Source organism: Megalobrama amblycephala, linkage group LG20 (genome assembly GCF_018812025.1).
Source record: "Megalobrama amblycephala isolate DHTTF-2021 linkage group LG20, ASM1881202v1, whole genome shotgun sequence".
Classification (NCBI taxonomy): domain Eukaryota; kingdom Metazoa; phylum Chordata; class Actinopteri; order Cypriniformes; family Xenocyprididae; genus Megalobrama; species Megalobrama amblycephala.
The window spans coordinates 7492942-7715441 of NC_063063.1; the positions used below are offsets into that span (position 1 = coordinate 7492942).

Genomic DNA, 222500 nt, shown 5'->3' on the forward strand with positions numbered 1-222500 from the left:
ATTTATCTTCTTATCGAACCTATATTTGCTCTGATTGTTTAATTAAAGCGTTTTTTTGTTTTTTTAAACCTGATTTTTGGGAAGGATCCATGTTATTTGGAAGAAAAGAACTAGAAGCATCAAGCCAGTGTTTGTATGTTATGTAGTTTGCCATCACTGCTGTATCAGAGGCTCTTGTGTCAGTAGTGAAATTATTCATATGCCAGTGGACGTGTCCGTGAATGTTTTTGTGTTGACGCCTATTATAAAGTTTTTTTATTGGGACTTTTGGGTTAGGTGGAGCTGTCACAAACTTCTGACTCATCTCTCTGAACTTTTCCTCTCCCCTATGTTAACTTATGGTTGATGTCATTCGACAGGCCTGAACACATATAGAAAGAAAGTCGTTTTACTTCCCTCACAGGGGATCAAAAAGTATGTCTACCTAACTTCTTTTTTTCAACATTTGATGTCTCACAGATTTACAGTTTTCTACTTAATCAGTTCTTTAGTTATTTGATATCATGCCTATCACTATATGACATCAAAATGAATTTGATTAGGTCTGTAAAGGAAAACAATAGTGTTTATTGGTTAGGTAACTTGATTATGTAATGTTTGCATGCTTTTTACATCCGGTAATAATAAAGTGTGTTACATATAGGATTTTAAACAGAAAAGTCAGACATGGACTAAAACAAAGTACAATAGATTTGCAACCATTAAGATTAAACTTATAATGGCATGAATAAAAATCATCATTAATTATTAATAATTATAAAACAATAAAAATTCATATTGAATTAATTGTTGTAATCTGTTTTTTAATGTGCTATCGTGTCGGAAACTGAAACTAAACAATTAATAATTATATTGATTAATAATAAACAGTCAGCGTAAATCGGTTATTGAACACCCAGACATTAACAATAACCAGTATATCTGTCTTAAAAAATATCAGTCGATCTCTACAACAAAAAGAGCACGTTTGCCTTTAGGCAGCAGGAAAGATTTGAATGGTTGATGTGTATGTCCATGTTTGGTAGCTCATTTGCAAACAGCAGAAAGAGGATCATTTTGGTTTATTTTGTGGGCATGACACATTTTGCAACGTTGTCCTCTTAGAGTCACTAGCAAGCAGTTAGGAGGAGATGTAGTCAGTCCCAGAACCCAGAAGTACCAATTACCTTGCTAGTTTAAGGTTATAATTCTGCGGTTAGGATTTTACAGCATATACGATGTAGAAGTTCAAATATAGGACAATAACTAAGCTTATGGCAAGATGATGAGAGATCAAGACCACATCGTCTGTTTAAAATACTGTGGGCTTATGTGCTGCGTAGACACTTTTATCGATGCGTTTTGCTTCCCAGCTTTGCCTCTTTTTGAATTATAAAGCACTATGTATGTGCAGAATAAAGACCCACGTGTATCACTGGTCTTTAAAATGCTGTAAGCAGTATGATATTAGTAGGTAAATGCTAACGTTGAGAAGAAAATGTAGAAATGTCTGGTAACTTCATGTTAGTTAAGCTGGCCTCTGAGAACAGGTTTGCCCTCATTTTCTTTGGTCAGGATCACTGGTGTTTATGCATCAACTTAAAAGCCGTTTTTGTGATTGCTAAATTTAGTTGCTGTGACTCTTTTTTTAGCTTCTACTTAATTTTTTTATTACAAGTGATTTTTAGTTTCTTACTGTCATTGCTGTAGAGCTGCTGTCGTTGCAATGTCTCCACAACGGTGTTGCAAATTTATTGTCTTTTTCAGACATCTGGTAGAACTGCCAGATGAGACTGATGAATGTAGTGAAACAATTTTAGCTGCGCATAGATGCAGTCATTTATAGGGGTGTAACGATACACTCAGCTCACAATTCAGTACATACATCTTAATAAACAATGTACAATATTTCAAGGTTTAATTGAACCTTCTGTATGTAAATTAACAATTGACTGGGTGTGTTGCTGAACAATAAAACTGAATTTTAACATGAAATTAGAATTAGGATAGCTGAAACCTAAGAAAGAACTTCTTAAAGCAGTAAAACAATGGTGACACCAGAATAAATATATTCATGATTCTGAACCTGAAAATACTATAAATGATGCAGCTAAGCCCTTTTTTACTGGTAAAATGTGACTTTTGGCATAGAACCCAACAATATTGCCCCATTGCATTATTATACAATTATATTCAACGTTATAAAACGGTTAGTTCCTGTCCTTGATTCTGATTGGTCAATAGCTGTGTTTTATACACAATAAAACACGGCTATGACCGCTTCACCCAGCGGTTCTGTGTATCCCTACCCAACACCCTTAGCAACCACTCTTAGCAATGTTTGTTCTCAGCTGATATTGTTCATTGAAGCTTACTGTATTATGTAGAAGAGAATTGTGAGAAAGAGATCGAGTGAGCGAGTTTATTACCTGCATTCAGATTTAGCATTTTTCTTCAGGTCAGTCCTATGTTCATAATTAAAAATCTGTTTAAATGTCCGATGTATTATCTTGTCCTTTTAACATTTAAGGGGTTTTCACGTGACTGACAGCGCTAGTCAAAGCATTTGTCAGTTGCGTCTTGTTCTGTTTTTAAAACAATTCTGTCTTTTCAATATATAAAAGTCTTTGCCTGACTGACACACTCATAAAGACAGTCTTTGCCGCCATCTAATGGCGTAATAATGTAACTTCTGTTGCTGTTCATGGTCAGGGACTATTTTTTCTGGTGGAAGGAAGGCTTTTAGAAAAAGTTTACTTCATGAAAGTTACATTGATGCATATTTCTTATGTACTTATTAGTATTACTTATTCACGATACAGCACAGCCTCTTGTACCTTATTGCTTACTTATATATATATATATATATAGTAGTTTAATGTAGAACTGTTACTGTAACTGTTAACTTCCATTTTTTTCTAACGCAGTACATTTGCACTTTCAATGCAGGAATTTGTTGAATCTCTTTTACACAGACAAGCCACCCATGCAGATTATACACTTAGGCCTACATGATAAGAATAAAAAATCTAAAATGCTTTGAATCATCATACTATCAAAACTAAAAACGTGATATGGTGCTTTCACATTGAGGAGTGCCGCTCCAGCTTGAATACACTTCAGATGATCAATGACTATTGTAATTGCAAAGCGTGTCAAAATAACTTTATTAGTTCATCCAAAAATTAAAATTAATTTACTCACCCTCACGTCGTACATTTACACACGTACATTTGAACGTCCGTGTTTAACTACAGTATGTGCGTTGTAAATCTGTTCATTTTATAAAGCCATTGTGTCTCCACAGAAGACTTGGATTTGGACTGCTCGGTTTGTTATTTTTACGATGTCTTTGTGACTTTTTTTTATATCTTTTAAGTTTTAGGGGAATTGACTTTAAATGGAGGGATAGAAATCTCTCAGATTTCATAAAATTAGCTTCATTTGTGTTTGGAAGAAAAACGAAAATCTTAGGTTTGAAATGACATGAGGGTTAGTATACGATGACAGAATTTACATTTTTGGGTGAATTATACTTTATAAATACAGTGAGCTGAGTCTTGGATAAAATTAAGTCTATATCGAGTCATACTGTTTACATAAACGATACATATCCTTGCAGTTTTATGTTGTGAATTTGCATTATCTCGATATAACAGTGTATCGTTACACCACTAGTCATTTACAATTATGAATGTCCTGTTTCTTTTATACAACTGTTTATAAACAACAAGTTTAAGCCGTTTTTTGCACTGCCAGTGAAAATGGTTACAAATGAAACCAAAGCAGAATCAGTTGTGAAATATCAGCCACATGCCAGTTTAAATCCATTGCAGTATGCAAGCTGTGGCTTTTTTCTTTCTTTTTTTATTTTTTTTTTATTTTGTTGGAATATTAAATGGTTCAAGGCCTGATGGCTATGCACCTTGGCAGGCTTTTTTAGGCAAAATACATTTAGTCCCAAGAGCTGAACCATATGTGCTTCAGCATCTGGCTCAAAGTAATAGTCAAATCAATAGCATCATCAGAGTGAGCATTGCCTTCCTGTTTCTTAGCAGGAAATCTCAAAGTTGACCTAAACCTGAGTGTCAAGGCCTGTCTGAAGATTTTATTTTTTCAGCTGCACACCCTGAGAATGATACCCCGTTTTACAAAAATACTTTCTAGACCACTCGGTGCAGGTCCCGTTTCCTCCAGGGGCCCACTGGAGGAAAACCAACTCCTTGTTGTGAAAACAATGAAAGACTGATGTGCAGCACATTTATTTGTGTTTCATAGGGGCTGTGCAAGTTCTTTTTGTGTGAGGAGAAGAGGCCACAGGCAGACAGTGAGGAGAATCAAAGCCTTCCAACGAAGTGATTGCTAAACTTACAAGTTGAGCAGACTTTATGGCTTTATTGCTCACTGTTAGGGCTGGGCAGTCTGACAGTATGTACCCTGCAACGGTAGAAACCTCTTAACCGGTAGAGCGGGATGTGTCCCAAATGAGTGTAGAAGGGGTAGAACCTGTTATCAAGGGGTGTTTGTTAGGCACAACACAAAGGATAGTTTAGTTTATGGTTGCCAAGCAGCAGCTTAGTGCATTAATAATTAATTAATTTTATATGCAGTGGTAGGCACAGGTATATCAGCTATTTAACAACAGCTGATATTTTTTAAAATATTACTTTTAATGTTTGGTGTCTTTTATTTTTAACTCAAGTGCTACATAATGTGATACATATTCCTTTGTTATTATTAGTCTTATCATTAGGCTTGCAACCCGGTTGAAAATAATCAAATGAAATAATCAAATGATTGGCCTTAAAAAGAATTTAAGTATTTAATTGTGTTAAATTGTTCATTGAGCCTATTTAATATTTTGCATGAAATAAGTCTGACAAAACACACTGATCAGCTTTTTCCATATGGGTGAAGAGAGGATGGCCTTTTTATATATTCCCTCCTGTATATTTAATTATTCATAGTGCCAGACATGTTTCTATAGTCTTTTCTAAAAAACAAATAAATAAATGTGGGTTTCCATGTCAATTGAATAACAAATGAGTCAGCAGAAACTTACATGACTGATATCTAAAAATTTGCAGTGCTGTTGGCTTGTTGGTGATAACACCAAACTACATGTTTTGCTTGGTTGAGTGTAATAGTAAGCATAGACTATTTTATTCAGTTAAAGGACAGTTAATTCATTCATTAAATCATAAATGTAATGTATAATAACTTCTCTCAAGTTTCTGTCTTTGTTTAGGCAGTTCTAACCATGTAATAATTATTAAAAATGTTGGTTGTTTTTAAATCTAGTTTGTTTTTAAATCTAGTTTTAGTTTTTTTTTTGTAAATAATCAATTATTTATAATAGTAAATTATCTGATTCTTTAAGAAATTACTAATTTTGTTTTTATTTTGTTTCAGTATTACTTTCATCATTAGTTTCATCCCTCATAACTTGCACTGCAAGTTGTTCCACCTGCCTGTGATGACAGATTTTATCAACAAATGCTACAAGCGAACAGTATACTGTAAAAGAATGTTAAATTTACAGTAAAATAAGGCAGCTGTGGTTGCTGGAAGTTTACCGTAAAAATATCAAATCCAAGTTAAGACAACTTTTTTATTGTAATGATAATTTGCAAGTTAGGCACATTAGAGGTGTGGACAATGTGTTTGCGGACACTTTGTCTCGTGCAATTTGCTCTGAATGATCGGGGAGTGGGGTTGAATGAGAGTCTCCGTTTTGGTATTGTTCTTTTTCTGTTTTCTTCCCTTCTCCTTAAAGGTCCCGTTCTTCGTGATCCCATGTTTCAAACTTTAGTTAGTGTGTAATGTTGTTGTTAGAGTATAAATAAAATCTGTAAAATGTTAAAGCTCAAAGTTCAATGCCAAGCGAGATATTTTATTTAACAGAAGTCGCCTACATCGAACGGCCAGTTTGGACTACATCCCTCTACTTCCTTCTTTAATGACGTCACTAAAACAGTTTTTTGACTAACCTCCGCCCACAGGAATACACAAGAGTTGCGTTTGTAGAGTGTGTTTGTCGCCATGTCGTCGAAACGCTGTTATTTTCATCCCGCAGTCCAATCACCGGGTCTGATTCCGGCTCAAATTGATAAGGTAAAATTAAAGACATGTTTACAATAACACTGAGCGCGTGCATCTCCACGTTATGGTAAGAGGCATGACCTTTCAGGGCAAGGAGCGCTAAGCTGCTGTTGAATCACAACACAGGAACCGCTGGCACAATCAGAACTCGTTACGTATTTCTGAAGGAGGGACTTCATAGAACAAGGAAGTCATCAGCCCGTTTTTATGACAGTGGAAACAGCGGTATACAGATAAGTAAATTATGTGAAAAATACTGTGTTTTTTTACACGCGAAACATGAACACATGTTATATTGCACACTATAAACACAATCAAAGCTTCAAAAAAACATGAAAAACGGGACCTTTAAAAGTACTTCTAGGATCCGGATTGCTGGAGTGTGGGAGGGGAGGGACAGGGGTAAGCTGAAGCAGGATGGCTGTCGTTTTATTGCTTGCTTTTGACCATAAGGATTGTGGTTGTTATTTTGGCCAGTACTGATATTTTAACGTAGTAAAAATAGTATTGGTTATTAGATGTTGGGGCCCAGTTAGTGCTGGGCCTGTGTTTTCTTGTTTTGTAGGTATGACGTTCGTGGGGGTGTGGTTTTTTCCACCTGAGGCTCATTATTGGGGCTATAAGAGTTCCAGCATGGTGGATTGGAACGGGCGCGCGTTATTGTTTTTCGGTTGATTTTGTGTTAACATTCATGCAGACCTTTAGCTCACAGTTCCCTTCCATGCACTCTTCACAACTGACGTTCATACTCTGACTACTGATCGTTTGAATACTTTTGTTAAATGTTTATTTTGTTAAATAAATTATTCCTTTTCTCTGCTTGCCCGCCTGTGTTGCCTCTTGTTAATGTTACAATTAAGAGCCGGTTGTAACAGTAGCAACTAGGTACCGAAGGTACCGGCATTTCTGCATTACCGGTATATTCTGTACTTGCTGATGGACACTGCTTTCAAACGCTCTTGTTGATTTTTGTTTGAGCACTCTCTGAGCGTCAAAGGTTTCAATTTACCCTGTGTTTTTTTACCCTGTGTCAATTTACCAAGCATTGAACACTGTAGCCAATCATAATCATATCTATTGAGTGCTTGAACGCAATGGCCTATCAGAGGTGCAAGTTGGTAAGTCAGTCAGAATCGTCTTAACACCTTTGAAAACGCATTAGGTTTTGTTTTCTTTAATGCGAGCCACAAACTCACCAATCCTTTATAACCATTAAATTGTAAACATAATGTAAATAAGAGATTCATTGTTAAATTAAGACAACTTTTTTATTGTAATGGGAGTTTGTGTGAGAGTGCAGAATTCAGTGAGCCCTTAGGGACGGCTCTTCTCTGGCTTTCTGTTTATTACCCATTCACAATCTGAAGAAGAGTTTAGTTTTTTATGCTGCTAAGTACACTGCAAAAGTTTCTGAATTGACAACTGTATTTAAATGCTCACTTAAATAGGAAACTGCAATGATTGACAGTGATAACCAACAAACGTGACAAAATGGGACAAAAATTTTTAAAGTACTTAATTCAACAATTTTTTGCTCTGCTACCAAAATTGGTACTGAGGACCTCAAAATTTTACTGACTGCTAGAGCTGTCAAAAGTACCGACTTAGGTACCAGTCGGTACTGAAATTTTAAAAATGTGCCGCTTTGAGCGCTGTTGAGCGGATTCATAAACACCTCTGATTGGCCACTGTGTTCACGCACTCATCAGATATGTCTGTGATTGGCTACAATGATCAACGCACAGTAATGTTTGAAAGCGCACAGAAGTGTTTGAAAGCAGGAACGGCAGCGTTTGAAAGCGGGCATCTATCAGCGGACTGGTCCATGATAGACACCTGCTTTCAAATGCTCCAGTGTGTATATGTGTAAGCGCTCGGTGAAGAGCGTCATTGATGACTATTTACAATGTTTTTGAAGCATTGATCATTGAAGCCAATCACAGATGTATCCGATGAGTGCATCAACACAATGGCCAATCAGGTGTTTACGAATCCACTCTACATTTTTAAAATTTCAGTACCGACTTGGAAGCCAAATCGGTGCTTTTGACAACTCTACTGACTACTAAAATTTTGGTACCATTATAACCCTAGTAGAAACATTCTAAGTTTTACAAATTTAAATAAAAATTTACAGAAAACATGTTACATCATAGGTGCAATATGTAATAATTTCTGTCCGCTAGAGGCCTATTCAAAACAAAGGCGTAGATTGATGACGCCAAGTTTGAGCCCGGAATCTTGGGACATGTGGTCTTCACCTCAACGTACGGTGGAATAGAATTGGGATAGGACTCGGGAAGAAATCCTGTTCATGGCATCTTACTCATGCTCTTCACTTTTCTAACAAATAGATGAATGTTACTGACTATTTAAACATAAATATAGTTTTCTTTAATAGCTACCAACACGTACAAGAAATTTCACGTGTGATTAGTCATTTTAATTTCATATTTTAATTAGATAAAACATTTAATTGCTTTTAGCAAATGTGTTATTATAATTAAAAGATGAAAATTAAAATGACGGGTAATAATAGATTATGACGGATTTTTTTAACCCTGTCCAATCAAAAAGACAAAGTTATAACGCAACGTGTTGAGCTATAATTAGTTTTGTCTATAAATATATAAAAACTGTTGTTCCCTTTTCTATTAAAACATGTAATATATTAAAGCATCTTTGGTGTTTCCATGGCTTCTACAAAATAAAACCGGAAACCAAGGGTAACGCGGGTATGACGCAATTGACAGGCGGCGACTCCTCACGTCCCGAAGCCTTGGTTAAAATTGCAATTTTCTTACGATTTACAAATAGTTGCAAACATTTGTAATATTGTAAGTACTCAACTGAACAAAATATATAACACTGGCCTAGTGGTTTTTGGATATTTTACTGCAAAATTCTTACATATTGCACCTTTAACTCATATTTGCTTTACATTTAAAAGTATTTTACTGGAAAGTTCTGTGATCACTGGCTGTGATTGTGTGAAGTCATACAGTCTTTTCTCTGTCAGTGCAGAAAGACAAATGACTTGCCACTGGAAACATGCCACTTGTTTAGAACACAGACAGAACCGCTGTTTGTTTATTCGAGTTTGGTTCATGGTCCACAGACTAGAATTGAATTGTGGGAAAACCCTGTTGTCCAGTATCTACAGTCAGTCTAGCCTACTGCAGCTCCTCGCAAATTGCTGAGCAACGTTGTAGGTGAATTTCCTCATTTGGCGCTGATTAAAACAATCGTCCAATGAAAGAAAAATACTAGTTATTAGGCGCACAGAGCCACATGAATGCAAGTAATAGATCTGTAAATTACAGTGCTCCAGGGAGAGTGGAGGGGGGAAGGGTTGAGAGATGTGTGGAGCCGAACACCATTGTTACAGCCTGGTGCCTCTGCTGTTTCTATGGCAACAGGAAAATAAACTGCTGCCAAGGTGGATCCTTGGATGAGGACCATGCAACAGGGAGAACTTTGTGAACATGTGTGCTGTGCACATCCATTGCACAATATTATAATTCTTGTGTATTAAAATGCTCACACGCTCCCTTGTGTGCTTGCTTAGACAAGCAACACTATTATTTTTCATACTTGAGATTAGTGATCCAAACAATACCCTAACACTAAATATTAGGGCTGTGACGGTAGGCATGACAACCGCGCCACCGCGGTCGTGGAGTGTCACCGACGGTAGTGTGACATCATACATATGTATATATATATATATATATATATATATATATATATATATATATATATATATATATATATATGAGAGGAAAGGATGATCGCATTCACTCACAATCCGTGAAAGTGTTCAAGATGAAAACTGAAAAGTCTTTGATCAACTTTCTTTTCATAGTATAAATAAATGCATATCCTATGCCTATTTGCTTATCCTGTAAGTTTGTGAATAAAAATGAAAATGTGGATGAAATCAAAAGCTATTAAATGTCTTATCATTAAAATATAAAAATTAAAATGACGGGTAATTATTGATTATGATGGATTTTTTTATGATCCTGTCCATCAAAATGACGGCGAAACGCAAGTCTAACGCAACCTCTGATAAATTTAAATACATATATATAATATAATATAAAACCAACCCCCCCCTTCTCCCTCGGACCCCACCACCGCAACACCGGCGGTTGTTGGTGATTTACCACCGCGGTAGTAAAAATTTGCAACCGTCACAGCCCTACTACATATTAAACCAGTGCTACAACTAAAATTATTTTGATAATGGATTAATTTGTAGATTATTTCTTTAAGTAATTGGGTAGAACATTTCAAAATAAGTAATTATGATTGGGCATGCTGCATTAAACTATATGCTTTTATAGCACTTAAAGGGGACCTATAACGCCCCTTTTACAAGATGTAATATAAAGCTGCTTTTCCACCATCAGGCCGAACGGTTCTTATTGCATAACCATTCCATTCCGTGCCAATCCGGACCAGCTGGTACGGTTACGGTTTCGTTTTCCACTGTGGGTCTGATAACGGCCGCTCTTTGGAATGTAATATAAAAGCGTCAGTCGTTGCCTTGGTAACGCAAAGGTTTACTTATGATATGAGATGTAATAACGGCCGCGTTATGGTGGATGATTAGATATTTCTTTTAATTTTATTATTGATTTGTGTTTATGTCCCTCAAATAGAGAGCTTAGCCAGCTATGGAGAAAATGGTAGCCAGGCAACAGACAAGTGACCAGTCCTGTGTCGACATCACTTCACGGATTCTACCCGGTTAGACAACTGTGCCAAGAATTCTGGGCCAATGGTTTGTAATCGTGGCGTGCTGTACTAGGTTCAAGTGGAAACACAACTGGAACCGTTCCTTACCATTCTAAGAACCGTTTGGCCCGACGGTGGAAAAGCGGCTTAAGTCTGGTGTCCTCAGATCATTTATTATAGCTTGTCAAATTTGCCCCTGTTTGGGTTTGAGCAAAAAAATGCCGTTTTTGTGTCCCTTTAAATGCAAATGAGCTGCTGCTGCTCTCGGCCCCCTTTCCAGAAGAAGGTGGAGCTTTAAGCTTTGCTCAACAACAACAAAGCTGGAGAATCTCACGCAGCCAAAATTATTGTCTGTAATGGTGTTCAGCCTTACATTGTTCAAACTGAAATCGGACACTGATGGAGAGACTCAGGAAGACGTTAAATCTTTTAGAATGCATCTGGACATTTCTGAATGGTTAGTGGATAAGGGTTTGTCAATTTTTGGGGTTTTTGATGACATCAACCCGGGAAGAAGCTTGTTGTAGTCCCTACCAGCTGTTTGTTGTAGTCCTTAAAGGATTAGTTCACTTTGAAATGAAAATTAGCCCAAGCTTTACTCGCCCTCAAGCCATCCTAGGTGTATGACTTTATGAACATAATCACAGAAATATTAATAAATATCCTGACGCATCCAAGCTTTACAATGGTGAGATGGGGATCAATGAGTATGAGCTGAAGAAAGTGCTTCCACCCATATCCATCCATCATAAACGTGTACTCCACATGGCTCCAGGGGGTTAATGAAGGCCTTCTAAATCGAAGCAGATGCATTTGTGTAAAAAAAAAAAATTCCATATTTAACAAGTTATGAAGTAAAATATCTAGCTGACACATGACATATGACACATTCTCATGTTTAGGACAAACTTGGGTTCAGAAGCAGCTCACTCTGCCTCCTCTGTTTTCCAGATGTTTTTTTTACATAGAAATGTGTTTTTCACTTCTATAATGTGATGCAACTGGCAGATGTTTTCCGTGCATAGTGCATACTGCGTAGACATGATTAACTGATGATCTGATTTGTTGTCAATTAGTTGTTGCAGCCCTATATTAAACCCATAGACTTCAAGTGAAAGAGACATCCGAGCCATGTTTAAAGACTTGAGCCGCAGGATGTGACCACCCAGAACACCCTAGAATCATGATGCTGAGTTCTGCGTTTGCAAGAACCACTACAGAAAATATAAAATTGTTTTCATTGTGTTATGTTTTCTCATCTTGCTGTTTATTAATGATGTTCACTATAGAAATAAATTACATATGTTTCTGTAATAATAGTCAAAATTTTGGGCTGATATTTGAGTGGCCTGAGTTTCTGGGTCACACATTGTCTATAATGGGCCAGTGGAAACAGCACAAGCTGTCCCCAAATTTAGCTGCACTGCTGAGTCAAGAAAGCCCGTCTGTCTGCAAAGACACAATACTTTTAAATCGTTTGGAAAGTTTCAACTCGAGTTTACCAAAAAGCTACTTTGAAGGACTCTTTTAGTCCTTGGGGAAATGTCATTTTTCAAGGCACAGCTTTGGTATGAAAGTGAAACATTGGTTTCAGAGAGCAGCATTATCATCTGGAAAACATCAAGGCTGGTGCCTGTGAAACCTCGGAAAAGTCTGCTGGCATGTCAAAACGAATGCTAGTAGCAGCTTTCCTCTGTTGGCAGCTCCACATCTGTGTGTCTCCCTGTTTTTGTATTGTTTATCCCCCTGAACTTATTTGTGGGGGTCCAGACAAGAAAGGGATTTGTTTTGTGTTTGGCACCTCTGAGTGTGCGCTAATTGCTCTGTGACAATGGGAGTCTTGCACAAGGAGGAGGTTAGTATGTATTCTTCCGCAAGATCCTCAACAAATTTAGCCAAGCGGAACATAATAAATGGGACTCGTGTGAGAGCGACAGGCTGTAGATGAAGGGCTGGCACTGGGCCCATCTGCTGGTTTATTGGCTTGTCTCAGGTCAGTCACTCATGGGGTGAAATGGAATATCATAGTGATTCACTGAAATGAACATATCAGTGTGGCCTCTTTTCCGTCTCCAACCCAAGTTGACGTTAAATACAATTAAACTGAATAATTTCTCAGTTTAATCATTGGTCAAAGTTTCTGTACGCAGATCTTTTAAACTATTAAGACTGGAATACACTACTGCCTGGTTTCACAGACAAGGCTTTAGCCTAGTCCCAGACTAAAATGCATGTTTGAGCTGTCTGAAAGTAGCTTGCACTGACAACATCTTAATGTTGTTTTTTTTCTAAGGCACGTTTATAAAAGCCACTTAAAGGGTTAGTTCACCCAAAAATGAAAATTCTGTCATTAATTCACTCACCCTCATGCCGTTACACACCCGTAAGAGCTTCATTCACCTTCGGAACATAAATCCGATGGCTCAGAGAGGCCTCCATTGCCAGCAAGATAATTTCAGATAACCAGAAAGCTACTAAAGACTTATTTAAAACAGTTCATGTGACTACAGTGGTTCAACCTTAATGTTATGAAGCAAGGAGAATACTTTTTGTGCGCCAAAAACCCCCCCAAAATAACGACTTTATTCAACAATATCTAGTGATGGGCGATTTCAAAACACTGCTTCATGAAGCTTCAATGCTTTACGAGTGCTTTTTGTTTCGAATCAGTGGTTCGTTGCATGACAGTCACGTGATTTCAGTAAACAAGGCTTTGTTGCGTCATAATTGTTTCGAAATTTCAATGGTTCACCACTGGGGGCGTGACTTTGGCAGTTTGAAACGCGCTTCCAAACCACTGATTCGAAACAAAAGATTCGTAAAGCTTTGAAGCTCACTCTCTAAGGCCAAGTTTACACCTGGTATTAAAGGGTTAGTTCACCCAAAAATTACAATTCTGTCATTTATTACTTACCCTCATGCCGTTCCACACCCGTAAGACCTTTGTTGATCTTTGGAACACAAATTAAGATATTTTAGTTGAAATCCGATGGCTCTGTGAGGCCTCCATACGGAGCAATGACACTTCCTCTCTCAAGATCCATAAAGGTACTAAAAACATATCTAAATCAGTTCATGTTCGTTCAGTGGTTCAATATTAATATTATAAAGCGATGAGAATATTTTTGGTGCGCCAAAAAAAAAAAAAGACTTATTTAGTGATGGCCGATTTCAAAACACTGCTTCAGAAAGCATCGGATCATAAATGAATCAGTGTATCGAATCATGATTCGGATCGTGCGTCAAACTGCCAAACGGCTGAAATCACGTGACTTTGGCGCTCCGATCAGCAGATTCGACACACTGATTCATTTATGATCCGATGCTTCCTGAAGCAGCATTTTGAAATCGGCCATCACTAAATAAGTTGTTATTTTGTTTTTTTGGCGCACCAAAAATATTCTCGTCGCTTTATAATATTAATATTGAACCACTGAATGAACATGAACTGATTTAGATGTGTTTTTAGTACTTTTATGGATCTTGAGAGGGGAAATGTCATTGCTCCCTATGAAGGCCTCACGGAGCCATCGGATTTCAACTAAAATATCTTAATTTGTGTTCCAAAGATCAACGACGGTCCTACAGGTGTAGAACGGCATGAGGGTAAGTAATAAATGACAGAATTTTCATTTTTGGGTGAACTAACCCTTTAAAATGCAGTTTGGTCGATTGGATCACAAGTGAATCTTAAATACAGTTGTAAATGGGGTCTAAAACTTTTTGAGCTTATCTAATTTCGACCACTTCCAGAGATAGTGGAACGCATTTGATCGGATTGCTTGTAGTGTAGACGCTCATGTGGACAAATGTGTTCAAACGGCCACAAAAGACCGCCTTGTCTCTGCCTACTGAATTAATGCGTAAACATCATGGGAAGTGCGCTAGCCAGATGGGATTAAATTTTGTCAGCTGAAGACCCAAGTTTGGTTTGAAGACTGAAAACGTATCAAGCACATTGTTCTCTCACCATTCCTATTTCTAACACGCACTCACAGCCATAGGTGTAATTTGCGGGTGGGACATGTCCCCACCTCTTTTTGAAAGGGTCGATATTGTCCCCACCACTTTTTGAAACATCTCGCGGATATCCTATCAAAAAGAAACACCTCTAGTTGATTATCAATTTGTGTTAATAATAGGCGATCTGGCGCTGGGATGTGTTGTTTTTGAAATCATGTTGAGTGCTCGTTGTCGCTGTTATCAGAGGCGCAACAGTGTTTTCTTGGCACTCGTGCACACTGCGCAGTGTTCACACGGACGAGCCCTTCAATCTATCGCTTAACTGTTGCAGAGACTCTCTATTCCTTACATTGAATCACAAAACAAAATACAAATAAACGTGTCCCTGCTCTTGATATACAATCACTGACGAACATCTTTGGTTTTAATGAGAGAAAAAAAAATCATACATGGTTGGATTCGAACCCAGAATCTCTTGCATGCTAAACGAAAATATTGCCTCCAGTCCATCAGGACAATCTATTTACATCAGCGGATCCACGTATTTATCAACTAATATACATACTTTTGAGACATATTGTATTATAATAGATGTAAGGAAGAAACTATCATATTAATTTTAATATCATATTATTATTATTGTAATAATACAATTACAATACCCCCCCCCCCCCACACACACACACATACACATTCCTGTCCCACCCACTTTTTAAAACAAAGTTACGCCACTGCTCACAGCGTTACCTGCCCATAGACCCTCTCTTTTGAAAGTGGACAAAGGAGACAGATTAAAACACCAGGTGTAGGTGGGAAAGTGTCTCCCTCGTCTACTTGTGATCCGATCGACCAAATCGCATCTTAATACCAGGTGTAAACAGGGCCTAATAAACTTTCAAGTTGCTCCAAACACAACAAACCATGTTTGTTGCTAGAAGTGTGACAAATGAAAATGATGTGTGACAAATGAAAACAATATGTGTTTTAAAATATGTTAACATGTTTAATATCCTCCAACTGGCACCAACTCGTCCAGACTGTAAATTGGATCAGAAATCTGTGCAAAAGTCATGTGATGTATTCCAGCCTTTAGTTAATATTTCAAGGACGACTTCTAGTAGAAGAATGGTGCTTACTGAATTTGCTCTGCAAAATAGTGTTTCGATTTTCTGTCCTCAATATTATGTAGTAATTGTTGCCATTTTGGCATTTTCAACTAAAAAGAGCTAGTACTAGTTTTCTGCTCTTCAAAAGCACGCACAGCCTTGCTCTCTATGGACTCCAGTCCACATGGATTTAATGTCTTTTAGGACATGTTTTAAATTAGGTGCATTTTTCTCCTGCAAATTTGTCCCCTCTGTTTCCCTATTTTTTTACTTTTGGAAAAGGAAATCGTTGTTTACCTTGTAAACAATCAGTCAGAGGAAGTGGCTTTTAATAGAGCTAGACATACAGACGGGAATATCCGTACCCATTAATCGTTCTGCTTTTGAGGAATATCTGGAGTGTTACAGTTGTTTTTCCTTTATTTATTTGTTTTACCCTCTGTTTCTTTACACAGGCTGGTTTTTGGAAACCTGTATCCAGCGTACTATTCCTACAAAGCAGTGAAAACCAAAAACGTCAAAGAATACGTAAGTATAAACACAATTCATTCATGTCCATTTCTTCTGGTTGTTTTTGATTTAGCAGGCATTTGATTTTTCAAACAGCTTGGTTTGCTTAGGGTGTACTCACACTAGGCACGGTTACCTTGAACCGAGCCCGAGCGCCATTGTCCCCCTCCCCACTCCCCCGGTGGCCTGTACTCACACTGCACTTAACGTTCCAGGCCGAAGCACACTTGCGTCATATACGATGCAACTTTTTGAATGGAAGAAAACAGGAAGAAATGCACAGTTACTGCCTAATATATTTATCATTTATGCCGCGCAGCGATTTTCACTTGCACGTATCAGAGGAATTATTACAGCAGCTGACGTTAATGGAGGAATTTAAAGCTTTACTTGCAAACTTCAATTTCTGTTCATCAATAAGGTGAGAATCAGACCCGTTATAAACCCAAATACACTCAAATTAATTACATGAATTGATAAGTGTACTATCAGAGTAGTAATAAAGATGTTTGCCGTCGTAATGATGACAGTAGCGCACACAAAAGTAGTAGCTGTTCAGTGCTTCAGGCACGGATAGTGCTCACACTGCATGCGAACCGCGCTCTGGCCCACCGCTTCCAAGCGGGCCAGGGTGGGCTAAACGAACCGCGCCAGGGCACAGAACGGAGCACTCACACTTGTCAAACGAACCGGGCTTTGAGGGTCAAACGCGCTCTGGCACGGTTCAGAGCGCCTAGTGTAATTTACTCACCCCCATGTCATCCAAGATGTTCATGTCTTTCTTTCTTCAGTCAAAAAGAAATTAAGGTTTTTGATGAAAACATTCCAGGATTATTCTCCTTATAGTGGACTTCAATGGCCTCCAAATGGTTGAAGGTCAAAATTACAGTTTCAGTGCAGCTTCAAAGGGCTTTAAACGATACCAGACGAGGAATAAGGGTCTTACCTAGCAAAACGATCGGCCATTTTCGAAAAAAATTCATCTGTATATGCTTTCTAAACACAAATGATCACCTTGCACGTGCTTCCGCTTTCCGTATTCTTCAAAAAGCTTACGCTGTATGTCCTACACCTTCCCCATTCTACTTACGTAAAAAAACGGAACTGGCGCCATGTTCGTTCCGTAAGTTGAACTGTATATAAAGCATATACAGTTGTATTTTTTTTTTTTTTTTCGAAAATAACCAATCGTTTCGCTAGATAAGACACTTATTCCTCGTCTGGTATCGTTTAAAGCCCTTTGAAGCTGCACTGAAACTGTAATTTTGACCGTCTGGAGGCCATTGAAGTCCACTATAAGGAGAATAATCCTGGAATGTTTTCATCAAAAACCTTAAAGGGGTGGTTCAATGATTTTTTTCTAGGCTTGATTGTGTTTTTGGGGCACAGTTTACCATTTCTTAATGCTTCGTTTTTTTGAAACCGCTGTATTTTTCATATATTTTACCTTTATTCTACACCTCTGTTTCCATTGTCATATGAACGGCTCGTTTGACTTCCTGCTTCTATGAAGCCACTTCCTCCGAAATACGCAATGTGCTCAGATTGGTTAGCGGGGCCCAGTGTATCCAGAGCCATCGTGATTCGCTGAAGCGTCCGGAAATGCCACGCCCCTTACCATTTGTTACCGGTTACATGAGTTTCGGTTATATTGTATGCTCAATTTGATTATATTGCTGTATCAAAATGAGCCCGAATCAGACCCAGATGAACAGCAAGGCTTTAAAGGACGTTTCTGAATGGTATTTCATTTTGTATTTGTGTCAAAGTGTTTAGATATGCTGTTACTGCTGTTCGTTAGCTTTCAATATACAGTTTTATCCTGATTAAAGCTTTACTGTAGTCGAATACATGACTGAGTAGTAGCATTTTTGTAAAGGTAGCGTTTAATTTACAGCATGAACAACTGTTTGTCTATGAACATAAGTTTGTTGGTGTTTCTTGGAGAAGTATGCACTATAATACAGCTAACTGGCTAGCGAAGCAAAACGAGTTTCTCTTTGTACATGTCCTTGATGCAACCAAAAATAGTAACAGAACTATACGTTTAAAAGACATGTACAAACAATAAAATGTACTTGCAGTTTGGGGCCGATAAACAGCAGCTTCTGCTTTTAAAGTGGGAACTGCTTAGCCTTTGTGCATTCAGTAATACCCATCCAGCATTGAACTCGTGTAGATTCTGGAAGCTATCTTCAGCGTCGCATCCAGTGTAGAAAATATCACAGATTATAATGAGTTCTATTATCTTTTGACGCGTCGCGTCGCTCGCGCCCGGTGTACACAACACTTCCGCTTTCATTATGCTGCGCCACATGGCCTCTCCCACTTTGCTGCGTGTTCCCGGGGGCGTGTTTTGCAGGGTTTATGATGTCACCAACCCGAGAAGAAGCTCGTTGTAGTCCAAACCGGTCGTTTTTGTAGGCAGTAAACTGCCATAACTTTAAAAGACAATATCTCTGTTTGCATTGAACTTTCAGCGTTGTAACTTTGCAGATACTGTTTATGTTCAAGCAGCAACATTACACACTAACTAAAGTTAAAAAAGTGAAATCGCATTGAACCACCCCTTTAATTTCTTTTTGACTGAAGAAAGAAAGATATAAACATCTTGGATAACATGGGGGTGAGTAAATTTTATTTGAAAGTGGACTAATCCTTTAAGTGTCCTGCTCAAGAGCTCAGTGATGATCATTAATCAACACTTCTACAACTTTTGGCTTACTAGTCCAGATCTCTAACTACAAAACCACACCACACCTTTGAATGGGACGTGAACAACAAAGCACATTATTGTTTCTGTGCGTGTTCAAGCATGTTGGGAGGGAGTGTGTGTTGGCTTGTATGTCCGGATCAGGTGACACGTTCTCTCAGCACTTACTTGTTTTAAAGGAATCGCCCTGTGAGAGCCCATCCTACTTCCTCAGGAGAGTGATCAATGCAATGAAATGCTAATTCAGGTCCGGCCAGAATCAGTGTCATTTATAGTCAACAACACCTCTAAGCAACAATGTGGTGAACCTGCAAACCAGGATATGATGAAGAAAAAAATGTTGAATGTGGTTTTGCCCCATTGAGAACAAACTGTCATGATCTTCTGACAGTGTTCCCTTTGTTCTTGTGAAATGATTAAAGAAATGGTACACTCAAATCAAATTGTGTATTTTAAGTTTATTTACTCACCTTCTAAGGTGCATAATTTTTTTTTTTTTTTTTTTTAATGTCCTCCTTTTGTGTTTCATGGTTTGGAGGAGTGACATAAACGTGAGTAAATGTACAGAAGTTTTATTTTTTGGTGAACTATCCCTTTAAACATATCTTTTTCTTTGCTCGTATGCCTTTGTCTACTTCAGATGGCTAATGTTAGGGTTAGTGGTTGTACTGGTGGTATTTCAGTACCTTAGTAACCGTAGAGTCCGTTTGTATCTGTGCTGCAGCGCAGTAAATTGAGTTGCCCCTCACTTGTATAAGCTAAGCCAACAGTCCTGAAAAGGACTGTTCTATTTGTCATTCATCTCAATATTTCAGAAAGTCTCAGAACCATGAAGTATGCCATGAACCTGTGTGGAGTTGCCAAACCAGGTCTCACTTGCCTATATTATTTTTCATCTTCTCCTGTTTACTTGCAGAATGAGTACTTCATTAAAATCTCAGTTGAAGCAGTTAATATCTTGTTTTTAACAAATCTTAACTGTAACAGCCTGCAGCCAACAATGGTGTGTCAACAAAGGTGCTCTATGTATATATAAACAGCCACGGCATCAACAATAATGATTTTCTGAACATTAACATTTTCATTAGAAAATGGTTCCTAATGAAAGGCTTCATCTGTGGAAACCAACAAAATACTGGGCAAAACATTTCAGATTTGTTTTCATTCTGTCAAGACAAACAGAACAGTGTGAAGATATTCTAGGAAAGTGTGCTTAAAGGAATGTTTTATGTTCAATACAAATTAAGCCCCTTTGAAAGGCATGTTGAGCACACTGAAAAAAAAAAAATCTGTGAAATTTTTGTTAAAAATGATGCCAGAGCTTTACCATTCCAAGTACAGAAATAACATTTTAAAGGTGCCCTCGAATGAAAAATTGAATTTATCTTGGCATAGTTAAATAACAAGAGTTCAGTACATGGAAATGACATACAGTGAGTCTCAAACTCCATTGTTTCCTCCTTCTTATATAAATCTCATTTGTTTAAAAGACCTCCGAAGAACAGGCGAATCTAAACATAACACCGACTGTTACGTAACAGTCGGGGTGTACGCCCCCAATATTTGCATATGCCAGCCCATGTTCCCAACAATATGAAAGGCATTAGACAAGGGCAGGCAGTAACGTCTGGAGCAGCACAGCCGAATCATCAGACTAGGTAAGCAAGCAAGAACAATAGCGAAAAATGGCAGATGGAGCAATAATAACTGACATGATCCATGATAACATGATATTTTTAGTGATATTTGTAAACTGTCTTTCTAAATGTTTCGTTAGCATGTTGCTAATGTACTGTTAAATGTGGTTAAAGTTACCATCGTTTCTTACTGTATTCACGGAGACAAGAGCCGTCGCTATTTTCATTATTAAACACTTGCTGTCTGTATAATTCATAAACACAACTTCATTCTTTATAAATCTCTCCAACAGTGTAGCATTAGCCGTTAGCCACGCGGCACAGCCTCAAATTCATCCAGAATCAATGTAAACAATATAACAGTATACAATACTCACATAATCCGACGCATGCATGCCGCATGCATGACGAACATTTTGTAAAGATCCATTTGAGGGTTATATTAGCTGTGTGATCTTTGTTTAGGCACTGTTTAAGGCAAGTGTGAGCTCCGTGGGCGGGGAGCGTCAGCATTTAAAGGGGCCGCACAGCATAAATCGGCTCATATTTAATGATACCCCAAAATAGGCAGTTAAAAAAATGAATTAAAAAAAATCTATGGGGTATTTTGAGCTGAAACTTCACAGACACATTCAGGGGACACCTTAGACTTATATTACATCTTGTAAAAAAATGTTCGATGGCACCTTTAAGTTTTATGAACTGAACTTAAATTTACAGTTTAAAAACTTAATTTGATTAACTGATATAATGTTAATGTAAAGTAGCCAAATCTGTTTTATGCTTTTATAACATTCTGAAAACCACCATAAAAACATAGGTGATAAAGCTACATGATGAATCAAGGTTCATCACAAGTAAAAATGTAACAACATAAGATGTATAAAACTCACACAAGAAAAACTAAGAAGAAACATTTATTTATTTGAAGAACTATATAAATGTCACACAGGGACTTTTATAGTGAGCAAATATTTAACCAATTGAGGTACAGTTACAGTTGAGGTACAGTTTCTTTTTTTTTCTTTTTTTTACAGTGTAGCACTGAAAATCATGCAATATATTTTTTTTATATAAAACTTTCAAAAATTATGTTTACAGTAACATACTACAGTAGAAGCAAACCATGGCATTGTTCTGGAGTGTTTCAAAGCAGAAATGTGCAGCTTGAATGTATGTTAACGATTCATAAACAACTCTGTCAAACTAGTCGCATGTTATTGTACTAATATTTAAAATATACTGGCCTGAGTCGCTCTTAGGCCAGCCATTAAGCCAACCTTACTGTCAAGCCCATAATATATTTGATCTGGAGATAGATGCATTAAACAGTATAAGGACACGTTTATGTAAACAGCAGTAGCGGTATCGCTCAACTCAGGAGAAGGGACACCAGCAGCCTAAGATCACGGATGTTTATATGCTTTGCTAGAATGTTGAATGTTCCTGAATGTTCGAATGGAAAGTCAGTTTCGGTAAACTTAGACTTTTAATAGCAAACCCTTGGAAAAAAAGAAGAAAGCTCAATCGACCACAAAAGCAGCTTTTTAAAAAACATGTCATAACCGTTTCTGCGTTTGCCTTTGAGTGCAGACTGGTAATTGAGAAACCTCTTTCAAATCATTTTCGAAATAGAACTGGACAAATGATGCTTTGTGCTGCAGGCCTTTTTATAGGACCGGCGGACTGGAGTTGCTGGTTTATGTTGGACTTAAAATAAAGTTTAAAGGCAGCTTGACAAAGCCTGTGTTTACTAGCATAGACTATAGATGCTCTTAGAAACCACATTGTGGTTTTTCCTCTCGGAGAAAATCTGTACAATGCCTACAACTCCTGTTTGTTAGATAAACAGAGTGGGTCAGCTCATATGTCTTGCTGCTCACTTTAAATGGCGAACAAAGAAACCTCTCCATGGTACACACACGGAGCAGGAAAGGAATACGTCCATTCACAATCAGGATACTTCAAAGGCTTTTATTTCCATTGGAAATCCAGGCTACACAACTCCTTATCCACATGCAGCGCTGAACAGGAAAGGCATGCTTGTCTTGGGTGCCGGCCCATTCTTGAATCGCCTTTAACCCAGTTTTACAGCGAGGTAGAACAAAGCAGTTGAAATTCTGCTTACATATCACATACTTCTCTAATTGAAGCCAGGTAATTGCAGACTTGTAATAAATGGGATTGTCTGGAGGATTATGGGAGGAAGGCTTCTAGATCTGATTAGATTTCATGTATCGATGCGGTCAGCAACCAAAGCGCTCCGGCAACGAGAAAAGATCACCGCTGGTGGATTTCGATTGACAGTTTGTCACGGAGCGGCAGCTTTCCAACGGCTGATGCAACGCATTGATCTCTCTCAGACCGCTGAAGGTTCATTGGGAGGACACCAATTAAATCTGACGCCTCCTGTCAGGCTAGTAATGCTGCCTCTGCATGGATTCATTTGACTTTGTTCAGTGAGGCTGAAAATATCACCTAATACCTCCGAGAGCTGCAGCTCAAGGCTGGGGATCACATGACTGTCTGCACGGGCGTTTGAAATTGAAATGCTAAGAAGCTGGCTGAAAGCGCGCTGTGGTTGAGAGCAGAGGAGAGGTAGAGCATACCAAACAGGTCTTGCTGCAGAGAGACACACACAGAGAGCTGGGATGGAAATTAATGTCACGGCCGTAATGATTTTTTGTTACACTCGACTGTGTTTCCGTCTCCTCCTAGGAAAAGGGGTGCGCTTGGATTTGTGTTAGCGAGCCACACTGTGTGGAAAGATTAGGCGTTCAAACTATTGAACAGAATTTAAAAAAAAAAAAAATGCATGCATTTTTTTTAAACATTCTTTGGCATGGTACCAGGTGTTTTATGTTTGGGTGAGTGTGATGCATCTTGGCGATAGGTGATCAATGCTGCATTAAGAGTAGCATCCCACATTGCACAATATATCTGTGCACTGTATCAGTTGTCATCCAATTTGAGGGGTTTTTGTTTGTTTTATTGGTGTCAACCTATTAGAGGCAGATAGTATTGTAAAATATCAGAGAACTTGTTGTTTTTTATTTACTAAACAGTCCATCATAGAATGCTTTTTTTTAGTGACCATGATTCTGGAAGTATTTTTCCCGTAGGAATTTTAAGAGTATTAATTCAGCTGTGAACTAAAACGGCAATCTACAAGGTGAATCGTTACAACATTTGACTTGAAGCAAAAACGTATTTGAAAATTGGTGACGACAGTAAACTGTATATTGTCATTGTCATATTCAGTCTGTTTTTAGCACAGCCATGTTAGTTTCATGTCTCTCGTATCACTTCACATGCCTTTTCTTTTCACATAATCAATATTGCCATTAGCATGTTGCTAAGCTAACACCACAGTACTTTAGTAGAAAAATACACATTTATGTATTTTTCATTTATGGGAAGTAGTGGGATAATGTACAGGTTTATTTTGTTTATTTTTATACCAAGTTTTGTCAGGTTTATTTTGTGACAGTGACCAGGTCGTTGTTTTTTTAAACAGACAGGATCTAGGGAAAATTTTAAAAAATTTCGACTTCTATACGGTTTTTGTTTGTTTAAAAAATAAAATAAAACATAAACATTGGTTATGTTACATTAAAAATTGTAATCGCTTGACAGCCCTAATTTTTTATCAAATTAATTACAGGATGTGGCTATTAATAATTAATCTAATTAATCACACAGCAAATTTGGCTGAGAAATTACCCCCAAAAGATAATTTAATTTAAAGTCATTTTTTGTGTTAAATGAGAAAAGCATCAAATAGACATATATATATATATATGTGTATATATGTATATATATATATATATATATATATATATAATATATGGCTTATTTATTTATTATTATTTTTTTAGCTTTAGAAAGAAAGTCATTGAGTCATTTATTAATTTAATTAGTTCAAACAGCTGATTCATTTGTTCAAAACGTGGATTTTTTCAGAAACAAAACACCACTGTGTGTGGCTCAGAGATGCACAGTAGTTCTGCTCTGGCTTTATAGGTAATATTTTCAATGGCAAAATTGAGCAAAAACAAACAATATTATGTCTAAAACATAATACAATATTAACTTATTTATTGAACTGTTTTTTTAAATCAATATCACATTTGTACTCATGCTATTGGGGACAAAACAACTCTTGTGATATTGCTTAACTATCGTATGATATAAATATGAGACGACAACTCATACAAGGGCTTTTTTTTCCCCCTGATATCTTGAATTTTATTGATATAAAAATAGAATATAGAATTATAACTGAATTCTGTAGGCTTCATCACAGAGTGAGTTGTTGCCAAGTTTCATGTTCATCAGCAATCAACTTTATTAAATGTCAGATGACCTGCATAGATCTGGGACGGGGTGTGCGTTAAACGCGTTAATAATTTTAACATGTTATTTTTTTCCATAACTAATTCTTTAAGTTAGCGCGTTAAATTGACAGCCTTTAAAAAAAAATCAATTATTGATTATTTTTTTATGTCAGTGCACTTAACATAAACATTGTATTTATTTAACATTTATTGTTTTTGTTTGTTTGCTGCTTTGTTACTTTTTCAGGTGCGATGGATGATGTACTGGATTGTCTTTGCCCTGTTTACAGTAGTGGAGACGGTCACAGATTTAACTATTGCCTGGTGAGTCTGACACTCGAGTCTTCTTTGACACCAGCGGCATGTTTACCTGATTACAAGTGATTCATGTCAGGCTAAAGAAGCAATCCGTTTCATTTAAGATCTTGTTTTTGTTTCCCTAGACCAAGGAATGCAGGGAAGCAATCAGGGTTTAATGAAACGAAGTTGCTGTTTTAATTTAGAGTAGCACAAATTAATTTGTTGGAATACAGCTTTAATGAGTGTAATTATGTCAACTGATTAATCTGATGTAACGGGGGTCCTTGTATCTCTCTTTCTCTCCTCTGATCTAAAGGTTTCCCCTCTACTACGAGATCAAGGTTGCATTTGTGATCTGGCTTCTGTCTCCCTACACGAGAGGAGCTAGTGTCATTTACAGAAAAGCCCTCCATCCTCTGCTTTCCTCCAAAGAAAGGGTGAATCTCCTCTTCACGTTTATCCTCTGGGTTTGCAAAGCACTTGGACAAATATTGTATTAGTATTCATCATACTGTAAAATGAAAGATGAATTTGGGCACTGTTTTTCCCTGTTGTTCTGTGATCCTATAAGAATAGACCACCAGTTGAGAACCACTGGTCTAGTACTGCTTTTATTCATTTGCAGTACTGCATATTTCTGCATATTATATTGTTTGATACTGTGCCTGAAGACCAGAAAGTACTTAACCTTCTTCTGATGTTCTTGAAGGAAATTGACGACTACATAGTCCAGGCGAAAGAGCGAAGCTACGAGACCATGGTTAACTTCGGCAAGCAGGGCCTGAGCATTGCTGCAACTGCTGCTGTGTCTGCCGCTGTCAAGGCAAGTGTGTTTGTTGACGATAGTCAAACAGAATGAGAGAGAGCTGTTTTGAACACTATATATTTGTGCTTGCTTATATGCAGGTTTATTTTGTGTCGGTGTTTTCAATGCATTTAATGAAGCTAGAGAGTCCTGGAGTCCAGTGTGTCCTTATTTAAAAGAAAAAGTCAACATGAAATGAAAATGGACTATTTTGCTTTTTTATTAATGCAGAAAGAAAACATTATTGTTTTTGTAATCTTTCATCGTGATGTAATAATTTGCTTTTCCTCTAAAAAATATTAACCAATAGCCAAATAGCTATTTATGCATTATTTAAAAGACTGCTGTAGGTAATGCAGCCTTGCTTGCTAATAGTAATAATATCTTGCTAATAGTTATCACAGTAAGTTACTCCTTTAATATTCTGTTTCACTCAGAAATAAACTACAATTTAAAAGGGGGTTATTTATTTTGTGGTCTGTAAAATTTTAAATAAAGTAAATTCATACTTAAATGTAATGTCCTTGCTAAATTAATCAAAAATGTCACTAAAGATTTTTATAATGTTACAAAACATTTGAATTAAAATAAATGCTGTTCTTTAGTTTTAAACTTTCTATTCATAAAAGTATCCTGGCTAATGGTTTTCAACTTTGATATTAAAGGTGCCCTAAAATCAAAAATTGAATTTACCTTGGCATAGTTGAATAACAAGAGTTCCTTACATGGAAAAGACATACATTGAGTTTCAAACTCCATTGCTTCCTCCTTCTTATGTAAATCTCATTTGTTTAAAAGACCTCCGGAAAACACGCGAATCTCAACATAACACCGACTGTTACGTAACAGTCGGGATCATTAATGTGTACGCCCCCAATATTTGCATATGCCAGCTCATGTTCAAGGCATTAGACAAGGGCAGGTATTAACGTCTGGATCTGTGCACAGCTGAATCATCAGACTAGGTAAGCAAGCAAGAACAACAGCGAAAAATGGCAGATGGAGCAATAATAACTGAGATGATCCATGATTACATGATATTTTTAGTGATATTTGTAAATTGTGTTTTTAAATGTTTCGTTAGCATGTTGCTAATGTACTGTTAAATGTGGTTACCATTTAAGTTACCATCGTTTATTACTGTATTTACGGAGACGAGAGCCGTCGCTATTTTCATTTGTAAACACTTGCAGTCTGTATAATGCATAAACACAACTTCATTCTTTATAAATCTCTCCAACAGTGTGTAATGTTAGCTTTAGCCACGGTGCACTATCAAACTCATTCAGAATCAAATGTAAACATCCAAATAAATACTATACTCACATGATCCGATGTATGCATGCAGCTTGCATGACGAACATCTTGTAAAGATCCATTTGAGGGTTATATTAGCTGTGTGAACTTTGTTTATGCACTGTATAACTGCAGTTATAGTCGAGAGCTCGGGAGGGGCAGGGAGCGAGAGATTTAAAGGGGCCACGCAGCCTGAATCGGCGCATAGTTAATGATGCCCCAAAATAGGCAGTTAAAAAAATTAATTTAAAAAAATCTATGGGCTATTTTGAGCTGAAACTTCACAGACACATTCAGGGGACACCTTAGACTTATATTACACCTTATGAAAAGACGCTCTACGACACCTTTAAGAAATTGAGTTTGAGCTAATTCCTGTCATCACAGGAGGAATATGCTACATTGTAAAGTATATTAAACTAGAAAGCAGTTATTTTAAATTGTAGTAATATCTAGTGCTGTCAAACGATTCATCGCGATTAATCACACACACACATATATATATTATGTAAACAAAAACTTTTATTTTGGATGCGATTAATCGTGATGAATTGTTTGGCAGCATCAGGAACTTAATTCAAAATCTTTTTCAAAAAAACGTACTAACCCTAAACCTTTGATTGTAGTGTATATCACATTATGAAAGTAAAAGTGTTGCAAATGATGTTTCGTATTGACCTTAACCTCTTTACCTTTTCCAGTTCCATATGCAGCAAAGAACACAACTGTGCTGGCACATACTTGCAATACCAGCAATAAATGAAACACTAATGACTTTCATTTGCAAGCAAAGGTCACTGTTCTTTTGTGAAACCAACCCAAGGCAATTAGCGTTAGTGCAGTAGAAAAGGAAATCATGCTGATATATTAATCAGATACTAATCAGAAGCAGATCACAGGGGCTGCTCAACAATGCTCCAATTTTTATTTGGCCACTGTCCTGCCCAGACTCTCTGAAAGGATGCCGTTATTGAAAGACATCTCTAAAGTTGAGCCAGTAAGCTTGTAAAAGGCTTGTGTCAATCTCTATTCTTGAAAGCTGCCATATTTTTCCCCATATTATCTCCTTTTCCTTCCTTTTACCCTCTTTCTGGCATGTTCTTTCTGTTTTATTTGTGAAATCCTCTTTGGTGATGATCTTTTTCTTGTTACCTTGTACTGACATATTCTGCCCTGTAGGAATACTGCAGCCCTGCTCTCTCCAGTGCAGGTAATTCCTTAGAGTGTCAACAGCATGTGAAAAAGCAACATCATTTTAACAAATTTTAGCTCATGGTTTCCTTTGTCCATTTTTTTTAATAGTTTTTCTGTTTTCGCTGACTCAAACATGGTGTTAAGCACTACTAGTATTATCATTACATTAGTTTAAAACATTTGTGTTAAGAGGCCTAAAATGTTCTTCCAAAACGAAGTACACTGTATATGTAAGCATCATTTTAAGGCATAATTGTTGCATAAATATGCTGCCTTCTGAAGGTGCTTACACTAGCAACATTTCGGCCAGTTTCATGGACAAAAACGATTCATTGTCCATATGAATGTGAAATCTGCATAGGCATCCTCAAGCGAAATTCCCAATTGCGAAAATCTGTCAAAGTGGTAAATGTGACAGTAAAAAGATGACTCACATCTCCGTCGTTGTAAGTTACCGAAACCACACATTTGTTTGTCCAGTGCGGTTCTGTTCACACAGCAAGGGTTTTCTAGGGATGCGTTAAGTTGAACTTGAGCGTTTTAGAATGTTTTAGAATGCCGCGTCATACACGGGCCGCTGCAAAAGACACTAGATGTGAGCACAATGGTAAAACATGTCCATCTAGTGCATTTACATAAAAAATAAATGGAAAATTAGCACTGTGGAGTAGAAAAGTACATTCCGTGTGAACCGGCCTTAATTCATTCAATACTTAAAAATAACAAATACTTGAGTTTAATTAATAAATTCACTGCTGACATGTTAATGCCAACCCTGTTGAAATAAACAGAGTCATGTGAGGAGCACGATTTGTTCCCGAGGTTCAGTTGACAACAGGGCAGCTTACTAGGTAATAGGTCACTTGGAACAGAGCCCAAATCTTTTCAGCATTCATCCATACATGCATGTCGTGATGATGTCATTATGCAGTCTTGTTACGCTCCGTTAAAGCTGTTCTGTGTGTTGTCAGTGCTGACATGTTTATCATAACTCTGGGCTGTTTTGTCTTTGCAGGGTCAAGGTGCCATCACAGAGAAGCTCAGGAGCCTCAGCATGCACGACCTTACCCAGATCCCTCAAGATGACGGGTATTCATCCTACGGCTCCAACCCAGCCAGAAGAGCCATCATGGACCAACCCGACGGAGCTGGTATATCTTACCTCTCAGATTAATTATTAACATGCCATCCTTTGTTTCCTTTCGCACTGCTGTTTCTCTGCTGCGTCCACAACAGAAGGCAGATGCCTTGCTCTGTTTGTTCAGTCACAAACTTAGCAGAGCATTTTTATGAACCTACTTGGTTTCAAACAAGCTTCCGATTAGGGCTGCACAATTAATCAAATTTCTAATCGCGATTACGATGCCACAACTTCGTAATCATTCAAAGATACGATTGCAACAATTTAATATCCACTTACATTGTTCTGTGTGCCTAAAAAGTGTGTTTAGAGCATGTTGTGAGAGGCGAATCACAACTGCTTCAGAATATAAAAGGTCTAACCCAGCACAAAAGGAACTACCAGTGAGGTAAGTGTAAGCTGATTGGTTGACCAAACATGAAACACCAGCACCCACCATTTTTAAAAAGCTGTGTACACAGCCTATCTATTTACTCCATGAACTAACTCTACAAACATGAAAAACCGTGATAGGTGGACCTCTCAACCTTACGCCAAAGAGAAAATCCAGCGCGACTTTGAGCGGACCCCGCAAAATATGATTATGTATTACTGCTCAGCTAGCGACACTGGGCATCAACCACATGGCAAAAGCTAGTACTTATTCATATACTGTCTGTCAATCACAAGCGCGGTTTACATCACTTCAGAGTTCCTACTGGCGGTGCTAATGCAACCAGGAAAATGGCCCTAGGGGATCCACCCTTATTATCATTGAGAAACCAAACCAATGTATAGTTGACGTTTGAGGCTTAAAGGTCCCGTTTTTCGTGGTTTTTTGAAGCTTTGATTGTGTTTATAGTGTGCAATATAACATGTGTTCATGTTTCGCGTGTAAAAAAACACAGTATTTTTCACATAATTTACTTATCTGTATACCGCTGTTTCCACTGTCATAAAAACGGGCTGATGACTTCCTTGTTCTATGAAGTCCCTCCTTCAGAAATACGTAACAAGTTCTGATTGTGCCAGCGGTTCCTGTGTTGTGATTCGACAGCTCTGAGCGCATCGTGCCCGGAAAAGTCACGCCTCTTACCATAACGTGGAGATGCACGCGCTAAACAATTTAATTTTAATTTTTTTTTTAATTTTACCCTATCAATTTGAGCCGGAATCAGACCCGGAGGTTGGATTGCGGGATGAAAATAACAGCGTTTCGACGACATGGCGACAAACACACTCTACAAACGCAACTCTTGTGTATTCCTGTGGGCGGAGGTTAGTCAAAAAACTGTTTTAGTGACGTCATTAAAGAAGGAAGTAGAGGGATGTAGTCCAAACTGGCCGTTCGATGTAGGCGACTTCTGTTAAATAAAATATCTCGCTTGGCATTGAACTTTGAGCTTTAAAATTTTACAGATTTTATTTATACTCTAACAACAACATTACACACTAACTAAAGTTTGAAACATGGGATCACGAAGAACGGGACCTTTTAATGCTATAGAAAAGCAATAAATAATTCTCAGGAAGAGTGTTCTTTTTTTTTTTTTTTTTTACATAAAAATACGGCATGCAGTTGCTTCAAACAATGGTATAAAGCTATTCAAAACATATCAACATGATAATCGTAATTAATTATTGCAATTTCAAGGGAATAATCGACAATTGTGATTTTTTTTTTTTTTTTTTTTTTTTTTTTTTGTGATAATCATGCAGCCCTGCTTCCAATGCATTACGACGTCACGTCTAATGATGTCGGACGAATTCAAGTGACAGGGGATCACATAAATATTTAATTACAATAATTCTTATTTCTCACTATCAATAAGATGATAACAATAGACATTTATTAAATAACTGCTCCATCAGTGAAGGATACATCAGCGCTGCCTTCATAAACAAGATGAAACCATCTTAGTAGACAGGATGTTACGCAAACATTAAATTTGAATGTGCTTTGATGTCGCCTTCGAGGTTTCAGACACAGCCTTTGTGTGACACTAAACACAGCTAGCAAGAGCTGGGAAAGTGTCTGTCGCGCAAATAAAGCCATAGCGCTTTCATAATGATATCTCAACCAAATCTCACACGCTTCTGGAAATCACTGCCGTGTTGACTGGTTTTGGAGCAAATGGAATGGATTCGGTATTTGTCTCAAGCACTGGAGGGTTATAAGCAATAACGGCACATTCCTAGCATGAAAGGTCTAGTGCCGCTTTGTGAGAAGATGAAGAAGAGGAAAAAACAGCTCAGGGAGCCTCTGAGCAGAATACCTAATGTGCTTCTATCTCAGTATGCTAATGTGCCCGCCGCGTTTGAAATTCCGCTGGCATCCAGGTCATTTTCATCTCATCTGCAATGAAGCCATCAGAAAGCCAGCTCCTTCAAAATGGCATTCCCTTTCAAAGGCTCAAAGCCAAGGTGAAAGATCCCGACTGATCAAACGAGCTGCTAATTGCAGTTTGAATTTAAAAATGGGGGGTAGCCTATAAAGAGAGACTCAAGTGTGTTATTTATTCGTCCACCCTTTAATGTTGGGTTTTGCTTTTTCTAAAGAAGCAGAAGTCGGCTTTGAATGACCGGCATGATATAAAACATGCCTATATATATTTTTATGCACTCCTGTCAATCACATTCACACAAGTGCTGGGGTCTGATATTAGAGAGTAGAGTGGTGATATAAATGTAAGCAATATTGCAGTGATTTTAATGTGCTTTTTGCTCAGCAAAAATTCCATTATCCTAAATTTCAAGAACCAAACTGCCCATTTTCAGGAATCTGATCAATAATTGATCCATTTGCATGCATCATTAGTCAAAAGTTGTGTTATATATATATATATATATGTGCAGGTTGGGAATGTGATTTCAGCTAAGATATATATATATCGCCCAGTGTTATTAGCTACAATATATTATGGCTGTTGTTCAGTAGCTCAATGAAAATCATGCCAAGTGTGAGAGAAGTTGAATCTCAGCAGACTGGCCTTCAGAGCTGCTAACAGTCCACAGAAAATAACAAAGGCATGTCAGCTGTGTCTTTAAATTTGTCTTCTTTCAAATCTCTTTCTGCTTAGTTTGCACAAGGCATGAACAAAACTCAAGAATACTTCTGGAAAATTAATTGCATAGTTTTCCAAATCCCAAGGAAGTTGTTATATTTCTGTAATTGAAAACAGCGGTGGGTGTGGAAACAAACAAAGGAAGGCTTTTCAGAAGCATTGGTTTCTGTATTTATTCTGCCCCCTTATGGTGGAAAGGAGAACTGAAAACACAATACTAAATTAAACCTACAGTTCTTTGGTCTTATAATAGCCTGTCTTTTGGTTGTATCATTCGGGTGATGGAGTGTGCAGTGAATCCGCTCCGGCTGGACTGCCGTTAGGCGTCCTGGCACAGGCTGGCTCTGCCTAGCTCCCAGCGCTACCCGGGGAGCCCAGAGGTGATGGTGCCAGGAGCGGCCTGAACCCGGCAGCTGCTCTCTCTCTCTTTCTCTCTTCACCCATTTGTACTTTCTCCACCGCTGAAATCACATTCCCAACCTTCACAATAAACTAGATCAGTGGTTCTCAACTAGTCGGTCATGACCCAAAAATAGATTTTTAAATAGGGCCATGGACAAGGAAAAGCGATGCTAAATGCAAAATAATAAACAAAGAGTCATGCAGAGTTAGATAAATAAATAGGCTTATCAACTTCTCAAAGTGAGGAAAAAACATTTCCCATATCTTGTTGTTGACATCCAATCAAATTCTGCTGTATTTTGAAACAAATTCCTTTTTCACATATTCATCTTTTTGTGTGCTTATACAGGTTTCCTATCCAGAATACTGTCACCTTAGTCATTTCACGTATTGTTGTGCCTATGCTGTATTATTAATGTATTTCAGCCTTAATGTAGCTTAAACAATAGAGCATGGCGCTTGCAATGGCAGGGTCATGGGTTTGATTCCTAGGGAAAGCAAGGACTGATAAAAATGTATACCTTGAATGCAGTGTAAATGGATAAAATGTTTGCAAAATGCATAAATGTAATGGGCGCCCTTTATTTTAGTGTCCTTGTTACACTTGTTACATGTTACTTATTATAGTAATAACAGTAAATTATGCATAATAACATGCAAGTAACTCTAAACCAAACCCTATACATAACCCTAACCCTATAGTAAGTTCATGTTGTTAATTAATATTACTCAGTACTTAAAAGGTTAGTTCACCCAAAAATGAAAATTCTGTCATTTATTACTCACCCTCATGCCGTTCCACACCCGTAAGACCTTCGTTAATCTTCAGAACACAAATTAAGACACTTTAGTTGAAATCCGATGGCTCAGTGAGGCCTCCATAGCCAGCAATGACATTTCCTCTCTCAAGATCCATAAAGGTACTAAAAACACATCTAAATCAGTTCAAGTGAGTACAGCAGTTCAATATTAATATTATAAAGCAACGAGAATATTTTTGGTGCGCCAAAAAAAAAAAAAAAATGACTAGTGATGGCCGATTTCAAAACACTGCTTCAGGAAGCTTCAGAGCATTATGAACCAGCGTATCGAATCATGATTCGGATCGTGTGTCAAACTGCTGAAATCACGTGACTTTGGCGTTCCGAACAGCTGATTCGACACGCTGATTCATTATGCTCCGATGCTTCCTGAGGCAGTGTTTTGAAATCGGCCATCACTATATAAGTCGTTATTTTGGTTTTTTTGGTGCACCAAAAATATTCTCATCGCTTTATAATGTTAATATTGAACTACTGTACTCACATGAACTGATTTAAATATGTTTTTAGTACCTTTATGGATCTTGAGAGAGGAAATATCATTGCTCCCTATGCAGGCCTCATGGAGCCATCGGATTTCAACTAAAATATCTTAATTTGTGTTCCGAAGATTAACAAAGGTCTTACGGGTGTGGAACGGCAAGAGGGTAAGAAATAAATGACACAATTTTCATTTTTGGGTGAACTAACCCTTTAATTTTATAATTACACTGTACCTTAAAATAAAGTGTAATCAAATTAATATTAAAGAAGATTTTCTGCTTAATCTTCAACGTAGAACATGATATCTTTAGTTCTTAGTTGGTCTCGGATGTTGGTGTAAAATCTATGCCTTGAAGCAAAAGCTTTTAAAGGGGTCCTTGATTATGAGTTCACTTTTTTAACTTTAGTTAGTGTGTAATGTCGCTGTTTGAGCATAAACAACATCTGCAAACTTACGATGCTCAAAGTTCAATGCAAAGGGAGATATAAACCCTGCCCACGGGAACACACAACAAAGGGGGTGAGGCCATGTTGGGCTGCATTAGAGAAGAGGAAGAGTTGTTGTAGTAGAGTGTAGTTGCCATGCCGTCATTTTATGCAAGACTGCTCTACAAACAAGGGGTCAATTCAACGCTGGATTTGCACAAAAGATTAACATGACGGCATATGCTAGTCGATGTGTTGAATCAACTCCACAGCAACTAGGCTGAACACCATTACTGACAATCATCATTTTGGCTGCGTGAGATTTTCCAACTTTGTTGTTGTTGAGCAACTGAAACGCAAGCTGTTAAAACTCTGTCCTCTTCTGGAAAGGGGGCCGGGAGCAGCAGCTTATTTGCATTTAAAGGGACACACATAAAAATGGCGTGTTTTGCTCACATCCAAATAGGGGCAAATTTGACGAACTGTAATAAATTATCTTTGGGATATTGAGCTGAAACTTCACAGATACATTCTGGGGACACCAGAGACTTGTATTACATCTTGTTAAAAGGGGCATTATAGATCCCCTTTAAGTATCACTGATCTCAAGCATACATGCTCATCTGTCTGCTATCATGTTTGATCAAACATTGATCTATATATTCATCTTGTTTTCTTAACTCTCAAATTGTTTCTTTTGTAGAGTATTATCGTGATGATGATGATGACAGAAGTGATGACGAGGGGAAGGCTGTGTACTCTGAGGATGAAGCTGTGTCTCATCATGGGCTCAGACGATCTCAGAGCGTTAAAATCACCCGCTCAAAAGTGCGCAGAGATGTAAGTCCTTTAAAACCCCATAGTACATCTCCATTTTGTTCTTCCAAGACTAATAACTAAATACACATTACATTAAGACTGCTAATAGCATTTTTCAAAAGCCACGTTTTGTTTTTTTGCCCAGTTTGAAAGCAGCAGATCAAAAAAAAATCCTCATCTGAACACACAACCCAAATTCTGGAAAAGTTGGGACGTTATATAAATTTGAATAAAATGGAAACTAAAAGATGTTCAAATCACATGAGCCAATATTTAATTCACAATAGAACATGGATAACATAACAAATGTTTAAACTGAGAAATTTGACACTTTTATCCACTAAGTGAGCTCATTTCAAATTTGATGCCTGCTTCAGATCTCAAAAAAGTTGGCACGGGGACAACAAATGGCTGAAAAAGCAAGAAATTTTGAAAAGATTCAGCTGGGAGAACACCTAGCAACTAATTAAGTTAATTGATATCAGGTCTGTAACATTGTTAGCTATAAAAGGGACGTCTTAGAGAGGCAGAGTGTCTCAGAAGTAAAGATGGGCACAGGCTCTCCAATCTGTGAAGAGTGTGTAAAAAGATTGTGGAAAACCTGTCAAATTGCAAAGGCTTTGCAAATCTCATCATCTACAGTGCATAACATCATCAAAAGATTCAGAGAAACTGGAGAAATCTCTTTGTGTAAGGGATAAGGCCGAAGACATTTATTGGATGCCCGTGGTCCTCGGGCCCTCAGATGACACTGCATCACTTATCGGCATGATTGTGTCAATGACATTACTAAATGGGCCCAGGAATACTTCCAGAAACCACTGTCAGTAAACACAATCAGCCATGCCATCTGCAGATGCCAAATAAAGCTTTATCATGCAAAAAGAAAGCCATATTTGAACATGTCCTGTGGGCCAAGGCTCATTTAAAATGGACTGTTTCAAAGTGGAAAAGTGTTCTATGGTCAGACGAGTCCAAATTTGACATTCTTGTTGAAATCACGGCCATGTCCTCCGGGCTAAAGAGGAGGGAGACCTTCCAGCGTGTTATCAGCATTCAAAAGCCAGCATCTCTGATGTTATTGGGGTGCATACAGTATGGGCAGCTTGCATGTTTTGGAAGGCACTATGAATGCTGAAAGGTATATAAAGGTTTCCAGACAACGTCTATTTCAGGGATGTCCTCGTTAATTTCAGCAAGACAATGCAAAACCACATACTGCAGCTATTACAACAGCGTGGCTTTGCTGTAGAGGAGTCTGGGTGCTGAATTGGCCTGCCTGCAGTCCAGATCTTTCACCTATAGAGAACATTTGGCGCATCATTAAGCGAAAAAAAAACGTCAAAGATGACCACAAACTCTTCAGCAAAACAAACAAAACTCCAGAAACTCATTACCTTGATGCCCAGACGTCTTCAAACTGTTTTGAAAAGAAGAGGAGATGCCACACCATGGTAAACATGCCCCGTCCCAACTATTTTGAGACCTGTAGCAGGCATCAAATTTGAAATGAGCACATTTTGTGTATAAAATTGTCAAATTTCTTCATTTAAACATTTATGGTATCTATGTTCTATTGTGAATAAAATATTGGCTCATGTGATCTGAAAGTCTTTTAGTTTTCATTTTATTCAAATTTAAAAAACGTCCCAACTTTTCCGGAATTCGGGTTGTAGCATCACATTACATTCTTTTTGTTGATATAAAGGACAGTAATTACAGTAACTACAGTAACTGTGTTAAATGTAGTATTTCAGTTAATGTAAAACCTACATTTAACATACAACATTCAATATTTACTCAAAAGTAATATTTTTTTTTTTTTGTCAATTATGCCCTTTTTCCCTCTGTTGCATTGCATTTTGATGTCAAGCGTGCGTGCTCGCTGTAAGAAGCATTTGAAGTCACAACTCACACAGACCGTTTTGAAAAATTGAAATATTCACATGAATTTGATTTGGTTACATTTACAGGTAAGAATATTACAGTAAAATGTAAATTATGCACAATGGGAACACCCATTATTCAAATGCATTGTTTTACTTCTTTGACTTCACTGATGGAGGTTCGCTGTGCCATTTTTATCATTTAGTAATTACAGCCTTTCATCCGATCATATTCTCTTGAGATTTTAGGCTAATTGATTATGGCTCGCCTCTTGATTTGTGATATGCGTGATTTTAATTATGGTAACAAATGCTTGTCATTCATTGCTCGCAGGCACGTTATGGATCTCTGAAGATCAAAGGCAGGAAAAGACCAGGGCTGAATGCCATGACTTACTCCAGCATGGAGAACTGAGCTGACTACTGATGTGTGGGAAGATGTGTCCACTTTATTATACTACCAGCGTGTTCATATTCTTCTCTTTTCATAAGGGCTGTGGACTATGTTTTTCAACTTTTTCATGGATATACCAGCAGATCTATTTATTACTTCTACCAGCAAGTGTGTACATACAGTGAGCATCATGAGCTTGAAGTGTGTGGGGTTTGACTGACTGATTGTCTGTATTTGTAATGCATGGCTTTATTGGTCTGAATTTGACATTCAGATGTCTTTGGCTTCAGTATTTGTATTTAGAAATGTGTTCTTTTTGGATGTGGGTTTTTATATTTCTGTTTCCGTACATATTTTGCTGCCTTTTAGATAATGTTTTAAGTAGTTTTTACAAATTGTAGTTTAGGTAATAATTCTGATTCTTCAAAACTTGACAATGATTTGTCAGCATCAGACCAAAATTCTCTATATCAGTAATGAAGTAAATACCAAAGAGAACAAAAGGCAGTGTTGTGTTCATGTTGACTTTTCAGATGTTTTAATACAATTTTCAAATGTTTAAAAAAAAAAAAAAAAAAAAAAAGGGGTCAGTCAGTTGATGGTATGTGGGTTTAAAGGGAAACCCCTTTTGCACATTCTTTAAATCCTCGATTGAAATCCGTCACTACTGGTCTCCATGCAGAATGTTTTGTTTTTTTTATCTGGGATAAACACCACACTAATATAACATCTCTGGCAGTGTGCAGGTAATTCTCTGCTGTTGTGTGGCTGGATGTGTCATTCAAAATGAATGCAAAATATGAATAAAGCTGGAACATTGTAATCCATTTATTGTTATCAGTTATTTGGCTAATGTTTTATACTGTATTTAATGAAATGTGTTCTGCAGTTCATGGATTAATGGATGAATACATATTAATTAATATTTGGACTTTTTAAGAGCTATGTATAAATTTAAATAAAAGATGGATGGATGCACAGATAGATGAGATCGATAGTTAGATAACATCGGAATGCATATGTTCATACATTTATTTTAATTTAAAATCTTAATCTTAAAAAAGGTTCATGGACATGTTATGGAGGCCTACATATACATTACCAACTGGCCCAAGTCAAAAACATTCCATTATTAGGTTACACTTTATTTTACAATGCCGTAGTTACATTGTAATTACTCAAATAAGTACTTAGTAGTACTATTAATTAACTACATGTACTTACCATAGAGTTACAGTTAGGGTTTGGTTTAGGGTTAGTTACTTGTAATTATGCATAATTTACTGTTATTACTATAGTAAGTGCATGTAGTAATGTGTAACAATGGCACTGTAAAATAAAGTGTTACCCATTATTATTCATCATACTTAAAGGATTAGTTCACTTCAGAATTAAAATTTCCTGATAATTTTCTCACCCCCATGTCATCTGAGATGATTATGTCTGTTTCTTCAGTCAAAAGCAATTGAGTTTTTTGAGGAAAACATTCCAGGATTTTTCTCCATGTAGTGGACTTCAGTTTGCCTGGCAAGTCCAGAATGATATCTCTTCTACAAGATATATCAGTCTGGTCAGTCTGCCCTCCGTCGTGCCTCGAGTCAACTCCAAACGTTCGTTTATTTCAGTGACGCAAACAGCGTCACTCTAGTGCGGCGAAAGTCCATTCAATATCAGTTGGCAATAACACCGCGTATTCTCAAATTCTTACCGCAACAACGACACAAGTCATTAACGGCGCTCTCTCTAGCGCTAGCCATGTTAAACTACTCTCCGTGCTTGCCAAAAACTATTGTGCTTTCCCGGGGCCGTTTATTTACTTTTCGCTGTTGACTCTCTTGTCGCTTTGCTAACGTCATATCCGCCCTTCTCTGATTGGTTTACTCCGCTTCCTGTTTGCTCGGATTTGCTCCGCCCTAGAAATCGAATTGATTCAATGGCGACCAGACTCATCCGCTGGTACAGCGGTGAGGCTGGATTTTCCAGGCAAGACTTCAGTGGGGTTCATTGGGTTGACAGCAAAACGATCTGTAATTTTTTTAAAAAGATAATAATAAAAAAATAAAAAATTATATACTTTTGAACCCCCAAATGCTTGTCTTGCACTAGCTCTGCTATGCGCCACGCATTACGTAATCACGCGGAAGTACCACTCAAGTGTTTACAAAGCGAACGTGCAAAGACTAAGTCAAAAACCCTTTACAAAAAAGTTAAAACAATAGGCGTTTCTCAATGTCAAGGATACTTCCTTGGCAGGACTGGTCCTTCCAAGTCACTTCCTTCAGAGGCTAGGTGAGGCTCTTCTTTAGCATTTGGAGAACACGTAAATGGAACAGACTAGCAAGTGCATGTCATTGCGTCATTACGTCAGTGAAAAGGTAAAAGAAATTCCGGTGACGGCAACCAAGCTAACAACTGTTAAATGACGGTCCGGTTCAGTTAGCCATCAATAACGTAATTTGTATTTGTATCATTTATAATATCAATACGGTAGTAATTTGTACTGGCATTTAAACGTTAAACTTTATTTATCTGACATATTTACTACAGTTATAACAAATGTTTGGTAACATAAATATACTTACATTTGAAAGCATATTGCCCGCTAACGTCCGACATTTTTTTAAATTTTTTGAACAGATCGCAAGGCTGCCCGCATAGGACTGTGGGTGATTTTAGAGCACGAAGGCTACACATATGCATCCTTTCCTGTATATGGGATATTTTTCGAACGAAGGACTCAGTCCTTGTTTGAAATTCCGAGGATCCTCGACATTGGAACAGTCCTTCGACGGATGTCGATGACGTAGCATCCTCGAAATTCTGGCTTCCGAGGATCCTTCCTTGACATTGAGAAACGCCTAATGATGTCGGACGATTTTGAAGTTGGAGGAGAAAATGAGATGAAGTCTTTCGCCCTACCGCAGTTCTTCTGCCTACATCACACGTGATCTTTCCCACGTGATTATGTAATGGGTGGCATATCGCAGAGCAGTCCAAAACCAGCATTTGTGATTAAAAAGTATATACATTTTTATTTATTTTTTTTAGAAAATGACTGATCGTTTCACTAGATAAGACCCTTATTCCTCGTCTGGGATCATGTAGAGACCTTTGAAGCTGCACTGAAACTGACATTTGGGCCTTCAACCCGTTGAACCCTGTTGAAGTCCACTATATGGAGAAAAATCTTGGAATTTTTTCCACAAAAACCTGAATTTCTTTTTGACTGAAGAAAGAAAGAGATAAACATCTTGGATGGCATGGAAATTTGAATTCTAAAGTGAACTAATCCTTTAATAATAGATGTAGTTCATTTTAAGAAAGGGGATCTGCTTGTAGGTAATGCTGCCCTGATCTTGGAGCAATTATAGTATTTGTTTCTCATGATCTTAAAAATATTGTAATCTAAATCTTTATCTTATGCCTAAATAAGTGATATTTGAAGAAAAAAATGTATGAATTACAAAAAACATTACAAGTCTGCATAGTATCCAGCATACATGAAAACACTTGAAGATGGTTTTGATAATGCTGGCTGGTGACTCATTTTTCAACAATGTAATAATGAATGACTAGGGGTGCTCAGATATTTGACTCATGTATCATTGAGCACCGCTGGCATTACTTTGGGACAGTGCTGTTCTTGTGGATAGAGTCGAGATCTCACGACTGTTAATGAAGCGTGTTGAGATCCAGAACAGAACCTGAGCTTTGAGCTTCTCTCAGAGTGAGACAGCAGAGGAGTGAAGATGTCTGAAACTCTCATCAGACACACATCATTAAAGTATAATGGGACAGCTTCTAACATGTCTTTCATCCAGTAACTCTCATGTACTTAATGTTTAATGTTCCAAGATTTCAGACTCTGATTTGGTCTAATAAAATACATAACACAATAATCGGATTTCAAAGGGTAAACTTCAAAAAAAAAAAAAAAATCTTTGAAACGAGCTTGCTTGTAGATTGTTATTACGCGCATCATCCACTAGAGGACAGACTTTGTTAAGGTATGTTTAAATAGCATCCTATTCAATTAGTGTTTCTCTAAAGCATTGGAGACATAAAATAATATTTTATGTAGTGAAAACTATATTCTAACGTACAATTAACCTAAAACTCAATTGGTGATTCTGACTGTCCTTTTTAAAAGAACAGTTAAATCATTCATCATCATAACTTTGACAATCTACTAACAAGCTTCCTTAATAGTCGTGAGAGCTCGACTCTTTCTGAACAAACAGCCCATCATCCGTCCTAAACTAATGCCAGTGGTGCGCGAGGATGCATTTAATTTATATTCAGTTCATATTAGTAATTAAATTATTTTAATCACCAAAATTTGGAAATTGTTTTTCTCTGTTAAAATAAATAAATAAGACACTTTACAATAAACAAACAAAATAAATAAAACTTTCCAAATTTCCAGACTCAGGAAGTGATATTATTTGGATTTTTTTAAAGGATTAGTTCACTTTCAAATGAAAATTACCCCAAGCTTTACTCACCCTCAAGCCATCCTAGGTGTATATGACTTTCTTCTTTCAAGATATATTAATAAATATCCTGCCCCATTCAAGCTTGTGAACAGGACAGTGAACAGTGAAGTGTGAGCTGAAGAAAGTGTCTCCATCCACATCCATCCATCATAAATGTGTACTCCACATGGCTCTGGGGGTTAATAAAGGCCTTCTGAAGTGAAGCGATGCGTTTGGGGAAAAAAAAAAAAATCCATATTTATCAAGTTATGAAGTAAAATATCTAGCTTCCGCCAGACTGCCTTTCGTATTCAAGTTACGAAGAAAGTGTAAACTGGCATTGCATAGGTTACACTTTTTCCGTAAGTTGAATAGGGAAGTTGTAGGACGTAGCGTAAGCTTTTTGAAATGCAAGAGTTTTACACTCTTGAAGGCGGTCTGGCAGAAGCTAGACATTTTACTTCATAACTTGATAAATATGGATTTTTTTATTTATTTATTTTTTTTTTTACACAAATGCATCACTTCTCTTCAGAAGGCTTTTATTAACTCCCCAGAGTCATGTGGAGTACGTTTATGATGGATGGATGTGGATGGAAGCACTTTCACTGCCATTATAAAGCTCGGATGCGTCAGGATATTTATTAAAATATGTCTGATTGTGTTCATCAGAAAGAAGAAAGTCATATACACCAAGGATGGCTTGAGGGTGAGTAAAGTTTGGGCTAATTTTCATTTGAAAGTGAACTAATCCTTTAATAATACCATTTTATTATTTGACTACATTCATCAAGCATTCATCAAATTATTCCAAGTAAAATCAAACTTTTAAAAAAAATCTGTAATTTGTAGGAAATAATTTTATCAGTTACTTCCAAGTTTGGTTGAATTTTGGATATTTGAATTGAGAGCTGAAAACAGTGAATATTGAGGCAGCAGTGAGGTTTGGCTGCCAGGGCAGCTCTCAAATAAAATGGTTAACCTACAGTTAAGTTAAGAGCAGTCAAGAGCGCCGGGAACAAATTTAGTACAGTCATTTGGCGCATTTGGACCTTTTTGTCTCACTTTTTGAGTGCCATACTTTTCACCAGTTAACCGCGGCTCTAGAAATGTCAAATGTTGTCCATTACTCCATTCTTAACACTGCGAGAACTCATCACAGACTGCATGCGCACTATATTAGATGTCCACTAGGGGGCGCTCTAACCGTATATATTTAATGTACTTGCCTCAGCGTGACAGGTCTCAAGACACCAAAATGTCAGTTCTGTCATCATTTACTCACACTCATGTCATTCTAAAGTAAATAATATGACTGTCTTCCTTCTGTGAAACACAAAAGGTGAGTTTTTGAAGATTTTGCATCTTTCAAACATTAAGATTTTGAATATTCAAATATGTCGCGTGAAGACACGCCTTTAATTGGTTCTCTCACGCCATGCTATCATATTGTGCTAACTCTAAATATGCACAAATCCATGTGAGGTTTTAGAACCACTATGGATTTTCACTTAACAACAGCTTTAATTGCAATCACACAAATCCACCTTATGATTTCAGAAGAGTCATTTGGACCACTTTTGTGGTCTTTTTTTTGAGCTTGAAAGCCGCTGACTATGCTTGTAATCGAATAGTTTGCCTATAAAAAAGTCTTTCCATAAGTATTATTAAATATCCCCCATGCAGGGTCAATAGAGTTGCAGTGCGGTGACAGTTAGCATCACCCTGGTTCCTTTGACAAAAAACTTATTAAGATTTTCCATTGGCTTTTAGATTCTTGCAGAAAATAAGCTCCAAGGGGCAACAAAAGTTAATGATTCTTGAATTTTGTTCATTATGATAATGAACACAACCTTTATTAATTTGGAAGTCTAAATACAATCACCATAAGTAAAAAGCTAAACGTAGGCTGTAAACGAACTACGCCACGGTTGCAAGACTTCAAGGTCAGCTTCCAGACAACTCTTTTAATTTTTACCTAAAAATATTTTCCCTGAAAGTTTGAGTTAAAATGGTTTGCAAGAGAGCGATTATAAACACAACAAGGCTATGGAAGCGGACTAGTGAGTAGAAGTTTTCCTCTTCTCCATGATGATGTTTAAAATCCCAGACAACCTCCCATTTAGCCACTTGTTAGCAATCACCTTTTTGAGGATAAGTAAAAGCTTAAAAAATCACAAAGGGGTATTACTGATGTACAAACCCGATTCCAAAAAAGTTGGGACACTTTATAAATTGTGAATAAAAACAGAATGCAATGATGTGGAAGTTTACACAAGAATACAACATAGATGACATATCAAATGTTTAAACTGAGAAAATGTATCATTTTAAAGAGAAAAATAAGTTGATTTTAAATTTCATGGCATCAACACATCTCAAAACAGTTGGGACAAGGCCATGTTTACCACTGTGTGGCATCCCCTCTTCTTTTTATAACAGTCTGCAAACGTCTGGGGACTGAGGAGACAAGTTGCTCAAGTTTAGGAATAGGAATGTTGTCTCATTCTTGTCTAATACAGGCTTCTAGTTGCTCAACTGTCTTAGGTCTTCTTTGTCGCATCTTCCTCTTTATGATGCGCCAAATGTTTTCTATGGGTGAAAGATCTGGACTGCAGGCTGGCCATTTCGGTACCCGGATCCTTCTTCTACGCACCCATGATGTTGTAATTGATGCAGTATGTGGTCTGGCATTGTCATGTTGGAAAATGCAAGGTCTTCCCTGAAAGAGACGGCGTCTGGATGGGAGCATATGTTGTTCTAGAACTTGGATATACCTTTCAGCATTGATGGTGCCTTTCCAGATGTGTAAGCTGCCCATGCAACACGCACTCATGCAACCCCATACCATCAGAGATGCAGGCTTCTGAACTGAGCGCTGATAACAACTTGGGTTGTCCTTGTCCTCTTTAGTCCGGATGACATGGTGTCCCAGTTTTCCAAAAAGAACTTCAAATTTTCATTCGTCTGACCACAGAACAGTTTTCCACTTTGCCACAGTCCATTTTAAATGAGCCTTGGCCCAGAGAAAACGCCTGCGCTTCTGGATCATGTTTAGATATGGCTTCTTTTTGTGACCTATAGAGTTTTAGCCGGCAACAGCGAAAGGCACGGTGGATTGTGTTCACCGACAATGTTTTTTGGAAGTATTCCTGATACCATGTTGTGATTTCCATTACAGTAGCATTCCTGTATGTGATGCAGTGCCGTCTAAGGGCCCGAAGATCACGGGCATCCAGTATGGTTTTCTGGCCTTGGCCCTTACGCACAGAGATTGTTCCAGATTCTCTGAATCTTTGGATGATATTATGCACTGTAGATGATGATAACTTCAAACTCTTTGCAATTTTTCTCTGAGAAACTCCTTTCTGATATTGCTCTACTATTTTTCGCCGCAGCATTGGGGGAATTAGTGATCCTCTGCCCATCTTGACTTCTGAGAGACACTGCCACTCAGAGGCTCTCTCTATACCCAATCATGTTGCCAGTTGACCTAATAAGTTGCAAATTTGTCCTCCAGCTGTTCCTTATATGTACATTTAACTTTGAAATTAATAACTTACATTAATTTTATATTAATAACTTTAATATTAATAACTTAAGGGTAATAGAGTTGAAAGTGCTAAAATGCTAACTGGGTTTCCAGGTTTTTGCCTACAAAAAGATGCCACCCCTGCAGCACTGTATAAAGAACTCCTCATATTCATACCTTCTTGACAGCAAACACCATTAAATGTTTTCACATGAATGTTTTCCATGTGACCGAACGTCCTGGTCAGCTTACATGAATAATCTTTTGTTTGTTTGTTTGTTTTCAATCAAAGCTGCTTATTTTCATACCGCATTCCTGGAATGCTTAATCACGGCTCCAAACACATGTATGGAGTCAGGACGGCCTCCTCCGTCATGGCTGTCCCTCAGGGTTTGACCAGGATTTGACTTCACGATTAGAGAGAGGTCAGGCAGCCCCTGCTGGCTCTTCATGTTCTGCTATGGAATCATACAGTGCTGCTCTTTAGAGATAACAACAAAGCAGCGTGGGTAATTTCACCGTCATCTGAGGAATCGTGTGAGCTGATTTAGTCATAACCGTAACCTTATCGTGCCCAGCAAGAGATCTGCATGGGAATGACCAGTTGCACGCTAATATCTCACAAGCACTTGTGTGTGGAGAGACATTAGTGATTGCTGGCAGCGCGCAAACTTTGCTGGCATATGAGCGTTCAGCAAACTGACAACGATTTAGTTTACCTCCCATCACCGGTTAACTGAGGCAGAAGACGTATGACGCTCAGTTACATAAGACAAATAATATGTGGCAAAAGTTTACGCTCTCTGCGGGGAATGGAGTTTGGACACGCAGAGATCCGTGCGACGCTCATGCACACACAGCAAAACAGAAGTTCATAAATGGGTTCAGGAAAAGGTCAGTCGCACACTTGACACACACTGCACCATTAACTAAATGTTTCCTTAATTGTTTGAATTATATGGTAGTTGTGTCCCCTTTTCCCCTGCCCCCGCCCCGTCCCTAATCCTCATGACCCCTCAAAGGCCGCTCAGGTGGATGTGTGTGTGTGTGTGTGTGGAGGGAGGGCAGAAGGGAGGAGCGATGTCTACACTGACCCATGGCTGAACTTTGCAGAGATTTCCTGTTGCTGCTGTAGACAGTGTGTTGTGTCGTGGAGAGGTGCAGATGGCACGATCTATCCTTCCATTCTCCCATTCCCTCGCTTCGAAACTCCATTAGTTTGCTGCGTATTATCAGATTTACTGTTATTATCACCCCTGGTTTTGCACTTATTTGTTTGGGGTGAATATGTCAGTGCTGCGAACAGTCAGGATGTGTTGTTTTTCCTAAAAACCTTTTGTTGTTGCGATATTAGCGTAAATGAATTAGTGCAAGATGAGCCTTTAAGAGGTGAATTTCATTAAATAATGTCCAGGTATTAAAATGCGTATTACCACAATGCATATAGGCATTATGTTTGTAATTCTCAATATTCTTAATGATTATGCTGTAATGATTTTTCATTCAAATCAGAATAAAAAGAAATTTAACAAATACTACCATGATGTATAAATACTTTACAAATTAAATACTTTTAAAAAAAAAAATTTTTTACAGTAATGTGAATTAGAGGAACGCTAATGTGCTTGATTGTAATGAAAATAATGCCAAATCATGAAATAATATTATTATATGATATAAAATATAATATTATAAAATTATTAATTTTGCATTGTGTCATACACAGTTTTTTTTACTCTTTGTTTGCATTCTTAATGGTGAGTCTCAAATTTCTATTACTAAAATATATATAAAAAATCAAACATGAATTTATTAGATACATTTTAAAAGTAACAAATTTACTCATGATGTAAAATAACTTTTTTGTATATCATGGTGTATAATTGAACATTTAAATAATGTCATTATTTTTGTTCAAATTATTGTAATATTTTTTTTCATCATTTGTGCACTGTAAAAATTTTTTACATTTTTTGTCAGATCAACTTAGATAATTAATGTGGTTCAGATAACATAATATTTTGAGTTTATGTTGATTAAACCAGTCGCCTTCATCGTATTAACTCAAATTTTTAATTTCAATGAACTCATAATTTTAAGGCAACCAGGTAACTTACTTTTTTAAGTTAAACCAACAATTCTTTTTCTACAGTGCGGGACTAAATGTGCTTAATTGTTGTGAGAAATAATGAAAATAAAAGGAAAAATAGATTTTTCTTATAGACATTTTCTTTATGCAAAATATAATTTCATATTTATTTATTTTGTTTTTGGCTTGAAATATGACCTGGATGTATACCTGACAGGTTTTTGCCTTCAGGATTTGCCTTAAAAGCGTTTGAAATGATAAAAGAGAAAAACAAAGGACTCTAAGTTGCTTTTTTCAAGCACGTCAGCCTATTCCTGGGGGTTGGCGGCACTGGAGCGTTATTGTGAATGAACATGCACTGGGGCAGGCCATGCAAAGTAGTTAGCAGGGACTAAGCAAACAGAGCTGCCCTTCAAAGTGAGAGGAAGCATCATAAATCCAGCCTGGCGACAGGAGACGGTGTACCTCCTCAGCTCCTGCAAACCGCTGCTCCGCCTCGCCCATTCTCCATACAAGCAGCCCAGCAGCAGCCTAACTTAAATCCCAGCAGGATTGAACACAGGTGAAGGAACCAAGCCATTCACTTCCCATTTTTGTGGTTGTTCATTTTCTCTGGTTTTCATTCCATCCATTCAAATGATGATAGCCAGCCTGGCTTTTTCGATGCTGAGAAGGATGCTGAGGTGGCAAATTGTTGGATGCTACACGTCCCATAGCAAGCGTGAAATCTGGACTGGTTTTGTTGCTTAATGGGAGCAATCCACGTCCGGCCAAATGGAGGCATTTTGCACACTTCCCTTTCTCATTCCCTCTCTCTAACACACATGCACACACACACACACAGCTGTTCTTGGCCTGATGGCCACCAATAAACAAGAAAAGTTCACATTCCCAAAGGCGGCGGGGTCAGGACCTCAAAATAAAACGGACAAATCTGATTGTGGAATCAGCACGTGTCGCCAGGCTGGAGTTGGAGGGGGGTAAGGGTAAGTCGAGGACAGAGGCGAGCGAGAGAGAGAGAGGGCAATACTGCCGCCCTCTGTGTTTGAGTTTATGAGAGCTTTCCTGTGTTTGTCCCCTTGCCGACCTTGTGGCACTGTGCTGCTTCACCTGTGTTGTGGTTTCTCGCATCTATACACTGCAGTACGGCAAGTGCTGATGTTCTGAGAGTGACCACAGCATGTTTGCTTTTCCCATTAAAGGATTAGTTCACTTCAGAATTAAAATTTCCTGATAATTTACTCACCCCCATGTCATCCAAGATGTTTATGTCTTTCTTTCTTGAGTCGAAAAGAAATTATGTTTTTTGAGAAAAACATTCCAGGATTGGTAGGACTTAAATGCTACCAATGAATTGAAGGTCCAAATTACAGTTTCAGTGCAGCTTCAAAGGGCTCAACACAGTCCCAGCTGAGGAATAAGGGTCTTATCTGGTGAAGCAATTGTAATTTTCTAAAAAAAAAAATAAATAATAATTATACACTTTTTAACCACAAATGCTCATCGTGCACTAGCTCTGCCTTGCGCCACGCATTACGTAATCACGTTGGAAAGTTCGCGCGTTTTCGTTCGTAGGGCGAAAAACTCTATCTCATTTTCTCCTCCAACATCAAAGTCGTCCGACATCATTACTTTATCTTTTTTTTTGTAAAGGGCGTTTGCACGTTCGCTTTGTAAACACTTGCTCGGTACTTCCGCTTAAGTCACACATGACCTTTTCAACGTGATTACATAATGTGTGGCGCATCGCAGAGCAGTGCAAGATGAGCGTTTGTGGTTAAAAAGTGTATATATATATTTTTTATTTTTAGAAAATGACAGATCGTTTCACTAGACAAGACACTTATTCCTCGGCTGGGATCGTGTAGAGCCCTTTGAAGCTAAATTGAAACTGCAATTTGGACCTTCAACCCGTTGGTTGCCTTTGAAGTCCACTATATGGAGAAAAATCCTGGAATGTTTTCCTCAAAAACCTTAAGTGATGGGTAGGGGTGTAAAATATGTAAAATACGTATGATTTAGCAAAAATCGTATGAATTCTTATGAGTGAGTTCATACGAATTCATGTTTTTTGCCAAATCATACATATTTTATGTGTTTTATGTTTTTTACACCCCTAAACCTACCCATGACTGGGGTCTAGACAAATCGTACAAAATTGTACGAGTCGTACGAAATAGCCACCTCATAAAATACGAACAAATTGGTTATGAGATAGTGTTGGTATTTCCAGTGAGCTTTAGCTGCAATATGTTGAACATATTCTGAATAAAGTTCTTAAATGATCTAAAATTCTTATTCTGATTTCTAAAAACAAATGTTTGCCTTTTTATTACGTTAATTATGAAAATAGGCTTATCGTGTTTATATTATACTTGCATACTCAGAATATGACCAAATTCTGAATAACATTGGAATATTCGGTTACTTTTATTTGGTAACACTTTATTTTACAGCCCTTGTTACATAATTACATGTACTTACTATAGTAAAAACAGTAAATTATTCATAATTACAAGCAACTAAACCAAACCCTAACCCTAATTATATACTAAGTACATGTTGTTATTTTTTACAACTCAGTACTTAAATGTATAATTACACTGTAACAAGAGTACCTTAAAATAACTATAACTATTTTAAGGTGATGTAGTTACATTGTACTTACACAAATAAGTATTGAGTAATATTAATTAACTACATGTACTTACTATAGAGTTATGGTTAGGGTTTGGTTTAGGGCTAGATACTTGTAATTATGCATAATTTACTATTATCACTAGAGTAAGTACATATTAACGTGTAACTACGTCACCTTAAAGTAAAGTGTTACCAAATATTATTTTGCATGTACATATTGAGTGTCCCAGCACAGTAAGAGTCAACAGTGCTACTGGACACACAGGGAGGCATGAGTGTGGGTTGTCGGGCATGCGCTCACAGAATTGAGGGCTGTGGAAACATAACACGTCAGGGATGCATCTTTCCCCTCCACCTCTTGCTGAACTCCCTGCTCACTGGTTGACCTGATGTTATCAGTCGCTTTCACACTTGGTGCCGCTTCTGGTTGTAATTACACCGTGTAATGGAGCATCCTGTCAGCGCGTCTCAAACGCCGCTGGGCCCTTATCTCTCTGGCTAAGCATCTGCCGGGGCTCACGAGAGAGATCTGCCAGGACAGTTGCTCAGAGAGAGAAGCAGCCAGACAACTGCTCTGAGTGTTGCCCATTTGGCAGGTGGTGTTTTGCCCACTGCTGCAGGTGCAAGTAAATTTTTTTTTTTAATTGTTCAAATTAGAACATTAGCATGGGTATAATGTAGCGACCAAGTAAACCGCAATGCTAGGGTGTTCTGGGTGGGTGCCAGGGCGTTGCTATGCTGGGTGATTGATGCAATGTTGCTATGTAGTTGCAAAGGAGTTCTGGGTGTTTTCTAGGGCATTGCAAAGATGTTCTCATTGCTAGGTGGTTGCTTACTGGCCCAAGTCAAAGAGTCCACCTTTAAATCCTAGGAGTCTCCAGATATGGCTTGGTTTTTGTGATCTGCCCAGCAAAATATTTTAAGTCTTGGAAAGTAAAAGCACATCTTTTCTCAACAAATTGAATGATATGAGGTATTATTGTTCCCATGATCTCATTTTAGTTGCACCAATGCGATGAGTGTGTAAAATGCAAAATGTGTTTAAAGCACTAACCCCAAGTATGGTTCTGTTTCCACCTGGTATTAAGATTAAGATTAAGTTTTCCGTTCACAAGTGGGCAGTGCTAAATAAAAGTGGAAACAGGGTCTAAAATGTTTTGTGATCGGATCACTGAAAACTCAAATGGACGAAGCCTGAAACATGTGACAACATCGCATTTGTAGTGGAATTGCTCATTTGTCCTGAAGGCATCCCAGTGTTGTGAGATATCGGGTCCTCACTTGAAATTGGGTCTCCATTAGGACCCCAAGCGATCCAATTGGCTTATAAGCTTGTAAGCTGAAAAGTATTCATGCACCAGTTTGAAGAAGTTCTAAAAGCTTGAAGTTTTAGGGTTTTCGGTTTGAAGTAGTTTGAAGTTTTAAGTAGTTTTAAAGCTTAAAGTTGAAAGGTTTTGAAGCAATACAGACAATCAGAAAACAGATAGATAGATAGATTAGAAATATTAGAATGGAAGTTTAAACAAGTCACAGGCCCTGTTTACACTAGTGCGTTTTCGTTTTAAAACACGTAAGTTTTGCTACGGTTACGGCTGTCGTTTACACTACGCCGACGTTTTCGAACCTCGAAAACTGAGACTTTCGAAAATGCTGCAGAGCCTGTTTTAGAATAAAAATGCTGGGGTCGCGTTTCGGTGCAAACGGACCTAAACGGAGACTTTTGAAAACGATGGCATGGCTGCCCACATTCACTCTGCGTGTCCTTGACGACCGTGCAATAGCTGCCCACGTTATCTCTGTGTATCCTTGACAACCGTGTAAACAATAACATGGAGACTGAACAGCAATCTTTGCTGGCTTTGTTGTAATTTTTAGCAGCCACTGTGCAGTTAAACTTTGCATTTTTTTAATACTGCAGGTACCTACATGTGCAAGAGGCAACTGTTTACACTTGTACGTGCATGCCCAGTGTGCATGAATGGTCATGTGACATGCGTTTTCGGCCATGTAGTGCAGAAGGAGATCGTTTCTGAAACGCTGTGGAAACGCCAGTGTAGACGAGGATCATTTTCATTTTAAAATGCCGTTTTAAAACAAAAACGCACCAGTGTAAACGGGGCTTCAGTGGCATAGAAATAGTACATAGAATGGCAGCTAGCGCTGCGTTCACACGGGGCATCAACGCTTGTTGACGTGACCGTTATAGTGATAACAGCCAATCACATTACTTTCTGTGTTGCATGAACGCAATTGGCCAGCGATTGCTCTAGGATGTTTGCATAAAGCGATCTGATTGGCTGACGCCTGCGTTGGCACTTGAAAAGTTGATAAATCTTCAACTTCTGCCTGTGAAGCGACGCGACGGAACCCACAATTCAGTTCGGCAACGCATGACGTCACCCATTCAAAATAAATGAGAAGCTTTAACACCGACGCCCCGTGTGAATGCAGTGTAATGGGTGTGTTTCAGTGTGTTTAAATTTGAATCTTTACATTTGGAGTTTGAACAGTCTTGGCTCATTTGAACATTCCGTCAATGAAAGTCTATGGGTTTTTTCCGAATTTTGATCATAATTTTTAGGAAAACCATAAGTCCGATCAGTCAAAATAGTCTGAAGTTCTGACCCGAGTTTGGAGGTTGTAGAGTTAAAGCTCTAGGAGGAGTTAGAGTCAAAAATTTTAGTCTCAGAAAAATAATAATATCTATAGGTTGAAATAGCATTTCACTTTCTTAAGCCAACTTAATAATAGTATCTCAATAATAGTATACTCTCTCAATGATACTAAAATAACTGACTACTTGATCGGATCTCTGAAAACGTATTTTAATACCAACTGGGCCAATGAGCAGTTGTAATAGTGATGGTTTCCTTAACAGACAACTAAAAACGCTGATTGCAATATTTGTTGTTGACTTGGTGTTGACTTTTATGTTATGGTATGTTTTATACCTGGAACCAAAGATGCAGTTGTCACAGTAAGTTCAATATGTCAGTTCAGACCTCTGAAATTCCTTATAATATAATTTATTATCTTTTATCTATGAATGTTCAGTTCCCCGTTTAGTCAGCCAAGTCAAATCAACACCTCATTATTTGTGTTCAAAAACAAAGGATGCAGATGGTGCCTGTATGTGTTGGGCTGCTAGACTGTAGCTGATGATGTAATATTACACAGATGAAGGCAGATATGTGTTGATCTTATTCTCAAACGCTATCAGAATGAACAATTTTTTAACAAACTCAAAGTTCATACAAGTGGAGTAGCACTTATGTTTGTGTTCATAATTGACTGCATCAGTTTGTGTTTATTTATAATTAATTTTTTGGACACACCATTGTATACAATGTCAAGACAATCATCTTTGTGCTCCACTCTCACGTCAGCTGTCTTTTGGACTTGGATCTCTTTAAAAAGCTGTTCATCAAGGCAGGGTTTTACAATCACTCATGCAATCATCTCCTCTACTGAATGGGCAGTTGTGAAACACAGCACTTCCCTGTTTAATTTGAGGTCGACATGAGATGATTTTAGGCCATGGACAATTCCAGTGAACTCTTTGATGGGCAGCACTGGGTTCACCCACAGTTCAGGGTAATTCTGGGTGCAGAGACAACTCCCATTCAAGCCTTTATTTTGATCAGCTACCAATTAGCTTTGACACTGAGATGCAGTCATTGCCGCTTGACTGGCTCGACTTGGGTCAAGGAAATGCCTCTCTTTGAAAGGTAAAACATAAAAGCAATTGCAGATAACAGCTGATTCTGAGAAGATAACCTGTTTAAGCAATCTCAAAACATTTCCAGGTTTCCTGGAAATAATATACAGTCACTTCAGGACATTATTATTGATCATTTAACAATTTTTCTTAGTAACTGAACAATCAAAGTACATCCTTGGACTCCACATTCTTTCAAATTATGGAGAGAGTATGACCTCTGTGATAGGAGTATTGCCACAAATTAGATCTCTTTAACATCTCAGTTGTTTCTCTGAGACATTGATGGGATTCAATGGAGAGCAAACTGAGACTCTTTCTCCTTAGAAAAAGATCCAACTATTATAACGTTTGTTCTGTCTTGAACTTCAGAGGAAATCAATATAAACTCAAAATATTTCTCATCAAATTCTTTGAGAAAAATTAAATGAAATATAATTGAGAACTCAAGTAATGCTGCCTTCAAATAGACCTTGGAAAGCTGCTCTTGGTTTTAGATGTATATTGTTGTCGTAAGGACATGCGTGACAGAATAAATAACAAAGATACTTTAATAAACAGGGAGAGAATAACTAGGAGAATACACAGAGAATTATATTACTAACAACACTTAACTCAAGACATGAACAGACAATTGAACTGAACAGAACCAGGAGTATAAATACACTGGACACAGGTGACAATAAGTAACTAAAAAAGCTAACAGTGAGTCATTAAGGTCACAAAGAACATTAAACTGAAAGGATATACATGAAACAAAGACACATGAACAAAAACACAATTTAACCAAATATAATCTCACACAGATCTCCTCCTAAAGGGTCGTGTCCTTGTGATGTGCACTTTAGTCCAATGATGGAGGGGGCTTTGGAGGAGAATGAGGGGCTGGTGAAGGACAGGAAACAGGAGGAGTTGGCAGAGGGGAACACCACAGCGAAGCTGACGGAGGGAGGAGCCAAGCCCTGATGGGTCTCTTGGATGGAGCCTGGGGACCAACGGATGGAGGTGGAGCTGAACTGGGGCATCATCGCAGGCCCAGAAGTCCAAGGTGATGCTGCCAGTTTGAGGGACCGAGGCGAAGACAGGGGCCTTGCAGAATGGGATGACATCAGAGAGAGTGAGGACCAAGGCAGAACCGAAGGGAAGAAGGAACCTGGTGGAGTCAAAGGGATGGAGGGCCTGAGGCACAGCCGTAGACCAGGAAATCAGCTGTGTAACCAGGATGACGAAAGCACAGTGAATGAACAAAAACACAATAAAACTAAACATAATCCCGGACAGAATTCCTCCTCTAGGGCGTGTCCTTGTGGTGTGCACTTTAGTCCAACGAGGAGAACGAGGGGCTGGCGAAGGACAGGAAACAGGAGGAGTTGGCAGAGGAGAACACCACGGCAGAGCTGATAGAGGGAGCCTGGGGACCAACGGATGGAGGTGGAGCTGGAATAGGTGGAGACCCCAACGAAACCAAATGGACGACGGACCAGGGTGACATCGCATACCCAGAAGTCCAAGGAGATGTTGCCAGTTTGAGGGACTGAGGCGAAGGGGCTTCACAGAATGGGTGACATCGGAGAGAGTGAGGACCAAGGCAGAGCCAGAGGGTAGAAGGAACCTGGTGGACTTGAAGGGGTAGAGGGGCTGAGGCGCAGCCGGAGACCCGGAAGTCAGTGGTGGAACCAGGATGACGAAAGCCCGGTGGAGCCTGAGTGATGTCAAACCACAAAGGAGCTGAGGAGAGCGCAGAGCCAAGGTGGAGCCGAAAGACTGATAGGGCGAGGTGGATACATGGGCCTGGAGGCCCGAGGTGCAGCCAGGGGATCCGTCTCACATTGCCGAGCTGATGGAGAGGAGGCCCAAGGCGGAACTGGGTCTAACAACGATCTATAACTAACAACTCTACAACTAACAACTCTAACAATGATCAATTCCTTTGAGCGAGTTCATGGGCAGGGATAAACTTGCTCCATTGAGACTGGCTCAGGAGAGGACTGCCCCCACGGTGGGGACACTGAGATGGACCTGATGGTGGGCTCTGGCCTCGGAACGAAGATGGCTTCTGGCTCTTGCTCCGGGGATGGTTGTGCTAGCAGGCTCTGGCTGCGTGGTCAGAGGTGGCTCTAGCATATGCGGCTGGCATTGGCATGGGCTCTGTTTCCGTGGCAGGCTTAGGGAGTTCAAAATTAGGTTCGTGGAGGAAGCTCTCTCATGCCTTCTGGGAAACTCCAGGCTGGGACGATGAGTCCTGTCTGGAGCAGGCAGAGATGGCTGCTGGTGATTGACTATGTGCCGAGGAATGTGCCGAGGAATCGTATTGCAATTTTATAGTTGTAATGTAAAATAATTAATAATAATAAAATTATTTTCTGGTAAAATATTACAAATTACAAATATTATATGTTATTTTGTTTTTTTTAGTAATTATTATCAGAAAAATTGCAATTGAATTTTTACCCAAATCGTGCAGCCCTACTAAACCCATAACTAGATGTGAAGTATATTAAATGTGACTCAGAAAAAAAAAGGAATTTACTGCAGGGAAAGTTTTCCAGCACATTTTAAATTATTCTAAATGTTTGCTGAAACCACAGGTTTGGTTGAAACAACACCTAAAATGCCAATATTTGTGTCGTTTCTGGAACGTGCACAGTAAGAGCTCTAGAGGATAGCTGTAATGGTATCATGGTTGATCTACCACAGAGTTGTTCCAGTGAACGTTATAAACCTCTGAACTCCTTCTCTCTCTGATTGACTAGTCTATAAATAAAAGTGTGAGAGGGTCACATGCAGTGTGTGTGGTTAAAACGCATTCCTAGTGAATCTTGGCTGAACTCAGATCTGCTGTTCGCGGTTCCAGCCGCAGTAAAACAGAGCTTCTCTGCTGGTGACAGATGGAGAGGGATGGAGGTCTCGGCAACAGCTCAAGGTGAATTCGGAGGGCAGGCCGGTGAAAAAGCCAGTGCCCAAAGCAAGCAAGGAGAGAGATACCTCGCTGCTACTGGCGGTACACCTCAGCTTCTCTTGGTGTCGTGTAAGGATGAGACCCGGCGCTCCTGTCCTTTAACCCCCTCTCTTTCTTTCTCACTCCCACAAAGGAGACGAGACAGTCCTTTGATGGTGACAATGAAAGATGGCCGATGCTAAGGAAAACACTCGGCTATGATTGATCATTTGATGCATGGCCACAACAAAAGTGAAAATGGATGATAAATGTACCAGCAAGCACACGGGGGTAGGAGGAAAAGAAAGAAGCTAATGGAAGTATTGAAGCAATGTGTTTGTAAAAGCATCTCAAACTGGACAGACGTGTGCCAGCCTGAAAGGATCATTAAACATGACAACATGCAAGTGCCATTAATGTAAGAAATATCTGATGATGAACTGTTGGATTATTGAAAATTTAATGCACACTTGTATAGTTATTCACACAAGTTGTATGTAAAGACATTTTCATCCTTAAAACACTCTTGAGCGTAGAACTATTTCCTTATGTCACAGATTAAAAGAGAAATGTGATTTCAATTTACTGTACTGTCGAAGTACTGTCTTTTGTTCCATTTTAATACGCACTGACAACTATTAGCCATTTGTAGGTTGATCCATATCTCTGTGGCACTATCAAAACATTGCTCTACTTGTTTAAATTTGGAAATTCACCCTATCCATTTTCTAAATACATGTTATAGATCTTATTGTGAACAATTTTTTGACCTCATAATTTTAATCAAAATGTCATAATTTCTCTTTGGTGATGTATGTAGGACTTCTCCAATAATATTGTCCGCTTAACCCTGCCTCTGAAAGCTTGAGTTCATCTGCCTCCACTTTTGAGTTGAATGGCCCCATCTCAAAATCCAATTAACAATCGATGGATAGAACCAAGTACCTGGCCTACATTTTTTTTTCTTTTTTGATAATCAGTTGCACTCAGATGTATCACAATACCGAAGAAAAAATACTGTCGCTACTTCTCTTTCATCACGACTTTAAGTATCATAGTAGACTGCAAGAGTGTTTGTGAAACCTGTTTGAAAATGATTATTTTTGCAGTTCTGTTTGTTGATGCCAGTGGTGCAGAAATTACACACTTCGCATTTAAGTTTCTGGCTTAGAATTTGCCTAAGCCATTGTTACTAGCACATGGAGAAATACTGAACTGTAATGAGGGCAACAAAACTTGGAAGTACTTCATAGTCACGCAGTTCTGGGGAATGATCCAATCGTGATCCAATCGTGAACTGGACCTCACAAGAAATTGAAATAAAATAGGTGAAAAGGAGGACCCAGCATTTTTACTCAGCTTAATTAACCTCAGGTATTGTTTCTGTACAATTATTAATGGGTATAAAGCATGTAATATGAAACTATTTACAAAGGGATTATCATGATGAGTCACATGTATTGTAAGCAAATCACATTTATTTTCGTAATAAGTTGCAACAGTCATTTATCACTACAGCAAGGTTTTTTGAGTATGATGAATAATAAATAATTAATATATACATAAAGTCACATGGTTTTATTACAGTATATGAAAGTGTTTATTAGATATTTTATATTTAAACGATTATTTTAATTTATAATTAAATATTTTGAATTAATAGTTACATATACAATTAAATTCACACACACACACACACACACACACTTACAGTATATGAAAGTACTGTATGTTAATAGATTTTTTTATTTGTACAATTATATTTAATTATATAAGAATTTATAATAATTAAATACTTTAAATAGTTAAATATATAATCATTTTCAAATATAGTGATATATTTTATATAAATTCACATGGATAAATTGTATATGAAAGTATACAAATAGTTTTCATAATTAGATTAATAATTTCAATTAATTAAATATTTTAATGTACTGTGTATGTATAGTTAATATATAATTACATTTAAATATATAATATATATTTGATATAAATTCACATGATATTATATGCATTATATGAAAGTATAGAAATAGTTTTGTATTTATTTGCATGATTGTATTAAAAATATAATTACATGGTTTTAATGTATACATTTAAATTTATATAAATGTAAATACATTTTACATTTACATTTTATATAATTACGTTAAAATATATTACATATATTTCATATAAAATTGCATGGATGTATTATATACAGTATATGAAAGTATATTTATTTTCACGTTTGTATTAATAATTGATATTAATTATTTCAATGTAATTTATATATAGTTAAAATGTAATTACATTTAATTATATAATATATTTTACATCAATGTATTATATACAGTATATGAAAGTATGATAATTGATGTAAAATATAATGCATGACAACATAATTTCATCACACTCAAACCTTCATCATGTTCCTGTGTTTGAAGACATATTCCAAATGAATAAACGTCTATATAGCATGAACACTGCATAGAGACCATGTGAATCGGAATGTGGCTTTAGAAAATGAATGTATGTGAAATGGAGGCCATTTCATTTGAGATCAAGTGAGATCAAATATGACAACTGAAACTTTCTGGTCCATGACCCACTTTTATTCAAAGTTCAAAGAGGTCACAGTTTAGCATAGAACATCTATGGGCTGTGGTCTCGATGAGACGCAATACAATTGCAAACATTTGTGAGCTGTCTGAAACTGTGCCACAGGATCTGTATCTGCCCCAGCACTTCCCTCAGGTGGACTGTAGTTAACCCCTGACCACGGCTCCTTTCACTCCTTGTTCTGACAAATCACGGCCTATAAAGTTGAGTATGAAAGCCGATTTATGGAGGAGAACCTCTTTGATTGCACCACCTAAATAGTCCCTGAGGCTCCTGAAGATCTGAGCATGGCGTCTCACACCATGTTCAGAGCGTCATTACGATGTCAGCGTGTATCAGACCGCTTTGACACAGGCATAAAATGCAAACGAACACACCGGGGCGGGGGCTTCAGTTCAAAGAAACAGGGACCCATCGTGATAATGTGTCTCCGCTTTTCACAAGCAGGTGAGGTGTCACGCCACATAATGCATCCCTAAAAGAAAGTGTGAAATGCAGCTTCGCGGCTTGCTACTGTAGACCTAATGCCAGTCACAAACAAGATAAGAGAGGGTCGGGTGGGAGGTTCAGACTGGATGACTAGACTCGTACCGTCAACCTATCTTATTCCTTTGTGTCCTTCTGTCCCGTCTCTGCCCCCAGCTCCGGTTTAACCTGGAGGGCCCCAGGACAATTCACATCTCCAGGTCTGACAGGAAACAAGGGCCATGGCGCACAATGCAAGTCCTGTAGACACTTTGACTCCAGGTTAATGACGGCACTTAGCAGGTACCGCTTCAGACGGCCCTGTGCCAAGTGCCGTAAACGACACTCTTTTCATACAGAGGCATTCCTCCATTTACACCACTTTCCAGCCATTTCTCTTTGTAAATTTAACTGAGACACTGCAGTAGCTGTAAACACATACTATGACCTGAGAAAAAACACTTTTTCCTATTTAACCCTAAATGGTACCTTCCGTTGAGATAAAGAAGTACACTTTAGATTACTTTTAAAAAGAGTATCTTATTACGGAAATGATATACTTTAACAGAATATACTTAAGTGCAAACTGAATGTAATATTTTGGACACTTAATTCCATGTTAAATACAATTAAATGAAAATGTGTTATAGACCCACTTAAGTAGGACTTAAGTACTATATGTAATTTAATAATTACTTATATTGACTTATTATATTGAAATATGTTTAAAGTGTACTGCCGAATATACAGACAAGCATTTAGTGTATTAATATCATTTCTGTTCAAACTTGTATGCCATATTTAAATAAATTTTTGATTACACATTTGTAATGGTAAATGTGCAGTTTAGTCTAAATACAAATATTTAATTTTAAATGTAATATCAAAAAACACACTGCAGTTAATAATTACAGTCAAGTACTTTACATGTGCTTTAGTATGTTAGTCAGCACATCAAAAAAAGTGTACATCTTTAAACCATGGCAATAGATTATTGGTTGCATTATTTTTACAGTATGTGCACTTATGTGTACTTACAGTGCACTTAAGAAAGTACTGGGTAATATACAGTAAGGTTACTACATTTGTTAAAGTTAGGTTCAGGGTTTGTACCTAGTTATTACCTAGTTATTACCCAGTTATTGCAATTACAATGGGGATCAGGACCAATGCTATCTCACGACCAATTCGTACGTATTTTATGAGGTGGCTAATTCGTATGAATTCATACTACCTCACTTGTACGAATTTCACACGATTTGTCTAAACCGGGTAGGTTTGGGGCAGGTCATTTGTATGAACTGTCAACTTGTAAAATACGTACGATTTAGCAAAAAACGTATGAATTCATACAAGTTAGGTTGTATAAATTAGTATGAATTAGCCACCTCGTAAAAAAAAAATATGTATGAATTGCTGTGAGATCAGGTTGAACATTATTATTAAATCATAATGATTTAAAATGTACTTTTAAGTGATCAAATTTCAATTTGACATTATTAAAAGTATTACTTAAGTACTTAAGTGTGTTAAGAAACATAAGTCATGAAAAACTTTTATTTTTTCATTAATATTATATTATTTTGTAAGTACAGCTTTTTAAAAATATGCTTTTAAGATTTGAAGTATAATACAAGTGCACATTCAATGCGATTAAGTGCACTCTTTTTTTCTTAAGGGTGCATATTACTACTCTTAGGTACCACCTTTTAGGGGTAGACAAAGTACACATTTTAAGGGTACTGCCCCAGTGACAAGATACACCTAAAGGTAAAATTTGTAGCACAACATTTTTATTAATGTTTAAAATTTTCAAAATGTTTAAAAATGAATTGTTCTTTTTTTTTTTTTAAAAAAGCCCAAAAAGTTACCATTGGCCTGCTTGTAAAGTGCTATGTACATGATGAAGCAGTAGAAAGGTGAGACACTGGACTTGAGGAGTGCTAAATCATGCTACGGCTTGAGAGGATGAAGCATTGCTCTTTAATAGGCAATAAATAAGAATTAGCATCAGTGGGGTTATGTTCAGGTCAGGAGGGGTCTGAGCAGGGCTGTGGAGTTCACTGATAGACTCTCTGGCCCTGACTGGATTCCCAGCTGTGAGCGCCAGCGGCCCTCATCTGTCCCTGTCTGTCTCAGCATGAGCTCATCTCAGTGTCCCCCACCACACCTACCACACTCATGCTACCTCCAACATCCACACCTTTCAGATCTTCCCCTGCAGTCTCCACACTTGCTTTATGGCGACATTATTCTTTCGTTGCATTGCAGACGTGGTTTGTAAAGACAGAGAGAGCGATAGTAAACATCAACAGGTGACATCTACTCATTTTAAAAATGTCAGTTCAAGGATGTGATGTCATGACACTCATTGTGCATCTTGTTTTGTGTCAGCTGTGCATGAGAATCAACACATTGTAAAAGGTTTACTATTAGAAAGAAAAGCCCATGATACATTTTAAATGTAGAACACTTAAATTAAAATTGAATTTATTTTAAAGTATAAAGTTGGTATGAACTAAAATGGAATAAAATGCTAATAAGTGAGCTGAATTAAAGGATTAAAGTTCACTTTCAAATTAAAATTTCATGATAATTCACTCACCCCCATGTCATTCAAGATGTTTATATCTTTCTTTCTTCAGTCAGAAAGAAATTATAAACCTTTTGAGGAAAATATTCCAGGATTTTTCTCTATATAGTGGACTTAAATGGTTACCAATGGTTTGAAGGTCCAAATTGCAATTTCAGTACAGCTTCAAAGGGCTCAACATGATCCCAGACGAGGAATAAGGGTCTTATCTAGTGAAACGATCAGTCAAAAAAAAAAAAAAAAAATTAAAATTCATATACTTTTAACTAAAAATGCTTGTCTTGCACTAGCTCTGCGATGTGCATTTTGTAATCACGTTGGAAAGGTTATCCGTGGCATAGGCGGAAATACCGACGTAGTGTTTAAAAAGCGAACATGCAAAGACTAAGTCAAATGGCCTTTACAAAAAAATGTAAAACAAAGATGTCGGACAATTTGAAGTTGAAGAAGAAAATGAGATGGAGTTTTTCGCCCTACCACGTTACTTCCACCTACGCCCCGCGTGACCTTTGCAACATGATTACGTAATGCGTGGCATCCCAGAGCAGTGCAAGATGAGCATTTGTGGCTAAAAAGTATACAAATTTTTATTTTTTTTAGAAAATGGACGATCGTTTTGCTAGATAAGACCCTTATTCCTCAGCTGGGATCGCGTAGAGCCCTTTGAAGCTGCACTGAAACTGCAATTTGGACCTGTTGAAGTCCACTATATGGAGAAAAATCCTGGAATGTTTTCCTCAAAAACCTTAATTTCTTTTCGACTGAAGAAAGAAAGACATGAACATCTTGAATGACATGGGGGAATGAGTAAATTATCAGGAAATTTGAATTCTGAAGTGAACTAATCCTTTAATTGCAGAAAATTTGAAAAAAATAGAAAAAAATGGAGTGTACATTATAGTTTTGGGGTTGGTAAATATTTGTAAATGTGTCTTATATATTGACTATTGATACTAAAGCACAGAAATGTTAATAAAACTTTAATACATTAACTTATCCATGACGAGAGTCTGTCCGAGTCTGTCGGATTGCTTTCCATTGACTGTGGAGGTGAAGATGACATCTCCCATGATTCTATGCTCATTCACGGCATCATCAAACTACGCCTTTGTTTTGAATAAATGACCTCTATAGTGGCAAAAATTACATATTGTGCCTTTAATGTAAATAATATAATATATATATATTTATAGTAAATGTAATGTTTGTGTCTGTTTGTATTTGTGTTTATGTGTTAGAGGCGATTAATCGCGATTAATTGATTTGACGACCCCAAACTTCTGCACTCTTAGCCTGGATTTTATATTTACTTAAACATATAATTACAATATACTTAAAATATTTAAGTTTGATTGCATTACTTATAAGTATATTCTACTAATTTGTGGATGTAATTTGAATGTGTTAATAAATTTAAGTAAAATGCACTTAAATTATGAAGGTTTTCTCCTGACCACGCCTTCTACACACTGGTTTGTGGCAGGTAATGATGCCATTTTGTCGTGGTGTGTGTGAATTCAAGGAGCTGTTGATGAGAAGTTGGAACATTTGTTTTGGCAAGTTCTACAGACATTTTTTCCAAACATTTACCTTTTTTTATTGTTTTTTTTCCCCCCCTGAGAGACTGTTTGTGAGCAGTGAAAATCGTTTGTTTAAACGACAGAACTTTTTTCTCCGGTTAGCTAGTGTTCGGTGGACATCACTGTGCATGAACCCCTGATCATCGAGTTCGTCTTTTCCCTTCTATTGTTTCTTTTTCACTCGAAGAGCTGTTGTTTGCTTTTTTTGTAGTAAAATGGAAGTTGATATAAATTAACTTGCTTAGTACATTGAACTTAAATATACTATGTGTACACTCTAAAAAATAAAACATTGGTTCAACAAAAAAAAATATGTTAACGTTTTCCACTAGAATTTTTAACTTAAGCCAATTGGGAGAATTACATTAATTCAAAGCAAATGATCCAACATAATGTTTTAAGTAAGGTGAAAGCCACAATAAAAACACATTTCAATAACATAACTTAATAATTGTCAACATGAATGTACCTATTTAAGTTGATCCAACATAATGTTTTAAGTAAGGTGAAGACGCTTTTTGGACACAATTAAACGCATGAACATGAACTTACCAAGCACCGCTTGTCACCATGATGGTAAATCTCCAAAAACCCACATTAACAGAAACTCTTCTAAATTAGCATAACAAAACACAAATTACTGCTAAATCTCCCTTACCATTAATCTTGTGAAAAAAAAAAACATTATATAACACTTAATTTTAGCATTTAGTCTCCCTTTGAAGTGCCATGGGCAAAGCATGATGGGAAATATAAATCCCAGCCCAGTTTCACTTAACTTAAGTTCGTCTAAATTAAAAGAAGTGTTCATACAACTCAAAACAATGAAACATGTTTACACGTCATCAGATTGTATTTTACATTAACAGAACTTAAAATTAAATACATTTTTGATTAACTGAAAATGTTAAACTATGACAAGTCATGATAGTATATCAAATCAATAGGCATAATTTGTGTGTCATCCAAGCTCAAAAAATAACAATTACAAGTAAAAATCTAACAGCATTTCAGAACTTGATTTTTTATTTAACAACAATATATATATTTAAGTAATGACTAAAGGTCCCCTGAATTAGTTTTTAGAGTATAATAACTACAAAGTAATTAATATTACAAAACATTTTAAGTTAAATTAACTCGAATTATTAAGTTCACAACCAGTTTCCTCAAATTTTTTAAGTAAATTCAACTTATCCAGGCTAACAGTGTGAACAGTAGTGTTGGTAACTGGTAGAGGAAATATGCGTCAGGGGAGATTAAACCCACAGTCAAAATAGCAAAACAGCTACATAAATAACAGCACACCAACTATATTGCCGTAATATTTAAATGGTTCTTTTGAGATTGATTTGAATCTTGAGTCTTTATGTTTGGACTCCCAGAGACTCCAATGATGAAGTTTTCTCCCTTCAAATTCTTTGAATATGTTCTTAAATAAAGTAACCAAAACCATTTTGACATATATTCTTGAAGCATTAATCCTCTGAAAACACATTTCATAAATATTACATATCCAATATGTATTTATTCTTAATCTGACGCCAGCATAATCAGGACCGTAGGAGAAGTCATGACGTGAAGCCTCTTAGAACACACGTGGAGGTTAAAAGTCTGGTTCGAGCTGCTGACACGTGTTCTCCAGGCAGTGATAGTGTAAAGAAAGACTCAGCACTGAACTTTGCTGAATCAAAGACAGGACTGAAACGGAGAGACAAAGGCGGCTCTTGACGGATGGCTCGAATGAGGGATGAGGTGGCTGAGGAGCCAAGTAAAGCTATCCACCATTAGAGTTTTCCCCAGCTGATAAGTTACACTTCCAAAGCAGCTCCAAAAACAGTTCGCTCGCCCCCACCGCTCTTCATGTCACTTCAAACCCTCAGCATTCATCGTTTTTGATCATTAAGGCAGAAGCTGGTGTTAGAAAGCCTCCCCAGTAGAGCCAAACTGTGTTTTCTTTTTGAAATGACGGACGTTGAGGATAAATGACACTGCTTGCTCAGTCTGGCATGGGAATGAACCCGAAGAGTATCGGAGGAGAAGATAATGGCAGGTTGGATGAGGGTGAAATGTTGCAAAGCGTTCCTCTCGCGAAGGAGGTAATGGGAGATACAGAGGTAACTCTTTCAGCATATGTGTGTGTGTGTGTGTGCATGTGTGCGCACAAATGTCACAGACATACCACTCTATATCGCCTCTGCCCTCCCAATGAACTGGGCCAGTCTTCCTCATTTGCTTTCAGAGTTCATAGCAGCTGTTCATAGACCATCCTTCTGATGGGAACAGCAAATTAATCATTTCGCTACAAGCTTTTTGTGGGAAGCTCCACCGCTATCTGTTTCCTACATACCGAAACGATTTAACATACCTCTACCTGTGATGTTGTGCTCTTTACGGGATTAGCAAACTCATTACGAGCCACTCTGAGCAATGTTCAACCTTCAGAAAACAATTTGCCAATGAAGCATTTTGTGCCTAATGGCACTAAAAAGCCAAAACATTCACTTTCTTCTAATGGCATCAGTTTTTTCAAATTACATTATGAACACTTGATTTTGATTGGTCAGCATTCATATTTTGTGTGTTACAGGCAACTGATTTCCTAGTTATGCTAGTTTTCAAATCACTACGCACTCTTTCTTCTCATATAATAAAATGATTTTAACAGCCATTTATGTATTTATTTTGTATCTGTGTAAATAAGTGGGTCATAAACCCTAATCAGGTGAAACAAACTGTACACTTTACACAAAACTTTACTTTTTCCTTTTTGGTTTCCTTTCTTGTGTTATTTGATATTACATTTAATGTTTTTGGCTGTACTAAATTGTAACTTAAACATTACAATGTGTAATTAAAAATATATTTAAAAATATTGCAAAAGTTGCAATAGAAATTATGGTAACACTTTAATTTACAGTGTCCTTGTTACACATGTGCAGTTGTTTAAACAGTTTAAACAGTAATTATATAGTAATAACAGTAAATTATGCATAATTACATGCAAATAACCCAAAACCAAACCCTAATCTTAAAGTGTTAGTTCACCCAAAAATGAAAATTCTGTCATTTTCATTAATTACTTACATCCGTAAGACCTTCGTTCATCTTGGGAACACAAATTAAGATATTTTTGATGAAATCCGATGGCTCAGTGAGGCCTGCATTGACAGCAAGATAATTTAGACTTTTAAATGCCCAGAAAGGAACTAAAAACATATTTAAAACAGTTCATGTGACTACAATGGTTCTACCTTCAATGAAGCGACGAGAATACTTTTTATGTGCCCAAAAAAAACGGAATAGCGACTTTATTCAACAATATCTAGTGACGGGCGATTTCACAATACTGCTTTGAAGCTTTACGAATCTTTTGTTTCGAATCAGTGGTTTCAGAACGTGTATCAAACTGCCAAAGTCACATAAACCACTGAAATTTCACTAGATATTGTCATTATTTTGTTTTTTTTTTGGCCAAAAAATACCAAAAGTATTCTCATCTCTTCATTACATTAGGGTTGAACCACTGTAGTCACATGAACTGATTTAAATATGTTTTTAGTAGCTTTCTGGGCATTTAAAAGTCTAAATTATCTTGCTGTCAATGCAGGCCACACTGAGCCATTGGATTTTATCAAAAATATCTTAATTTGTGTTCTGAAGATGAATGAAGATCTTACGGGTGTAGAATGACATGAGGGTGAGTAATTAATGACAGAATTGTCATTTTTGGGTGAACTAACCCTTTAACCATAACCATATAGTAAGTACATGTTGTTAAATAATATTACTCAGTACTTAAATGTATAATTTTACTGTAACAAGGACACCTTAAAATAAAGTGTAACCGAAATGACATTAAAGTATATTTTAGTTTTAGTAAACACTTTAAACATGTTTAAAAGACAACAGAATTATGAAATTACATACAGTATAAAGATGTAGTGGGTCAAAAACTCTCTTACTGTAAGTTTAACTAACTGCATTTAAAATCATTTTAAAACTATGACATTTTCATTTAATTTTACATAACGTAATTAAGTGTCCAAAACTTTACATTCAGTTCACCTAAGTATATTATGTTCAATTATATTATTTCTGTAAAAGTATGCTACAATGTGCTTCTTTTTCACAAGGAATCCCTGTGAGGACAGAGAAAAACAGCTGCTTGTGTGTTAGCAGGTAGGGAGTGAAGGGTAAAAAGTCAGCAAGGGTTCATGTACAGGCCAAATGAATGAGGATGGGGGAGGGAAGGACATGACAAAATGAAGAGGTTGAAACCATGAGCATCAGGTGTTTCACTTTTCAGAGAGTTGAAAAGAAAAGTTGTTTCAAAGCAGCTTTACAGTGATAACAGGAAAATGATTCAACGATGCAAACAGTTCATTTCGGCTGCACAGTGTCATTGTTCAGCTGAAGTCAGTTCAGTGTTGATTCAGTTCTGTTGTAAAGATCAGCGATTGTTAAATTAGTTAATTTCATTTATAAAGCAGTTCTGCAGAAAAACAGTGATGTCGTCATCCAGCTCAGTTCAGTTCTCATTGAATAGCTGACATCTAATCTCAGCAAAAGATAAGATGTCTTTCATTTCTCAGTTAAAAGACAGGAATGAGATTAAATAGAAAAAACTCCTGCTTCTCTGATGTTTACTGAGAGTGAGAGAGAAAAATCGAAATCTTCGGTTAACTGGATCTTCTGGGTTTTTGAAGTGCACTTTTCGTTGATGGAATTTTGATGTTGATGGAGTATGCGTTTATGTATTTGGATGCACCTAATGTCTCAGAGATTTTCCAAGACGCCACAATCTGCGATCAAATATGATATGAACAATTTCCACGGAATTCTTGAAAGACCAAATGATCTGTCATTTGATCCACATTCATGTGATCAAGTTCTTTTCTGTCTTTCAATTGTCTTATATGTCTTCTTTTTTTGTCCTGTCAGACAAGTGTTGAAAGGTCAATGAAATCTCATATGAGGTACAAAAGTACAACCAGTGAGCAATAGAAGTTTCCCCATGGGTTCCCATAATTCACATCCAATGCTTGCACTATTGTGAATGACGATAGTTCAGCCAAAAATGAAAATTCTGTCATTATTTACTCACCCTTATGTTGTTCCAAACCTGTATGAGTTTCTTTCTTCTGTTGAACTTAAAAGAATGTCAGTAACCAGACAGTTGATGGTATCCATTGACTTCCATAGTAAGAAAAGAAAAAAAAAAAATACTGTGGAAGTCAATTGCTAACTGTGTGGTTACTAACATTCTTCGAAATATCTTCTTTTGTGTTCAGCAGAAGAAAGAAACTCATACAGGTTTGGACTTGAGTAAATGATGACAAAATGTTCATTTTCGAGTGAACTATCCCTGTAATGTAACTAAAACATTCTTAAAATATCTCCAAGATACTAACATGTGTATTTCTTAACTGTAAGTTATTGTAAAATATGAATATAAAAGCATCATATTCATCTAATGTCCCCGCATCTATCTGTTTCCAAAAATCTGAGATTCTTTATTTATAGTTTTAAGAAATGTTTCATAATGGCACTCTGAGAATTAAACAAAGTCATTAGGAGATACCTGAACTGACATGGTTTGCCTCCCCCCAGCACAATAAACTCAGTCTGACGGAGGGTTTGTGAGATCCGGAGTGAGATGACACTCAACACAGAGACACACAGACTAGAGTGTGTTTTATCAGCAGTGTTGAAGACGCTCTCCGTCTGCTCCAGTCTCCTGAGGCCTGAAGGAATCAGGCTTACTGCTTGTAAGTGAAGATGTGAACACTGATGTGTAAATGAACCTGCAATGCTTTTGTTATTCTGAGTAGAAGAAACATCACGACGGGAAGAGTGCAGGGCTAAAGAAATATACAAATCTGACATGCAAAGTGTGCTTTATTGTATTGAATGTGCACTTAGTGTACTTCACATCCTGTAAGTATATTTTTAAAAAAAAAAAAAAAAAGTGCTTGCTGATAATATTAATGAAATAAAAGGCCACGTAAATGTACTTAAAGAGAGTACACATGTTTCTTAACATCATTTAAAAACTGCACTTTATGATAATGACCAAAATCATTCTAAGAATCCTTTGTCATGCTTTAAATAAGTACTTATTTTGATGTGTTGAGTAACATAAGCACATGTAAAGTACTATATTTTTTAATTGTAGTTATTTTATATTACATTTAAAGTTAATAAACTGTAAATGTACTAAATTGCAACATCATAATAAATATGCAAGTACAAATATTTTAATACATGACAAAGTTTCAAGTAGAGTTTCAATAGGAGGGACATTAAAGGCGCCGTAGAACGTCTTTTTAAAAGTGTAATATAAGTCTAAGGTGTCCCCTGAATGTGTCTGTGAAGTTTCAGCTCAAAACACCCCATAGATTTTTTTTATTCAGTTTTTTAACTGCCTATTTTGGGGCATCATTAAATATGCGCCGATTCAGGCTGCGCGGCCCCTTTAAATCTCGTGCTCCCCGCCCCGGAGCTCGCGACTGCCTTAAACAGCATAAACAAAGTTCACACAGCTAATATAACCCTCAAAATGGATCTTTACAAAGTGTTCGTCATGCAACATGTCTAATCGTGACATAAGTATGGTATTTATTTGGATGTTTACATTTGATTCTGAATGAGTTTGATAGTGCTCCGTGGCTAAAGCTAACATTACACACTGTTGGAGAGATTTATAAAGAATGAAGTTGTGTTTATGAATTATACAGACTGCAAGTGTTTAAAAAATGAAAATAACGACAGTCTTGTCTCTGTGAATACAGTAAGAAACGATGGTAACTTTAACCACATTTAACAGTACATTAGCAACATGCTAACGAAACATTTAGAAAGACAATTTACAAATATCACTAAAAATATCATGATATCATGGATCATGTCAGTTATTATTGCTCCATCTGCCATTTTTCGCTATTGTTCTTGCTTGCTTACCTAGTCTGATGATTCAGCTGTGCACACATCCAGATGATTTGCTCTTGTCTAATGCCTTGAACATGGGCTGGCATATGCAAATATTGGGGGCGTACATATTAATGATCCCGACTGTTACGTAATAGTCGGTGTTATGTTGAGATTCGCCTGTTCTTCTGAGGTCTTTTAAACAAATGAGATTTATATAAGAAGGAGGAAACAATGGAGTTTGAGACTCACTGTATGTCATTTCCATGTACTGAACTCCTGTTATGCCGAGATAAATTCAATTTTTTATTCTAGGGCACCTTTAAAGTATATTTTAGATTACCATAAATGCTTGTCAGTACAATCTTTAACCATATTTCAAAGAAAATTATGAAATTACTTAATATATATATATATATATATACTATATATATCCTACTTTAGTGGGTCAAAACACTCTTAGTTTGACTAACAGTATGTTATATAAAGTTAAACCACAATGTATTTTTATTTAATTGTAAATAACATGCATTCAAGTGTCTGAAAATATTTCTTAAGTATATTCTTTTATCATAATTGTACTATTTTTTATACTATTTTTAAGTATGCTAGTTGTACTTTGTTTTCACAAGAGATCCCAAACAAAGTTTCAAAATATTTCTTGTTTGGAGGCCACTGATTAGTTTTAGTTTTAGAACATTATGAGCACCTTCCTAATATTGTGTTGGTGGCCGTTTTGCTGCCAAAACAGCCCTGACCCGTTGACGCATGGACTCCACTAAACCCCTGAAGGTGTGCTGTGGAATCTGGCACCAAGATGTTAGCAGCGGATCCTTTACGTCCTATAAGTTGAGAGGTGGAGCCTCCATGGATCGAACTTGTTTGTTCAGCACATCCCACAGATGCTCGATTGGATTGAGATCTGGGGGATTTGAAGGCCAAGTCAACATCTCAAACTCGTTGTTGTGCTCCTCAAACCATTCCTGAACCATATTTGATTTGTGGCAGGGTGCATTATCCTGCTGAAAGAGACCACAGCCACCAGGGAATACCGTTTCCATGAAAGGCCGTACATGGTCTGCAACAATGTTTAGGTAGGTGGTACGTGTCAAAGTAACATCCACATGGATGGCAAGACCCCAGCAGAACATTGCCCAAAGCATCACACTGCCTCCGCCTGGCTTGCCTTCTTCCCATAGTGCATCCTTGTGCCACGTGTTCCCCAGGTAAGCCACCCGGCCTATCCATGTGATGTAAAAGAAAACGTGATTCATCAGATCAGGCCTCCTACTTCCATTGCTCCGTGGTCCAGTTCTCACGTGCCCACTGCTGCATTTTCTGCGATTGACAGGGGTAAGCACGGCGACCCTGACTGGTCTGCACCTATGCAGCCCCATACAAAACAAACTGTGATGCACTGTGTATTCTGATACCTTTCTATCAGAACCAGCATTAACTTCTTGAGCAATAGGAGCTACAGTAGCTCATCTGTTGGATCGGACAACACAGTCCAGCCTTAACTTCCCACGGGCATCAGTGAGCCTTGGCCACCCCTGACCCTGTCGCCGGTTCACCACTGTTACTTCCTTGGACCACTTTTGATAGATACTGATCTCTGCAGACTGGGAACACCCCACAAGAGCTGCAGTTTTGGAGACGCTCTGACCCAGTCGTCTAGACATCACAATTTGGCTCGTCAAACTCGCTCAAATCCTTTCGCTTCTAAAACATCAACTTTGAAGACAAAATGTTCACTTGCTGCCTAATATATCCCATCCACTAACGGGTGCCGTGATGAAGAGATAATCAGTGTTATTCACTTCACCTGTCAGTGGTCATAATTTTATCGGTGTACATCCTGCATGTGTTATTTGAAATAACCATGAATGTAATGAAATAAGCCACACATTTCTCTAATCCAGAGGCTTTTTTAATAAATAAAAAATGTATGAAAGTAAAGAAATGCAAATTCACGACTGTACAGTTAATAAAGTGAGATTAAATACATAAAGTATATGTGTTATTTATCATATTTCATTATTGCAGGTTTGTGTAATATTCAGAGTTTGCATTTCACCTTTTTGATTAATTTTGAGGAATACTGAAACAATAACCATCATGTTTACAACGCACACAACGCCTCTACACTTATTCCCGATGGAGACAGGAGAGCTGTCAGTCAATAAATGGGAAAACAAAATAACTTGCGTTACTTACTTTAAAAAGTAACTCGGATATTTTGCTGCAAATTTAAAAGTAATGCATTACTTTACTAGTTACTTGAAAAAAGTAATCTGATTACGTAACTCACGTTCCTTGTAATGTGTTACCCCCAACACTGCTTATGACAAATAAGATATTTTCATGTATTCATTCACAACTATATGACAAGGGAGAGGTTTCCACATCTTATCTGGATGAAGTTCGGCCCTGTTATGGCTCGTATGACCTCGGAGCAACCCTACCTGTTCCACTTCTGAAGTGTGCAGAGTAATAAAACACTAGAAGATAAAAGGGTATGACACATTTATTGTTGTTTTTAATTCCCTACTGTTTGTTTGGCCATGAATTTCAGTACATTCTTCACAGAATGGATTCGTTTTTCGCAGAGAAGCAAGCAAATAGGCATTTAGATGAAATGGAATGTAACCCGCGTAATTACTTCACAATCACAATAATCTTATTGCTGTTCTCCACAGAAATCTGTTACTCAGGACAGAGCGTGGGTGAAAATACTGCGAGTGCAGAACAACTTGAGTCCTGACAAAGTTCATGGCTAGACTGAACTTTTGAACTTTCGGTGGTATGTGGCTTTGTGCTGGAGTCCAAATCAAACGTGTAGCATAAAGATGCAGTAGTAGATTTGCTCAGGTCGCACATGGGTCTTGTAGGTTATCTGCCTTTGATTTGCCACTGAAAGCCAAGTGCAACTGGCTAAACATCAACAAAACTCAAACATCTCGAAAGATTTATTGCTGTTATTCATCAGAGCTGAGCTCAGTGTGGTATAAGACACATAAACCTTTACTTGAACCACAAAACTCAATTATCAAGCCATTAATTAGATTATTATGTGCTCAATTATCATGAAAAACTGTTACAACACAAAATATACTGTATATTTTGTGTTGTAACAGTTTTTCATGATAATTGAACACATTTTCCATTCATGATAATTAAGCTCTTTTTCTGAAATCTTTTTTATAATTTATGTTTGAATTTTTAAAAAAAATTTTTATGGAAGCCTGTTTACGCTACACAATAAAAAGTATGTAATTGTGACATTTTATCTCACAATTTAGACTTTTTTCTCACAATTGCAAGAAAAAAAAAAGCCATTATAGTGAGATAAACTCGCAATTGTGACTCCTAAAGTCAGAATTACACAATTTCAAGTTTATATCTCTTAATTCTGACTTTATTTTTTACAACTCTGAGTTTATATCTAACAATTCTGGCCTTTTTTCTCAGACTTACAAGATATAAACTCAGTAATTGCAACTTTTTATCTCACAATTTTTTATCTTGCAATTTGGGCTTTATTTCTTGCAGTTGTGAGTTTATAATTCACAATTCAAGAATTTTTTTCTCAGAATTGTGAGATATAAACTGGCAAATGCAAGAAAAAAATCTGAATTGTGTGATAAAAAGTCTATTACCTTTTTTTGTGGCGGAAACAAGCTTCCATGGTTTTCTTCTTGGTGTTTGTTTGCAACAAATCCTTAAACAATTGACATTTTAAACTTTTTAAAAAAAAGACTTTTTAAAAAAATGCGGGAAAAGGAGTCTTTTCATGCTTTTACGAGTCTTTTCAGTAACTGAGATGTGTTGTAAAGAGAAACTAAGGCACTAACATACGTTTGTTCAGGTTTATGTGTAGGACACCGAGACGCCACAAACCTCAGAATGAGCAGCTTGAGGCCACTGTGAGGCATGAACTCTGAGGAGTGTTTGAACTTGCCTTAAAAGTGCGTCAGAAGGCCATAATAGCAGATGTCTCCAAAAGTCAATCATTAGTTCCCACCTCAGCGGATCGCACAGTAATTGGTTGTCTCATGTCTTGTCTGGATGTCTTGAGGTGTTTTAAGGTTGTGTCAAAAACAAATGTACTTAGGAGGCAAGTGGATTCAATGTTGGCATAATTGCTGTTTTCGTTCTTATAGTTGATAAAAGAAATTACATTTGATTATTCTCACTTTCAAGCCTTATTTCAAGGATCATTCAAGTCACAAGTCCTACTAATGATTTAATGATTAATTGAATTTCTATTTTAGTTTTTGTGCAATTGTTTATCTTTTCAGCATTATGAATGGTTGAAAGTATCCATTAAAGCTGCAGTTCCGTTAAAAATTGTTTGGTAAAAAATGATCCAAAATCAATTTTTGACCAAGTACATAACCAGCCAGTTTTCAAAACTATCTCATTATCTTAGCTCGATTCACAACGGTAAGCTTGTAATAATGTTTTATAATAAGAGCGACATGGTGGATTTCCGCGGGAAATTTCGAGCATGCAGCAATTCGTCTGTGCGTCATTACGTCATGTCCGTAAACAGAAAGGAAGGAGTCCCGTTCAGGCTAGTCAGTTTTATCACATGAGGATGCTGCTGATAGCAGATCATTTATAGTCTGTTCTCACAGCAGCTGAAATAATTAAACTTGTCATTTTGATGGTGGATTGTAATCCAGAAAGGTCCAAATGACAATGATCAGTGACAACTGGAGATTCAGCCGTAGTCAAAAAGCAAAAGATTTTGGACTGTGGAGTGGCTACAGAAATTGAAATCTACAGGTAACGCTAATATACACATAGCCATAGTAATGCTGATGTTGTTAACATTAACGATTTGAGAACAAAGTATAACAGTAATAATAATTTGCACGGTTTGGCATGATCCGAGTTAAGCGATCGTTAGATTTAATCATCATTGGCAGCGTGATTTATTGTAGGCCTAATGCTTTTTTCCTCAGTTGGTCAGAACAAAAGTGGCAGAAATGTTACTTACTTGTTCAGATGATATTTTCCAGTGAAAATTCTTATATTGGTCATACTTTCAAGATGTAGAATCTGTGATTCTGAAGTTCAGTATCCACACCCGTGTGGTGACTGACAGCAAGCATTAGATTCATCCGCGCTGACGAGCTGTGCCGAGGCACAACGCACGTACAGATATCTATTCTGCATATGACTGCAATTGCAGGTTTCAAACAAAAGATGGCGACAAAGAGGAAAAATCGCGGACTGCAGCTTTAATTAAACAAAATCAGTCAGAATCATTTTAGTGAATCTGTTCTTTTAGACTGTTCAGTGCAAAAAAGATTCACTTTGTCTCAGAATATCCATCATACAACTTTAACTGAATGACTTTTCCAATAAAGATAGCTAGTTAGGCTGCTATCCAGTTTGATTTAGTTTTAATTTAGTGTCATGTGTAATGTGACCCATTAAACTCCAATAAATCCTGTTCTGATTGCATACATAAATTATAGAATTTGAAGGTTTATAGACCTTATGTAGCCCCATCCCTTTTCAGGGCTGCACTTGTTGTCCTTTGACTTCGGGTAAATATTTCAACAGCAATCTTATGTATTTATAAATGAACTGCCCCTATTAAAATCTTCCTGGTGTACTGACATTTGTTAAGACATCTGCTTTAAACATTACAGTGCTCATGATAACTTAACCCTACAATAAGTTAAATCCACTTCACCAGCTAATTATTCCTCGACAGTGATGCCATAGAAATAAACAGAGCTTCCACAAAGACGGAAGTTCAAAGACAATATTATAAAGATGGCGGCGCACACGTTTCTCTGGCGCATAAGTAGCTTACATGTAGCTTACTTTTCTTAGTAACTTTTATTTTTGCAAACTATATCTTTTGCAAGGTAGCTTATATTACTTCAAATTATGACCGTCTTGGGTCACATTTTATATTAGGTGTCTTTAATTAGCTTACTTTATGTCTTTAAGCTACATTTGCAGTAGCAGCTGCAGCCCACTTTCAGAAACCCTCCACCTTCCCCAGCTCCACCTGTATAGATCTGCTACGGGTAATTAATGTATTGTACAGCAGCAGCATGTCTTACTTGCTCACAGCAGTAAGTCCCGTACTTAATCAGCAGCAATAACCAACAGCAGCAGCTGCGTAGCAGATCTACATATCTACAGTTTCAAGTTTCAAGTTCAAGTTTCAAGTTTAGTACTACATGTAGCTTACTTTTCTTAGTAACTTTTATTTTTGCAATCTTTTGCAATCTTTTGCAAGGTAGCTTATACTACTTCAAATTATGACCATCTTGGGTCACATTTTATATTAGGTGTCTTTAATTAGCTTACTTTATGTCTTTAAGCTACATTTGCAGTAGCAGCTGCAGCCCACTTTCAGAAACCCTCCACCTTCCCCAGCTCCACCTGTATAGATCTGCTACGGGTAATTAATGTATTGTACAGCAGCAGCATGTCTTACTTGCTCACAGCAGTAAGTCCCGTACTTAATCAGCAGCAATAACCAACAGCAGCAGCTGCGTAGCAAATCTACATATCTACAGTTTCAAGTTTCAAGTTCAAGTTTCAAGTTTAGTACTACATGTAGCTTACTTTTCTTAGTAACTTTTATTTTTGCAATCTTTTGCAATCTTTTGCAAGGTAGCTTATACTACTTCAAATTATGACCATCTTGGGTCACATTTTATATTAGGTGTCTTTAATTAGGCTACTACTCGCATCAGAAAAAAAATTGTGCTTATTGTGTTCATGTTGCATTGCAAAAGTCATTTTGTGGGATACGGGTAAGGTTGGTGAACATAATTTCACCAAGTTCAACATGTTCCTGGATCGACACCTTTGTTGATCCTAGAACAACATTTCAATCAACCAATCAGATTTGAGGGACAAGTTCAGAGTTTATGTCAAGTTTAGGCTTACAACCAAGGTTAGGTGCTTCTATATCAGTGTTATTCACCTATTATTTCCCTCTGATTTTAGGGATAACTTATGGGTAGGGTTAGGTTTAAGGGTAGTTATTGGGTTAGGACTACATTTTCAGACAGGAATGTTGTTCCAGGATTTAATAAAATATGTTGATCCAGGAACATGTCTTACTTGGCAAGATCACAGTGACTGGGTAAGGTTAGGGACAGGTTTAGTGGTATGGATAGGTTATTTAAGGGTGTGTTAAGGGGTAAGGGAAGGGTCAACAGTGTAATTAAAGATGAAATTTTAAGTACAATGTAAAAACCTGTATGTACACAATAAGTGTGTTGTGTCAAATGATTCATTTAAAGGTCCTGTTCTTCGTGATCCCATGTTTCAAACTTTAGTTAGTGTGTAATGTTGTTGTTAGAGTATAAATAAAATCTGTAAAATTTTAAAGCTCAAAGTTCAATGCCAAGCGAGATATTTTATTTAACAGAAGTCGCCTACATCAAACGGCCAGTTTGGACTACATCCCTCTACTTCCTTCTTTAATGACGTCACTAAAACAGTTTTTTGACTAACCTCCGCCCACAGGAATACACAAGAGTTGCGTTTGTAGAGTGTGTTTGTCGCCATGTCGTCGAAACGCTGTTATTTTCATCCCGCAGTCCAATCACCTTTGTTTGGTCTTCCCAGGGACGCTGTACTTAGAGATCAATGGTTACAATTTATGTTTAACTCGGTTCCCGAAAATTATAATCCACATGTAAAACTATGTGCAGCACATTTTGCTGAGGACAGCTTCCTCAATCTCAATCAGTTTAATGCCGGATTCGCACAAAGATTATTCTTGAAAGATGGAGCAGAAGCTGCTGTCGAATCACAACACAGGAACCGCTGGCACAATCAGAACTCGTTACGTATTTCTGAAGGAGGGACTTCATAGAACAAGGAAGTCATCAGCCCGTTTTTATGACAGTGGAAACAGCGGTATACAGATAAGTAAATTATGTGAAAAATACTGTGTTTTTTTACACGCGAAACATGAACACATGTTATATTGCACACTATAAACACAATCAAAGCTTCAAAACCCACGAAAAACGGGACCTTTAAAGCGGAACTCAGTAAGATTTGCGAAGCTCCCCCTACAGGTTCCTTCAGTGAATCACACTGTTCGTAAATACTCCAAGCGCAGCTCTGGACTACAACGACTACAACGCTCACCAGCGCAGTAGTTTTGCAAATACAGTACAAGAAAGAGGAGGTGGGTAATTGTGCAAATACAGTACACTCGATGGAGGTGGGTAATTTTTGAAATTGTCTTATAAAGTCATAATATATACATTGTTTTTGAACTACCGTAAAGCATTTTGTCACTCTCGCGTGAACGTGAACATGAGGCGAGATTGTGTCGGGTCGATGCAGCTCAACTTGCAAGTGCTGTATTCTGGCGTAGACGTGCCAGAAGGGGTTAGTGCACGTCTCAAACACACCACTACAAGTCAATTAACCATCGTAAGGACTTAGAAAACTATTTATGAAGGTAAAAAAAGTTACTTAGTTCTGCTTTAAAATGTTTGTACATAGTACTTAAAGGCACTCAGTATAAAGTGGGACCATGTCTTTGGAAGTTACAATTGAAGAGTTCAGATGCAAAAGCCTCTAAGTGCTGAAATCTGAAATTTCCTTGTAAAATGAGCATTTTTATCAAGCTCGTACGTTTAGGTTCAGTAATTTCACTTTAATGGCAATTAATAAGGTCCTTTTCATTGCCATTAAAGTGAAATAACTGAACATAAACATACAAGCTTGAAAAAAAATGCTCATTTTAGAAGAAAATTTCAGATGGCACTTAGGGGCTTTTGCATCTGAAATGTATATCTATAGCTTTCCTAACTGGATATAAAACCAAAACAAGCTCACTATAGTTATGCAACTTAACCTGAAAGCCACAGGTAAAAGCAATAAATCATCTTCACATTCAATAGTCTCCTGATATTTATCTGCCTCGACTGGAACAAGGTCTTCTTTCCAGAGATTTTGTTTTCACTTGTTGGATGCTAGCATTGATGTTATTCTAAAGACTAAATGGTGCATGCTTACTGTTTACGCTGCTGGTCGAGTCAGAAACCTGAGCCGCGTCGCTCGACCACAGTAAAGCTGCTTCTTGAACTGTGTCGGGTGTGGACGTATACGCACTCAAACAGAGAAATCATTTATCATTAGCTTTGACCACAGGTTCTCACTCCGATGCCTTGTTTGACAAAAGCTCATGCATGATAGAAGGATCTCATCAAAGAGAGAGTTATTAGTCTTTGTTTACTGTGGTGTGAAACACTTAAGTTATGCATATATTTCTGTCATGACAACTCTCGGAGTGTTTGGCATGGTGATGGATATGACAATGCTGATATGTTTATCATTCTCTGTTCGCCTTGGTACCCTCATGTCTTCAGGCGCCAATCTCCCATGGGGGGTCCCACAGGGATCTATACTTGCTCCTACCCTTTTTTCTTTATATATGCTCCCTTTGGACTCTGTTTTCTGTAAATGTGGAGTATCTTTTCATTGCTATGCCAATGACACCCAGATTTATCTGCTCCTTAAAGGATTAGTTCACTTCTGAATGAAAATTTCCTGATAATTTACTCACCCCCATGTCATCCAAGATGTTCATGTCTTTCTTTCTTCATGTCGAAAAGAAATTAAGGTTTTTGATGAAAACATTCCAGGATTATTCTCCTTATAGTGGACTTCAATGGCCTCCAAACGGTTGAAGGTCAAAATTCGATTTAGTGCAGCTTCAAAGGGCTTTAAACGATACCAGACGAGGAATAAGGGTCTTATCTAGAGAAACCATCTGTCATTTTCTTAAAAAAAAAAAATACAACTGTATATGCTTTATAAACACAAATGATTGCCTTGCAATTTACTTCATATCAAATACAGTTAAAGGTATATTTTAAGTATAAAAATCAATACCTAAACAGGAACATAGTAGTATGTTACTATATTTTAGTATTTACTATATTATAAAGTGCAAAAATGTAGTAAACTGTAAGTATGATGTTAAACTCAAGTATTCAAAGTGTACTTTCATAAACTAAAAAATGTGCTACAATTTAACTAGTAAACTATTACTCATTTTTGCATTGTCAGCATTGTCTACTCAAGTTCACTTGCCATACAAATGAAAAATGTAGTTGGAAACTAGTTGTGTACTCAAAGTTTACTACTGTTACACTTAGAGTATACTTTAAAAGTATGCTTTTATACACTAAAAAGTGGGCCAATTTAGTCCCAAGTAGTATTGAAGTAGTACACTTACAAGTATACTACTAGAACATTGATATTAGTATACTTCCTACATAAAGTATACTTAAAAATATACTTGGGCTGTGTTCCAAATAGTAGTGGACTAATGTATGGAATAGGGAATGAGAGTATAGGAGGCACTATACTCTCATTCCCTATTCCATACATTAGTCCACTACTATAGTCCACTTTAAAGAGGGAATGAAAACGAGTGAGTGAATTCAGACACTGATTATGCTGGAAGGGCTGCCGCTTTTGCATACTTTGTGCTTGCTGTATAATAATCATTTGAAACTTAGCAAACTGGCAGCTCCAGTAGTAATGAAAAGAATTATCTTGATCTCTGTTATGGAAACTATCTATAAAACTTAATTAAAGGTGCCCAAGAATGCTTTTTCACAAGATGTAATATAAGTCTAAGGTGTCTCCTGAATGTGTCTGTGAAGTTTCAGCTCAAAATACCCCATAGATTTTTTTTAATTAATTTTTTTAACTGCCTATTTTGGGGCATCATTAACTATACACTGATTTTTTTCAGTCGCCGCCCCTTTAAATCGCGTGCTCCCTGCCACACGAGCTCTCGACTATATTACAGCGCATTTACAAAGTTCACACAGCTAATATAACCCTCAAATGGATCTTTACAAGATGTTTGTCATGCATGCTGTGTGCATACATCGAATCATGTGAGTAAAGTATTTATTTTGATGTTTACATTTGATTCTCTATGAGTTTGAGGCTATGCTCTGTGGCTAACGGCTAATGTTACACTGTTGGAGAGATTTATAAAGAATGAAGTTGTGTTTATGAATTATACAGACTGCAAGTGTTTAAAAATGAAAATAGCGACGGCTCTTTTCTCCATGAATACAGTAAGAAACGATGGTAACTTTAACCTCATTTAACAGTACATTAGCAACATGCAAACGAAACATTTAGAAAGACAATTTACAAATATCACTAAAAATATCATGCTATCATGGATCATGTCAGTTATTATTGCTCCATCTGCCATTTTTCGCTGTTGTTCTTGCTTGCTTACCTTGTCTGTGCACAGATCCAGACGTTAATACTGCCTTTCCTTGTCTAATGCTCGAACATGGGCTGGCATATATGCAAATATTGGGGGCGTACATATTAATGATCCCGACTGTTACGTAACAGTCGGTGTTATGTTGAGATCCGCGTGTTTTCCGGAAGTCTTTTAAACAAATGAGATTTATATAAGAAGGAGGAAGCACTGGAGTTTGAAACTCAATGTATGTCTTTTCCATGTACTGAACTCTTGTTATTCAACTATGCCAAGATAAATTCAATTTTTCATTCGAGGGCACCTTATAATCAGTTAAAAGGGAATTTAAACCTGTATATGATATTACGCTGTACCCACATTGGACCAGCGGTTTGGAAAATGGATGGATGGATGATTCAGCTGCAGGCGCCATCTTCAGGACAGAAGTGGGAATTCTCACAGTGCATTATGGGTATTCTCTAGCCATTGAGTGTACATCGGTTGTTATTGCAGTGCATTGTGGGATTGAATGAGCCCACTCAATAACGTCCACTATGGGTTCGAACACCACTACAAATGGCTGTCCCCTCAAATAGTGCCCTATTTAAAGGTAATAGGGGACGATTTCCGACACAGCCTTGAACTTTACTTAAGTATACTAAATAAAATGAAGTTGAAGTATATTTATTTTTGTAAGGGGAACTCTGCAGGACAGTAGCCCTCCTGGAGCAGGATTGGACACCCCTGACCAAAATATCTGCCAAGAATTTTTTTTCTCCACTACTCTCACCTGATGATGTTTTGGCCACTTGCCATTGTTGCCTTTGGCTTGCTTAGTTGTGGTTTAAAAGACGATTAATATTTAGTAATATTATCGATTTACCTTTCACTGACACTATCCCCAGACAGCAACATAATGCAGCCCAGATCCGGCCCACATCTGGTACATGTGGATTACGCTCGGACCGGATATGGGCCGGATTTGGGCCGACACTGTGTTGCTGTCAGAATTTGAATTGAATTGAGCTGGATAATGATTCTAACTTTGCAACATCGACACTGTTATTGAACTGAATTGAATCAACACTGAACTGACTTGAGCTGAATAATGACACTATTGTCATCTCTAGAGCTGCTTATAGCTGATTTGAACTCGTTTCATAACTGATGAACTTTGCAACACTGACACTGACACTGTTACTTTACTCAATTTAAACAACATTGAACTAAACTGAGTTTAATAATGACACTATTATCTTCTGCAGAGCTGCTTTACGGCTGAAAATGAATCAATGAATTTTACAATATTAACACATTAATTTTACTGTTTATTAATGTGAAGCTGCTTTGAAACAATCTGTATTGTATAAAGTGCTGTATGAATAAGCATGACTTGATGACTAAACTTTAATATTTATGGTCAGAAGTTTAGCACAAATCACTAACCCAAAGTATGAGCAAAAGCTGTTCACAAATGATCTAAAGATAAGTGTGTCTGAAAGGTGTGTACATTATACATGAAGAAGATCACATATTTATTTCACTCTTTCTTGTACAATTGGCTTTCGCATGCTATTTTAAACTCATTTTCATCGCTAATAGTACTAAAACTTCCAGCTCACGAGAAATGGATAAATTAATGTCTCTGTGAGGTCATGCCTCTTTTTGTAAATGACTGAACTTTTCCTGACCCTGGAGACCCGTGAAAAGCCCCCTCTTGATTATAAATAATAGCAATGGGCTGCTAATAGTTAATCCGATTGAGAGCTGGAAAAGTCTGATATGATTCAGCAGGAGGGCAAGAGGGCAGCAGACGTGTAAATGCTTTTAGAAACGTTCTCATTGACCCTTGTGGTAATGAAAAAGTCATTTTCACTTCAGTGTTGGAGAGCCATATCAGTCAGACATCTTTAACACTTCCCCTGTAGAGTAAGTTTAGCTGAAATTACGTTTTTTAATGAACCACTAACCCTACGTTTATGTAACAGACATGAACGATGCCTAAAAAAATGCAAGTCAAGTCACATTTATTCATATAGCATTTCATACAATACAGACTGTGTCAAAGCAGCTTCACAGTAATCAATTCAAAGTTTCATTTAGCTATATGCAGCATTATAGAATGCATTAGTGTCATTATTAAGCTCAATTCAATATTGGTTCAATTCAGTTCGGTAACAATGACAATGTTAGGGTTCGTTTCCGATAGCGTGAGTGCAGTCAAATCAACAATATTTCTGAATGTTAATTGCAATGCATTGCAATAGCTCTGGCTGCAGTACCATGACTTTTGCACTGGCATCACTTACATTTTGTGCAGAAAATGTAAAAAATACGAGGCTTCTCAGTTGAAAATGCTTCTTTTGTCCCCTTCCCTTATGCTAAATAACAAGCAGTTCAGTGTCTGAGGGAAAACACCCTGCAATTACACTGATTTACACTGTGTTCAGTTCAGGGGAGTGAATAAAAACAGGCCTCTTTCATTTGCTTGCTATAAATTCTGTATATACTCACAAATTTAGAGAAAAAATGGCTCTGGGAATAAAAAGTTTTGTTGTCGCCCCTAGATGTCAAACAATGGGCCGGACAGACGTTCTTTACAAGGTGATAGGAGGAAAAGTTCAGCTGCATCTCTCCCAAGGCCTGGACCTGCAGCGATAGGGTGGCTGAACATAAAGGTGTCAGCCCTGCAGCGGGACGCGTGTAAATCAGCAGCAGAGAAAAGCCGAGAAATGGCCGAGAGAGGCATCTGCCAGCATCTCACCGCCTTCTCTGTCTCCTTTGCCGTGTCACACAAGGACAAGTCCCTTCCACATGACCCCTGTGCGCTGGGAGACGCGCCCCCATCGGGGGTAATGCGTTTGTGCAAATTTGCCTTTGGGGGTCGTTAGAACAACCGTACGGCAGCGTAATGAGCTTTTGAAACCCGCTAGTTCGACAATGATGATGACTGTACTGTAACATTTGTCATTTGCAAGTATGCTTTACAAAACATTATTACAGCAGTGACAGAAAAACACATCTAAGAGTGGGCATCTCAAAAATTAATTTTGCTGCAACAGATGTGTAACCTTTCCTCCCAGTTTTGCATGACTTGATGATTTCTGTTTAGCTGCATATGGATTGAAATGTAAGAATTTCAAGTCATTTTTTCTAAACTTATATTTAAAATGTTAAGGCAAGAACTGTTTTAAGTGTTTAACCTTGTAAAGCCTGGCATATGAAATAATAATCAGAAAACTTTTTTGTTGAGTATCATTTTTCATAAATCAGGCTTTTATGGCTCATATAGTAGGAGAATATGAAGCTCATACTCAAGGAGGGGAAAAATTTGCAGTTTGGTGCAGTTGCTGATTTTTCTATTACCAAAAAAGTAATTCTGAAATTTTTAAAATGCATATAAATATCAGTTGTCACTCTATATCTCCCCCCCAAAAATAAGATGATATTTAAATGATATTTTAGTTTTTATTGTGGAGCCCCAACTAAGGCAATGCAATACAATGATGATTGAGAGATGAACAAATAAATATTCCTCAAAAGCCTGATGTATCATATTTGATACTCATATTTTAACTTGATTTAAAAAAAAAAAAATGATTATGGATTCCAGGAAGAGTTCATATTGAAATATTACTAACAATATAAAAGTTATTTACTTTATAAAAATCAGTAAAGATTTCACAGCAAAAAGACACGTCTGCCACGAGCTGAAGGTGGATTTTATTTTTACAATTATACTTAAAGGCCTTTAACTTGCTAGAAAAAAAAAATCATAATTCAGTCAGACAACAAGATGATTGTGTACAACAGGTTTTTTAGCAAAGTTTTGATCATGCGGATAATTAAGAGGCCTTAGAAACGTGTTATACTTCTGGTTTATCTGAGCAAGTTCCACATCCATCTACTTCCAGACACAGAGCAGTTTGGATGTTTAATATAATTGCCACTGATTATTTACTGTGATAAAGTGCTCTGCGTGAAAACAGTTTAACCGTTTTCTATTCAAAACCATTATCCTTATCTGGACCCACATATAGTTTGTTTCTTAAAGACAGGGCTCCAGGTACTTTGCATTTCATAATGCTTTCTTAAGATCTTAAGATCATTCCTGTTTGCAGAGTTAAAGCCTTTTCAGATAACATACTGATTCCTTTTCTTTTTTTGCATGATAAAGGTTCAGGGAATTGTCCAGAACGTTCTATGCATGTGGATCACAACTTAAAACAATGCCAGCAATGAAAAAACTTCTTTTGAAATTTGAAAGAATTTGTTTTATTAAATAAAACCCATATGATAAAGAGCAAGTTAAATAAGTTGCATACAGTACAAAAGCTATATAACACAACTACATTATAAATATACATCACAGACACTTTGTAGAATTACAGTGATCCATGAAAAAGTAGTGCCCTCGTTTTTGCTTTCTTGTATAGACTTATATACACATCTTTTATATAAACAAAATATAAAATATCCAATACATCACAGCTCATCTAAAAAACATATGTACAAAGCTCGTGTTAGTTCAGGACTCATTTCCAGACTAATTTCTGACGTAACTACTGAACTTGGTGGGGAGATTGTCCACTGGGTACACCGTTGGGCCCGTTTTCATTGTCGGGGGTCCGTTTGAGAGAATCCAGTTGCACTGCTGTGTTAACTCAACTAAAAAGATCTTGAGTAACACTTTGGCGAATTCTTTGCCCACACACATCCTGGAACCGCCACCGAAGGGGATGTAGTTAAACCTGGAGCCGTCCTCCAGGCCTTTACTCATGAATCTCTCTGGCTGGAACTCATCTTTGTTAGGAAACACCTCGGCGACGTCATGCGTGTCACAAATACTGTAAATGACATTCCATCCTTTAGGTATCTGGTAACCCTGAAAGGGAAAATAAAAGAATTCAGCGTTAAACAAAGAGAGTATTTTAACAGAGGACATTGAACTACATTAATGATCAGCCTTGAAGTTTAACTCACATTCAATTCAAAGGTTTTGAGCGCCACTCTGAAGCCTCCAGGTACAGGAGGGTTGATTCGGAGAGTTTCTTTAATCACACATCCAGTGTACTTCAGCTGTTCCAACAGCTCCATACTTAAGGTCTTTCCAGGCGAGTAGATGCCCAATTCAACCTGTGGATTAAAAAAATAAAAAAAAGTCCATTAGCCCACACATTGGTAGTAATGCAATTAAGTAATGCAATCAGATTGAGAAGAACTCAACGTTGAACTTTTTGGATCATACCTTCTCCTGAATCTCCTCTCTAACTTTCTGCACCACCTCTGAATTCAGACCCAAGAACATCACCAGTGAGGTTGCAGTGCTGGCGGTGGTCTCATGACCTCCAAACAGAAGCTCAGTAGCTGCTTCTTTCATTGCCTGAGAGGAAGAAAAAAACGTTATTAACGACGTTTGATCTCACTTCACTTTTGGGCGTAAAACAATATCCGACAAGTCTAATGAAAAATAATTACCTGCAGACTGAAGGGCTCTTCACTTCTCCTGCTGTTCTCAATCAACAGCTGAAGAGCATCTTTGTGTTTTTGCTCATTTTCATTGTCATCGTCTTGAATTTTCTTCCGGATGTTCTCCTCAATTTTAGAATGAATGAAATTGCGTGCTCTCAGACCCTGCCGATCACATTACAGATCGTTATTACATGAAATTTATTTCACGTACCAAAAATGAATCTTCAGACTGTCGTTCTATAATAACTTACCCTGTACAAGCCACTGAAGGGAACATCAATAGGCAAGGAGAACAAGTTTTTGATCATTTCCTCAAAAGCTTCCACCAGTTCCTGCTCGTCCGTCTTGATTTGCTCCGGCTCGAAACCAAGCAGGATTCTCATGGCTATACGGAACATGAGTCGCTTCATCTCCGGGTAAACCAGGACACATGCATCTCTCTGCAGCCAGTCTTGAATGGCACTCCTCACCTCCTGCTGGATCACTGGGATGTAGTGCTCCAGAGCATCTCTTGAGAACGCTCTCATAATGGCCTAAACAGAACATTAAAAAAAAATCATCATTTCAATGCAAAGACTGAATTTGAGGTGCTTTAAAAATACATCTGCAGAGCTTCTAGGATACTAAATATGATTTAATCAAGGAGCATCAAATATTTCAAAGTTCCTCAAAAACTTTAAAGGAGCAACCACTGATATACTACAAAGTTCTTGCATGAGTTTCCTCAGAGAACAATATAGGAGAAAGTTTTGTAAATCACTCCCAACATTAATGCAATTTCATATAAAACACAGTACAAAAGTACTGATTGGCATCCTTACCTTTTTCTTGTTTTTGTGTTGAGAGCCATGAACATTGGAGAGGGTGTCAGAGCCCAGTATAGTTCTCACTGATGCTGGCCACTGAACTGAGACCAGCTTGTGTTCGCCCAGCAGAATCTGCCTCACGTTATCAGCTCCCATCACCCTGACAGTCGGGTTACCAAAGAGGTGCGTTTTGTAGATGCATCCGTATTTCTGGCGTTTCATCCGGAGGAACTTTCTTCTCTGTGTATAAGGACAACGTGTTATTGGCACAAAGATTCCAAAGCGCATGTTTCGTTCCACATGTATCGGATATTAACACAGCAAAACATTAGTGAACATCGCATTTATCAGTACAATCATATGAACTTGTGCAATAAAAGTGCACGCGTACCTGGAGGATCAGCTGGAGCGTTTCTCCAATGAAGGGTAAGCCCATTGTACCTGGCGGCAGTGGACTACCACAGCTCGGATCGACCCGTCGAATCAATAACATCTCCCACAACTTAACCGCGGCGAGAAAAAGCAAAACGGGAAGCACGATGGTGCAGAGAAAGGTGACTATGAGAGTGTACAGCCCCATGCTGAAGCGCGCAAAGATCGCCAAAGAGCTTCTGGAGAGGAGATGCGTCTTTACGCGCAGACTGAGGGCGTTCTCGCTTGCGCGCCCTTATATATCCATTGCGCGCAGGTCTCCTCCTGTTACCTTCCTCAGATAAATTAGTTCACACAAAGTTCATCTTTAATTGTGGTGTCATCTCGCCCCGCCCACAGGGCAGACGCTGCTCCAAACTCTGAACCATTTGTTATAGGCGCATTTTAATACCACCTCCTGTAGAAGGCAGACAATCCTGAGATTTCACTTTGAAAAGGTGTTAATTCCCCCGACACAAAAGGAAGCATCCGAGGCTCTTTTGTTGCCAATATTCCCGTCGTTTACACTCATTACTCTGGGCTTGTGTGCCATCAGAAATGCCGTAGAGGATTTAATTGAGGAGCTTAAACTGTGAAGTTCTACTTTTACATTTTAAATCCCTTAAATGTCCCTCTTTTTGTCCTCCTTTGGCGTGGGGGTTCTTAAAAAGGTCATTACTCAGGTTAAACAGCTTACCTTCACATGCATGTACATTTAAATGGCAATATTTATTTGCGTTTATTCATTTTAATTTAATTTATCACTGGAAATAAAATCAATTTTTAATATTAAAAAATTAAGATTATTTATAAAAATGACATTTCTCATTTAGACATGTACAGTTGATTTGCAAAAAAAAAAAAACATTTATACAGAGTTCATTCAGGTCATTATTATCAGGTCTGTTTTTTACAATATCAATATTCATTGCAAAATCTTTTTTTGTGTGTGTGTGTGTGCTTCCGTCTGTTTATCTAACTAGTCTTCACTGAGATCAGTGTTTGAAATAAGTTATGACAGATACCTGTGTTGTCAGGAGTGTGGTATATCTGATCTCATATTAGACTTTAACCTGTAACAATGCCGTAGATGTTTTCCTGTGGAGCAGAGTGTGCAGTAATATCATAAATATGATCATTGTCTCGCTGCGGGTTCAAACCCGGGTCAGCTTAAAAAGTGACGGAGCAGAGCAAGGTTACCGGTACATGAAGAGCAAACACCCACAGCAGTCTGAATTACTGTTTTTACGACAGCCATAACGTGGAAAAAACAAGCTGGGAAGGCAGTCAATTAAAGAGACAGGATGGCTCCAAATTTTTCCCTCTCTTCATTCTTTGATGTGTGTCTGCCCTGCATTTCACCTTTCATCCTGTGTGATGGGATGGGGAAAAGTCACGCATGACATATCTATGTTTGCGGGTATTTTAGGTATGTGTCTGTGTAAGCAACTCATTCATATGTTAACCCATTACACGACCGTTGCCATATTTATTCTTCGACATGACCCGACCGTGCCAAATGCCCTAAGTGAACCTTCAAACTTGGCCTTATTTGTGAATTTGTGCAATTACGAGGCCTGTTTTCCCTCGTAAGAGTCGTAGCAGTGTGTGAAATGCTTTGACGAACCTAATAAAGTCTTTCAACCGGAGCCAAGAGCAATGCAACCTGAAGTTCAAGGATAGTTCACTAAAAGAATTCTTGCTATAGCTTCTTCCATTTCAGTTATATTCTGTATGTAGCCTGTGATATTATCCTACTCTGCAGTGCTATACTTTAACCCACTGGTAACTTTTGTGAACAAACTTTACTGTTGAGTTTGAAGAGTCTAAAAATAGTTGTTTATATATTAACTGTCAACTATAAATGAAAATGGATTTTATACGAATTTATAAAGTTGTTTAGTTCCATTTTGCGATGCGATATATGTTATAGATCCATAAAAGTATGTATATGTGTGAGTAATATGTAGATATATATATAAAGGCTGCAGTTGGTTTCATTGAGCTATCCAAAGACCCAAATACATGTGATGATATAGCTGAAAATACTTTGGGATTATTAACTATTGAACTAATCGTCCTGGCCAGAAAGCTGAAATGAACTGAATTGAATCTTAAAGGGATAGTTGACCCAAAAATGAAAATTCTATCATCATTTACTCACCCTCAAGTTGTTCTGTTCTGTTGAACACAAAGGAAGATATTTTGAAGAATGTGTTAAACTGAACAGTTTTGGGGCACCATTGACTTCCATTGTAGTTTTTTTCCTACTATGGAAGTCAATGGTGCCCCAAAGTGGCCTGGTTACAAAAATTTCTTCAAAATATCTTCCTTTGTGTTCAACAGAACATAGAAAATTACAGATTTGGAACAACTTGAGGGTGAGTAAATGATGATAGAATTTTCATTTTTGGGTCAACTATCCCTTTAAGTGCCAAATGTTCTATTATTTAACATTTCAATCCAAAAAAAAATCACTTTCATTTTGCATTGATAGATGTTTTAATACAAACTGTAGCTAAATATAAAACAGTATAAGTTTTCATTACTAAAAAGACTCCAAACGGAGTTGCCTCAGCGCTTTCCCCCAAGCTATTTTCGATGTTTATTCCTCCATCTTGAGAAAGTTATATTCTGAGTCATCGCTAACGATACGTGTCTCGTATGAGCTGTAATCTCCAACGCTGAGTTTGTGTTGGTCTCAGTGCTCGTTCCCGGGCGCTGGTGACCCGCTGGTGACCCTGCAGCGCGGACCCTGACATCTCTGTGAACTCTGGGCGCAAAGCTCGCCAAGTTCACTGTCCATCAAATAACGAGATACGCAGCCTGAGCAGCAGTAATTATCCACACTGCCATCTATTCTGCGCTGTCCATCACAAAAATCAAATCAAGGGCATCATTAAAGCCACTTACAGTAATGTTCTAATTGGGTCAAGAGATAAACAGCCTTTCACTGGTGTGCGAGAGAGAGAGTTTTAATTGGAGCCTCGGATGTTGATCGTCGCCTTTATCACAGTTTCACCCCCATCACAGAGGTCCGCCACTTATATTTAGCTATACAAGGAATAAGCTCTTTTAAAACTGGTGGTGAAAAGTAGTCTGTGAATTAAATAATGATTTTAGGAAGGGGTAGAATTTTGTAAATTAATTTCTGACAGTAATGTTCGGGGCACAATATTGCGCGTGAACAAATCGTCTTTTGTTAAATGCCAACCGTTTGAACGATGTTTTAAACAAAACACCTTTGTGACACATGTAAAAGTCTACTAAAGAGTCAAATAATGGCAGTATTTGAGTTATTTTCGATACAGTTCGGAACAGAAAGCGCGTGAGCAGCGTGTTGTTGTGATTGTTCCCTCCTCAGGAGAATGAGGGAAAGCCTCGAGCGCCCTGACTTCTAATCTTAATTTTTGTGTTGACAGAAAAATGTTTGCTAAAAGTGTAGCTTTATATCTAATTATAAGCAACCAAGCCTTAATTATGGGGGTAAGATTCCCCCATCCCCACATAATTCTTACCTTGATAGAAAAAAGAATTGTTTTCGATTACCACACGTTGCCTGTAAAGATTTCTCTACGCTCGCTATGATCATATAAAGTGATTCACTGTCAGCTATTTCAGATTATATTCAAATGAATGCTACACCACGCATTTCTTTACATTGGATGACATGGATGCCTGCTGGAGCTACTGGTTGTTTTTGTTTACTCGCATAAAATGACTCGCATTAGTGACACGTGGCACAGCTATAGGTAGTGAATTTGTCTTTGATTTATGAGTTTACATGACATATAGACCCGCGAACGCAGTTTGAACCGTGAGCACCGCAGGAGGGGGTCACGAGAGCACAGCCAAACAGTTCACTAAAGGGTCAGACTGAAGACTGACTTTAAGCTATATAACCTCCAGCCTCTGGAGTCTCATTCTGTCTTTTATTTGCATTTAAAAATACTGCTGCTATTAAAGGCTCTTTCTTGCCAAGCAAAACAAAACGATTAGATAGGAGAATATATAAAATGTTCTTAACTGTGTCACTAAAGGGTGAAAAGAGCTTATATGGTAATTCCTGTCATGCAGTGGCTTTTGGACTCTTGCTGTTGTAGACAAGAATATCACTGCATTGTTGTTGTTTAAATAATTATTTCTATAAAGGGCATTAGAAATATGCTCCTGATAAGATTAGGCAGTTAAACTTTAATTATTATACCTTGATTGAGCTGAATGTGCTGTTAGCAATTGCTCAGTGAGAGAGTTTACTTGAGGTTGTGTCAACTTGAAGTTCATTTTGATATATATTTGTAATGATGTTGTAATTCTGTACTTATACATATTGTGTTTACTTTATTTAGCCTATATATATTTGTTTGTAATTACCTGTATTGTCAGCTTTCTGAAGTTGTCTTCTCACATTGAATCTCTTTAAGATGTGCAACTGCATACTTGATGTACTGATGTTTAAGCTCCCCTCCCTTTAGCAGCGACATCTCTTCTCTTCTCTGATGATGTGTTTACTGGTGTGAGGGCGGGACAATCTGTCACTCACATGAGATCAACCAATAGCGAACCACAAACATCCAACTATCTAATTCCCGATTGCCAAAATCAAGTCCCGCCCTACACTTTTTCTTGTTGGAGAAGCCGTTTCACTTGGAATACATATGGGAAGAAAAGACTGTTACGACTTCTGTTTCATGCCGACTTTAAATCCCCATCAATTTTAGTATTTTTTTCATGGAGGGTGATGTCATTAATTTGGTGGAAATTTCAAAAGACTAGGATGAAAAGTGATGTTGACAGAAAAATTCCAAATACATTCAACAACTATGTGCTATTTAGTATATATACGTTGTATTGAATTCTGTACAGATGTTTACATTGATCAATTTGATCATTTAACATACAAAAAAAAATTATCAAATGTTAACAGTAAAGCTATTTGTATTATATTTGTATTATTTGTATAATGTTAAAGGGTTAGTACACCCAAAAATGAAAATTCTGTCATTTATTACTCACCCTCACGTCGTTCTACACTCGTAAGACCTTCGTTAATCTTCGGAATACAAATTAAGATATTTTTGATGAAATCCGATGGCTCAGTGAGACCTGCATAGACAGCAATGGTACTTCCTCTCTCAAGATCCATAAAGGTACTAAAAACATATTTAAAATAGCTCATGTGAGTACAGTGGTTTAATATTAATATTATAAAGTGATGAAAATATTTTTTGTGCACCAAAAAAACAAAATAATGACTTTTTAACAATATCTAGTGACGGCCGATTTCAAAACACTGCTTCTTGAAGCTTCGGAGCTTTACGAATTAAATCAGTGGATTCAGCAGTTTGCCGGTTTGATATGCGATCCGAATCACTGACTTGACTCAAAAAGATTCATACGCTCTGAAGCAGTGTTTTGAAATTGGCCATAACTAGATAGAGTTAAAAAGACATTTTTGGTTTTTATTTGGTGCACAAAAAATATTCTCCTCCCTTTATAATATTAATATTGAACCACTGAACTCACATGAACTGATTTAAATATGTTTTTAGTACCTTTATGGATCTTGAGAGAGGAAGTATCATTGCTGTCTATGCAGGCCTCACTGAGCCATCGGATTTAATCAAAAATATCTTAATTTGTGTTGAGTAATTAATGACATTATTTTCATTTTTTCAACCCTTTAAAATAATTTCCTGCATAATGGTACTGTGAGGTCAGAATTTGCTGAACAGCAGTGTTAAGATTACTAAGTAATTAATTACTGTAATTTAATTACTTTTCCCTTAAAAAGTAAATTATGGTATTACTCAATTTTTTTGCAATTTAATTACAGTTACTTCTGATGTAATCACATTAAATACTCTATAGAACAATTATATATAAAAACAATAGTGGATATGGGATTTAGAAAGTTAATGATAATGCAATAATTTTTAGAAAGCGTATTAGTACAACAATCTAATTACACCGTTTAAGATGTAATTATTAGCAAGTAATTAATTACTGTTTTAGAGTAGTCTACCCAACACGGTATTTATATAAATGGAGGACCAGTTTGAAAACGCTTATCCTCAAAGTCAAAGAATGTGAAATAAACATGGAGTCCATTGACAGGGTGAACTACAGGCACTATCTTTGGGATCGTCTTGGTAGCCAGTTTCAATTCTGAGCTGAAGAGCAGTTCAACAGCAAGGGTCCAAATGGAACGTAACTGAAACTGAACAGGTTTGCTCTCAGTTCTTTCTGACACATTAAAAAAAATTCCGAAACTGGTCAATTGGATCGGTCTCATGCGTGTCTCTGATGCTGTATAGAACACCATCTCTTGGGATCTGGCAAACAAATAGTGTCAAACAATACAGTATCAATTTATTTACTTACACATTTTAATTTCTGTTGTAATACATGGGTTGCAATGAAATATAGCCCTTTGTCATATTTATGAATGTCCGAATGTCTTTATATTAGATTAAAAATTCCAAGTGGCATCTATTATAAAGAAATATATCACAAACATAAAAGGTTAACAAGTTTGCAATGAAAAAACAAAGATATTTAGTATTGTTACACTTGATTGTCAATGTTATTGGATTATGCTGAGAGTTAATGTGATGATATACACCTCTGATCGACACCTGAGAAGAACTGACTTCATATATCCACTAATAATAAGTCCATTGCTTCATTTTTCAAATAGCATTATGTTCACAATTAAGGTATCATTATATGAAACAAAAGGATGGCAAATGACATTTTATTTTACCATGTGTAAAAATAAACCAGACTTTAGACACATACTTACATCTAACTCAAAGGTTTTAAGTACAGTCCTGTAGTCGCAGTCACAGTACCTCCTTCACAACACAGTCCAGGTATCTCAGTTTACCCAGATGCTCCAGCATTACATAATTCGGCTGTGACCTCACGCCCATGAAATGCAACACTTGCGAGCTGATGACCACTGGGTCTGTCGGTGGCCTTATTCTTGTGCCTCTTGTGCCTGGCTTTAATATTGTATTTTTGAAGCAATCTTTACTTGTCTGTTTATATATTGGAACTTAACTTAAAATTGTAAGTTAATGTAAAAAAAAAAAAAAAAACTTATAGGAGCAGATTAGTTGGTCATGATGATATAATTTGTGTAAAAACCTAAAGGCTTTTTTTTTTTTTTTTGTATAAACCACTGCACTGCTCAACAAACTATTATTTTCTGGTGTAATACTTTGGCAGGGAGTTAAATTCGGCACAACACCAGACTACCGCCATTAGCACTGGAGCCACCACAACTGGTGTTGTGCTGAATTCTGACCCCTGCCAAATTACAACCCCACCTAGTATTGGTAGGTTTAGATGTGGGGGAGGGGTTAGGATTAGGGGTGGGGTTAGGATTAGGCAATCAGGTAGCGACTTCAAAGAGGGGGGTAATAATTTGGCAGGGAGTCGAAATTCGGCACAACACCGGCAACGACGACATAATCCCCGTGTCCCAAAGGCTCATCTTCAGAATCCAGTGCTATGTGTTACTGCTTGTGCGACAGAGAAGGATGAGGGATCTTCCATTATACATCAATGTCAAAAATTTATTCCTTGCTCGTTTTTGTAAATGATGCAATAAACAAAATGATGATTGGCTATAGAGAATCGACAACTGGGTCATCTTTGGTGTCGCTTGTTATAAATATTGGAGGTTATGGTCCACCTTCAGTATGACATACTGAATGAAGGGCTTTAAATATTTGCCAATAATAGGCCTATATCTTCCTATAGAGAACATCCCAAATGGACTACATGGGAATTATTGAAGTGTTATGGAGAAATATCATAAAGCCCTCATCTGTTCAAACATAAATATTACCTCAAATGCATATCTTCTAAAATAACACCGATCAGGCATAACATTATGACCATCTTCCTAATATTGTGTTGGTCCCGCTTTTGCTGTCAAAACAGCCCTGACCCGTTGACGCATGGACTCCACTAGACCCCTGAAGGTGTGCTGTGGTATCCGGCACCAAGATGTTAGCAGCGGATCCTTTAAGTCCTGTAAGTTGCGAGGTGGAGCCTCAATGGATCAGACTTGTTTGTTCAGCACATGCCACAGATGCTCGATTGGATTGAGATCTGGGGAATTTGGAGACAAAGTCAACACCTCAAACTCGTTGTGCTCCTCAAACCATTCCTGAACCATTTTTGCTTTGTGGCAGGGCACATTATCCTGCTGAAAGAGGCCACAGCCACCAGGGAATACTGTTTCCATGAAAGGCCGTACATGGTCTGCAACAATGCTTAGGTAGGTGGTACATGTCAAAATAACATCCACATGGATGGCAGGACCCAAGGTTTCCCAGCAGAACGCCGGCTTGCCTTCTTCCCAAAGTGCATCCTGGTGCCATGTGTTCCCCAGGTAAGCAACGCACACGCACTCGGCCATCCATGTGAGAAAACGTGATTCATTGCTCTGTTATCCAGTTCTGATGCTCATGTGCCCACTGTTGGTGCTTTTGGCGGTGGACAGGGTTCAGCATGGACACCCTGACTAGTCTGCGCCTATGTAGCCCCATACGCAACAAACTGTGATGCACTGTGTATTGTGACACCTTTCTATCAGAACCAGCATTAACTTCTTGAGCAGTTTGAGCTACAGTAGCTCATCTGTTGGATTGGAACACACGGGCCAGCCTTCACTCCTACATCAATGAGTCTTGGCCGCCCATGACCCTGTCACCACTGTTCCTTCTCTGGACCACTTTTAATAGATACTGACCACTGCGGACCAGGAAAATATATATATATATATATATATATATATATATATATATATATATATATATATATATATATATATATATATACACACACAGATACACAGACATTTATCTGATGTGAACTCATATTTATAATGTGTATATACTCATATTTAAACAAATATATTTAAATGTGTCTATACAAAGCTATAAGACTGTGTTTAAGATATTAAAAAGCAAACAAATTGATCAAATGTATTTTTGTGATAATATTTTATTAAAGCACACAAATAAAAATGAGTGGGCTTTGAAAACAACTGAAGTCACTTGGGTTTGTGTAACTCCAGGTAATGCCAGTTAGAGAGTTATGGATATTGTGATTCTGTCTGCCTCATTGAAATATTGAATATCATGACACTTTGACACTTTATAATAACTTTCATAAATAATGTTAACAAACATTATATAATGCTTAACAGATCATTGGCTAATGTACATTCAAATACTTGTAATGTCTTGAAACCACGATTCATCTGTTTTGATATTTGAATATTATAGAACTACTAAATTGTTAAGCAAGTCTTTAAGTTATGAGAGTTATTTTAAAGTGAAACCAATATTAGTGTCGTAAATTTCCAGGAAATGGAAATATGGAAACACTCTCCGAGCTAATGACAAATGTTTTATCTTTACATTCCATTTTCCCCCCCAATTTTAACAAAATATTGTGGTATATATACAATGGTACTTTAAATACATAAGCATACAGTTGCTTGTTAAAACTTAAATAATTTTCAGTGCAAAATGCCTGTAAAAATAAATTTTAAGAAACAAAATAAAACCATAAGTGAATAACGAAATGAATGTGGATTTTTTTTAATGCAACTTTGCACAGTCTGCAGCTGGACCAATTATTGCTTATTTATTTTCATCTTGAAATGAGATTCTAAAGCATTTAAACCCAAAGCTTTCATTTCACCCTGAGAAAATAAAAATTAAATATAATTCTTCTGTGGCGCATTTGTACATCATTCAGTGAAATGTAGCTGACAATTTTAGATTCTTTTACATTAAGAAGTGCTTTCTGTGCACACAAGTTTGAACAAAGTCTGCCAACTTAAAAGGAAAAAATGAAGCATTCTCATGCAAATGTTTTTATCATTTATAAGTTACCTAATCTGAGTCACATTCAACTCAAGGCAGACTGATGGGAAGCATGATTCCATAGCAGTGTTAAATACATTTAAAAATATTTACAATAAAAACTTCATCCTTGTTACACTAGGGAGAATTTCATACAGGTTGCAATATGACCATCAGCATCAGCAGTCACATACACACCTCCGCTCTCTCAAGTGTAGTGTTAGAGTCATTGCACTTTCACAACGTACAAAACATAATTCTCAACCTTTAAAAATACATTACAAAAAAATTACTGCATAACTTCTGTTTTCTTCTTCTTCGATTTACATTATTAGCCTACAGTGGTGAATATTTTGGCAGAAGACATGGAGGATGCAGTCAAAATATACCACAGTACTTTGAGAGTTACCTTACAGCGACTTGAAAAAAGGGCCAAAGCAAGAAGTATAATATAGTTTATAAGTTACGTTGTCAAACCCAGCCCAGTGTTTGGAGTTCAGTGAACGACTCTAGGAATGCTGGGACATTCCGTTCACCAGACTTCTCAGCTGCTTTACCACCGTCTCGATCAATTTCTGCTTGTCACGGTCGTTCTTCCTGAACTGGGAGAAGATGTTGTTCTTTTTACTTGTGTCTTTCATCCTGGAAAAGCAATATGAGATGATAATATAACAGTTTATAACAGCGGTTGAACATATGATGAAGACAGTACATGCACACTTCAGAAAACAGCTATATATATATATATATATATATATATATATATATATATATATATATATATATATATATATATATATATATATATATACCAAAATTTATTCAGACACCTTGAACATTTCATTCAATAATTCAGTTTATTCACTAAAGTTTAAAAAATTGGTAATAAAATATGAAAGATCTCAGAGTTAAACTGTCAGAAAAAAATTAATCTTAATTGTGTCAGATAACGCTTAAGCAAAACATGGTCAGGTTAAAGTGTCTGAATAATTTTTGGTTCCAAATTTTCATAAATTTAACTGGTTGTCCACTGTATGAAGAATTTTTGGGCATAATACGTCATAGTTTACTTTATTTTGCTATCCTCACTTACATAAATAAACTATAGTGTCCTGCACCCACTAGTAAAAATATATAAAAAATGTCTGAATAATTTTTGGTATATATATATATATATATATATATATATATATATATATATATATATACATACACACACACACACACACACCAGCGCTCTCTCACGACCAATCCGTACAATCCGTATGGCTAATTCGTACAAATTCATACAATTAGGGGCAAGTTTAGGGGCAGGGTTAGGGGTAGGTCATTTCGTGCAAATTCACAAATTGGCAACACGTAATATACATACGATTTAGCAGAAAACGTACAAATTCATACGAGTGAGGTCGTTTGAATTGTACGAATTAGCTACCTTGTAAAATATGTACAAATTGCCGTGAGACTGGGTTGATACACACACACATATATATATGTAAATATATTATATATACATTACTGTTCAATGTTAACGCATGCAATTAATTAAAAATCCTTAATGCGTTAAAGTAATTTAACGCAAATAAATTACTGAAGCACGCAAAACTGTGTCATTAACGTAATTTACGTCACACAGTTAGATGATCTTAGAAGTCGGGAGTTTATCGCACTCGATCATCTACAATGGCGCAAGCACATTCAACCCTGGTAGGCGGAAATTTTTATTCAAACCCTTTAACCCAATTTGCGATCAGATCATTTTAAGCCGCTAAACTCTGGGAACGTTTTCAGTCCAATTATCCAGTAAGTGAGTTCATTCAAACAATCAGTCCAAAACAGCGCAAATGTAATGGCAGAGAGAATAGAGATTTGCGGCCAGTTTTTATGTGAATTATTCATTTGAGTGTGTGTTTCACTTTAAACCACAAGCTCTGTCATATTATGTGATCGTTTCTGAAGAGTTCTGTGCGAAATACAGACTGAATGGAATGTCAAAACATCCCACCGCTGTATAGCCAGATAATACGCAAACTCTTCTTGGCTGGATAAAGCAAACCAGTGTCTCGCTAGTAAAGTTTTGATGAATGCCGACTGTAATCAATGTAAAGTAGATTGAGGTGATGTACAGGAATCGTATAGTAAGCACGAGTGAGTCAGTGATATTGATGTGCAAACAAACCGTGTGCACGCTCTCGACGCACTGATCGCTCATTGTATTCACAGACACTTTTCATTACATTGTTTCCACACACATTCAGGATGTTTTTATCTGTCATATGTATGTTGCTGTGTTTAGTAATTCTGAATGGATCTGGAAACCGTAGTAGGTATATGCAGTCAGGTCAAGCCTGTTGGTTTAGTTGGTTTTCAGAGAGGTAAGAATCATTAGTAATGAATTAGTTATGATATAGTGATGCATGACTTGTGTATCATGATATGTGAATTATTCGTATTATATTATTATTCAGCCACTCTGTACAATATGTATGCTGAAATGGGTGTGGGATGAATAAATGATGGTGAAATAAATTATATTTATTCTAAGAATGATAATATCCATATCTCAGAGTCTATTCATGCAGCATATCACATTACTACGGAGAGAAAGAAATCCATGTTGGATCTACGTACCCCCTGTTGACCCTGGCATTGGTTAGTAAAAAAAAGAAAAGAAAAGAAAGAGGACGAAGATTATATATTAGATTGAAAGGACAAAGCAGAGCTCCAATGTTCCGATCACTCCATCTTTTGTACACTGATGTTTGGGGTTCTGTTCTAAAACTAGCTGCCTTCAAAGGGAGTGTTCACACTTGGCAGGTTTGGTTCTACTAAAAAGAACTCTCGTATGATTGCTCTGTCAGTACGGTTCATTTGAATAAGTGTGAACGCTGCCATCTGAAACCCGCTGTGCACCAAATGAGGACTGAGACCCACCTTTTCAGTTCCAAATGATGCTGTTCGGATGTGGTTTGACTGAAATATGAACACAACATGGACCAAAGACATCTAAACTAACCAAAAAACAGGACGTTGCGACCCTAAAAAGGACAAGCACATTTAGCCCAGCACACAGCATTGTTCTGGATGTTCGGCAAGTTCTGTAGCAAAATATGTCATAAAAGCCATCTTTTGTTTTGCATGTTTAGGTTTGGTGTTAAAATTGACAGTGTGAATGCTAAGAGAACCAGAACTAAATCTGGTATCATTTTCATAGACGGTGAGTGAACCAGCTCCAGGGTAAAGCTAAAGAGATGCGCTTTCCCTTTAAAAACTTAAATTTAAATAGATCTAGATAGAAATAGATGTCACCGCACAACCAACACATCCCAGCATAAATGCTCCTAAATAATTATTGGTTATTAAATCTACATCCACAAACCACTGTTACTTTTCAAATTAAAGCAAGCATGTATGCGGGGATTGGCATGACAGAAAGCATGCAAAGAGCGCTCCTTTTATAATCACTAAAAGCCGTCACTCATCTTAGTTCATCGCGATCTCACAAAGTTCCGTTATAATCAATGAAGCTGACTGTACATTGAATCTTGTATTTACATAAAGTCTACACTGTTTGTTATATTGAGCGGATTTGCAAGCGTGCAGAACTCAGAATCCACTCATTGCTCAAAACAGCAGAGCTGTTGTTCAGTGCTAACTTAAACACCTCTGATTGGCCATTGCGTTCAAGAAATCAACAGATATTTTTTGTGATTGGCTACACTGATCAACGCTGCAAAAACATGTTAAGTTTGTTAATCAGAAGCAGCAGCAGGCAGTGGATTGAGAAAGAAAATTTCACGCTAGCCTCAAGTTTGTGTCCAGGGGAAGGCTAAGCCTATGACCATTTTCTTTTTTTGGTCTGGATCAAAAGAACCAAGAGAAGTGAACTACAAGTGTGAACACACCCTAAGGCAGCATGATAAACAATGTTTAAACACTCTATGAAGCTCAACTGATTTCAATGGAGTTTGTTTTATGCATTTCTTCACTGAAGGAAAGAGTAGAAAACAATACGTACTTCTCCAAAAGTGCTAGCGCAGTGGAGGGGTTAACCCGCAGGTACTTCGAGGTGGGCTGTCCGTAGTCTGCCAGGTACGTAGACCAATCCCACACCATAAACAGATCTAGAAGCTTCAACAGAGGAAACAGATGTTCCACATAATCAATGGATAAAAAAAACAGCTGTGTGTAGACCAGAACTTTGTGTGAACCAATAGAATATGTGAATTAGTGTCATTTGTGTTCATTTTCATTTAGCATATTGATAATCAGGGCTGTCACATGTTCTAACCAATGAATTTATAAAATTATAAAATTTTTAAATATAATTTTTATAGAGATTGCATACATAATTCAAGCCAATGAAATATATCAGATTCACTGAAAAAAAAAAATCTAGATTCAAATGTATGTTCATTTTTAATATTTTAATATTTATTTGCATGACTTTTTACAGACTGGACTTTTTCCATGTGAAAACCATAGAAAATTTCTTCTAACATATGTAAAAAACTTGGCTTGAGCTATATTTTTTTTTAAGTGGGGAAGTCGATTTATTATTGTGTTTTCTAAACAAGAATACTCTAGACATGTTGCTAACGAAAGTTATTTTATCGACTTAAATATTTAAGTATTTGTTCAAAACCTGTCCAAATGTTGTCCCAAATAGATTCATCTGAACAAACAATTTTAAGTTGGACAATGTTTTGCAAGTTCTCAGCATGTATTGTAGCCTGAAACAAATATGTGGTAACTATTATAAAAAATGATCACTGCTTTACATTTCAATGTAAACCCTGAAAAGCCTGACATATAAAACAATTGTCATGCATGGATAATCAAGTAAACCTAAGTTGCTTCAGTTAGTAAGTGTTCACCTTGAAATATTACTAACAATATATAAAGTTACTGTTACATTTATTTTCTAAAAGTCGGTAAAGTCATTTTTTACAATGCAGTAGCAAAAAAAAAAAAAAAAAAAGTCAGAAGTTTTCTATAGAGAAGTGTGTGAGGTCATACACTAATAGTGGGGGTTAGTACTAGGGCACTTATTGGGGAGCTGGGAGCACTTTAAATGCAAAAGGAAGAGAAATCCCTCCGTGACCTCTAGATAACCCAAAGAGGAGCTAATCCTGGCTCCACGGTGCTCTGGCCAGTGGGCTCCCTGCCACTTTGCAACTCTGATTCAAAGCAAGGCTCTGGACACATTGAACTTAATTTGCTGGAGAAGGGCCAGATCACTCACCTCTATGTATGCAAATCAATATCAATCAATGGGGGACAATTCTTGGATGGCTCGTTCATTATGAAGGGCTGGGAGAGGAGGGTTCAGGGGGCTAATAGCACTTCACACCTACTATGTGGTCCGTATTGAGGAGGTCTGTTTTTCGGACCGTTATTTAATGCTGTTTGCTGCTCCTGCTGGGCTGTGACAATATTGCTGCTAAACACACCAAGACCCTGCGGAGCATCATGGGCAACAAGATTGTGCTTGTAAATGTCAATATTTGCAGACCCTGGGCTGGGCAATATAGATAAAGAAATTGAATTTATACTTGTGCATTTTTGCTTTGCTTTTATCCGAAGAGACTTATATGTTATTCAAGGTATGCATGATATGAGTTCATGCATTCCCTGGATATCAAACCAATGACTAGTTTGGACTTAGATGTTTTTCAGGCTTTTGAGAGTATTCGATAATAGGGTTGGGCGATGTCTATCAAATTGGCATCAGACGTTGTTTAAAGTGAAACGTTTAACGTTTAAGTGTTAAGCTCAACTCCATTGGAATTAATAAAAAAACGCTCACTCGGCTCGGCACCAATGGACACGCACCATAAATGTGGCATGCGTCTGGAGAAAGAGAGAACGTGCATGAAGCTGAGAGGGCTTGAATGAAGTGCATTTGGCTTTAGGATAAACTACTAGAGGATATAGCGTTGAATTATCATTACCACAAGCGAGTGCTTTTAATGGTTCCCCAATAAAAATCGCATTCCGGGGGGTGAAATTTGCTTTTTTTAGGGGGTTCCCCTGGTAAAATTCGCATTCCAGGGGCTAAATATCATGTTATTGGGGTTGCTTCAACACGCGGACATGAAAAACAACTCACGGCGACACTGATAAAAAAGCCCAATTCTGTGGGAAAACCATGGACTTGGCAACACTGGTCCGGATGGAAACATGCCGGACTAGGGGTGTAACGGTACACGTATTTGTACCGAACCGTTTCGGTACAGGGCTTTCGGTACGGTGTACGTGTGTACCGAAGCATTACATTGCAACCAATATTCACCACCAATAACCGCAATAAGCTCTGCGTTTTGTTACTTTCGATAAGAAACAAAGTGTCATCCTTCAAATTCTGTCCACGAAATCATGAAGTTTAAACAGAAAATGCCACAGATCATTGTACAGGCGCCTCAGTTCAACGGCAGCGCGAGCGCGGAGCGCAAGTGAACGTGTTCATCTCTTCCTCCTTAATACTAGTTACAGAATAAACATGAAAGAACATCTGAAGGTATGTTGCAAGATTCAGTACAACTTACTGAAACGGTCATATCTCATGTAATCGCTCATTCAGTGTTTCAACGGTGGAAAGACATCAATGAAAGCTTCCGTATTCAATAATATGTCATGATGCATTTACCTCAGAAAAGCCATTCAGTGTTCACAGCTTGTTAGTTCGCTAGAGAAATGAACTCTTTCGCTTAATATATGCACTGTATTAGCCAATATATTCATTATTTTACTTAACCTTTTAGTGATATCCTGATTAGGCTATTTAATGTATGTTTAAATAAATCTGATGTTAAAATAACAGCCACTGTGTAGAAATGATTATATTTCAACAACGAATTGGAGTAAAAACATTTAGAAGTTAATGCAAAAACTGCCTTAGGTGCAGCTTACAGGTTTGCATACAATTTGTTATTTGAGTGTTGATTATTTTATCTAAAAATAAAAAGCAATTGAATTTAGGCTAATAGTTTGGGCTTCTTTCAAGTTAGGGCTCCCTACATAGTTTATAGCATTAGCAGAGATCATTTTTTTTATCCTTAAGAAACTTTTAGTTTTAATTTAATTTAATATATTTAAAGACAAAAACACAATTTGTTCAGTAAACCTCTGTTTAATAATAAAAAAAAGCAATTTTATGTTTAGTTTTCTCTCCACCTGCTGTACCGAAAACTGTACCGAACCGTGACTTCAAAACCAAGGTACATACCGAACCGTGAGTTTTGTGTACCGTTACACCCCTATGCCGGACCACCATTTCAATATCAGTGGTTTAGTTTGTGTAAAACATCAAGTAGCCTATAATTAGTATGCCGTTTTTTTGCATAAGAAAATCTTTACTGTTTAAATTGTGTTCATTGAACTGTTTTGAATGTATTGTCAATCGGGAACAACAACATTATGTTATTATTACCCATTCAGAAAAAAAAAATTATTTGAAGTAACTGCGTAGAAATTGAAAGCATGCATTGCATTGGGCGATATAGTGTGATTAATCAAGATGGGTTTTTTTGCAATCAAGATGCCGGCTCAACATTGGGATGTCTGTCAGCAATCGGCGACGGATGATGGCATTGTCAATCCTAATTGATAAACATTGGAATCCCAAAGTCCGAGACCACGCTGAAAAACTGGGATGCAAAAAAGTTTTAGGATTTAAAAATTTATATTTAAAATAATAAAATCAAATAATCAAAAGCAAAATCTAATATTCTGCACTATTTCTAGGTCACTAATCAAACATTATATACATTGTTTGTTTGCCCTTATTTAGTATCATTATAATCCCGGCATTTCTCCCACAGATCTCACTCACAGCCCAGCATGACCTCACAGTTCACAGTGAGTGCTCTACAGAAAAGTTCACTTCTGAATGTTTCAGTTGAAGAAACTAAGGAGATTTATAATTACAGTGATTTTGTAATGATTTAATGTTGTGTTTTAATTTCTAATTGTTGCAAAAAGTACTTACATAGTGGAAAAGCTGGACTAATGTGAACAACCAATCTATTGTTATACTACCAAAAAAAAGGAGCAGTGTCGCTACTTTTAGCTACTTATTCGTGACGCTGGTGAAAGTGAAGAACACAGTAAACTAGGCAAGTTAAAAATGTGCCTTAAGACATTTTAGTCTCTGTTAAGTGATGTGAACAAGTGAATTTTTGCTAGTATTAGTACAAGCATCTGCAGCCCTGCACAGTATCACCTTACAGACAACAAGGACTTAAGGAAATGTTTAAAACACGACAGAGTAAACAAGAGTCTCCATTAGCCGCCGTGTGATTGGCAGGGACACCGTGACCTCTCTATTCGGTGTCGGCACATGCTCAAAGAAAAAAAACTGTTAGTCCGGAATCTACTCCACGTCAGCCTTCGATAAGAGCTCTAGGGCAGATCTGCGTCATAATGCGTGATGGGAAGGTTATCTACGCTGGGAGGTTGGGGTGAATAGGTAAATTCTGATCGCCAGCGTTCTGCTCTTCTTATCTCTGACCCTGTCCGAGCTCGCTCCGCCTGAATTGGAGCCAGAGCTCGATGAGTGCACTTGAGAGAAGCTGTCAGCAAATCCTCCAAGAAAACAGGCGAAGATCAAAGCGGCGTCATGCTAATGGTAATGGAGAGGTCTTGGCGAGCGGCCACGGTCGTGACACGTTGAAAGACGCCACCCCGACTGGAGCGTGGCATGCAGATAAAGCCAGAGCTGTGCGTTTCTTCATTTCCCATGAACAGGTGGTATATGTGATTCACAGTGCCTACATGTATAAATTCACTATATTTGTTTTCATAGCTATCAATTTGCATATTGTTTGTAGGACAAATATACATATCCAAATAGAAAATCATAGAAAATACTGAGATATATTGTATATCACCATTCAGCCAAAAAATACCTAGATTTTTGGTCCATATCGCCCATCCCTAGATGGAGTCGGTCAGGATGTTCTTTACTACTGTGCGTGTGATTGGAAGACACTGGCGTTTAGCTTTCATAAGCTGTATTACATCAAAAGAGGTATTAGAAACCAGAGGGATTTTGCAATTAGTAATGCCACACCCTAATAATACTTCCCTATATGACATCGCTTTGTAGAAGAAACTTTGACATGACCTCAGTTTACACTTTAAGCACCTCAGGCCCAGATTAAAAGTTCAAACTCCAAGCAGCACAAAAAACAGGACCAAACGGAGAAGTAGCATAATGAACCCCCACTGCGACTAAGGGATTTCCCTTCCTGAAGGTAAGAGTGTTCAGGCTGGGATAATCCATTAGTGCCTGTTAATGCTGTATGTTCTCCACCCTTCCCCTCAGCTCCACTCACAGGGACTGTGGATCAAGAATAGTCATGTCTGCAGAGAGGTCTGTACCTGTCGGAGGTCAATGAAGGCCAACTGCAGCGTGTCCCCCTGGAATCCTGGCACGGGCTCTGAACTGGCAAACACTTCAAAAGGAATAGGAAAATTGTTCATATTAATATGGGTTCTTTAATATGGGCAACTCGTTGGAGTGCATCGTGTAAAGATCAAACCAAACTCTTGAACAATGTTTACAAAGCATTAGTATTACTCTAAAATGTTATCCAAGAACAATGTAACTAAAGAAAGCCAACATATCCATCCATCCATCCATCCACCAAACTCAGGTCATACATCTATTCATCCATCCATCTCAGTTTAGACATCCATCTATATATCCATCCATCCATCTCAGGTCAGACATCCATCCATGACTTACATAATGCGTGTATGTGTCCATCCAAGTGGATTGAGGACGTGAAAGAGAAATCAATTTGGAGTTCACGAGCTACCTGAAACACACTCTCTCTCTCTCTCACGTGCAAATGATAACCTTTCACTCTATTGCGGTGAAACTTGCAATTGATCCACGAATCACATGCGTCCCGAACCGTGGGGCTTGGTCCGTATGGATCACGGAACAACAACGACCCGTTTAACCACTAATATCCATCCATATCCATCCATCCATCCATCCATCCATCCATACATCCATTCAGATACCCATCCATATATACAGGTCATACATCCATTCATCCATATATCCATCCATTAATCCCATGTCAGACATCCATCCATCTCAGGTCAGACATCCATCCATCCATATATCCATCCATCCTATGTCAGACATCCATCCATCCATCCATCTCAGGTCAGACATCCATCCATCCATCCATCCATCCATCCATCCATCCATCCATCCATATATCCATCCACATCCATCATACATCCACCCCATATATCCATCCATCCCAGCTCAGACATTCATCCATCCATATCCATCCATCCATCCATCTCAGGTCAGACATCCATCCATCCATATATCCATCCATCCCAGCTCAGACATCCATCCATCCATATATCCATCCATCCATCCATCTCAGGTCAGACATCCATCCATCCATATATCCATCCATCCATCTCAGGTCAGACATCCATCCATCCATCCATCTCAGGTAAGACATCCATCCATATATCCGTCCATATATCAATCCATCCATCCATATATCCATCCATCCATCTCAGGTCAGACATCCATCCATCCATATATCCATCCATCCATCTCAGGTCATACATCCACCCATACATATATCCATCCATCCCAGCTCAGACATTCATCCATCCATATCCATCCATCCATCTCAGGTCAGACATCCATCCATCCATATATCCATCCATCCATCCATCCATCTCAGGTCAGACATCCATCCATCCATATATCCATCCATCCCAGTTCAGACATCCATCCATCCATATATCCATCCATATATCCATCCATCCATCTCAGGTCAGACATCCATCCATCCATCCATCCATCCATCCATCCATCTCAGGTCAGACATCCATCCATATATCCGTCCATATATCAATCCATCCATATATCCATCCATCCATCCATCCATCTCAGGTCAGACATCCATCCATCCATATCCATCCATCCATCTCAGGTCAGACATCCATCCATCCATATATCCATCCATCCATCTCAGGTCATACATCCACCCATACATATATCCATCCATCCCAGCTCAGACATTCATCCATCCATATCCATCCATCCATCCATCTCAGTTCAGACATCCATCCATCCATATATCCATCCATCCATCCATCTCAGGTCAGACATCCATCCATCCATATATCCATCCATCCATCCATCTCAGGTCAGACATCCATCCATCCATATATCCATCCATCCATCCATCTCAGGTCAGACATCCATCCATCCATATATCCATCCATCCCAGTTCAGACATCCATCCATCCATATATCCATCCATCCATCTCAGGTCAGACATCCATCCATCCATCCATCCATCCATCCATATATCCATCCATATATCAATCCATCCATCCATATATCCGTCCATATATCAATCCATCCATCCATATATCCATCCATCCATCTCAGGTCAGACATCCATCCATCCATATATCCATCCATCCATCCATCCCAGGTTAGACATCCATCCATCCATATATCCATCCATATATCCATCCATATATCTATCTATCTATCTATCTATCTATCTATCTATCTATCTATCTATCTATCTATCTATCTATCTATCTATCTATCTATCTATCTATCTATCTATCTATCTATCTATCTATCTATCAATTCAGGTCAGACATACATCCATCCATACACCCATCCAACCATTCCTCCATCCATTTACCAAACTCAGGTCAGACATCCATCCATCCATCCAATCCACCATTTCTGCAAGAATCTCTGACCATTGAATGCTGGATCAACAATCAGAATCAAGTATTCCAGAGATCTTTGCAATAAAGTGAGACAAATTATGAGAAGAACAGTTTAGACAGTGATCTATGCTGGTACACAGCCAGCACAGATAATTTCCTCAGAGATTTTTTTTTTGATGATAACATATAAACAGACCTACCATGAGTCCCGAGATCAATCAATAGTCAGTCATTATGTGTTCATATGCACTTATAATTGAGCTACAATAACTGTGCAAAATCATGCTCAATAGGACCCAGGTTTGAATCCAATCTTGGTCATATCCCAAAATTCATGTCACTTCTCTGTTCCTTCACTTTCCTGTCAACTATCCACTGTGTCACTATATAGTAAAATCAAAATTCAAACAAATCAGACTCACTCACAACATGGGAAAAAGTATTTCTGTAGGTCCATCTTAACTCTGTGTTTTGACTAGTGTAAGATGAACTGCCGCTAATGGGACGAACACCACTCAGACCTTAGAGAGGGGTCAGGCGATCCCTGCCATACCTGTGCAGTTGAACCCTCACAAACTCTACTTCACCCTGAGACATCTGTGACCCGGGGCCACAGGTACGAGCATGCACACACTGCCTTTTCACTTCTGCTGACAGTGATGTAGCGTGACTGAAACTTTAAATGGCCAAGGAGCAGAAGATGCGATGCTAGAACCAAAGAGCTGTCTACATATTAACATTATTGATGAACACTTTGCTCTGACATCTCTATTGTGCCATTCAGAACCGAAAGGGGCTTATGTGCTTCCCCAGGGAGATATCAGAGATGAAACCTCAACAAGATCAGGTTCTGCATTTCACAAAGAAAAAAAAAAAAAAAAAATAGAGAAAATCATAGAGACTTGAGGAATTTTGGACTTGGGACAGTGTCATTTTAAGGTCAACTCCACTAGTGGAGACTCAAAATATAAATATTTGGAGCCTAAGCATCCAAATTTAATTCACTGATGACTTAAAGTATTAATTTCTTTCAGAAAACATCTCATTTTGTGTTCCACAGACAACAGCTTTGTCAAAAGGCTTTGAAACAGCATTAAGACATAAATGATTTTTCTTTTTTTTGGGTCAACTATTCCTAATATGGGTGGATAATGCACGCAAACAGCAAATGTAAGATGAATGAATGTTCAAATGGATAAGTGACTAATGTTTCACTAAATGGTTCCCTATCAGTTTGTATCAGAACAGGTGTGGATTTCCAAGGGCAGGTGGAGTGCGGGTAATCAGGAATGTTCTTTGAAAGAGTATAACTAAGATAACTGCTTCTGAGGAACAGGGTGCATCTACCGCCATGCTGCGCTTCACAGAGCAAGAAACCAACTTGCCTGCCTGTTAGTGTATTAGCCATACTCTGCTTTGACAATGGTTCATGGTGAAGCGCAAACTTTCACTTTTAGAAAGGGCATGTTTTGGAGGGGGTCTGTATAATTAAGTAATGAATAACAGCAGAGAGGAAGATATATTCAATATGGCTTCAGACGACTTTGAAAATTGAATATTGAGATATTTGATGGTTCTTTTACGGTGTACAGGGGCTGGGAATGACAAGAGGGTAAATAATGACAGAAGCTTAATTACTGGGTGAACTGTTGAAACGAACGTGGTGGTGGCATTGCAAATATGCAATTATTAACTACTCACGTTCACACTGTATGACGTCCAGGTTGAACTGCTGAATGGCTCCCATGCTGATCTGTTTGAGCTCAGTATCCAGAAGCATCTGCATCAGCGATGTGGCCAGGTGCTTACAGGCAGACATACACGCCGTCTGCGCCACCTTACCCTGAGGAGCAGCACACAAACACACCAACAAACCGTTACTACAGGTGTCCTACTGTTTGTATCAGTGTTGGGGTCACCTCCACTTTTCTATCTTGATGTCTTAATGAATTCATAGTCTCTGAATAGCGTTTTCACACCTTTTTCTTATATATTCTTCTTTTTCTTACACCACCGTGCAAAAGTTAAGGTTTTTGAAAATAGTCTCTTATGCTGACCATGGCATTTGCACTGTTCAAAAATACAGTAAAAACAGTAATACTGTCAAATATCATTACTATTTCAAATAACCGTTTTCTATTTGAATATATTTACGCAGCACGGCTGTTTTTCAACATTGATAATAAAAATAAATGTTGCTTGAGCAGCAAATCAGTATATTAGAATGATTTCTGATGGATCAGCTTCAGAAACATTTTTGAATATATAATATATTATATATTTATATATAATAATATATTTTGAATATATATTTATATATAATAATATATTTTGAATATATATATACACACATATATATATATATATATATATATATATATATATATATATATATATATATATATATATATATATATATACACACAGTATCTCACAGAAGCAAGTACACCCCTCACATTTTTGTAAATATTTTATTACATCTTTTCATGTGACATCACTGAAGAAATGACACTTTGCTACCATGTAAATTAGTGAGTGTACAGCTTGTATAACAGTGTAAATTTGCTGTCCCCTCAAAATAACTCAGCACACAGCCATTAATGTCTAAACCGCTGGCCACAAAAGTGAGTACACCCCTAAGTGAAAATGTCCAAATTGGGCCCAATTAGCCATTTTCTCTCCCCGGTGTCATGTGATTTGTTAGTGTTACAATGTCTCAGGTGTGAATGGGGGGCAGGTGAGTTAAATTTGGTGTTATCGCTCTCACTCTCTCATACTGGTCACTGGAAGTTCAACATGGCACCTCATGGCAAAGAACTCTCTAAGGATCTGAAAAGAAGAATTGCTGCTCTACATAAAGATGGCGTAGGATATAAGAAGATTGCCAAAACCCTAAAACTGAGCTGCAGCACGGTGTCCAAGACCATACAGCGGTTTAACAGGACAGGTTCCACTCAGAACAGGCCTCACCATGGTCGACCAAAGAAGTTGAGTGCACATGCTCAGCGTCATATCCAGAGGGTGTGTTTGGCAACCAGGTGAGGAGTACAAAGACAAGTGTGTCTTGCCTACAGTCAAGCATGGTGGTGGGAGTATCATGGTCTGGGGCTGCATGAGTGCTGCCGGCACTGGGGAGCTACAGTTCATTGAGGGAACAACATGCACTGTGACATACTGAAGCAGAGCATGATCCCCTCCCTTCGAAGACTGGGCCACAGGGCAGTATTCCAACATGATAACGACCCCAAACAGACCTCCAAGACGACCACTGCCTTGCTAAAGAAGCTGAGGGTACCTAAACCCTATTGAGCATCTGTAGGGAATCTTCAAACGGAAGGTGGGGGAGCGCAAGGTCTCTAACATCCACCAGCTCTGTGATGTCATCATGGAGGAGTGGAAGAGGACTCCAGTGGCAACCTGTGAAGCTCTGTGAACTTCGCCCAAGAAGGTTAAGGCAGTGCTGGAAAATAATAGTGGTCACACAAAATATTGACACTTTGGGCTCAATTTGGACATTTTAACTTAGGGGTGTACTCACTTTTGTGGCCAGTGGTTTAGACATTAAAGGTGCTAAAGAGGATGTTTTGTTTTATACATTTTTGCAATATTACTTGAAACTGTCTTTACTAACTGATAAAAGACTATTTATTAGGTGCACTGAAAGTAATAATATTAATATACATCATCTGTGCACGAGGTAGGGCCTTAAAAACATCAGCCAATCGTTTACGCGATCATCGCGTAAACGATTGGCCCTCTGGCTTGTCAATCACTGCCGTGACGTTCCTTGTGAGAGACGTGCACGGCTGCGCGCTCCAGTAACTTTCCACACTCCACAGGCGCCGCATGCAATGTTTTTGTCAGGAGACAGGAGTAACAACTGCAGATTATGAGTTACCTGCGGTGAGTCCGACATAATGAATCCAAAAAACACGACATAGCGAATGCCGGTGGTAAACACTTGTTTTCCAATACTCGTGCACGAGTTTTGGGAGGCATTCCTTTAAAGTGAGCTGTGAAGGAGGGGGGTTGTTCTTACGCATGCGCTCATTTCAAAAACTCAGTAACAGTCTTTGGATTCTCAGTCGACGAAAAAATGCTCTCTATCTCCTTTAATGGCTGTGTATTGAGTTATTTTGAGGGGACAGCAAATGTACACCGTTATACAAGCTGTACACTCATTGCGTTATATTGTAGCAAAGTGTCATTTCTTCAGTGTTGTCACATGAAAAGGTATAATAAAAGATACTGATATATATATATATATATATATATATATATATATATATATATATATATATATATATATTAGGGCTGGGCGATATATCGCATGCGATTCTCACGCGCATTTCGTCAGTAAAGCCGGTTCCCTGATTACCGCTAAATCGCCATCACCTGCTTTCAAATGGAGCGGCATTTAATAGACAGAGCCGTAGTTCACGGACAAGCCACGCAAAATCGCGTTCAGTATCGAAGTCAATTCATCTGCGATACTGAACGCGATTTTGTGTGGCTTGTCCGTGAACTACGGCTCTGTCTATTAAAAGGCGCTCCATTTGAAAGCAGGTGATGGCGATTTAGCGGTAATCAGGGAACCGGCTTTACTGACGAAATGCGCGTGAGAATCGCATGCGATATATCGCCCAGCCCTATATATATATATATATATATATATATATATATATATATATATATATATATATAGTTGGAAGAAAAAGTATGTGAACCACTTGCAGAATCTGTGAAAATGTGCAAAAATTTAACAAAATAAGAGAGATCATACAAAATGCATGTTATTTTTTATTTAGTACTGTCCTGAGTAAGATATTTTACATAAAAAGATGTTTACAATCCACAAGACAAAAAAATAGCTTAATTTATTCAAATGACCCAGTTCAAATGTTTGTGAACAATTGATTCTTAATACTGTGTGTGGTCACCTGGATGATCTACAACTGTTTTTTTGTTTTGTGATGGTTGTTCATGAGTCCCTTGTTTATTCTGAGCAGTTAAACTGAGCTCTGTTCTTCAGAAAAAATCTCCAGGTCCCAAAAATTCTTCAGTTTTCCACCATCTTTTGCATATTTGAACCCTTTACAACAGTGACTGGATGATTTTGAGATCCATCTTTTCACATGGAGGACAACTGAGGGACTCAAACAGAACTATTAAAATAAAGTTCAAACATTCACTGATGCTCCCGAAGGAAACACGATGCATTAAGAGTCAGGGGTGAAAACTTTTGAACAGGATGAAGAGGTCCAAATTTTTCTTATTTCGCTTGAATATCATTTTTTTTTTCATTTAGTACTGTCCTTTGGAAGCAACAGAAGATGCTTGCATGTTTCCTGGAAGACAAATTAAATACAATTTACCTTGATCTTCAAATTCCAAATGTTTTCACCCCCCATCTATTAATGCATCATGTTTTTTCTGGAGCATCAGTGAATGTTTGAACCTTTTTTAACAGTTGTGTTTGAGTCCCTCAGTTGTCCTCAATGTGAAAAGATGGATCTCAGAATCATACAGTCACTGTTGTAAAGGGTTCAAATATTGCGGGAAAACAAATGGGATGATTTTTTCTGAAGAAAAGCTCAGTTTAACTGCTCAGGACAAACAAGGGACTCATGAACAACCATCACAAAAAAAAAAAAAAAAAAAAATCATCCAGGTAACCACACACAGTATTAAGAATCAATGGTTCACATACTTATGAATGGGGTTATTTTAATAAATTCAGCTATTTTTTTTGTCTTGTGGATTATATGTAAACATCTTTTATGTAAAATATCTTACTCAGGACAGTACTAAATAAAAAATGTATTATCTCCCTTATTTTGTTAAAATTAACATTTTCACAGATTCTGCAAGTGGTTCACATACTTTTTCTTGCTACTGTATATACATACTGACTGCTCTTTTCCATATAATGAAAGTGAATGGGAAATGGGTCTGTCAAGAACAAAAAAAACAAAAAAGAACATAAAAGTGGTCCATATGATTCATACTCAAGTCTTAAGTCATAATATAGCTTTGTATGATGAACAGACTGAACTTTAAGACATTAACCTTGATACGTTTATGTTGTTTTTGTGTCATTTTAGAACTTGGCGGCTCTAGTCACCATTCACTTTCATTGAATTTTTAAAAGATTGGCCTGGATATTCTTCAAAAATACACCTTTCGTGTTCCACTGAGGACAGACAATCATCTATGGTGAGTAAATACTGACAGAAAAGGCAAACTATTTAAGAGTGAATGTATGAAAGTAAGCATAGCAATAAGTTTTTGTTGACTCATTTCGAAATATATACCTATAATTCATAAAATCCTTAAACAACATATAATCATTGGATGTAATGGCACAACATGGAGATGACAAAGGCCTTCCAACTCTTGAAAATCCACCATCTGATGGATTTCAATTCAGAAACACACACAAACACACAGTAAAAAGTCTCATATCTGCAGCAGTCGTTCATGCAAGCTGACACGGCTCATAATGAGCAGGGTTGTAAAGAGGAAAGAGGTGAAAGACCAGTCAAACCTGGCAATAACAGACATCAAACACTCAAACACACGTAAAACTCATGCAACAGCTGCTCCACCAGTACATGCTGACAACTAGCAAAGAAATGAATAAACAATTCCATTTGGTTATTGTACCCAAAGCAAAAAATGCAAACAAAGCTCTGCAAAAAAAGCCTGCAATTATCATGTTATCACGTTAATATCCATTAGACATATCACAGATCACTATAAACAAAGAATAAATATGTATTATTTCATGTAGCAACATAAAACACTTAAAGGGTTAGTTCATCCAAACATGAAAATTCTGTAATCATTTACTCACCCTCATGTCATTCCAAACCCGTAAGACTTTTGTTCATCTTCAGAACACAAATGAAAATGTTTTTTAATAAAATCAGAGATTTCTGTCCCTCCATTGACAGCTATGCAACTACCACTTTGATGCTTCAGAAAGTTCATAAAGAGATCGTAAAACTAATCCATATGAATCGAACGGTTTAGTTTAAATTTGCTGAAGAGACTCGATCACTTTATATGATGAACAGATTGAAATTTTATCTTGAGAATGAACCTCATTGGTTCATTTGCTTGAGCTTCAATTTCCCATAACTGATGTGTGAGTTGATCGATGTTTATATGTGAATAAAAGCCTAAATTCAATCTGTTCAAAGTAAAAATTGATCGTGTCTCTTTAGAAAGTTTTGACTAAACCGCTTATTTTTACAATCTCTTTATGAACTTTTTGAAGCGTCAGCTGTCAATAGAGATTTGATTAAAATCAATTAATTTGTGTTCCAAAGATGAACAAAACTCTTACAGGTGTGGAACAACAATAAAGTGAGTAATTAATGACAGAATTTTCATTTTTGGGTGAACTAACCCTTTAAGCACCACATTGAACAACCAATCCCATTTAACAAACATATCCATAATAAATAAACACAAAGCCAAAAAATTCAGAACGCGCTGCGCCTCGTATGTATGGACATTCCTCTTTATTTCTAAAGATTTATATAAACATTGAAAATCGAGACTATAAATGCAGACCCTATAAAACATAACATTTCATACTTGAAAAGTATATCGATTTAACTATTTTGCACAAAAAGTGTAAATGTTGCACCACAAATATAAACGGCAACATTGTGTCCTAACCAGAATGACATAACATACTTTATGTTTAATATATACAGTTATGTGAAGCAGTGTTATTATAGTTAACAAACTAAAAAAATAAATAATAATAATAATTAACTGAAATAAAATTATATACATAATGTATATATATAGTGCTACTTGAAAGTTTGTGAACCACTTGCAGAATCTGTGAAATTGTGAATAATTTTAACAAAATATGAGGGACCATACAAAATGCATGTCATTTTTTATTTAGTACTGTCCTGAATAAGATATTTTACATAAAAAATGTTAACATATGGTCCACGAGACAAAAAAAAAAATAGCTGAATTTATAAAAACGACCTGCTCAAAAATTTGTGAACCCTTTATTCTTAATACTGTGTGTGGTTACCTGGATGATCTACAACTGTTTTTATGTTTTATGATGGTTGTTCATGAGTCGCTTGTTTGTCCTGAGCAGTCCCAATATTCTTAAAAAAAAAAAATCCTCCAGAATTCTTCAGTTTTCCAGCATCATTTGCGTATTTGAACCATTTCCAGCAGTGACTGTATGATTCTGAGATCCATCTTTTCACATGAGGACAACTGAGGGACTCAAACACAACTATTAAAAAAGGTTCAAACATTCACTGATGCTCCAGAAGGAAACACGATGCATTAAGAGTCGGGGGGTGAAAACCTTTTGAATTTGAAGATCAAGGAATACTGTACTTAATTTGTCTTCTGGCAAACATTTAAGTGTCTTCTGTTGCTTCCGAATGGCAGTACTAAATGAAAAAAATATATATATTTAAACAAAATATGAAAAATTTGGCCAGTTTTCACCCCCGACTCTTAATGCACCGTGTTTCCTTCTGGAGCATCAGTGAACTTTTTTAATAGTTGTGTTTGAGTCCATCAGTTGTCCTCAGTGTGAAAAGAATCATACAGTTACTGCTGGAAAGGGTTCAAATATGCAAAAAATGCTGGAAATCTGAAGAATTTTCAGGACCTGGAGGATTTTTTTGAAGAATATTGGGCAGTTTAACTGCTCAGGACAAACAAGGGACTCACAAACAACCATTACAAAACAAAAAAACGGTCATAGATCATCCAGGAAACGACACACAGTATTAAGAATAAAGGGTTCACAAACTTTTGAGTAGGGTTGTTCCGATTCCGATACTAGTATCGGAAATACCACCGATACCACAAAAATTTCTGGCATCGGTATCGGCGAGTATTTAAACTCACGTACCGATCCGATACCATTTTCTTAAACAATACCTAGTTGTGCCCGCTATCTTTGCTTAACGCAGCAAATCGGAAATCAATTCTTCTTCGCGGCTCAGAATGCAAACACAGGAAGTTGTGCTGTGTTGCCACAAGCAACCATTGTTTAGAGCAGCGGAGAAGTGAAAACGCGCTAGCAGTATGTCTGCTGTTTGGCAGTATTTCAGACCAGTAAAACGGCGACATGTCTCATATGCAATGCTGCAATTTCGAGTGGCACAAGTATTGGCAACTTTAACACAAATAACTTAATAAAGCATTTGAAGACGCGTCACCCCGCGCAACACGATGGTTACATTTAGGTTAATGCTGCGTCCACACCAGACGCGAATGAAGCGATAAGCGCGAGTGATTTACATGTTAAGTCAATGCAAAGATGCGAATTGACTCCCTGCGGCGCGATTCGCGTGAATGACGCGGTGCGAATTGAGCGATTCGGGCGTTTGACGCGCTTAAGATGGAGAAGGATGAGGCGTGCCAGCTTCATTCAAACAAAGAGAAATGTTTTCAAAAGACAAATAAAGATAACCGACAAAATTGTCGGGTTTATTGTTCTGGATGACCAGCTGCTGTCAGTCGTCGAAAACGTGAGATTTTTATTTAACAAAATTGTTTCTGGACTTCAAGTTTTAAAGAGATTATTTTCTTATATAGCCTAATTATATTCCTAGATTTATTTGTTGCACTGTTTTTATAAACACTTTACAGTGTTAGATTTGTGGCTGCATTTAAAGTTCTTTTTCACTTAAAATAAATAAATAATATAACTGACAAATGTATGTCAGATAATAAAAATACTCTAGTTCACTGTATGTTTTTGTTCTTGTTTTATTAAGGGATAAGTCTGAAGCACACCATAAATAATTCTATCAATTCATACAGGGCTAGTAGTATATATATATACAGATACACACCCAGGTATCGGATCGGTACTCGGTATCGGCCGATACCCTGAGCTCAGGTATCGGAATCGGTATCGGGAATGGAAAAGGGGTATCGGAACATCTCTACTTTTGAGCAGCTCGTTTAAATAAATTCATTTAATAAATTAAAAAATTTTTTTTTTTTAAAAAAATAAAAAAATTTGTGTCTTGTGGACCATATGTAAACATGTTTTATGTAAAATGTCTTACTCAGGCATGCATATTGTATGATCCCTCTTATTTTGTTAAAATTATTCAAATTTTCACAGATTCTGCAAGGGGTGTATATATATATATATATATATATATATATATATATATATATATATATATATATATATATATATATATATATATACATATACACATACACACACATACACTTGATGTCACAAACTTGTCACTAAAATAACAACACTGAAATAAAAATTAATAAAAACTATTAGACATTTAAAAAAAACTATAACTAATAAAAATGGCAAAGCCACAGAAATAAATTATTAAAACTTAAATAGTAAAATGAAAACTATTATATATATATATATATATATATATATATATATATATATATATATATATATATATATATATATATATATATATATATATATAACGATTTCAAAATATTAATAAAAACTACAATAGTATCTCAATAATACTAAAATAACACTGACGCGGAGTGGACTAATGGACCAATGAAATTTGACTGTGGGCGGGACCCCGCACAACACCACATACAAAAACCAAGCGATCAACAAAAAACCTTGCCATTTGTCGCATCCTGTTGTGTTAGAAAAATGTGAATGGTTTTATTTAAGCATGAGCTGAACAGCTATCTTGTTTTAAAACCCCTTTATGCTGTGCTCACATCCCTTTCAACCACAAAGGCAGTCATTAATGGACTATGTTTATACTGTCTAGGTTTGTTTATTTTAGTAAATTAGTGTGAATTAAGTTAGCTGCGCTAACATACAGATTATGTAACATCTTAAGTATACTTAGTAGAGGTAAAGACATATAGCTGTCCTGATAGTGTAGTAGGTTAAAATGTTTAATTATGCAGCATTACTAAAGCAGCATTCTGATTTGAGACACACTCATTGTTGAGACTATCATCTTAAAGAGACAGAACACACAAAAATCAGAACCAAACACAGTGCGAAACACAATAGAAGACATTTAGAAAAATGTGCTTTTGTCCATTCAATAAAAGTCAATGAGGTCCAGTGTTGGTTTGGACCACATTCACATTTATTTTATGGGCAAAATGTTATCCTAAATATTTTCCTTTCCCTTCCTGAAGAAGAAAGAAAGTCTTACAGGTTTGGAACAGCATGAGGCTGAGATAATGGTGACAGAATTTTTGGATGAACTGTCTCTTTAAACGCTGGTACTAGTGCTAGTGAATCTCAAGTAAGAATGGCACGTGTGTTCTGCAGATACTGGTATCAGCTTCAGACAATCATGGGCAGCAGATCAGGGGTAGCATGCCAATCGATCTGGTTTACATTCTGCATTACACGTGAAAAGGGAAGCAAAACAAGGCTGGCAGCAAGTCCACAGAGCTGACATGAACATGCAGTTTTAATGTCTTTTTTTTTTTTTTTTTTTTTTTTTTTTTTTTTAATAATCTTAATTTTTCTCTTCCTCCTCTATAGTTCGAAGAGGGTCTACTTACCGACATTGCAGCATGATCATTGTAGTTATTCTGAGCAGAAACCCCAAGAAAATAAAACACGGACAGGGAAAGAAAGTATAGCGATAATAAATGGACAGACAAAGGAAAATCAGAAATACCAAGCATGCCTGGCAGAAAATAAATCAAAGGATACATTCACTTACAGGAAATATGTTACATTGTTGAGAAACCAAAGCATAACCAACTTAAACTGGAGGTTAAAGCAATTTGTTTAAGAGGACAGGGCAGCTGAAGAGAAATGCAAGCAAGCTGTATTGTTCTTTTTTTAAATGGATGGGTTGGGAGTTATCTGTGCTGATTATGTGAAGGAATATACAGAGATTTGACTGGATTTAGGAATGGATGTCTAATGTGAATCTTATATTTGTGTAATGACACCTAGAACACCAAACACAACATTCCTGTGCGCTTATGTTTTTTTGATTTACACCTTATGTCAAACAGTGGAAACTAGAAAATGTGTCATTCCGGAGGTCTACTAGAACATCAGCCGAAGTATGACCATCTAAACAGCTACAAATGCAACACTGTTTGATGCCACACATGCAATATCACACATTACATGAACCAACAGGTGGAGAATGATCACAAAACAATGACCAAACTGCATGTGAATAGGATGACGTGGAACTCACCGGAAGGTGCGTGAAGACCTGGAAGGTGCTGCGCAGGAAGTTAATGAGGTCCATGAGGTAGCCGCTGGCCCTGCCGTCCGACTCTGCCATGCCCCATTCGTAATCGGCAAGCTGAATGAACTCATCGATCTTCTGGTTGAGTTTGGTGTATATCTCTCCTTCGGCTGCGTGTCTGGCATCCTAAAAATAAGAAACCATGCAACTTCCTCCAGATGTGTACAACACACTGGTACAACCAGTTGCCAATTGAACACTGGAATGCTTTTAAACAGTATTGGAAAGATCCATTTTTCAACCAATAGGGATGTAACAGTACATGTATTCAACCCGAACCGTACAGTACGGACATCACAGTTCGCTTCATGTAGTCAGACGACGAATACAGTCAGTCACAGGCGATCAACACTCTAATCCAGAAGGGGGCGTGCGCGGTAATGCAACGCTGTTTGCTAACCGCCACAACAGGAAAGCGCAGAAGAAGAAGAACAGATGATCTAGATATGTGTGTAATCCCTAAAATTGTGAAAAGACATCAATAAAACAGCCTGAGAATATCTCAGGTAGCATTACATTTACCTCAGGTAAGTCATTTAGTGTCCAAAGCTTGTTAGTTCAACTAGAGAAATGAACTCTAGAGAGGAGCATTTCACTAAATATATGCACTGTATTAGCTTTTTATATTCATTATATTTACTTTACCTGTTAGTAATGTCTTAATTATTTAAAATACATTTTAAAAAAAACTGTCGTGAAAACAAGATAAACCGTTGAACCGCTGTACCAAACCGTGACTTCAATAGCGAGGTACGTACCGAACCGTCATGTTTGTGTACCGTTACACCCCTAGCAACCAATACATGTTTGCTTTTTTTATGAACTTTTCATGCTACAATCAAACATATTTTGCATGCATATCAAATGGTACGTATTTTGTGGATCTTTAATGGTAAAAAAAATTCTCTATCAAATGCAAATCCAAGGTGTAAATCAACAAAAAAGGGGGGTGAATACTTATGCAACACATTAACTTGAGCAACGCCAACATGCTGTTGCATGCTAAATGACTCAAAAAGAGGTCACCTGATAACACCTCAGTTTAAATACATTTAACACACTGGCATCAAAACAAGCTCTACATGGAGTTCACGAAGCCCGAGGCGGCTCCTGTCCCATGCTGTCGATGACAGCTTTACTTTGAGCGGACTGCTTCAGTCGGCTGATCTCTGATCAGAGTGTGCCCATGGCGGTAATACAAGTGAGTGAAATGTGTAATTAAAGAACATGTCTGTGAATGACTTTACCTTGAAGGTGGAAAGCCCGTAGAGTCTTGTGGTGTGAACCGTTTCCGGGGAAACGTTGGTGATGTTCGTGATAAAATCCTCCAGGTATTTACACGCGTGCTCTAAGTGGGTGGTGTTGATGATAATTTGAACTAGCTGTAAAACATAACAGAAAGGAAGGCATAAGTTATTTTTGAATTGGGCTTTGCAGATAAGTAATTGCATCAACACTACCTCTGTTAATCCTATGTGCGGCTTTTTGATGAGGTTTTGTAAGCAGCTGCTCAACGTCCTCGTCAGCAGGAGGTTGGTGGATTTACGGAGCATGTCGTCAATCTCGGTTGAGCTGAAACACAAGTTAACAAAGAAATATGTCCAATCATTGCACTCTTAGGCCCTGTTTACACCTATAATTAAGATGCGTTTTGGTTGATTGGATCACAAGTGCTAAATACAGGTGTAAAAGTGGTATAAAACAATTTGAGCTTATCCACTTTCTACCACTTCCAGAGCTAGTCGAAAACGCATTTGTTTTCGTAGTGGAAACGCTCATGTGGTCAAATGTGTTCGAACAGGTACTACTGACCTAATGTAAACATTAAGGAGAGCGTGCTAGCCAGACGAAATTTAAACTGTAGGCTGAAGACTCAAGTTTGGTTTGAAGACAAAAAAAAAAAAAATGTACCAAGCACAATGTTCTCTCACCATTCCTGATTTCTAACACTCGCTCACAGCGTTCGGCATAGTCTTGTGGCTGTCAGAGCAGAAATGAAATCTGCTGCTCTTCATATGTTTTTCCATCATCTCCGGTCGAGTTCATAAGTAAATTGCGCAAACTTATTTTATTCAATAGATTGAAAAATCTGGGGGAAAAAAAACATACATTTACATGCCCATAGACTCGCCCCTCGAAAAAAATCAGGATGGAAGTGGTTGAAAGTGGACAAAAAAGATGAATTAAAACACCAAATTAAATAGGTGTGCATCTCCCTTGTCTACTTGTAAAAAGATATATAATACCAGGTGTAAACAGGGCCTTAATCTATAGTTTTGAGACCCAAAAATTAACACTGCAAAAACTGAAATTTAGGAGACATTAAGGCAATTTCAAGCAAACTAAAACATAGGATGCATAAAATATTTGTATGAGATGATAATATGCTTTCCCTTAATTTATAAATTTGATTTTTCAAAGAAAATTGTTAAAAAATATATATAATTATCATCAATGGACATGAAATGTATCCTAAATAGTAGAATGACTCTTATTTCAACTCTATTCTGATTCTGATTGGTCAGTTGCAGCATTCTGTTGTCAAACAATTTTGTATAATGACAATAAATTGACTGTTTAACAAAGCCACTGATTTCATGTATTTAATTATTTAGTAAGTAGACAATGGACATGTCTTTGCAACGGTACTTTAGCAAGAGAACAATGTGCTGCACTGCTACTTGCCAGAAAAATTATATTGTTAACTGAAAGCTACAATGTTTTGAAAACAGCTTAGCTACTGAGGAATGTTAAAAAAAAATAAAATAATTATTCGCATGGATAGTTACTCCTACATAACGCAAAATAATTTATTTTTAAGAACATTGGTGTTGAAACAACATTGGACCCCTTTGACTTTCATTGCATTGACAAAAAAAAAAAAAAAACTTTTCAAATATCTTCTTTTTAGTTTCACAGAAGAAACTATCTTTTTAACTATGCATAGTATGCTTGCCGTCTGCACCCATCAGTGTTGACCGGGTCCACAAATAGCCCTACTGCTGCCTGGAACGCTTGTAAGGTGTGAGTGTTTACAGGACACTGCTGGATTGGTGTTGATTTTGCAGTTGGGGACTGCATGTCTCAGTGTGAGGTGTTGATTAGGAGGAGTGATCAGGTGGGAAACACTCCATGAAGAGGTGCAGAGGTCGCTCATTATCGCTTGCTTAAATAACAAAGAAACCATTAGAGAGGAGTGTGAAATCTGTGGTCGTATGCATTGATTAGCAGAGGGACAGGAGGGGAAAAGACTGTTAGATCAATCCATAAGTGTTCTGACAGCCTCTTGTGGGTCTCCTCACACTCTTCTCACTGCTCAAAGCAAAAGAATTTTCAATGTTTGGCTAGTATTCTGTAGAAAAGCCTTGGCAAGCACCGGTGAGAGCACTTGCACAACTTCGGTGGAACTTCATAACAGCGCACATGAATCGATTAATCTCTGATCATTTCTTCCTCTTTACTACTAGAATAGCATGAAATAAACATGAATGAACATCACGTTAGGGTTATGTTGAAATTAACAGTACAAGTTAATGAAATGTATCATGCCTCGTGTAATCGCTCAATCAGGGCTTCAACCGTGGAAAGACATCAATAAAACATCTTAAAGATAAAATATCTCGAGAGGAAAATTTTGCTAAATATATGTACTATATTATGTATGTATTCATTATATTTTTACTTTGTTGTCTTCATTATTTAATGTAGGTTTGAATAAATCTGTTGTGCTGTTATTACAGCCACCATTTATGTTTATATTTTAACACCGAATTGAAACCATAAATAAATAATTGAAAAGCTGATATAAAAGCTGCCTTATATGTGCAATTTAAAGGTGCCATCGAACGTTTACAAGATGTAATACAAGTCTAAGGTGTCCCCTGAATGTGTCTGTGAAGTTGCAGCTCAAAATACCTCATAGATTTTTTTTTATTAATTTTTTTAACTGCCTATTTTGAGGCATAATTAGAAATGCGGCGATTCATGCTGTGGCCCCTTTAAATCGCGTGCTCTCCGCCCCCTCCCGAGCTCTCGACTCTATCACTGCATAAACAAAGTTCACACAGCTCATATAACCCTCAAAATGGATCTTTACAAAGTGTTCGTCATGCAGCATGTCTAATCGCGTAAGTATGGTATTTATTTGGATGTTTACATTTGATTCTGAATGAGTCTGATAGTGCTCCGTGGCTAACGGCTAATGCTACACTGTTGGAGAGATTTATAAAGAATGAAGTTGTGTTTATGAATTATACAGACTGCAAGTGTTTAAAAAATGAAAATAACGACAGTCTTGTCTCCGTGAATACAGTAAGAAACGATGGTAACTTTAACCACATTTAACAGTACATTAGCAACATGCTAACGAAACATTTAGAAAGACAATTTACAAATATCACTAAAAATATCATGATATCATGGATCATGTCAGTTATTATCGCTCCATCTGCCATTTTTCGCTATTGTCCTTGCTTGCTTACCTAGTCTGATGATTCAGCTGTGCACAGATCCAGACGTTAATACTGCCTGCCCTTGTGTAATGCCTTGAACATGGGCTGGCATATGCAAATATTGGGGGCGTACACCCCGACTGTTACGTAACAGTCGGTGTTATGTTGAGATTCGCCTGTTCTTCTGAGGTCTTTTAAACAAATGAGATTTATATAAGGAAGGAGGAAACAATGGAGTTTGAGACTCACTGTATGTCATTTCCACGTACTGAACTCTTGTTATTCAACTATGCTGAGGTAAATTCAATTTTTGAATCTAGGGCACCTTTAACTGAAAATGCTCGCTCTGCTCCGCACCGTTATAAATGTCCGCATTTTAATTTTGCTTTCAAATTAGACTGTTGTCACATGTCAATTAACCGGTGGAAAAACCTTCTCACCGTCACATAGTGTGACGGAATTTAGAACAAAATCAGAGCAAAACGAAGTTTGTTTCTGGAGTCCGAAACAGCTTTCTGGAAATGCTAGTGTAAACCTTCAAACTACCATCGGTCCACATGGCGATTACATAAATGGTAGAAGTGGCTTCACCTTCTTTGATGTGAAACCCTTCTCTGGTTCATTTCTTCTGTTCAGTCTGTCGAGGTCAGACGCAAGTAAAATCTATTGCATAAAGTTCTACATAAATAAACGTGACTTGACTGGAGTGCCAAATTGCAGAGCTTGCACAGGCATATCCCCGTCGTTAAGATCAGATGCTTTCTTTACTGCGTGTTTTCTCACTGTTGTGCATTTATTTTGTTATTGAGAGGAAAGTGCGCAGCACATATTTACATATTCATGAAATGCCCCACCCAGCAGAGTGGGTGGTTGTTGGGATTTTCGCTAACAGTATACCACTGCAAAGGTATTTCAAACTTCTTTTTACCCCTAAGCGAAGAACAAAAAAGAACTTTCGCAGTGAGTGGGCCTTAATCTCTGCTGCTGAGCAACAGGGCTACTCGCCTGGAAGGGATGGGGTGGGAGGTAAAATCCACCAGCTATGTGCACTTCTAACCCTCTGGGAAAGAATTTGGGGTGCCAGTGACAAGCACAACACAGACCCCTCACAACAGCCAGCCGAATGCCACAGAGCTTAAAGAGAACAAATATTGTCAGAAGGGATGGCTGGAGGTGGAGGGGAGGGTGGCGGATTTAAAGACAGTCCAGATCCATAAATGAGGGCTTCCCATGAAGACAGTTATGTCACAATAACAGCTCCACAAGCTCATGAATGACAGGACTGAATGACTGAAACTCTGCTCTTAAGTGTCTTCTACTGTGTTGTTTGGCTAACAAGAACAATTCTGCATCCAAAGCAGAATTTCCATCAGTGTTTTCATTTAGTTGTGAACAGAAACAAGCATGCTGGATGGAATGAGACTGAAAAATGTTGAATGTCTGCTCATGAAGATTCATGGGTGTTATGGAGTCTGCTCACCTGCGATGGAGTGACTCTGAGAACTTCAAGCTGGCGTAAATAAACTCCTTTACTTGAGAGTAAATTTGAGGCACTGACTGGGACATGGGCAGCTTCTTTGGAAATTGTTGCTGTTTAATGAAGATACATACATATCTGGTCAACATGAAATGACATATTTCCAAGAATTTATGAATCGTGAATCATCATTTTTGGTAATTATATTCATTTTGAGAACTATTCTACTATTAAATGCACTAATTACTTCAATTAATTGGTCAAAATGGCGTTTTTGAGTGTTTGACAAACCTTTTCTATTCTCTGCATCATGGAAGGGGAAGCGACTGACCACAGCCTTATACTCCTCTTCATTCTCCACTGGAATGGGGCTGTAGTTGTCCTGCTCAAAAATATCCCTGTTTCAGCAGAGGAAACACAGATGTCATTGTATAATACAGAATATAACCATATAAATTCACTAACATGCAGTTGTAGTTCAGTTCAGCTCACCTGAACACCAGGGCCCATTTCTTGAGCAATGTTTCATTGTACTGATCTCGAACCTCAAACAAAAGGTCAAAAAGTCTGTTCACAGGGAAGCCATAACCCTACAAAACCAAAACAATCAAAGTGAGTAAGCAGCCCAAATCTATAAAATGTATAGAATACATAGATATATTAATATTAAAGATTAATATAAATATCAATATAATGAAATGTAACTGGAAATCAACATGGATACGCTTTAACCAAAACATGAATGAAGAATACCTGTAAAGTGTCTGCAAATATTACTATCAGGTTCTTCAGTTCTAGGACCAGGTCGGGATCATTGCAGTAGGACTATTGGGTTAAACAAAATAATAATAATAAGAATAAGAATGATGATAAGAATGACAGCAAAATGGTGCAACTTTACATTAACATTCTTTACAAATGTGCTATGGGTGAATCTCTCAAAGAAATAATATTTTACCCCAAAAATAAAATAAATAAAAAAGAAATTAAAATTGAAGTCAATTTTACCATAATGCACAAAATAAAATCATTCTCATTACAATACAAAAATGCCCAGATATAATATTTTTCCTTAATAAAACTATAATAAATAAATAAAGTGCAAATACAACCATGATTATTTCAGTATGATTTTTTTTTTTCAAATAATTATTACTTTTATTCAGCAAGGATGCATTAAAAAGATCAAAAGTGAAAGTGAAGACATCTATAATGTTTCAAAAGATTTTTAAAATAAATGTTGTTCTTTTGAACTTACTATTCATCAAAGTAACCTAAAAATGTATCACGGTTTTCACAAAAATATTAAGCAACACGATTGTTTCCAACACTGATAATAATATTAGAATGATTTCTGAAGGATCATGTGACACTGAAGACTGGAGTAATGATGCTGAAAATTCAGCTTTGCATCACAGGAATAATCTTAACATTCTTAAAAAAAAAAAAAGCTTCATTTTAAATTTAAGCTTAAATTTATTTCGTTCTTTGATTCAATCCACCCCTACAACTGCACAATATAAACTTGTGTTATTCACACAGAGGAACCAATATTCTCTGAACCACATTTCTCTGAACCGGATTAGTTTAGGTTCAGAATTTCCCTCTAAATGGGTAACTCACAGCCAGTCACTTATTGATCAAATACACTTGTGTCTTAATGAGTTTTTAGGTTACATTAGCATCTAAATAAGGCCGTCCAGCCCTCCCCCCACTGCTGATGGAGGCCTGTCCAAGAGGTTAAATAGGAGAGAGCAGTGCTTGACCCAGGCAGGGGAGTGATGACTGACAGGGTTAGTGAATGTCTGAGCACACAGGCCTGCCCACCCACTGCTGTATGAAACCACACGGCACCGGGCGGCACCATTCCCCAAAAAAAAAAAACAGCAGCACAGATGATCTGGACAAATCCTTGAGGATCTGTGAATAATGCTTTCGGATTTTTCCAAGTGTTCATTATCACTAAAAACCAGAATCTATCAAGCTAGAATTGCAACAGAAACGTGTTGCTGCCAACCTAACGGAGTTCTTCTCAGTCTATGGAAGCTTGATTCAACTATAAAATAAAAAATAATAAACATGTTAATTGTGAGATTATATCTCACAATTCAGACTTTTTTCTCACAACTGCAAGTTTATAAGTTGCATTTACAAGTTGCATCTCGCAATTGTGACTTTTTCCTCAGTATTATGTTTACATCTTGGAATTTAGATTTTTTTGTTTTGGAATTTTATGTTTACATATCGCAAATCTGATGTTTTTCCCCTCAGATTTCTGAGTTTACGTCTCATAATTTTGACTTCTTGTCTTGGAATTCCGAATTTATATCTCACAATTCTGACTTTTTCCCCACCTCAGAATTCTTAGTTTAGCTCTCGCATTTTTTCCCTCAGAATGTTGTTTACATCTCACAATTTTGACTTTTTGTCTTGGAATTCCGTAGATTGGGTAAACCCAGCCTGATCTGCCGGCGATTTGATTTCACCCGGCAACTCAGTCTGGAAACCCGTACATTCATTTCTACTGCTTCTGTTACACTTTTGTAGGAACCAATCACAGACTAGCTTATCCACCTTGCTCGCTATTGGCGGGTATAACACGATGACGATAGAGAAGCGACGGCAAGCACGACCGTCAATCCAATTCCTTTTAACCTCTCGACGATGCTGAATGACTTCTTTAGTTTAGCAAACAAATCGCTCGAGTGGGTGTAAATACCACTCACTTTCATGTTTTTTTTTTTTGCACAACCTGCAAAAATCGCTCAATGCCATTTCTGCCTCTGCAAACCGCTGATCAATGCTACAAACCAATACAAACTAAACCTGTCTGGAGTTTTCGCGTCACTCTGCAAAGTACGTCACCCGGATCGTTGCTCTGATTGGTTGAAGGATTATCCAATTGCGAGAATAATGCTCGTTGATCACGCCTCTTGTGCAGTAGAAAATACATACAGACTCCCCAGACCAATGTTCAATTTTAAATTGAGCTTGGTCTGGTGATAGCCAGACAAGGAATTCCGAATTTATATCTCGTAATTCTTACTTTTTTCCCCTCAGAATGCTGTTTACATCTCACAATTTTGACTTTTTGTCTTTGAATTCTGAGTTTATATCGCGTAATTCTGACTTTTTTCCCCTCAGAATTCTGAGTTTGTCTTGCAATTTTGTCTTTTTTCCCCTCAGAATTCTTAGTTTACTTCTCGCAATTTGTCTTTTTTTCCCCTCAGAATTCTGAGTTTACGTCTTGCAATTTCGACTTTTTTCCCCCTCAGAATTCTTAGTTTAGCGCTCACATTTTTTTCCCTCAGAATGTTGTTTACATCTCACAATTTAGACTTTTTTTCTTGGAATTCCGAGTTTGTCTTGCAATTTTGTCTTTTTTCCCCTCAGAATTCTTAGTTTACTTCTCGCAATTTTGACTCCCCCCTCAGAATTCTGAGTTTAGTTCTCGCAATTCTTACTTTTTTCCCTCCTCAGAATTCTTAGTTTAGCGCTCGCATTTTTTTCCCTCAGAATGTTGTTTACATCTCACAATTTTGACTTTTTGTCTTGGAATTCCGAGTTTATATCTCGTAATTCTTACTTTTTTCCCCTCAGAATGCTGTTTACATCTCACAATTTTGACTTTTTGTCTTGGAATTCCGAGTTTATATCTTGTAATTCTGACTTTTTTCCCCATCAGAATTCTGAGTTCGTCTTGCTATTTTGTCTTTTTTCCCCTCAGAATTCTGAGTTTACGTCTTGCAATTTTGACTTTTTTCCCCCTCAGAATTCTTAGTTTAGCGCTCACATTTTTTTCCCTCAGAATGTTGTTTACATCTCACAATTTAGACTTTTTTTCTTGGAATTCCGAGTTTATATCTCGTAATTCTTACTTTTTTTCCCCCTCAGAATGTTGTTTACATCTCACAATTTTGACTTTTTGTCTTTGAATTCTGAGTTTATATCTCGTAATTCTGACTTTTTCCCCCCTCAGAATTCTGAGTTTGTCTTGCAATTTTGTCTTTTTTCCCCTCAGAATTCTTAGTTTACTTCTCGCAATTTTGTCTTTTTCCCCTCAGAATTCTTAGTTTACTTCTCGCAATTTTGTCTTTTTCCCCCTCAGAATTCTTAGTTTACTTCTCGCAATTTTGTCTTTTTCCCCCTCAGAATTCTGAGTTTACGTCTTGTAATTTTGACTTTTTCCCCCTCCGAATTCTTAGTTTAGCGCTCGCATTTTTTCCCCTCAGAATGCTGTTTACATCTCACAATTTTGACTTTTTGTCTTTGAATTCTGAGTTTATATCGCGTAATTCTGACTTTTTTCCCCTCAGAATTCTGAGTTTGTCTTGCAATTTTGTCTTTTTTCCCCTCAGAATTCTTAGTTTACTTCTCGCAATTTTGACTCCCCCCCTCCCCCCTCAGAATTCTGAGTTTGTCTCGCAATTTTGACTTTGTTTCCCTCAGAATTCTGAGTTTAGTTCTCGCAATCCTTACTTTTTTTCCCCCTCAGAATTCTTAGTTTAGCTCTCGCATTTTTTTCCCCTCAGAATGTTGTTTAGTTCTCATAATTCTTACTTTTTTTCCCCCTCAGAATTCTTAGTTTAGCGCTCGCATTTTTCCCCCTCAGAATGCTGTTTACATCTCACAATTTTGACTTTTTGTCTTGGAATTCTGAGTTTATATCTTGTAACTCTGACTTTTTCCCCCTCAGAATTCTGAGTTCGTCTTGCAATTTTGTCTTTTTTCCCCTCAGAATTCTTAGTTTACTTCTCGCAATTTTGTCTTTTTTCCCCTCAGAATTCTGAGTTTACGTCTTGCAATTTTGACTTTTTTCCCCCTCAGAATTCTTAGTTTAGCGCTCGAATTTTTTCCCCTCAGAATGTTGTTTACATCTCACAATTTTGACTTTTTGTCTTGGAATTCCGAGTTTATATCTCGTAATTCTTACTTTTTTTCCCCTCAGAATGTTGTTTACATCTCACAATTTTGATTTTTTGTCTTGGAATTCCAAGTTTATATCTCGTAATTATTACTTTTTTTCCCTCAGAATTCTTAGTTTAGCTCTCACATTTTTTCCCCTCAGAATGTTGTTTACATCTCACAATTTTGACTTTTTGTCTTGGAATTCCGAGTTTATATCTCGTAATTCTTACTTTTTTCCCCCTCAGAATTCTTAGTTTAGCTCTCGCATTTTTTCCCTCAGAATGTTGTTTACATCTCACAATTTTGATTTTTTGTCTTGGAATTCCAAGTTTATATCTCGTAATTATTACTTTTTTTCCCTCAGAATTCTTAGTTTAGCTCTCGCATTTTGTCTTTTTCCCCTCAGAATGTTGTTTACATCTCACAATTTTGACTTTTTGTCTTGGAATTCCAAGTTTATATCTCGTAATTCTTACTTTTTTTCCCTCAGAATATTGTTTACATCTCACAATTTAGATTTTTGTCTTGGAATTCCAAGTTTATATCTCGTAATTCTTACTTTTTTTCCCTCAGAATGTTGTTTACATCTCACAATTTAGATTTTTTGTCTTGGAATTCCAAGTTTATATCTCGTAATTCTTACTTTTTTTCCCTCAGAATGTTGTTTACATCTCACAATTTAGATTTTTTGTCTTGGAATTCCAAGTTTATATCTCGTAATTCTTCCTTTTTTTCCCTCAGAATATTGTTTACATCTCACAATTTAGATTTTTTGTCTTGGAATTCCAAGTTTATATCTCGTAATTCTTACTTTTTTTCCCTCAGAATGTTGTTTACATCTCACAATTTGGACTTTTTGTCTTGGAATTCCAAGTTTATATCTCGTAATTCTTACTTTTTTTCCCTCAGAATGTTGTTTACATCTCACAATTTTGATTTTTTGTCTTTGAATTCTGAGTTTATATCTTGCAATTCTGACTTTTTTTTCTGAGTTTATTTTGCAATTTTGTCTTTTTGTTTCTGCCATAAAATAAATAAAAATAAAGGCAATTTCAGTTCTGAATTTTTTCTTGTAATTGCAAGTTTATATCTTGTGTTGGAAAAAAGGTTCCATACAATCAATTACTGATGAGTGTATGAGTAGTTAATGATTCACAGTAAACTGCAGATGCGAGTTTGTCCTAACGATACGAGATAAACCATAAGGCTGGCATCGTCAACATTCGCAAAGACCTCCAGAGCTTTTAACCATGAGCCAGACGAGTCTCTTCCAAGTTGGTGGGGTTTGATAGTGAGGGTGGTTGTACAGGAGCTGCAGGTTTGATTTACAGCCCCTTGCACTAGTGTGATTCTCTTGTTAAACATTTAGATAGGGCGCAGTGGCCTGCCTCTCAGACGCAGGGAGTGAGTGCGTAAATCACACGGTTAAATAAGCACTGGTCAAGCTGCAACACACGCCGTCACTCCACACTTCAGGACATGATGTACTTCATTGACAAAGCATGTGAACGTGAACACAAAAACACACACACACAGACACACACGTCACAACATACACATTTTTAACATAAAACCATATTTTATAAACTAACAAATTTTGTTGTCATATTTAAAAACAAACAAGAAAATGCTTCTATGAGTGTATAAATGCAGCCTGACCAGTGAGTTACACACCCAAAGTTCCCACACTTTTGACCAATGACTCACCAAGACTTTTCCAGACATTATGACTATTTTTACATAGATTTTTATAGAGATTTCTACGGTTTTAGTTTTGCATATCAAGAATCAATTCTTGAAATTAATAGATTTAAATGTCTGTACAATCGTCTCCAAAAACGATCTATTATTTTTTTTCAGGCAGCTCAGGAGCTAAGAGGGCTTTAGTCGTGTCTTTCAGTGAAGTTTATTTTCAAAACAAGGCATTTGGAATGATAATTGGAAGCATTTCCTGGTGAGCCCTTTCAGTGGCCATCCATTCAATCTGATCTAATGGAGAGGTCAGTTGGGCCTAATGAGGACAGATTGCAACAATAACAGCAGATTAACTGTGAATATTCTAAACTGCTGGGGCTGAGAGTGTGTTTGGAGGGCCAGTCAGTTGTAAATCAGTGAGGGATTATGCAAATACCCTGCGGCTGGAGCTCACAGCCTGAGTCCTGCGGCCCGAACAAAGGGGTCAAGCCTGCTCTCTCCCACTGCTAGCTAACTTTCAATCACAAAAAAAGAGACTCGGGCCAGAACACAGCAGAAAGAAAGAGAGAGTTGGGGGGATGTCAAATCCTTGCATGAGACTCCTTAGTGCACCCCCCGCATACTCAGACTCAGTCGAGACTAGTGTTGTCAAAAGTACCGGTACTTTCGGCACCAAGTTGATACTTAAAGGGATAGTTTAGCCAAAAATGAAAATTCTGTTATCGTTTACTCCCCCTTATGTCATACCAAACCCATAAGACTTTTGTTCATCTTTCGGAACACAAATAAAGAATCTGAGAGATTTCTCTCTCTCCATTAAAAGTCTGTCCACCCAAAACTCAGATGATTCAAAACATTCATAAAGAGATTCTTAAGATAACTGCGTTCACACCATGTCATAATTACCATAATTACAACATGTGACATTCTACTAGGAGCTGTTCATGTCCTCAGACTCGTAATTATGCACGTCGATTATTCGTAAAAAGATCGCGATCTTGATTCAAGCACCCATGTGATCGTATTTTATTAATGACAACAATTCGCCCTTGTCTATTAAACCTTTTACAAAATCACACAGGAACATTCAAATCTGTGTTCGTGCTGCCATGCTGGGCCAGAGAGAGCAGTCTTGAACCACACAGTAATTATTTATTCAAATTATCACAGAAGTAATGAGATAAAAGTTTAAAGTTAGGATATAAACACTGATGCCCATGATAGCAATCAAAATGGTGCAAACCACCTTCTGAAACTAACACTAGGTGGCGATAAGTGACTGTTAAAAAATGTAGTTCTCATTGATTCATTCATTCAAACTATATGATCAAAAACACTGATTCCAGTAATGAAACAAGTATTTATTAATGAGTCATTGACTTAATTCAAAATTTTCAAGCAATTAGAGTCCAGCAATTAATATTTTGTCAGAACCTCAGTTGTATATTCAGAATTGTGGGAGAATCATGATCTCTACTTGATTCTCATTTTATCTAGAATCGTGCAGATCTAGTGTCCATGGCAATATTATCAATATTAAAATGTTAAAATATTAAATGAATTCGCAAAGGTCAAGTGGTACAGCAATCACGTGGTATAAGTCGGACCTCTCAGAAAATTCAAGTTCACAAGTTGTAATTACGAGTTCTATAGGGCTATCAAACGATTAATCACGATTAATCGCATACAAAATAAAAGTTTGAGTTTGCCTAATATATGTGGGTGTACTGTGTGTAATTATTATGTATATATAAATACAAACACATCCATGTATATATTTGAGAAATATTTACAAGTATATGTATTTATTTATATTTTTATATAATTTATATTATATATAAATACTTTTTTTGTACATAAATAACATATTTCTCTTAAATGTATACATTAATTTGTGTGTATTTATATATACATATTAATTACACACATTACTCACACATATATTATACAAACTCAAACTTTTATTTTGTATGCGATTAATCGCGATTAATCGTTTGACAGCCCTAGAGTTCTACAAGGACATGAACACTTTTTACAAGTCATAATCACATAATGAAGATATCTGTAATGAACTCTAAGAGATTTCTGTACCTCCATTGACAGTCTACGTAACTACCAATTTGATGCTTCAAAAAGTTCATATAGAGTTGAATGGTTTAGCCCAATTTTTCTGAAGAGATTCATCAACTCACACATCAGTTGTGGTTAACAGAAGCTCAAGCATGTTTGCTTGATGTGCGAGAACCAATGAGGTTCATTCTCGTGCAATACACAGCAGGTTTGAGCTTCCACAAGGTTTGTTCTTGCACGTCAAGCAGGTTCAGTTGAGCTTCTGTTTAATGTTCACTAATCAATGTTTATATATAAATAAAAGCCTAAATTCAATCTATTCATCATATAAAGCAATCGTGTTTCTTCAGAAAATTTGGATTAAACCGCTCAATTCATATGGATTAGTTTTACAATCTCTTTATGAACTTTATGAAGCGTCAAAGTGGTAGTTGTGTGGAATGTCAATGGAGGGACAGAAATCTCACAGATTTCATTTTAAATATCTTAATTTGTGTTGAGTCTTATGGGTTTGGAATGACATGAGGGGGAGTAAATGATGACAGATTTTTCATTTATGGCTGAACTATCCCTTTAAGTCTTGCAGTGTAAGTACAGTAGACCTGCCACGTGTTCTGTTACCTCTAATGTGTTTCTTAGTTTTTTTAAATTCGTTAACTTTTCATTTGATCTTATTTAATGCAATGTCTTAGTTGAACAATATTTGAAGACTACAATAATGTATGATTTACTTATAATAATTAATTATAAGCATTAATAATTTCCTAATTTCATTTATAAAATATTTTATTTTCAAGTAGTTAAAAATAAAATAAAAATTAGTTGCAATAGTTTTCGCTATGGTACAAAAATTACAAAAATGTTACTGGTATTGCTACCAACTACTGCAATTTTGGTACTGTAACAACAGTCAAGATGAGTGTGTGTGTGTGTGTGTGTGTGTGTGTGTGTGTGTGTGTGTGTGTGTGTGTGTGTGTGTGTGTGCGGGACTCACAGAGTGAGTGCGGAGCACTGCGATGATTTTGGACAGAGCCATGTTCCACAGCTCATCTGTGAAGGCTCTGGTCACCAGACCTTGTGTGGCGTGTAATATGTGATCTTCCACCACAAAGAACCTGCAAAGCATGATGGGAGTTGGCATTAAATGATGTAAATCAACTTTGTAGATAAGAAAATGTACTCACTGCCCTGCACATAAAGAACTTCACGAATAAATCCAGATTTAACTTACCCAACAATCTGATTAAAGTACTTCCTGTAGCCCTCCACTGTTTCATGCTGGAGTGAAAACGTACAATTAAAGCATTTAAAAACAAATAAAATCAATGGGATTGTTTAAAGAGCAAAGAATACTAACCATGTTAGATTGAGGCTGCAGAACCAGTCTTGCTTGTTTTTTTCTTTGCTTCCTATAGTAATTTTCAAATGTCTCTCTGTCTCCCTAAAAAAAAAAAAAAAGAATATGGCATTAAAGTGGGTTTAAATAACAAATTAATATTCATCTAATTTAATTTATACAAGAGCATTTAAGCTTTGACTTGCACAGCATGAAATTGTGCATTTTACCCCAGAGCAAATCGTATCCGGAATTTATCGAATGAGTTTCTGAGAACTGAACTAAATCTTGTGTTGAAACCAACCCAGGCTCATTGTACAGTTCTGCAAAACCAGAAATACGCTGCTTTAAGCACATTTTAAGGATTGTCAAAAGTACCGACTTCAGTACAAAGTCAATACTGAAACGTAAAAAATGTGACGATACCAGCATTTCCCCCTAGCGTTTTGAGCGCTGTTGAGCGGATTCTTATACACCTCTGATTGGCCATTGTGTTCACACACTCAACAGATATGTCTGTGATTGGCTTCAATGATCAACGCTTCAAAAACATGTTGTAAATAGACATCAATGACGCTCTTCACCGAGCACAGATACACACGAGAGCGTTTGAAAACAGGCGTCTATCAGCGGATCCATCTAGGGATAAGATTTTAAATTTCAGAACTGACTTTGTATCGAAGTTGGTTACTTTCTAACAACCCTTTTTGCTGCTTTTTTCAGGTTACATGTCAGCAAGACTAGCTTTTTTTTCTCCTATTGCAGATCCAGGTTTATTAAACAGCCCAGGGTGATGAAAAAAATGTGCCTGAGGGTATATTTTTGCAAAATGATATAGTTTTACTTGCAGTATGTTTCACGGCACTTTCAAAGTGAAATGTCCAGTGACTGGCGATAAATAGCATGCTCAATTTTCTCCAGTAACAGTTAAAATGTGACTGTGGTAACGTATTATATTACATTAGTTGTTGTATACATCATGGTACTTTGAAAATGAAATATCCAGTGAGTGGTACTAAAAAATTAATGCTGTAACGCATTATGAAATTAACATACCCGCTACACTAAATCCTACCCTAAACCTAACCAATAGTGTTAGCAAAAGCAAAAGTGAGAAAAAAAAACTTTTGCTGCTCTAATCATACCACTTTAAAAGGTGCCATCGAACGTTTTTTTACAAGATGTAATATAAGTCTAAGGTGTCTCCTGAATGTGTCTGTGAAGTTTCAGCTCAAAATAACCCATAGATTTTTTTTTATAAATTTTTTTGAACTGCCTATTTTGGGGCATAATTAGAAATGCGCCGATTCAGGCTGCGGCCCCTTTAATTGCTTGCGCTCTCCGCCCCCTCCCGAGCTCTTGACTCTATCATTGCATAAACACAGCTAATATAACCCTCAAAATGGATCTTTACAAAGTGTTCGTCATGCATGCTGCATGCATGCGTCGGATAATGTATTGTATTTATTTGGATGTTTACATTTGATTCTGAATGAATTTGAGGCTGTGCTCAGTGGCTAAAGGCTAATGCTACACTGTTGGGGAGATTTATAAAGAATGAAGTTGTGTTTATGAATTATACAGACTGCAAGTGTTTAATAATGAAAATAACGACGGCTCTTGTCTCCGTGAATACAGTAAGAAACAATGGTAACTTTAACCACATTTAACAGTACATTAGCAACATACTAACGAAACATTTAGAAAGACAGTTTACAAATATCACTAAAATATGTTATCATGGATCATGTTAGTTATTATTGCTCCATTTGCCATTTTTCGCTATTGTTCTTGCTTGCTTACCTAGTCTGATGATTCAGCTGTGCACAGATCCAGACGTTAATACTGGCTGCCCTTGTCTAATGCCTGGAACAAGGGCTGGCATATGCAAATATTGGGGGCGTACATATTAATGATCCCGACTGTTACGTAACAGTTGGTGTTATGTTGAGATTCGCCTGTTCTTCGGAGGTCTTTTAAACAAATGAGATTTATATATGGAGGAGGAAACAATGGAGTTTGAGACTCACTGTATGTCTTTTCCATGTACTGAACTCTTGTTATTTAACTATGCACCAAATTCAATTTTTAATTCTAGGGCACCTTTAACTTGCTTATACAAGGCTGTGAGCTCTTTTATTGAGTGTTGTGAGTGCAATGCTGTGCCAGGTGAGCTACCGAGCAAGTTTACTACATCAGAAAAGCCATACTGTACATATGGAGTTCATTATGTGATGCAAATCTCAAAATGCACTATGGTAAAGAGTTTTGAGGTCAAATATAGTATTGAGCAAGGAAATGCACTGAAATAAGTCTTTATTCATTGATTATTTGCTGTAATCATAATTTGTGTGAAAAGGAATAGCTGTTGCCATTTTGCTGCCTCTAGTGGTCATTTTAGCTGAAAACTGCCTTGAATTGTATGCATAGTTAAAGGTGCTAAAGAGGATGTTTTGTTTTATACATTTTTGCAATATTACTTGAAACTGTCTTTACTAACTGATAAAAGACTATTTATTAGGTGCACTGAAAGGAATAATATTAATATACATCATCTGTGCACGAGGTAGGACCTTGGCCCTCTGGCTTGTCAATCACTGCCATTACGTTCCTTGTGAAAGACATGCGCGGATTGGCCCTCTGGTTTGTCAATCACTGCCATGACGTTCCTTGTGAGAGACGTGCACGGCTGCGCTCTCCAGTAACTTTCCACACTCTACAGGTGCTGCATGCAATGTTTTTGTCAGGAGACCGGAATAACAACTGCAGATTATGAGTTACATGCGGTGAGTCTGACATAATGAATCCAAAAAACACGACACAGCGAATGCCAGTGGTAAACACTCGTGTTCCAATACTCGTGCACGAGTTTTGGGAGGCGTTCCTTTGAAATGAGCTGTGAAGGAGGGGGGCTGTTCTTAAGCATGCGCTCATTTCAAAAACTCAGTAACAGTCTTTGGATTCTCAGTCGACGAAAAAATCCTCTCTATCACCTTTAAAGAGTAAGTTAAATCAAAAATGAAAATTCTGTCATTAATTACTCACCATCATGTCCTTCCACATCTTCAGAACACAAATTAAGATATTTTTGATGAAATCCGAGGGGTATATGACTCGTCCATAGACAGCAATTTAACCACCATTTTATACGACGAATTGATATGATGCTGACGCAGGAGCCGGCCAATAATAACCTGAAAGCGCTGAACGTAAACAGCGTATGAGAATGACACAGAAGAGAAGACATTGTTGAATAAAGTCGTTATTTTGTTTTGTTTTTGCGCACAAAAAGTATTCTCATCATTTCATAAAATTAAGGATGAACCACTACAGTCACGTCAACTTGTTTAACAATGTCTTTAGTACCTTTCTGGACCTTGAAAGTGGTGGTTAAATTGCTGTCCTTGGAGGAGTCATGATATACCTATATATAATGTGTTCTGAAGATGAACGAAGGTCTTACGTGTGTGCAACAACATGAGTAATTAATGACAGAATTTTCATTTTTGGATGAACTAACCCATTAAGTTTTTGTGGTTATTCAGGAATGTAGGCAGAGTCAAATATATATCCATTAAGCATGGGTTGGTTTAAACATACAATCTCTCTGAATGTTAAGCACCTGCGCCCCCCTCTCTCTCTCTCTCTGTGTGGCTGGAGAACGGCCCTCTGCCCCTGCCAGCACCTGTGAGCTCTCGGGTAGCACAGCGGTCAAAAGCGCTCGTGTTCTCATTAACTGAACCATTGAGGGGAAAGCGCTTGACTCATCCTACGCCCAGTGAATGCACTGCAGTTTGTGCACAATCTGAATGCCGAAGCGAAGAACTTTTTCACTGCTTTGTTTTTACGGCGAAAAGGGGGTTACTGCTCGGTCAATCCCATTAGATGCTGCAGTCTGACCCCTTTTGTTGGCGTGGTGATGGACTCTGGATTAGTTCTGACCAGATGAGCGATGGCACCAAGCGCTAACAAACTCGATCTCACCTCTCTATAGTTTGCGTTTGGTTTAAGGCAAAAATAATATTGATGGCACGACTGTCCAAACTCTGGAAATCCCTTTGCTTATTGAAGCCTTTAATGTTTGAGGAGCCACTTGGGAGAAAGCGTTTCAGTGAAATCTCAGAGGCTGGGCGCCTATTAGAAACAGATCGACAGGAATGTCTCTCAATAAAACACATATTCTGTTGTAATGCAGAACCCAAACAGGATTTCATAACATGTTATGAGTTAGGCTCTTGTTACATTGGTTGATCACTGTGTGCACAGCATGTCTGTTGTGAAGAAGACACTGGAGAATTACCAAAACAGTGTAGATGTGAAGACATCGGTAGACTGGTGAAAAATCCACCAGATCCTGCGCCGTCAAGACCTTAAAAAGAAAACAAACAAGGTTCAAGTAACATTTCTTGACCGGGGGTGCTTTTCCCAAAAGCATTGTTAGTCGCAAGTTCCGTCTTTATCAGCATAGTTTAAAGGTCCCATGACATGCTACTTTTTGGATGCTTTTATAAGTGGTCCCTAGTACTGTATCTGAAGTCTCTTTCCCGAAATTCAGCCTTGGTGCAGAATTTCAGCCACTACAAGCCAGTCCCACAATGAGCTTTCCTCAGGACGTGCCGTTTCTATGTCTGTAGCTTTAAATGCTAATGAGGAGGAGAGAGGCGGGGCAAGGTGGAGGGTGGGTGTGGCCTTAACCAGCTTGCAGCTACGGTACCATGCGCTAATGTTGACGGTGGATGTATCGCAATGGCTCGTAGACACGCAGTCGTTCCAGCTTTTCAGTTTAACCTAGCAGTGCTTCCCACAGGTTTGAAATATACTTGCGGTGGTAGCCGGGTGAAAAATCCTCCTACATGTGACAAACAAATAATGATTTTTAACAGTATTTTTATTTATTGAAATAAATGTTTCATTAATTTTAATTACATAGCATACTATTACATTTAATTACATACTAATATTATGCATTATAATGCATTGTAAATTATGCAAAATTACAGCATTTAAATGGTACTTCTTTTCCTATGTTCTCCTTGCTGTCATATAGTGTCTCTCTGTGAATGGGACAGATTTTACTAGTAAACTTTAAATAATGAATAATATATGTGTCAAATGTTATTTGCTGAATGTTCTTAGTCTTTTCTTCCTGTTGGGGAGACTACAATAATTTACTATGAATTAAATGGAAATCAAATTAAATACAATTTATTGTGTAACCAAAATACCAATAATGCCCAAAAGAAAAGAAAAAAACTTAGCGTGTGACTTTTAATTATAAACAAGCCCGAAATACACTGGGACTCTTATTTTGAAATGCCTGTACTATTGCAGGCTGATCCTTCAGATTCTTACAACCGTATAAAACATTTTATATAAAGGTTATAAAGTAGACACTGTAATAATTCATCAACTTGAGTTCATTAGCAATCGCTTGGCATAAATCTGTGCTTTTCATTGATTGAGAATCACTTTGAAGCAGTCCGAAGCGCTATTGCGCGAACTTGTAGAACGCGCAACAGCGCCGCCTTGTGCCTTTGCAACATGCAGGTGCCCGTGCACATAACGAGTAGTTAAGCGATCGCGAATGGTTTTATTATCTTGGGCGGATATAAAAGTATCAGAGGATAAAAACAATGTAAGCATAAATGTGTCTCCAAATATACTTGGGCGGCAGTTAATATATCTGGGCGGCCCGCCAAAGTAAAGTCTATGTGTGGGAAGCACTGCCTAGAATCTGATCCGGATGAAGAAGTTGCAACTCAGCGGCTACAGCAGGACGTCTCCGAATGGTTAGTTTAAAACATTGTGTCTGGATACGGTAATTAAGTTGGTTTATGTATGCTGTTACAGTTATTATCATGTAGCTAATGCTAGCCTACATTGTTGGCTTTTCATGTTGCTCTGATTTGCTATCGTATATATATATATTATATATATATATAATTATCAGCTATAGCCACTAACCAGCGCCACTAAATTAGTCAGACCTCTGCCATTATTACAAATACCTTTTCGGATAGGTGCCGTTGTGGAAAATGTGCTACCATGCCAACATCATTTATTTGTTTACATATTTTATATTTCATAAATCTTAAAATTTTTTACATCTTATTACAATTACATCAAGCTCTGCAATCTGGAAATGTGGATATCGCGTGCGCCAACAGCAGAACGGTTATCTGAACAACAAAGAAATGTACAACGCTCGTGTTTCAGTGTGTGTATATTCACAAACACACTTGATGCTGTCTACCTTTACATTAGCGACAGTAACTGGGCTGTATTGGCCCACGTTGAGGAAACAGTCGTCGGTGAAATGTACAAATGTGTGCCTCTGGCGTATTACCAGAGAAAATAAAATTAACCCACTGTTTCTTCATAGGCTCGGATGAAGGAACTAAAAGAATACTTAAGGTGTTCATTTGTACATCCAGACACTGAGCAACTGCCATGCTTCGCTCGTTTACAAGGCATGATGTCTCTCGAGGAAAAAAAAAAAATATATATATATTGTGCTCGAATCTCACTGTAGTAGCTCATTTTCTCATGGGCGGGCAAAGCAGAGAAAGGGGAGGTAACCTTTCCCCTTATGATGACATATAGGGAAGATTCCAGATTGGGCCGTCTGAGCTTTCATTTTCTCAATTTACTCAGGGCTCGGTTTACACCCATCGCCTTTTCTAGCCACTGGGGGACCATATGCAGGCTAGGGGAACTCATATTAATGTTAAAAAAACCTCATAAAGTGAAATTTTCATGCCATGGGACCTTTAACGAGTCCAAAACCATAGTTCCAACAAACATTCACAAACAGCAAAGCAAAGTTGTGTGGTTGGAACTAGGGCTGGGTGATAAACGATATCAAATCGAGATCGCGATACAATTTACGTCAATAACGATGATAAGCTCTGGACATTTTTACTCAATATGGATTCATCTAACAGCCTATCACACAGCAGAAATAAACACGACGTTAACAGCCAGTCAGTGCATGTCACTAATAAGTGATTTCTGCGTGTCTCTGTGTGAATGAACGGCGCGGTTTCGTCTGATACACAAAATTCACACACCATCTGCGTCTCAATATATGAGGACATGAACACATTAACTTCATCTCCAGAGCTGCTTTGAGAGTCACTTCACAAGCTTTTCACAGTTTCATTTGAGAAAAATTACACACTGAAATTGAAACTAAAACTGAAAGATCTTCATGAAAAATAAATGTTTTCATAATTTCTGAAATTATGACAGAAATATAGGAGTTTAATTGTGAACAAACAAGTTTACATTCATTCAACAAATATGTGGAAAGCATTTCAGTGGAAAGCATTTCAAACAGATTGCAGTTTACACCTCATATTAATATACAGTACCGGTCAAAAGTTTGGAAACATTACTGTTTTGAATGTTTTTGAAACATTCAAGCCTGCAGTTATTTGATCAAAAATACAGGAAAAACTGTAATATTGTGAAATAATATTACAATTTTGAATAATGGTTTTCTATTTTAATGTACTTTTAAATCTAATTTATTTCTGTGATGTGAAAGCTGAATTTTCAGCAACATTACTCCAGTCTTCAGTGTCATGTGATCAGTCAGAAATCATTCTAATATGCTGATTTGATACTCAGTTATTATCAATGTTGGAAACAGTTGTGTTGCTTAATGTTTTTGTTTCCTGTGATACTTTTTTCAGGATTCATTGGTGAATAATAAGTTAAAAAGAACAGCATTTCAAAAATATTCAAAATAGAAATCTTTTCTAACAATATAAATCATTACTATCACTTTTTAACAAATCCTTGCTGAATAAAATTATTAATTTCTTTCAAAAAAAGAAAAACTTTTGAATGGTAGTGTATATTGTTACAAAAGATTTCTATTTTAAATAAATGCTGTTCTTTTTAAACTATTTATTCATCAAAGAATCCTAAAAAAAAAGTATCACAAGTTATAAAAAATATTAAGCAGCAGAACAGAATCAGCGTATTAAAATGATTTCTGAAGGATCATGTGACACTGAAGACTGGATTTAATAATGCTGAAGATTCAGCTTTGCATCACATAAATACATTATATTTTAAAGTATATTAAAATAGAAAACCATTATTTTAAATTGTATTTTTATTTCACAATATTACTGTTTCTTTCTGTATTTTGATCAAATATATGCAGCACTGATGAGCATAAGAGACTACTTTCAAAAACATTACAAATATTAACGTTTCCAAACTTTTGGCCGGTCCTGTAGGTCTTGAAATAAATGTGTCTCCAGTGAAAGGTTACATGTTTTGCATTAAAATTGAGTATTTAATTAAAGCTGCAGTCTGCAGTTTGGCCCTCTAATGGTTAATAAACAGAACTGCATGCGTCTTGCGGAGGAACATTCTAGCCGGAGCTACTTTTCTCCGTGTATGTCTATGGCGAGTCACGCAGTTACTGTGAAACTCTGCGGCGGGTCCTACCAGTCCGGTCTGAAATAGTCCCAATACAAACACTTATTATAAGTGTACCATAATGATTCAGGATAAGACAAAAACACGGTTTGGAAAATGGATTCATGTTGTACATTCTCATTATAAAATGTTTGTACATTTTGAACACAAAAAAAAAAGTTACGGACAGCAGCTTTAATACTTTAAATTATACACACATAGATTTTATATGTCAAATATAATTTTGGGAAACTGGATGCTGATGCCAGATATTAAACAGGGCCACGGTATAGTGCTTCAAAAAAAAAAAGAGAACATTCATTTTGGACACATTGATGCTAATCTTCCTCAAAATGTGACTGTACATCATACCTCCTCATCCATCTCCTCTTCATCCGCTGCCTCTGTGCTCAGGCCATTGTGATGGAGGGGTGTCCGGCCGTTCAGACCGTACAGAGGTTTGGCACAGCTCAGAGAGTCCTGCTTCTGCACCGCACTGTTAAACGTACGGTGCTGCTGAGCCTACGAGAACAAAGTGACGCAGAGAAGACCAACAATAACTTCAACAGCCTACAATGCCAGTAACGTCACATGTATTGTACTGACGAGTTTGCAACTTTAGATTTCTATTAGCTATGTGTGCTACAAATTTAGTACACGTTTCAAAACATAGTTAGATGTCTACATAGATTTTTAGCATTTTAAAGCATCACGGTTTTGCTCAGGCTGTTCCAAAAGGTAGGCATGCTAAAGCCAAGCTCTACTGAAATCAATTGAGTCTAATCTCCCATGCACTTTGCATGATATGTAGACGCCTATGTACAGTAGTTATGTTCGATTCTTGAATTAATCATTCTTTTAAGTCAGTAACCGGTTGAGAACCAGTTCGAAATGAACAAATCTAAAACAACAGACTCAAAAAGAACCAAACGATCTGGTTCTGTCGAAGTTTTCAGAAGATAACCTTCAACAGTTAGAACCGGATCATTTGGTTCTTTGTTGGACATGACCAAAAAGCAAGACTTTCAGGTTAGATTTGTTCATTTTAAACTGTTTTTTTTGGTTCAATGACCCATCTGGACATGTTCATTGGATCATTCGGTGCCGTGCAAGAAGTGTGAGTGCCACTTTGGATGTGCATTTTGCGCCATCAACCTGGAACTAAAGTTTGATTTAGTTTGATTTATTGAACTTGTTTGACCGGCTACCAGCTTGAAAAAATGAAGTATCGAACATCATTAATGTACAGCATCCCAAATCAGTCACTATTCACCAGTCACGCTAACGTAACATAACATAACATAACATAACATAACGTAACGTAACATAACATAACATAACATAACATAACATAACATAACATAACATAACATAACATAACATAACATAACATAACATAACATAACATAACATAACATAACATAACATAACATAAAATAACGTAACCCCACCTGTCTCATTGCAGTTTCACCAATCTTGTCCGAGTGTTTTCGGATACTCTCCAAGAAGTCTTTCAGGTCAGACATGGAGATCTCCTTAATCTCCTCTCGGAGTTTAGGGAGTGTCTCAGCCATAATTTGGCAGAACCTGTACTGGCTCACTCTGGGAATATAAATGTTTTCTAGCTGCTCCATAGTTTTCAATGCAGAGTAGTATCTGAAATGGAAAAGATTCATGTCACTCACCACTTTACTAGTTCCAAAAACCCCTTAAAAATCACTGGAATTTCTATATGATAAAAGCAATATGATTATCAATAAAGAGTAAGATGGAATCAATATTCTTTAAAAAGCAAAAATCTGGGTTACAGTAAAAGGCACATTTTATGCATTAATGCATTAAAATAAATTGATGCATCAATCCAAGTACTAACGATATGATGTATTAATGCAAAAATATATACATTTTTAAGATGCACCAATATTTTGACACGCTAATGTCTGTTGACCATCCTTTGCATTTCACTGAGCTGTCATCAAATATTTGACAAGTATATGATGAAAACTTTTTGATTTTTGAAATTTCTTTTTATATATATGAAGACTTCAGATGCAAAAGCCTCTAAGTGCCATCTGAAATGTTCTTCTAAAATGAGCATTTTTATCAAGCTTGTATGTTTAGGTTCAGTTATTTCACTTTAAATGGCAATTAATAGGTCTTTTTTAGTGACATTAAAGTGAAATAACTGAACTAAACATTGAGCTTGATAAAATGCTCATTTTAGAAGAACATTTCAGATGGCACTTAGAGGCTTTTGCATCTGAAGTCTTCATATGTATTTTTATAAATATATTTTCTAACTGGAGTACCTCAGTTTGTTGTGTATAGATAGTACATCAGCACATTTTAGAGAGCAAAGAAGACTGAATTCATTGCTTATCTCAACACACAAACCATATAATCAGATGATTGATGATCTCATGACTAAAGTGTATTTTTTTTTTGTTAATGTCTCAATTGGGATACAGGATTTGCAATTTTCATGTTATATTTTGGTTGCATTTGTGAGTTAATATAACTGGTCGTGTAAAACAGGCACATATCTTCGTAAAAACGATCACAAGCCCCTGAATCTAATCAAAATGTAATGTTTTGAGGTATTGGTAAATATTGTATCACTGTCTAAGAGAATCAATGTCAGATCATATGAATAACAACCAAGAAAAAGAATCTGTAAATGTTAAAAAAAAACACTCACTTTTCCAATAGTACAGCCACAAGATTTAAACAATACATGTGTTGACATGACAAAAATGCTTACTAACCTTTTCTGTGTAAAATCATATTCAATTTTACACCTTTGTAGCCATAAAACCATAAAAGGAGGGTAAAAATGACAAGACCAACTTTACAGATAAAATAAGTTAACAGGAGAATTAATGTACGTACTTTTATAAAATTATACATTTCACATTTCTCAAAAAAATTAGCATCATTCACTTTCATCATAAGTGCCTCATTGCAACCTAAAATTTTGCTTTTTTAGGTTTTTTTTTTTTTTACAAGAAAACTAAACAAAAGTACTTTTTTTTTGCCATAAACACTGTTGATTTAGCTTGTATCGAAACCAGAAAATCTTTAATATTATTTGTCAGAGTTTTTATAGTTACTACAGTCTGTTTATGGCTATTAAGCAATTTTGCTGCATTAATATAAAGTGTCTGGGAATCACAGGTGGGCATTTATCAGCATTGCACAACAACACTACCACAACAAACTCTGGGAAGAATAGACCAATGACTGAAGCTGTGTATTATTTAAGCATACAGGTCAATTTTTCCTTCTAGGAGGTCTTTTTCCATCTACAGTGTCCTCCACAAATATTGGCACCCTTAGTAAATATGAGCAAAGGCAGCTGTGAAAATAAATCTGCATTGTTTGTCTTTTTGATCTTTCATTCAAAAAATTCACAAAATTCTAACCTTTCATTTAAGTAAAACAATTGAAAATGGGTGGATAAGCTCATTATGAAATAAATGTTTTTCTCTAGTTCATGTTGGCCACAATTATTGGCACCCAATTATTGCAATGTCCTTTTCCCAAGATAACAGCTCTGAGTCTTCTTCTATAATGCCTGATGAGTTTGGAGAACACCTGACAAGAGATCAGAGACCATTCCTTCATACAGAATCTCTCCAGATCCTTCAGATTCCAGCTCCATGTTGGTGCTTCTTCTCTTCAGTTCACTCCACTCATTTTCTTTAGGTTTCAGGTCAGGGAACTGGGATGGCCATGGCAGAAACTTCATTTCGCGCTCAGTGACACATTTTTGTGTTGGTTTTGATGTTTGTTTTGGATCATTGTCCTGATGGACGATCCAACCACTGCCCATTATTGGATTTCTAACAGAAGTGGTCAGGTTTTGATTTTTTATCTGTTAGTATTTGATAGAATCCATGATACCATGTATCTGAACAAGATGTCCAGGACCTCCAGCAGAAAAATAGGCTCACAGCATTAAAGATCCAGCAGTATATTTAACCATGGACATGGGGTACTTTTTATCCATGTGTGCACCAAACCCATCTGGTGGGTTTGCTGCCAAAAAGCTATTTTTTTAGTTTCATCTTACCACAGAAGCCGGTCCCATTTGAAGTTCCAGTCGTGTCTGACAACTGAATATGCTGGAGTTTGTTTTTGGATGAGAGCAGAGGATTTTTCTTGAAAACCTCCTGAACAACTTGTGGGTATATAGGTGCTGTTTGATCATTTTTTTAAGGCTTTCTGAGACTCAAGACTCAACTAATTTCTGCAATTCTCCAGCTGTGATCCTTGAAGAGTCTTTGGCCACTCAAACTTTCCTCCTCACCGCACATTAGGACGATTTAGACACACGTCCTCTTCCAGGCAGATTTGTAACATCTTTAGTTGATTGAAACTTCTCTGATGGTGGAATGGGAAATTTCAATGCGTTAGCTTTTTTCTATTTTGTGAAGCTCAACGATCTTTTGCTGCACATCAGAACTATATTATTTGTTTTTTCTCATTGTGATGAATGATTAAGGGGATTTGGCTTTTGTGTTTACACATATTTGTACTCCTGTGGAACAGGAAGTCATGGCTGCTCAATTTCATGCTCCTAGTCACCCTGGTATGCTAAAAAAAAATGTAAATGTGAATGGGAATATACTTCAGAGATATTTTACTCAGAGGAATTTCTAGGGATGTGGGGAATTGTGGCAAACGTGTATTGGAGAAAAACATTTATTTCATAATGAACTTTTTCCCCCATTTTCAATTCTTTTCCTTCAATGAAAGGTTAGAATTTTGTGAATTTTTTGAATGAAAGATCAAAAAGATAAACAATGCAGATTTTTTTTTTCACAGCCACCTTTGCTCATATTTACTAAGGGTGCCAATATTTGTGGAGGGCACTGTATATCCACACCAAACAATTTTTTTTCTCAGAATATATGCAACATAGGCTCAAAGATAACAATCTTGCACAATGTATAAATGTCTGTCCATATTCAAGGTATTAATACATTTATTAACTTGTACCACACTAGCCGGTGCCTCTGAATGCTCCCTGACCTCAACGCTCTGAAGTGCGCGTGTGTCCGTGTGGAAGGCCAAAGTGGCGCCCTTCCCAGCGAGTGTTACATGTGAACTGCGAAAGAATCCCTGCCTGATTAGACCATGTCCCAGCCTAGTCATTAGCGTGCAGTGGCGACACACAGATTAATGGAAAAACACATTGCACTAATTGCCTCAATTTGGAGGAGGCCTGTCATGGGCATGCCGGTACAGGGCAGTGCTGTGAAGAAGGGCACACACAAGGTCAATTGTCTTTGCGTTTGAATAGTTTATTTATTCATGATGTGTTATGACTGACTAAGTAGACATTAATGGACAAAGAAGGGTCATTATTTTCAAGTTCAACGTGACCTTACATTCATCCCTTCATTCCAGGAGAAAAGACTGATTACGTCTTCATGAAAGGGGTTTGAATGTGTTTTTAGCTGAATTATAATAGTTCAATTGATTTTTTTTCAGCAGAACACTGGCACTTTCCACACCTTCCTTTACTTTTTAAAGCATAGGCACACATATCATGTTTTTTGAAATGAAAACTATTAAATATCTTAGATAAATTTCTATTTTGCATAAAATTATAACTTGTTTTTTTATATACACAACATGAAAAGTAGACAACTTTTAATGATGAAGAGTACAAATGTTTGCTCAATTCATTGTAGAATTCATTTTTTAATTATTTTAATTACCAATCACATACTATTTAATCGCTTTATTCAATTGTGACTGCAAGAAAGTGACATTATTTGGACCTTTTCTACAGCAAGCTATAAATAGTCTCACTCCTTTTTCTCAAATTGTACACACTAATTGTAGTTTTGACTACATTAATCAAGCTCATTCATTCAATTATTATTCACAGATATTACATGATCAAGAGACAGAATTTTTGTCCTTAAATTTATGGAATAGGTTTGTCAATAACTAAAAACCAACAAACCAACCTTTTTCCTAAACAAGCCTACTTAGTGACAGTATAATTTTGACAAAATTGTTATTGAATTTTTATTTCTAGAACATATCAAATCATTCATATAATAGTTTTAAACTGCAAACCCCAAACCTAACAACTCAAAAAGCTCATCTAATATTTATTTTGGCATCACGAGGTGGATGAAAAACATTGTCTGAAGGTTTACTGAACTCCTTTTTGAAGAGTTTCAAACCTATTTCGTTACCATTAAATGACCATGACTGATTTGCAATAAAGATAAGAACTTACCTTTTCGATTCAAGCTGCTCCTTCAATTTGCTGTACATTTCCAGGACTGCAGAAATATAAATAAAAGAGGGGAAAAAAGACATTGTATTAAAAATAAATCAAACTGACACATTTTGTCCACTTCCTAAATATATATTATTGCTTTTCAAAAGAACTTGATTTATCTACAGCATCATCCAATAGGTTACTTGATGAAACCACTGTAACAACAGAACATCAAATTCTCTTTCTGTCTGTCCTAACAGCTAGGAATTGATGTATGAACTTTTAAGTCCAAGAGAAATTTAGAGATAAACACTGAGCACTGTTTAATGAGGACCTGGACTCGTTACTGTAATAAGAAACCATGGGAACATTCACATTTAGTTTCTTGATTGTTTTTAATAGTCTTTTGATGAAACCTCTAGAGCGGTTACAGCCCATACGGGGAGATTTTAAAGAGCGCCTTTCGGTTACACGAACGCGCCGTCTCACCGGGAATGCAGAGCTGCAACTTCTCCACAGTGGTGGCCATGTTCCTCTGTTGAACCCGGCAGCGGATGACCTCCTCCGTTTGGGCCGTCACCTTACATAAGGGAAGGTCAAAGAGTGTGAAGCCCTCTCAATTAACGAGACAGTCCTCTCTGCGCTATTGTCTGATAATCGACATTCTTTTCTTCTGCCCATCTAACGGCAGACATGCTAACAAAGCCAGACTGTGCCATACCTCCCGTCCGGCGTCTTGAAGTCTTCGATTGGTGTCACTCACTTGGCCCTTAAAACATAATATCACTTTTGTTAGACAAATAAGCCCACGATTCCCTGTTGTAACTGCTCACCCTTGTAATCAGATCATACTTCATGAGGAGTCAAGAACAAAGCCATGCAAATTCAAATTAAATGTGCAGCGGGAACTTGAACTTTTGGTCGGTAGGGAGCTTTTATGGCCGGTAATCACTTCTGACAGCCCTTTCTAACAGATTCTGTGACAAACTTCTCAATTTTACTTGGGATTTTTGAACTTTGGTTGTTCCTCTGGCTCTGTCAAACAATTCAAATCAATGACCCAATTGACCATTGGTCCCTTGTTGGTAACTTCAATGAGCTCTATGTGCCATTCATTGTCTGGGGTAAAATGCGGATAGCATTTTCTGGTAATTAAACATTCTTTTTTTTCTTCTTCTTTTTTTCGGCTGAACACAAACGCTGGGTGGCTGATTAACAAATGTGAAGACCTCCACACCACTGCGCCAGTATAGTGCCCCAGGTGCAGGGACCGCACGGCCGCAGACTTTCCCACATATTAAGTCTCATTAGGTCATCGTAATAAGGAACCGCTTTTTGAGTTATTAAAATACTCATTTATTCGCGAACAAAGAGGGCCCAGCGAACTCATTGATGCCGTATGTGCTCTCTTGTTATCTGAATATGCTTTATATAATGTGGGTCTAATTACGAGGATTTGTGAGCCACTCCTGTGCCGTTTGGTCACCATATTTCACTCTGGGAAGTGGAAAGGGAGCTAAAGAGAATTGGCGTGCGATTCCAGCGCGAGGTCTGGAGCGCGCTGCTGAACCCCATGAACACGCAATGACCGATCTGTGGCGGATGATAGCTAGGCACTTTGGGCAGCTCTCCATCCAATGGGAGTTTGCGGAAACCAACAAATAATAGCACAATAACTATGCAAATTCAATTGTGCTACAAACTTCATTTTGGAGAATGGTGCTTAACCTTTCTTGGTGCATGATTTCAAGGCAACATAATTGTCTACTGTATCACTTTATTGTAGAAGAATGTATATGTTCTGTTTTGCAACAGCCTGTTTAAAGGCTGATACTGTCTAAACATGCATTTTAAATGAACATCATGTACAAACAATACTGAGAAATAATTGTTTTATCATGTCAGTAAATCATTGTTAAAAGGCATGTAAATAAAAAAATAGTTTTTTCAATAAAAAAACACAAGGGATAATATTTTATTTATTATTATTTTCCTTTATACTCTACCACAGTGGCCGGCAATAGGCCGGCAATAATATCTGGCCCGCGCCCGCAGCCAGATTATTTTGATAGCGGCTGGTTCTGAAACAGATCTGTCTGGAGAGCGCCGTTCATGGTTGCATAGCAACGACAGACGACACAGGAGCGCAAGCGCTTTGGAAAGGAAAGAGGCGCGGCCACGCTTTCCACGCGTTTTTAGACGCGACATGTTAACGGCCCCTATTATATTCTTTGCAAACTGCAGATAAGACACACTGGCTTTGCATTCACATGAATGCATAGTTGTCTTTCCATTCTTCTTTGTATGCCCCATTTTCGCTGTCAACTTTCCTCTTTAGACTCTTTGATAGTGCCATTTTCTCTCATCAGCTAACTTAAATGTTAACATCACTCTGCAAAGGCTATGTCAAATAATTATTACAATAAGTTAGGTTCCATTGTGTAACAAGCAAATTAAAATGATGTTTATTATTCACAATATGGAAATAAAACAGTTCATTATGAGCATGACTCAAACATGCCATTAATGGGCTTATTCAAGTCCTCTTATTTTTTTGTTATTTTTATCCATTCCGCATCTCCCACGCGTGTGTTTTAGCAAGGTGGTCTGTGTTGCAAGTTGGTGAATGAAGATACTTGTCAGGTTACGTGTCACTACTCTGCTTTATTAATTTATCCAGTGTAAAACCCGGACACTGCCACACAAATGTGACTATTTGTTAATGACTGTCCTACTACAGGATTTAACACAGAGTAACAGCTCACTACCAGTTACAAAAGACACCGTAAAGGCCTGTACACACTGGGATGAATATCGCATGCGTTTATCGCCAGTGTTTTGAGACATTTTTTGTGTTCACACCCAAGCGATTTTCGCGCAGAGTGAACGTGCAAATTCACTCCCTGACAGTATGTGGCGCTTGTGCTTAACGGTAGTGCAAATAAACATATTTATGATATTAATAAAGTTAAAGAAGATAAAAATGCAGATATTAAATGGCATATATCTGAGAGATGGTAGTCAGAAACGGTAGTGCAAATAAACATATGATATTAGTAAAGTTAAAGAAGATAAAAATGCAGATATTAAATGTCATATTTGAGAGATGGTAGTCAGAAACAGTAGTGCAAATAAACATTTCAACTGTATTTCTTGAATGTAAAAGAAAAAAAACAGCAAAAATACAGAAATAATACACATCTATTGGTATGGCCAAGAACTGCCAGAGCACCCATAGCGTGCGTCTCAATCAGCTTCCCAGTTCACTAGTCAGGGAGTCGGCCACATTCATTTAAATGGTATACTGATACACGACCTAGGAAGCTAGGGAGCTGTTTGAGATGCAGGGATAGTTTGTAGGGGTCTTCCTCGTCTACTTACTTTCTCTTCGTCGTCTTGTGTGCTCGGCAAGACTGTTTTGTGCTTGAGCGCCACCAAGTCGTGTTTTACTGTAACTTCAGCAGCTCCAGGCACGTGAACAAAAGCACCAATCTCATTGGTCGGACAGTTTTTAATGCGGTGCGTCAAACCAAAAAAACGAACCCAAGGCTTTTTTTAAAAAATGACGCTTTTACGCGTCGGTGTGCACACTCACACTGGCGCCCGTTGTTTAGTCCCGAGGCGTTAAACGTCGGCGAAAATCACGCGCGATATTCGTCCCGGTGTGAACAGGCCTTAACAGTCTGTCACAGGCAATTCTAGTTGCATTTTTCATCAATTAGCCTAATTTCTTAAATTATCCTTTAACTATGTTCTGGCCCGCCATTTAATGGCGAAACATTTTTTTGGCCCGATGCCAAACTTAATTGCCGACCCCTGCTCTACCATTTAAAAGTTTGGGATCAATACGATTTTTTTAAAAGAGATTATTAGTCTTATTTAGCAAGGATACATTAAATTAATCAAAAGTGACAGTAAACATTTATAATGTTACGAAAGATTTCTATTTTAAATAAATGCTGTTCTTTTGAACTTTCTATTCATTGAATCATGGAAAAAAAACTTATCACAGTTTCCACAAAAATATAACTCTCTTCAGGCTTTTTGAGCAGCAAATCAGAACATTAGAATGATTTCTGAAGGATCATGTGACACTGAAGACTGGAGTAAAGATGCTGAAAATTCTGTTTTGTCATCACAGGAATGAATTACATTTAAAAAAAAAAATATCTTAAGATACATTTATTTGAAATTGTAATAATTTACACTATTACAGGTTTTACTGTATTTTTGATGAAAGAAAATGTATCATTGTTGAGCATAAGACACTTTAAACATTAAAAAAATCTTACCCAACCCAAACTTTTGAACGGCAGTGTATGTACCAATATAAAAATACAAAGTAATAAAAAGTAATATTTACCTACATATATTTCTTACTACAAGATTTTTATATGTAAACATTTTTTGAAGTGATTCCACTAAACTGATTTTATGGAACTCAGTAAAAAGCTTAATTTTGGATTGCAAGCAAAATCAGTGTAAAATTTGTGATTATTCTATTTATCACCAGCCCTGTTTAGTATAATGGTATATTTTTCCAGTACCATCTGATACTATTATAATACCATGGTATTGTCACAATATATAGCAGGGAAAATTTATTATTTCAGACTAATAAAGAATAACATATAATTTCTAATCCCTAAAATAACTTTGATCATGATTTCAAAGTACCATCAGTTTCTCAGCATCCGCTCGGACTTTCAGCAGTTCTGTGATGGCGTCCACGAATCCCTGATGATGGAAGTTGCACATTTTCTCAATCTCTCTGTCATGGTTGCGTATTCTGGCATCAAGTTTCTCCATAAACCTTTTGTGTGCGTTGGGCTGATCATCATAAACGGATCTATAAAACAAACATCAAATTCATACATTATTTCAAACAACAAAAAAATCTTTAAAGAAACACTAATTCTACATGAATGAAGAGAGATGTGTCAATGGTGAAGTTGACATTTTTACATTTATAACCCCTTCAAAATGATCTGTATTTCAGCATGAAAGGCTCATAAATGCCATCTCATCTTCATTAAAATCAACAATAATACATCAGACTTTTTCATGGAGAAGCACCACTTTAGAAAGTGTTAAACACCTATTATTTTTATGTAATTACAGGGAAGAAACACACTTGGCACTGATGTTCACACCTTGTGTTTCCCCTTCAGATAGCACACACACACACACACACACACACACTTATCCTTCAATACTCTGCAGGTGGTGTTCTCAATCTAAGAGCATGTGTGTATCAGTAGCTGTGGTAGCCTATGTGTACAGCAGTGAGAGCTGGCAAAGTGAGGCCAACAGATGGGCCACTTCTTCAGAGTGTTGTGAGATCACAGAGTGTGTTGCCCTCCTCACTGCTCCAGATGGCCAAAGAGAGCCATCTCTCTCAGTGAAGAAGAACTGAGTCCGAGATGATTCAGGGTCTCACTTTCTGACACAGACAGGAAGTGTGAAGGGAACTGACACTGTAAAAATGCTGCATGAATTATCATTTACAATCAATGTGAAACAGTGAACAGACCATTTTATTTCCCTAAAGTAATGTATTTCAAAGCAAAACAAAATGTTCAAAATGGGCCATTCAAAATGCTATTTTTTTTTTTTTGGGGACTTTTTACCCATTAGTGATTGATTAGATTTAGGTATTACCATGATTTATATACAACGGGGGCACATTGTAACACATTTTAAAGAGGCTCTATGAAAAATCTGAGGAGGAAAAAAAAACTTCTATAAAAGGTATATCTTAAGATATTATTAAAATATGTTTAAGACAATATTTTAATTTCAAATTTTAATTTCTCTGGTACAATGCAGGATTATTACAGTTACCTAAAATTAAAACTATTCAAAAACTTTTTTGTTACTTGAAATAAAATAAATGTTATATTAAATAAAATAAAAACTTTATTTTATTTTAGTTAGTTGCGAAGGCAACATCTCATTTTCTTTTAGTTAAACTTACTATACTATACTATATTTTAGTTAAACTAAATAAATAAACTAAAACATGAAAAAATAAACTAAATAAAAAATGAAAAAACAACAAAATAACTAAAACTTGAACTAAAATGAAAATGAAAAGGAATATATATATAAATACAAAATAATTTAAAGTATTAATAAAAACTATAATATTATTTAAATGATACTAAAATAACATTGGTGCAATGACAATTTAAAAGACAACTGTTACATTTTGTTGTCTTTACACGTGAATGCGCAAAACAAAGGGGTAGGGGAAAGGGAAGGGGTAAGGGGAAGAATTTGGATTGGGCATTAGTTCATCCTGGATGGTGGACTCATGAATAGTTCTCCAAGTGCGCCATCCTGTGGGCAACAATGGAACACAGCATACTGAACCTGATGCATAAATATTTAATCCAAAACAGCAGCCATAGATCAGTGGTTCTCAGGTGGTTCTGCTCCAGGACCTGAACATGAAGCGGTTACTCACTCAAGTAACAGAAGTGATGTGCAAAAGTAATAAAGACGTCCTCAGAATCAAACACTAAAATTCATTAATATTACTATGTATTGAATAGACCCAACAATATGACAGGCCAAACAACATTCAGAAGGGGAACACATTTGTATTGGAGCAGTATATAATATACCATATCACAAACTCACTGCCATTCATTTTTTTTTAAGTTTCCATGGATAATTATTTAAATTTATTTAAAATTTATAAATTTTTTATGTGTCATATGTGCAAATATAAATCATATAGAATGAAAACCATTTATTCAGAAATGCATTAGTATAAAAATAAGTCGTTTCAAGGGCTATTTTATGAATATTTTAATGTGCCCTATTATTCTATTTTAAAAGTTTCTCATTTTGTTTTGTTTACATGCATCCAAGATCAAAAAACACTTTAATTTTCTCATAATATACATTGCAGCATCTCCTCTTTTCTCACAGTGTCTGAAAACCTACTCTGCTCTGATTGGTCAGATGGCCCAGTCTGTTGTGATTAGTTTATCGCTTACAGCGGGTCAGAAACAAAACACTATTACCATATCTGAATTTCAGTACAGGAGGCTTCCATACAAAAATGTCAAAATGCCTTTTTGGAGAGTATTCACGCAAACACAGTGGGTTATATTTTAAGTAAGCATACACAGCTGAGAAGGAAAACGCATGTGTAACAGTATATTGGATCCGTGCAATAGCTCTTAAAGTGACAGCAGCCTAATAAACCTGCTGCAGTTGGTCATTAACGTTAAGTTAACCTCATTTCGTTCTGTTGTATTTATTTGCCCGTTTTGTTTGTAATTACTTTCTTTGTTCTTATTGTATTGCTGGCAGTTTACTTGTCTTCTATAACCATTTTGAGGACCTTTTTCTTACATTTGTTAACCCAGTATTAGTTTTTGCTGAAGTATCGATAATTCTGAAATTTCACTGCTATTTAAAATAAGAAATAAGACTTTTGGGAGATAAAAACTCCATTTATCACACTTTGATCTTTGAAACTTTGCACACCTTTTACATTCAAAAATGCTATAGTACACACTATATGGCGGGAAATATATGAAAAAGCACAATGGGGCACTTTAAAATAGAAGATAAATTAAGCAGAACAAAGTGTGGTGACATGGTGTTGGACTAACAAAGTTCTGCTATTCTTTTGCTTCCTTTTTTTATTGAGGTGACTGCCTTAACTGAAAATGTAAAGTAACTCATTACAAAATATTATGGGCCAGATTTACTAACAGCTTGAGCCAGCGCAAATCTCTTTTGGCATTAAAAAACTTCTGTCAGGATTTACTGAAGACATGCAGTGAAAAATTAGCGCTGAAAAGGCGGCTGACACTTATGGCATATGCATTTGTAGGAGTTTCTCTTTCAGATGCAAAATTTATGGGAGGAGAGTGTTCAAATAAATCATGCAAGGTAATTTACTAAGGTTTGTGCTAGTCAATTTACTGGTATTTGCGGCAATGGGATTTGCGCCCCCCAAGAATCATGATGAGAATAATAAACTCAATATTTCCAAAATTTACTCTGAAGATCTGTTCAAAGATCCAATCAGGCAGGATAAATGGTTTGTCTCTCTATGACTCACATGTGAGTTTCAGCAGAAGCAGGTGCTTCCTCTGTTCACAGGTGTGTTTTTGTCAGAGGCAGAAATAACTTTGAAATTACTTCATGAGACATACTGGAAATGTAGCATCTGAACAGTGGCAGTAATTAGCATGGGGTCATATGAAGCAAACTGCATTAAATGATCTCAACCAAAATAATACAAATATTCATAATAACAAATTAGCAAAGTCTTGGATGGCTCAATGCTAGTAAAACAGCCAGCTGGATCTCTCTATCGGATGCCAAGAAGAAGGTTCGGATGTAATCCAGGTTGCCATTGGCAACACGGCCTCAATGTCTAGACTGTGAATGGCAACCTTTAATATGGCACTACACAATGTTGCTAGTTCTGAGGGATTTTTACCACAATATGATACAATTCCTAGGGTGTTCTGGTCGTTGAGAAACCAGATTTGAAATGTTCACAAAATATTTTCAAAAATCTGAATATAGGAAATGATGAGTGAGCATTTTTTCAATGGTCCACAACAGGTAAAGAATATAAACTAAACACATTGTATTTTTTGTTTTTGTCAATGTGTCTTGTTTGATGAAAATAGCCTTTAAATTAAGTTTTATCATGCATATGTACACACACACACACACACACACACAAACAGTACTTTAGTTTACCGGTGTTCTTTCAGTTTGGCTTCAGCTCATGCAGCTCAAACTGGTCAATACAGTGCATTAGAGCCCGTCCACTTAGAACTTTTTCCATTGGGATTTTTTTTTTTTTAAAAAGTCTTTGTTACAGCGTTATAGGCCATGAACCAAACCAACCAGCAACGAGGTGACTTTTAAACATTACAAACTAATTGGAAGCAAAAAGAATTTGAAAAAGAGACAAAGATAAAAGACAGTGTACTTAAAGGTGCCCTAGAATTAAATATTGAATTTATATTGGCATAGTTAAATAACAAGAGTTCAGTACATGGAAAAGACATACATTGAGTTTCAAACTCCATTGCTTCCTCCTTCTTATATAAATCTCATTTGTTTAAAAGACCTCCGAAGAACAGGCGAATCTCAACATAACACCGACTGTTACGTAACTGTCGGGACCATTAATATGTACGCGCCCAATATTTGCATATGCCAGCCCATGTTCAAGGCATTAGACAAGGGCAGAACGTCTGGATCTGTGCACAGCTGAATCATCAGACTAGGTAAGCAAGCAAGAACAATAGCGAAAAATGGCAGATGGAGCAATAATAACTGACATGATCCATGATAACATGATATTTTTAGTGATATTTGTGAATTGTCTTTCTAAATGTTTCGTTAGCATGTTGTTAATGTACTGTTAAATGTGGTTAAAGTTACCATCGTTTATTACTGTATTCACGGAGACAAGAGAGCCGTCGCTATTTTCATTTTTAAACACTTGCAGTCTGTATAATGCATAAACACAACTTCATTCTTTATAAATCTCTCCAACAGTGTGTAATGTTAGCTTTAGCCACGCAGCATAGCCTCAAACTCATTCAGAATCAAATGTAAACATCCAAATAAATACTATACTTACATGATCCGATGTATGCAAGCAGCATGCATGACGAACATCTTGTAAAGATCCATTTTGAGGGTTATATTAGCTGTGTAAACTGTGTTTATGCTGTTCAAGGCAAGCGCGAGCTCTGGGGGCGGGGGAGCACGAGAATTAAAGGGGCCGCAACCTATATATCGGTGCATAGTTAATGATGCCCCAAAATAGGCAGTTAAAAAAATGAATTAAAAAAAAATCTATGGGGTATTTTGAGCTGAAACTTCACAGACACATTCAGGGGACACCTTAGACTTATATTACATCTTTTAAAAAGAAGTTCTAGGGCACCTTTAATGGCTTTAAAAGTTCAGTGTTTCCCAACCTATTGGGAAACACTGAAGTTTTGATAAGTAAAAAATCCCTCGCCAGCACTAAAATAACAAAATTACACAAACATGCATTGCTTCAAATGGCATGATAGGCCTATTAAAAATAATGATTATATTAAATTAATTACTCCCATTTATTATGAAACTTGAGCTTAAGTCTGGTATGAAGTATGAACACAAAGTCATATAGGTAGCAATATGATGTTGTTGATGATGATAAAACAACAAATTTACACATCGACGCTGTCGGGCGGAGACCTTGTATTTTTATAATAACCAATTATAAATTAATGCACTGTCATCAAAGCTAGTATTGTGGCTTTATATATGGTCTGCCATGTGTATGTCATTATAATATTAAGAGTTTATGAAAATTAAGCTCAAATGGAGAGAATGACAAGAGATAGGCTTATCTGTTTTGTCTGTCACTGGAACAGCCGCATCTGATTACGTTTTCATCAATTTACAGGTAATAAAGTTTCATTGTAGCTATATGGGCGCTCAGTTTTTCTTGTTGTTGAATTTTAGACAAAATCTCATGACATAAAAGATGAAGTGCTATGCACAGGATATTTAGATGGCAAAAACAAGATTCTTCTCCGCTCTTCATATACAAAAACATCAGTCTTTATAGACATAGTGTTTCTTGAGTAAAGAAACTGTACTTATTCAAACATCAGTTCTTTATTTTACCTTTGCACTGCAAACAAGCAGAGATCCATCTCCAAACTGCGTGTAGCACTTTCATTCACAATAGAGGCGGGTGGAGTTATGAGTTTTGACTGACAGTTTGAGGATCCAATTGAAGTTACGAGGTTTAGTCACAAAGTTATTTTAAATCCTTTTCATTGGTTAAATATTTGTAAAACCCACATACAGGCATAAAGGATTACAAATAGCACTGATTTTCCCAATAAATAAATAAATAAATGAATGAATGAAGAAATACACTGTAGTAGGAGGTTTCCACCTGACAGCAAAGATATATTATATATTTGTAGGATTTATTTTATTTGTTTAATTTTTTGGGCTATTTGACAATTTTCCACAGCACACCTGACAACCTGTCACGGCACACTAGTGTGCCACAGTACACTGGTTGGGAAACATTGGGTTAGTTCACCCAAAAATGAAAATTCTGTCATTAATTACTCACCCTCATGTCGTTCCAAAACCATAAGACCTTCTTTCATCTTTGAAAATTTAGGCTTTTATTCACATATAAACATTGATCAGAGTACATAAACAAAAGCTCAACCGAACCTGCTTGATGAGTGAGAACAAACCTCTTGCAGAAGCTCAAACATGCTGCGTAACATGTTTGCGTAACAGGATGTCAAGCAAGCATACATTTAACATAACTGATGTGCGAGTTGATGAATGTTGTTTTTATGTGAATAAAAGCCTAAATTCAATCTGTTCATCATATAAAGCAATCGAGTCTCTTCAGAAAATTTAGAATAAACCACTCAATTCACATGGATTAGTTTTACGATCTCTTTATGAATTTTTTGAACCGTCAAAGTGGTAGTTGCATAGCTGCCAATGGAGAGACAGATATCGCTCAGATTTCAGATTTTTGTTCGGAAGATGAAAGAAACTCGTACGGTTTTGGAATGCCATGAGGGTGATTAATGACAATTTTAATTTTTCCGTGAACTATCCATTTAATGAAGAAAAGAATTACAATCCCCATAAAGTATTGGGAATGACATTGGGTACTTTTGGTGCACACCCGGGTTCGATTGACGTGAGAGTTCAGTCAGTTCATTTGATGATGGGAATAAACACTGTTTTCCGAACTCGGATGCACATCTGCAAGCGTTAAAAAGTCCCAGGTCCACATAAAAAGGGTGGTCTGGGGTGTGGTTCATTTAAACTCCAGTACGGTTCGCTGCTGATATGAACGCAATCATACTAAATTGCGGAAGTGAATAGCAAGTAATGACGTACGATTCGATAAAATTGTGTGTTTGTTCACATATGCTTTCCTGACAAGCGTGACTGATGCACTGCATGCAGAGAGAATTTAAAGTTGTTAATAATATATATAGAAACAACATATTTTACGTTTATTGCAAAACATGCATATAGTATTTCGACAGCATAGCAAGACATTTATGTTGATTACGTCATTTGTGGTGCTTCATGGGAGAGGGCATTCCCTGCAAGCTCTTTTGACAAACTCTCTGATTGGTTGAATTTTCTGTACAGCGTCATGTGTAATGTATTTTTTCTCCACAAATTCAGCTGTTACACACAAATATTTTAAAAATAAAACAATGTGAACGAATGTCTTGATTAACAATTTCAGAACTCACAGTAGGCCTGTCTATAAAAGGTTTATTATTAGCCTAATTGTTAAAAAGAGAAAATGAATGTCATTTTTAATTCCGGAGCCCATATGTTGCACTCTATACCGACAGCATGTTTCAATTAAAATTATTTAATTATAATCATAATGCACCTTTTTGTGAAACAGGTCTCCATTATCAATGAAAAAACTTTGACAACCTAGGTGGAATCTTAACGCTGAAATGGAAAACTGTAAAAATGGAAAGCTTGTATTGTAAGGCCTAGACCAACTAGGATGTATTCAGCTTTACAAAATGCCCTATTTTATTTATTTTTTACATCTATATATCCCCTATGCGGTTACCTGTTCAACCTTTTCCTGCCACCCAGATGGAAAATGCTGAAGGCCAATTTCTACTGAAAACACGCAAGCTTTCTAAAATCGGTACCCACTTCCACTGAATTTCAAAAGGTCGTATTACACCCCATAATGGGATATCCTTTCTGCGAATCTGCACACATGCACACATGCACACAGAACTACTATCAGCAAGACCATGTTCACAACGAGTTTCCTCCTTCCTGTTATTGAATTCAACAGACCAAAGAGCAGCAAGTTCCGGACAACTGCCAGGAGGTACTGAAGGAAACAAAGACAGAGCGAGTAAAAGTCAAGCCTCTTCATTTACGGCTCAAACACAAAACACAGAATATTATACATTTACAACTACTGCCACAGGGTAGTTAATGAAACCAAACTACACCCTATTGTAACACAAGCTTGAATGAGTGACAATCACTGTGTTTACCTGCACTTTTAAGAAAATAGGCTTAGGGAATTCCAGGTTATTCCAGGGTTTTTGCAAAAAGCAGCATTCTGAAACATCATGTAAACGTGAACAGTGTTCTGGGTGTGGTAAACCAAGACAAAATGGTTTACCACACCCAGTTTTTTTGCCAGAGAACACAGCACATGTGGTCATATAAACGTACAAGTGACATTATTACAGGTTTCTGAAGATAGTCTATAAGTGACATGGCTGATGTAAAGGAAAAGTATGGAGAAAGCTGCTTGATGATGGTGGCAAACATTTATTTGGGTTAAAGGGATAGTTCACCCAAAAATTTAAATTCTGTCAACATTTATACACCCTCGTGTCAATCCAATCCCACAAGACTTTGGTTCATCTTCTAAGCACAAATAGGAGGTTTCTATCCCTCCATCAATGTAACCAAAACTGAAAAAATTCAAAAAGGTTTGTCGAAAAATGAATCCATATACATATGGGTATATTAGGGCTGTCAAAATGGCTGAAGAACTCAAATTTTATACTTAAATATAGGGCTGCACGATTAATCGCATGCTATTCTCACGCGCATTTCGTCAGTAAAGCCGGTTCCCTGATTACCGCTAAATCGGCATCACCTGCTTTCAAATGAAGCGGCATTTAATAGACAGAGCCGTAGGTCACTGAAAAGCCACGCAATATCGCGTTCATATCGCAGATGAATCGCCTGCGATAATGAACGCGATATTGCGTGGCTTGTCCGTGAACTACGGCTCCGTCTATTAAAAGGCGCTCCGTTTAAAAACAGGTGATGGCGATTTAGCCGTAAACAGGGAACCGGCTTTACTGACGAAATGCGCGTGAGAATAGCATGCGATTAATCGTGCAGCCCTACTTAAATATTACAAATATTTGAATTATATTCGATTTTAAAAGGCATAATTTCAGTTAGAGGAAAGAAAGCTTTTGGCTTATCTCTTGAAGTCCACATAAGGGCGCAATCAGCAAAATATTAAGCCACTGCATTAAATTGCTTATTCAAAAACGTTCAGAAATCAAAATATAACTTTGGAAATTGCATAAACAATTATGAACATAACAGCATCATATATTTATGGCATAGTTTAATACAAAGAGCCGAAGCGCCGATCACACTTTTTTACATTTAAAACATGACATACAGTAAAAAGACGCTTACCTAAAATTCGAATGCACTGTTTTTTTGCATTCAAATGTGCATTTTTATTTTAAATTTGATAAATTATTAAAATTCTCATTTTAATTTGGCAGCCCTAGTGTATATAGTGCATGAACTGCATTTTTATTTATTTATTATTTATATATATATATATATATATATATATATATATATATATATATATATATATATATATATATATATATATATATAGAGAGAGAGAGAGAGAGAGAGAGAGAGAGAGAGAGAACTAGAAACCAAAATAAAACAACATATCATTGAAAACAAATTCTTCTTACAAGAAAGCTATTTGAGAAATTAAAACTATGTTTGCACATTTTCTTAAAGGCAAAGTTCACACAAAAATGACTATTCCGTCATCATTTATTCACCCTCATGTGGTTCCAAACCCTTAAGTCCTTGGTTAACCTTCGAAACACAAATTAAGGAGGTATTCACACCAGGAAAATCTGTTAACTTGCTTTGGTCTGGACCAAATACAATGTCGATTTTTTTTTTTGGTGTGGTTCGCTTTCACACTGCCCTTTTTGCAAGTGAACCAAAATTTGTAAACAAAACCACATGTGTGCCAAGGTCATCCATTCATTGGATAGAAATTCTCAAGCAGAGAACTATACCAGAGTTCGTTTGGATCCGGACCAAGACCACCTCTTCATCTGGGTCTCGGTACGGTTGTTTGGTCCACACCAAAACAAGTGTGATTGCTGTATTCACTCCTGCCCAAAAGATCCGCACCAAGGGGAGAAACGAACTTGAGTTTGATTCAATCTAACCAAATAAGATGTGAATACACCCTAAGATATAATAAATGAAACCTGAGAGGTTTCTGTCCCTCCATTCTTGAAATTATGTTTGGTACATACATAGTACGTACACTATGTTTAACGTTATAACATGTCTTTACATTACTTTTTACTTGAGGGTTACACCACTTGACCTTTAGAAATGAAATAAATAATGCTGAAGAATTTATTTTTCAATCAAATATGACTTTGATTCAGTGGGAAAAATCAGTTGCTCCAATATCTCTTATTTTTTAAATCAAACCATCTGCCAAATTTAAACATTTAGTGCAACCAAGTGGAAAAGCTGAGGCACATCATGATAAAGCACTTTCCCTGCACACCTTTGAGCTTACAAGGTAACATAAATATGTTAAAAGCAGGTGAAGTTTTCCTTCAAAGACTGGATAGGTAACATTTCTGAGGTCTGCTGAATGAGAAAATACAGATGTCATACTGGTAATGATTAATGTGTGAATGTCAGTAAAGAACATGTGGCCTCAGGACATGTTGCACATGCTGGAATGTCGACAAATTTGCATGTCCTGAAGATCTGCTTTTTAGAGGACCTTTATCAACAGCTGGTTTGGTTAAGCATCCAAAAGAATGAATCTCTCAATATAGTCACATAGTTCAATATCATGAGATCAACTGTGTAATATGAGCCATCTATAACTTCTGTTGTATAACAGAAATGTCTCATTTATTCAAACAATTTTATTCACAACAATTTGCAAAAGTGATTTATGGCTTCCAGAAGTTTAAGTTATAGCCTAAATGGCTACTATCTTGAGATCTTTTCTTGACAATATTCACATTCATATTAAGATCTAGATGAGAGCATGCACTCACAGTGCAAAAGGTCAACTCAATTCTCCTGAAATAATTTCTATAATAATGACCAAAGTCCTCACAATGAGATGCGGATGAGCGCTACTGAATTCTATAAATTCATAAATCCATGGTGTGATGGAGCCAAACTTAAAACATCATAATGACTAAAGCTAAGGGGCAGTTGTGGCCTAATTAGTTAAAGAGTCAGACTTGTAACCCAAAGGTCGCAGGTTCGAGTCTCAGTACCAGCAGGAAATGTAGGTGGAGGGAGTGAATGGACACTCTCATTACCCACAACTGAGGTTGAGCAAGGCACCTAACCCCCAGTCATTCACCGGGCGATGCAGCAAAACCGGCTGCCCACTGCTCTGTGTGTGTTTTCACGGTGTGTGTGCATGTGTGCACTTGGATGGGTGAAATGCAGAGCACAAATTCCACGAATGGGACACCATACTTGGCCACATGTCACTTTGACTAACAATCTCATGATGAGATGCAGCCATGCTCTACTGGGAAAAAAATTAAGTCATGTCAAGATCATGATTCACGACATCATAAATTCTAATGAAATAAAAATCAAGCCAAAGATGTCATCATTTTTAAGAATCTGTGATTGTAGCTACTGAAGTGCTACTGAAATCATGATCTTTTCAGAAATCATAAAGCCGATAGCCTTGTGGGCAGCACCAGCCATATAGCGCTAGGGCTGCAACAAACGATTATTTTGATAATCGATTAATCTATCGATTATTATAACGATTAATCGACTAATCATCGATTATTGCACTGATTAATCAGTAAGCTTTGTTCGATTATTCTACTTTAGCAATTAGTTCAAATATTGAGTTATACTGTACTTTAACTAGTAAATAAAACAAGGAAATCACTTCAGCTTTTAAAAGTGTATTTTTAATAATTTTCAAGCCAACTGAATAGACCAATATCCTTCAGGTTAAAAAAATATAATCTAATTATGTGGGGTTTTTTTGAAAAATGAAACAACAACATACATACACACACATATTATATATATATTATATATATATATATATATATATATATATATATATATATATATATATATATATATATATATATATATATATATATATATATATATATATATATATATATATATATATCGAGTTTATGGTCACTGAATGGCTTTCCTGAGGTAAATGTTACATTTTGTGTGATATATTTGTTTGCAAGTTTTATTGACTTCTTTCTGCGGTTAAAACTCCGATTAAGTGATTACAATAGAGATGGATTCATTTCAGTAAGTTCAGTAAGTACTTTTTGATGTTCATTTATGTTTATTTCGCGCTGTAATAGAGAGGAATAGGTTCACATGCCGCTTGAACCGAGGTGTTACAGCGATCTGCCACACAACGTTAAACAGCGTCACAACCACAAGTACTGTTTGAATCCTGTAGTAATATCGACTGAATTTAAAAGCTTAGACAGTTTTATATCAAAAGTAACCTGATCTGTCGGTGCGTTGTCTGTGTCCTCTTTGCTCTGCGATGCATCTTTTACTTTGTGAGAAAATGAACGTGTGGCGTGAGAACAGTGAGTTTGAATGAGAGTTGGTGGCCCTGCATGACAGTATTCTGTAGTTATGCTAAACGTTATGTTTGTTATGTTTATGCTATGTTAATCTCCCACATTTAACGGGTTCGACTTCGTTTGCACTATGCTCTCCAAAGCGCTGACTTCTTTTATTGAATTGGATCCGGGAGGGCTGCATTACAGTATTGCGCTACAGCGCCCCACTGGTTACACCGCGTTATTGCAGGCCCTTCAAATATGTCGTATGAGATCAAGAGACTATTCGACAACAAAAATATTTGTCGACAATTTTTTATTGTCGACGTTGTTGATAATGTCGACTAATCGTTTCAGCCCTATATAGCGCCATTGCTCTTTTCGAGTCCCGGCTCGTGGACCTTTACGGATCCCGTCCCCCTCTCTCTCTCATGACTTCGCTTCCTGTCTTCTTACTGTCCTATCATAATAAAAAGGCAAAGCCACCAAAATAAATCTTAACAAAAAAGTACTCATAATCGGATTTAGAAATCATAAAGACAAATGTCATGATGGGACACAAGTGAATGCTACCAACATCATTATTTGTGATTCTTAGAAATCATAAAGCCAAAGATGTCATGACAGGATGGAGCTGAATGCTATTGAAATCATGATTTCATGAGAAATCATGAAGCCAAAAATGTCATGACAGGATACAGATGAGTGCTTCTGCAATCATGATTTTTTTTATAAATCATACAGCCAAAGATGTCCTGATGGGACGCAGCTGAACGCACCAAAATCATGACTTGTTTTTTTAAAAATAATAAAGCTAAAGATGCATGATGGAATGCAGCTGAGCACTACCAAAATCATAATTTTATCAAAAAAAAAAAAAAAAATCATGAAGACAAAGATCTCATGACAGGGCACAGAAGAGCGCTACCAAAATTATGCTTTTTTTTTCTTTATCTTTTTTTTTTTTTTTAGAAATCATGAAGACTCAAATGTCATGATGGGACACACCTGAGCACTACCGAAATCATGATTTTATCAGAAATCATAATAAAGCCAAAGATGTCATGAAGGGAGGCAGCTGAATGCTACCAAAATCATGATAGGTTTTTTTAGAAATCATAAAGCTAAAGATGTCATGATGGAAAGCAGCTGAGAGCTATCAAAATCATGATTTTTTTAAATCATGAAGCCAAAGATGTCATGACAGGATGAAGCTGAATGCTACTGAAATCATGATTTCATGAGAAATCATGATTTCTGATAAAATCATGATTTCATGAGAAATCATGATTTCATGAGAAATCATGAAGCCAAAAATGTCATGACAAGATACAGATGAGTGCTTCTGCAATCATGATTTTTTTATAAATCATACAGCCAAAGATGTCCTGGATGGGACGCAGCTGAACGCTACCAAAATCATGACTTGTTTTTTTAGAAATCATAAAGCTAAAGATGCCATGATGGAATGCAGCTGAGCAGCGCTACCAAAATCATGATTTTATCCAAAAAAAAAAAAAAAATAATGAAGACAAAGATCTCATGACAGGACACAGAAGAGCGCTAATAAAATTATGCTTTTTTTCCCTTTTTCTTTTTTTTTTTTTTTAGAAATCATGAAGACTCAAATGTCATGATGGGACACACCTGAGCACTACCGAAATCATGATTTTATCAGAAATCATAATAAAGCCAAAGATGTCATGATGGGACACAGCTGAATGCTACCAAAATCATGATAGGTTTTTTTTAGAAATCATAAAGCTAAAGATGTCATGATGGAAAGCAGCTGAGAGCTATCAAAATCATGATTTTTTTTAAATCATGAAGCCAAAGATGTCATGACAGGATGAAGCTGAATACTACTGAAATCATGATTTCATGAGAAATCATGAAGCCAAAAATGTCATGACAAGATACAGATGAGTGCTTCTGCAATCATGATTTTTTTTTATAAATCATACAGCCAAAGACGTCCTGATGGGACGCAGCTGAACGCTACCAAAATCATGACTTGTTTTTTTAGAAATCATAAAGCTAAAGATGCCATGATGGAATGCAGCTGAGCGCTACCAAAATCATGATTTTATCAGAAATCGTAATAAAGCCAAAGATGTCATGATGGAATGCAGCTGAGCAGAGCACTACCAAAATCATGATTTTATCAAAAAAAAAATAATGAAGACAAAGATCTCATGACAGGACACAGAAGAGCGCTACCAAAATTATGCTTTTTTTTTTTTTTTTAGAAATCATGAAGACTCAAATGTCATGATGGGACACACCTGAGCACTACCGAAATCATGATTTTATCAGAAATCATAATAAAGCCAAAGATCTAATGACAGAATGTAGCTGAATGCTTAATGATTTTATGAAAAATCATAAAGCAAAAGATCTCATTATGGGATACAGATGAACGATACTGAAATCATGATTTCATGAGAAATCATGAAGCCAAAAACATCATGACAGGATACAGTTGAGTGCTTCCGCAATCATGATTTTTATTAGAAATCATACAGCCAAAGATGTCATGATGGAAGGCAGCTGAATGCTACCAAAATCATGATAGGTTTTTTTTTTAGAAATCATAAAGCTAAAGATGTCATGATGGGAACAGCAGCTGAGCAGCTATCGAAATCATGATTTTATCAGAAATCATAATAAAGCCAAAGATGTCATGACGGAATGTAGCTGAATGCTTAATGATTTTATGAAAAATCATAAAGCAAAAGATCTCATTATGGGATACAGATGAACGATACTGAAATCATGATTTCATGAGAAATCATGAAGCCAAAAACATCATGACAGGATACAGTTGAGTGCTTCCGCAATCATGATTTTTATTAGAAATCATACAGCCAAAGATGTCATGATGGAAGGCAGCTGAATGCTACCAAAATCATAATGGTTTTTTTTTTAGAAATCATAAAGCTAAAGATGTCATGATGGGACACACCTGAGCACTACCGAAATCATGATTTTATCAGAAATCATAATAAAGCCAAAGATCTAATGACGGAATGTAGCTGAATGCTTAATGATTTTATGAAAAATCATAAAGCAAAAGATCTCATTATGGGATACAGATGAACAATATTGAAATTAAGATTTTATAAGAAATAATGAAACCAAATATGTCATGATAGGATGTAAAAAAATCTTTACTGGAATAAAAAGCATCATGAAATCATGATTTCTACTGAAACAGTCAAGCAGAATATCTCATGATGAAATGCCACTGTGCTGAAATCATCAAATTGTGAGTGACATCATGATTTCAGCTGAAATGATCCAGCTACAGCTGAACTCAGAGAAGAATATTAATGTCCAGTCAACCGAGCTCAACCCAGACTCATTTGCTAACGCCACACCCACCCATATTTCGTCAGCTTTCATCCTTCCGTAGTTGAAATGTGTTTGGAAAAGGAAATTGAGTGTATACTGGAGTATTTAACCTGACAGAGCTGTCCATTTGGAAAAACTAAAGCTATTTTGCTCCGAGCTTTCCACCTGTCGACAGGTCCATCATAATTCATAATGCAGTGAGACCGTCACGGGGCCTGTGCCGCTTCACCTCAGATGTTTACATCTTAAGATTATTAAATCACAACAGCAGACAGATAGACATATGCATGCCACATTATGATAAATAACTCACACATAACATCACCCGATCTTACTCGATGAATGACAGTAAAACAACGATCAGCAGCCTGTGTCATTGAGTGTGTGTGTTTGAATCAGTGTCAGGACAGCATATGCGACCATTAAAAAAAAATCATAAGGAAAAACACGAAATAACATTGAATCGATTAGCACTTAATTTTATAGCTTTATCAGCAATGACAAAGTCCTGCTGAGCTGCATCTTTAGCAAACAAAGGCCTGCTTTCCATCCATCAGACAGGAGAAAACATCACATCACCATCTGAACGGTAAATAAGAGCAGATGATGCACATCTCTCACCGTAGCGTCGGCCCCACGCACGCCGTGTCCGTGCTCTCGATCTCCTGTAATATTCGTTCATGTTCGGTGATAGTCTCCAGGCTTTCGCTCTCCGCCATGTTGGCTCTAAGCGTCACAGTGTTCATTTGTGACAATGCCGAGAGAGATGCAGTAACACGAGCCCACCGAAAGGGGGAGCCAGTCTGGGAACTCGCTGGGTTTGCAAGCCAGAATAAAGGGTCAAGCTAAACTAAACTGGAAGCTTGTAAAAATTGTGCACAACTCCCTTTTCTCATCTCAAAACGTTTGATGAATAGCTATGTTCTTAATTTTGTCGTTTCATCTGAATTTGTAAGATTTAATAAGTCAAAAGGGGATAAATGATCTAATTTAGTCTCTGGAAAATATGACATTAAAGTATTGAATCAAAATAATTGTTTTTTGTGTGTCTATTTGTTAATGAGGCATTTGTGGAAACATTAATGTTTTTAGATTTGTGAAAAAAATATTGTTTTTATTTTAAAGTGAAAAGATAAAATTATTGTTATTATTATTATTTTTAAAGGAACACTCCACTTTTTTTGAAAATAGGCTCATTTTCCACCTCCCCTAGAGTTAAACAGTTGAGTTTTACCGTTTTCAAATCCATTCAGCCGATCTCCGGTCTGGCGGTACCACATTTAGCATAGCTTAGCATAGTTCATTGAATCTGATTAGACCGTTAGCATCTCGCTCAAAAATCACCAAAGAGTTTCCATATTTTTCCTATTTAAAACTTGACTCTTCTGTAGTTACATTGAGTACTAAGACCGACGGAAAATGAAAAGTTGCGATTTTCTAGGCTGATATGGCTAGGAACTATACTCTCATTCTGGCGTAATAATCAAGGAACTTTGCTGCCGTACCATGTGTGCAGCAGGCGCAATGATATTACGCAGCGTCTCTCACAAATGTCTCCATGGTTGCAAGGCAAGCTCCTTGTGCAAACAGGGGGTCGCAGCCACTGCGTAATATCATTGCGCCTGCTGCACACATGGTACGGCAGCAAAGTTCCTTGATTATTACGCCGGAATGAGAGTATAGTTCGAAGCTTTATTGAATCTTTTGTTTCGAATTAGTGGTTCGGAGCGTGTATCAAACTGCCAAAGCCTCGTGATTTTAGTAAACGAAGCTTTGTTACATCATAAGTGTTCCGAAATTTCAATGGTTCACCACTGGGGGGCGTGACTTCGGCAGTTTGATACAAGCTCCGAACCACTGATTTGAAACAAAAGATTCATAAAGCTTCAAAGCTTCATGAAGCAGTGTTTTGAAATCGCCCATCACTAGATATTGTTGAATAAAGTCATTATTTATTTATTTTTTTGGTCTTTAGTAGTTTTCTGGGCATCTGAAAGTGTTAATTATCTTGCTGGCAATGCAGGCCTCACTGAGCCATCGGATTTTATGAAAAAGATCTTAATTTTTGTTCCGAAGATTACAGGTGTGAAACGACATGAGGGTGAGTAATTAATGACAGAATTTAAATTTTGGGGTAAATTAACCCTTTAAACCTTTAAAATTTAGTTTTCCCAATTTGAAATATTTGTTTCTATCCTTAGACAGTACAGTAATGGTATTTAATGTATTTTGCTGGTGTTTAAATATAACATTACGGTACTATTGTCTTATACAGCACCTCTTCTTGGCATGCCTTTCACAATATGGTTGTGTTGTCTGTAATAATTAATAAGTCATAAATAAGTATTATTACATATAATTGTGGGAAAAGAATACATACGGTTAATGCATCCATCAAAAACACTATTATTTTATCTTTTTACCTCAAAGTCGTTCCTAGGGGCAGGTCTACTGATTCCAGTTCTGCAAAAACATTCCCATAGACCTTTCCTTCTCCTTTGTCCTCTTCTTGAGGACTTGCGGGAGTCTTGAGACTGCTGCTGCTGCCGTACATGTCTGGGTGTTGTGTTGGGAGAGCCGCGCTCCAGCAGGACATACAAATACTATGGGTCAGCAGAAAAATGCAACTAAGGAAAAGGGACAGACCTTGTGATCACTAGTACTTTGAATCCAACAAAACAGGCTTAAGTGCTGTCCTGTTAAATATTTCCCAATTGTGCTTCAAGATTTTTCACACTTCTGGACTCTTTTATCTTTATTTTATGGTACCCGAGTCACTATAAAAGATGTGTAATATTATAAAAATAGTTTACAGATGTTTATGACAAATTCATTTATAATGTATTAAAACTGTTTGTAAGAATAAACTCAAATTGTACAGCATATGTCTTAAATATATTCACAAAAGTTATAATCACAAAAAGATTTTGTTGTTGTTGTTGTTGTTGTTGAACAACTCACTTCTACTGAAAATTCATCGGAAATTCAGCTTTGCCATCACAGGAATAAATTACATTTAAAATATATTCACATAGAAAACAGTTATTTTAAATTGTAATAATATTTCACAATATTGCTGTTTTTATCGTATTTTTGACCAAATAAATGATTTGGTGAGCCTAAGAGACTTAAGAGTTTGAAAACATTAAAACATTTGTAATGATTCCAAACTTTTGACCAGTAGTGCTGATTCTGCTCATGAAACTGAAAAGTGAACAAAGGATGAACTCAACAGAGAAATAATGGAATAATTTACGCCATAACAGCAATGTTTGATTGCAAGAAGAATTGTCATTTTGCACATCATCTTACAAATTACACAGATTGCAAAACATTGTTCTCTTTGCAAACTTATGTCTTAACAAATGTTTCCTCACTGCTTCACAACAACAAGAAGAGTTTGTGACTGACCTAACTTAAAGGAAACAACCAGATGAACTCTTGATGAAAAGATAAAAAATGTTTGCATATGCTCTTTTCTGTAACTTGTCTTTAAAAGCAACACATTTAACTAACCTCGGTTTTGTCTTGTTTTTATTGTCAGTTTGCGACTGCGCTGGGGAGGGTTACACAGCCTAAAATCTATCTGTAAATTCACAGTCCTAGTGTATTATATAGCAGGCTATCTACATATGGGCTTATTTGGTTCTGTATTATGGCTACACTAGTATTTAAAATTTAATATATAACATTTTTAAATATATATGATATGTTTGTGGGAAATCTGGGACTAGTTGTCACAGGGGGAATTGTCATAAGGTCTATATACAGGTGCTGGTCATATAATTAGAATATTGTGAAAAAGTTCATTTATTTAGTTCATTATACTAGATTCCCTACATGTAAAGTAAAACATTTAAAAAGTTTGTTGATTAGAGCGTACAGCTAATGAAAGTCCAAAATCCAGTATCTCAAAATATTAGAATATTTACATTTGAGTTTCATTAAATGACCATCCCTACAGTATAAATTCCGGGTATCTCTTGTTCTTTGAAACCACACTAATGGGGAAGACTGCTGACTTGGCAATGGTCCAGGAGACAATCATTGACACCCTCCACAAAGAGAGTAAGTCACAGAAGGTCATTACTGAATGTGGTGGCTGTTTACAGAGTGATGTATCAAAGCATATTAAATGCAAAGTTGACTAGAAGGAAGAAATTGGGTAGGCAAAGGTGCACAAGCAACAGGGATGACCGCAAGCTTGAGAATACTGTCAAGTAAAGCCGATTCAGACACTTGGGAGAGCTTCACAATGAGTCAAATGAAGCCGGAGTCAGCGCATCAAGAGTCACCACACTCAGACATCTTCAGGAAAAGGACTACCAAGCCACTTCTGAAACAGAAACAACGTCAGAAGCATCTTACCTGGGCTAAGGAGAAAAAGAACTGGACAGTGAACAGTGGTCGAAAGTCCTCTTTTCAGATAAAAGTAAATTTTGCATTTCATGTTGAAATCATGGTCCCAGAGTCTGAAGGAAGACTGGAGAGGCACAGAATCCAAGCTGCTTGAAGTCTAGTGGGAAGTTTCTGAAGTTAGTAATGATTTGGGGGGCCGTGATATCTGCTGGTCTTGGTCCATTGTGTTTTATCAAGTGCAAAGTCAATGCAGCCATCTTCCAGGAGATTTTGGAGCACTTTATGCTTCCATCTGCTGACAAGCTTTATGGAGATGCTGATTTCCTTTTCCAGCAGGACTTTAGCACCTGCCCACAGTGCAAAAACCACTTCCAAGTGGTTTGCTGACCATGATATTACTGTGTTTTATTGGCCAGCCAACATGCCTGAGCCCTGAATCTATGGGATATTTTCAAGAGAAAGATGAGAAACAGTCGATTCAACAATATACAGATGATCTGAAGGCTCAATAGTGCCTCAGCAGTGCAACAGGCTGATCACTTCCATGCCACACTTCACTGATGCTGTAATTTGTGCTAGGAGCAAGTCATTTGCTGTAATATGTGCTGCCGACCAAGTATTGAGTGTACAAATGAACATACTTTAAAGAACTTGAACTTTTCTGTTTTGAAAATCGATTTTTTGATTGATCTTAGGAAATATTCTAATATTTTGAGATACTGGATTTTGGACTTTCATGAGCTGTACGCTCTAATCATCAAAACTTAAAAAAAAAAAACTTTTGAAATGTTTTACTTTACATGTAGGGAATCTAGAATATATGAAAGTTTCATTTTTAAAAATAATTTACAATAAAAAAATGAACTTTTTCACGATATTCTAATTATATGACCTGCACCTGTAATTGAAGTAAATATAAATACACTACCATTCAAACGTCACCAAGGCTGGATTTAGCTGATCAAATGTACAGTAAAAACAGTAATATTAAACAGTAATATAGTAAAATTTTCAATTTCAATATATTTTACAATGTAATTTATTCCTGTGATGGTAAAGCTGAATTTTCAGCATCATCACTCCAGTCTTGAGTGTCACATGATCCTTCAGAAATCATTATAATGTTCTGATTTGAAAGACATATTTCCTATTATCAATGTTGAAAACAGTTGTGCTGCTTCATATTTTTGTACAATTTTTCATGAGTCTTTGATGAATTGAAAGTTCAGAAGAACTTTTTTTTTGTTTAACATATTTGAATCACCTTTCATAATGAAATCTTCTGAGTTGGTATTGATAATTATAATTCAGTGCTGCTGACAAACATGCGAGTTTGTTAAAGTACATTAGAGAACAGCTGAATCACATCACATGAGGATAGAGGTATGATGTAACCAGCATTGTTTACAACCAAAAATTAGACCGTTTTTTGTTAGAGAATTGTACACTTCTGTTTTATGAACTTTAAAAATGTTTGCTTTTACTCAGATAACAAATATCTAAGCACAATATCAAGACAAGCACAGACAAGTGTATCACTTTATCCTCACAAGAGCCCAGGATGTACAGTATTTCCATCACCCACTGGAAAATTAAACAACTGCACCTGTGAATCACAATGAATCACTGAGTCACACTTCAGAAAGAATCAGAAAGGCACATGTGATTCAGCGTACCGTCCGCATATCAAAGGTTAGGGAAACATCCTAGCTCTAAATACAGGATCAGTCATGTACAAAATTATCTGGGCTGGTCAGGAGTTGTAGAGCAGGGTGTGAGGGCATTATGTGTGCTCTGTGTGTGTGTTTTGCAAAAAAAAAAAAAAAAGAGATGTCAAAAAAAAAAATAGATGTTACATTATAAGATGATTTTAATTTAAATTTGTACTAAATCAATTATAACTAGAGGGGAATGTATTATGTGGCACACCAGAAATTGAACACCATATTAGTTCAAAGTTTTGTATGTTTAACTAAGTTTTGAAACTTATAAGTTCCCAAGTGACCAATCTAGTAGGGCATATTTCTTGTTTTGGTTTTCATTATTTTATGATATTCATTTATTACTAATATTCTGCATATATGACATTGACTTCATTTGCAATCAGTTATTTAAAACTAAGGCAGCTCAGGAAATGTGAAATAACTTTTATTCAGAATTAAATACATGTAAAAAAGTAGTCTGTAAATTATCAATTAAATTAATTAAAGCATAAAGCATTTTGGCATGTTGATCATTTTTCCAACCACACATTAAGATGTTTTACAAAAAAGATACAATCATAAGCACTACTTTACCAGACAAAAAACAGCTCTTACTCAAGTGTATGTGTGCTTTTTAAAGCATGGTTTAAAAAAGCACTTTGTGATTCAGCCACCCCCACACTATAAAAGTGAACGAGAAGGACTGTAATTTGTTTAAATGAGTCACATGATGATTTCACGTCTGGTCATCTTCTTGGAATGGTGGGTGGTCTCAACACAACCTTCACTGTATCTCCGGTGTCCTGCAATGTAAAAAGTCAACACTTTACTAATAGGTAAATGTAAGATCTCTTTTTGTAGCTTACATTAATATTACAGAAACTGTTTATTATATAAGCATACAATACAATCACTTTCAGAGTAAACAAAGTAACTAACTTGATCTGTCATCCAGGATCCTGTTGCTAAAGATGGTTTAACTGGTGGCACTGGAGGTGCTGCAGTCGGCTTGATTCCCTACAATTACAGAGAGGATTTTCTTGCTGAGAGAATGTATAAACTACACAAACACAATGAAACTATGTAAACGCCATTAGCTCTGTTACAAAACCTATATCACAACTATATCAATTACACAAGATGGATAATGTGTCAATTTTATACAATTAGATGTGACATTATCAAATCGAAAATAAAATGCTTTTACAAACTGGGGAATGAGTCAATCATTTTCAGTGGTAATCGACAATGTGAGACTGCAGGCAAGGGGTTGCAAAAAGGTGGAAAATAAAAGAGCTGGATCTATTTGCATGCAGTAATCTTTAAAACTCAGGATAATGCATCTCTCAGGATCTCAAGAAACAAAACACGATGAACAGAGCAACCACATAAACCTGACAAGATCTGACAAAGACACCTGGAGACAAAGGCGGGGCCGTGGTGATGAGTGGCTGAAGTGGAGCCAGGGTGCCGGAGGTCTGAGGTGGAGCCGAAGGGGATGGAGGAGCAGATGGAGCCAAAGGGGTGAAGGGTAGAGTACAAAGGTCCAGAAGTCTGTGGTGAAGGCAGAGCAATGACTGACCAAGGCAGAACCGGAGTGAAGAAGACGCCTGGTGGAACCTTAAGGACGATGGTCCCAGGTGGAGCCAAGGGAGGAAGAAGCCAAGGTGGAGCCGAATGGTTGATGAGCTGATGTGCAGTGATGGGCTTGGAGGTTCGAAGTGAAGTCAGGGGGTCGACACACCAGGGTGGAACTGGCAAACAGGAAGCCCAAGGTGAATCCGAGCTTTTGATAGGTGCCAGCGAAGGAGTCATCAAAGGGCTGGAGGGAGCCAGTGGACGACGGGCCCAGGTGGAGCCAAGGGAGGAAGGAGCCAAGGTGAAGCCAACTGGTCGAGGGGCTGATGTGGAGTGACGGGCTTGGAGGTTCAAAGTGGAGCCAGGGGCTTGACACACCAGGGTGGAGCTGACAAACAAAGCCCAAGGTGGATCCGAGCTTTTGATAGGTGCCAGCGAAGGAGTCGTCAAATGGCTGGATGGAGCCAGTGGAAATGGGGCCGAAGAACTGGATAGCATGGGCAGAGGTTTATGAGATGGCCTCCTTGGTTGTGACAGAAGACAGAAAGTTAAAAAACGGCCTCTTTGGCCAATAAAGGACAGGCATAGAGTTCAAAAATAGCTTCCTTGGCTAATACGGGATTGGCAGAGAGTACAAAAGCTGCAACCCTGACCAATACCGGACAGGAAGAGAGTTGAAAAACTGCCTCCTTGGCCGATATGGGACAGGCAGAGGAGGTGGGAGTGGGAAGCATCTACATCGACACAGACTCAGTGCTGGGTAAAGAAACGGGTATGGCAATGAAACAGACTTGTGACTAATGTGACTAATCCTTTCTTGATTTTAATAGAGTTCGAGTTCCACATTATCCTTCATAATTTGGGCAGGGCACCATTCCATTCCCTTGTAGTCAATGAGAACTCCCACAGGAACGGACAGGGACTGGCTCACAAACCTAATCAGACTCCACTTCTGGCTCGGGCTCCGGGACACACGTGGCCTTGGGGGTATGCTCCTTTATGGAAATGATAGCCAGCTTAAACACCTGGTCAGACTGGGCTTTCTTTAGCATTGGGTCTGTGGTGGGCTCTGACTTCACCTCCTCATGGGGCTTCAGGTCTTTACACATGGCAGGCTTGGGCTCCGAGTCTGCATTGGGCTCAGTTGTGTGGTCTGCTGGGGACGTGGCTGCTGATACGGCATGCATGATGTGTCCTCACTCTCTCTGATGGTGAAGGCCAATCTACACTGATGTAATACCCACTCGACGAAATCGTGGAATGTCCCTCGAGGGCCTGTTGATTCAGATCTGCCCGGAAAACATGCAGAGGCTGATGTCATCGTAGTCCACGAAGGGGATCAGATCTATAATCCTCTGTGTGTGCACCTCGAGGGACTGATCCCACTTTGAGAAGAGGAGGATCTGAATTGCTGCTACATCCATTTGTTAGGTCAGATCTTCTGTCAGCAATGGGTTGCAAAAAGGCGGAAAATAAAAGAGCTGGATCTATTTGCAAGCAAAATCTTAAATGAACACAAACTCAGCTTAACACTTCTCTCAGGATCTCAAGAAACAAAACATGATGAACAGAACAACCACATTAAACTGACAAGATCTGACAAAGACAAAACACAGGGCTATAAATACACAGGGACACACTGGGGACTAAACAAGGTAATTAACTAGACACAGGAGTCACACATGATGGCAAATCAAAAACCATGGCAACTGATGAACAAATACAAAGGCAACTGAACTGGGAACAGTGCAAAACTAGCTTAAACCAAACCCAAACCTAGAACAGGTCTAGCAGACAGGGCGGAATGGACAGAAGGAGGGTTTGGAACATTTTCTTTTGCAATTCCATTTGATGCCATTGGTGATAGATATCGGACATTTCCACAAGATGTGCTTTGCACTTTGAAAGACTTAATTAAAGGAGTAAAAAAATAGTAGGCCTATGCTTTTTTTCTTTGGAAAAGTAATTGTAATTGTGCAAGAATTCTGTTTTAATATTACTTGAGTAAAGTACAAATTCCCAGCAATAATAATTAAGTAATGAAGTACACTCAAATATTTTACACCCCTAATTACAACAGTTGTTGTTTACAACAAATAAAGACAGAATTTTTATTTTTGAGTGAAATTCTTTAAACATCATTAACTGTATTTTACAAAAGAACAGTCAGCAAAAAAAATGTGGATTTCTGCTATCAACAGTTCATCTCACCTGTTTAACTGTAATCTGCTGCAGTTGTGATGGCGGCTTTTTTGGAGGCTGCAAGCAGAATATGAGAACAAATACATTTTTATGTTTGTACAGACATGCAAAAAGACTGCTTGATACTTTCCTGTCCCGGAAGGGCATTATTTGTGAAACTAATTTTTGTGAAAGTATTTCACCCTAGTTTTACCTTTAGTCTGTCCATATGCCTTTTGTATATTGCACACAAAACTGGAAAGCATTGCTGTAACAATTGTGGACTCAAATCTTTGAACAATACTAGAGTTATGTTTGATTAAGTAGTGATTAATTAGATATCCATGAGCATAACTTGTTCAACTTTTCAACATGTTCAAGTACCTAAAACTTTTGAACAGACAGAAATTCTGATCCCAAGTCCATTCAAAATTTACACATTTTTAGATGAGTTACACAAAGTTTTGGATGAGTTTCTTCAGCAGTCTATTATTCTTGTATGAATCATTTTAGATTTACCCAGCCCTAAATTGGCGTGTAAAAACTGTGACTGGGTGCATTAAGTGTTGGCCGGAAGGTCTAGATGGGTAGTTCCTGACCAGAATAAGCTGCAATGTGGATCACTTTATGCAAGACATTATGCAAATAGCCAAAAGTATAGTAATATTTATTTGACCCTAACCCTAGTTCCTAATTTATTTCACATTCAAGAACTTCTACATTTCATGCAGTGAGAATAGATTTTTAGATTTAGATCATAATAAATGGGCAGCATCATAATGAAGGTTGTACTAACTGGGGGGGCAGGACGGGCTGGGCCCACTCTAGCAGTTAGAGGGGTGCAAGGTTGAGTTACGGTGGTCCCCATGAATATGGGCTGGCTGATTTGAGGACGGTCATTACTGGCAATGTTGTTCTCAAAAAGAAGGTGCTGCCCTGTAGACGTAGCTTTTCTGTAAACAAACAGACAGATGTAAAATGAACAGACAGATTATAATTACATAAACTCACAGCTAGTCAGACATTATGACCAATGAATTTCCAAGACACTTTCAGGAAATCAGCTGGATGGTAACTATGCAGCATAACACGTTTTAAAGATGCACTCTTTTTCCTTCATTAACAAAAGTTTTACACACAAGGCATGAGTAGTACTTCTGAAAAAATGATGATATCTCACAAAGACTCCAACTTGCAAGTTATATGACAACATTTACTATCAGAGTTTTTCTAAGAACTCTGGCGCAACACATTTTGAGGAACAAAATCATTTTGAGTCTACCTATTTTTTTTCCCACACATTTGTTTATCTTATATATGGGCTGTGCTGTTTGTCTAGAATATGCAAAGAAAAACAGCTAAATGACACTCACTGTCATAGGGTCAAAAAATCCATCCAACCATTCATTCTCAAAACCTTTTGTCTTATGTATGTAATTTTGGCTAGAGGAGTACTGACCCCTTGACTGAGCCAAGTTTTTTTTTCCACTACTGTCACCTGATGGCGTTTTGGCTCCTTGCTACTGTCGCCTTTGGTCTGCTCGGTTGGGGTTTAAAAGAAAATTAATGTTCTGTAACATTATCAATTTAACTGTAATAACTGCAATGCATTATCAAAATATTGCTGCAAGCAGCAATTAAGGGGCCAAGCATAACAGAAGCAAACAAGGAAGCTAGCAGAAGACCAACAGTGTCATAATGGACCTAACAGCAACTGAGACAAAGACACTGCATGTCAATTTTGAAGTCAATCAACCAACAATACTGTGGTTAGTTTTTCAACATTACTGTGGATGTTTTTTTTTTTTTAAATTATAGCAACACTAAGTGGCACAGTTAAAGACAAAGGTTAAAGACATTTATTACCCACACCTGACTTTGCATTTTTTTTTTTTTACTATCTATCAAAAGGTTGACATTTGGCCATTAGTTTATAGTCAACAACCTATGTTTCTGATTTTCCTACAGTGGTTTCGTCTCGATCGGACTTATAGTTTATAAGATATTTGCGAATGTTTTAAAGGCTAAATCGCTAAAACGTTGCTCTAACCATAGGCGAAACCTAGTATGTTTGGTATCGTTGGACTCCTGTGAAAATAAGTCAACCACAAGCATGTAAATATTTTTCACCACTACGTGGTGCTGGTCTGAAACTTCTCAGACTCTTTCAGGGCATCGTGTCGATGATCAATACCAAGATTCGTAATGATGCGTTCATGCGTTTGTAAGATACAGCATTTTACTATAAAATTCAAAATGGACGATGCCCCAAATGGCCGATATGGGAAAATATGGGATATCATTCAACTTGTCAAGACGCCCTGAATCTAACAACCATATTTATGACTTTTGGACAGACCGGTCAGAAGTTTTAAGCAAAAATAGCCATTTCTCGTATCTCCGGACCTGTAGGTGGCGTTGCGCTAAAATGCAGCATGTAACCTCAGGTCATGCTTGTGATGACATGCCCCGCGTCTCAATCAGCTCCCTAGCTCCCTAGGTCGTGAATCAGTATATCATGTAAATGAATGTGGCCGATTCCCTGATCAGTGCCCTGACTACTGAACTACGGGGCTGATTGAGACGCACGCATGAACCAAGTTTGGTCTGAATGCGATAGAGCATTGAGGAGATAAAGCCTTATGTCTATTTTCACAAGCGCTACATAAAATCTGTTCGCATGTTTTTCGAAAATGGATTGACAAATCAACTTAAATTCCACAACTTTTTGTCGGCATGGTCTGAAGATGATCTGGTTCAATTTTTGTGATCGGAGCAACGGCCTAGGAGGAGTTTAAAAAAAACTTATAAGTGCAAGTTTGGACAGTTGGTGGCACTACAGGGATTGAGTTAGAGATTCCAAATTTGCTATGGTGACAGTTCAGACTGGCCTCTATAAGCGTGCCAACATTTTCGCAAGCGGTTCTATGGGCTACCATAGACTTCCAGAGCAGAGGATGAAGAAGAAGATGAAGCAGAAGAAGAAGAATAAGGCCAACGGATACAATAGGTGCCTACGCATCTTTGGTGCTTGGCCCCTAATGAGAACAAAATTGTCCTTGATACTATATTACCCTTGATAACGACACTAATGCAACATTGACACTGTTACTGAACACTGAACTGACTTGAACTGAATAATAAAACTATTGTGGTCTCTAGAGCTACTTAAAGTTGAAGTGAATTTGTTACATTATTGATGAACTTTGCAACACTGACGCAGTTACTGAATTTAATTGAACAACACTGAGCTAAATTGAGATGAATAATGACACTATTATCTGATTCCGTAGAGCTGCTTTACAGCTGAAATTTAATTTGTTTCATAATTAATTAATTTTACAACATTAACACTGTTATTGTCCTGTTTATTCATTTGAAGCTGCTTTTCTGTACTGTTTAAAGCGCTGTATAAATAAATGTGACTTGACTTATATATAGGGGTCATGGGGATGCTGGAGCCTATCCCAGAGTATCAGGCCAAAGGCAGGGAAACACGCTGGAAGGATGGCCAGTGTTTTTTAAACAGTTTTTTTTTTTTTTTTTTTTTAAATGGTTTTATTGACACTAAGAAATACTTATGGTTGGGGGGAAAAAGGTAATTTAAGACATTGTCAATGATACATTTGGCAAAGCATGTCAAATCAAACAACTCACGTTTTGTGGCTGATGATCCGTTTTCTTTTTTTACGATAAAGCACTACTCCACATATTAGTACAAGTAGAGCGATTGCAACTGCTACTGAGATGCCAATGATCTTTGCTGGTACTAAGAAATTGGAAACAAGAGTAAAATTCATTAAAATGGCACATTACGGCAGGTCATTTAAATGCATTTATGAATTTTCAGAAAAAAAGTGTTTGAGTTTGATTACTCGATGGCAATTCAGAATATTTGACGTCACAGGAGGGAGGTGCCCAACCAGGCTCACAGTGGCATTGTTTTTTATGATTGCAAATCTGCAAAATAAGAAACAATAACACTTCAAATATGGCTTTTTATATTATGAATTATAAATATGACATTTCCTGTTTGTTTCAATGCGATGGAGGTTTGATCTCACCCCTCTACCGCTGCATTTCAGCGAGCAGTTTTCATTACTGCCGTAAACATTCAGGTCTTGGCACATGTAATTATAGCAAACCTGTTGAAACATAAGAGAGATTTGTACCTACAGTACAATACAGAAATACCTGCTGTGATAGTTCAAATAAATTCTTACATGCTTACCTTATTATGTTCACATTTTGTGCCAGTAGGAACCATGCTGAGGGCGTCCTCCTCTGATTGGTCCCCAGCTATGTTGCACATTCCCCATAATGTTACTATGACAGCTTTCTGACCGGTAATGGGGTACTCTGTTCCTCCGTCGCAAAATATCTTTCCACACATCTTGTTTCTAAATAAGGAAAAAAGTGAATTATTTAAAAATCAGTTTAGTCTACACCCGGTGCTATAAATACTGATGCTGGAAAAGTCATTTTGTGAGCTATTTTCACACAGCAAATGATAAAAGATCACATACTCTTTAGTACAGGCTCTGTAGCCATCTTTGGTCTTTCCACAGTGAGAATCATTTTTTCCATATGTGTTTCGTAAAAAGCATGCTTCATGAGCCACTTTGGCACCTAGTGACATAATCAGAGACACAACATTGAAGCAAATATCAATTCTTTTTAGTTTTTGATGAATGAATAACTGGTCCTTTTTGGAGATTTGGTAAAAGAATCAGCTCATTATAATCAAACTTTCTTTCAGCGCATTCAATTCAGACGGCAAGGTTCATAACTTTTGCCATTGTGATTAGACGCCATGGTGCAGCGCACATTATTTTGTAACCCCGCAAACCATGATTGTGCTTCTGAACAAAGTACTACTGTAGGCCTAGGGCACTCTAGGGCAGGGTATTAAAATTACTTAAAAGTTAATTTTTAAATATTTTAACAACACATTTGCATGTTCACAGGTTTTCTGGTATCAGTTAATGGTCATATGACATTATATAATGAGTTAATATAGGGCATCCTGACTTGCCCACAACTTAATATTGTAAATATTTTGTCATATATTGTGATTTGAGCTGCGATATGACATTTCATGTGTATCATACATGTCATATGTATCATATAAAACATATCATATAGCTATTGCTGAGATTTCCATACATGAAGAGCAGACTCTATTGCTAAAGAAAATACTTTCAATGGTGTTCACACTTGGATTCACTCTTTGCAAGAACCAACTAACACTACAAATACTTATTTCTCAAACTTTTCACTTTCAAACATTCAAACCCTCAAGCTTTTAACATGTCAAATCATCAAGCTTTTAGTTTGGCAGAATACTGATGAAATGCTGTAAACTTTTGCTTACAAAAATGTTGGCAATTATGCAAATGTGACTGTAATTAAAGCGAACCTAGTACACATTGCATTCCCAAATTGATGTTAAACTCACAATACAATTGAGTTTGCGACACAGCACAGCTGACTATATGCTTTTTGATTTGATAATTGTGATTTGATCGCTATTTCAGTTTTATTTGTTTATTTTAATGTTACATTCAATTTACTAACGGCTTGTGCCAAAACCCTCTTTTGGCGTTAAAAACTACTGTCAAAATTTTTTTCTAAAGACACACAGTGAAAAAGAAGCACTGAGAAGGCATGGACACAGTTACTTTTGTGGCTAACCTTACTGCATATGCATTTGTAGGAGCCGCATAGATGTTGGAGAAGTTTTGGACTCATGCTTACTTGTTCCCCAAAGTCTTTGGCAGTGCTTGAGGAGAGTGGGGCATTGGCCATTGTAGCAGTAACCCTTGCCAGAGCTGCAAGGAATGCCATTCATCTTAAAATCATTCTCTGGGCATTTCTCTGAGAGCCCTGTGCAATACTCTGGAACGTCACACTCATTCACAGCTGCTCGACACAAGTTTTCAGAATCTTTTATCTAGCATGGAAAGAGAGAAAAGCTGTAAATAACAATAACTGTCAACCACAGCCTACCATCAAATTATCTAGAGTTAATGTCGTCCCACATGCTTAACACGTAAATATAAACAAGGCATTGGATCGCTTGCACGGCCGCACCTCTCTCACGCATTTTGGAAGTAAACAGGTTGAAAAGATAATAGACAAGTGTAGGTGATGAAGGAATGTCAGAATTTTTCTTTGCTTTCAAAACACTTGTATATAACCAGATGTCCCTGTGCTCCATTATATTCCGTATTACTTTATAAAGAAATTCACTGTAGTGGTAGGACACTTGAACATGTATCGATTCATTTGCATGGACTCTGAATTATGGATTTTTATTACCTAATATTGCTTTCCCCCTCTTAACATTTTTTTGGACAAAAATGCAAGCTGCTGCTTGATTTTGCAAAATCCTGGAGGGTGTGAGGGATTGTCTGGATTGGTTTCTATTTAGGGTGGGTTTGTTATGTGTTTAGTTCTATTTCCTGTGTTTTCAGTTGGTTACCTTGGTTATTCATTGTTTGATTATCAGTTACACCTGTGGATTGGTTAGTCTATCTATTTAAAGGGTTAGTTCACCCAAAAATGAAAATTATGTCATTAATTACTCACCCTCATGTCGTTCTACATGCTTAAGACCTTCGTTCATCTTCAGAACACAAATTAAGATATTTTTGATAAAATCCGATGGCTCAGTGAGGCCTCCATTGCCAGCAAGATAATTAACACTTTCAGATGCCCAGAAAAGTACTAAAAACGTACTTAAAACAGTTCATGTGACTACAGTGGTTCAACCTTAATGTTATGAAGCGATGAGAATACTTTTTGTGTGCCAAAAAAAAACAAAATTACGACTTTTCAACCAATATCTATCTATCATGGCCGATTTCAAAACACTGCTTCGAAGCTTTACGAATCTTTTGTTTCTAATCAGTGGTTTGGAACGCCAAAGTCAGCGTTACGTCATAAGAGTTTCGAAATTTCAATAGTTCAAGTGACTTTGGCAGTTTGATATGCGATCCGAACCTCTCATTTGAAGGATGGTGAGTTGCCATTTTTGGGTGAACTATTCCATGAATAAAGACATATTCTATAATGTAATTTATAGTGACATTTCACCACTCACACAAGCTTCATCCCAGTCATTTTATCCACAATGCTCTACAGTGAAATGAAAAACACAGTCGCTTATGGACATTACCTGGCAATTTTCACAGCAGTCTCCTTGAGCACACTGTGAGCCTTCAGTGAGTCGGCAGGTTGTGGGATCACAGCATGGATTTCCACATTCCTTAGAAGACAGTAAAAACAGTCACCAATAAGATATCAGATGTGAGTCAAAGATTAACCTACATTAATGTATTAATGATGTCATTTAAGAAGGATCATTTCAAAGCTGGGCATCACTGAGTCACTACAGACACAGGATGTGTGCGCAATACCTCCACTGTTCCACAGTCACACTGCTCGCCAGGGTCCAGGAAAGCATTACCACAGACAGGCCCACTGTAGAGTCTATATGAGCTGGGGTTGTCCAGCAGGCAGCTGGGGTTGGCGTTGTCTAGAAACACACTCAGCTGCTCCAGACTACAGTCACTAAAGAGCTCCGGGAACTGCGTGCTAGATACACAATTTTAGAATATGTAATTTGCACACTTTAAACTGCTACAAGGCAGAGCAGTCCACATACATTTTTGTTTTTTACTATGATCTTTCGCCAACGGAAGACTCACATAGTGTTTTCAGCATAGTGAAACTTAAAGATTTAAAGAGTTTAATGCACACACAACTACCCTGGTGAAAAAGAAAGTGCGCTTAATTGTATTGAATGTGCACTTGTAGTGTACTGTGTTGTAGTGTAAGAGTATTTTTTTTTAATTGAACTTGCATATAATATAATATTAATTAAATAAAAGGCCACTTAAGTGTATTTAAATAAAGTACGTTTTCATGACGTTTTCATGATGTGTTAAGTACACTTCTTTTAAAAGTGTACTTAACACACTTAAGTACACTTTTAAAAGGCGCACTTCATAATTGTCCAATTAAACGTTTTACATTAAAGTATTTTAAATTATTATGTTTTAATAATCTTAATTTGTCATGCTTTAAAAAAAAGTACACTTATTTTTAAATGTTGAATAACATACTAAAGTATATTATAATTTTAACTGTGATGTGTTGTTTGCTAATACATTTAAAGTTAATGTACTTACATTTAAAGTTAATGTACTTTTAAATGTACTAAATTGCATTACAAATGTGTAATAACAAATATATTTAATAAAAACATGACATACAGATTTCAGTCGAAATTACATTAATGTATATTATTAAATTTACCATAAATGCTTGTCAGCAGAACACTTTAAACATATTTCAAAGACAAAAAGTAAGTATGAAATTATATATAAAGATGTACTTAAGTCCTACTTAAGTGGTTGCCTGGAAAATCCAGCCTCACCACTGTACCAGCGGATGAGTCTGGTCAGCCATTGAATCAATTCGATTTCTAGGGTGGAGCAAATCCGAGCAAACAGGAAGCGGAGTAAACCAATCAGAGAAGGGCGGATATGACGTTAGCAAAGCAACAAGAGAGTCAACAGCGAAAAGTAAATAATTAATGTGTTTTTGGTCATTTAAAACTGAATTCACGACTGAATAGAACAAACTCTCGGGTCTCGCGTGCACGAGTTGACTCGAGGTGTGACGGAGGGCGGACTGACCAGACTGACATATCTTGTAGAAGTTATATCATTCTGGACTTGCCAGGAAACTTAAGTGGGTCAAGAAAGCACTCTTAAGTTCAACTAATTGCATTTTATATTTAAACTATAATACATTTTCATTTAACTGTAAATAACATGCAATTAAGCGTCAGAAAACATTACATTCAGTTCACACTTAAGTATATTTTAAAGTATATTGTTTTCATAATAAGTCGTTTTTTCATAAGTGTGATAAAGTGTAGTTCTTTTTCACAAGGGAAAGAGGTTGCTTGGGCATTGCAGGTTGTTGCTAGTGTGCTACTATGTGGTTGCTAAGATGTTATGAGAGGGCATTCTTGGTGCTTAGGCATTGATTGCTTAGGGAGTGAGTGTTTGGTAGGTAGACATATGGCAGGCAGTTACTAGACAGACATATCTGACTTCTAAAAATGAAGAGTAGTACATTGAAAACATGGTGTTACGTTAAACAAATACTGCTTACCCCACACGCTCTGTCATGATACAGATGGAATTGTATAAATTGTCTGAGCCACACATGCAGTGATCTTCATCGTGTGACAAGCCCATGTTATGACCCATCTCATGCGCAATTGTAGATGCCAAGCCCAGTGAATTATTATTATGATCCTGAAAAATAACAGCATATAGCCATTTATGGAATTGTAATATGTAATTAATGACTTTGAAGAAATAGAAAGTAATTGGAAGTCATGAATACCTGATTGACTCCCGCTGAGCTTTCCGCACACATTGCATATTTGTTTGCCAAACCAACTGTGTCACCCAAAAAATCAATTCCACTAGAAGAAAAGAACCAACAAATAAAACAGTACCACTTTACATTATGGTCATGTTTGTTAACATCGATTAATGCATTAGCTAGCATGAACTAATAATGAGCAATATGTTTTTTACAGCATTTACAAATCTTTGTTAATATTAGTTGTTCATTGTTTGTTCATTGCATGAATTAATCTTAACAGATACAAATGTATGATAATTAATTATATTAATGTATTAGTAAATGTTGAAATTAACATTAAATATGATGGTGTAAAGCATTGTTTATTGCTAATTCATGCAATGCCATCAACTAATGATAACAATTAAGTGTTAGCATTATATTAAAGTACACTTGGTTCTGCTATGCTACAGTGTAGTGCAGGTCTTAGTCATCCAGCTGAGTAAATGGTTCATTAGGTCATATACTCACGTCACAAACTGAGCGTTGTCATGCCTGACCCTTTTAAGCAGATTGCTCTTTCTCCACTTGATAAACCGACTTAGAGTGTCATCAGAACTCACACTGACTACAAATTGGTCCTGTGTTGTCCAAACCTCAAGACCCACCAGCATAACCCGGATATTAAGGGGTCGATACAACTGAAAAAGAATAAGGTGTTTATTAAATTATATTACCTTAAGACATTTATTAAAAGGGACCTATTATGCCTTTTTAAACTAGAATACTAGAATAGGTTTTCATGCTTGAACATTCAAAAAACACATTATTTACCAAATATTTTACATTGTTGCAGCACCTATCTACCAAGTCTGTCAGTAACGCTCTGTTTCATTCCTGTATCTATAAAGCCCCTCTTTCCCAAAAAGTGCAATGTGCTCTGATTGGTCAGTTGGACCCGTGTTTAACTTGTGATTGGTCGAGCGCTTCAAGCGTGTTTCAGAAATGCCAAGCACCTTACTGTAACTGTGAGTTTCAACACACTACTAATGCAACTCAACCAGGGCTTGGCCCTTTTTTTGTGCATGCCTTGGGTGGGAATTATTTAAATGAGTAATATTGTGACGTGTACATTTCCGGAAATAAACTCAAGACTACAGTCAAGATGTTTCAGGGAATTCGAAACAGCGCGCACTGATATAGAGAATAACTCCCTTTGGAGTGTCTTTGTAACTTTGCAGACCTTTCTTATGCTCAAACAGCAGCATTACACACTACAGAAAGCTGGAAAAACATAAAAGGACTCCTTTTAGCTGATTTTCAAATTAGAGTAAAATATATGAATATTTACCTTGTCAACGTGATTTGCAACCTCCAGCATCCTGGCTCTGATACGGTCCATGTTAGAACCATAGTTTTTGTACTACAAGAGTAAAATATAGCAATCATTTGTTTGCCTTTTTGGAAAATATACTTTTTTAGCTTTTGCTTGAAGTATCATGATATTCTATCAGCAAGATTTTAATGCCTGGATATTTGCACCACCATCAGTCATTGAAATATTCATAACAGTTGATAAATATATACTTAAAAGCTTAAAATCTTACCTCAGTGTTATCGACCACAAGAAACAGTTCCACAAATCTTGGAGTGTGAAAACTCTCCATTTTCTAAGAGGATATATCAATGGTTTAAAACCTATATATAATTTATTTCATATGCAGAACATTTGCTAGAATTGTGCTAGAAGATCTGATTACCCCTCTGCTCAACTTTAAGGGGAGAGCCATTGGTGGTTCATGGTCATAAATAGTGGGTTTTGGTTCACCACAAGAGCTTCTCTTCCACCTCAGATGTTGGTGCTTGTAGAGCGCATGATCTCCATCAGTGTGGTTGGTCAGGGGCTCAATCAGGTATACTTGCTTTTTCAACCTAACAAAACCTCTATGGACAGAGGACAGAATGCTGCTGTTCAAGATCATTCAAACAAATACTAGTGCATTTCCATTAGAAAAGCGTCTTGTAATGAACTTGTAATAGGAGCATGCATGATACCTGATTCCAGAACAGATTGTCACACTGACTGAGGAATCTTCCAAATCCTGAATATGGCCATGATAATAGCAATTTTCCTGACACAAATGATAAAAAAAGTTAATTTCTGATCATCATCTTAGAAATACAGATATACATCTTATACATAATTGTTTCCAATTCTTTTAGCACATAGGAAATGGAGTTGAGTGCAGATGTTAGTAAAGGAAGTGGTTTATCTACTGTATGCATCTAGAAAATACAGCAAAAAAATACTACTACTGCGGAAATAGTATGAGAGGTATGCTGTTCTGAACATTAGTATTGTTGAATTAAAGTAAGTTACCTTTAAATTTGGATTTCTGCTCACAATCAATCCATCATCTTGATAGTATATTTCAGTATAATTATGTCCAATGAGTTGCCTAAACCACAGTACATATTTATTTAGGCCTACTTTAGAGTACAATTGTATATTTTATTCTGTTAAACATCAAAATGAAATGTAAAGACAGCTTCAAGTGAACTATAATACGCCCAAATGCAACACTCACCTATTCTTTTCCAAATGAATCATGTGATTTTCCCCTCCAAAGAATAATTTATATGTAAGTCTATCAGGATACATTTCATGGCTTTGTGGACTTTTATCAGACTGTACCTGCAATGGATTTATATGTTAATCCACACATAATCAGCACAACTCCTTTTTTTTTTTTAGATCAAGGTGGTAAATGGTACCTCACCTTCCTGATGCTCTGTCTTTTAGGTCTCACCACATCAAACTGCTCTACATGAGGTAAAGTATGGATACTTTCTGCTACACATCCTAATGAAGAATCAAAATATATTTCAAGGTTTCACAAATGCACTAGCCATACCATCCACAAAAGAGTTAACATCCTTGATAAACGACGTTAATAAATAAATAAGTTGGGAGCTTCTAATAAAAATTCTAAAATAGTCTATTAACTGATTTGCTAACAACAAGAATAAAGATAATAAACTAACAAACTAATAAAGCTACTCTCAATTCGGTTGTAAAGTTCCTCCACTATTTATTGACGTATACTAAATTAATAATACTATATCCCATTTGCAGGAATGTAGTAAATGGCCCTTTATATAAATATAAATAAATTAATAAAATAGACAAAAAAGCGACCGGTTAAATCTTTCAGCGCAAATATGCTTTATAATTAGAGGCATTACGGAGTAAAACATAATTAAAAGAATATCATGTACATACCCCAAAGACAAAGACAGCAAAGTACACGAGCTGTGAAGGCAGAGCACTGCATGATTAATGCGCGTTATGATACATGTCTGGCGAAGTACATGCCAAAAGATAAACTTGAGTTCCGCCCAAGTGGGCTGCATTTTCACTTTATCAGGACAAACGCATAAAAAAATTATAAAAACGTAGAATGACCGTTAGCATGAATCAGAAGTTTTGAAAGAGGCGGGGTTAAGGGACGTCACGAAAGGGTCGAAATAATAATTCTTTTAATTTGACCAATTGAAATGTTTATTTTTAATTCTAAATCAATGCACAATTTCTCAGTGTCATTATTGAGGTGTAAATTACTGCCTGTACTGCTGCTGAAAAAGATCCTCGACGAGGTTGTCACGTGGCAGATAATACTTTTCTCGGCGCTGGTCTTGGTGGACCAATCACAACCGTTTGTGATGACAAGATAAATAGCTCTTTAAATACTTTTATATTAAACGATGGGGCGAGTTTTGAAGTTTAATGTTTTCATGTTTTAGATCACAATCTTTGAAAATTAAAGAATTAAATTATTTTAGGTTTTAGTGTGCAAAACACGTCCTGAGATTTTGATGCGTCTCAATGGAGCGGTTGGTGATTTGGGCCTCGCTCCGAGCGTCCTTCCATGAGCACAGTCGAGTTTCCTCTTTACCACCCAGTGGGACAGAACGCAACATATCCCGTAAGTGACTCATAACATTACAGGAAACACATTTCATAGCATATGTTTAACATGTAGTTATACCTCTTAGCTTTAAAGTTTGTTTAATTCCTACGTAATCTTATTATTATTGTGCAATTGATGTAGTGTATGTAAATTGATTTTAAACACAATATTTATAAAATTACAGTAGACCTGGACAGGCATTTGCAATATTCAGTATTGCCAGAATTTACTAAAATAAGGTTCAAGATAAACCCAAAATATAATTATGGACATTATGTGAAGGCTTTTTTCCTCCCCCAAAACAGGTTGAACACACATTAACGCATGTAGGCCTAATGTTAAAGGATAAGTCCACTTTTAAATAAACTTTTCCTGATAAATTACTCACCCCCATCCAAGATGTTCATGTCTTTCTTTCGTCAGTCGAAAAGAAATTAAGGTTTTTGATGAAAACATTCCAGGATTTTTCTCCTTATATTGGACTTCAATGACCTCCAGACGGTTGAAGGTCCAAATTACAGTTTCAGTGCAGCTTTAAAGGGCTTTAAATGATACCAGACAAGGAATAAGGGTCTTATCTAGCGAAACGATCGGTCATTTAAAAAAAAAAAAAAAAAAATACAACCATATATGCTTTATAAACACAAAATATCGCCTTGAACGTACTTCTGCTTTCCGCATTCTTCAAAACGCTTACCTATACCTATACCTATACCTATTTTACTTATGGAAAAAACAAAACTGGCACCACGTTCGTTCCGTAAGTAGAATAGGGAAGGCGTATGACATACAGCGTAAGCGTTTTGAAGAATGCGGAAAGCAGAAGTGCGTTCAAGGCGATATTTTGTGTTTATAAAGCATATACGTTTGTATTTTTTTTAGAAAATGAGCTATCGTTTCACTAGATAAGACCCTTATTCCTCGTCTGGTATCGTTTAAAGCCCTTTGAAGCTGCACTGAAACTGTAATTTTGACCTTCAACTGTCTGGAGGTCATTGAGGTCCACTATAAGGAGAATAATCATGGAATGTTTTCATCAAAAACCTTAATTACTTTTCGACTGACGAAAGAAAGACATGAACATCTTGGATGACATGGGGGTGAGTAAATTATAAGGAAAAGTGGACTTATCCTTTAAATAAATAATTATATCACCAACAGTTTGGTGATTTCCCAAGTCCCATTTTTTTCACTTGCATATCACAACCACTAGAGGACAGATCATAGACACAAATTTCTGCAATACACCACACAAGTGGCTTTGGTGTCTCAGTCAGTCGTAACAAGCGTTTCACACAAGTAGGCTACATTTATTTAGGCCTATTTATTTATTGTTAGATTAGAGACTTTTATTTTGTCTCTTCTTGAGAAATTGCTCTGTTAGCCTATGAAACAGAGGACATTTTTTCTGCTTGCTGGTTGATTGTTGAAGGATTCCTATTTTGACATTTAGACTTTGAATGCTTATTTTCTGAAGATGACCAAATTTAGAAGAATAACAGCTTTGTGCAGTGGTTGACCAGTGCCAAAAATCATACTCTATGAATGATGTGAAAAGCAAGAATATTGTTTTGCCTGTTCTCCGTACACCACGCCGGAGAATCATTCAACAGTAAATCAGGGAGAAAAAAGACAAATAACAACAAAACAGGTGGTTCCACTAAATTAAATGTCATGGAAAAATAAAAATGTTCATGTTATCTAGTGTGACACTTGAAAAGAGACAATCTCCTAAAAGGTAGAGATGAGTGTAGAAATGGGTGTGACACCTGTATGTAAAATTTTAGTATATAACAGAAGTTTGTGTAAAGGTAGGTTATATTGCTTCAGCTATGAATTCTTGATTAGCTATATGCTGTCAATAGATGCTATTTTTAAATGTTTTTTATTAAAAGTCCCCTTTAGCTAGGCTCTTTGCCAATAGCTTACATTTTTTTCCAATTTCCTAAATTGCAATAATTAGCATGAAATTGCAGCTGGCATTCACAGTGGTTGCTTGTGTGATTCACTGACTCATTTAATGTAGAATGTGTCGTCATAGTTCTCACAAAGTTTTGCAATCAGAGGCAAGCTGTTTAACAAGCTGTAAATGACAAATGGTCCTTTTTAAGAAGTGCATCATATGCACAAATCTTGCTGATGTCAAAGATATAATATAATACATCATATTACGGCAGATGGAAATGATCCTTTCAGAAAGCACAGTGAGTAATATGTGTTCTCCCGAGATGAGGAATATTTGTGTGAGCTTTGGCACTGCTTTTCAGATGCTGTCACAAAGGTTTGAGTAATTCTTTTATTTTATTTTCAGATTGTATTGATCATTTTCTGTGACACAGCTACAGAACTGTCACAAAGACAGTGTTTGTTCTCAGGCCTGTTTCACACTCCACACAAAAGCAGTGTGTATTTATTTCACAGCCAGTATGTTAGCATTTTGGATCTATGCTTCTCGACTGATTTTGCTTTAGGAGCCAGATTTTACATCAGACATCCAGTGGCAACCAAACAAAAGTAAACGAAAATATCCTTTGTAAAGCATTAAAAGTAAAATGTATTAAACATATGAAACCTGACTTATAAAATAATGGTTGGAATTTTTTTTTTACATCACCCAATCACAACGCACGCCATCTCCAGAGTACTGATCACCGCCACCTGCACCTCATCACCCCACTCATCAACAGCACTATAAAGCACACACGCACACAGCACTCTATGTCCGGTCTCGTTCGCATATACTTCCTGTAATGCTTACCTCAAGGACTCCTCTTCGTATACTCACCTGTACCCGAGTGACACATCCAAGATTGCATTCATCATTTCTCAGCTCAGCGGCAAAGCATTGAAATGGGCCGATTCCATCTGGTCCCAGCGGGGCGCTGTAACCCAATCCTGCTCGGCGTTTATTTCCCACTTCCGGGAAGTGTTCGAGAAACCGATCACAGATTCTTCAGCTGGTGAGAAACTCTATAATTTGAAACAAGGATCAATGTCTATTTACGATTATGCTTTGCACTTCAGAATGCTTGCAGCACTCAGCTGACGGAATGAACAAGCCCTGATAACAACTTATCGTCAAGGATTAGAACCTCGGGTACGGCTGCATCTCGCTGCATGCGAGGATTCCATCGGCCTCGAAAAATTCATCCAGCTCTCCATTCGCTGCGCCACTCGCATGCAAGCGTGCATCCAAGAGCACCAGGACCAGTCCCTCACCAACATGCTCCTCTGCCGATCCGAACCCGTCAGCACTCCAGAACCAGCCCAAGAACCCATGGAAGTAGAAAACTCTCGTCTGTCCTCTGAAGAGCGCCGCCGTCGGCTGACCCTGCATCTCTGTCTGTACTGTGGAGGTCCTGGGCATGTGATTGCAGCATGCCCCACACGACCGCCGCGACCCCTGGTGAGTGCCATTATTCCTGCTACTCATAAAATGAAACCACTCACCACTGTCGTCACTCTTACTGCCGCTACTGTCTCCCTTTCAGTGGTCGCGCTCCTCGACTCAGGGTCAGCCGGCAACTTCGTCTCCGGCGCCATCTGCCGGCAGCTACGTCTCAAGACCTCTCCGTCTCCGACCATCTACAAGATCAACTCAATAACCGGCAAACCCCTGAGTCGTAAGCGCGTCCGCACCGTGGCTGGACCAGTAACACTCCAAGTTGATTTACTACACCAAGAGGAGATACATCTGCTGGTTCTGGAGGATTCCACCGCTGACGTGGTTCTAGGGCGCCCCTGGTTGGAGCAGCATAACCCCACCATCTCCTGGAAAACGGGCGAAATCCTGAAGTGGGGCGACACATGCTTCTCTCGCTGTCTGGCTGAACTTCCTGTTCCACCATCTCCTTCGCCTGACCTCTCTCTCTGCGCCACGTCCATCGAAAGTCCAGTCGAACAACGCTCCGTCGACATCCCCAAGTGTTACGCCCCCTTCAGCGATGTCTTCTGCCCGCAACGGGCTTCCAAGCTGCCTCCACACCGGCCATGGGACTGTGCCATCGACCTGCTTCCGGGTGAACCAGTGCCAAAGGGTAAGATATACCCACTTTCCATCCCGGAAGAGAAGGCCATGGAGGATTACATCAAGGAAGCCCTCACCCAAGGTTACATCAGGCCGTCTACTTCCCCTGCTGCTTCCAGCTTCTTCTTCGTGGCTAAAAAGGACGGAGGCTTGCGGCCATGCATCGACTATCGCTCACTCAACAAGATAACTGTCAAGTTTAGGTATCCCCTTCCTCTCGTCCCAGCGGCCCTGGAACATCTCCGTGGTGCCACTGTGTTTACGAAGCTGGACCTCCGCAGCGCGTACAACCTCATCCGGATACGTGAGGGGGACGAGTGGAAGACCGCCTTCATCACCCCTACTGGCCACTACGAATATCTGGTAATGCCGTATGGTCTGGTCAACGCCCCCTCCGTATTCCAGGATTTCATACATGAGGTGCTCCGGGAGTTTCTCCATTGCTTCGTCCTAGTCTACATCGACGACATACTCATATACTCCTGGAGCCAGGCCGAACATCGCCAACACGTTGCGGAGGTCCTCACCCGTCTCTGTAAACCCGTGAACTAGTGTCTATATGATTTTGACTTGATCTCGGTGCATTTGTAGACATATAATTTGTATCATAAAAAGAAAGAGTTGTAGTTAAAAGTCTCTTATCAGTATGATTAACAAAGCTTTAAAACAAACAAAATAAGCTCTACAATTTAAAGCTGCAGTCTGTACATTTTTTTGGTTAAAAATTATCCAAAATCAATTTTTGAGCAAGTACATAACCAGGCAGTGTTCAAAACTGTCTCCTTACCTTAGCCAGATTCCCAACAGTAAGCTTGTAATAATGTTTTATAATAAATCGATACTGGTGGATTTCCACGGGAAATTTGAGCATGGAGCAGTTCTTCTTTAATACACATTATAAAGACACTTCATATTTAATGGAATTAGATGATTTGTTCTTTGCTTTGTTTATAAAAACATTTTCAATTGTTTTGTATAAGGTGTTTTTATGCATGTCTGAGTTGAGTTTTTGTTGCATTTACACCATTCTGACCAGTAGACATCACCAGCGTGTGGCGTTTAAAGCGCTTTGAAACTGTGAATCATTTTGCAAAGCAATTAGTTCAATTTATTCAAATTTTTGAAATACTTTGTTTCTCCCATCACTACTATATGCAGCAGTCACTTTATTTACCAAAATATAAACACGTTGGAGCACAGAAGAAAAACTGAAACGCAGAAGGAGAATAATAACCAACTAAACAAAATAAACAAGAACAGAAAAAGAATGACTCAAAATAAGGGCTATAAATACACAGAGAAACTAAAGGGCTAAACAAGGAACAGGTGAACCAAATCAGTCAAACAATAAGTAGCTATGACAACAAATGAGAACATTCTATAAACCATGAAAACAAAAAGGAAACAAAGAGTTACAAACTAAAAGTCCATGAAAACGAAACAGAAACCAAACTGAATGTTAGAGATACTCACATTTTAACATGATTTATTTTAAAAGTTGTTATGGAAGTAAACCCAAGTTGCTTCAGTCGAGTAAATGTTCTTCTTGAAATATTTTAACTATATAAATGGTATTGTTATGTTTACCTTATATAAATCAGTAAAGATTACACAACTAAAAGACACTTGTACCACAACCTAAAGACGGACATTTCTACAATTATAGCCTAATAAAAGTATAAATTATAAAATAGCATTGTACACTCAAAAAAATGATTAAAAGTATGAACTGTCAGATGACAAAAGGCATATAGACTCTGCACAACAGGTTTTTCAGTAAGGTTTTGATTATGCTGATTATTTAGAGGCCTTATATAGAAATTCATGTATCAAATATGATACAGTAGGCTTTATAGAGTTAATCATGAACTGTCTAGGGCCAACACTATGAAAAATATGAACATAACACAGGATAAACATTGGTTATTTTGGCATCAAAATGTATTTTGATGGTTCATCCATATAAAAGATTCTGCTGTCAGTTCAAATCTTGCATTTTATTATTATATAAGAATACTTGTCTCTACGCCACATAGCACTCAAAAGATAGAACATGTTTTATTAATACACTTATATAATCACCTATTTTACATTTACATGTATGTAAAATATTATAGTAAAGCTTGAAGTCATTTTAAAAGTGAGACAAAATTGGTTTGGATTCAGACCATTTCATTTTATGGATGTGAAATTTTCCTGGTAATATTAACAATTGTATAAGAAATGCTTAATCAGTTCCATGGTCATTGAAGTATAGCATGTCAAATCCACCTGGAAATAAAGATTTAATTTCTTCTTAATTAAATGTTCATCAACCCAGAATAGTTGTGTATATATGCAATGGGAAAATAAATGAAAAACTGTTTCCTCAGAATAATAGAGTAATCATTGTTTAGTTTAAAATGCTCCAGAACATGTCTAACTCGATATATTCTACGCATTCTATGAATTGTTTTTGCATCTGCTTTGTTTCTGAAATGACAAGATACTTACAGTCCCTTGTCACCCAAAGTAATTTACAGTAAATTGATTTTTTAAGGAACAGGGCTCCTAAATTTAAGGGAGCCCTGTGCTTAAGTGTGTGGTGGTGACAGGGAAGTATGAGTAATTTGCAAGTATCTACTACTCCAGGTAGGCAGCCCTGCAGGTGTTTAAATGAATTCAACCTATCAACATAATTTACCTTTCTCAGATAGTGGTACTGCGTATCCAAAAAACTGTCCAGTAAGATGATATATTACATTGTTCCCGATGTGCTTGTCATGTGGTGTGTTATGGAGACTAGAGTTTTGGGAGTCTTTTCCCAGCTTGGCCTAGACCCTGTGTGCCTGACAGCGGGATTAGAATGACATTACATTCTCCACAGATGGGCAAAGACTTTCAAAACTGCAGTCTTGAGGATTTAGGCTGTAAACCAGAGAAAGTGAAGTCATGCTTCCATTGCCTCTGCTAAACACATATGTGGAATCACATGATTTTAAAGTAACATTTCAATAAAGTCTATCTTAATTGCTGTAACCAGTTTGACTACTTTTGACTACTACTTCAAATTTTGAAAGTCTATTTTTAAAAGACTGTATTGCAGATAATATAATATAATTAAAATCATTCTGAAATCTTTTCTTCCCTATTGTGATGTATATCTGAGTGAAACGGCTTCTCGAACAAGAAAAAATGTAGGGAGGGACTTGATTTTGTCTATTGGAAATTTAATGGATCATTGGTCAATCTCATGTGAGTGACAGGTTGTCCTGCCCTCGTACCAGTAAACACATCAGAGAAGAGAAAAGATGGCGCTGCATGAGAGAGGATAAGTTATTTTGATTTAAGATTACAAGGACACATGAATTTAAAAATAATAATAATAATAATAATGACATGCACTGATAAATAATTTATAATAAGCACTGGAATATTTCATAAAAGAATAAGAATTGTCCATTTAGATTTCATGGTGGCTTTAATCAAATATGTTAAATGTATATTAAATACTTAAAGTACACTTCGCACTTTTATTAATAATAATGTCAAATTAAAAGTTCCACTTTAAATCATTGTTTTAATAATCTTTCATCATGCTTTAAAGAAGTACATGTAGCCTATTTTGATGTTTTAACTAAAACACTGCATGTAAAGTACTTGATTATAATTCTAACTGTAGTATGTTATTTGATATTAACATTTAATGTTAATATATTTTAAATGTACTATATTGCAACTTCATCATTACAAATATGCAATTAAATAAAATACATGACATACAAGATTACATTCTACAAAGTACACTTTAGTTAATAAATAAATGTTTGTCACTTTAAAGGGTTAGTTTACCCAAAAATGAAACTTCTGTCATTAATAACTTAACCTCATGTCGTTCCACACCCCTAAGACCTTCGTTCATGTTCAGAACACAAATTAAGATATTTTTGATAAAATCCGATGACTCAGAGAGGCCTGCATTGCCAGCAATGTCACTGAATGTCACTCCAGAAAGAAGTCGTTAAAACAGTCAATGTGACTACAGTGGTTCTACAATAATTTTATGAAGCTATGAGAATACTTTTTGTGCGCAAAAAAAAATAAATAAAAAAATAACGACTTTGTTCAAGTTCTTCTCTTTCATCTGGGCCTCTGACATGCGCTCACAAAAGCACCCTGACGCATGCACAGGAAGATGACATAGAAGCCGGCATTCTGACATATGACCCGGAAGCGCAGCACTGTGTTTGCAAGCAGAGGAAGATGCGCTCTGTACATAAACAGTCTTCAACTGGGTACAGCTGTTGATTTCAGAAGTCGTCAAGTGTTTCCTTGACCTGGTTTGAAGTCGTTTGCTGAAAAATGTTCACTGGACAACTTCATTTGCTTGACGTATTGAAGCGGTAAATAAAAATCCTGATGAACAGCCAGCAGCCATAGCTTCAGTCGCTCAGAATCATTCGATGGGAAATGGTGAAAGGTAAGCCATTCATTTTGCGGCTTTGATAAGGCACTTTTACGTACTCTTATTCGTTTCTCACGGTTCGGGCATCCAGGAAATGCACACTTTAGCACTGTTTTAAACACTACACCAAGACCTAAAGCACAATCAATGTAGAATTCAATAGCTTACTTACTTCTTCTGCTTGCAAACACAGTGCTGCACTTCCGGGTCATATGTCAGAACGGCGGCTTCTACGTCATCTTCCCTTACATGCGTCGTGGTGCTTTCGCGAGCGCACGTCAAGGCCCAGATGGAAGAGAAGAACATGTTGAACAAAGTCGTTGTTTTTATTTTTTTTGCACACAAAAAGTATTCTCGTCGCTTCATAAAATTATTGTAGAACCACTGTAGTCTCGTCGACTGTTTTAATGATGTCTTTAGTACCTTTCTGGATCTTGAGAGGTTCAGTGACATTGCAATGGAGGCCTCTCTGAGCCATCAGATTTTATCAAAAATATCTTAATTTGTGTTCCGAAGATGAACAAAGGGTGTGGAACGACATGAGGGTGAGTAATTAATGACAGAATTTTCATTTTTGGGTGAACTAACCCTTTAACATATTTCAAAGACAATAGAAGTAATTACATATAAAGATCTCAAATCTACATTTAATCTAAATTTAAACCACAATACATTTTCATTTAATAGCAATCATGCAATCAAGTGTCCAAAACATTACATTCAGTTTGCATGGATATTCTTAGTTATTTCTTACTATTTTTTTCATACTATTTTTAAACGTATTATTATTTTTCACAAGGCGTCTGCTTTTCAGCGAGAAGCAAACAGATTGACAGCTGAAATTGCTTCTGTATCTTAAGAAACGCTTCATGAGCACAAGTTCAAAACAAGAGGTTTGCCCTCTGTTTAAAAAACAATCATTTAATTTCATCTTAAGGATTTTTTCATTTGCAAGCCAACAAAATGAAATGTGCCCCCATCAATAACCCACTCATCTTTACCGCTCTGTTGCATTGATCGTGAATCCAGAATACCAAATAAAAGCAATAGCTTGCTGCAGAGAAACCACATTACAATTTCAAATGTCTCTGACACTGGACCAGGACTGCAGCATTTGCAATGCTGTATAACATTCATCTTTTTCTGCTTCATTGATGAGTCAGAGTCATTCATTTTCAGACTTGAAATATATACAGTTTTATATCAGCTTCTCACAACTGATAGGAGGCAATGAATGTTTTATTATGCTGTTTTTTTGTTGTTGTTTTTTTAAATGACCCGATACATTAAGAACCCTATTTGTTCATGTCTGTTCTAATATTAGAACGCAGAAGAAATTATTGCACTGATGAAAGAATCATTCGTTTGTACTTTCAGTGGGAATAGAGCTCAGTATCTTTCTGGGAATTAATTTCTTGGCAAATATACAGTAAACTTTGTGAATTTGTGAAGTAAAGTATAAAATGAAGTGAAGTATTCAGGTCAAAGATAAAGCTAACTTGTAATATTCAGCAGGCAAATGCATAATAACATAATCACTGTAAAACTGGATAAACATTGCACAAAATAATGATGTGCAATTATGTAAGTGTGCCTGATTTTTACTATTAAACTCACATTTATATGCAAATCTACTCCTTTGTGTCATAAACCTCATTCTCCTGCTTCTGTGCAGCTCTTTTCAATTTATTCCAACTCGGTTATGGTTGATTATAGCTCTCAGGTTAAATTATTATAAACTATGCTCTTTTTGACTCTTAATTTCCATGTTTAGATAATGTTTCCAATTGTGATTGTTGTAATAAAGCTATGCAATTATCCTGGAAAGATTGAGATGATAGATGATAGAATAGAGGAAAGACAATGTGACTTTAAACATGGGGAAAAGTTTGTGTCGGGACAGAACAATTTGTATTCTCTTAATAAATATAGCTGTGGTATTGGAACAAACAAGCATTAACAACAAAAGCAAACCACCCCATTTTCCTCAACACCTTTCTGTAAATATGGAGTGAAACTGACCTGATCCATAAAGTCACTGCATGCAGTAAAACAAGACGTTAACAATTAATCACGTTTTTTAATTTTTTAAACATGTGGCAGATTTATAGCTAATGAGAATCCCAGAAAATTTCATGGATATTTGAAGATGCAAGACTTGTTTAAGGTCATTAAATCAACAATTCCTGATTCAGAAATTGTGAAATATGTGAAAGGATATTATTTAGAGTTAAAAGCCTCTTGTTGCTGGGCTTCTAAAGGGCTCACAGAAAAGACCATCTCTGTGATCAAAAAGGTCATTAAAAACCAAATCATAAAATACATAAAATTTTCATGAGAGTGTTTTTAAATATACAGTGTGTGTGTGTGTGTGTGTGTGCATATTGTTGCATATATTAGCATATTTTGCTATTTAACTATTGACCCTATTTATCGCAATGGCCTTTTGCCCCATTTATATTTACATAAAAACAAGCTTCTTGTATTATTTCTCTTCACACAAATTGTTTTTCTCAGACAAAATTTAATAAATAAAAATAGGCACCTTTTCCTTATGGTGTTTCCTTTAGTGTTGTTGTACCCTATTTCAGGATTTCTTAAAGGTCCAGTGTGTAATATTTAAGAGGATCTATTGACAGAAATGCAATATAATATACGTAACTATGCTTTCATTGGTGTACAAAGGCCTTACATAATGAAGCGTTATTTTTTTATTACCTTAGAATGAGCCATTTCTATCTCCATACACCGCGGATTCCCTTTCATCGAATTCGCCATTTTGCGCCGCCATGTTTCTACAGTAGACCTAAACGGACAAACTGCTCTACAGAGCACGTTTGCTTGACTGACTACTCTCTTCTGTCTCATGTCTCATGAAGACATCTTTGTCCTGTGTCGGCCACCGTAGCTTTTCTGTGTGTCAAGTCAAGTCAAGTCACCTTTATTTATATAGCGCTTTTTACAATGCAGATTGTGTCAAAGCAGCTTTACATTGATAACTGGTACATAATTTGGCTGCACAGCAGCTCTTAAATAATAGTGTCAATGCAGGCAGATCAGAAGCACTGTTGAATAAATGTCAAGAATACTATTGAATATCAAATGTCAAGTGTCCCCAACTAAGCAAGCCAAAGGCGACAGCGGCAAGGAACCCAAACTCCATCAGGTGACATCAGGTGGCATCTTTTATTAGTAGGCAATTTGCTTTGAAAAGGAAGGGGTGAGCGGGGTGGACTGAGCCGTTGGTTGCAATTTCGCAACCTTACCACCAGATGCCGCAAAAATTTACACACTGCACCTCTAAATGGGGGTTCATGAAGGAACTGCAGGGGGTTCGTGAGGTGAGGAAAAGCTATTAATCAATTTTATCCAATGTAAAATTTAAAGCTGCAGTCCGCAACTTTTTTTGTGTTAAAAATTTACAAAAATGATATAATGAGAATATACAACATGAATCCATTTTCCAAACCGTGTTTTTGTCTTATCCTGAATCATTATGGTACACTTATAACAAGTGATTATATTCGGACTATTTCAGATCAGACTGGTAGGACCCGCCGCGAAGTTTCGCAGTAACTGCGTGACTCGCCATAGACATACATGGAGAAAAGTAGTTCCGGCTAGAATGTTCCTCCGCAAGACGCGTGCAGTTCTGTTTATTAACCGCTAGAGGGCCAAAAATCGCGGACAGCAGCTTTAAATAAATAAATGGGGCTGAACAATCTCGCAATTTAGCTTTAAGGTATGTAATAAGGACTGAAAAACTATACAAAGAGGTTTGAGTCCACTTTTAAAATCCAGCTACAAAGTGAATATAAAACACTTACACTCAACGCAATGCTGCACCAGGCACAACACAAGTGTTTTTTGCTAGTTTCAGCTCGACGCAGTTATCATTTTCACGTCCAGTACCCACATTGTTTAAATAGCAAATGTACTTGTATTTCATCCGTTCGCCCATAAACAAAGTGTGTTCAGGTGCATTGTTGCTGTGTTGCAATTTTAAGGCAACTGAAAACAACTGTGCCATTGTCCAACAAAAACATTACAAGTCAATGGCACCATATTTTAGGTTGTTGTTGTTTTTTTTTTTTGGTTATTTAAAGTGTGCGTTACTAATATGCGCCTATGGGCGGGTGCACAACGCGTGGTGTACACTCTGCTTATTACACACACAAGGACGCACAGCAGCACACAAACATGCCAAATATTAAAAATAAAAGAATTACAATGTAAAAGATTATTATTGTGTACATAAAGATAAAAATGCATACATGTCATAATAGATAGTCATTGAATGTATCAGAATTACCTATTTGTAGTAATGATAAATGAAAGTGGCTAATTATTTGACCAATACACACATGTGACTCATCAGGTTGAGGGTGTCTATATTCCCGTAATGAAGCAAATCCCCCATGGTGCAAGCGCATCTGGCTTTTAAAGGGAATGAGAGATGACATTCTGATTAATTTATAACATGTTACGGCCAAAACACACCCATGACTCATTAAGAGACTAATTACAACCCTTTTGGACCATTTTTTCCTGTCGTTTAACTAGCAAAAGTGGATAAGTGCACATGCGCCATGTGCTTAAATCGTTAAATAGGGCCCTCAGCCTACTAATAAAAGATGAAATATTTTATCTGTGTACTTGCATGCCATGTGACCTTTAACCAACATCAGAGAATGTGTCATTAAAATAATTAAAATATTAACTTAAAATACTTTGGCCCGGTTTCACAGACAGGGCTTAGCATAAGTCAGGATTAGGCCTTAGTTCAATTAGATAGCTTTACTGGTGTGCATCTTGAGACAAAACAATGGCAGTGACATATTTTAAGATATGTCAGTGCAAATTGCTTTCAGTTAAAACAGCTCAAACATGCATTTTAGTCTGGGACCAATTTAAGCCTTGTCTGTGAAACCAGGGGTTTAAGTAATTAATTTACATCTAAGAAGTTTGGCTGACAAAAAAGTTTGGGGACTCCTGCCCTACTTCATATTAATACAATACCCTTAGCTGGTCAGTTGCTACTATTCTTAAATGACAGAAGAAATAATGAGGCTCAGTAGTTTTTTGTGTTGCTGCTGTTGGGGACCTTTCTTCATACAGACGCTTCCCTACAAACCACTTTATTCCATCATAGGTGGGCAATTACCCTGATCGGATATAAAAGGGAGATTTGAAAAGAACCCATTGGGTCGACTGACACATTAAATTAGACTCAGCAGCCGGGCTTAAGAGATATGAGGTAGGAAGCCCGTTTCTTGTTTTACAGATGGATGGCTTTAGATGTCAAGATGAGAGAGAGTGTGTAACTGCAGCCAAAGTCTGGTGAGAAAGCAAACTATAATTTATTGAGTGTGCTCACAAATGTCTCCTCCATCCTCAAAATACAAAGCAGAACATGTCAGTAATGAACAACCTGCACTGAATAACAAAGACTCCGGTTAGTGCAGAACATTTCAGATCATTCAAAGGCTGTCTATGAACATGAACAGAATAAAATATTAAACTTTATTGTAGAGGTGTAAAGAGAAGCCATACTTGAGTAAAAGTACAGATACCTTACAGCAAAAATGACTCCATTACGAGTTACAAGTCACCAATTCCAATACAACTTGAGTAAAAGTCTTAGAGTATCTGATTTTACCAGTACTTAGGTATTTTATTCATACTGATTTTAGACTCAAAGATGCACTTTAGTCCTCAACACCCAAGATTTGTGGTGATTTGTGAGGAGAGCAATCACATTTATTTTATTTATTTTTTTCTAAAATCAAAATAAAACTGAACACCTTAATATTGCAATAAATCAACGTCGACACAACAGTCTCTTAAACATCTACAAACACTCAAGTCTCAGTTAAAGTCGTCATGAAATCAAAATTGATCCTATATACTTTGTTAGCGCACATTACTAGCCTTGTAGTGAAACGATTAATCTGTGCAAGTTAAAGGGGTGGTTAATTATGATTTCACTTTTTAACTTTAGTTACTGTCAGAGCATAAACAACATCTGCAAAGTTACAACACTCAAAGTTCAATGCAAAGGGAAATATTTTCTTTTAAAGAAATCGCTTTTTAAGGACTACAACATACGGCTGGTAGGGACTACAATGAGCTTCTTTCCGGGTTAGTGACATTACTAACCCTAATATCTTCAAATCTATCTTCATGCAGCATATATTCTTCTATCTTCATGCATCATATATTCTTCTATCTTCAAGCAGCATATATTCTCTGGCTCTGTAGGATCTTACAACAGTTCCCACACAAGCGATTTATAGATTATCATGACAGAATATGCTAATCACATTGACTTTAAGATATCCCACATCAGCTACATAAATTCATCAATAAACCATTCAGAAACATCCTGTTGCATTCTACATGAGTCTCTCCATCATTGTCCAACTCCGGTTTGAACATAAAAGCCTGGGCTAGAATTCCCGAAACTTTCTTAACTCTACGTGGTTCTTAAATTATACCTTAAGCTGTACCTTAACGTTAATACGTGTTTCCCGAAACGTTCTTAGTTAAGTATACCTTCTGTAAGTCATACTTTCGTAAGGTTGGTCTGGACCACTCTTAGCTATACCTTATCACTGTTGACAGTCTATACGATTATAATTCTGAAGTTGTAATACACCCAGTGTTCGATTAGGATTATGGCAAAGAATAAAATGCAAAGATTCACTGCTAAATTCAAATGTGCTTTAGCGCTGAGCTAGAGACAGACGTGCGCTTCGCGCTTGTCATATATCATAACTATTCGGTGTTTTTAACCTCATCAGGTTTATTTTAGGTTTCAGACATTTAAATACACATTTGAATTAAGTAGGTTACTGCATAAAAAAGACATTTATAGTTTGTTATTCCATACACTTATGTCTATGGAAGATGCAATAATAACACTTTCAATTATATAATTTGACAAAGTGTTTTATTCATATCAGATACACATTGTGTATGAAACAAAAAAGTTTACTCTATTCTTCTCCCAGTTCACCGGCCACATACTTTTATGTATTTCGGGGAAGATTTAAATCCGACAGCTCTAAATTGCCGTGCAAACTCATCGTGCGACAAAACATATTCACTTCCACATAATTTACAATCGGAATATATCATAAAATTCATGATAGGCTATAGTTAACAAGTTTGTGAATATTTTGAAAAAAAAAAAAAAAAACGCAATATAAACACAATACCTACATGTCTGTCAGCTGCATGACACGTCTCCAAGGAATTAAAACTTTGTTCTAAAATAACAGTTGCCTTAAACTCACGTTGATGTTACTTTTATAACATCCAATGAGTCCTGGTAAATGCAATTTCTACTTCTGAAGTGCTTCTTTTTATAAAGAACACTGATTTCTCACATAACGCAGTGAAGCAGCCCTGTATAGAATTGAATTATCGATTCTCAAGCCATCGATATAAACCAATTCAGCACCGCCGCCATGGACAGCACCTGGTAATTTCGCACTTAAGAAGATATACCTTAAGCAACCTCCTAAGGTATAGTTCGGGAAACACGCCTAGAAAACGTATATCTTCAGTTAAGGTCTACCTTTAGAGTCTTCGTAGCGCGCTAAGAGATAACGTTATCGGGGAAATCCAGCCCTGAACAGTTTCTGACATTTTCAGTAAGTCTGCGTGAGGTTATCGGAACTGCTAATACGAGCTCTTGAAACTCCGCCCTCTTCTTGGGAGCAGCAGCTAATTTGCATTTAAAGGGACACACACAAAAATGGAGTGTTTTTGCTCACCCACAAAAAGTGACAAATTTAACATGCTATAAAAAATGATCTGTGGGGTATTTTGAGCTAAAACTTCACATACACACTCTAGGGACATCAGAGACTTATTTTACATCTTGTAAAAGTGGCACTATATGACCCCTTTAATACACAGAAAAGAAATTTGTTTGTTGTAATCTTTAATCAAAATCTGAAAATTTGCTTCTGCTCTGGATTGGCGTTCCTTCTCTGATGACATCAGTTTAACGGCTTGGGTTGAATATCCTTAACCACTCCCCTCCAACCGTCACTCTGCTATGAGCGAGGGATGGGGAGGTCTAAATCAAGGTCTAGATCAAAAACGTGTCTTCATTATAATGAATAATAAAATAATGTTTAGTAAAATAAAATAGTCAAAGCCTAATTGCTCTGGACGTGCTGGTTCTGGCCTCATCACCAGCTGCAGCCACATCCTCAGTTTATATATGAAACACCTGCAATTCAGCAACTACCTGCTAATGCACTTGCATTCACATAAAGTATAGGCTTGTTGACAAGTTTGGGTGAGTAAGGGCAAAAACGCACAAGATGTAGTACCTTCAATGCCCTATAGATGGCGATATTGCTTCTTTTGTAGCAGAAAACTGCTGCAGAAAAAGTTAGGTGCCATGCAAAATGTAATGAGTAATTGCATTACTCATCACAAATGTATTGGAGTAAATTGTACATATACACTGGGCTTGACATTAACACCCGCCAACCTACCAAATGCGGGTGGATGTCAGCAGTGGCGTGTAATGCAGTCACTCCTACAAGATCTTTGGCGGTTTTTATTATATATACAATATCGATACTAAAATCTGACAGCGAGTTGACACACAAACCTGCCTCCTCTCACTCACTCGTTTCTTTTGCTCTGGATGAATATTGTTGGTGTTACATGGCTTGCATTTAGGCGTGGATGCATATTGTGCATAATTTTACTCATTTCCGCAGAAGCGGTCTCTCAGTACTAAATTGAGTCCTGTTTCTCTGCTTATTGCACTTGAAATTCACACAAAATAATGTCAAAATGCCAGTCTTGGCAAGTATTCACTTTAACACAGTCAAGTAAGTAAATGTAAACAGTTGAAAAGGAAAATGCATGCTAACAGTATCCGTGCGTCAGGCCTTGAAGTGACAGCAGCATAATATACCTGCTGCCAAAATATGAAATAATATTAAAAGTGGTTAGTGAGTTCGGAAAATCACTAGTCACAGTGCCTGGTGAGCAAAGAAGTTAAAGGATTAGTCCACTTTTAAATACATTTTTCCTGATAATTTACTCACCCCCATATCATCCAAGATGTCCATGTCTTTCTTTCTTCAGTCGAAAAGAAATTAAGGTTTTTGAGGAAAACATTCCAGCAGTGTAGACGCTGCTAAGCGTATTACTGCCGTCCACAGGTCAACTGAGGAACTAATTTTTATATGCAATATGCTAGTTCAATAGTATATAACAATTAGTTCAAACTTTGGCCTGTAGAGGGCAGTATTACGCTTAGCAGTGTCTACACTGCTGGAATTCTAATAGAGGAGAAGAAGAAGAGAGCTAGTTCAAGATGAGCATTTAAGGTTAAAACTTATATAATTTTTGATTTTTTTTCAGAAAATGAGCGATGTTTCACTAGATAAGACCCATATTTCTCATCTGGGATCGTGTTGAACAATTTGAAGCTGCACTGAAACTAATTATGACCTTCAACTGTTTGGTGCCCATTGAAGTCTACTATAAGGAGAAAAATCCTGGAATGTTTTCATCAAAAACTTTCATTTCTTTTCGACTGAAGAAAGAAAGACATGGACATCTTGGATGACATGGGGGTGAGTAAATTATCAGGAAAAGTTTATTTAAAAGTGGACTAATCCTTTAATGTCAAACCTTGCACTTATTCAAAAATGTAGACAAGTTGGGAGTAAAGGCTGATTATATACTTAAGCGTCGGGCCTACGCCCGAGTCTCTGCGCCGTAGGCTATGCGTCTGTTTTCATTTATACTTCTGCGTTGTTGTCCGCGTCGACGTGCATGCAGACCACTAGGAGGCGGTGTCCGCGGTCATGTTGAGTATCAAAACAAAAGCCAAAGAAGAAGCAGCTCGTCATGTACCTTGTCAGAGAAGCTTACAAACAGAAACGGCAGAGAAGCGGCAAATAGGTAATGACTTTTGTTGCATGTCGACTTCATGTGTCCTCTGAAACAGAGTGTTTTTTCATTCATAGTGAAGTTGAAAGCGCTCGCTCTTGTCCGAGTGCTCCGCGACAGTTTTTTGACCCGAGGGAGGGGTTCTAGCAGACCAATCACAGCGCTTGCGGTCCGCGTAGAATTGACGCGTTGTTACATTTTTGAAGAGGTGCATGTCAGGCTACGCGTGCTACGCACAGCCTACGCCGTTGCTACGGCGTACACTCGACGCGGAAGTATAAATGAGCCTTAAAAGTTGCTAAGATTTTTTATACTCCGTATACAAAGTTGCCAATAAGATACTTAAGTACAGTGACTAAATACATTTACTCCAATACTTACAGCCAGTGTTGGGGGTAACGAGTTACAAAGTAACGGATTACAGTAACGATATTACTTTTTTGGGTAACGAAGTAAAGTAACGCATTACACTAATAATATTGGTAACTACACTACTTTACTAGACTATAGGAACGCGCTTTCCTTCGTTACCCAAGCCGCGTTTGCCTGTGTGTGTGCCGTTGCCATAGAGATCGATTTGACGTAGCTGCTGGAGCGGGAAATGGAGATGAAGACAGGGGGTTTCAGCAGGTTTCGGCATAACACCGGTGTGATGAGAACGTTCAATACGCTAAATTCAAACCTGCTTTCCCGCTGCTGGCGCTGAGCCAGAGATTGACGCGCTCTGTGCTTTTCATATTTCACAACTAAGTTTTCAACCACATGTTTATTTGAGGTTTCGGACGTTTGAATGAGGACTAGGCTATAAAAAAAGACATTTATAGTTTGTTAAATGCTGATTCCATACACTCATATGGAAGCTGCGATAATCCTTTAAAGTTCACTCTCTTATTAAAAATTTATGAATTTATGTAATGTAAATCCGACAGATCCTCTGTTTTATCAACTAACATGATCATTATAAAGGTGTTTAAACAAAACACATTCACTTCCACATATATGACAATCGGAAAATATCATATAATTCATGATATAGCCTAGTTAACAAGTTTGTGAATATTTTAAATAAAAAAGGAAAAACAAAATAAACGTGATACCTGTAGCTTGGCTGCATGACGCGTCGCCAAGGAATGAATGTAAATAATGTTCTAAAAAAAAACAGGGTTTCCCAAACGGGGGTTCGCGAGGGAATTACAAGTTGATGACAAGCAATTAATTAAATTATAATTAAATCATTACAAATCAAACAAATAGACTAAATAATAATCAAATTTTAAAAAAATCTAAATTTGGCAACAAAACTTAATATTTTATTTCTTTATTTTGCATGTGACCATTCAGTTTTACAGAACTGAACGCGTCTGTGCTTAATTCAAAGCTGAACGAGAGTCGCACCTCACCCATTTCGCCTCACCTTTGACTGAGCGCCTATTTAAGCGAGTTTGTCATTGATTGTATTGTTTTGTTGTTGGGTTTTTTATTAATAATAATAATAAATTCATCATTAATGAACCCATCATTAAAATGCATTCACGGGCGTTCATAACCGTGCGTGTCCACTGGCGCGGTGCCGTTATGAATGCCCGTGCGGCCGTGAGCATTAGTACTTTCACTTTTGAATTAGCGATTCAAAGCCTGTGTTTTGAAACTTGTGTGTTGACATCATTTTAAAATGACCCCACCATAGCCTTCTTTATCCTGTTGTTTCTGGATTTTACGGTGAGGCATATTTCTTTGTGCAGACTGGGTTATTGTTCTTTCATATGGTTCAATATTTATACAATAAACTCTATGCAGAAAGATTAAGTGATGATAGGGCTATGATGTTTGTCCATGTATCTACATGGTAAATTAAGAAAAAGTAAAGTAAAGTAACAAGTAGTGAAGTTACTTTTCAAATCCAGTAACTAGTAAAGTAATCTCATTACAATTTACAGAAGTAACTAGTAACTAATTACATTTTTTGAGTAACTACCCCAACACTGCTTACAGCACTGCTGTATTGGATATTTTTATTAAAAAAATGACTGCTTGCAAGTCTATAATCTGTGATTAATTAACCTAAACACATAATTCACATTTTTAAACATATTTTTTTATAGTAACTATGGCTGAAATGAAAATGTTAAATTGCTACTTTACATATACATTACTTTGAAGACAGGTTGTCTTCCGGGCTTTGTTATATAGGTGCCAACACACAGGAACAAGGTTTATTGAAATATGCATTAATATGAGTTTATTCACTTCATGAGGTGTGAATATTTAAGCTGCAGTAACTGACTTTTCTTTTGCTTTGAAACAGGACTGAATTGTTGACAGCACAAGCTCTTTGAGGTTATTAACAGTGGCTCTACATCCATTATGGCACTCATTTATTTTGAATGACTGACGGGAGCCCATTTGTGCTAGACATTCAGTTTAAATAAATGTAATCATAGGACACTCTTGAGATCTTTTAGAGGAAAATAGAGGTCCTAGTCCCTCTGTTTCCACTGCCTATAACTGTAAATAATGATAATGATTCAGGGCTATTCAGCACTCGTAAGAGAAAAAATCTGTGGGCCTAATATATGTGCAAAAATAGAGATAGCTATAGTTTTTTGCCGTGCTTTAAACAAGGACATTTTAATTGCTTTATCAAGCATGAGACAACACATTTTTCAAATGCAATGTTTTTACATTTAAACAGAATTTTTCTATTTTGCAAGACAGAGATATCAAGAAAGACTATTATATTTTTTTCTTTTATCCATGTATGTGTATTTCAGAGACACAATATTATTGTGGCAACAACATCATTTTACTGTTTAATTGAAAATTAAATACTAAGCTTTGTCTCGAAAACAATAAAATGAATTGAATGCAGAGCATTACATGGCTTACCATCAGCACCTAAAGTGAAGCTAATGTCATTTACAACAATCAGCACTCATATGTAATGTAGCTCTGATGTATTGATGCATCTTGCCTGGATTAATTTTTAAGCAAATTATGCACAGTCAGTTTTCAGTTAATGATGTGAATCTGCCTTAATTATTATTTCGGAATATAGCCAGCATGTGTGCACAGATCACATCTTCATGCACAGAAAATCTTTTGCACTTGAGGATAATCTTTGAATCCCATTTGTACTGATTAATGCGAAATTAATTTAATTGCACAGAAAATTAAAGAGATGTGTTTGTCAAAATTACTGGGTTACTATTCACTGTCTGTGCTCCATCTTCATGACAAAAAATGATCATCTATATTAGTCACACTAGAAGAGGGAAATTACCTGAATAAATCCATTACTCTCCGACAGAGTCATTTTTTTCCTCAAAATTTTAGCTTGTGTGATGGCAAACATTGAAAAAACAGCATTATGGTTCTCTACAGATCTCTAATTTGTCATTGCCAGCATCGCCATAGAAGTATCTAGTGAACAGCTCTTAAAAGAACCATTTTTTCTAAGTATGAAGAACAATTTAAAATGGGTAACACTTTATTTTGATGGTCCTTTTTGAACATTCTTTTGACTATAACTTTTCAACTTTGTCTACTAACTGTCATTAGAGTATTAGTAGACTGTCTGCTTAACATCTGCTAACTCTTTATTGTGATGGTCACCCTACAGACATTCTACTGACTATTAATAACTGCAAGTAAATGTCAATTTATTCTACTAACCCTACAAGTTACTAACACTCTAATGAAAGTTAGTAGACATGTAGGTGCAACGTTACAGTCAACAGAATGTGCTGACCATCAAAATAAAGTGAAACCCCAGGTGAAAAAAGTACATTTCTATAGTGTACTTAAGCGCACTAATTTTGTACTTAATATACAAAAAATTCTTCTTTAGTACTTCTTAAGATCATCTTAAGAACATCTAACTGTATACTCAACTATTTTGAGACACCATGAAATATGAACTAAAATGTGCTTTTAATATACTATCTCTATATTTAAAAAATGTATTTTGATACTACTTATAGTACATTTGAACCCATAGTGTACTACAAGTGGTAACTAAATACATTTCTTAAATACAGAGATAGTATATTAAAAGCACATTTTAGTTCATATTTCATGGTGTCTCAAAATAGCACAGTTGACTACACTTAGATGTTCTTAAGATTATCTTAAGAAGTACTAAAAATGAATTTTTAGTATATTAAGTACAAAATTAGTGTGCGAAAATAGAGCATTTTAAGTACATTATAGAAGTGTACTTTTTTTCACCTGGGACCAATAAATGTTCTGATGTTCCCATTACATTATGAAAACATTATTTCTGAATGTTCTCATTTTTTTTTAAATGTTTTAAAAATGTTTTAAAATGTTCTATGCAAAAGTTAAGGAAATATTCCAATTTATCATTCAGCAGTTATTATGAGAACATTACTTTAAAAAAAAAAAAAAGTTATGTTTTGTGCTAATGATTTGAGAACATTATTAGACCAGATAACCTTGAATGAATGTTCCATTAATGAACTTTAATATTAACTTTGAAAGCCAAAATTCTGAGAACATTCCCTGTTAGCTGGGAAAGAATGGAGGACTGAAAAGATGCCATAGATGTACAATATAGATTCCATTAAAGAACCTTTTTTTTTTTTTTTTTTTTTTGTAAGAAAATTGTTCTGCCCACCAAATAAGAGCTATAAATCTAAATTTCTTGTGTCTTCAGAAAGACTGTAAATGTGGTGCAGTCAAAATGTATAGGCTAACAGTAGGAATATTTATTATACAGGGATCTTTTGATTTCTGGTGGGGAGTAGTTGGTGGAATAACAGACAACCACATGTCAGGGCTAAAGCCCCTCAGCGGTACCATTAATCCTGACTTGAGCCACACATTCTGGGTTTCCTTCCATATCAGACTGCAATTTTCCACTCACATTCACTATTTTCAGAACAAATCTGGTATTCATTTATTTAACAGAAAATAATTACAACAAAATAGCCAAGATAATTCACAGTAACACTTTATAATAACTTTAATTACTATTATTAGGCTACTCCTTTAAAAAATATATTGAAATGTGCATGTACTGCTACTCTATTAAGTATTATATGTTTGTTAATGATTTATCAATAAAAGTTGTTATAAAGCATCACCCTTTTCACATGGTTTCAAGTCTGTCTGTGTTCTCCTTCTCCCCCAGTCAAATACTCTCACACACAGTCGTGGCAGACAAGCTTTTACTTCTGGTCAGTCTGAAAACAGTGTCGCTCCTCGTTTCTGAAGCAAACCTCCCAGATGAGCCAGAGTTGCGCTGCTGGATTTTAGAGGCCGAATTTCTCATTGAAGACTTATTGGTCAGACTCATGACAGATGAAATCTTCTCTCTGTAGCTTTCTCTAAATCTTCTGGCCGATCTGTACAAGTTTCCAACAAAGCAGTAGCAAAGAGGATTGAGGGATGAGTTGGTGAGACCCAGCCATTGCGCAAAGGGTCTGCTCTGGAGAATCCAATGATGTTCAACGTTGCTCAGCTCATCGTGTCGATCGGGAGAGCTGGGAATGTGGGAGTCGATCCAGATGTCCACGGCATAGAGCGGCAGCCAGGAGAAAGTGAACAGCAGCACGAGCGCAAAGACCATTTTGGCGATCCTCTTGCGCGTTTTCAGGCGCGATGTTGAAGAGGTTAGCGCGAGCTGGTTGGGATCTGATATCGATGATGTGCCACCTCTACTCAATTTCCAGCAGGTCAAAAAGCAAATGACCAGGTTAAAGACCACTGGAAATCCATATAACGCGCAGAAGAGCAAAAAGTTGTAACCCTGGCGCAGTTTGACTTTAGACCAGCTCTCCACGCACACGGTCACTGTATGCAGTCCGTCTAGCAGGGAAAGCGTCTTAGTCGTGTTCATGAAAAACAATGGCAAGCATAGTGCAGAAGATACGATCCACACCACGGCTATCATGCATATCATTCTCCTGGCCGTAAAGAAAGATCTGGCGTGCAGGGGACTGTGGACGCTGTAGTATCTGTTCAAACTGATCACGGCCAGA

At 37.1% G+C, this 222500-nt stretch overlaps 5 protein-coding genes across 6 annotated transcripts in view; 1 reads left to right on the top strand and 4 right to left on the bottom strand.

The window, feature by feature from the left end:
• Window positions 1-38928, top strand: part of reep3b (receptor accessory protein 3b) — a 39361-nt gene extending 433 nt beyond the window's left edge. Inside the window, exons 2-8 of the mRNA XM_048170129.1 lie at window positions 16349-16421; window positions 25338-25414; window positions 25707-25827; window positions 26100-26213; window positions 29701-29836; window positions 35706-35842; window positions 38042-38928. Coding sequence (XP_048026086.1) covers window positions 16349-16421; window positions 25338-25414; window positions 25707-25827; window positions 26100-26213; window positions 29701-29836; window positions 35706-35842; window positions 38042-38122 — 739 coding nt within the window. The 3' untranslated portion in view covers window positions 38123-38928. The remainder of the gene's footprint in view (window positions 1-16348; window positions 16422-25337; window positions 25415-25706; window positions 25828-26099; window positions 26214-29700; window positions 29837-35705; window positions 35843-38041) is intronic.
• A 48236-nt stretch (window positions 38929-87164) lies between these two features.
• On the bottom strand, window positions 87165-89912 carry LOC125255780 (cytochrome P450 26A1). The gene is made up of 7 exons (XM_048171263.1): window positions 89583-89912; window positions 89207-89431; window positions 88637-88918; window positions 88392-88547; window positions 88162-88296; window positions 87897-88049; window positions 87165-87798 (listed from the first exon to the last, which is right to left on the bottom strand). The coding sequence occupies exons 1-7, from the start codon at window positions 89769-89771 to the stop codon at window positions 87460-87462; spliced, it is 1479 nt and encodes a 492-aa protein (XP_048027220.1). The 5' UTR covers window positions 89772-89912; the 3' UTR covers window positions 87165-87459.
• An 8693-nt stretch (window positions 89913-98605) lies between these two features.
• On the bottom strand, window positions 98606-175721 carry exoc6 (exocyst complex component 6). Of its 2 annotated transcripts, XM_048169855.1 has the most exons (23): window positions 175534-175721; window positions 158786-158957; window positions 154830-154877; window positions 154598-154688; window positions 154124-154169; window positions 149316-149520; window positions 148237-148386; window positions 143729-143797; window positions 139450-139533; window positions 139324-139370; window positions 139087-139207; window positions 130173-130244; window positions 129912-130009; window positions 129721-129817; window positions 129423-129541; window positions 124952-125063; window positions 124739-124873; window positions 123438-123617; window positions 112936-113077; window positions 108877-108950; window positions 103511-103623; window positions 102124-102135; window positions 98606-100134 (listed from the first exon to the last, which is right to left on the bottom strand). In XM_048169855.1, the coding sequence occupies exons 1-23, from the start codon at window positions 175656-175658 to the stop codon at window positions 100002-100004; spliced, it is 2445 nt and encodes an 814-aa protein (XP_048025812.1). In that variant the 5' UTR covers window positions 175659-175721; the 3' UTR covers window positions 98606-100001. The 2 variants fall into 2 exon arrangements, with proteins under 2 accessions (XP_048025812.1, XP_048025811.1); XM_048169854.1 differs by lacking the exon at window positions 102124-102135 and having other exon boundaries at window positions 129423-129542; window positions 129722-129817; window positions 175534-175720.
• A 5677-nt stretch (window positions 175722-181398) lies between these two features.
• On the bottom strand, window positions 181399-197612 carry adam8b (ADAM metallopeptidase domain 8b). The gene is made up of 23 exons (XM_048170798.1): window positions 197407-197612; window positions 196904-196986; window positions 196712-196818; window positions 196504-196582; window positions 196179-196255; window positions 195884-196067; window positions 195731-195793; window positions 195475-195546; window positions 194655-194824; window positions 194160-194241; window positions 193923-194068; window positions 192155-192332; window positions 191914-192003; window positions 190491-190686; window positions 189260-189362; window positions 188965-189133; window positions 188798-188878; window positions 188609-188693; window positions 188391-188502; window positions 185530-185686; window positions 184764-184811; window positions 181914-181991; window positions 181399-181777 (listed from the first exon to the last, which is right to left on the bottom strand). Exons 1-23 carry the CDS (start codon window positions 197456-197458, stop codon window positions 181721-181723), a joined length of 2469 nt encoding a protein of 822 aa, XP_048026755.1. The 5' UTR covers window positions 197459-197612; the 3' UTR covers window positions 181399-181720.
• Window positions 197613-220795: 23183 nt separating this feature from the next.
• The window catches only part of LOC125255626 (galanin receptor 2a), a 2220-nt gene continuing 515 nt past the window's right edge, over window positions 220796-222500 (bottom strand). Inside the window, exon 1 of the mRNA XM_048171012.1 lies at window positions 220796-222500. This exon is cut by the window's right edge and continues 515 nt beyond it. Coding sequence (XP_048026969.1) covers window positions 221651-222500 — 850 coding nt within the window. The 3' untranslated portion in view covers window positions 220796-221650.

Excerpts from the sequence above, each read along its gene's own strand:
- adam8b (XM_048170798.1), bottom strand. The coding sequence starts at position 197,458 with ATGCAGTGCTCTGCCTTCACAGCTCGTGTACTTTGCTGTCTTTGTCTT. Across the intron at positions 196,583-196,711 it reads ATTCATTTGGAAAAGAATAG|GCAACTCATTGGACATAATT; the intron begins GTGAGTGTTGCA and ends ACTGTGGTTTAG. Across the intron at positions 188,879-188,964 it reads CAAAATGTGAACATAATAAG|GTTTGCTATAATTACATGTG; the intron begins GTAAGCATGTAA and ends ATGTTTCAACAG.
- LOC125255780 (XM_048171263.1), bottom strand. The coding sequence starts at position 89,771 with ATGGGGCTGTACACTCTCATAGTCACCTTTCTCTGCACCATCGTGCTT. Across the intron at positions 89,432-89,582 it reads CGCTCCAGCTGATCCTCCAG|AGAAGAAAGTTCCTCCGGAT; the intron begins GTACGCGTGCAC and ends CCTTATACACAG. Across the intron at positions 88,297-88,391 it reads AAGAGCCCTTCAGTCTGCAG|GCAATGAAAGAAGCAGCTAC; the intron begins GTAATTATTTTT and ends TCTTCCTCTCAG.
- exoc6 (XM_048169855.1), bottom strand. The coding sequence starts at position 175,658 with ATGAACACTGTGACGCTTAGAGCCAACATGGCGGAGAGCGAAAGCCTG. Across the intron at positions 143,798-148,236 it reads AAGAGGAGATGGATGAGGAG|GTCTTGACGGCGCAGGATCT; the intron begins GTATGATGTACA and ends TTTCTTTTTAAG. Across the intron at positions 113,078-123,437 it reads AGGTCTTCACGCACCTTCCG|GGTAAGGTGGCGCAGACGGC; the intron begins GTGAGTTCCACG and ends GCTGCTCCTCAG.